Below are 288358 nucleotides of genomic sequence, written 5' to 3'. Positions count from 1 at the left end.
CCCTTGGTACCGATGCAGATGCCAAGTGGCAAACTTTAAGACGACAGGAGAAGAATTGGAGAGCTGTTCATTGACAAGTTTCCTCGTCAGTGTCTTTGCATAGATCATAATTTAGTTATTATTTGAAGTGTGAAGTCTGTCTTAATCTGCCTGATCTCTTTCTACCCTGAACTTAGAGGGAGGCCTCTAACAAATGGATTCTTATACTCCTACCAGTCAGAAATTGTATTTTCTGGACCTTTGCAGTCTTGCGGATTTTATCGAAGTTTTCCCAAAACTGAGAAGGATAAGACTTTGTTGCTGTACAGGTTAAATTATCGAGGAAGGAACTTCCCCTAAGTGGGGAATCCTACAATCGGTTTGGTCAGGAAACATCTTTGCAAGCCCCTTTTTTGGTTTTATTATCGAAAAAAGATCATTCTGTACCACTGCATTAATTGGGTTACTCAGGAAGAATATTTCCTTCCCCTTAGGTAGGTTAAATTGTCCAGAAAGGATGAAAATAATAGTCAGTAATAATATTATATTATTTAATAATATTATTCATATTGAAAAAATCACAAAAGTTTTTGTGGTTAAAGTATTTAAACACTGCCAAATTGAACACAATGATGACACGAATAAAATATGACAAATTTTATTATTAGGTTTCAAAATATAAAGCGGCGAGAAAAAGACTTAAAGCGGGTGCGTGCGAGACGATCAGAAAGATAAACGAGACTGACTTCATTTATTTTACATCTTCTTACTCCTTTTTCTTCTTCCCGCTTGGAACGCGATCCACATTCAGCGTTTCTACTTCCATTTTCTATTCTACTTATTTTCTATTTGCTTCAATACATTCCATTTCAATTTAATTTCTTTCGACTAATTTATCTTATTTTTAAATTTACGTAAATGGCTGAAATCAGCCAAGCCCGCCCGCGTTGAGCACCTCCTCTACTTCATTCAATGGACAGGGGTGCCAATTTGTGGAAGGCCCTTTAATATCGCCGTTGGTGGTTTTCAGGTCGACGACCCTGACCTTTCCGTCCACCCCTGCGTGTACGGCGGTTATCCGACCCACCAACCACCTCTGCGGCGGGCAGTTGTCCTCGGCCACGAGCACCACTCGTGGCCGAGGACACACCTGACGTCCGGGTACTCCTTGGTCCATTTCGCCCGAACCAGCAGGCTCCGACGATAACTCGTCGACCACTTCCAGAACTCTTGCTTGAGCGAGCATACCAGCTGCCATCGACGCAAGCAACTTATTTTTTCGGGCGCCTCCTCCTCCGATGGGGCCTTCAGCGGACCGCCGATCAGCAGGTGTGCTGGCGTCAGCGCTTCTCCATCGTTGGGGTCCTGAGTGGGCCTATTGGGCTTGAATTGAGGGTTGCCTCCACGCCTACGAGGAACGTCGTCAACTCGTCCGCAGTGAGCAAAGCGCGACCTGCCGTTCGTAGGAGTAGGCCTTTCGCAGACTTCACAGCGCCCTCCCATAGGCCTCCGAAGTGAGGAGCCCTGGGCAGTATGAAAACAAAGGAGACTCCTTCTTCGGAAGCGTAGCGTTGGACGCCGGTCAACTCTGCTCTAGCCTCTCACCGAACTCCTTCATGCGATTGCTCGCGCCCACGAAATTCGTGCCGTTGTCGCAGTGCACCGTCTTCGGAAGTCCTCGCCGGCCGACAAACCTTTGGAAACATGATAAAAAGGTATCCGTTGACAAGTCGCTAACAAGTTCAAGATGAACAGCTTTGGACGCAAAACACACAAATATTGCGACATATGACTTAAACGGTTGCTTCCCTCGGATCTTCAAAGTGGTCATAATTGGCCCACAAAAATCTACTCCACACACAGTAAAGGGACGAGCTGATCTTAGTCTATCAGCAGGCAACTGCCCCATGATTTGTGAAAGCAGCTTTGGTTTGTATCGAAAGCAAAGCAAACATTGGCGAACAACTTTTTTGCATATCTCCCGAGTATTAACCACCCATATCCGCTCACTGAGAAGAATGCTTGCGGGCCGACATGGAAATTCCTTGTTCAACGTAATTCTTTAAGAACTGCGACTGTTTGCTGAGTAAGCACGAAATTTTCGCGTCAAATGCAATATCGGCTTGCAACATTCGCCCGCCGACTCTCACCAAGCTAAATGTCAACTTTTCTAGTTTGACTTCTTGCAAAACGGGTACAACTTCTGCAAATTTGGCACGAGTAAATAACTTCTTGCGAATTTTAGCAATGACTTTTGCATACTCGAAGTCCTGCACAACCTGAATAATTTTGTCAAATGATATTTTCAGCTCAGCTGCTGTGAGCAGTATATTCGCCTCACGAGCCGCTTTTCGACATCGTCTTATAAATCGAAGTACATATCCAATGACCCTTACTGTCTTTGTGTACGACGAATGTTTATCTATGTGTTCTAGAAGATCACTTTGCCACGTGGTTCTGCACAGACAAGAGCTGATTTTCTAATTTCCAACTCTTGCATACCTTGCGATAGTTCAAAATGACTATTAATAGGCCATTTATCTTCTGGTTCAGTTAAAAATGTTGGACCGTTGAACCACATAAGATCCGTGAGTTCCTCGACTGATGCTTCTCTCGATATAATGTCTGCCGGATTTTGCTTTGTCAGAACATGATGACAAATTGAGTCTTTGCTCCTTCACTCAAAGAAGGACTATTTCCGAATCCGACCACAAAATTTCTTTTTCATTTGGGCTTGATACTATAGGCCTGATTTTATTCAATACATCAGCCGCAACATGAGCCGCACAAAGTTCAAGACGGGGGCTACCTTGGATTTTGCCGTTAACAACATGGCTTTAATTCCATCAGCTGTGCTTGTAGGAACATGTATACAAGCACCATAAGCTTTAATTGAGGCATCGGCGAATACGTGCAGTTGAATTGGTTCAGATAGAGCAGTTTTAAAATATCTGGGAATCCTTAACTGATGGAGGTGCAACAAATTAGATTTAGGTTAGCTTGTATTTAACCTCAGTGGTACCGACTTATCCCAATCTAACTTTTTCATTCATAGCTTGCAGTAGAATTTTTACTTTTGTCACAAAGGGACATAGAAGACCAAGAGGATCAAATAACCGAGCTGACACAGACAAAATATGGCGTTTTGTAGCACGAAGATCTTGAAATGAATCCTCTAACTGGAAATGAAATTCATCTTCTTTGCGAAACCATCTTATTTCTAAAGTTTTTGTTGGATCCGATTTGGCTACTGCCAACACTTGTCTGTGCTTTCGGAAGTACATAGCTCCGCACAATTGGAATACCATTTGGCGAGCTTCATCCCGGTACCATGCAGGATTGATATTACATCCCATTGTATCGTTTTTAAATCCTGTATACTTCCAGCACCAGTTAACAAGTCGTCGACACTTTTGAATCACTGATGCTGCTGCTGGGTTAGACGACCTTTGCATCTCAGCTAGCCGCATCAAATATCTTATGGCCAAAAATGGTGCAGAAGCGGTTGCATAATTAACCGTGTTAAGGCGACACATTTGCAATGGCTCAGAAGGACTTCTTCTCCACACTATGAGCTGGTAAATCCGGTCGTCTTCATGTATGCTTATTTGGCGATACATCTTAGTAATGTCCGCAGTTAATGCGTATTTATGAAAGCGAAATCGCAACAAAGTGGAAAACAATTCCTCTTGAATGGTTGGACTTACCATCAAGATGTCATTTAACGCAACTTGTGTAGTTGTACGACTTAAAGCATCAAAGACAACTCTAAGCTTAGTAGTTGTACTTTGAGGGCGCACTACCCACTGATGCGGAATGAAGCAGTGGGGAGGAGTCGGGACCCCATAATCAATTGGTGACCCCAAAGCGAGATATTCCTACATAAAATCAATATACATTTTCTTTAAAGTCGAGTCTCGTAATAATCGTCGTTATGAATGAGGATCCTAAAGACCTAGGTTCTTTTTTAAATGGAAGTTTAACTTCAAATCTTCCATCTGACAAAATTTGGACATTTTCAATAAAAAGTTTCTCACACATTGGTTGTTCCTCTGTGTATCGTGCTTGAAAATTGCTAAAAGGCATCTCTTCTAAGTCCCAAAACTTTTGTAGTGTATCGTTTATGCTACTTAAACTTTCTTCCTGACATTTTAAATCCCAGCCCTGAATTTCTATTTCTTGATTTGGCTGATATCCTGAAATCGTTTTAAGTATGCAGAAATTTGCCATGTAGTCATTGCTATTAAGCCTAGATTTCATAGCTGTGTGAATACTTTTTTTAACTTCAGTATGCTGTAGACCGTTACCGAGTAAGTTCACATTCGCATCATCTTTCTTTATATGCAGATTACTAGCGAGCACACAGTCACAAAATTTATTTGCGACGCTGAATGTAGTAGGGCTCTAGCTAGAATGTACTGTCCATCTTGGCGTTTGACATGTACAACTGCAGTAGCAAGTATTACCTTATCTGGTACTGAGGCATGCATCGCATGAGCTTTCTTGCACTAATTGAGATGATTGCTGAGTACTTGAGGATGAAAACTTATGCAATAATGCGTTATGCCCTTTTCCGCATATCCTACATTTTGGAACTTTACATTTTGACACTGTATGACCTCTTTTCAAGCAATTTCGTTGCTGAACCCAGAGAGCTGGATATGGCTGGCAACCAGTTATCTCATGTTCTCCAGAATTGAAAAATTGACAACTAGAACTGCGTAAGTCTCGTTTTTCAGCAGCGCAGTTTAAAGAATGCTTAATATTTTTACTCGTGTCAACCCTGTGGTCTTGATTTGGTTTATTTTGCTTAAACTTACTACCTTATTCTCCAGACAACTGCTGAAATCTTCGATTTAATACCGATTGACAATCACTCCACTTAGGCAACTTTGAGTAGTCAAGGTGTTCTTCCCATTTCAAACGAGTCTTACCGTCAAATTTCGACAATACTTAGTAAATAAAAATAGCATTTGTGATGTCTTCATGATTTCCTAATGAGAATAGAGAGTCATAAACCGCTAATGCTGTATCAAAAAGTTCCCTGAAAGCAGCTGCTGAAGGTTGAGAAACCCGTGCTAAATCCAACAAAGTCGCAATATTATCAAAAAATATAAGGCAATCGTTATCATACACACGTTTGAGACTTTCTAAAGCTTTAGGGTAATTATTCTCTGACATTTGGAATGCTTTTACTGTTCCTAATGCAGCTCCAAATAAGCATGATGTGAGGTGGTTACATTTTTCGATGTCTGGTAAAGAACTATTATTGTGTGCCAAAGTATTAAATAGCCCTATAAAATTTTTAAATTCGGAATATTTTCCATCGAGTTTTGGAAGAGACATTTTTGGAAGTTTATAATGAGAAGACGCTGTTGTGCTACTTTGTTCTGTGACACTGTTCTTAGCGCGTGGTAACAGCGATTTTAATTTTGCCTTCGTTATAACTCACAATTCTTCCAATTCCATTCTAAAATCGTCCTCGTCATCTTTTATTTCGATTTTATTTTGAATCGTTAATGCATCTTCAATATATTTTCCTAACATTTCCAGACGACATTAGAGCTCTCACTGGTCTTTTGAGATTAAGTGTTTCTCAATAGATATTTTTATGCGCGTAATGCTAGCTACTAAATTGTCTTGTCGTTTGAACAATGATTCCAGGTCATTGGACCCTGATGTTGCAGGAGCCATTTCAATATTTTCTTTTTTAAATATAGATTCGAAACAAGCCACTGTTAATTTTTATTAGCTGGACACTAAATAATTTATAATGTCTCACTAGTTACTTTCACACAATTCAATAAGTATTTTATGGGAGAGTGAATACAAAAATTAAATGAGCAAATTAGCTCGGGCATTCACAAATTAAAGAACTGAGGAAATGTTAGAAGAGCACTTGTCTTTATATGTACAATATGTATCAGCTGGGGCGAATTTGGTTTAAGGTACTTAGTAATTTACAAACGCAACTTTAAAATATGGATATTACCAAAGAACTGCACTGATTCGAAAAATTGTCTATTCAGCACTTATATGTAATATGTATAATAATAAATAAACGAATTTTAGTTGATCAAAAAAGTATACAGAGTACCTGCCCCAGCTGCTTATCCATTTGCCACAAATTATTTGTTTGTTTTTCAATTTTTTCCGGTCGACGCGGTTTAATTTATGTAGTTTTGTAGTTTTTAATTTTGTGCTCCTAGGGTTAATTTCCGCTCTTTTTATTCCGCTTTGAATCCACCGATTTCTGTATGTATGTATGTTTGTGTGCGTTTATGTATTGCACTTCACTTTTCCACTTTTTCAGTTATGTTACGTATGTATATCTGTATGTATTTATATATGCACGTCACCGTTTTGCTGCTTATATTCAACAAATAATTTTTTTAAATTTAAGTAAAGGGCTGTAATCAGCCAACACATATCCTGTTTTTGATTTCTTCTGATTCACTGTACCGATAAAACAAACTTCTACAAACAAATTCCTGCCTCCCTCACTGCCTTCCGATAGTAATTGTTGTTATACCGTCGTGAACTTCGAAGGAATTTTTCAACCGAATTCTCTTGTCAATACCTTTTCTTTTTCCTTTTCTAAAAAATAAGAATTTAATTGTATACATAAGTTTGCAAAACCTCCGACTAGCCATAAACAGCAAAGATTTTAAGGTCGATGAAAAATGAGACGATGGGAAGAAGTTGTTAGCCTCCAGGTTTTGTTTTAGGTTTTTAGTAAAGTTACGTATTTGTTAAGTTATTATTTCCAGACACTGCCGTTCTCTTGGGTACAATGTGTCTGAAACTCTTCCGTCAAACTCGTCAAAAAATCGGGAGCGCGTGAAACTCTGACAGCACAAATTTCCGTCTGGGCGCACCAACCAGTGGCAAACTGTTTCGCTTTTCTCAAGCGCTAGTAAGATGCAGATGATGTGAGTGCTGAAGAATCAATTTTCCCCCTGGTCTTGGTGGTTTCTTTTCCGCAGGGCCTTTGCCAAAAATTCTAATATTCTGAAAGCTGGGTACTGTGAACATGCATAATAAAAAAGATAATTTAATTCAACTTATTATTTTAAAGATTTAATTTGAACTGGCAATGCCCAATAATGTCTTTATAAATTTTTATGTTTGTTCAGAATAAATTTTTGTGTTTTATAGAAGTATAAAAACAATACAACAATTTCCACAAGATCTTGATCTTCTAAAAGTTATTTTATTTTTTTTCAATTAAAGTAAAGAAGAAAATGTTTTTTTTAGAACTCTTTCAGATTGTGAAACGGAAATTAATCGCTCAGTTTTTTTCCACACATTTATTATTGGAGTAGCTTGCATACCAACAAGTTTCTGGTTGCCATTGTGTGTTCACAGACTTGGAACGAAGTTTTTTTTGGGTAAGTCTATTAAAAAACTTTTTTTAAGTTTTTATTTTTATTATTATTATTATTGTACTCTGTACTCGGAAGTTGCAAACTTAAGGTACAGGAATCGGCCATAGCAGCGGTGGCTTTCAGCCGGGATGAGTATTTTATGTTTTCTTAAACATATAAATACTTAAAATACTTCGGTTTTACAAATACATATCAAGTTATTTACATATAAATTCTATACAAATTAAATAACAGTTAACAATTAAATAACAAAAAAGAATAGAATTTATAAAAGGTGTAAGATGTTAGCTGATTTGAGGAATTTTAAAATTAGCTGGAGGTTTGCGAAATTAGGGTTAATTAGCAGTTCCGTTAGTTTAACGTTTGCTAAATTTAATCTGTATGTTTGTAGGGCTGGGCAGTGAAAAGCGATGCTCGTGGGTGAGTCTGGTGTGGCCAAGTCGAAGGCGTATTATTTTTGTGAATTCCCTTCTTGGTAGGTTGAAGGCTTGTGAAGTTTTTATGTAGTCAGCTATGCTTATGGCTTCTGGGTTTATTTGCTGATACCACTGCGAGGATTTTTGCAATGTGATTGGTTTATATTTAAGGGGGGGTAAGGTTTTAAAAAATTTTTTTTTACATTTTTTTTTTTATTTTTTTTCTGAATGATCAATATGTCGAGAACATTGTGTAAAAATTTTGAGTCAATTAAAGTCAAACTAACGAAGTTACAGCGTTTTAAACAACCGTATTTGGACGTATTTTCACGTATAAAAATACTTTGAATCGATTTTGCCGAAGACGTTATTTTGAAAGTCGGTGAACATCAGAACTCAAAATCTACTGAACCGATCCTTTTCAAATTTTTAACACAAATTCTCAATATAAATACGCAGGTAATCAGGAAGAGTTTTTTTTAATTTTTAATTTTTTTCTATTTTTAAAAAATAAATTAACAGCGATTTTTTAAGCTAAAATCGCACTTTTCACTTTCAAGTGCTCCCAAAAATAGACAAAAAATAAATTTAAAAAAATCTCTTCCTGATTACCTCGGGAAATTCATTATCTTTACAACGCATATCACATTTTATTTTTAAGATGATCCGTTTACGCCCTATGATGTTCACCGCAAAACAACTTTTTCTTAAGGCGCTTCGGAAGATTAACCGCCACAGGCTTATTTCTTAATATTTTTTAATAATTTTTTTTTTTCTAATACTCTTCAAAAGTTAAACAATAACATGTAATTAAACTCAATAAAATAAACTTACTCATTTCGCCGCAAAAAAAGATCAAACATGGCCCTTTTTTTGGCCTTTAAAACCTTACCCCCCCTTAAGGGTGTCAGTTTTTATTTGTTTGTTAATGTCTCCACGGCTTACATTTGGTGTAATAAGTAATGGAGCGTTGGTCGCTTCTTTCGCTGCTGTATCGGCATTTTCGTTGCCTTTTATGCCGACGTGACTGGGGACCCATAGGAGCTTGATTTTGTTTTTATATTTTAATAATATGTCGCGGATGGATGTTACATAAAAGTTGAAGTTGTTTATGTTTTTTATCGCTTCCAATGTGGATAGGGAATCTGAGCAGATGCAGAATTTCCCTCTAGACCTGATTGCTATTTTGATGGCCTCAAGAATAGCAATCGCCTCTGCTGTAAATATCGATGAGTAGCTTGGAAGGACAGCTTGTTTAAGTTTATCTTCCTCTGTCGTTACCGCAAAGCCAATTATTTCTTTACTCAGGGATCCATCAGTGAACAGAAGTGTGTAATTGTTCCTCATAAGTTGGTGTTTCATTTCCCGGAATTGTTGGACAAATATGTCCTTGTTGGTGTTGGATTTTTGTAATCGGCTTAGTCGGGTATCTATCAGATTGATATCCAGAAACCAGGGCGGTAATGATGGTTTTGGCTTATGAGGAAGAGAGGTTGGAAATTCGAGCTTTTGACATAGAGAAATGCAGCGGTTGACGGTAGAGGATTGGTATTTTTTTATGTTGTTTTTAGTTATCCGGTGGATAATTTTTCTTAGGGGGGTGTCGTTTGCGTGTATGATAGTGTTGATTGTTTTTGTTTGTAAGTGTTCGATTCTGTTTTCTAATGGTTCGATGTTGGATTCCAAGTATAGATTAGGAGTCGGTGTTGAGCAGAAGGCTCCCAGAGACGTTCGCAATATTGAATTCATCAAGGTTTTAATTGGTTTTAAAAGTGATTTTGGAGAGTTGCCATATATCGGTAAAGCATAGTCAATTTTGGAGATAAAAAGACTTTTTACGATTTGAACTAGGGTGTTGGGGTGGCTGTTGTATTTTCCGCTGGAAAGGCATTTTATTATGTTTGATGTTTTCTGTAGGGATTTGTATAATTTATTGATGTGGGGTTTGAATTTATATTTTGTGTTGAAGGACAGACCTAGAATGGTTAGTTCGTTGACTGTGTTTAGATTGCGGTTTGTGTAGAGACCTGGCATGAACATAGTTTTTTCCGGCAAATGTGAATATGTTTGCATTTTGAGATTGAGAGCAGTGCTCCAGATTTTTGGCACCACTCTTTAATTTCGGTAAACAGCGTGTCGAGGTTGATTGTAATGTTTTTATCTTTTTTTAATGGTATTAAGATATTAAAGTCGTCTGCATAAGCTGTGTGTTGAAGTTCCTTGTGCTTGTCGATTAAATCTGAGAGACTGTTTTTCCAGAGAGGGCTCTGCTAATTAGAGCGTCTGTGTAAAGTAGACAGTCCATAGCAGATTTCCCTTTTTAAATCCGAGTTGACGGCTATTCAGTAGCTTGTTAGTTGTAGCAAACCACCATAGCCGTTTTGAGATTATCTTGTCAAGGGTTTTGGATAAACATGGGTTAAGGGAGATAGGCCGATATGATTCCGTCATGGTTTTGTCTGCACCTTGTTTGTGGATAGGAATAATTGTGCTGATTTTGTATGATTGAGGAATATAAGATCTTAATATGTTGTTGAAAAAACAGATAATTCTCATTTTGAGTGATTCAGCGACATGTCGAATCATTTCGTAGTTTATTTTATCTTGTCCTGGGGTGTGACCCTTTAAGCTATTTAGTGCGGATGAGAACTCTAGGAAGTTTATATCCTGTTCCATGAACGCTGCAGTTCTGTGTGGGGGAGTTAAATAGTTAAGCTTATTTAGTTTTCGTTTTTCTTCAATGAAAGTATTGGAGAATTGAGAGTCTTCCGATCGAAGTGACCAATAGCTTGCAAAGGCTTCAGAAATATCTTCGGCGCTGGTGAGCAAATCGCTATTACTGTTGTCCTTGATGGCGTGTATTTGTGTGGCTTTGTGAAGGCCACAGAGTTTTTTTAGGTTACTCCAAATTGCTTCCGGTTTGGACTGAGGGGAGATTGTCGAAGTCAATTTAAATAGGCTGTTGGCTTTACTCAATTTTAACTCCCTTCTGAATAGTGCGTTCATTTTTTTATAATGGATGAGATTGGCATTGGACATTTCTCTATTGAATGTTCTCCAGGCTTTGAATTTTTCCTTTTTCAGAGTATCCAGTTTTTTGTTCCACCAAGGAACATTGTGGTGTGTCTTAGGTGGTCTTGTATGTGAAATGCTCTTGTATGCACTTTGCAAAATAATTTTTTTGATATTACCTGCTTCCTGATTAATGTTAAGTGATATTGGTATTTTATTGTTGAGGTCTTCAGTTATCATCTCGAATTTTTCCCAATCAGCTCTGCTGGTTACGAACCGTTGTACAAAGTTTTGATTTGCTCTCTGATTTTTCGGGAAAATTTCGATGGAGATTGGGAAGTGATCGCTTCCTTGGAGGGAGTCACTGATTTTGAAGTCGCAATATACTTTAAGTTCAGGTGAACAGAATGCCAAGTCAATATGCGTAAAGGTCCTGTGTGTAGAGAAATGCGTGGGTTGTCCGTTGTTAAGGATAATGAGGTTGTTGTCCAGAATGAATTTTCCTAATATTCTTCCTCTTGGATTAATTGTAGGTGATCCCCAGCTGGTATTCCAGCTGTTGAAGTCGCCTGTAATTAGGTTTGGGGAGTTTCCCGGTGGTAAAATTGAATTGAGATCCATTTGATTAAATTTCTTGTTAGGAGGTATATAGGATGATATTATATTAAATTTTTTCACAGACTGAATTTCCAATGCAATGGAATCAACTGTGCTCTGGAGAGGGATGAATTTGTGGTATGGATTTGTGGATTAAAATAGCCGCGCCGGCATCCGGGCTGTGCGAGGCTGTGTGGTGAATGTTGTAGTTAACTGGAATAGGGATTGGTTGGGTGTACGTTATGTGGGTTTCTTGAAGTGAAATTATTTTGGGAGTAAAGTGTTTAATCAGGACTTGCAGTTCGTTGTAATTGTTCAGGTATCCATTCATGTTCCATTGTAGAAGTTTCAGGGTCATTATGTTTGTTACTGTGTTGTTTTTGTTTCAATTGAGGCAAGGGATTTAAGTTTTGATCTGGTGATAATTGCCATTTGATCGTTTTTTAAAAGCCTTTTGGTTCTATTTGTTGTGTTGAGGGGAAGGATTTTTGCCGGTTTTTTAGCAGTACGGGAAGTGCAGGGAGTTTCCGAGCTGGATGACATAGGTTCGTCTTGGTCTGGGTCGAGGTTCCTGGATGTTGGTGTGTCGAATTCGTTTGAGGCATAGCTAATTGTTTTCCTTGTTGGCGTTTGGCTAGAGTTGGCTAGATTGGATTTTGCTGCTGAGGAGTAGAGAGATCCATCGTGGTGTCTTCTGTTGTATATGGACCAGGCTGTCCTATTGTCAACTTTTTGTAGTGTTTTAATGGCCTGGACTTCCTTGTTCGACAAGAAGACAGGGCAGTCCTTGTTTCGGGCATGGTGGTCAGATGATGGGAGTTTCTTGAGGCAGCAATTTATGCAATTCGGCATGTTTTGACAAATTTCTCCATTTTCGTAGTTAACGTGGGTATCAAGACCACAGTTGGCGCAAGTTGGTGTGTTGTTGCAGAACTTTGCGGTATGACCAAACCTAGAGCATTTGTTGCAACGCATAGGGCGCGGTACATATGTACGCACTTCAACTCTCTCATAACCAATATAGAGAAACTCTGGCAGATTGGTTTGCCTAAATGAGATTTTAATAAGACCCGTTTCGTTTTGAGGAGTTTTATGGAGAACCTGGTTGGGAATGTATTTATATATTTTCTCGACTCTTTCGACTTTCTGCGCCTTTAGGTTGTCCAAGATGACTGTTTCATCAATTCCTCGCAAATCGTTCGAATTTATTATCCCAATACTCGAGTTAAGGCTTCGGTGTTCGGATATTTTAATGGGGATATCGACATATGGAGTGTTGGAAGGCATACTGACGAGTTTCTTAAGTTTTTCGGCTTGTAATAGGTTTTTAGTCTTAATCAGTAAATTACCGTCTTTGGTTCTCTTACAACTTGTAACTTCTCCTTGGATAGCATTGTCGATGGTCTTCTTAATAATGAACGGGGGAGATTGCAGCCAGGGGCTGGGAATCTTCATCCGTTCTGGTTGCAACCAAAAATATACCGTCTGGAGGGTGTTTTCTCCAGATGTCTGGAGGGTCCAGCATTGTGGGGTCAACAATCTTTAAGGCCTCTTAAAAGCTGCCAAAACTGTCCGTCGCTCCAGTTGAAGTAGAGATAAGACAATTTTTGTCGTTTGCTTTGTGCTTGTGTTGTTGTTTTGAAGCTGCGCTACGTAGACGTCTCGCGGAAGAACACGACCGATCGGTTAGACTGTCGAAGGTGAAGTTTTTTTTGGTTAAGTCTATTAAAAAACTTTTTTAAGTTTTTATTTTTATCTTTCATGGTTCTTATAAAAAAGTAAAAAAAAAAGAAAGTACGTTAGCTTCGGCTCAGCGAACCTTATCTACTATATACAATGGTGGCCATAAGTGTTTTGACAAAATAAAAGTGATAAATACTCGAAACTTTTACTTGCTTCTTTTAACTTTTGGTATCAATGGAAAGGTAATTCAAATGCCGTTTGAATGAAACCATACTTTTGTCAACTCATTCGATATTTATTGAAAAGGGCAATTTTGAAAAAAAAAGTAAAAAAAAACTTTTTCCTCGGCTTCAAAACTAAAGTTTTTAGATGCAAAAAGTTTTTTTAAACAAATATAATAGTAACTGCAAAAAGAATTTTTCAAAAATAATTTTTCTTCTATTTTTTATGATTTTTTAAAATACGCATTTAAGCCATATTTTTCTCTTTTCCATACAAATTTTTTCCGACATTGTCACCTTCGAAAAATTAGGAGGGTAATAAAAGGTTTGCATCCCAATTTAGGCGCCGTAAGGCAAAAAGTATGACATTTTTTTAACCGATTCAATACGATCCGAATGAACTCCATATTGGGGACCCCGACCGGTGATCCATGGGACGGAAAATCCATGGGTCGTCAAATTCCTTTGACCACCTTTTTATAAATCCAAGCACACCCATTTATTCACGAAATATGATTGGAAAATTTTAATTTTGGGTCCAGAAGAACACCCAGATCATTCACCCGTATAGGGTCAGTTCGACAAAACGTCATCAGCTTACACTTAGAGCCGTTTAAGTTAAGTAAGTTATTACTGCACCATACCATTTTTGGAAACTATCTAGATCGGATTGTGAGTTTGAACGGTAATAAATGTCCTTATACTGCAAACACAATTTAACATCATCTGCGTAAATAAGTACAAGAGAGTGAGTCGTTAATGAATAATGTAAACAGTAGCGGACCAAGGCGGCTCCCTTGCGGGACGCCGGAGGGTGACTCGGAGAACACAAGAAAGTGAATTTTTAAAAATGACCCTTTGTGATAAACTGGGAAACCTAATAACTCAAGTTTCCTTACAAGAAGTGAATGATTTACAGAGTCAAATACTTTACTAAAGTCAGTGTAAATGACATCTGTTTGAAAATTGTGTTTAAAACCCCTAATCACGAATGAAGTAAACTTCAAATTAGTGGTTGTTAATCTTCGTTTTATAAAACCGTGATGACACGGTGAAATGATTGACTTAGGAATGGCAGACAATTTAGAGATACCTCTATAATTGCTTGCATCCGATTTGTTAAATATGTATGTTGTATGATAGTATGTTGTTTGAAAAAACTGGTCATATAAATCGGCTATTGCCTAATCCGATGTTACCGTAGTATTTTCAAATGATAGCGGGGAAGGGAACAAGGACGTTTTACGCTTAGTATTAACGAAATTATAAAACTGTTTCGGATCCTGCGCAAACTGGACCTTGCAAAGGTTTAAATAGTTTTTGTAATACTGAGCATTAAGCACGGTAAAATTTGACCGAGCTTTTAAATATTTTAATAAGATAGATTGAGAACCGGTATCTTTAAATTTTTTATAAAGTCTGGATTTTACATTTCGTAATTGTGTCAACTCTTTATTGAACCAAGGAGGTTTGCTAGAGATAGACGGATAGTATTTCGGAGCACAACAATTAAAAAAAGTCTTGATTACAGTATAAAATATATTTATGGCATCCGAACCAATTACAGCAAGATTTTACATTTCTTAGCCTTAGACAGTCTGCCTTGTAAAAACAATTAATTCATTTGGAAGACCTGATCGATTACTCTTTTATCACGGTACCTGTGTCGATTGTCACCTCGAGAGTAGGATGATATGGATCTTCAGGTTGGGTAATTGGTGCTACCCTGGAGAGAAACACATTTTCAGGACTAGATACAAAACAAAGGTCCAGTAAACGACCTAAAGAATTTCGTATATGATTGACTTGCGAAAATGATACTTCAAGCAAGCCGTCAATAAAGTCATTTTGTGCTATAGACAGTAGGACATTTGATCTTTCATCTGGGGACCAAATAGTTATAGGTATATTAAAATCCCCTAGAACTACAAATTGGTCCCTATCTGAAAGCTTATTCGATACGGACTGTATAACAGACAAATTATTGAAATAAACTGAAATTTTAGAAGATGGCGGAATGTAGGAGCCAGTTATGTAAATGAGTCTATCGGAAAGCGACATCTTTACGCATATAAATTCGATGCTATGGAGCCCATCAAAAAGCACCTCCTCCGAAGTGAGGGTGGACTCAACCGCAATTAAGACTCCGCGACCTCGCTTGGTAGGCCGGTCATGCCTGTATATTGTGTACATACCTGGAAAAACTTCTGAGTTAAGGATCTCCGACTTTAACCACGTTTCTGTAAACACAATAGTATGGGATGCAAAAGAAAAGCTATCAGAATACAATTTAGATAGCATGCTACGCAAGCTCCTTGCATTTTGATAGGAAAGAAAATGTTAGTTTTTTTGAGGAAAGGGAAGAAGAAGAAGAGGTAGATAAAGGTTCAGTGGTCTGGCCACTCGAAGGAAGTGTAATTCCAACGGGACTTTTTTTTTTTTTTGGTCTTAGCTTCGAACTCTTTACCACCATAATACCCGGCCAGAAATTACCCGAACATTTGGTTGAAAAAAGCTCGTCTGGGACAGTGATCTTGAAAGATGAAATATCCCTATCGTAGGACAAGTTAAATTTTTCCACTTTAATGTTATCGGCCTTTGTTTTGCCTTGTATATATGGCTATTCTTAGTACTAACTAACTAATAATTTAGTAGTAACAAAATTGTTCTTGTTGTTAGTGCGGTTCTTCTAACGTCAGTAATAAATTTAGCTTTATAGAACTTCTAAGGATACAGCATTTGACTGGATGCTCGTGCATAGTAAACATCTGCATGATTACATTCATAAGTGAATGGAATGCTAGGAATGAAATGACATTGTAAGAGTACAAGCTTGTGTTCATCTCATAGTTTTAGACGAGAATGAACAAAACGAAAAGTGAAATTAAATATTTGACAATGCCTTGTATAACACAGCGTATTTGCGTGGCCGCTATGATTTTTCAACTTATGTTAGCTTTAAGTTAAAGAATTGTATCTAGTTCATTTTGAGTATTGAATAAAGTAACAGCTAAAAAGCTCCATTCAAATATAACTCCGACAGCCGTCGTTAATCTTTTTATTAACACAGAATTCTCTTTTCAAGCGAATGGTCATGTTTTTTGTGCGCTCCGAATTTTTCATTTGATACAACCAGCGGTGGTTCTGTTCTTAAGTTTGAATATTTAATTACTTAAATACCCTTGTGTTCGAAACCGTTCGCTTCGCGAGTAAATTTTTGTGCATATTGTGTTTCTTTAACGATTTAGTCTTTGTCTTACTGACTTTCTTTTGTGCTTCGTCCGTCAACAGTAGTGTTGTTGTAACAAGTGCATGCACATTAACTGTCCCCGCTCTCCCGCTCTCCCGCTCTTCTCTTTTTGTACTAACAAACTCGAATGTTCTAAGCGTGCAATTTATACGCTCTTGCGGTACATTTGAATTGCTCGCTTAAAAATTTCGATTTCATTTTCTCTTGGCACAGTGGTCCCTAATTTAATAAACATGGAATCCTAAAATGTCTGCTTAAAAAAACCTGCCTTCAGGTAATAACGCCTGAGCAGGCTAAACTTACTTGTTGGTTTTGTGACAAGATGGTGCACACTAAGTGCGCTGGATTCACAGGGCGGATAAGTGACGATCTTAGTAAGGACCTTGATCACTAGTTTTGGCTTAGCTAGAGATAGTTTTGCCAAGGCCAATGATCTACTCTTAGCGCTGGACTCGCAGTTGAATATCCTTAAGCTATTAGATGAGTCCCCGAAGCGCAAAAAGGCTGCTGGTGGTAGGTCTGAGGGAATCATCACGCAACTCCAAAGCGACCAGCAGAACTCCTCCGCGGATGAGCAGCCGGCTTTAGAAACCCCTCAAATGTTGCTAAGATCGGCAGCTAAAAAAGATTCGGATCCCGATCAACCCACAGTGGATTGTATGAGACCAACGCCTATAAAAAATTACGATTTGTTTGAAGGTGGTTCTTAAACTGTAATTCCACCTAACCAGCTAAATAAACCCCCACAAGAGGTTTCTGAGGCCGGACTACCGGCCCAAATTGTCACCGCAGGCTCACAGCCTGCAGTAGCAAAACCCCTCACAGTGGTTCCACATTTGTGACAAATATTTGTTTCTCGGCTGCACCCTGATCTCACATCATTTGATGTCTCGTCTTACATCAAAGACGAAATAAATGCCGATAAAGTGAAGGTGGAAAAATTTAACTTTTCATATGCTAGGAGTTCCTGACGAACTAATTCCAATGCTTTACAACCCATAGGCCACAATGAATGCATTGACGGTCTACTTGACATACCTCTGTGTCAGGTAAACCATGCTCGGAACTCATTAGATCGTTTACTTGATTTGTGCCTTGTCTCAAATCCTGAAAGTGTTTTTTTTTCTAGATCAATACCACTTACGCTGCCTGAAGATCCGTATCACCCTGCTTTCGAGGTGACTATCGACACTGGTATAACAGTTAAAAACAATGTTATAAAGCGAATTCATTGTTTTCGCAGGGCTAAGTTTCTGAGACTTAATCATCTTATATCTGGCAATGACTGGTCCGATCTCTATTCCTGCAATAATATTGAATACGCCATTACAATTTTTTATTCGGCAATCAAAGTCATTTTTAACTCGTGTGTTCCGCTGTATAACCCGTCAACATCCAAGTTTTATAATTTTGCTCACACTAAGCGTAGATCATCTGTCTTTCCGCCTTCGCTCTGGTTTGAAAGTATGACGGCTAATACTGATCAGGCAATAGCCGATCTGTTTGCCCAATTCTTTCAAACAACTTACTCCACAGTGTCTTATTCAAGTGAGCAATATTTATACGCAATACCTAAGTCGAACTTAATTTTTTGTCCTACCTTAAACGAAAGCTCCCTACTTTTGAATCTTCAACATGTTACACCAGTTTACTCCCCAGGTCCTGACGGGATTCCTGGATGTGTTCTTAAACACTGTGCTAATGCATTGTGTAAACCCCTTCTCAAGCTGTTTACCCTATCCCTACAAACTTGTCAGTTTCCCCTTGTTTGGAAGGAGTTATTTGTTATTCCCCTTCATAAAAAGGGTGTCACGACAATTTACTGAAATTAAACAGCTCTAAATGCAAGCTTATGACGTTTTGTCGGGTCAATCCGCATAATGTCACCTATTCGCTAAGTGGTAATGCCTTGGAAAGAATAACGCTTGTTGATGATCTTGGCGTCCTATTGGACCCTTAACTTAAATTCTCTCTTCATATTTCGAACATGGTTAATAAAGCTAGGGGAATGCTTGGATTTATTAAACGATGATCGAAGGAATTTGAGGATCCTTACGTTACCAAGGCTTTATTTATATCGTTGGTCCGGCCAATCCTTGAGTATGGGGCACCCGTTTGGAGTCCTCAATACGGAGTACATGCTGATTGCATAGAATCAGTACAAAAAAACTTTTGAATTTTTGCCCTACGCCTAAACTAGAACGCAGACCTATTCCTACCCTCATATTCTCATAGATTGCTCTTCATTAACTTGCCCTCCCTTACTAACCTTAGAACGATGCTTGGTGCTGTATTTATTCATAACTTTATACGTGGTGAAATTGACTGTCCTTACTTGTTGAGTAGACTAAATTTCTAGGTACCAAGTAGATTAACTAGGAATTGTGTTCCTTTAGTTTTAAATCATTGTAGATCTAATTATAACGTGCATAAACCTTTCAGAGTACTTTGTTCTGACTACAATAGACTTTTTTCTATATTATCCTCTTCTGACTCTCTGCAGCTCCTTAGGCAATTAGTATAAACATTTCTAGCGCAAAATTAGATCGTTAAATTTAAAATTAAAATTAAATTTAAAGTTTCTTTCGTTTTTAATTTTTTTCCTTCCTTCTTTTAACACCGCGTTAAATTTTCCGCGACGTACGATATACGGCTGTCGCCCCTCGGTCGGTTGGGAGGGTGGTGGACCGTGGGACTACGCGCGTAAAAAAAAAAAAAAAAATTCTATCACCGGCTGAGTCTCTGGCCAGCGGCTGAGTCTCTAATTGGCGCTCAACGATAGAATAAACCCAATCGACTCCGCAGAAGATTTTGTTATTTTTGCAAATTAAAGTTTTGAGAGAACCCAGCACACCCAGTAAAATAATGTAAGTGAGCACCTTTTTATACCCTTGCAGAGCAAATACGTATGTACGTCTGTCTGTCTGTCCGTCTGTCCGTCTGTCCGTCTGTCTGTCTGTCCATCTGTCTGTCTGTCCGTCTGTCCGTTTCTCTTCAAACTAGTCTCTCAGTGTTAAAGCTATATTGTTGAAACTTTACCAAAAGGTGTGTAGTTATTGCACACAGTATAGTATATATATGTTTTTGATCGGATCGACTTGATTTCTTCCAGATGGCGTTTTCTAGCCACTATTGAATTTCGGATTAAATTTTATCAAAATCGGATAACTTTATCAGAGTTATATATCAGAGGAAAGATATATATAGTGACATATCCATAGCACCATATAAACTATGTACATGTCTACACACCCACACACCCACACATACACACTAAGAACTTATTAGAACTTACCCTTGAGACTCAGAATTAAATATGCAAACGCACCGAATATGATCCCTAGCCAAATCAAACCTAAACCTAATTGAGGATGGAAAAGTACTTGTAAACTAATCCTCAGACTAAACAGATTAGATAGAAACGCGCATTCGGCACGTTCCCATAATTCAGATCCCCAAACCAAAATCGTAAACTCAAATTTCGGGACCAAGGTCATAAACAAATTTAAAACCAAGAATCCAAAGTCCAATCGGGAAAGTTCTTAGCCTCAACAATAAAACACACTTAGTTAGAATAAACACACTCAAGTAAAGCTCGAAAGCTCCACAACCGAGGTATGATCGTAAAAGAAGTCAGAGTTAGGAGTTGAGTTCAGTTTGAGACTTGCAAGTGACAGGTCGGTGTTCTTCCACTAAAAATATTTGTAACCAGTTGAATATAAGAAATAAAGATAATTTTTTTTATTGAAAACTTATGGTGCAAACATTTAATTATATAAATACATATTTATTTGTTCAATGGTATTTTTTGGCTTTGTACTAATGGAGGATGCGTTAGAATATTGACAATAGACTAGAATCTTGATATCTTCGATGTTCCTCTAGCTTTTCTTCTTGGGTAAAGTTGCGCATTAGCGGCTTTTGTTAAAAATGGGCTAGGAATTTTTTATTTTGTTTAAGGGATACCTTGGGGCCTAAACATTATTAAAAAAGTGGCGGAAAGCTTGATTTCTAATTATTTATTTGTAAAAATAGCAAAAAAGCAACTGGCCATAGCTTTTCTGGATATTCAGTACCATAAAATCACTCTGAGTCATTTCGCAACCTTTACAGCGTTTAGTACTAAAATTGGCAGTGTCTGAAATGGTGAAATTGTTTAATTTCTTTTGTTTTTAAATTTTCACACAATTGCAGCACTCTTCATCCACAATACATTCTTCCCGGTAAAGTTTTTCGCTTGAAAAATAGTGCAATGTCCTAAAACGGGTTGTCTCGCGGCAGTGATAATTGCTATTTTAAGTTAAAATTTTTAACACATGAATAATTTAAATTTACGCTTTCCGCCACTTTTTTATAAATGTTTAGGCCCCAAGGTATCCCTTAAAACAAAAAAAAAACCTAGCCCACTTTTAGCAAAAGCCGCTAAAGCGCAACTTTACCTCTTCTTGTTTCTGAAATAGCATCTTTTTTGTCATAAAACTTTATTCCTTTTAAGGGTCCAATTTTTGTTATAGGTCTAGGGACATCTCTATCTTGTATTTTAAGATCTACCCCTCTGATTTTTTTATCTTTCCTGACAGGGATCCTCTCCACTTTCCCCATCGGCCACCTAGCTGGATGGCTATTTTTATCTTTTGATAAGACAATTTTTCTTTTTTCTAATTTTGCATTTTCTAATACCTCCGAAGTGAGGTCCTGCCGATAGTGGTTGCCCCTATTGTTATTTCTCCTTGGGATGTTTTGCATCCAGAGACAATCCACCCGAAGTCGGTTTTTTGCCGTAAGAGACCTAAATCACACTTAAGCAAGTTGCAGGCTTCATACCATGGTGCAATTCGACGTGCTATTAACGCTTTTCCAACTTCTCCCACCGCATGTATTTTGGCCGAATCCGGCCTACCAAGCATTCAGGCTCGCAGAGAAGCAACGACCATGCAGCTCATTCCCAAATTGCATTTAACAAAAAATGCTCTATTTAGGAAGGATTTTTCAGCCTTGTTTTAGCAAAAACGGAATTACAAAGTTATATCCACGCTTAGGAGATGTGCCAACTACACAAACATATGAACACTGCTAAGCCCCCAGCCTCAAAAAAGAATACCACTAGATCAGAACTCCAGACCCACTTCCGATCGTTACAAGAAAAACTCGGCACAAAATCATGCCTCTAAGACAGCTTTCAACCACCAAAAAGATAAATCGTGGGCAACGAACTAGCAGATCAGGCCGCCCAGGACATGAGACTAAAGCCGTCTTTTCTTTTTACTCCTTTCAACAGCAAGGACTTAAGTAATCAAATCCGTCTTCATCTTATATGACCCCCGATATTTTTTCATTAATAATACCTTCACAAAAATTTCTCTGCCTGCCTACCTTGGAAACATTCATCCGCCTTCGCATCGGACACACTCGTGCAACACACGAACATATCCTCACAGAAACACCACGTCCCGCCTGCCTTTGCGGCGAAGGCCTTGAGATAGACCATCTTCTCAACTCATGCCGTCTTCTCGAGAGTACCAGGGCTCTTATTTTCAAACAACAAAAACCTTCAGACAGTTTAAACATAGTTTCACAAGAAAACATAATGAACCTTGACAAATTTGTTGTTGAAACCAACCTATATTTTTAAGTATTTTAGTTAATCGATTAATCCGGAGCTAGTACTCTTTAAGAAACCCATTAGATTTAGTATTGTATACTAGATTGAATTTTGTTAAATAAGTAAATAAATACATCAGGCTCTTTATATGAGTTTAATGTATCTGATAGTTGGTGCATCCGACTTAGCGTTTTCTCTTGTTAAAAAATTCTATTTTAGATATTTTAAATAACATATTTGTATTTTAGTTTTTAGCTTGACAGCATCTGGGTTTATTATTCTCGGACTGTATTTTGTAAGAAGCTCAATTGAAAACTTAATCCTGTCATCAATATTTGAAGCGCTAACATCCCTAAGTATCAGTACTTTATATTGTGTTTTGGTTGACTTATATCCCACAAACTTAAGGTACTCGTTTTAATAATTAGTTAAATAATTATCTAAGAGCCATCTTTGTAGAGTTATGGCGGCAGCGATGTCTCTGACTTTTGGACGAGGTGGAGCTTTATTGGGAAATCTTATGTTTGGGTTTCTGGTTGATTTAAATTGCATTATTCCTTTAATTCTTTTTTCGGGAATGTTATTTAGTAAGTATTTTGATATTTACTAATTAAAGTTTTATTTTAGTCATACTTCAAACGTTTTAGTTTGCGCTTTTTTGTGTTGGCTTCTACCCAGGACTGGAACTGACTCATTGGACTAATACTTATCCGTTACAATCTGTACTTATCATTTAAGGTGTGTTTAAAAATGTATTGTAATTAATTGTTCAAAAAATAAAGACGTACCTATTATTTCCTTTTATGGAAATTTACTGTTGCGGTATATATTATCATTACGAATTCTTTAACTTTTTTTTAGAATTTGGTTGCTTATTTTGAAACTTCTCTTACACGCCCCTCCACTCATAGACATCATGTCAGAAAAGGGATTCATAAAAGCTAAAATACGTATATAGCTAAACGTATATAGCTGCTACTTCCCTCCATCGCTAAGCCTGGAGAAGTTCACAGGTATACTTGACTTACTGGTCAGAGACGTGAGAGCCAAGTCAACATGCTTAATCGCCGGCGATTTCAACGCAATCGACTGGGGTAGCGTCAGCACAAACCCGAAAGGGAGAGAAGTTCTTGACGCGTTTGCGGCGTTGGAGGTCACCTTTCTGAACAGCGGGCGCGAAAACACGTTTAGAAGAGGAAATGCAGGATCTGCCATAGACCTGACGTTTGTAAGCAGCTCGCTCTTACTTAGAACGTACTGGAATGTAAATAAATGCTACACCCACAGTGACCAGCAAGCGATAATAACGGTTATCCATAGTCGGGCGGACCTACCAGGGTCCGCAGATACAATAGATCCTTATCCCTCGATAAGGATGTCTTCGAGTGTATGCTGCAAGGGGTCATGGCATACGTGACCAGTGCATTTAATGCTTCCATGATAAAGACTGGAAATGGACCTAACAGGCAGCCCGTTTACTGGTGGAACGATGACATTGCCAAAGCTCGGAAAGAATGCTTCCGGGCCAGACGAGCATACCATAGAGCACTTAGACGCGGGGTTACCCACGCCGCCCAACAATACACCTTCAAGAAGAAGAGGCGAGCGCTCAAAGTCCTGATAAAAGAGAGCAAGAAACGGCTGTTCCTGGAACTGTGCGATCAGGCGGTCTCAGACCCCTGGGGCACAGCATACAAAATAGCGATGAAGAGGCTGCACGTATTCAGGCCAGCTAGCCCAAAATGCCCAGATCTGTTGGGAATAATAGTAGTCCATCTATTCCCGCACCAACCGCCCAGACGGGTAGACAGGTTGGCAAACTGTACCGATATCCCTCCCATTTCTGTGACAGAAGAAGAGGTCCTCCTAGCAGCGCGGCGAATAAAACCAGGGAAAGCTCCCGGCCCCGACGGAATACCGAGTGCGGTCATGAGGTAGGCCATTGAGCTTCAACCAAGCAAAGTGGCTGAAGACCCATCAGGATATCGACCGATCTGCTTGCTAGACACCGCTGGCAAAGCCCTAGAACAGGTCATATGCTCCCGACGAGAAGCCTCAATTAACAGCTCAGGAGGTCTCTCCGACTACCAGTTCGGCTTCAGGAAAGCTCGTTCTACGAAGCAGGCTATCCAAGAAGTCGTAAATCTGGCTGCTAGAGCGATTGAAGGTAAACGGTGGCGGTGGGGTACCAAGGAGTACTGCCTGGTGGTGGCAGTTGCTGAACACACGCACGAGCTGGAGGCCATTACCAATGAGGCGATCAGACAGGCGAAGGAATGGCTACTAAATGCCGGCCTTAGCCTTGCAGAGCATAAGATGGAGGCGGTGCTTATAAGCTCCAGGAAGGTCGTGGAGAGCGTGACGCTCACAGTGGGCGGCACAGCCATAAAATCCCGACCCCATCTACGCTATCTAGGAATAATCCTGGATCATAGGCTCTCCTTCAAGGAGCACTTGAAGTACACAGCCGAGAAGGCCTCGACTGCCTGTTCAGCACTGGCCCGCCTCATACCAATCACGAGGGGACTCAAAGAGCTACAGAGACGGCTACTGAGCAGCGTTGTTAGGTCGATATCGACCTATGCGGCACCAATTTAGGCAGACGCCACAGCAAACAAGACCTACACGAAAGAGATAAGAGCGGCTTACAGAACCTGTTCCCTGAGAATCGTCAGCGCGTTTCGTAAGGTCTCAGGAGATGCAGCCGAAGTTCTGGCCGGAATGATGCCATTCGACGTAGGCATACGCGAGCTTGCATGCGCACACGAGGCTTCCCTAGAGGAAAGCAAGAAGAGATCCCTTACTGAGTGGCAGCGAAGATGGCACTGCTCCGTTAGAGGCCAAGGTTCAGCAGACAGGGGGATGAGCTACAAAGACAGTGTGGCGAGCCGCTAACACCAAAGAATCTGGTCGCCAACATGCTGGCAAGCATCGCAAATTGAGAGGCAGACTCTGTACGTCTGTCCGTCTGTCCGTTTCTATGTAAACTCGTCTCTTAGTTTTAAAATTATCCTGCTGAAACTTTAACCAAAAGTTGTGTAGTTATTGCACGCAGTATAAAAGTTGGAACGGGCCGGATCGGGCGACTATATCGAGTAGCTCCCATACGGGAGAATGGAAAAGAAATTATCTTGCCGTTAGTTTTGGTCATATCGACTTGATTTCTTCCAGATGGTGTTTTTAACTACAATCGAATTTTGTATTTAATTTTGTCTTAATCTGATAAAAAAAAACAAACAAAGGCAAACTTTTGACCCAAATTACGATTCGGTAGCACTCAAAATAAAACGAGTCAAAATTCACAGAAAATATTTCGTCACCGGCGCACATTGCTCTTTCTCTTTTCCTCTCTCCCCTTCGCACGCTTTTTTTGTTTCGATTTCGATAACAATGACAATACTGCCTATAAAAATATTTGTATAAGGTATTGCTTTGTATACGGTGGGACTAACAAAAGTTCAGTTAGTTGCTGCCATATTATAATTTTTTTATAACTAAAAATATACATACTTTTTTTATAATCTTACAATATATCACTCTAATTTTCAAAAGAATCGATTAAAATTGAGGCAAGAAAACGTTAAATTAGTGAAGCAGTCTCAGTGGATATTCCTGTACTAGGTTTCCTATTCTTTTTAGATTTCGGCGTAAGCTCAATGCCAAACAGCATTTGGACTGCATGCGCCATCCCTTGTAACTGTTTCTACGTGGCTGCGGAGATTTCACACAGGACATTTTTCTGTGGAGGACGAAAATCTAGAAGTCCGTCCAAAATCTGCAACTGACGGTGTAAATGTAGCGCTGGTGAAGTCCAAAATTTACGAAGATCCAAGATTGACCTAGGAAATGAGTGCTGAAGAACTGGACTTGAATGCTATGGCTGTATCAAGAATATTAAAAAATGATCTTGGATACACGAAAAAAATGCACGATGGATCCCTAAAGTTTAAACTGAAGCTCAAAACGAGGCACGTGTGCGTTTTGCTCAATACTTTCTTGAAAAATTCAAAAGTGGCAAGCCTTCCACTTTCCAGAAAATTGTGACAGGTGATGAAGCTTGGTTTTACAAGTGCGATCCTGAAACAAAACAACAAAGCATGGTATGGAGCCCAGAAGGTGCGATTTCAGCCGTTAAGGGGCACAACTAGTGTAAGGCCAAAAAAAAGGTGATTTTTGGGAATTTTTATTGAAAAAACTACTTGAATAATTATTTTAAAATTTTCAGAATATATTCAGCAAGGTTTTTTACTAACCATTACCTTTGGCGGTGCCCAAGTAAATAAAACCGCACAAATTTCGAACTAAATTGCACTTATTTATTAACTGGCACCAAGGCCTTAAATTTACAGAGTTATTGTTTATGTAGGTTTGAATTAGGCAAGCAGACCGATTTGTCTGTGCCTTTTAAATAGCCGAAAGTATGATGGGCAGGCAGACCGATTTGTCTGCGCCGTTTTCGTCGCGAAAGTATATAGCCGAAAAAGAACAGACAGGTGATCAGCGACCGATATGCGATATGCGATCGCGATATGCGAGTACCAAAAAAGGCCAGGAAGCGATAAGCGAAAAAGTGCAAAAAGGGAGTTAAAAATGACAATTAAACCAGTGTTGCCGCGCAGGACAAATAACACAACAAAGGCAAACATCGAGAATTTGGTTTTACGTTACGATTTGAAATGAGTGATATTATTTAGGCTGCGGCATGACCAAACATCCTCCCCCCGTTGAAAGACCAGGGCTTTCAACCAGATCCAGCTTCGGCAGCACGCACAACTTGCGGACAGCCCTTCGAGTGACTTCTGCTTGAGATCATATCACTGCCACACGGTCAACTCCATCGGATCTAGGCACCAATTCCATGACCCTGGGTAATGGCCATTTAAATGGAGGCTAAGTGGAGGCAGCCTCGTTGATTTGTAGGGCAGGTTTGGGAGTGCGCCACCTTGGCCGTTTCTGCTAGCATTGAAGACGCATGTGAGCGAGCAGCGCTCGCGGACCAGAATGCAAGCTCTTCCCATGCAAGTCCAGTGTAATGACACGTATAACTAGATGCTGGCGTGGCATGGATGCTGCGCATTGCGATTCTCGAGACGAAACGCTGGGCTGGTGAACCAAAGGGCAGGTTCCAGAAGCTCACTCGGGGAAGAACCTCTTGACAAAATGTCGGCTGGATTGCAGTCAGTCGATCCATAGCTCCAATTCTTGGCACTGGATAACTCTTGAATTAAAGATATTGGATTAGTAACATATACTTGAAATCGTAAAGGTTCATAGCTAATCGCTGATAAAGCTTCAGCAGAATCCGACCAGCAATAATACGGGCAATCGAAGAGATCTATGTTCCGTACGTCTCGCATCAGTTGGACCAGTAACAAGGTAGCGTAGAACTCTCATTTAAAAACCATGAGATTCTTCAAAGGCGCCACACGAGACTTTGAATAAAGTAGATGCGCCTCTCGTCTGTCATCAGAATCTGGATCGAACGCACGTCGAAGAAACGTCTTTTGCTGGGCACGACCCATGCCAGATAGCAACTTCCGCCATGATGTGTTGAGTCCCTGGGGAAAGCTCTCATCGCAAACCTGAGCAGTTGTGGATAACACCATCCTTTCGCATGGCTTTGGAGAGACCTGTATGGAAGAAAAAGAAGAACGAAAACCATCCGCTGCAGGGTTCCAGACAAGACCCAGTGTCTTGGTAATGTCGCTGCCATCGTCAAACTTCAGGAAAGTTTCCTTTTCCAAGTCAGGAATTTGATCACGGACGTCGTTGACTTCGAGGACCTCTTGTGTTGATGGCCTTCCTATGATCAGATCGTCAACGTCATCCATGCGAGCAGCAACCAATTCGCGATGCACAGCTTGATCCTGTAATCCAGTTGCCTCTATAGAAGAAGATCCACCTCCTGTTACGATCCAACCAAGCCTCGAATTCTGTAATAGGGGTAACCCAGCAGCCAACTTAATCTGCCCTACAGATAACAATTCAAAAAACATGCTTGCGCCAATAAGAAGATCAATATTCTGAGATTTATAAAAGTCAGGATCGGCCAACTGAATATTAGAAGGAATTTTCCAGCAATCGGGCTTAACGGTGAAACTTGGTTGATTTTCAGTAATTGCCGGAGCAACAAGTGCAGATAGGCATGCGAAATAATTGGAGGTATGCGACTTTAATTTGATGCAAACGGAAGCTCCTTTAGAATTAAAACGGGCATCTCCAAGACCAGCAACTTCTACGGTAGACTTGGTTTTAGTTGCAACTGGTGAGCGAGTCGGGAAGTCACAATGTAGACTTGTGATCCCGAGTCTAGCAACGTGCGGCACGGGATCCAAGCACCTGATCGTCTTTGAACGCTTATAACTGCAGTTGCAAGGAAAACCATATCAGAATCCACATTCTGAGCCAGCAAAGAGGTAGAGGGGCTAGAGGCGATTGCGTTTGACGTACTTGGTTCCGCCACGGGAGCTCGCTGAACCTCGGTCGAAGGCTGAGAGCCGAGGTGTAAAAGGCTGTGATGCTTGGAGCCGCAAATTCGGCAGCAGCCTGACCGACAATTGCGCATTTGATGCCCCTTCTTCAAGCAATTGAGACACAGCGCCAATCCATTTGCCCTTTGAATGCGCTCTTGTATTGATAGATTAGCGAATTGACCACAGCTATATATCGAATGACTACTGTTGTCACACACAACACACCCATTTCCCGAAGTGTTGGTGGCAGTTTTTGAAAAACTGCCGTAAGTGTCATTTTATATGATTTTTTCTTCTGCTTCTGCTTTTGTAAAAATCAGAAGTCGCAGTCGAAGCATAGGCCAAAATCATGAAAGCAACTAAAAGCAAAAGTCATTAGCAGGCCCCGCTTCTCGTTTTTTTTGCTACTGATTTTCTGTTGCTTTTAATCGTAGCCGAAAGTCGATGCTGTTGCAGGTGTCGGCTTTCGGAAGTCGTCAGCAGTTGAGGCCTCAAAAAACAAGGCATCCGACTTATTGTTGCTTTTGATTTTTGATTTTGACGCTGCTGCTTTCACCTGCTCGACTTCTGCAAGTCGCTAGCGACTGCTGTCGTTTGAAAATTTTTGATTTTGCTTTCGATTAGAAGAAGAATAATTTAAAATTATAATATATTTTTTTTTTTTTTAAATATGAACATACAAGTTTACACAACCAGTTCCCACAAAGCAAAATTGTCGAGTTGCAGCCCGTATCCGGTGGCCAACACGCGCAGTAAGGGAACTGCCGAATCGACACTCTGGGGCTCATCGCCCGGAGTCCGGCCAGAAACGCGCACGCATCAGGTGACCGTCGCTGGCCAGATACCAAGTGCTGACCCGGCGCTTTAGCGGCAGCGCTGGGAACACTCGCTCAGCGAATGATCGCGAGTGGCCGAATACCAAGTGCTGACCTTGCACTTTGGCGACAGCGCTGCAACCAGGTAAAGGCCTCGAGCTGGGGCCGGATCAGACCTTCGAATTAGTTATAATAACACTCCGTGGGCTAACGCACACGCGAAATCAAATAGTAATTACCTTTGGCCTAATCAAACTTGTAATCAACAAAATAATAATTTATCCTTTACTCTAAAGAGTTTAGGATTAATAAATGATATAAAACTAAACCAACAGACTTTATAATTTACACGTTTAATAATTAAATTTTGACAATTTGTTTTTTTTTATTAATTTTTTTCATAAAATACAATAATCTTCGTCATCTTCAAAAAGTGATAAGTTTTCAATTGCTGAGTCCAGAAAGCTTGGATTCAATGTGACCAGCAGAATATTTTCTAGTACTTCCTAACTTAGTCGATTTCGGTAATCTGTAAGTACAAGTCGTAACGTCGAAAATGCTCGTTCAATCGTCACCTGTTAAAAAGCATGTGTATGTGAAACTGTGATAATTAATTTATTATAACTTTTGTATATATACCTATACCTGAGTTGGTGGTACAGCAAAGCAAACATTACTTAGTGCATACAGCTCCTGGTCAGTGTACTGCTTTCCTTTCCAAAATTTGAGAACATCTGCATCGATTCTTTGGAAAGGAAGTTAAAGATTGTCAATCTTTGAGTAGAGGTCGAATGTACTGCTGACTTCCGTTTGGATCCCTTGCTCTAAGTAAGCGTTTAGCAATTCATCTTCTTCATCAAAAAAATGGTTCACTGATTGATGTTTTTTTTTTTGTAATTACGGTTTTTAATTATCGAACCTTCTTACAATGAGACTAACGACAAGTATTCAAATCTTAGCCTAGTACATGTAATTAATTAATTAAAATTAAAATTAAGTTTTTGGTATAACGGCCCTAGCCATTGTTGCTGGGTGGGGAGATCTCTTCGCCGGAGTCGTGTGTGGCTAGTGTTCCACGTTAAAGACCGCGCCAGCCTGTTTGGATGAGCCTGTAGCTTGATCGTATACTTTGCTTTTACTTTGTTTATTTACTACTTTAATACTGATTGATGTGTGTCCGAATTTGGTGTTGAGCATAACTGTCCAGTAGAATTTATATCATTTAGTCTGTCCCATATCGATTTTAAATGATTCACTGCATCATTTTTCTGTTGTGGTGTTAGTGTATGTTGGAAACGAGGATCCAAAAACAAACACGCAATGAGAAATTTATTCTTTAATAATATTTTCGATCGTCTTTCTATAGAACTCAGAATCAGAATCTCAGCCAATCGTTCTTGTCATATCGTGAGTTGCATCATTTACAATTTTTTTCTGTGCATATTTTTAATTTTAGCCATTGGGCGTAAACATTTCCATAATGCAGTTGCTCTTCTTGGAATTTTTTAATGTTTTCTGCAATGGACTGAAAACTAAGCAATAGTTTTCAATAAAATCCCACAACGATGCGTCCACTTCAAAATTGTCTTCTTCGTTTTTATTTTCAGTTGACTCAATTTCAGATAATTCATCTTTAGCCACTAACAAATCCTTTAGCATCGTGTAGGATGATCCCCATCTGGTCGGACAATCTAGTTGCGGCATTTTTAGCTGTTTCAGCTCGAATATTTCTCGAAATCCATTTGAAGTTTTTCTTATAAATTTTGTCATGTTGCGACAATTAAAAAGGTATTTCAACATATCTGACGATTTGGTAACATCGAGAGCAACCAGTTGAGCTGTATGTGCAGCACAACGACAAACTTGAATATTCCCGATTGACACATTTGGCACTTTTTCTATATTTTCAATTAATTTTAAATATTCATCGTTTGAACAATATTCGTCGTCATCGCCAAGATTTTCATCGAAAACAAATGATAATATATTTGTTGTCTAAAGCATGTTGGCACCATTGTCAGATGTTATTGACACTATTTGGCTTAAGTTTATATTATATTTATTTAGGACTTTTAGCACTTCAGCGGCGAAATTTTTGGCTGTGCTCGATCCAACACCTTTAAGCTCTACCATGCCCAATATAAGGGATTTTATTTGAGCTGAAATAATATATTGAGCACTTATGCCAAAAATGTTTCTTGCCAGCCGCGTGGCACTGTCTATTTTTAGACACAATCATTTATTTGCCACTTCAGTGGTTATATGCCCTTTTATGTTGTTTGCCACGGTTTGCAAAGTTTTTTTTGCAGTTGGATGCATTTAACGTAATTTTTTTTTCCGTCAGCGGCTTTAAATCCATCACAAATTGGGTCAACAATATTTCGCATACAGTAGAATCCTGTTATAACGACTCCACTTATAGTGTCCGTCCGGGTTGTGCGACGAAAACTCGATGGTTTGGTTGGTCCCCATACAAACTTATATGAAAGGGCCTCCGCTTAGAGCGTTTCCGTTTTAGCGACAAACCGCTTATACGAACGAAATTTTTCAAGAAAATTGAAAAATTTAACCGGATATTGCGTCGTGCAGAAAAAAATACATTGCAATAGTGCCAAATTGAAGCATCAAAACACGCTGTTAGAAATGTATGTATTTCTCAGTGATCGGCACCCTTGCTTGTGTGCGTAGCAGCGACACGAAGGATCTTGCACTGGCACAACTCTCTGTTAGTTTTAGCTGTCGCCTTAACAACGCTGCTGCGAGAGAGAGAGAGTCGAAGTGCAGTGCCGACGTCACACTGTGTGTGCAGACCTCATAGTCTATTCCAGTGTTTCCCAAACTTGTCGGGACCGCGACCCACCTACACAAAAAATTGCAAGATCTATATGACAATTAGTACCCACAAAAAATCTACCCGCGACCCACCAGTGGGTCGCGACCCACACTTTGGGAAATACTGGTCTATTCCATGAGATGTCCCAATATATTTCTAGTTTTTTCTGCTTTTTTGCGAGTAAAACTGAATGTTTTAATTTGCCAAATGCAATATGTGCAATAATAAGCTCATTCAGTTTTCAGTATTTAGAAAAACCTATGTTTTTGAATTTAATTTATTAAATTTTTCGTTTTAATAAAAAAATTAATTTGATTTATTTTAAAAACCTATTACAAACACAACAACCATAAAATAATAAAAAAAAAAAATTTTTCTTCCTTTTGCTTAGTGCGTCTTCCGGTTATAACGACGAAAAATGGTCGGTCCCTTGAAAGTCGTTATAACCGGATTCTACTGTATTTTCCGAATTTAAGACATTGAAAGGAATGCTGTCTTCTGTCACCAATCCAATATATGACCTCAGCAGTTGCTTTTTATTCACTTCAATTTGTTTTTTTTTTTTTTCTAATAGTTTTTTTTAATTTTATGGAGGACGACGACGACGACGATTCTAACAGTTCAACACTTCCAGCATTTAATTTTATTTTGTGTAAATTAAGTAAATGAGTTTTTAAATTTGAAAGTCTATTATTTTTTAGTTTATTTTTACATGTTTTACATGTAGCTATGCCTTCATCAACATTATTCTGGAAATACATCCAAAAATCACTTTGCTCCATAGCTAAACAATTAAGCTCCTGTACCTATTTTGTTTCAATTGACACTGATGCACAAGAATCAAGAATCAAAAAGTATACGCATAAAAATTCAGACGCGACAGTAGTTTCGACTTGCAGAATCAAAAGCAGCAGCAAAGCAAAATCAAAAATTTTCAAACGACAGCAGTCGCTAGCGACTTGCAGAAGTCGAGCAGTTGAAAGCAGCAGCGTCAAAATCAAAAATCAAAAGCAACAATAAATCGGATGCCTCGTTTTTTGAGGCCTCAACTGCTGACGACTTCCGAAAGCCGACACCTGCAACAGCATCGACTTTCGGCTACGATTAAAATCAACAGAAAATCAGTAGCAAAAAAAACGAGAATCGGGGCCTGCTAATGACTTTTGCTTTTCGTGGCTTTCATGATTTTGGCCTATGCTTCGACTGCGACTTCTGATTTTTACAAAAGCAGAAGCAGAAGCAAAATCATATAAAATGACACTTACGACAGTTTTTCAAACACTGGTCGCATGTAACAAGCGACAGCTACGCGTCAACAAAATACACAAAATGTGTATTTTAAATCAAAAACTACGCCAGACGTATTTTTCGCCAAGGCAGCCAGGTCATCTTTCGGTCCGCTCAGTACCACCAACGGCATCTCCTATGCTGATGCTCTACGAACGGGTATGGAAAAACCACTCCAGCCACACTCAGAAATCGCTCAACAGGTCCCAGTCCAGCCACAAAGCAATTTGAAAACTATGATGTTTACCATACAACAAAGTACAGAGTCCGGCACTCGAAGTGTAACCAATTAAAAAGGTTATAAATTAAGTTTGGAAAGTTAATTTTTTTTAATTCACAGCTCAATATGTGTAAAAATAATCTAAAATTTAAGAAAAATTCATTTTTGCTCGCTGTGACCACCTTTTGCCTTGCATATAGCCTTGAGACAGTCGAAGAACGTTGCTTCCCTTGGCCGCAAATTGGCAATTTCGAACATTGTGTTTTATGATGAGAAAATTTTTGCAATTGAGCAATTCGTAATTACTTGATAGAATGCTCGTACGAGAATTTGAGTCATCGATTGGCAACCACGCAACGAAAGCTTGACGTCACTAGGCTGCGATCACAACGGACAGCAATGGCCTACTCCACTCACCTCTCGGAACTGCTCCACCAACCTATCCCTCTCCCTGTTGACGCCGGCGGACTCTGGGCGCACATTTCCCACTCCATGCGAGCTGCTGCTGAATCAACCATTGGGTTCAGGCGCCCACCCACACGGAACCAATGGTATGACGAGGAGTGTCGCGTCGCAGCTGCAGCAAAAAACGCCGCCCACAGAAAAACGCTGCAGTCTGGCGCAACGCGAGCTACGTGTGAACGTTACAGGGAGAAAAGGAAGGAAGAGAGGCGACTTTTCAGACGGAAAAAACGGGAGCAAGAAAAGCGAGAGTGCGAGGAACTTGAGGTGTTACGAGACAGGAATGATGTTCGAAAATTCTACCAACAAGTCACGCTGAGGTTATGGAGGGAGCATTTCTCCAAGCTGCTAGCAGGCGATGACGGCACCAATCCCGCCATTGGAGGAAGCAGCCCGATACCACCAATCGACGACGATGTGGATATACCACTACCTAGCCATGACGAGGTCCGAGTTGCTATAACGCGGCTCAAAAACAACAAAGCAGCTGGTGCTGATGGACTGCCTCCAGAGTTGTTTAAGGCCGGCGGCGAAGAGCTGATAAGGTGCATGCATCAGCTCTTGTGCAAAATATGGCTAGAAGAAAGCATGCCCAACGATTGGAATCTCAGCGTCCTTTGTCCTGTACTGAAGAAAGGTGACCCGACGATATGCGCCAACTACCGGGGATTGGACCTTATCAGTGCGGCTTCAGACCTGGTAAGTCCACCATAGACCAGATCTTCACATTACGCCAAATCCTGGAAAAAACCCACGAGAATAACATCGACACACACCATCTCTTTGTCGATTATAAAGCTGCATTCGATAGCCCGACGAGGGAACGCCTATATGCCACCATGTCTGAGTTCGGTATTCCTGCAAAGCTAATACGGCTTTGCAGAATGACATTGAGCAGTACCATCAGCTCTGTCAAGGTAGGAACGAACCTCTCCGAACATTTTAATACCGTTCGAGGTTTCAGAAAAGGCGACCCCCTGTCGTGCGATCTCTTCAATTTCGTGATGGAAGGGGTACTGCGGAAAGCTGGTGTACATCGATCTGGCACTATTTTTTATAAAAGTGTCCAGCTCCTTGCGTATGCCGCTGATATTGACATCATTGGCCGCAGCAAGCGTGATGTCACTGCTGCATTTTCGGCTATCGAAAAAGAGTCGGCAAAAAGTGGTCAAGGAGTTCACGTACCTTGGCACTGCCATTAACACCGAAAATGACGTCAGCCTGGAGATTTTTTTTTTTTTTTTTTTTTTTTATTTGTTTACGCGCGTAGTCCCACGGCCCACCACCCGCCCAACCGACCGAGGGGCGACAGCCGTGTATCGTACGGCACGATTCGCGGAAAATTTGACGCGATGTTAATTAAGAAAAAAAATTAAAAACGAAGAAAAATTTTAAATTTAATTTAAGTTTAAATTAAGCAATCTAATTTTGTGCCAGAAATGTTAAAACTAATTGCTTAAGGAGCTGCAGAGAGTCAGAAGAGGATAAAATAGGAAAAAGTCTATTGTAGTCAGAACAAAGTACTCTGAAAGGCTCATGCACGTTATAATTACGTCTACACTGATTTAAAACTAAAGGAACATAATTTCTAGTTAATCTACTTGGTACCGAGAAATTTAGTCTACTCAGCAAATTAGGACAGTCAATATCACCACGTATAAGGTTATGAATAAATACAGTACCAAGCATCGTTCTACGGTTAGTAAGGGAGGGCAGGTTAATGAGGAGCAATCTATGCGAATATGAGGGTAGGAATAGGTTTGCATTCCAGTTAAGGCGGCGTAGTGCAAAAATTAAAAAGTTTTTTTGTACTGATTCAATGCGATCAGCATGTACTCCGTATTGAGGACTCCAAACGGGTGCCCCATACTCGAGGATTGGCCGGACCAACGATATAAATAAAGCCTTGGTAACGTAAGGATCCTCAAATTCCTTCGACCATCGTTTAATAAATCCAAGCATTCCCCTAGCTTTATTAACCATGCTCGAAATATGCAGAGTGAATTTAAGTTTGGGGTCCAATAGGACGCCAAGATCGTCAACAAGCGCTATTCTTTCCAAGGCACCACCACTTAGCGAATAGGTGACGTTATGCGGATTGACCCGACAGAACGTCATCAGCTTGCATTTGGAGCTGTTTAATTTTAGTAAATTGTCGTGACACCAGTTTTGAAAATTGTTTAGGTCTGCCTGAAGGCTTAAATGACGGGAGCAATCATTATACTGCAGACAGAGTTTTACGTCGTCCGCGTACATAAGTACGCGGGAATGCGTAATGATCGATGGAAGATCATTAATGAACAAAGTGAAAAGTAATGGTCCCAGATGGCTTCCTTGTGGTACACCAGAGGTAACTCTGAGGAGACCACTTAGGGAATTTTTGAAAAGGACTCTTTGAGTTCGGCCACTGAGATAACTAAAGATCCAACTTAAAAGATCTGCTGGAAACCCCATCATGTCAAGTTTGCGAATCATTAGGAAGTGATTTACAGAGTCAAATGCTTTACTGAAGTCTGTGTAAATGACATCAGTTTGGAAATTATTTTTAAAGCCATCTATCACGAAGGATGTGAGCTCTAGAAGATTTGTTGTGGTAGACCTGCGTTTCATAAATCCGTGTTGGCATGGAGATATGATTGATCTACAAAGGTGCTGCAAGTGGGGGGTTACTGCACGTTCGAAAAGCTTTGGAATTGCTGACAATTTAGAAATACCTCTATAATTGCAAGCATCCGACTTGCTTCCCTTTTTATGAAGGGGAATAACAAATGACTCCTTCCAAATGAGGGGAAACTGACAAGTTTGTAGGGATAGGGTAAACAGCTTGAGAAGGGGTTTGCACAATGCATTTGCACAGTGTTTAAGAACGCACCCAGGAATCCCGTCAGGACCTGGGGAGTAAACTGGTGTAACACGTTGAAGATCCAAAAGTAGGGAGATCAAGAGAAGAATAACACTTGCCAATTGGTGCTACTTTGGTCTGAGTAAGCTAATGTGCAATAGAGACCTCTCTCGCCGAACAAAATTAACACTTTACGCGTGTTTTTATATGGCGCAGAAGCATGGGTAATATCACTGACGGATGCAGCAGCGCTTGGAGTGTTCGAGAGAAAAATTCTTTGCAACATCTTTGGTCCCGTTCGGATTGGGGACGACTTTCGCCTTCGGATGAACCACGAGCTGTACGAGTTGTACGACGACGTGGACGTGGTCCGGCGCATCACGATACAACGTCTGCGCTGGCTCGGCCACGTTGTGCGTATGGATAAAGAATCTCCAGCTTAGAAGGTGTTTGAAGCGAGGGTCGACTACGGGCGACGACGAAGGGGACGACCAAAGCTCCGATTGAAGGACCAAGTGGAGGAGAACCTGACTGCACTGGGTATTTCCGATTGGAGGAGGCGCGCGAGGAGCAGAGGCGCCTGGAGGGAGACGCTGAGGTCGGCCAAAACCCGAATCGGGTTGTAGTGCCACCTAATAATAATTGGCAACCAGGAGACACCACCCGTCACAGGTAATGATTTGGGCCGCTGTAACCCCAGATGGGCGCTCTCCAATCGTTTTTATCGAGCCGGGCGTCAAGGTAAATGCAAAATATTATCAGGAAAGTATTCTGAAGGTTGCCTTGAAGCCGTGGGCAGATAAATACTTCGGTGGCAGAACATGGACATATCTACAGGACTCAGCACCGTCTCATAAAGCCAGAGTGAACCAAGGACGGCTGGAAAACAATGTTCCGAACTTCAAACGTCCACACAATGGCCATCGAATTCACCAGATGCGAATCTGCTGGATTATTATCTTTGGGCCATTTGGGAGAGCAAGGTCCGAGCAAAAAAATACACCAGTCTCGAGGCGTTGAAAAAAGCCATTGTCCGCGAGTGGGCCAAAATACCTGCAAGTCACATTCGGCGAAATAAAGAAGTTCAAAACCAACCTGCAAATTGAACAGCTCGTTCTGGAAAAGAGGCGCCTGCGACGGGCGTGGAAAACCAGCAGATCGCCATGCTCAAAGCAACGTCTAAATGAAGCCACCCGCAAACTAAACCGGGCTCTGAAGCAAGATGCCGAAGATGCACAACTGAGATATATTGAGAAATTCTCTCCAACTAGTGCAAAGCATCCCTTGTAGAGGGCTCACCCAAACCTAAGATCTCCGGTTGAATCCGTCTCCCCGGTAAGAAATTCTTGGGCAGACAGACAGAGCTGAAACATTTGCCTCACATCTTCCAGCCGAATCCCGCTGCAAATCCTTTTGCTCTACCGCAAATCCAAGCTGAAAGTGAATCCACGATAACACCGTTTCGACCGTACGAGATCAGCAAAGTAATTCGGGGGCTAAAACCGAAAAAGGATCTCGGCGATGACCAAATAACTCAAAAAATGATGATTAAACTTCCAAACTGTGGTATTCAGGTCATTTGTAATCTCTTCAATGGGATCATAAGTCTTGGCTACTACCCAAAAAAATGGAAGAAGTCAATAATTATAATGATACCGAAGCCCGGAAAAGATCACACGATTCCGTTCTCTTACAGACCAATAAGTCTATTATCATGCCTGTCCAAACTATTCGAAAAATGCCTTCTAACACGCATATTACCACATACGAGAGCTCACAACATTATCCCAGCCCATCAATTTTGCTTTATCATTTAGTTCAAGAATTCAGCTTTCAAAAAGTAATTTTATTTTTTAATTTAATTTTTTATTTATAAGAATTACTAACAAATTAATCATATATCGGCATTTCAATGCCGATCCCCAAAACTTTTTTAATTGAAAAAAAATCAATTTATTATCCCTATGTTTCGCTTAATAAACAGTAAAAGGAATTAGAGTGGGGTCTTCATCAGATCAAGAGAAATTAAATAATATTCGGCTCTTTGCGCAGCGCGCGCTCCACATGCTGCCGCAGCGCGATCAATGTTATTTAAATATCTTATTACCTAATAGAGACCCCACTCTAAATCCAAGTGTTTTTTCTTAGGAATGACGTATAGAAATAAATTGTAATTTTCCTTATTATATATGTTGTGGGGATCAGCTTTGAAACCATTAAATTGTTTATAATTTTTTTTTCTGAACAAATGAAAAAATTGCAAGTAAAAAACTTGAAAGGCAACATTAATACCTATTAAATAAAAAACAAGTTTTTATTATGTGACTACTGGAAGCGGAGATAATATATCTATACTAATATTATAAAGAGGTAAAATTTGTTTGTTTGTTTGTTTGTTTGCAGCGAATAGGCTCCGAAACTACTGGTCCTATTTAAAAAATTCTTTCACCGTTAGAAAGCTATATTATCGTGGAGGCTATAATTTATTTTGAAAAAAATTAGGGATCCGTAAGAAAATTGCAATATTGTCGCATATAAAGTGAGTTGCTACCTCATCACACTGACAAACACGCTCCCATAGCATTTTAACTCAATTTTTGTGTTCACTGTGAAATTGTGAAAAAAAAAGAATTTTTATTCAATTCAAGTTGAACTGTGAATATTATGTTTATCGTGCATTTAAGGATAAATTCACCACTCTGTCCATAGTCCAAAATGCTTAGAGGACGACGTGCAAACATTGGCCGCAGACATCCAAGTCAGCAACAAGTATATTCACAGAAAGACAAATGAGCACATGGAGATCATTGGCATCATTCAATCGCTTGGCATTCCAATATGACCCCACTGCGAACTACAGTGATAATGAAAATTTAGATATTGGACCAATGGCGACTATATACCTATATTGCAGTGCGTTAAAGTTTAAAAGAGAAACGGCTGGATTGTGCTGCGCAAGTGGAAAAGTCAAACTGGAAAGTGTTAAATCACCATCTTTCTATACTTCCATATATTTGAAAAATGTTGCAACATTGACTTTTATGTTGTTAAATTGTGTTGACCAGCGAAGCGGACACAGGACCTCTAGTTTCATATATAGAAAAAATAAATGCAAACTATTTTTTTGGAGTAAAATCCTTTTACACGTGTCGAATAAAATCTTCCATAAAAGCTGAAAAAAAATTTTCATTCAATTCTGAGACATTAAAAATTTTCTCGAATCCGTACGATTTGTAAAAGAATGTCCCACATAGAGAATATTGCAGCGCGATATTCCTCGACGTATCCCAAGCAATCGACCGCGTCTGGCTTAACGGTCTGATGCATAAAATCAAAACACACTTTCCCGGGTACACTCATAAATTACTTGAGTCGTATCTCTACAACAGAATCTTCGCAGTGAGGTGCAACACAACAACATCCGAAAAGTACAAAATTGAAGCTGGAGTCCCACAAGGTATTCGTCCTTTACACAGCGGATATTCCCACGAGCGACCGACTACTTACATCCACCTTCCGTGACGATACTGCGATCCTCAGCCGCTCCAGATGCCCAGTCAGTGCAACATCCCAATAAGCCAACCACCTCACGGTAGTAGAGAAGTGAAGTTTGTCAACAGACAAACATGACCTCCGATCTACTTGAATAGCACACAGATCCCTCAAGTCAACGAAGTAACGTATCTCGGCGTCCACCTCGACAGACGCCTAACATGGCATAGACACATCGAATGCAAGAAACTACAGCTAACACTAAAAGCCAGCAGCCTCCACTGGATTACAAACTCCCGATCGCCCATGTATCTGGACTACAAGGTACTGCTCCACAACTCCACTCTTAAACCAATCTGGACGTATGGCTCCCAGCTCTGGGGGAACGCGAGCAAAATTAACATAGACATCATACAGCGCGCTCAAGCAAAGATCCTTAGAATTATCACTGGGGCACCATGGTATATTCGAAACCAAAACATCCACAGGGATCTTGGCGTTCTCGCAGTAAAAGATGAAATAGAGAATCAAAAAGCGTCATACAAGGAAAAACTCTCAGCCCACCCAAATTCTCTCGCAAGGGATCTGACTCGTGTTTCCAGAAGAACCCGCCTACAACGACCTTCCAACCCAGCCATAATTTGTAAGGGCCATTTCCAGTCTATAAGACTGAAAGTTAGGTTATAGTATAAGATTTGATAGACTTATTGTTATTGTAGTCTCGTAAGGAGAAGATTCAATAAACAAAGCAAAGCATTAAAAAAAATACGAACCAAGTTAGATCCCAATAATCAGTTATCGTCTGCGAATCCGCTTTAAAAGAAGAGCTTCAGGCTCAGGTGAGCCACTTAGTCTTTGACGACTGCTGAGAAACAATCTAAGGGTAAGTGCTCTTGAAGCTTGTTACTGTGGTGGTAGTCCACATAGGATCACAGAAACTGCGGGTGTCGACGGTCAAACATTGTAATCGATAGGTAGAATAAGTATTGTAAGGAAAATCTAGTATTTGTTAAGTTATCCGATCTCGTATGGATTTCTTGGCCCTGAAGTGTGGGCCTACTAATATCGGTATAGTGAATGCCGCCAAAAAATGTGCTTCTCATTGTCTTGTGAATTGTAGGGGGCACACTGCGGTAAGATTAAATTAGTTTGAAATGTATGAGGCTGGTTTGAATTGTTCACAGATTAAAACGCACGTACACCACGCGCACGCCGCCCTTGAAGTTAACCCTGTCTTCGGACCTACTAGTATGGGGTAGTCGTTAAAAAGGCAACTCCATATGATGCAAGACATAAGGAGCGCCAAGCACGGTGTCCGCAGCCAGCGGGCCAGAAGACGCAAGGAGCGTCAAGCATCGGCGGCCGCATACAGCGGCCAGAAGGCACAGGTGCCACCATTTTCGAGAGCGCTGAGGCAGCGACATATTTAGACCCGTTGGGATGCAGCATTCCCCCCAAGAGGAGCTCGCGGCTGAGAGGAGTAGAAGCCACACCTATAGCAACGCGAGCGGATCAGCAGCCAGCGACTAGTGGAGCAAAAAACCGGCCGCAAGTGAACATTACCTCGGTGGGGGACATTTCTAGCCCAGCCACTCGGTAAACACAGTAGCGCCCAAACCCAGGAGAACTGCTGTCACAGCTGCGAGTTCAGAGCCGGAGATGGACCAGCCTTTCACGTCGGACCTTTTGAAAAGGATTACGGCGTTGAAGGACGAGCTGAAGCAGGTTAAACCCTGAACAGTGCGAGCACCACCAATTGTGCCCCAATTGCAGTAAGCCCAAGCGCAGATGGCACCAACAGTGGAGCGTCGGGGTGGCCGCCATCTAAGAGCGGGCCGCCATTAGCCACATCTAACGGTGAGGCCTCAACTAACGGGGTCGGGCCGGTCCCACATAGCGGTGTCGGTGCGAGCAGTGCGGCCTGCACGCTGCCGCCATCTTGGAGTGGACCGCCATTGCTAATGACTAGCAATCATCTTGAGGAGCCACTGTGTTCTACAAGTGTTGCGTAGACACCGCATCGATTCGTGCTACCGGGCGGGAGCATCCACAACGTGGCAACAGCATCGCCATTTGTCGGATCCTACGCCTCGATGACTCCGAATGGATCCCAAGGAGTGTATGGGCCAAGGAGGCTTCCGGACCTGCCTGTATTTGGAGGGCAGTCCGAGGAGTGGCCGATCCTTAACTGTGCGTTTGTGGAGACGAAACAAGCATACAACTGCACAGACTTGGAGAACAACCAGAGGTTTTTGAAGGCCGCTGAAGGATGAAGCTCATGAGACAGTGAAGTCGCTGCTGATTCACCCTGGGAACGTCAGCGCCGTGATGGAGCAGCTGCGCTTTAAGTTTGGCCGACCGGAGCAGCTTCTACGCAGCAGTACGCAAACGTCGTGTGTACGGTTTTGGACGTCGAGGGAAAGGAGCTGAGGCATCGAGTTCTACATGTGAGCGTCGACCAGAACGGACAACAGGGTGATCGGCATGGAGGTTGTCCAATCTGTGGAGGGCAGAGTGGTCTTCAGCTGTCAGTCAGCTGTCCTCAGAAACAGCCAGGAGAGAAGGGCCTCGCAGCCAGCGGAGGCGCCCGTGCAAAGGAACTTAAGCTGCGTTGACGACGAGTTCCGTATACTGCCAGTAACGCTGTATGGAGCTGTTCGCCAGGTGGACACATACGCGCTCTTGGATAAAGGATCCTCCGTCACGATGATCTATGACGAGCTACGGAGGGATCTGGGAGTGCGAGGCGATCATCGACAGCTGAATATTCAACGAGGTGAGCCTGGAGATAAGTGGAGCTGGGAAGCCCACTCGCCACGCTTTGAGTAACGTGTACTCCGTTTCGAGCCTAAGTCTGCCGATGCAGACGTTAGGCCGACGAGATGTCCAGGGCGTGCATAAGGATGTGCGTCTGCCGATGAAGCCCTACATCAACGTGGTGCCTAAGTTGCTCATCGGACTCGACCATGGACATTTGGGATTGCCACTTAGAACGAGGCGGTTTGCCAGAGAGCTTGGATGGGTTGTGTTTGGGCCAGTAAGTGGGCAATCGACTACGCCGTCTCCGAGGTCCTGCCTACTAGCCGTATCAATGGATGATGGAACAGATGGTGGATGACTACTTCGAGATGGAAAGCTTTGGTGTGAAGCTCGCGCCACAGGTCGCAGCCAGCGATGGCGCGCGGGCACAAAGGATCCTCGAAGACACAACGGTGAAAGTGGGGCGTCGCTACCAAACGGGATTACTCTGGAAGGACGACTACGCTGTGCTGCCACGGAGCTACGAGATGGCGCACAGACAGCCGTCTGTCAAGAATAAGTTGAAGCGCAACGGGCAGTTGGCGTTGGATTACGAATCTAAAGAATATGCGAGGAAGCTGCAGCAGGATGAGGTCGCGGTGACGAGCGACCGGCTATGGTATTTGCCACATTTTGCTGTCGAAAACCTAAACAAGGCCGGTAAGGTCCGGCTTGTGTTCGATGCTGCAGCCAAGGTTGGAGGAACCTCGCTAAATTCGGCGGTGGACAAGGGGCCTCAGTATTACAAGCCCTTGCCAGTCATGCTCTTCCACTTCAGGGAAATGGTGGTCTGCAGTGACATCAAGGAAATGTTCCACCAAGTGCTGATCCGACCGTCAAAGCCATCATCGACAACTACTACGTCGATGACTATGTGGACAGTTTCGCTACAGAGAACGAAGGAGATACATGCGGAGGCTGGATTCGAATTATGCCAGTTTTCATCCAGCTCACCCACCGTGGAAGCGGCGTTGGGACCACCTGGACAAGTCAAGAGCGTCGGATGGGGTGAGGCTGAGCAAAAGATCCTTGGAATGCTGCCAGCGCACGGATAGCCACGGATGACTTCAGATCAGAGCTCGCAAATAACAGTCGACCGTTTTTTCATCTTGTGCTCTCGGTGCGAGCACAACCGAAAAAGTTCATACTCTCTCGCTCTCGCTCTGAGCAAGTTCCTTGCTGTCATCATTTGTGTTTTCTGTTGAGCTCTTTGTATTTCGGTCTTCCAATGAGCATGAACAGGCACAGTCTTACGGAATCACAATGAGGCACTTTCACGCCCAGATGAAGCAACAAAACGTGGATGCGATGATTGCTCAGATCCGGACGAGATTCTGGGTCACGAAGATGATACGAGTGCTGAAGGAAGTAATCTCGTCGTGCAAAAAGTGCAAGTTGCAGCGAACGCGGCCGATGCCGCCGATAATGGGACCCCTTCCAGAGAGGATCGACTGGAAGCGGGGGACGGCCATTTAAGTACACCGGATTGGACTACTTTGGGCCACTGCTGGTGACTGTATCCCGTCACAGAGAGAAGCGGGTCGCCTTGTACACGTGCTTGACGACAAAAGCGATTCATCTGGAAATAGCGCATGACCAGTCGACGGATTCCTGCATAATAGCGATCAGGAACTTCGTCTGCCGTAGAGGACCGTACATAGACTGCGGAGTGAAAACGGCCAGAACTTCGTGGGAGCTGACAGGGAGGCCAGGCGACTTGGAGACTTGTTCGAGACTGAGCGGATACAGAGTGAGTTCTCCTCCAGAAGCATTGAATGGGTTTTCAATTGCCCATCGAACCCGTTTGAGGGCGGAGTGTGGGAGCGGATGGTGCTGTGCGTCAAACGAGTTCTGCGCCATTCTCTGATGGAAGTCGCGCCGAGGGATCATGTGTTGGAGAGTTTCCTGATCGAGGCGGAGAATGTGGTCAACTCGCGTCCGCTCACCCACTTGCCGGTGGATGCGGACCAAGAGGCGCCGATGACGTCAATCGGTCTGTTCAAGGGAGCAGCCAACCTGCGGAATACGCCTGGATTGGATGCGGAGTTGCCCAAGGATTGATCGCATGCTGCAAGACCATTTCTGGAGGAGGTGGGTCCTGGAGTACCTGCCTATGCTTGTGTGCCGCGAGAAGGGGTGCCGGAGAACGGAGCCCATCCGCCAGGGAGATATGGTCTTCGTCCGCGATCCTGCCTTGCCCAGACGAGAGTGGCGCAAGGGCATCGTGGGCACACTGCGGTAAGATTAAGTTAGTTTGAAATGTATGAGGCTGATTTGAATTGTTCACAGAATAAAACGCACCACGTGCACGCCGCCCTTGAAGTTAACCCTCTCTTCGGACCTACGCGTGTGGGGAAGTCGTTAAAAAGGGAACTCCATATGATGCAAGACACCGGGCAAGGCTTCCGACCCAGTGGTGTTCAGAAACACAGGCAGACTCACTCCTTCTAAGCTACAAAAACGCCGAAAATAGAATTTTTATTTTAATTTTTTCTGAATTTGTTTATCTTTTTATTCTACGAGTATTTAAATAAATAACCCGCCGTAATTTTCGTATTCATGACCTTATATATATGTATGTAGTGTTTTTTAAGACTATTGAGTATAAATCAGGTCCGTCTTTCCGTCTGTCTGTTTATATATAAACTATTCTCTCAGTTTTAAAGCTACCTTGATGAAACTTTCCCAAAAGGTATTAGTTATTGCATGCAGTATATAAGTCGGAACGGGCCGGATCGGGTGACTATATCGGACAGCTCCCATAGGAAAGATTGAAAAGAAACATTTTATCACCCCTGTCGGGTCATCCAGCCGCAGCAGATATTTAGGATCTCCTAATGCTAGCTCTTAGCTTATCTGCATAATTACCATCGCTCTCGCTCTCTAATTATCTTTCTATTTGCTCTCTCTCGTTGCTTGTCGGCTTCTACTTTGGGTCAGCAATCGGCTGATCCGCGTCTCAATTTTTATTGTATTACTTCTTTTCGATCCCGCTGCTACAGAATTCGAAAACAAAATTTCTTCGTGCATAATTATTTCAACAGCTAATAAAAAAGCTTATTAGCTCAACATTTGGTGACCCCGACGTGATTTGTGCATAAAAGGGACTCAGTGCAAGTCACAAAAAAAAAAAAAAAAAAAAAAATTTATTTATTTTACCAGGCTGCATATTTTGCTTTATCTGTGTTGCAGCTGCATTTACCTGCCATAAACAACACAAATATTTATAAATTAATTTGTGAAAGTAATAACACTCTTGATTACACGGACTTGTACATAAGGCGGTATATAGACCAGCAGCGGACCAATTTTTCGCATTCTCCTTTGCGCTCATCTTCCCGCTGAAGCCGAATTTTGCCCGCTGAGTCTGCTGCATATCTCACTTTATGTTTGTTACAAAACAATAAAATTAATTGATTTATGCAAATAATACCACTCCTGGTTACACAAGCTTTACATAAGGAGGTATATAGACCAGAAGCGGACCGATTTTTCGCTGTTCCCCGTTACGCTTATCTTCCCGCTGAAGCCGAATTTTGCCCGCCGAATTTGCTGCATTTATTTTGTTGTTGTTGCTGCTTAACATGGCTTCAGAAAATTCGGTTAGCGTCACCGACAATCGCAATTCAAACAGGGTGACATTTTTGAAGCGCAAGGCAACTTCAATGTTTAATAGAGTGGAGCGGTTAATGGAATCCCTTTCAAGTTCGGCTTTGAATTCTTTTGACGATTCTGGCCTTCATGTGAGGTTGGAACTTATCGAGGAGCTTCAAAGGGCGTTTAAAAAGGTTCTCAACGAGCTGGAAGAATTGGATTTTGAGGAAATTGGAAATGACTTGGAGGAGAAATTTGATGATGTCGTCGTAATTCTGAAGTCGACGGTGCGATCGGAGATCACAAAGCGCTCCTCGCAACTGCTTCAGCACTCAACCTTTGCTGATGGCAATACGCCCGGTCATTTCGGCCATCAGCAGCGGGAAGCTCTGCGCCGAGCGATTCCGCTTCCCGTTCTTGAACTTCCGAAATTCGCTGGAGGTTATGCGAATTGGTCAGATTTCTATTCTATGTTTACTACCATCATAGATAGTCTTCCTGACCTGACCAACATTGAAAAGCTGCAACATCTACGCTCATGTCTAAGGGATTCTGCGTTGGAAACCATCCGCTCGCTGGAAATTTCGGATGGCAATTATTCTGTTGGTTTAGACTTATTGCAAAACAGATTTGATAATCGTCGTTTGGTTTTTCAGGCACATATTACTGAGATCCTGGGGCTTAAGGCAGTGCAGAGTGGTTCCGTCTCGATGCTTCGTGAGCTGTCCGACAAATTGGGCACGACAGAACAAATCGCGGGATGCATCATCGTCCAAGTACTGCTTCAAAAGCTTGATCCTGCGAGCCAGGCAAAATGGGAGGAGCGGTTAGAGGATCCAGCAGTCGTCAATATATTTCCGACGTGGGAATCCATGGCATCATTTTTGGAGCAGCGATGCAGAACATTGGAGACAATGGATTTCGCCATGGCAAGCTATGCGTCTGGCAATCAGGTGGGAAATAACCGAACGTCTAATTCTCGCAGATCTGCTTTTGTTGCCACAAATAGTTTTGGTTTTGTTCGTTCTGTAATGCTTCTGGTCACTCCATCCATTATTGTCAAGATTTTAAAGCCCTGCCCCCTGCTAATCGGCTTCAAGAAGTAAAGAGGCTCTCTCTTTGCATAAACTGCCTTAAGATAGGGCATCAATTGAGGCAGTGCAATTCCAGCAATTGCCGGGCATGCGGAGCTAAACACCACACCCTCCTTCACTTGGGAAATTTATCCTCAGCTTCTCCTCAGGCAGGACCACAGCTTCCAGAAGCTATTGCCGCTGTCGCATCCAATACTGTCGTTGAACCCTCTGCCGTGCCTTCCTCATCCACTGCTCTTATTGCTCAGGATTTCAGTACTGACATTGTGCTCCTAGCCACTGCCCCCGTTCTCATTAAAAACCGGTCTGGAGTTTTCGTTCCATGTCGAGCCCTTCTTGACTCCGGCTCTCAGCTGCATCTAATAACATCTCGCTTCGCAGATCAGCTTCAAATAAAGAAGATAAAGACTTCGACTTCTGTTACTGGAATAGGTGATTCCAGCTTTGTTACAAATGGTCACTCAGTTAATATTACGATGCAGTCCCGAACGTATGAATACACGGTGAACATAACCGCAGTTATTGCTCCCAATATAACTGAGCGACAGACTAGTTTCAATGTGGACATCGGCAGGTGGAAAATACCACAAAACATACAATTAGCTGACCCTACGTTTTTTGTCCTTCAGCGTGTGTATCTTTTGATTGGAGCCAGTTTGTTTTACGAGCTGTTGTGCGTTGGGCAAATTAAGCTCCCACCTGGATTACCGCTTATACAAAAAACTCGCCTGGGATGGGTGGTTTCCGGAGGATATGGCGTCTCCAATGGCTCAGCGTTAATCTCGACCATTCCCTTACCTATTGTTAGTAGGGATAATAGCTTAGATCGACTTGATGATCTTCTTCGTCGATTTTGGGAGGTGGTAAGCTGCGTGGAGCCAATTGCGCATGCTACTAAGGAAGAACTGGACTGTGAGACGCACTTTAAAAAGCATTTCATTCGTTCCCCTGCTGGAGACTATTCTGTTCGTTTGCCTGCCAAGTTCAACCTGGAATTATTGGGTGAGTCCTACCAGCAAGCTTATCGTAGATTCCTGTCCCTAGAAAGGAAACTAGATCGTCGGCCAGCCTTGAAGGCCCAATATGCGGCTTTTATAAAGGAATACCTTGACTTGGGGCACATGTCTACAGTTGCTGGCGCAGACCTCGCTTCTTGTCGCTTCTTTTTGCCTCATCATTGCGTCATAAAGGAGGAGAGTTCCACTACAAAGCTTCGCGTAGTTTTTGACGGATCTGCCGCGACTTCATCAGGCTACTCTCCTAATGATTTGCTCATGGCAGGCCCCGTAATTCAGCACACCCTGTTCCAGATTCTGATTCGGTTTCGCTCATACCCGGTAGCCATCACTGGAGACATTTGTAAGATGCACCGTTGTGTCAAGGTACATCCAGAGGACAGCTATTTGCAATGCATTTTATGGAGGACTTCCCCACAGGACAAGCTGCAAGTGTACAAACTGGACACCGTCACTTATGGCACGAAGCCTGCATCATTTCTGGCTGTGCGGGCTATGCATCAGCTGTCCCGAGACGAGCATTCTTCGTTTCCGCTTTGGGCTGAGGTTATTCAGCGCGACTTTTACGTAGATGATTTGATATCTGGAGCCCAGACCGTGGACGAGGCTATCATCATTGTAGATCAGACCTCTAAAATTTTGTCCCGAGGAGGCTTTAAACTTAGAAAGTGGTGCTCAAACGTGCCAGCGGCTTTGTGTGGAGTGTCTGACGAAGATAAGGAGTCATATTTAAAGTTTGATGACGGCACTGACTTTACCAAAACTATGGGTTTAGCCTGGGATCCTGCTTCTGATCAGCTCTTGTTCTCTTTTTCTGTCTTGCAGTTGACCTCAAGTCCCTGTAGGTGATCTGTCCTGTCTGCCATTGCACGATTTTATGATCCTCTTGGATTGGTTGGTCCGGTGATAGCAAAAGCAAAAATTTTCCTTCAGCAATTGTGCAAGGAAAGGTTATCCTGGGATGAAAGCCTTCCAGAAGCTCAGAATACGGAATGGAGTTCGATATGCAGGAGTTTTGTGCAAATCAAGCGATTGCGTTTCCCTCGGCTAGTTCTGTCTCCAAACTCAGAGATTCAGGTCCATGGATTTTGTGATGCCAGCATGGAAGCATACGGCGCCTGTGTCTACATCGTGTGCAGTGGACAGTCCCAGTTGCTTTGTTTAAAGTCAAGGTTTGCTCCCTTGAAGACACTCACCGTGCCCAAGCTGGAGCTTTGTGAAGCCGATTTCTTGTCTAAGCTCATCTCAGAAGTAGCTGGCACCAACGTATTTAAGGGACAGTATTATTGTTGGAGTGACTCTGCGGTTGCGCTGTCCTGGATCCGAGACGAGCCCTCCAGATTCAACACTTTTGTGGCAAACCGAGTTGCTGCCATCCAAGAGCGAACCGATTCGATGGAGTGGCGTTACGTTCCAACTTCTTTGAATCCGGCTGACATTCTCTCCCGAGGTTTCCTTCCCACTGAGCTGAGCGAGTCCCCTGTCTGGTTTAATGGGCCGGCATTTCTTTGCAAACCCAAGTTTGACTGGCCTTCCCCAATCCTTGCTGAGAAGTTAACGCTTGAGCTTCGTCGAAAGGTCCTGTTAATAAAATCACCATACGTAGATATCGTAGCCTGTTCCAAATTTGCAAATTCCTTCGCGGCGCTTCAAAGGATTTTCGGATACGTCTGCAAATTTATTAATCGCTTTCGGCAGCCGGATCTTAAGGTGTCGGATATCCAAAGCGGTACTCAGTTATTGCTTCGGCTGGTTCAGCGTTCTCATTTATGGGAAGACATAAAATCCTTGCAGTCTAAGGGAGTTGTAGCCCCATCTAGTTCGCTTGCGTCTCTATCTCCTTTTATCGATCATTTTGGGCTTCTTAGAGTGGATGGCCGACTAAAAAACTCGTCGCTGGATTTCAATGGCCGTCATCCAATCATATTGCCACGGAGCCATCCTGTCACAGCCGCCGTCATTACTCACATTCATGAGCGTAATCTGCACACTGGACCTCGGGCCCTACTCGGCATAATTCGATCCCAGTATTGGCCTATTGGGGGGAGGAAGATAGTGAGCAAGGTCTTGAACAAATGCGTCAGATGCTTTCGAACGAAGCCTCGATTAGTCGAGCATGTAATGGCGGATCTCCCAAAGGAGCGATTGGATGGATCGCATGCATTTGAAGTCACTGGCATTGATTTTTGTGGGCCATTCTTTTACAAGCCGGAAGTGCGAAATAAGGACCCAGTGAAATGCTACGTTTGCGTCTTTATCTGCTTCGCAACAAAGGCCATTCACTTGGAGTTGATCAGGGATCTCCCAACAGTATCATTTCTGCATGGCCTCAAGAGATTTATATGCACCAGGAGAAGACCGCGGCAGATTTGGTCGGACAATGCAACCAACTTTGTCGGTGCACGCAATGAGCAGCTTGAGTTAAGACGCTTGTTCCTCAGCGACGAGCATCAGAAAGCGACGTTGGATTTTTGCCTAGCGGAGCTTATTGATTGGCGCTTTATTCCTCCCAGATCGCCGCATTTTGGTGGTCTCTGGGAAGCAGCGGTGAAGACGGCGAAGTACCATTTCTACCGCGCTATTAGACCTTCAGTGCTGGCCTTCGACGAGCTGCGGACTCTTCTGTGCCATATTTCGGCAGTAGTTAACTCTCGGCCTTTAGTCTCAATTTCAGAAAATCCCGCTGATCTGGATGTGCTAACGCCAGCCCACTTTCTGAATGGTGGTCCACCATCCTCATTCATCGAGCCGGATGTGACCGCCCTTAACTTCAATCGGTTGGATGGATGGCAACGTGTGGCCTATTTGCAGCAAGTCTTCTGGACCCGATGGAAGGAAGAATATCTGACGCTACTGCAGCAGCCTGGCCTGGTTGTAGGTGACGTGGTGCTGGTCAAGGACGAGAACTTGCCTCCGATGAAGTGGCCCCTAGCGAGAGTCGTTGAGCTTCTGTGTGGTGGAGATGGAGTTGCTCGTGTTGCAGTCCTCAAGACAGCATCAGGAGTGACAAAACGAGCAGTTAATAAGCTGTGTCTGCTGCCCCTTAAGGATGTTGTTGAAAGCCAGACTTCCAATGGGGGAGTATGTCGGGTCATCCAGCCGCAGCAGATATTTAGGATCTCTTAATGCTAGCTCTTAGCTTATCTGCATAATTACCATCGCTCTCGCTCTCTAATTATCTTTCTATTTGCTCTCTCTCGTTGCTTGTCGGCTTCTACTTTGGGTCAGCAATCGGCTGATCCGCGTCTCAATTTTTATTGTATTACGTCTTTTCGATCCCGCGGACCATTTGTAACTCTTTTTTGTCGAAAATAAAATCGCTGCTACGGAATTCGAAAACAAAATTTCTTCGTGCATAATTATTTCAACAGCTAATAAAAAAGCTTATTAGCTCAACAACACCATTATTTTTGTTCATATCGACTTGATTTCTTCCAGATGGTATTTTTTACTACTATCGAATGATGTTGTTTAGCCTCCATGTATTTGGTTTGACATATTTGATAACTGCAAGGGTATATAAGCTTCGACTTTCTCGTTATTGTATACCCTTGGAGAGGGTATTATAGTTTCTGTCAGAAGTTTTCGCTTCAGCTCGATAAATGTCTTCTAGTTTTAAAGCTTATAACTAAAACTAACAACGGATCGAACAACTATATCGCATAGCTCGCAAAAGATAAGATTTCTCATATAAGCTTAGATTTCTCCTAATTAAGCTGTCTGATATAGTCGCCCGATCTCACTTTTTTCGACTTATACACTGCATGCAACAACTACACAACTTTTGGTAAAGTTTCAAAAGCGGTATTTTTTTAATACTTTTGCATTTTTGAAAATCGTGTTACTCTATGATTTAGCTGTTATAGAGAAGACCGTAAATGCATCATGCATCATGCGTGCTTAAGCAACACGAGCAATAATAGATTGATTGAAAATGAATGATCAAAATTCGAGAGTCATTAGAAAACTTTAGATTCCAAAAAGTAAGCTTGTCGGATAAAAAAACAACGATGTTAACATTTTTTTCCGTCCATTTCCGTATATATAATATTAGGTTGTTTGGTAATGACATACCGGTTCCTTTATTGATTTTTGACGACGATTTTAACATAGTTAGCATTGTCCGATTTAAGTGCTATAGAGTATGTACCATTGTCTTCGATGATTTTCTGCCTCTCCTAAAAAAGTTCGCTTCTGTTCAAGTGCAATCTTCAATCGCTCCCGTTTTTCACAGTAGAGGTCAGAAATGATGGTTTGGCCATAGGGCAACATTTCATAATGGATAATTCCTCTGATATCCCACCATACACTCAGCAACACCTTCTGAGCCGTCAGTTCTGGCTTTGCCACCGTTTGAGACGACTCACCGTGCTTCGACCAGGATCTTTTACGCTTTATGTTGTCATATGTGATCCATTTTCAATCAACAGTGACTAACCGATCCAGAAATGAGTCGAGTTTATTACGGTGCAACAAAGATTCGCAGATTGATACACGGTCGAAATAGTTTTTTGGGATAACTCATGAGGCACCCATACATCGAGCTTTTTTGTTAAATTTTTCGATTTTAAATACCTATGGACGGTTTTCGTGCTTTGTTGCAGCTCCTCTCTGGTTCTAATAGTCACATGACGATCTCGATCCACTATTTTCATGATTTTATCCGTATCAACGGTCACTGGTCGTCCGGAAAGCTTGGGTGTTTCGGTATCAAAATTGCCACTTCGGAATCGCCTAAACCACTGTTCGGCGGTTTGAATCGAATGTTTGTTATCTCCTAAGACAGCAATAATCTGTCTTCGAGATTCCGCAGCAGTATTTCAATGTGCGAAATAAAATTTCAAAATTGCCCGAATTTCTGCGTTTCTGAACTCCATTTCAATCGATTGTAATTTTTTAACGTGGAAGCTCATGTAAACAAACTATGTCATTTTAAAGAAAGGTATTGGCACATTTCAAACGATATACAGCATTACGATTATATTTGACTTCACAAGCGATGCGCGAAATTTGAATGTAAAAACCGGTATGTCATTACCAAACAACCCAATATATCATATATGGATTTTCCTATTCTGGTTTTGATAAAATTTAATTCGAAATTCGAAAGATTTTAAAATAGTACACTATCTGGAAGAATCCAAGTCAATATGATCAAAACCAATGGAGTAATAATTTTTTTTCAATCTTTCGTATGGAAGCTATACGATATAGTCGCCTAATACGGCCCGTTCCGACTTATATACGGCGTGCAATATAAAAAATAAAAATAAAAAAAATATATATATACATAAAAAAAAAAAAAATATATATATATATATATACAGTAGAATCCGGTTGTAACGACTTTCAAGGGACCGACCATTTTTCGTCGTTATAACCGGAAGACGCACTAAGCAAAAGGAGGAATAAAAAATTTTTTTTTGATTATTTTATGGTTGCTGTGTTTGTAATAGGTTTTTAAAATAAATCAAAGTAATTTTTTAATTAAAACGAAAAATTAAATAAATTAAATTCAAAAACATAGGTTTTTCTAAATACTGAAAACTGAATGAGCTTATTTTTGCACATATTGCATTTGGCAAATTAAAACATTCAGTTTTACTCGGAAAAAAGCAGAAAAAACTAGAAATATAACGGGACATCTCATGGAATAGACTATGAGGTCCGCACACACAGTGTGACGTCGGCATTGCACTTCGACTGTCTCTCGCAGCAGCGTTGTTAAGGCGACAGCTAAAACTAACAGAGAGTTGTGCCAGTGCAAGATCCTTCGTGTCGCTGCTACGCAAATAAGCAAGGGTGCCGATCACTGACAAATACATACATTTCTAACGGCGTGTTTTGATACTTAAATTTGGAACTATGGCACTGTATTTTTTCGGTACGACGCAATATCCGGTTAAATTTTCCAATTTTCTTGAGAAATTTCATTCTTATAAGCGGTTTGTCGCTAAAAGCGGAAACGTTTTAAGCGGAGGCCCTTTCATATAACTTTGTATGGGGACCAACCAAACCATCGAGTTTTCGACGCACAACCCGGACGGACACTATAAGCGGAGTCGTTATAACAGGATTCTACTGTATATATAAAATAAAAAAAATATATATAGGGGAATGTCGTCAAGGTTGGAAAGTTGTCAGGGTCGGACACTTGCAATTTTTCTAATAATCCAACTATCGCCATCTGTGTGTGAATGTGGTATTAATTGTTTTCACTGTGGGAAACTTTTCATCCCAAGCCGCATTCCAGAACTGTTAATTTTTCTGTTTTGTTGACATAGTGTCGTGATAGTGACGAAAAAAGTATTGGAGAACGCGCAATAAAAGTGGCATAATTCAGCGGAAAATATGCCATCCGCAGGATAAGTTTAAAAACACGTTAAGTGCTTCCCCCTTAACGAAATCCTAAAAAAAAATTGTTCTAAATAAAGCGATTTGGTGGTTATGTTGTGCGGTAGGGTTATGACTCATGTTGTCAGGGTTGGACACCCTTGGTTTTTTCCCTTTTGTCAGAATATTTTAATTTTTCCAATGTTTTTACAGTTATTCACTACAAAACATGTAAATACATTCAATGAAATAATTTTTTTTCTATATTGTGAACAAATATACCTACATATTAATTAAAGAAATAGATTAAAGTTCTAAAAATAAAGTAGGAGTTGGATGAATAATTAAATTTGGTAATTAATTACTTGATTCAACAAAAAGTGAATTAATTAGTAAGTAAGTAAAAAAAATAAATCCTTTGAGTAATAATTTATTTTCTCCCCTTGAAGAGGTTCACGCTACAAGCGAACGACGGAAAGAGGTAAAGTCGACTTGCATAATGCTGTCCTGTTTGTTCTAATTGCGAATCTGATTAATTTTTTTTCATACTTGGTTGTAAAATTTGTTGTTCATAATGAAAAAGAGTCGAAAGACATAAAATACACCTGATCCATGGATAATGTCCTCTTTTATTGCTACTTTTCTAAAGTAGCAATTCAAGTGTCCAACCATGACTACAGTGGCCAAGCCTGACTACAGTGGCCAAGCCTGACTACAGTGGCCAAGCCTGACTACATTTTTTTTTTTTTTTTTAAATACTCGCCATTTCTATGTTTTTCATTTCACAACATAATGTTCATTGTCAGACATACCTTTTGTCTTTACCTTTCAAACTAATTACGCAAATGATCTTAATTCTTATTAAAACGATAATTATGGGCAAGGGTCGAAAGAGTGTCCAACCCTGACGACATTCCCCTATTAATTAAAATGTATTAAGCAAATATACCGTTAGGCTTTTATCACAATGCTTTAACATTTTTTTCTCCCAGCTCTATACTCTGGGCGACTACGTATGGAACTTGTTACGCGAGAATACCTCTGAAAAAACCAAAAAAAATCAGGAAAAAAAATTCACTTTTAAAAAAAATAATAGTTTATTGGAAGTAAAAAAAAAAATTATATTTTGTGTTAATTATTTTCAGAACAAAAATTTATAAAATTTACCATGAAAAAAAGAAATCGTATCACTTAAAAGGTGGCATAGATATTTTTTTTTGTGCGTGTATGCACCTTAACCGAAAACAATCAAAAAAGTAACTTAAACAAAGATTTTGTTAAATTTTGTCGCACAGTGTAATCCATTGCTCGATATGGGCACGAAGACGGTCATAAGATGCGGTTCGTGTCCCCTATCAATCTTTTGTAGTGGTTTTTATGTGAAGAGTTTTTAATGGGGATGGACACTCTTGTTGCAGTTGGGAACACATCAAAAGCTGGTAGGCCACGACCAGTCTGCCGTAGAGCGGTCTATCCACTTTGTGTTTAGAAAATTGCAACTAACGATGTTTATATACACATGCCTAATCTTAATGCTGATGTTGTTAAGGCATTAAACATACATACATAATCCTAAAAGAGAAAAATAGTTGTGTAGCTTCTAACAAACTTATTTAGCTTTGATTTGACTTTTTATATTCTTTACAATTTGGATATTTGTCCTTTCAAAATGTTATTTTATGCAATGATCCAAAAGCGGAATGACAAGCCAGGGTACATGGTCAAAAGCTGATTTAAACAAGTTTAAACAACAAAAATGAAAAATTTATTTAAGGAAAAGCAGTGATAATTTAATATTTTCCATTTTATTAGGTGAGCATACATTGTTTGTAATGTTTAAAGATAAAAAGTTTTTCCGAAAGCGCATCTGTCACATCTCGTTGAATGCTTTGTCCAATTAAATAAGCCAATTTATGAGCATACTGAAAAGTTTAAAATAATATTATTAACAATTTTTAAATTATTAGGTATTAAGTAATTAGGAAAGTTTCGCCGAAAATGTTTTCCCATTCCAACGAATAGAATACCCTTTGCTCTGCAAAGGGTATTATAATTTCAGTATGAAGTTTGCAACACAGTGAAGGAGACACCTCAAACCCCATAAAGTATATATAGGTACTCTTGATCAGCATCACGATTAGAATCGAAATACTTCTGTCCGTCTGTCTGTTTCTATATAAACTAGTCTCTCAATTTTAAAGCTATCTTGCTGTGTAGTTATTACACGCAATCGAAACGGGCCGGATCGGGCGTAAGTCAATCTAGACATCATCTAGACGTCTGTCGGCTTTTTATTACCCTAGCAAGATTACACACTACATACACACTATTTCACATACGTCCTCTTAAAAAAGAAATAACTTGCCTAGTCTCTAACTAACTGCAAAGAATTATTGCCTACTCGCTGGAGACACTATGCATGATAAATGATGGCTCATTATGACTATAGAAAACCTTTTAGAAAAAAATTAGTTAATGAGCTAAAGCAGGAACTATAAGTTTTGCTCCGAGTCGATTAAGACATGTATTTCTGCCTGTCTATTTATATTGAAACTCGTCTTTAAGTTGTAAAGTAATTTCGCTAAAAATGTAAAAAAAGTTTTGTAGTACATACAAGCGCGAGCTCTGTGACGAAGAGCCATAATAAGCAAGGCTCGGCAGCAAGAACATTACGAACGTCGGCTCTCGTCAATCACAAATAATTCTTACTTCTCCATTAGAGCGGAAGAGTTATCATAACCAATAAAAACTGCAACACTGCAAGTGAATATGCAGAGAGTACGCTCTACCGCTTAATTATGTCCAAGCGGCACAGAAAAAAAACCTCTGTGGAGTGCCCAATGCCCTACCCCCGACCCCTACGACATAACCAACGATCTGCTGATAACAACAACAACACGCACCATGTTCTCGTGTAAAACGTTGACTGCGACACTAACACTCTTTCTGGAAAACTAGCCCCTACCCAACCAAAAACTCAGCCCACAAGCAGCTAAAAACAAGAAAGGAAGCTAGCTTCGGCAAGCCGAAACTTATATCCCCTTGCAGTAATCAAGTATGTCGAACCAAATACATAGAGGCTAAACAACATCAAAGCTATGCCGATTTTTCTATGAAGTTTCTGTATTTTCGACGATTGTTTATATGAAAGCTATATGATACAGTCGTCCGATTTTTATTAAATTAAATTCAAAATTCAAGAGTCATTTAAAACTCTATATTTTGTAAGGATGTCTCTGGCTATGCCGGGGTGAAGCCTCAGCGGTGCCAGGGGTGTCCTTCACAGAAAATTTATAAGAAGTCTATAAAAGGACACTGGAGGTTCGTGGGCGGTGGGTGACGCATGGTAATTGAGGGGGGAAGGGCACTGGTGGCGACAGTAAGGATGGTCATTGCCTAGTCGGAGTAGCCGACCCCAATCGCAGCCGACCCAGTGCGTGGTAAAAATTCCAGGCACACTGGGTGGCAGACGACGGGGCTAGCTCCCACCGAGGTAGCTGCTAGCGTGGTAAAAATTCCAGGCGCCATAGCTACCAGGGCAGGGCGGAAAGGGGGGGGGATCTGTGCCGATGTCGCTGCCGGCGAGCCTGATCTCTGGATTTGGCGGTCGAGAGGACCCAGTCGCCTCCACCGTAGCCAGTCCCGTGCGTGGTAAAAATTCCAGGCACACGGGATGGCTGACGAGGGAGGGCGGAATCGGAGACGGAGAGAGAGAGGGCGGGAGCCCGATCGGAGGAAGGCTGATCGCTGGGAATCGGAGTGGCCCCTGCCGCCGCCGACCGAGCGCGTGGTAAAAATTCCAGGCACGCTGGGGGACGGGCGACAGGGACCCAGATAGCACCCGCCGAGGTAGGTGATGGCGTGGTAAAAATTCCAGGCGCCATACCTACCAGGACAGGGCGGAAAGGGGTGAACTATGCCATGCTTGGGTACCTGCAGGGTCACTTGCCACGGAGAGGGGGGAACTATTGACGGTGCCGATGCTGGTGTTTCGCTGGATGAACGTGAGTATATGAGCATGTGTGTGTGTATGTGTAGGCGTGTAAGTGTGTGAGTGGATGAGAGTGAGTGTAGGTGTGCGTGTGTGTGCGAGTGTGCGAGAAGGTGTAGCTTACCCCATATAATAAACGGGAATGTAGGGTGGGTTTGGTGTATTTATGTGCGTATTTATTTGTGTATTTATTTGTGTATTTGTTTGTGTATTTATGTCTTAACAATTGAGTTTCACGTTTCAATGTCAGAATTATTGTTCCTAAGTGTCGATCGGGCACTACGTTGCGGCCGGCGCCGTTGCTCTGGGAATTTTCCACTCGTAATTAAGTTTCACTCGCGTCTTTTAACTTTGGGTTGGTTAACTGATCGCCTCGGAAGTTCGGAGTCAACTCCCCGAATCGTTTTCGCTGACCTCCTTGCCAGCCTCGGGCGAGCTTCGCTGCTCTGCTTGCGCCGACCCTTCGGCAGGTGTCGCGTGCCGATCTTTGACTTAGCGTCCCCAGATCGATTCGCCAGGGTGGTCGTTTGCAATGTAGGTCATATTTTCGTCAGGGTGGCAGGGCTATTGTTATTTCGGGCTATTGAAGGTGGCAATCTGTTTTTAAGGTGGGGTGGGTTATGGGTCTGTGACTTCGTCACAGGTGGCAGGGCTATTGTTGTTGAAGGTGGCAACCTGTTTTTAAGGTGGGGTAGGTTGTGGCTTTGTGACTTCGTCACACCCCCCCCCTTTCTTCCCGTGAGAAGAAGGGGCTCAGCCACTGCACAGTGACCTGGCCGCGTCGGGTGACGTGCACCTGGAAGCTCCAACCCTCCTGCGTCACCACAAAATTTCGCGTGCAACGCCTCGGTGGAGCGGCGGCCTGCTCGATCCGCTCAACTACGCCGATGGGGAGAAGGCGTTGGGGATTCTCAAGCCTCCAGTCAGGCGGGGCGGCTTGCCATCCTGCAGCAGTGTCTACCGCCTCGTCCAGCGGTGCCTCTGCGACCTCCACTGATGTTGGTGGAGTCAGGGCGCCTGTGGCCTGATCTGCGGCGGTGCCGGGGTTGGTCTGGCTGCTGGCTGGCATGGCTACCACGTCGAGTGTTTCGGTTGGCCTGGCCAACGCATTGGGCGCTGCTTCGTCGGATGGCCTGTTTTCTTCTACAGGGGGCGTTGGTGGGAAGCCTCGCTGGAGGTTCCGTGCCTCGGGTTCCGTGATCGGAGGGAGCGACCTCATGTCCTCTCCCTCGACGATCGGACGCGACGCCAGCGGTCTGTTGGGTGCCTCATCCGTGGTGCGACGGACCTCCTCCTCGGTGGCTTCCCATCCTTCGATGGCCAGACAAGCCAAGGCGCGGGCTTATGCCAGGCGATTCTGCTGTGACGGCAACGTCCACCTTGGGGGCCTCCCAGCCGCACAGGACGGGGTCGAAATTGTTCCGGCCTGAGGCTAGCAACTCCCAGTTCGGCTCGGCGGAACTCTACCGATTTCGGCGTCGCACAGCAGTAGCGCCAGCTCCTCCTCGCCACCGTCGAACAACCCCGGGATGGGGAGATCGTCCTCTCCAGGGCTGGCAGCTCTGTCGCCTGGGACCTCGTCCACTGGTCCTTCTCGTACCGCGGCTTCAGGGAAGTGGTGGACGTTCTGGAGGGGGTCCTGGTAAAGGTCGAACTCGCCGTATCGTTCTGGCCCGTCCACCTCGGCGCCAGAGTCGCGGCTGATAGGGGACCGGTGATGGCCCGGCCATACCTCGGTGCTATTGGTGGTATAGCCATCGTCTGTGGACGTATGCCCGCCGTCAAAGCGTGGGCCCTCCGCGTGCATAGCGATCGGCTCGTTGTTCCCCTCGCTCGCCTCGCTGCTGGACTCGCCGTTTGCCTCGTCGTCTGATCCGCTTCCGGTCTCGCCGTTCGCCTCATCGTTTGCTCCGCTGCTGGTCTCGTCGCGTGTCTCGTCGCTCGCCTCGCTGGTGGATTCGCCGTTTGCCTCGTTGTTTGTTCCGCTGCTGGCTTCGCCGCTTGTCTCGTAGTTCGACATGGGTGACTCCAGGTCAATGGACATTGGTTACCACCCGTCGATGGAGTCGTCGCCTTCGGTGCCCGGTAGGCTGGCTATCTCTACGTTGATGGCCATCAGCATCGCCAACTCCGAGCGGGGGCTCCCGGACATTGGGCGTAGGTCGACCGGGTTTGGCGGCTCGTCCTCGTCGGACACGTCGTCCACCTCGGGCCGGTAGGTGCCCGGATACGCCACTGGGCGTGGCAGGCTTGCTGCCGATGGCGTTGGATCGGCTTGCGTCGATGGGGTTGCCTCGGCCTGGTCTGGTGGGGTCCAGGTGTTTCCACCAACCTGGCGAGGAGCAGTCCCCTCGATCCGGTTTGCTGCGGCCAACTCGTTCTGCGCTGGCGGGGTCCCCTCAGCCTGGCTCGGTGGGGTCAACGTGGGGCGACCAGCCTGGCTTGCTGCCACCCACTCGGCTGTGCGGGCTTCGCGGCTTCGCGGGGGTAGGGGGTGGTTCCACGGCTTGGTCATTGTTGAGGCTCTTGGTGTTCTTCGGCTGGGTCAGCTGCTGCTTTGTGGTACTCCTTCAGGTCACTGATGTTTGCCGTCCGGCGCTTGCGTTCTCCTGTTTTCTGTAGCCTGACTATGTTCGGGGAGATGAATTTTATGACCTTGAATGGCCCATCGAACTTTGGGGCTAGCTTTGCGGCGAATCCATCCGCTGCCTTCGAAAGATGGTGTTGTTTTACTAAGACTATCGCTCCCAGCTGAGGTCTCCATTCCCTCCTTCGGAGGTCGTAGTGTCGACGTTGCCCTTCGGTTGCTTGCTGCATATTTTCCTTGGCTGCTTGGATGACTGCGTTGCGGTGCTGTGCCTGATCTTCGGGTCCTCTCGTCTCGCTTCCTATTCCCGGCGTGACTTCGTCGTAGAGATTTCCTGGCAGATGTGGTTCACGACCCAGTACTAGATAGCTGGGGCTGAAACCGGTCGAATCGGAGACACTGCTGTTGATGGCGAGGGATATTTCTGGGAGCAGCTCATCCCAGGTGCGTTGCGATTCCTGCAGGTACTGGGCTATCATTGTTTTTACCGTGCGATTGGCCCTTTCGGTAGGGTTCTGGTGAGGACTGTACGGTGCCGTGTGTTGCAACTTGCATCTCAGCTTCTCCAAGAATTGTCTAAAGCCGCGGCTGGTGAACTGTGTGCCATTATCGCAAGTGAACTGTCGTGGCACGCCGAATCTGGAGAGGATTCTCTCCCGAAACGCTCGAATCAGCTGCGCTGTGGTGGCCTTGCGGAGTGGAACCAGTTCAACCCATTTCGAAAATTGGTCGAAGAACACCAACAGGCTTGTGTTCCCATGCTTCGATCGGGGCAGGGGTCCGACGAAATCTCCACAGAGGATGCCAAATGGTTCCTCAGCTTGCCGGGTGAGCATGTGTCCTGCGGGCTTTTGTTGACTTATTTTAAACCGTTGGCAACTGTCGCAACGGCGAACGTAGCGGGCCGCGTCTCTAAACAGGCCGGGCCAATAATATCGCTGGTTGATTCGTTGGATGGTTTTGCGGATTCCTAAATGTCCTGCCGTGGGGTGATCATGGCACTCCTGTAGTACACGAGGACGGTGCTCCTTCGGGACGCAGAGTTTCCACGGGATGTAGTCGTCTACGCACGCGTAGAGGGTATTCTTGCCAGGCTCCTCTTCCAAACGTCTCCTGAGGCGGACAATCCACGGGCACTGCGGCTCCTCGACTTGGACAGTTTGCAGTGTGTCTTCCGGTTGCCGTGACAAGGCGTCGGCCACGACGTTGAGTTTTCCTCTCCGATACTGGACATCAAACTGGTACTGCTGGAGTTCTAAGGCCCAGCGGGCGATCCGGCCTGAAAGGCTTTCAATCGAATTGAGCCACTTCAGCGCTAAATGGTCCGTAATTACATCAAAACGATATCCTTCCAGGTAACACCGTAGTTTTCGTATAGCCCAGACTATAGCGAGGCACTCTTTCTCGGTGGGGGTGTAATTTTCCTCAGTTCGGGTTAATCTTCTACTCACGTAGGCTATGACTCTCTCGTTTTCATCAGTCCCCTGAGTTAGTACGCCTCCGAGGCCGTAATCGCTGGCGTCTGTCTGTAGTGTGAACTTGGTAAGAAAATCTGGGCAAGCCAAGATAGGGGCCTCGGTGAGAATAGTTTTTAGTGTCTCGAAGGCATTGCTTTGGGCCTCTTCCCATGTCCAAGTACGGCCTTTCCTGAGCAACGAAGTCATCGGTTGCACTACCATGGCAAAATTGGGGACGAATCGGCGATACCATGATGCCATGCCCAGGCATCTCCGAAGTTCCTTGAGTGTAGTTGGTGCCGGCAAGTTCCGCACTGCTGATACCTTGTCTGGGTCCATATGTATCCCCTCATTGCTGATTACGTGGCCAAGATAAACTAGACGTCGTCGAAAGAAAGAACATTTTTCCTGGTTTACCCGTAAGTTGGCCTTCTTGAGTCGTCGGAAGACTTCGCGCAGGTGGCCCATGTGTTCTTGCAGAGATGCGCTCACCACGATGATATCGTCTAAATACGCGAAGGCGAATGGTTCGAGTTCCGGCCCGATGACGCTATCGAGGGCACGCTGGAAGGTGGCAAGAGCTGAATGTAGCCCAAATGGCATCACCTTCCACTGGAACAAGCCACGGCCTGGCACGGTGAACGCCGTACATGCACGGCTGTCTTGGGCGACTGGGATTTGCCAATAGCCGTTTTTGAGGTCCAGCGTAGACATAAATCTGGCATTCCTGAGGCGCTCGAGAATGTGGTTGATGCGAGGTAACGGGTACGCGTCGGGTACTGACCGGGCATTGAGTTGCCGGTAGTCGACGCACATCGTCCACTGGCCTGTCTTCTTACGTACCAAGACGATGGGCGCGCTGTGTGGACTCCGTGATGGTTCGATACAGCCTTGCCGCAAAAGTTCGTCCACCTGTGTGTTGATAATTTGCTGCATCGCCGGGTTTTTTGGGTAATAGCGTTGTTTAATGGGGTTGTTATCTTTCATAATAATTCTGTGCTCTGTGATCGTCGAGGTGCCCGTCATAGCCTCGAATGGGCGGAGTTCCTCCTCCAGGAATTTGGTCACCTCTGCCTGGTCGTCTGGGTTTACTCCAACCATCTCGTTCTCCAGTTCCACCGTGGCCAGGGCGTCGTTCACCTGGATAGGCAGGGCCTTGAGTCGCTGATCTGTGTCTGAGAATCCTGTGCGTCGATGGCGTCGAACCGGCCGGGCGTCGCTCGAAGAAGTCGAAGAAGTTTCCTGCTCTGCTTCCTCGTCGTTGTTACTTAATCCTATCTCTGTTGTTCCTGTCCTGCGTTGCTTAAATTCTAACGTTGGTCTTCGGTCTTCCTTCTGCGTCGCTGCCATGGTCTCGGTTGCTGGTATCCTTCGACTGGGCTTCTGGTCGTGTTCTTCTGGTGACTGTGTCTCTGTTCTCGGTGCTGCGGCTGGGGATGGCTTTGAGGGTTCTCTGCTGCCGGGTTTGGCGTCCTGCGTGGCCTGATCTGGTCTCTCTGGGATGGGTAACTCAGTGTTTTGTCGTTGAGAAGGCCCCAGGGGCTGTATTCCTGTTAAACTCGGGTCTTGGGTCACGGGGTTTGGTTTAAAACTTAGTGTCGTCGCCATTTGTTTCGCGGTGAACAACTGGGTCTGTGGAATGGGCGGTGTCCGGCCAAGTGTGGTGGGCGTCGAATTCGGAGTCGTGATTGGCGCTAGGCGAGTTGTTGCGGGTGTTTCGGGTTGCAGTAGAGGCGTAGGCGGGGGCGGGTACTCGAGTTTCAGTTGTACTGGGCCACAGATAATTCTTGCTTGAGCAGCGCAAAGGAAGTCGATGCCCAATATGATGTCCTTTAGCACTGTCGGGAGGATGAGCAACGGCATTCGGATCCATAGCGTCCCCAGTTTTACCCTCAGCATCAGGGCTCGCGTTACCTCCTTTGCTGTGCCGTCTGCTAACCTCACCCTGGCGCATACGTCTCTATGGTTTTCCCGATTGTGAAATCTTGCTGCTGCCCTTTCGCTAATGAGGCTCCTGGTCGCCCCGGTGTCCACCGTCGCTTCGAATGGCTGCCCTTCGACTAGCACGGCTGCCACGATTCGGCCGCTCACCAACCTCATGGTGTCTATTGTGTCCATGCTGTTGTCTGTCCTGGCCCCGACTGCTCCCTGTTCAGGCGGGGCCGCGATGCGTTTCCCGGCTTCGACTTGCAGCATTCGATCGTTCGAACACCACGGCGGCCGCATTCCCAGCAGAACAAGACTGTGGCGTTCTTGCACTCACGGGACATGTGGTCGTGGGCGCTGCAGTTCCTGCAGGCTCGCCTGACATCGACGGGCTGCTCCTGCTCGTGGGTGATCATGCCATTTGTGATCTCCCCGGGGGTGGGAACCACTGCATGAACCATATTCGCTCCATTGCCGATCGGTGCGTGGGTCAGGTTCGGGTTCACGAATGGCGGTCCTGGGTAGGCTGTGCCGTATGATCCTCCGTTGTCCAGGCCAACGGGCATCCAACCCATGGGGTGCGTTGCTGCTGGTGACATCGGTCCTGGTGGCATGTTGTTCGTCGTCGGTAAAAAGGAGGCAGCGCCTCGATAGGGGCCAATTCCTGCCATCGGTTGCCGTCGAAATTTGTCTCTTACCACTTCGTAGTTGACTGCCAGTTCCGTCAGATGAGCAAGCGACATGACCTCCTGTCTACGGATGTACAACTGGTATTCGGGTAAGAGGTTGTCGTAGACTCGCTCCAGCTCCTTCCGTTCGCTGTAGTGTGCTCTATGGACAAGCAACTGAATCGCCACCAGGTAGGTAATCCTTGAAATTTTCCCCTTCCATTTGGACTCGCCTACGGATTTCATCTTCGAGGGTCTCAAAATACCGTGGCGGTAGGAAGAAGGTGAGGAAGGCCTCACGAAACGCTGGCCAGGACGCGTTCTGAAGTCGGCTGACTCTAAACCAATTTTCCGCTCGCCCAAACAGCAACTCTGGGATGGCTTGAGGAATGTGGTTGGCGTCGATGTTGTGGGCCATGGCCCGTTGCTTCAGGCGTTCGACGAACAACACAGGGTCAGACAGACCATCAAACTGTAGTCCCCATCGGCGGAACTTGTCCGCAATTGAAGGGTCTGCCCTGTCTCCGGTCTTGCTGAATGGCTGACGAGGTCGGTGGTGGCCCAGTCGCGTTGGCGATGTCGACAGATGTCTAGCGATACTACCGGTGGGAACGGGTATACTTAGCTGTGGATCCATGCTTGTTCCGTTGGTGCCCGATAGAAGTGGGAACGGGGCTTCCGTTTCGACGCTGTTGGCCCCCAGTTGGGGCTTGGGTTCGCCACGTGGGGACGAGGGTCGAGACGGCTGCGAAAATTCGATGGCCAAGTCATTGAGTTTATCGTAAGTCTCTGGGGGGTGGTCAGTTTGACCGACGAAGGCTGAGAATCGGCTGCGAAGTTCCTCGACTGTACCCACGGCGTCTAGGCCGAACTCCAAACTCATGGCCTCCAGCTCGAACTTCTTCCTGTAGCCTATCCACGAGCGCGGGATCGGCGGTTGGGCTACGCTGGGCTTCTTGGACATGCTTGCTGGGTATTTTCTCTTCCTTGAAGTCACTTGTGTTATTTAGTTTTATTCAAAAATTATTTTTATTCAGTTTATTTTATTTTGTTCGGTGTTATCCAGGTTAATTTTATTTTATTTTACTTCAGTTATCTGTCGATGTTTTATTTTATTATTCCCTGGTTTCCTTTTATTTTACTTTTTTTTTTTTATTTCCTTAAGTTTATGGTCCTTAAATTTAATTTTACTTGAATTATTTTACTTTAATCTTTATTTTAATTTTATTATCCTTGAGTTTAATTTTGTTTATCTTATTTGAGGTTTTATTTCAATTTTATTATCCTTCGGTTTAATTTTGTTTTATTTTATTTTAATTTTTTTTTAATTTTATAGTCCTTGAATTTAGATTTGAATTTGGTTTATGTTGTTTTATATTTTATTTTTGTTTTATTATCCCTTCAGTTCAATTTTTATTTATTTTCTTTAGTTTAATTGTCCTTGAGTTTAATTATTACTGGGTTTATTTTATTTTTAATTTGTAATTCCTTTATCCTTGAATTGGAGTTTGGTTTATGTTACTTTAATTTTTTTTTTATTTCAGTTTTATTATCCCTTCAGTTTAATTTTCATTTATTTTATTTTGTTTTATTTTAATTTTATTATCCTTCGGGCAAAATTTGTTTTATTTTCTTTTTTATTTCAGTTGTCAAATCCCTTAATTTAAGGGGTTACATGGGTTTCACGGTTTCAAAAAATCGATTTTTTTTTTTTTGTTTTATTAAATTCTATAACATTTCTAGAATATTGTCCTAAATTTTCAAGTTGATCCGAGTAATAGTCTCGGAGATACAGCCTTGAGAAAGTGGACGCTTGAGACCACTTTCATTGTCTCTTAAAACTTTAAACGCGTTTTTCTCAAAACTATGATTTCAAAGTCGGTTGTCAAAATTTCTCGCAAACTACTCAACCGATCTTAATGAAATTTTACACAAGTATTCGAGATATCATTTACAAGGTATTGAACGAAGGATTTTTTTTTTTTCAATTACAACTATTTAAAAAAAAAAAAAATGTCGAGAAATTTTCATCGAAATTTGCATTTTTTTGTAAAAACGTCTGCCAAAAATCCAATTTTCATTTTTTTTTTTTTTCCTTCGTCCAATACCTAGTTTATTGTCTATACTGAAACACGTTTTTTTTATTTTTACTTTGGATGATCCTGAAAGAAGTTATGCTGACAACGCGGAGGCACCTTTTTTCCGAGGGACTGCCGGAAATGGCGTCGTAATGGCCGACATTTTGATATTTTTTTGAAAATTTCACAAAATCTTTATTAAATATGTATCTTTTAAATAATAAAAAGTTTCATTGAAATATTTCATTTTTTATATGCAAAAAAAATGTTTGAAAAAAGGCCGTTTTTTACCCGAGGAAACCCATGTAACCCCTTAAATTGAGTTTAATTATAATTTTTTTTTTTTTTTTCTTGAATTTAATTTCACTTGGTTTATTTTATTATCCTGGATGGTTTCCCTGCTTCACTTGTACGGCGTCCTGCGTTCTAGTATCTCTTTCACTCCGGTGTCCTTTTTTCCACTTCCTTGACTATATTAACCCTCCTCGAAAGGATGCTCTGGTTATCCTTCGCAACGATGTTGACTCTGCTCCTGGTCTCCTGAGGATCGCCTGTCCTGTTGGTCCTGAAGATTAATTGTCCTGTTTGTTCACTCAAGATTCACTGCTCCTGCACTGAGGATTTTACTGCCCGGTTTGATCGATGAAGATTGACTGCTCTACTCGGTCGCTGAAGATTGACTGTCCTGTCTGATCCGGAACCGCTGCCTATATAGCCAGATTCTGGCGCCTCTCTCCACTGCTCTGCCCACACACCGTTCTGTCCGCCGTCCGTCTCTGTCGCGGTTTTGTCGCTTTGCTCTCCTGCCGTCCGTGTCCCTGTACCTGCCTGCTTAACCTAACTTGGTGCCTGTAGCTTATTTCCTATTGGCCGCTGCCTGGGCTCTGCCGTCGTCTGTCGCTTGGTCCCTGTCGCCTGTCTGTCCGTCTGTTCTGTACTTCGTAAGGGCTTTTCTAATGTAAAGAGAGCGAAACGTGCGTTTTCTAGTTGCCTTTTCTGCAACTGTACCGGTTTTAACGAATATCACGAAAGAGTGGGTCAAGCAAATATATAGGGGAGAGTGGGGTAATGTCGTCAGTGGGGCAAAGTCGTCACTCGCTATTATCTTAAAAAATATAAGGGCTACCAACCCAATTTTTTTAGCGTAAGTGTATTGCACTATTCCTACATTACCGACGGAGTTTGGTAGAATTATAGGTTATGTGTAATTATTTATTCATCAGAAAGTGTTTCGGAGCCTCAAAAGTAATTTTTCTCCGGCGCAGAACTTTTTTTCTTCCAAGTACATTTTTGATTAAAGAAGTATAAAGGTGAGTTATTATTGATGAGAAATGTTTGGCGAACACGAGATGGTAGGTTGTGTAACACCTGATTCGAGTTTCGATTTGTTATTCATGTTTTTATCAAAAAATGTCGCGTGGGGCATTGTCGTCACTCAACGGGTGGGGCAAAGTCGTCACTGTATTATTTCAGACTGAAATACAAACTCGTATCAATTTATTATTGTTTTGTGATTGTTTATGTAAAGTATTAAATATAAAATATAATTTCTCCAAAATGTTCTTCAAAAAAAAATAAAATTCTAAAAAAGAGGTCGCCCAAAGAAAAATCTTTAAGAAATTCTGATTTTTGCTTTCTATCCTTCACTTAGATCTGAATGTGTCAAATTTTTGCAAAAAATAGGAATAGTGTTCCACTTTTTTATATGTATGAATATCAATAAATGTGTGTTTGACAAGTTGAAATAGTTTTGTGCACATGGGTACCTATATTTGCATTCATTATTCTATATGACGACTTTGCCCCAGGGGGGTGACGACTTTGCCCCACGATTTTTCAATTTTCCAATTTTGCCTTCTTTCAGATAACAGTTTCGTATTAATAAACAAGTGAGAGGATGTCCGAAATACTTACTGCATTTAATAGCCAGATCTTTTCCGAATCCAACCATGTATATTACATGATAAAAATAAGTTATTTTATCAACAAATTACGCAATTAAAAAAAAAGTGACGACAATGCCCCACTCTCCCCTATATATGGGTGATTCCATATCAGATTTACAGTCGATATCGGGAAATTCGATGAGATATTTTTTTCATGCTCTTTATCGAAAATAAATCGACACGTATTTTTTATTTGGCTCAGAAAATTTTTTTGACAAAGTTATGATTTTTTGAATTTTTGATGAACTGCCCTTTTTTTGATGACAGTCGCGTTTTCCAGCCCCAATAACTCGAAAACCGTACGTCGCAGAAAAAAATGAATAGGAAGTAAAAATTTCATCCTTCCTTCTTCTTTGCAAAACTTTCGTGAAAAAATTTTTTAAACAATTTTTCACCACAAAAAGTTCAAATGTTTATAACAAATTCATTTTTCTCCAACTTGGACATTTTTGATTTTTTTTTTTTTTTTTTCACAATAAATCCTTCAATTTCTTCTGATGAACATACTAAAATTTCAGAATGGTATCAAAATTAGTTTTTGAGTTATAGAATTTTAAAGATTATCATGCACGGTTCGCGCGCTCGGTCTCAGGGCGTGCGCCGACCAACGACTCTAACGAGCGTCAATTCGCTTCGCGCGCGCATAGTAAGGGTCAATAAAATGAATTTTTAATGCTATTTAATTCTATAACTCAAAAACTAATTTTGATACCATTCTGAAATTTTAGTATGTTCATCAGAAGAGTTTGAGGGATTTATTGAGATAAAAAAAAAAAAATCAAAATTGTCCAAATTGGAGAAAAATTAATTTGTTATAAACATTTGAACTTTGTGTGGAGAAAAATTGTTTAAAAAATTTTTTCACGAAAGTTTTGCAAAGAAGGAAGGATGAAATTTTTACTTCCTATTCATTTTTTTCTGCGACGTACGGTTTTCGAGTTATTGGGGCTGGAAAACGCGACTGTCATCAAAAAAAGGGCAGTTCATCAAAAATTCAAAAATCATAACTTTGTCAAAAAAATTTTCTGAGCCAAATAAAACAAATACGTGTCGATTTATTTTCGATAAAGAGCATGAAAAAAAATATCTCATCGAATTTCCCGATATCGACTGTAAATCTGATATGGAATCACCCATATATACATGTATATTATATGCATAATAATTCATATATTTATTAATTTTATTCTATGTCAAGTGCAAGGGCGGAGAATATATATACATATTCAAATAAACGTGCAAATACGAAAAGTTTTCTGGTTTTACCATTTTTCTTTTCCTCGAAACCGCGTGTTTCGTACATATATATCATACATAACTAGGTGTACACTGTACCGCCCGATAGTAGTCGGGGCTTCCAAGCTATACATATGCATTTACGCGAAAGCCATGTGCGATGAAAAGCATGCGTTTTCAGAGAGAGTAACGGAACCATGTGCTTTGGGGACAGGGTGGGGTATTAATGGTGGGGTTAGCTTGAAACGGAATTTTAGGCAAAGCAAATAGCCAAAAGCGTGTGATCTAAGAATATACTACCCTAACCTAAGATGATGGCAATAAAACAAAACCACGCGTCGGCACCTTGGCGGGTTTTTAATCTACCAATAGTGGGTGATCTTTGGAGATCCCCAACTGCTCCCACTGGCCCCCCAGTTGTCCCTGCTCGGGCGCCACTGTAAGGATGTCTCTGGCTATGCCGGGGTGAAGCCTCAGCGGTTCCAGGGGTGTCCTTCACAGAAAATTTATAAGAAGTCTATGAAAGGACACTGGAGGTTCGTGGGCGACGTGGGTGACGCATGGTAATTGAGGGGGAAGGGCACTGGTGGCGACAGGAAGGATGGTCATTGCCTAGTCGGAGTAGCCGCCCCCAATCGCAGCCGACCCAGTGCGTGGTAAAAATTCCAGGCACACTGGGTGGCAGACGACGGGGCTAGCTCCCACCGAGGTAGCTGCTAGCGTGGTAAAAATTCCAGGCGCCATAGCTACCAGGGCAGGGCGGAAAGGGGGGGGATCTGTGCCGATGTCGCTGCCGGCGAGCCTGATCTCTGGATTTGGCGGTCGAGAGGACCCAGTCGCCTCCACCGTAGCCAGTCCCGTGCGTGGTAAAAATTCCAGGCACACGGGATGGCTGACGAGGGAGGGCGGAATCGGAGACGGAGAGAGAGAGGGCGGGAGCCCGATCGGAGGAAGGCTGATCGCTGGGAATCGGAGTAGCCCCTGCCGCCGCCGACCGAGCGCGTGGTAAAAATTCCAGGCACGCTGGGGGACGGGCGACAGGGACCCAGATAGCACCCGCCGAGGTAGGTGATGGCGTGCTAAAAATTCCAGGCGCCATACCTACCAGGACAGGGCGGAAAGGGGTGAACTATGCCATGCTTGGGTACCTGCAGGGTCACTTGCCACGGAGAGGGGGGGGGAAACTATTGACGGTGCCGATGCTGGTGTTTCGCTGGATGAACGTGAGTATATGAGCATGTGTGTGTGTATGTTTTTTTTTTTTTTTTTTTTTTTGAACTTTCACATAGACGTTGGCGTACCGCAGTACACTCAAGTGGCCCTTGTGAAACCAGGACTGTTCCTGTTTAGTTGCGCGTCTCACTGCCCCCCGGAACCACCGTTTGGTATTACCTCGGGGGGGAGTATAGCCCTAGTGGCTCCTTCCTAAGACTTGCTCCTCGCGTCTCAGTTCCTTCATTACGCTGTATGCCATTTTTGCAGCTGCATCCCAGTTTGCGACGCTTGCCAGCATGTTACTGACCAGGTTCTCTGATGTCAGCGGCTCGCCGCACTGTCTTTCCAGATCGTCCCTCTGCCCGGAAAACCTTGGGCAGGTGAAGATGACGTGCTCGGCATCTTCTGGGCAACTAGTGCCACATCTTGGGCAGGACGGGTCTTCCGCGTGCCCGAAGCGGTGGAGGTACGCTCTAAAGCAGCCGTGGCCGCTTAGAAATTGGGTCAGGTAGTAGTTCACCTGCCCGTGCGCCCTGTCTACCCACGCCTCAACCCGTGGGATGAGTTTGTGCGTCCATCTGCCCCTAACGGAGCATTGCCATCTTCGCTGCCACTCGGCAAGGGATCTCTTCCTGTTTTCCTCTGGGGAAAGCTCGTGTGCACGTGCGAGCTCGCGTATGCTTACATCAAATGGCATCATACCGGCCAGAACTTCGGCTGCATCTCCTGAGACCGTACGAAACGCGCTGACGATTCTCAGGGCACAGGTTCTGTAGACCGCTCTAACCTCTTTTGTGTAGGTCTTATTCGCTGTGGCGTCTGCCCAAATTGGTGCCGCATAGGTCGTTATCGACCTTACCACGCTGCTCAGTAGCCGTCTACGCAGCTCTTTGGGCCCTCTCGTATTTGGCATGATACGGGCCAATGCTGAACAGGCTATCGAGGCCTTCTGGGCTGTGTACTTCAGGTGTTCCTTGAAGGAGAGCCTATGATCCAGGATTATTCCTAGATATCGGAGGTGAGGCCGAGATCTGATGGCTGTGCCACCCACTGTGAGAGTTACGCTCTCCACGACCTTTCTGGAGCTTATGAGCACCGCCTCCGTCTTGTGCTCTGCGAGGCTAAGACCGGCATTTGCCAGCCATTCGCTCGCCTGCCTGATCGCCTCGTTAGTAATAGCCTCCAGCTCGTGCGTATGTTTGGCTACTGCTACAATGGCAACATCGTCTGCGAATCCGATCATCTTTACACCGGATGGGAGGCTCAAACGGAGGATCCCGTCATACATCAGGTTCCACAGTGTCGGCCCAAGGACCGATCCCTGCGGAACTCCTCCCGTCACTCTATATGTTTTAGGTCCGTCATTGGTCTCGTATCGTAGCACACGCTGGCTAAGGTAACTTCCTATAATTCGTGTTAGGGTTGGATCTATGCTCTTGTTGACCAAGCATTCTATAATCCTTGCCCAGCTCGCCGAATTGAAAGCATTTTTGACGTCTAGCGTCACCACCAGGCAGTACTCCTTGGTGCCCCACCGCCACCGTTTACCTTCGATCGCTCTAGCGGCCAAATTTACGACTTCTTGGATGGCTTGCTTGGTAGAGCGAGCTTTCCTGAAGCCGAATTGGGAGTCAGAGAGCCCTCCTGTGCTGCTGATTGAGGCCTCTAGTCGGGAACATATGACCCGTTCTAGAGCTTTGCCAGCGGTGTCTAGCAAGCAGATCGGTCGGTATCCTGAGGGGTCTTCAGGCGCTTTGCTTCCCTTTGGGATCAAAACTAAGTTCTGTCTCTTCCAGCAGTTGGGGAACACCCCTTCCGAGATGCCGGGGGCTTTCCCTGGTTTTATACGCCGCGCTGCTATCAGGACCTCTTCTTCCGTCACTTGTTGGGGGGGTGATCTCGTTCCAGTTTGCATGTACCATCCTGTGTGTGTATGTGTAGGCGTGTAAGTGTGTGAGTGGATGAGAGTGAGTGTAGGTGTGCGTGTGTGGGTGTGTGCGAGAAGGTGTAGCTTACCCCATATAATAAACGGGAATGTAGGGTGGGTTTGGTGTATTTATGTGCGTATTTATTTGTGTATTTATTTGTGTATTTGTTTGTGTATTTATGTCTTAACAATTGAGTTTCACGTTTCAATGTCAGAATTATTGTTCCTAAGTGTCGATCGGGCACTACGTTGCGGCCGGCGCCGTTGCTCTGGGAATTTTCCACTCGTAATTAAGTTTCACTCGCGTCTTTTAACTTTGGGTTGGTTAACTGATCGCCTCGGAAGTTCGGAGTCAACTCCCCGAATCGTTTTCGCTGACCTCCTTGCCAGCCTCGGGCGAGCTTCGCTGCTCTGCTTGCGCCGACCCTTCGGCAGGGCTATTGTTGTTGAAGGTGGCAACCTGTTTTTAAGGTGGGGTAGGTTGTGGCTTTGTGACTTCGTCACAATTTCAAAAATTATACTTTTCTGATGAAACAACGATTTTATCATATTTTTCCGTTCATTATATATCGATTTTTCGATCTTACCTATGTTAGCTGTATGATATACATAGTTGTCCGGTTTTTGTGAAATTTTTTTCTCGATTCAAGGATATTAAAAATAATCGATCTTCTAAAAATCATGGTGGTGGGATAAAACACAACGGCGTTATAAATTTTTTTTCATTAGTTTTATACCCTTGCGGAGCAAAAGGGTATTATAATTTCAGTCAGAAGTTTGTAACGCAGTGAAGGAGACACCTCAGACCCCATAAAGTATATATATTCTTGATCAGCATTACGAGCAGTGTTGCCAACTCTGAGTGTTCATTTATAGCAGTGGAAGCAAAAAAAATTAGCCAAAAATAGCTCAATTTCTTCAAAAATTGTAAATTAAAATAGCCGTTAGTTTTCAATAATAAAATCTTATATTTTTGTACATTCAGTGCAGTGTTGCCAACTCTGAGTGGTCATTTATAGCAGTGGAAGCAAAAAAAATAGCCAAAAATAGCTACATTTCTTCTAAAATAGTAAATTAAAATAGCCGTTAGTTTTCAATAATAAAATCTTATATTTTTGTACATTCAGTGTTGATTATTTAATGATTCTTCTTCGCTAAGCAAATTTCTTAAAATTTGCCCAATTTCTACCTCCTCGGAACTTAAATACTTTCCCAGTGTACCAATCTGTGAAAGGCACTTATGGGCGATATAAAGTTTCACAACTTTGCATTCAATGTGCACTTACAATATTTGCAAAATGCTTTTGATTTGTTAGTTAAATCTTTTGCAACACAGACCTTAAATTGGGGATCCTCCAACCAAGCATCGTGAACTTTTTGTTTATACATTTTAAGAAACAACCGCACAAACAAAATTATCGGTGAATTTGAATGTAGAGATGGTATCATTTCGAGCGCATCACGATGTTGAGAAAATACGAAGTAGCCAAAAGCTTCCAAAGCGTAAATAATATTTTAGTATTTAAAATACACAATTCGGTCACGCTGGGCGGTAAACGTGGTGTCTATGTATCAATAGCCACAAACAACGTCTCTATTGCCAATATACGATTTCCGAAAATTTATTTTGATGGTCGACGGTTTTTTAGTCGACTATAAATAAATAAACAATATCAAATATTACAAATTATTTAAAATAGCTAAAAATATAGGACATTTTTTTTATGAAATAGCCAACATAACAGGCTCCTGCAATATTGAGTGGTTTCTAGTTTTAGGTCATGCAAAATAGCCAAATCTGGCCAGAAAATAGCCAAGTTGGCAACACTGCTCAGGAGCTTTGAGCTCACGTCCTTTGTGATGATTGGCTTTAAAAATAAGTTTTAAACCGATGTCATAAACATTGACTTTAGTGAAACATTTAATTCTGCGAATTACTTAATATTGATGCGCAAACTTAAGTTTTCCTCTGGTGTGCCACCTGGGACCGTTACTTTTTACGTTTACCTGGTCATCAGGGATTGATTGCGCGATTTCGCGTACTTTTGTACGAAGCTAATATAAAATTGTGTCTACAATATTAATAAATTTACAATCCGTTCTGAAAAATTTTCGAAATACTTTGCCATTCCGCAAACAGTCACCTATTGGCTAAGTGGAAACATCTTAGAAAGAAAAACTTTTTTTGACGATATTGACGTCCTCTTAGACCAAGATAAACAATGTGTAGGAGAACGATTTGTTGACTGCACCGTCAACTTTAGTGACAAAATATTTATTTAGATAGTATGTTTAATGACCAAGTTCTGTCATTTTTAGCAAGTAGGGGAGATGTGGGGGTTGTGGGCATAGTTTTGTTTTTGGCTTATAATTACCGAACTAGTGCATATTATTTGGACATATGGGTATCTGTGTAAAGCTAGAGACCTAAGCTAACTAATTATGAAGAAACATACTTGATTTTGTCATGAAAAAAATTTCATATGGACTTTTGTAAAATCGTAATTTTCAGCTAAAATTTTTTTTTGGGGGGGTTGTGGGCACCCTGGGAAAAAATGCTGCAAACGGAATAATATGGAAAAAAAAACCGCAACCAATATCAACAAAATGACAATTTATTTATTTCAAAGACTACATAGGCGTTATTCATCGTCGGAAACACAATTTTGACATGTATAATGACTGCCCCGCAAGTCCACACATTTCGGATGAAAAATGAAGAATAAAGTGTTAAAATCTTAGTGCTAATCCCTCTCAGCGGGAGAGGATCCCTTTCCAAGAGCCTACGATTTCTACAATAATGTTCTAGAGGGTTCCAAACAAATTTTGAAAACAATTTTACAAGAAATTGTAGGTAAAAAAAAATTGGCCAAAAAAAAGGGGTGCCCACAACCCACCCAATTTTGGTGCCCACAACCAACTTTCGCAGGCATTTTAAGAAGTAATTAAAAAATGTGTTTGCATAAATTTTTTGGTTCAAATCGATATTGTTCCATTTAGTATAATGCTTTGACTAAATAAAAATGCATTACACTTACCTTTTTAATCGATTCACTTTAATTGATACACTATTGAAAATCTTTGAATAAAGTTTCATCACCTTTTCCAAGCACAAGAAAAACCAATTCGTTAATTTCAAAAAGCAAACGCGTTCGTTTACTTTGATATTTGGCATAAATCATACATAGGGTAATTGCTTGCGAATGACATTACCAAAAAAATTCAATCTTAATTTTGTGAAAATATACGTAGGGGTGCCCACAACCGACCCATGCCCACAACCCCCACTTCTCCCCTAATATTATCACTTCGAAAACTTGGTTGAGGCTTTAGAAATTTTAGCAAATATTGATGTGAGCTCCTCGAAAGAAGTTATAACCGTTTGTAAACATTTTTGTTGAAAAAATAGTCTCCAATTCTCAGAATGGTTTTTGCGAAAATTTCAGCTGTTGTATTGTCTTTCAAAGTCCTGCAGTTGTTGGCGGCGATTAAAATCTGTTTCCTTACCTACCTAAACTCGTATTACATGAAGGTTACCACCAAGATGCAGAACGTACTTATGTTCACCAAGATCGCTGCTCTGGTGATGATCATCCTCGTGGGTCTCGTATGGATGCAAATGGGCAACGTGGAGAATTTCAGCAGACCTTTTGAAAATACTGATAGTGATCCCGGCAAGATGTCAGTGGCCTTTTATTCCGGCATCTTTTCTTATGCTGACTGGAATTACTTAAATTTCATGTCTGAGGAACTCAGGGATCCCTATCGCAATTTGCCGCACGCCATTTACATCTCGCTGCCGCTGGTCACCGGTATTTATGTGCTGGCCAATGTGGCTTATCTGGCCGTGCTATCGCCCTCCGAAATGATTGCCTCCAATGCAATCGCTGTGACCTTCGGCGATAAGATTCTCTTGATCATACCCGTGATGGTGGCCATTTCTGCTTTTGGCGGTCTGTCCGTTCACATCATGGGCTCCTCCCGCATTTGCTTTGTGGGCGCCCGCAATGGTCATATGCCGGCTATTCTGTCGTACATCAGCGTTAAAAGCTACACTCCACTACCGTCGCTCGTTTTTCGGTGCTCTCTCTCCCTCGTGATGCTGGTTGTGAGCGACGTGTATGTGCTGATCACCTTCGCCAGCATTGTGGAATCGTTTTTTATAATGTTGTCGGTGTCGGCGGTTTTGTACTTTCGCTACACCCGGCCCTGCATGGAACGCCCAATTAAAGTCGCTATGTGGAAACCCGCCCTATTTGTCATTGTGTGCGCCTTTTTAGTCGTCGTGCCTATTTATGTGGCGCCCTATGAGGTCGGCATGGGGGTATTAATCACCGTAATTGGAATACCCTTTTACTATGTGGGTGTCGTATTGAAGAATAAGCCGAAATGGTGCACCGCACGATTGACTCATTGACCTTCACTTGCCAAAAGCTTTTCATATGCGCCAAAGGGGAAAATCAGAACTAAACTGCCTTCCAAAATTTACCAAAAGAAAAAACAAACAAACAAAAAACGTTGACCGAAAGTGTAATTTCATCGAATAGTAGCTTATAGTTTTCATTTAGAGCTTAGTTTTTATTTTGCACTGATTTTGTGTCGCGTGTGGCTCGACGCGGCTGAGGGACTTATTGCGGTACAGTGTGGAGCCCAAAGTTTTCATTTGAAACATAAAAAAAAAATTTTTTATTATTCAGCAAGGTTCCCCCGAGTGCATGAATGTCTGCAACTTCAAAAAATTCGATTTTAAAATATTGAAATCACGTCTTGAAAAAAAAGTGCCATTTTTTCTTCTTTTTTTTTTTGCTGAATTGGGCTGAAAAGTGTATAAAATAACTTTTTTTTTTACAATTTCAGATATTCATGCACTCGTTCAATGTATAATCTGCAACACTTTTTAGAAATCAAAAATCGGTTCAGTAGTTTTTTCGTAAACGTGTACCGCGTTTTTAAAATCATAGTTTTGAGAAAAAACGATTTAAAGTTTTCATTTAGTGTGGGTCTTGAACTTGAGCGCGCTCGTTCAATCACTCATATTTTCCGTAATATTGAGAGTTGAGTCTTAAACCTTCGGGAATATACTCTCAAGACGTTATTCTATCGATTTATGAAAAAAAAATCAATTTTTTTAAATTTTACATGAGAAGCCCCCCCTAAAATGGAGTACATGGTTCTTCTGTATAACGCAGTTCTCAAACCAATTTGGAAATAAGGCTCCGAGCTATGGGGCAACGCATGCGTTTGTGACCTAGAAGTAATCGATCAAATAGAACTATGAAAAGTACACGATTAAGGGGGGCTTCTCATGTAACATGCCAAAAAGTAGTGGTTTTTTGGGAATTTTTTTCACTTGGAAAATGAAAACTTACACGAATAATTTTTTGCACATATTTGAAAACATGTTTAAAGTATGAGAAAAACATTTTTTGAAAATTCTAAAAAACAAAATGGCGGACTTATTCAAGGTCGCGTGTGGCTCGACGCGGCTGAGGGACTTATTGCGGTACAGTGTGGAGCAAAAAGTTTTCATCTGAAAAAAAACAAAAAAATTTTTTTGTATGCAGCAAGGTTCAACCGAGTGCGTGAATGTCAGCCACTTCAAAAAATTCGATTTTAAAATATTGAAATCACGTCTTGAAAAAAAGTGCCATTTTTTCGTCTTTTTTTTTGCTGAATTGGGCTGAAAAGTGTATAAAATAACTTTTTTTCACAATTTTAGAAATTCACGCACTCGTTCAATGTATAATCTGCAAAACACTTTTTAGAAATCAAAAATCGGTTCGGTAGTTTTTCCGTAATCGTGTACCGCGTTTTTTAAAACATAGTTTTGAGAAAAAACGATTTAAAGTTTTGAGTTAGTGTGGGTCTTGAACTTGAGCGCGCTCGTTCAATCACTGATATTTTCCATAATATTGAGAGCTGAGTCATAAAACTTCGGGAATATACTCTCAAGACGTTATTCTATCGATTTATGAAAAAAAAAATTTCGATTTTTTTTAAATTTTACATGAGAAGCCCCCCCTTAAGCTACACGCTCACCCGAATAGGCTTGCGCGGTCCTTAGCCTGGACACTAGCCATACACGACTCCGGCGAACCTCCCCACCCAGCAACAATAGCAAGGGACGTTCTTCTAAAAACGTACTTTTAACTAATTAAATATATGTATTAATTATGTTTTATGTAGGGGAATGTCGTCAGGGTTGGACACACTTTCGACCCTTGCCCATAATTATCGTTTTAATAAGAATTAAGATCATTTGCGCAAATAGTTTGAAAGGTAAAGGTAAAAGGTATGTCTGACAATGAGCATTATGTTGTGAAATGAAAAACATAGAAATGGCGAGTATTTAAAAAAAAAAAAAAAAAAAGGTAGTCAGGCTTGGCCACTGTAGTCATGGTTGGACACTTGAATTGCTACTTTAGAAAAGTAGCAATAAAAGAGGACATTATGCATGGATCAGGTGTATTTTATGTCTTTCGACTCTTTTTCATTATGAACAACAAATTTTACAACCAAGTATGAAAAAAAATTAATCAGATTCGCAATTAGGACAAACAGGACAGCATTATGCAAGTCGACTTTACCTCTTTCCGTCGTTCGCTTGTAGCGTGAACCTCTTCAAGGGGAGAAAATAAATTATTACTCAAAGGATTTATTTTTTTTACTTACTTACTAATTAATTCACTTTTTGTTGAATCAAGTAATTAATTACCAAATTTAATTATTCATCCAACTCATACTTTATTTTTAGAACTTTAATCTATTTCTTTAATTATTATGTAGGTATATTTGTTCACAATATAGAAAAAAATTATTTCATTGAATGTATTTACATGTTTTGTAGTGAATAACTGTAAAAAACATTGGAAAAATTAAAATATTCTGACAAAAGGGAAAAAACCAAGGGTGTCCAACCCTGACAACATGAGTCATAACCCTACCGCACAACATAACCACCAAATCGCTTTATTTAGAACAAATTTTTTTTAGGATTTCGTTAAGGGGGAACCACTTAACGTATTTTTAAACTTATCCTGCGGATGGCATATTTTCCGCTGAATTATGCCACTTTTATTGCGCGTTCTCCAATACTTTTTTCGTCACTATCACAACACTATGTCAACAAAACAGGAAAATTAACAGTTTTGGGATGCGGCTTGGCATGAAAAGTTTCCCACAGTGGAAACAATTAACACCACATTCGCACACAGATGGCGATTGTTGGTTTATTAGAAAAATTGCAAGTGTCCGACCCTGACAACTGTCCAACCCTGACGACATTCCCCTATATGCCACTAATTAAATACATGTTCCTGTTCCTTGAGAACTAGTGAGAAGTTCAAGAGGGGGCTTAGCTGAGGCCACCAGGCCGGTCGCAGGTTGCGGATAGCGAACGTCCTTCTTAGAAGGTTATTTGCAAATAAACGTAAGCTAATAAGAAACCCCGGACAAACAGCGGGTAACAATGGCCCGGTCTCTCACGGAGGGTTCAGGCAAGTGCCGACCGCCTGGCCTGTTCAACTATGCTTCACCCGGGAATGGTGGATCTCTGGAACTCGTGGGTTTAAATATGAAAAAGCAAACAAATACTAAATTACCGCAGGAGGACGTCCTCCCAGCCAGAGGACAACCAAATGATACACCAGAAAGCTTCAGCAGGATTTAAACGCTGATGAGGCACTGAGGAAGACAAAGGAGCCACGACCAGCGGCCCAAAGCACTGCACCTGGCAGCTAGCCAGAGAGGCAGCGGCACCTCCCTCCCTTGAGGCCTGATGAGCTGGCATAAGCAGCGTGCCGAAGGCGGGTGACAAGGGTGAGAAGCAGCAACCCTCCAGCTCTGCTGCTCCTCTCACCCGCACACACACTTCCTATGCTGATACCCCCAAGAGAGTAAGGCGTGCGGTACTACCAGGGGACTATCCACAGGAGGAGGTCATCATGGACGAGGTGATCACGTCGGCATGGGACACACCAGTCGCATTTAGAGGTATCTACTTTACCAAGACTCAGCGGACTGGCTGAGGGCGGTGGTGCGTGATTTAAGAGTGCCCAATGCCTACATTGGGCTCTCTCCTGAGTATGAACCCGTTCCTATAACACTATGATCTGATCCCTGGTAGGTGTGGAAACTTATCAAAAGAACTCGCCTTAATCTCACGACCGTTCACATACGAGTTCAGTATGGTTCAGGATCCTCGGGTAAAAGAGCGAAGCTCATTACAGCATAGAAACAGCTACAAAAGTCATACCATAGCGTAGTATACGGACAGGTCCCTAACACACCAAAGCTCTGGCCTGGGAGTGATAGGACCACGAATCAAGTACCATGAGTACACCAATACACTAGCATATTCCAAGCTGAGGTATGTGCCATAGGACGGTGTGTAGAGCTCGTATACGGAAATGGATCACGTGGGTCCATTTGATATTAAAAAATATACTGGAAAAGCGAAAATGATATGTCTTAGTGTTTGTATGCCCTTCCATCAAGGCCATCCAGCTCGAGCCAACATCCGACTTGGCGACCGAGAAAGTTTTTGTCGCGCTCGATTGGTTCGACTCCAAAAGTGGGTGTCCTGTACAAATCCATTCCGATAAAAGAAAAACTTTTGTTGGCGCTGCCACCTGTCCCATAATTTCTTGCAGGCCGTAAAAAAGTATGTGACTGATGCCTTTAGCCAACAGAATTCTCATGGCAATTCATACCTCCTGGGGCATCCCATATGGGAGGCCAAAGTTAAGAGCTTTAAAACGCTCTGTTACAATCCCACAACTATCAGAAAGTACACCTTCGAAGAACTTTCACAGCAAGTCTTAATTTCAAGTCGTTTTTTCCCATGTGTGATGATCCGATCTTTTAGCTCTAAAGACAACACCTAAAGTCCGTTCATCAGGAATTCCGCTAGCGACGGAAGGACGAGGATATTGAAGAACTCTACAATCATAGGCCATCTGGTGCTTTTGTCTACATAGTAAAAGTCTGCTAATTCATAGAACCTCATCTCTCCGACGACGCAGACGTTAATGGATTATCTTGAAAAAAAAAATTGATATGCGTTGTAAAGATAATAATTTTCTCGAGGTAATCAAAAAGAGTTTTAAAAAAATTTGTTTTTTTTTCTATTTTGGGAGCACATGAAAGTGAAAAGTTCGATTTTAGTTCAAAAAATCGCTGCTAATTTATTTTTTAACAAGAAAGGAAGCTAGCTTCGGCAATCCGAAACTTATATACCCTTGCAGTTACTAAATATGACGAACAAAATACATAAAACCTAAAGAGCATCGAAGCTATAACGATTTTTCTATAGTGCACAGTGGGCGATTTGGTCTCGCTAGCGGCATTTAATTAATAACTTCTAAACTAAAATAGATATCTTCAGTCGGTTTTTTTTCACCGATCAAAAAAAAATCATACAATTTTTTAAGTTAAAAAAAGGTTTTTTTTAATACTTTTTTTTTTTTTTTTTAAATTAAAAAAAAATATTTTTTAATTTTAAATTTTGATTTATTTTTATGTTTTTTAAACTTCAATTAATATATTCCATAAACAAACATAATTTAAAAATGGCTAGAATTTTATTCAGAATCATCGGAATCAGACGGCGGCATAGTAAAAATACTAAAATATACTAAAAAAGATCCCTTTTTGCTACTGACATTGTGCCTTAAAAGTACCATAGTTTGAAGGCTAGCAGGTACTAGCAGTTCATATTACACACATTGGACGCCACTGATTCACACTTTCGGCTAATAAAAGAGTTAGACTGAATCCACTTGAATCAGGTAAGTTCTTCTCCACGAAAGACAGGTGTACGCTAATCCGGGCTCGTTGTTAATACACTGAATTGTCACTACGTTTTATGAGCTACACATTTATAGACCGGTCACAAACATTAATTTTTTTTGTAATGCATACCTTGAAATTAATAAAAAACCAAACTTTTAATAAATTCGCTAAAAATTGTAAATTTCCGAGGAACTTGAATTCGATGCACGCAAACAGGTAACATTTTGTAAAGTTCTTTGCAAAATCATTTACTGTGTTTGTCCGTTCACAGCTGATGATCAGCTCATCGTAGAGCTTTTAAAATGCTTGGATAAATCTAATCAAAGTATCTATTATCGAATTGTGAAAAAAAATCATCGCTTTTTGAAAGTTGAAATTTGAATTAAATGCCGCTAGCGAGACCAAATCGCCCACTGTGTAGTGGTCCGATTTTGATGAAATTTAATTTGTAACTCAAGACTCATTAGAAAACTCTATATTCCAAAAATTATGATTGTCTGATGAAAAACAACGAGGTTATAATTTTATTTCCGTTATTTCTATACAAATTTTTCGATCTTTCCTATGGCAGCTATATGATATAGTACTCCGATTTTTATGAAATTTTTTTTTCAACTTAAGAGTATTTAAAAAACTTGTATGTTCCAAAAATCATGCTCGTGGGTTGGCAAGAAAGTCATGTCCTTTTTTTCCAATATTTTCAAAGATGATTTATTTATATCAGGACTTATAATTAATCAATTATGTATTGGCCGTTTTGTTCGACCACTAATGACCATCTCTCGGGCAGCTGCACAATTCCTCGCTCGAAGAACTTTTGGTCTTTTCCAGCAAAGAATCGAGACAAGTGGTTTTCGACAGCCTCATCTGAATCAAAGTTTTTACCATTCAAAGAGTTTTGAAGAGAGCGAAACAAATGGTAATCTGAAGGTGCTAAGTCTGGACTATAAGGTGGATGTGGTAGCACTTCCCAATTCAGCTCCGTTAATTTTTGCCGAGTGAGCAAAGATGTGTGGGGCCTAACGTTGTCATGGTGAAAGACTATACCCTTCCGATTAGCTCGTGCCGGCTCCTTTGCGACAGTACACATCTGAATTGATGGTTTCATTCCGTCCCAGCAGCTCAAAGTGCACTACACCCTTCCAATTCCACCAAACAGACAGCATAACTTTCCTCTGATGGATATCGGCCTTTGATGTGGCTTGGGCTGGCTCATCTTTCTTGCTCCATGATCTTTTTCGTTAGACTTTATTATAAACAACCCACTTTTCGTCGCCAGTAATGATCCGCTTCAAAAAAGGATCGTTTTTAATCCGTTGCAGCAGAGAATAGCAAATGTTGATACGCTTAGTTAGGTGAATTTCCTTTAAGTTATGCGGAACCCAAACATCGAGCTTGCTTACGTAGCCATGTTTCTTCAAATGGTTTTCAACCGTTGTATGCGACACTTTGAGCTTCTCTGACATCTCCCGCGTTGAATAACGCCAGTTTTCATCCAGCAAAGCCTGAATTTGTTCGTTAAAAACGGCCGATGGTCGACCAGAACGTGGGGCGTCTTTAACTCCAAAATCTCCAAGCCTGAATTTGGCAAACCAGCGCTGACATTGGCGATCACTCATGGCATCTTTACCATACACTTCGCACAATTTTTCGCGAGCTTCGACCGCTTTTTTTCCTTTTGGATGTAAAAAAACAAAATATGCCGAAAATGCTCACTTTGGTCCTCCATGTTTAATTTGCTATAGCTTCCACAAATGTTATCGAATAATTAACAAATTTTCGTCGATAGTACCTAAGACAATAAGATTTAAAACGATACTAAAAAGTATGACCCTGGTGCTCGATCAGTCGTAAATAAATTAGATTAAAAACGATTACTAAAAAAAAACGACATGACTTTCTTGCCAACCCAATATATATTTTTTATCTCTCCTATGGCAGCTATATGATAGAGTTATCCGATTTTGATCAAATTTAATCCGAATTTCAATAGCAGTTAGAAAACGCCATCTGAAAGGAATCAAGTCGATCTGATCAAAAACAACGGAGTAAGAATTTTTTATTTCATTCTCTTGTATGGGAGCTATCCGATATAGTCGGCCGATCCGGCTCGTTCCGACCTATATACTGCCTGCAACAACTACACAACTTTTGGGAAAGTTTCAGCGAGATAGCTTTAAAACTGAGAAACTAGTTTACATAGAAACCGACAGGAGGACAGACAGACAGACAGACAGACGGACAGACGGACCGACGGACGGACGTACATACATATTTCGATTCAGATGGTGATGCTGATCAAGAATATATATACTTTATGGGGTCTGAGGTGTCTCCTTCACTGCGTTGCAAACTTCCGACTGAAATTATAACACCCTTTGCTCTGCAAGGGTATAAAAATAGAAAAAAAAAAAATACAAATTAAAAAAAACTCTTCCTTATTACCTGCGTATTTATGTGGAGAATTTGTGTTAAAAATTTGAAAAGGATCGGCTCAGTAGATTTTGAGTTCTGATTTTCTGATGTTAAAATAACTTTTTACGGAAAATCCGTTTAATGTATTATATTTTCAAAATACGTCGAAATCCGGTCGTTTAAAACACTGTACCTCCGTAAATTTAACTCTAATTGATTCAACATTTTTACACAGTTTTCTCGACATATTAGTCTTTTAGAAAAAAAAAACCCAAAAAAAAAGTTTTTAGTCCACCGATACGACCTATTCCGACTTATTTACTGCGTGCAATAACTACTTTACTTTTGGGAAAGTTTCAGCAAGAGAGCTTTAAAACTGAGAGACTAGTTTGAAGAGAAACAGACAGACGAACAGACGTTACGACGATCCTAATCGTGATGCTGATCATAAATATGTATACTTTATGGGGTCTGAGGTGTCTTCTTGACTGCGTTGCCAATCTACTGACAGAAATTATAAAACCCTCTGCTAGGGTATACAAATCAATCAGTCGCCAAATGCACTTCTTTTGCTTAAAATGCGAATTTCTATTTATCGGGCCCTTTTTCTTACATTATTTTTTTTTTCAATAGTTTTGTTTTTTTTTTTATTAAAAATAACTTACCATACAGCAAGCTGGAATTCGTACAGTCCCAGTCCAATTGTAATATAAAAAACACAATTTATAGCTTAATTTTTGAATAATATCTGGTCCATATTTGGCGTCATCTCGTAAAACCACAAAATGGGTAGGAGTTACAGTTCCCTGTCGCACCAATTGCGAAACCAAAAAAAAATCATAGAGTTTTAATTTGGTTATATATTGATCAACGACAGTTCCTGGCAACGGATTATCAAATTTATTTTCCCAAGCCTGAAAAAAAAAATTTTTTTATAAAAAAATATTTTATAATTATTATACTATGTATTTAGTTATATTAATTTGCTTCATACCGGTAAATATACTTTGTTGAATATATATTGTATTTACAGTATTCATTTAAAATTTTTGAGTCTTGGGTTCTAGTTTAATATCAGAAAAAAAAGGAAGCTAGCTTCGGCGAGCCGAGGCTTATATGCCCTTGCAGTTATCACAAAAGTCGAGCAAAACACATCGAAGTGAGTAATTTCCATATTTTGACCGAGTATGTTATTAGCTATATTTAATTTAAAGTTCAGGAACTTTTAGGAAACTCAAAGTTTTACTTGGATTTTTCGATTTGTCCTTTGAAACAATTTTATATATATAATTTCGATCTTTCCGATGGCCGCTATATGATTAAGTTATAAGATTTTGATTAAATTGAATTGGAAATTCGATAGTAGTTAAAAACCACAATCAAATTATAATGAATCATAATTAACAAGAAAGGTAGCTAGCTTCGGCAAATCGAAGCTTATATTCCCTTGCTATGTAAATTTTTCTATTAAGTTTCTTTATTTTCGACAATTGTTCACATGGAAGATATATGATATAGTCGTCAGTTAATTCTATATGGATTTTTCGATCTTTCTTATGGTAGCAGCTATATGATATATGTAGTTGTCCGATTGTTATTTAATTTTTTCTCGATTCAAGGGTTGTTAAAAAAGTCGATGTTCTAAAATCATACTCGTGGGATAAAAAACAACGACGTAATAATAGGTTTTCCATTTTCCATATAATTATCCGATTTTGATAAAATTTAATTTTAATTCAGAAGGAGTTAGAAAACACCATCTGGAAGAAATCAAATCGATGTGATAAAAACAACGGCGTGCTAATTTTATTTGGTCAATCTCTCATATAGGAGCTATCCGATATAGTCGCCCGATCCGGCTCCTTTCGGCTTTTATACTGCGTGCAAGAACTAGACAACTTTTGGTAAAATTTCAGCTAGATGGCTTTGAGAGACTAATTTACATAGAAAAACCTGTTCCTTGACAACAAGTGAGATGTTCTAGAGGGGGCTTAGCTGAGGCTTCTAGGGGGGTTGCAGGTTGCGGATAGATAATTTTCTTCTCAGAAGGCTAATAAGCAATCCCGGATAAACACCGAAGTCGGTGTACTGACAAGTCGTTTGTCTGGCCGTCTTTAAATTGTATCCTCACACACCCCTCTCCCCTCACGACTACCTACCAACATCCCTCCCCACTCAATCTCCCTCCGGTGCCGATAGTCAGCCTGGCTGGGGGCCGGATTAACAATAGACCAGTCTCTCACGGAGGGTTCAGGCAAGTGGCGACCGCCTGTCCTAACTATGTCTTACCCGGTAATGGCGGATCTCTGCCCGGGTCGACCACACATTCTCCGGAACTCGTGGGACTCGAATATGAAAAATCAAACAAATACTAAATTACCGCAGGACATCGCTGCATCAAGTGTCGCAAGACAAATCGAATACCAATTCCTTGACGGAGAGCGACCCCAGGCGGGACCAGCCCCACCCAGGAGCGCAACCCCCGCTAGGAGTGTGTCACGGACGCTGAATGTGGGACAGACCCCAGTCAACTATCCCAGTCCGGGAACGACGGCTACCAGCAGCACTATCCGGCCGGTTTTCCCTCCCCCCGTGGCTGGACAGAAGACTAGGCCTGCTAAGCAGGAGGACGTCCTCCCAGCCAGAGAACAACCAGGAGGCCAAGATGCTGGGTAGGTCAAATGATACACCAGATAGCTTCAGCAGGGTATGAATCCTGATGAGGCACTGAGGAGGAAAAAGGAGCCACGACCATCAGCCCAAAGGGGAATGCTCGCCCCCTTCACCAACTGACGTGGAGCACCCGATCTAATAATGGCACAAAGCTAGCCCAGGTGAACTTACACCGGTCCAAGGCGGCATCAGCTGTTCTGGACAGGCTTTTCACCACTCAACATTTCGGGCTAGCTCTCATACAGGAGTCTTGGTGTAACCAGGGCAATAAGGGCCTGTACCAAGGACTCAAAAGTAATATGCGACCAACGGGGTACACACCCAAAACATGCTTATTGTAAATGCTTCCAAAATAAGAACATTTACTGGTTGAGTTTTTGTAGGAAAACTGAATTTATTCTGTGTTGTGTTCGATTTATATAGGAAAATATTTGTATAAATCTAAGGCCTACGCAGAGGCCGCGTTTGCTATCAAAGCGGGAGAGTTATCTTTGACCCCTGCAGAGCAACCTTTTGGTGTGTACAAATCTAACAGTGATAAGTATATTTTTAGACTAAAATAGCCTGTACTTAAAACTATGAGTGTAAGCAGCACTCGCTTATAAATAGTGTTTTATGGCTCAAGCGTGGTACACACGCGCATAGAGCTCATTAGTGTTCGTCTGAACATTCTGCCAAGGGCCGGCTTCGCTTCTTGTTGACTCAACTACACAACTTGCAATGACCTTATTTAATGGCTTTTTATCTTTGTATATATATTTTATTTGTTTTCTTAAATTTAACAAGTTTTTTATGAAAGATTTTTTTTTGAAACGCTTAGTATGCTATGGCTTGCAGTTGCCCTTGTATTTTTATTTTTCGTATATAGCTAATATTGTTATTATTACGACAGCTGACATTAACGATGTGTGACCAGTAACATGATGAAAATCTAACTCATGCAATTTAAGCTATGTGACTTAAAGTTGACTATGATTGATGTCAATTAATAGGCCAATGATTCCAGACTGTATTTTTTTGCAATCATCTATTGTGTTGCTTTATTCTTTACTAGAGGTCCTGTGTCCGCTTCGCTGGTCAACACAATTTAACAACATAAAAGTCACTGTTGCAACATTTTTCAAATATATGGAAGTATAGAAAGATGGTGATTTAACACTTTTCCAGTTTGACTTTTCCCCTTGCGCAGCTCAGTTCAGCCGTTTCTCTTTTAAGGGGCACAACTAGTGTGACATTTCAAAAAAATCTTTTTTTTTTTCTTTCATATTTTGGTAGATTACACCTTTAAAAATAACATATTAAAATTTCAAATCGATATCTTAAATAGTTTTTGAGTTACAGCAATTTTAAGAGCAGCCGCTCGTATAGCAGTGAATACGATCATTTTATCTTCAAACGCGTTTTTCTCGAAACTGCATTTTCCGAATTTGCTGCAGTGATAACTCAAAAACTAATGATCCGATCACTATCAAATTTTTTTAGATGTTCTATATATAGTCCTCCCTACAATGACCTATCGGTTTTTTGATCCGATCAAAAATCGAATTTTGGCAGGCCAAAAACGACCAAAATTTTGGGTAAAATTCGATTTTTTTTTTTAAAACGCCGCCATTTTGTCAGTTTTTGATATTTTTTATTTATCGTAGGTCATTGTATGGACAATATCATCTAGTTTAACGAGAATTTTTCAGTTTTTAATTTCATCCACGGAGAAGGCCTGAATCACTGCAGCAGTTGGGGCACTTTTTTTTTAGCGCCGTTGGAGATCGGCTCTAGCTTAAAAAATATTTAATTTTTTTCTTTAAAAATTTTACTGTATATTCTTCAAACATGCATAAATATATTCTGAAAATTTGAAAAGAATTGATCAAGTAGTTTTTTTTATAAAAATTCCCAAAAATCACCATTTTTTTAGGCCGTCACACTAGTTGTGCCCCTTAAACTTTAACGCACTGCAATATCGGTATATAGACGCCATTGGTCCAATATCTAAATTTTCATTATCACTGTAGTTCGCAGTGGGGTTATATTGGAATGCCAATCGATTAAATGATGCCAATGATCTCCATGTGCTCATTTGTATTTCTTCGCTTAAGTTTTGTGAATATACTGGCTGCTGGCTTGGATGTCTGCGGCCAATGTTTGCACGTCGTCCTCTAAGCATTTTTGACTATGGACAGAGTGGTGAATTTATCCTCAAGTGCACGATCCACATAATTTTCACAGTTCAACTTGAATTGAATAAAACTTCTTTTTTTTCACAATTTCACAGTGAACACTAAAATTGAGTTAAAATGCTATGGGAGCGTGTTTGTCAGTGTGATGAGGTAGCAACTCACTTTATATGCGACAATATTGCAATTTTCTTACGGATCCCTAATTTTTTTCAAAATAAATTATAGCCTATTTAACTCCACGAAAATATAGCTTTCTATCGGCGAAAGAATTTTTTAAATCGGACCAGTAGTTCCGGAGCCTATTCCCTGCAAACAAACAAACAAACAAACAAACAAACAAACAAACAAACAAATTTTACCTCTTTATAATATTAGTATAGATGAATATTCTTTATGAATCACGAAGAAATTGATAGATTCCTTGTATACATAATATGATTCCTTAAGTAGAGCAGTCATATTGGCAATTCTTTTATTTATTCCTTTAAAGTTAGAATTAATATCCTCTGTCGTACTTTTCAAAATGTTAGCTGTAGAGTCGACTATGGATGTTTGATTCTTACTCAACTCGACAAGACTTTGCTGAATGCTTACTAAATTTCTCATGTTATTTTCCACTTGTACCCTATCTTCTTCGTCCATTATCCCAAACAATATATGTTATAGTGATCCCACAAAACTAAGGGGAGCTCGCTCATTTCTTGCTTTGCTTTGACTCATAAAAAGTTTGTTTTTTTTCCTCCAAGTCTGAGATTATTCTTTTTGTATTATCCAAAACTAAAAGACACTGATCTTCGAAACTGTGAAGTTTTTCGCAAATCACTCTTATTTTGGGTAATAGTTCTTTGCCTTTATTCAACATTTAAAAATAGGCATCCATATTAAAAAATTTACATTCTTTTACTCCACCCGGGAGCTTAGAGCCTCTACAATTTCTTGTAGAGGATTCATTATCATTGATTTTCGATTGTACCGGTGATAAGCCAGTAGCGACTTATCCTAGCGGTGGGGTTGCCACCTGGCGCCATCTAGGAGTGACGAAAGTTCTATTGTTGGGTCCATAGTAACGTGGACGAGGGGGTGTGCGGGTCCGGGGAGCCGAAATTTGTTACTAATGTTATGTGAGCGATAGAGCATAGAAGTGGTGGAGATTTGGAAAAAGAGACCGTTTCTTTTTCTCGGGGAGCCTGGGACTCGACTCGAACCCGGGCCTTCCGGGCCGGAGGCCACCGCTCTACCTGCTGGGCCACCGTCCCCCCTTATAGTGAATTACTAAATTCCAAGAAGAGGCCACAATCTCCACATCGCCCATTGGGTCAAGATAAATTGCTGACGTACCATTTATTAGTTCAAGGGTATATTTTGGCTTTGTGCTACTGGAGGATGCGCTAGAAAATTGACAACTCAGTAGCCATAATAAACCCGAGTTTTGATATCATTGATGTCCCTTAGTTTTTCTTTTTGGCTCTGGATCAGCCACTTTTTTGTCAACAAACTTTATTCCTTCTAAGGAGCAAATTTGTGTGATACGTCTAGTGATTATAATCCTCATCTTAATGCTGAGGTTTGGTTTACTTTTCTCATTTGTGACACCTGTGTTGTTAAAGTACTTTAATTTGCTGTACAGATTCTGCACTAAATAAATACACAATTAAAAAGGTCTAGTGATATAACCCTCTTGCATTTTAAGATCTACCCCTCTGACTTTTTCATCTTTCCTGAAAGGGACCTTCCTTTTCCACTTTCTCCATCGGCCACCTAGCTGGATGGGTTTTTTTATCTTTTAATATAACAATTTGTTCTTTTTCTAATTTCGGACTTTCTAATACCTCCGAAGTGAAGTCCTGTCGGGGAGAGCAAAAACGCCAATATATTCTATCTTCCAATACCGATCCATATTTTTTTAGCTTGATAGTAGTTGCTACTATTGTCTTTTCTCTTTTGGATTTTTTGCATCCAGACACAATCAACCCGAAATCGATTTTTTTGCCATAAGAGACCGTTTATCTTTACCACTCCATTTTGTATTATGTGAATGTATAAATCAGCTCCAATAATTAGATCAATACGACCCGGCTTATTATAGTCAGGGTCCGCTAAATTTTAAGTCTTCCACTTGGCCTTATCAACATTAACTTTGCTGACTGGTAGAGCTTTCATTAATTTGGGAACTACTATAACTTTTCTGACGTCATACATGTGATTATTTATTAACATAATAGTCAATGTTGCAACATTTTTCAAATATATGGATGTATAGAAAGATGGTGATTTAACACTTTTCCAGTTTGACTTTTCCACTTGCGCAGCACAATCCAGCCGTTTCTCTTTTAAACTTTAACGCACTGCAATATCGGTATATAGACGCCATTGGTCCAATATCTTTAATTATCACAGTAGTTCGCAGTGGGATCATATTGGAATGCCAAGCGATTGAATGATGCCAATAATCTTCATGTGCTCATTTGTCGTTATTCGCTTAAGTTTTGTGAATACAGTAGAATCCTGTTATAAAGACTCCGCTTATAGTGTCCGTCCGGGTATTGCGACGAAAACTCGATGGCTTGATTGGTCCCCAGACAGACTTATACACTTAAATCCTTATGCTTAGTGCGTCTTCCGGGTATAACGACGAAAAATCGTCGGTCCCTTGAAAGTCGCTATAAGCGGATTCTACTGTATACTTGTTGCTGGCTTGGATGTCTGCGGCCAATGTTTGCACGTCGTCCTCTAAGCATTTTGGACTATGGACAGAGAGGTGAATTTATCCTCAAATGCACGATCCACATCATTTTCACAGTTCAACTTAAATTGAATAAAAATTCTTTTTTTTTCACAATTTCACAGTGAACACATTACCCGTTTGTCCATGAAATTAACTGAGCAGAGAACATGCAAGCCTTAGGCATAATATGTGAAAAAACTTAATTCACTTGGAAATGATAAATGAAAACCACAAAAATTGAGTCAAAATGCTATGGTAGCGTGTTTGTCAGTGTGATGAGGTAGCAACTCACTTTATATGCGACAATATTGCAATTTTCTTACGGATCCCTAATTTTTTTCAAAATAAATTATAGCCTATTTTACTTCACGATTATATAGCTTTCTATCGGTGAAAGAATTTTTAAAATCGGACCAGTAGTTCCGGAGCCTATTCGTTGCAAACAAACAAACAAATTTTACCTCTTTATAATATTAGTATAGAAGTATAGATTAATTAAACAATTACGACAGTAACACTATTAAACAATATCAGTAAGAATTTATGTGGTTCATTTGGCATTGGCAGCAGTGAACATGTCAATCGGAAATTTGCCATTATCAATGTCAATGAGTTGTTTAGAAAATATGTTTCCAGATTGGTCATATTCTTGCTTAAATGAAGTACTTTGACACGTTTCCACAAATTGGAGGACTTTAGACATGCATTGAGTTCCTCAGCTGTCGTTGATCGTGGAATCACTGGCAATGTTTGACGAAAGTCTCCTCCTAATAAAATCATTGCACCACCAAATCTGTCTAAAGCCTCCAAAGATTTTTTATGTGCCATAGTGCATTCATCCCAAACAATCAATTTACATTGCTGCAAAACCTTTGCCATGGCAGAGTTCTTCGAAACGTTGCAGGTTGGAGTTTCATTGCTTTGCATATTTAATGGCAATTTTAGTGCTGAATGGGCTGTTCGACCACCTTCAAGCAAAGTTGCTGCGATTCCCGACGAAGCGAGTGCAAGTCCAATTTTATTTTGTGAGCGAGTTGTTGCTAATATTAATGAAATCAAAAAAGTTTTTCCTGTACCACCAGGTGCATCGAAGAAGTAAATCCCTCCAGTTTTATCATTTGATACTTTCATAAGAGTTTCAAATACATACTTCTGTTGTTCATTTAACATTGGAATATTTGTTTGTGTTATCCGAATTCTTTCTCGTTCAATTCCATCGTCACGTTCTTGTGCAGTACGATTAGATCGGTAATTAGCTTGGTTTGTAGCATTTCTGGTTCTTCTACCTAAATTTCTTCGTCTTATAGGAGGCATTATTTTTCACTAATCACTAATTAAACACTCGGCACAAAACACGATATATGAATTTGTTTCGTGTATACGTTGACAAAAAAAAAGCATGACTACGTTTTAGTTACAAATCATTTGTATGGGAAAAAGAAATGGTCTATTTTTATGGTTTTCCAGCAATAATTCTAATTTTTTTTTTTACAAACCATCCTTGAACTTCAACGAACATTTTAAAAAAAGATTTAGCGAATTTGGTTCAGGCGTTGTTGAGTTATGCGCTTACCAACACATTTTTCGTTCCATTTTTATATATAAGATATGAAGCATGCTATAGTGATTTCTTTACACAGCGAACAAAAAATTTGGCTGAAACATTTTTTGTTACATGGGTGTTTAAAACATTTAAAACACAAAGAAGCTTTAACTTTTTTCAGTCTTTCTGATGCATTGAAAGCTTTAAATTTGCTACAATAAAATATTGTCTTTCCCACCCCTTTGCAAATGCGACAACTTTTAGTAAATAATTCTCTTGAAATGTTACTTAATGCATTTATTTTTACAGGCTTTTCATCCTGAATTGATCTTATTGAACTTAGTCGTTGATCTAAAAATTCTATAACGTCAGACAATATTTGGATTTCCTTGGTTTTCTTAGTATGGCTTTCATATAATTGAAAAACCTCTTTATTAAATTTTTAATTATAATTTGCGCAGAAATAATATCAACATCATCGGAAATATGTGCCTTAAGTTTTTTATGTGAATTGACTAATTTATAGTGTCGATAAACATTCTTAATTGCTGTACTTAGTCAATATTAAAATTTTGAAGCTCAAGAAGGCGATTTAATTGCTCGGAGAATATTTTCCGTTAATTTTCGTACCGCTTGGTCAATAGTTACCAAGCGGCCTCATAATTATCTCCAGACCCCAATAAAAGGTGAGAAACTACATTCCTAGGTTTATTCTTAAGGCAGGTTCTCACCTTGTAGAGCCAAAAAATGGTCATTTAAAAAAAAATTGTTTTGAGAAAACGGTTAAAGATAAAAATCTGAAATTTGTAACTTTATTTGAAAACATATTTATTTTGCGAAAAAAAATTTCAAAATTGAAAAACCAAAAAAGGGGCGGGAGTGGGCGTTACTCAGTTGCGGATTTTGGAAAAAAAAAGGTGTCCCGCTTACGGAAGTGATTCAGCCAAAACGGGTAATTGGAAACACAAAAACCAAAAAGATTCTTAAAGTGTACAGTACTGTGCATAAAATAAACTAGGATCAAGAAAAAATAATGAAAATTGCAAAAGTTATTAGCTTTTGAAAAAAATTTCGATTTTCGCGCTTTTTTTCTCACTAATTATTTTCTCAATTAAACAGTTTTCAATATTTTTGGATAATCCTAGTTCATTAGTTAAAGGAAACAATTAGGAACATTTAAAAAAAAATTTGATGACTATTGGTTAACCCCAACGCCTTCAATTACTTCCGTAAGGTCCGAAAACGTGGTTCCGAGATAAACGCGATTAAAGTTTTGGCTTCCAATGGCCGGTGCTCGACATGTGGTCCATGTAAGGGCCTGTAACTTTTGTAATATTTCAAATTTGGATCTGAAATTTTTTGAGAACATTTTCGGAACATATATCTATACGATAAGCCAAAAAAAAAAAATCAATTTTTTTTTCCACAAGGTGAGAACCTGCCTTAAGGAAAATCTTTAAATAGTTAAATTTTAAGGTAGGACTTAGATCCTTTCTTAAATGAATGCGTTCATTAAATAACTCCTAAAATATGTCCCGATCTTTGAAATTTCCAAAGAACTTGGGTACCTGAGTTTTAGGTAGAGTTGGCTTATTGTCAATTTTTTGATTTGTTGCCTCAACCTTAGTTGGCACACTTTCCATTACATATCAAATTCTAGCTCATCTTGAATCTCATCATATCTCCTATCTGTGATAGGACTTCTTTTAAGCTCACTATCTTGTCCCAATAAAATTTAATCTTTTTCATTCTTATTTGGAAGGTTGTAATTCTACTGTCCTAATGTCGTCAAAAGTTTCTTTGAGGTAAGCTTCTAGTTGGTCGATTGCCCTATCTAGCTTGCTTTCATCCCTTTCCTGCGGATTTTGGCTATCGGACTTTTCAGCGTTTCTTAAGGTTTGGTTGATGCGTGATTTAATTTTCTCAAGACACAGAAGCATTTCTCATAATGATTATTTTCGAAGTAGTCATGATCGACTACTCCAATTTTCATTAGAACTTGATAGTTTCTATTACACTCGTCTTTAAGTGTACCAAACTTTTTCATGAAAACGAATGAAATGCATGGAAGTTCTTGTAGTTCCCTACCGCCAGTAGTGATATCTACTTGCCTCTTAATTAGAGCAATAACTTGGGAGGACAACATGATTATCTCCATTTATTTGCAAATACATAATTAGTTTTTAAATATAGTCTTATTTTTATTAGTATTATAGTATTATCTTTGACTTTAAACAACTTAAAATTGACTTATCTGGTCTTGCTGTTGTTGTTGCTGTCGCTGCTGTTGTTGCAGCCGCTGCTGTTGTTGTTGCTGCCGCTGATTATTGTAAAAGCCGCTGCTACTGATGCCGCTGAAGATTGTTGCTGATGAAGATCGTTGCTGGTCATGATTGTTTCTGCTGCTGATGATGTTGCTGCTGCTGATTTCTTCTATGTCACTCTTGTTGCTTTTTTCTTGTTTGCCGATAGTGCCGATGATGCCGCTGATATTTCTCGCAGATGATTTTTTTTTTTGTAGTTTTTTTTACGAATTAGAGATTTCCGACTATACTTGCCACATCTAAAAACCACTGATGTAACTTTATTTTTTTCTTTCGATGTTTTTCCTGGGGTCTCAAAAACGACCAAATACTATTTTTTTTTTTTAATGCCGATTTCTCGACCACATTTTTTAATAAGTTGCTGCATAAGGACTCTTTTGTATCCTTTTCCTTTTATTTTACGTTTCTTACCACTGGTGGGGAATACGAGAGTTGTTTTGCAACCTTAAGAAAACTGTTAGTTTTATAGATTTTACTTTGCTGGTGCTGGTGCTGATCTTACTCCTGAGTCTCTAACCAGCGGTGAGTCTAACTGTAGGGTGCCTCGAAGGACCAAAATGTAAGTGCCTCCAAAATAAGAACACTTACTGGTTGAGTTTTTGTAGAAAAACTGAATTTATTCTGTCTTTTGTTAGATTTATATAGAAAAATATTTGTATAAATCTAAGGCCTACGCAGAGGCCGCGTTTGCTATCAAAGCGCGAGAGTTATCTTTGACCCCTGCAGAGCAACCTTTTGGTGCGTACAAATCTTGCAGTGATAAGTATATTTATACCCTTGCAGAGCAAAGGGTATTATAATTTTGGCCAGAAGTTTGCAAAGCAGTGAAGGAGACACCTTAGACCCCATAAAGTATATATATTCTTGATCAGCATCACCATCTGAATCGAAATACGTCTGTACGTCTGTCCATCTGTCTGTCTGTCTGTCTGTCCGTCTGTCCGTCTGTCCGTCTGTCCGTCTGTCCGTCTGTCCTCCTGTCCGTTTCTGCCCAAACTAGTCTCTCAGTTTTAAAGCTATCTTGCTGAAACTTTCCCAAAAGGTGTGTAGTTATTGCACGCAGTATATAAGTCGGAACGGGCCGGATCGGGCGACTATATAGGATAGCTCCAATACAAGAGATTGAAATACAAAATTCTAACGCCGTTGTTTTTGATCAGATCGACTTGATTTCTTCCACATGGCGTTTTCTAGTTACTATTGAATTTCGGGTTAAATTTTATCGAAATCAGATAACTCTATCATATAGCTGCCATAGGAGAGATCAAAAAATATATATAGAATTAATGGAAATTAATTGATAACTTCATGGTTTTTCATCACACGACTATGATTTTTCGAGTATTAAGTTTTTTAACTAGCATTGGTTGATAAAAAAAATTTCATACAAATCGGACAACTATATCATATAGCTGCCATAGGAAAGATCGAAAAATCTATATAAAATTAACGGAAATAAAATGATAAGATCGTTATTTCTCATCAGAAAATCATGATTTTTGGAATATAGAGTTTTCTAACGACTCTGGAATAACAAATAAAATTTCATCAAAATCGGACGACTATATCATATAGCTGCCATATGAACATTAGTCAAAAATATGAAAAATTAATAGAAAAGTCGTCGTTGCTTAGATGTTGTTTAGCCTTTGTGAATTCTGTTCGAAATATTTGATGACTGCAAGGGTATATAAGCTTCGGCTTGCCGAAGCTAGCTTCCTTTCTTGTTTTAAACTAAAATAGCCTGTACTTGTAACGAACTGCTTTTTATGTCTCCGCTCGTTATGTAAACGTGCGGCTAGCTCAGTTGAGTTTGTGTGTTCGTCCCACCAAATTTATTGTTGCGTGACCCCGAGACCAAAGAAGAACGCAGAGTTAGGTTAGAATTAGAATATGTGTGCTGGGTTTATTGCTTGTAGATTTACAGCTTGATATTTGATTCGTGGCTCTGCTGTCAGACGACTCGATCTCCCTCTTTGACGCCGGTAATGGCTCCCGCGTCGACTCCTGCGGCGGCACGCCTGTCGCGCGTCCTCTGCCTTGCCGAGTTTTTCGGGCACCGGTCGCGTACTAGGCTCGGCTACGAGTCTCTCACAACTTGGCGGATGTTGAGCAGAAAACCTTACTGGAGGGCTAAGCAGCGTTGCTGCAGTCAACACTCCACGCTCCACCCTGAAGTCGGTCGGGATTTCGTCAGCTGGGCCTCGGCAGGTCCTCACTCTCGTGTGGACCGACTCCGGGCACCTTTCGCACAACTACCTCGGATTCTCGTCGGCTGGCCCTCAGCAGGTTCTCAATCTCTCATGCGAACCGACGCTGGGTACCTCTCGCACAACATCCACTGAATCTTCGTCAGCTGGCCCTCAGCAGGTTCTCAATCCCTCATGCGAACCGACGCTGGGTACCTTTCGCACAACATCCACTTACTCGGACTCTACCAATATCGCGTTGATACGGTCACTTGCACGACTTTCACTTGACTGTCCAGTAGTGTACGCGCGTCCTCCTTTTATACGCCATCCTGGTCCCGCAATTTCCCTTCCTCGGTGGCGTGATCAGGTCCAAAGTGCAGGACAAGTGGCGTGATCGGGTCCAAAGTGCAGGCCCAGCCCCGTTAGTTCACGGTCATTCCTTTTTGTGCTGGTCCAAAGTCCGCGAACTTCACCGTTATACGGTCCCAAAGTTCAGGACTTCACCGTTATAACGGGTACAAAGTCCAGAATGGTACCGTTAGTTCACGGTCTCTCCTCTTTGCGCGGGTTCGAAGTCCGCAGACTCACCGTTATTGGGTCCAAAGTCTGCCGACTCACCGCAGCATTGAGTCCAAAGTCCTTTAAGCCGTTATTTCCTTTATTACATCTCCTTACATACTTAAAACTATAAGCCTGATGCACACGCGCATAGTGCTCATTAGTGTTCGTCTAAACACTTATTAATAACTAAAGATATTAATTACAATACCTTTTCATAATTTCTAAGCAGAGACTGTGTCGCGGTCACGTGAAGCGGCACATAGCCACGCTAGTGCACATCGTGTGGTATGGGGAAGCACCGACGTCAACAACAGAGGTGAGCAGCTTTTAGATTTTATTATGAAATGTCGATTCCACACCGACCTCATTACTAGCGTAAGAGAGGAGGTTTTAGATTTAACTCTGATAAACAGGTCTCTAGGACCACTTATTAAGAAATGGCATGTGTCGCCAGAGGAATCAATGTTGGATCACCGAATCATTAGACTTGAAATAGACTTCAACACCGCTAGGGACGCCCCCAAAAGGAATCCCAAGAAAACAAACTAGGATTGGTTCAGGTCCTCTCTCGAACTAAATCTCTCTAACGAACCGTCAGGCATACCTAGACATTTTTTAGAACCAAACGGAAGAAGTATGGAGACTTCTGTGAGGCAATCAGTACAGCCCAGGAAGGAGCAAGATTGCACAAGGCTATGGCCAAAAGTGCACCAGAAAGTAGTCAAAGAAAGGTAGTAATACCTGCACTTCCGATTATAGGCATAAACCAGCATTACTCTTTGAAAAACATTTCCCTGGAAGACTTAAATGGGCAGTTGTGACCTTCTAACCTATTAAGACACGAGGTCTGGATGGTAACTCACCATCATTCCTACAGCAGGGACTGGATTTACTTCTGAGCTGCTTAAGGAAACTAATGTTGAGTAGTCTAGCAACTGGAGACATCCCAAGGTCATGGCGTAGAGCTAGGGTGGTCTTCATCCCCAAAGTCGGGAAGAAAGACATCACCGACCCTCCTTCAGACCTGTCAGTTTAACTTAATTATGTCTTAAAACATTGGAAAAGCTGGTAGACTACCATATTAGGAGTACAGTTCTCAAAGACTGTCCGTTGCAATCCACACAGCACTCATACAGAGCAGGTCAACAGATACATTACTGTACCAACTTTGTCTTATTTTTGAAGGAGCAGTAGACAACAAAGAAGTAGCAAACTGCGCCTTTATAGAGCTTTCCGCAATGTGTCCCACGATGCTGTGTTAGCGACCCTCACTAGAAGGAATATTAATGCGAAAACAAGAAGGTGGATTGGAGCTCTGCTAAGCTTCAGACAGGCAATGTCGACTGTTGGAAATATCACAATGACCGTTTCAATAAGCAGAGGGTTTCCGCAAGGTGGAGTATATACCAGTGCAGTCGAACAAAATACATAAAGGCTAAACAGCATCGAAGCTATAACGTTTTTTCTATTAATTTTTCATATTTTCGACTATTGTTTATATGGCAGCTATATGATACAGTAGTCCGATTTTGATGAAATTCAATTCGCTATTCAAAAGTCGTTAGAAAACTCTATATATAAAAAATCATGATTGTCTGATGAAAAACAAAGATGCTATCATTTTATTCCCGTTAATTCTATGTAAATTTTTCGATCTTGGCAGCAATATGATATAGTTGTCCGATTTTTATGAAATGAAAAAAGTCGTTGTAAAAATCATGCTCGTGGAATAAAAAACAACGATTCTATAATTTTGTTTCCATTATTTATTTATATAAATTTCGATCTTTCCTATGGTAGCTATATGATAGAGTTATCCGATTTCGATAAAATTCAATCCGAAAATCAATAGTAGGTAGAAAACGCCATGTGGAAGAAATCAAGTCGATCTGATCAAAATCAAAGGCGTTAGAATTTTGTATTTCAATCTCTTGTATGGGAGCTATTCTATATAGTCGCCCGTTCCGGCCCGTTCCGACTTATAAACTGCGTGCAACAACTACACAACTTTTGGAAAAGTTTCAGCGAGATAGCTTCAAAACTGAGAGACTACTTTGCGTAGAAACGGACAGGAGGACAGACAGACAGACGTACAGACGAATTTGGATTCAGATCGTAATGCTGATCAAGAATATATATACTTTATGGGGTCTGAGGTGTCTCCTTCACTGCGTTGCAAATTTTTGACTGAAATTATAATACCCTTTGCTCTGCAAGGGTATAAAAATGAGACAAATCATGCTATTAGGTACTCCCATAGCAATAAGCCAAGGTCTATCGCGATGCCGTTGCTTCTTTGATTAGATCGCCTGACCTGGTCCAACGACCAACGCAGCAGGACTGCTTCCTTTAGCCAATACAATACTATTTGTGGGGAGTTATCCAACTCCTCACAATAGATAGAAGATATTCGTGATTAATTTTTGGAAAAAAAATTATAACGTCGTTGTTTTTCATCAGACAATCATGATTTCTGAAAGATAGTTTTCTAACGACTCTTGAATAACGAATTGAATTTCATCAAAATCGGACGACTATATCATATGGCTGCCATATAAACAATAGTCGAAAATATAGAAAAATCGTTATAGCTTCGATGCTGTTTAGCCTTCATGTATTTTGGTCGACATATTTTATAAATTTTTTTTTTTTTAGACTTTGGTTGTTTATTTCGAATCTTCTCTTACGAGACAAACAAAATGTGTTAAAATCTTAAAGTTGGGGAGAGTGGGGATAGGTGAACCATGGGGATAGATGAACCACTAGTAATATTTCACCTTCTATCAGGATTTTATGCACCATCTTCATATGTGTTGTTTATCCAGTCGGTATCTTAACATCACACGTACGCGTGATCGCGTCAAACAATTGCTGTCATTTCTATCACTAATCAAAGTTTCTGTGCGCCTTTCGCAGCTATTTGCGACCTGACGTTTTCTTTGGAAAAATTTATTGTGCTCCGCCTGTGGCATTGAACTCTAGAAAATTTTTTGTTAACTTAAATAGTCGCAAATTATGTTATTTTCACGTATATCTCACGAATTTCAAAATATTCCATTAGCCTGAAAGGTGGTTAAACTATGTTTGTGGGGAGACAAAAATTTAAAATGCTCATAAAGTTCAAAAAACGTGACATATTATTTTCACAAAATACTTTAAATGCAAAGGAATGAATGGTCTTTTATATTCCTATAAACAGCAGACCCTAACGTGGAATTGCTTAGACATACAGTCGAATCCCGATAATTCGTACCCCGCTAAATCGAAAATCGCGATAATTCGTAAAAAATTCTGTTCCCTTGAAAAAAAATCCCTTGAAAAAAATCTCGATAAATCGAATTCCCGTCTAATTCGTAAAAAAAAGTGATCCCCTTGCCATTTCGAATTATCGGGACTCGACTGCAATAATGTTCAACAAAAAAAGTGGTTCACCTATCCCCACTCTCCCCTACTACATTTCTCTAAAAATTTGTTAAGCTGTGTTTTTGTAAGACTGTCCTAATAATTGTCGCTGGATGGGACGGTCGTTACGACGAAGGCGGGAGCGGCTACATACCAACGTAAATGCTCTAGCGAGGTCGTTTGGATGGGTTGACAGCTTTGTGTAGTAATTTTCCATGTGCTGCGCTATTACATCTCGGACGGGGAGTACACTCAAGTCTCTCTCTGAATAATTACACTCCGAACGCACCACGGTGCCCCGGTGATAATTCTTCGGATCTTTGCTTGGGCTCTCTGCACGATTTATACGTTGCTGTTGCTGGCGCTGCCCCACAACTGGGAGCCATAAGTCCAGATTGGTTTCGAAAACCCTATTGTAGAGAACGACCTTGTAGTCCAGACTGAGTGGGGAGCGGGAGTTTATAAGCAAATGCAAACTGTTTGCCTTCAGTCTTAGGTGAGTTCGTTTAGCTTCAATATGCGTGCGCCAGGTAAGCCGCCTGAGAGCCATTTCTCCACTACATCTAGATGGGCCGCAAGTTGCGTCTAGATCGGCTGAGGATCGCGGTGTCGTCGGCAAACGTAGACATAGTCAGTTGTCTGCTCGTAGGAATATCAGCGTTTTTCTCGAAACAGCATTTTCCGAATTTGCTGCAGTGATAACTCAAAAACTAATGATCCGATCACTATCAAATTTTTTTTATATGTTCTATATATAGTCCTCCCTACAATGACCTATCGATTTTTTGATCCGAACAAAAATGGAATTTTGGCAGGCCAAAAACGACCAAAATTTTGGGTAAAATTCGATTTTTTTTTTTTAAACACCGCCATTTTTTCAATTTTTGATATTTTTATCGTAGGTCATTGTATGGACAATATCATCTAGTTTAACGAGAATTTTTCATTTTTTGATTTCATCCACGGAGCAGGCCGGAATCACTGCAGCAGTTGGGGCACTTTTTTTTAGCGCCGTTGGAGATCGGCTCTAGCTTAAAAAATATTTAATTTTACTGTACTGTATATTCTTCAAACATGTATAAATATATTCTGAAAATTTTGAAACGATTGATCAAGTAGTTTTTTTAATAAACAAGAAAGGAAGCTAGCTTCGGCATGCCGATGCTTATATACCCTTGCAGTCATCAAATATGTCGAACAAAATGCATAAAAGCTAAACAACATTGAAGCTAAGACGATTTTTCTATTCATTTTCCACATTTTCGACTATAAATCATATGGGAGCTATATGATATAGTCGTCCGATTTTGATCAAATTTAATTCGTAATTCAAGAGTCGTTAGAAAATATTATTATCCAAAAATCATGCTAATCTGATGAAAAAGAACGATGTTATCATTTTATTTCCGTTATTATAATTATAATTATAAGATAGAGTTGTCCGATTTTTATGAAACTTTTTCTCAATATAAGAGTTATAAAAAACTTAATATTGAAAAAATCATGCTCTTGGGATAAAAAACAACGATGTTATCAATTTATTTCCATTAATTCTATATATATTTTTCGAACTCTCCTATGGCAGCTATATGAAAGAGTTATCCGATTTTGATAAAATTTAATCCGAAATTCAATAACAGTTCAAAAATGCCATATGGAAGAAATCAAGTCGATCTGATAAAAAACAACGGCGTAAAATTTTTTTATTTCATTCTCTTGTATTGGAGCTATCCGATATAGTCGGCCGATCCGGCCCGATCCGACTTATATACTGCGTGCAATAGCTACGCAACTTTTGGGAAAGTTTCAGCAAGATAGCTTTAAAACTGAGAGACTAGTTTACATAGAAACAGACAGACGGACAGACGTACATACATATTTCGATTCGGATGGTGATGCTGATCAAGAATATATATACTTTATGGGGTCTAAGGTGTCTCCTTTACTGCGTTGCAAACTTCTGACTGAAATTATAATACCCTTTTGCTCTGCAAGGGTATAAAAATACCAAAAATCACCATTTTTTTTTGGCCGTCACACTAGTTGTGCCCCTTAAGGGGAGGTTCTTTTGTTTTTTTTTTTTAATTGATTTTTTTTTTTTTTTATAAAATGAAAGTTACATATGTGTAGAATATACGTTCCAAGGGATATTTCGATACGACGCGTATTTCTTGAGCTAGAGCGTGTCAAACATACCCATGTCAAGCGCGCTGTGGTACGCTCTAAAAACTTTAAACGCCTTTTTCTCGGAACCATGTTTTCAAACCTCTTGTCGCGCACAGGGGTCGTTCTATTGATCCGATTTCCTTCATTCAAAAAATTTTTGAAAGTATATACTTTTTTGTATGCCTTATACCTAAAATTGGCATTAAAAATTGTTTATTTATAATTTTTAAACGAGATCAAAGTAAAAAAAAGTCCATTTTTTTTAAACGTCCATGAAAGTGGTTTATTTTTACCAAAATTGATTGTTTTTAGGTATAAGGCATAGGAAATTCCATCAATTTTAATAAATAATTTACATTTATAATTTCGGTTCACTACCAGCGGCCCTACACTCGACAAAGCAGAAAAAAAAAGGTCTACGAGATCCGCCTTTTTGAAGCCGCCATTTTGAATTTCCTGAATATTTTTTTTAATCGTTAATAAACAACGAATCAAAAGTTCAAAAGCATAAGTTCATATGTCTTTTCATTTTCCCGCAATCAATTCTCAAAGTTTGCTTAATTTTCGGAAAAAAAGCAAAAGAACCTCCCCTTAAGGTGGTCAGCGAATGTGTCGGCTCTGTCTTTTTCGCTTCGGGCCCAGCAGCCTGCAGAGGTCCTTATTGGCGTAACCGTTACTGTTGGAGGGCTCAGTGTTGAGTGACCTTTCCATAGTGGGAATTTTTTGGTGAGTCTGCGTGAAGCTTCTTTTATCGAAGAGATTGCCTTACGCGCTGGGAACGACGCTTTGCTAGGACTAGCTGCTTTATTTCTGCATTTGTATGCTTTATGTTATGTGTTGTGTTTTGCCTTGGTGGTGTTGCGATTCGAGCCGCTGAAGCCAAGACTGACTGTAGCATGCTTACGGTTCTGTTGATGTCATCTTCGTCGGTTAGCTGTGGTATAAGTTTGATGTGCGAACTTACGTATTTTTTGAGTTTGAGCCAGTTTGTGCTTTTAGAGGTTAACATGACAGGGTTGCATTACTAACTGGCTGTTGGTTTAGGCTAAAAAGTACAGGCGAGTGATCTGATGATAGATCCGAAAAATAACTGGCACTAATCAGATTCCGTGGGATGTTTTTTGTGACTGCGAAGTCTATCAAATCTAGCAATTTTCTGGGGTCGCTAGGCCAGTGTGTAGGTGATCCAGGGGAAACGCAGTCAAGTTTGTTGCTAGGATTTATAATTGCATAATACAGTTGTCTACCTCTCGGCGTCACGAGCCGAGATCCCCATGCTTGGCGTTATAGTCTCCTGCTGCTAAGAAGTTTTTGCATAGTGAGTTGAAGTAGTCAGTAAACTGGGCTTCGGATATCGTGAATCGAGGAGGACAGTATACCGCTGGTAGAGCTAGATTGTGACAACCCAACTGTATATTGATAGATGTGGCTTGCAATAAATTTTTCAATATATATTAGAAATTGTTACTCTAGAAAATCAAAAACTGATGAAAAAGGAACGAGGTACTCGTCTTCTTTAACAGATTCTGAACGGATTCGCAGCTATTCGCAGCTGATTTTTACAGATAATCATTATTAAATATTGATTAACATTTAAAAAAAAATTTCATTATTGAGAAGTTTTGGGAACACAACTTTTACCTTTGCAGAATATTGATGTTTAGTTCTGCAGAACTTGTAAAATTGCGGTGGATAAACAATTATTGTCACAGTCACATATAGCATGCAAAATTAATAAAAAATTATAAAAACACAAACTACAAACCTTCAACTTTAAGATTCATTTCACTTTCGGATTTTAAACGATTGTTTTATATTATTTTTTAACCATTAACTTAACGATTTCAAACGTCATGCGCAATGGTGACGGCGTACCTGTTGCGGGGTATTGAGCAGATCGGCCCGTTGCAACGAATTGTCTTCTTTTTTTGCCCTAATATGTTCTATGTTTTTGTTTTTCTTGGCTGGTTCTAGTGAGCCTTAGGGTGTGTCTGGTATGTCCGAGAAACGAGCAGTGGGTGTCGCCTCTGAAGTTAGGGGCTTGTTCGCCCTCCGAGCGGTAGAGGGAGGTAGCTGCAGACATACTTGTCATCAGTGAAACGGTCGCCAATCACCTTGACTCGGGGAGGAACACTAGAAAAGTCTGCACTCGGATATCCCTAATCACTAAGGTCTGCAGGCGCATGTTGGTCTGAATAGCCAATCTGTCCGCATGGCCCTATTGGTCCTGCCTATGATACTAGATTTTGCGATCCTTGGCATCGACTTTCGATACGGCATCCGGGCAACTTTAATCTGCGGATCAGATTACTGTATTTATTCATAACCTTATACGTGGTGAAATTGGCAGTCCTTACTTGTTGAGTAGACTAAATTTTTTCGGTACCAAGTAGATTAACTAGGAATTATTTTCCTTTATTTTTAAATCATTGTAGATCTAATTATAACGTGCATGAGCCTTTCAGAGTACTTTGTTCTGACTACAATAGACTTTTTTCTATATTATCCTCTTCTGACTCTCTGCAGCTCCTAAAGCAATTAAATTAACATTTCTGGCACAAAATTAGATCGTTAAATTTAAAATTAAATTTTAAATTTCTTTCGATTTTAATTTTTTTTCCTTCCTTCTTTTATCATCGTGTCAAATTTCCCGCGAATCGTGCCGTACGATACACGGCTGTCTCTCCTCGGTCGGTTGGGGGGGCTGTGGGCTGTACGAATACTAATACAAAAAAAACAAGAAAGGAAGCTAGCTTCGGCAAGCCGAAGCTTATTTACCCTTGCAGTCATCACATCAAATGTGTCGAACAAAATAAACAAAGGCCAAACAACATCGAAGCTCAGACGATTTTTCTATTCATTTTTCATATTATCGACTATAGATCATATGAGAGCTATATGATATAGTTGTTCGATTTTGATCAAATTTAATTCGTAATTCAAGAGTTGTTAGAAAACTTTATATTCCAAAAATCATGCTTATCTAATAAAAAACAACGATTCCGTTATTTCTATATAAATTTTTCGATCTTTCTTATTGTAGCTATAAGATATAGCTGTCCGATTTTTGTGAAACTTTTTTCTCAATATTAGGGTTGTTAAAAAACTTGATATTTAAAAAAATCATGCTCTTGGGATAAAAAACAACGATGTTATCAATTTATTTCCATCAATTCTATATATAATTTTCGATCTCTCCTATGGCAGCTATATGATATAGTTGTCCGATTTTGTTCAAATTTAATCCAAAATTCAATAGTAGTTAGAAAATGCCATATGGAAGAAATCAAGTCGATCTGATAAAAAACAACGGCGTAAAATTTTTTTATTTCATTCTCTTGTATTGGAGCTATTCGATATAGTCGGCCGATCCGGCCCGATCCTACTTATATACTGCGTGCAATAGCTACACAATTTTTGGGAAAGTTTCAGCAAGATAGCTTTAAAACTGAGAGACTAGTTTACATAGAAACAGACAGACATATTTCGATTCAGATGGTGATGCTGATCAAGAATATATATACTTTATGGGGTCTAAGGTGTCTCCTTCACTGCGTTGCAAACTTCTGACTGAAATTATAATACCCTTTTGCTCTGCAATGGTATAAAAAAAAAAACAAACAATTGAGCAGTGCAATTCCAGCAATTGTCGTGCATGCGGAGCTGAACACCACACTCTCCTTCACTTCGTAAATTTAGCCTCAGCTTCTCCACAGGCAGGATCACAGCTTCCAGAAGCTCTTGCCGCTATCTCACTCAATGCTGTTGTAGAGCAGTCTGCCGTGCCTTCCCCATCCACTGCTCTTATTGCTCAGGATGCTCATTGTGCTCCTAGCCACTGCCACCGTTCTCGTAAAAAATCGGTTTGGAGTTTTCGTTCCATGTCTAGCCCTTCCTGATTCGGGCTCTCAACTGCATCCAATAACATCCCGCTTCACAGACCAGCTTCAAAAAAAGAAGATAAAGTCTTCGGCATCTGTTACTGGAATAGGAAAACATACAATTAGCTGACCCTATGTTTTCTTTGTTTTACGAGCTGTTGTGCGTTGGGCAAATTAAGCTCCCACCTGGATTATCTGGATCTTCTTCTGTGAGGCGCACTTTACAAAGCATTTCATTCGCTCCCCTGCTGGAGACTATTCTGTTCGGTTACCTGCCAAGCTCAATCGGGAATTTGGCACAATATGCTGCTTTGATAAAGGAATACCTTGACTTGGGGTACATGTCGCTTCTTTTTCCTCATCATTGCGTCATAAAGGAGAATAGATCCACTACAAAACTTCGCGTAACTTTTGACGGATCTGCTGCAACTGCATCAGGCTACTATCTTAATGATTTGCTCATGGCTGGCCCCGTAGTTCAACATACCCTGTTCTACGTTCTAATTCGATTTCGCTCATACAAGATACATCCAGAGGACAGCTATTTGCAATGCATTTTATGGAGGACTTCCCCACAGGACAAGCTGCAAGTGTTCAAGCTGGCCACCGTCACTAATGGCACGAATCATCATTTTTGGCTGTGCGGGCTATGCATCAGCTTTCAAGACATTCAGCGCGACTTTTACGTGGATGATCTAATATCTGGAGCCCAGACCGTGGAGAAGGCTATCATCATTGTGGATCAGACTTCAAAAATTCTATCCCGAGGAGGCTTTAAACTTAGAAAGTGCCAGCGGCTTTGTATGGAGTGTCTGACGAATATAAGGAGTCATATTTGAAGTTTGATGACGGCACTGATTTCACCAAAACTTTTGGTTTAGCCTCGGTCTTGCAGTTAACCTCAAGTCCCCGTAAGCGAAAATTTTCCTTCAGCAATTGTGCATGGAAAGGTTGTCCTGGGATAAAAGCCTTCCTGAGGCTTAGAACACGGAATGAAGTTCGATATACAAGAGTTTTGTGCTAATCAGGCGTTTGTGTTTCTCCAAACTCAGAGATTAAGGTCCATGGATTTTGCGATGCCAGCATGGAAGCATGCTGACCAGTGGACAGTCTCAGTTGCTTTGTTCAAAGTCAAGGGTTGCTCCCATGAAGACACTCACCGTGCTTGAGCTTTGTGGAGCCGATCTCTTGTCTAAGCTCATCTCAGAAGTAGCCAGCACTAACATATTCAGCGGACCGTATTATTGTTGGAGTGACTCTGCGGTTGCGCTGTCCTGGATCCGGAACGAGTTGCTACCATTCAAGAGCGAACCGATTCAATGGATTGGCGTTACGGTTCAACTTCTTTGAACCCAGCTGACATTCTCTCCCGAGGTGTCCTTCCCATTTAGCTGAGCGAGTCCCCTGCCTGGTTTAATGGGCCGACATTTCTTTGCAGACCCAAGATTGACTGGCCGCCCTCAATCCTTGCTGAGAAGTCAACACTTGAGCTTCGTCGAAAGGTCCTGACATCGTAGCCTGTTCCAAATTTTCAAATTCCTTCGCTGCACTTCAAAAGATTTTCGAATACGTCTGCAAGTTTATCAATCGCATTCAGCAGCCGGATCTTAAGGTGTCGGATATCCAAAGCGGTACTCAATTATTGCTTCGTCTGGTTCAGCGTTCTCATTTATGAGAAGACATAAAATCCTTGCAGTCTAAAGGAGTAATAGCCCAATATAGTTCGCTAGCATCTATATCTCCCTTTATTGATCAGTTTGGGCTTCTTAGAGTGGAATGCCGAATAAGAAACTCGCCGCTGGACTTCACAAGCCATCATCCAATCATATTGCCACGGAGCCATCTTGACACTGCCGCCATCATTACTCACTTTCATGAGCGTAATCTGCACACTCGACCTCGGGCCCTACTCTGCATAATTCGATCCCAGTATTGGCTTATTGGCGGGAGGAAGATGGTGAGCAAGGTCTTGAACAAATGCGTCAGATGCTTTCTAACGAAGCCTCGATTAGTGGAGCATGTAATGGCAGATCTCCCAACAGAACGATTAGATGAATCTTATGCAGATAAAGTCACTGGCATTAACTTTTGTGGATCATTCTTATACCAGCCGGAAGTGCGAAACAAGGCTCCAGTAAAATGCTACATTTGCGTCTTTATCTGCTTCGCAACAAAGGCCATTCACTTGGAGTTGATCAGGGATCTCTCAACGGTGTCATTTTTGCATGGCCTCAAAAGATTTACATGCACCAGAAGAAGACCGTGGATTTACTCGGACAATGTAACCAACTTTGTGGGTGCACGCAATGAGCTACTTGAGTTAAGACGCCTGTTCCTCAGCGACGAGCATCAGAAAGCGACGTAAGACTTTTCCCTAGCGGAGCTTATTGATTGGCGTTTTATTCCTCCCAGATCGCCACACTTTGGTGGTCTCTGGGAAGCTGCAGTGAAGACGGCGAAGTACCTGTTCGAACGCGCTATTGAGCCTTCAGTGTTGGCCTTCGACGAGCTGCGGACTCTTCTGTGTCATATTTCGGCAGTAGTTAACTCCCGGCCTTTAGTCTCAATTTCAGAAAATCCCGCTGATCTGGATGTGCTAACGCCAGCGCATTTTCTGAATGGTGGCCCACCATCCTCATTCATCGAGCCGGATGTGACCGCCCTTAACTTCAATCGGTTGGATGGATGGCAACGTGTGGTCTACTTACAGCAAGTCTTCTGGACCCGATGGAAGGAAGAATGCCTGACGCAACTGCAGCAGCGCTCCAAATGGCGCACCCCGAAGCCTGGTCTGGTTGTCAGTGACGTGGTGCTGGTCAAGGACGAGAACTTGCCTAAGATGAAGTGGGCCCTAGCGAGAGTCGTTGAGCTTCTGTGTGGTGCAGATGGAGTTGCTCGAGTTGCAGTTCACAATACAACATCAGGAGTGAAATAAATAAGCTGTGTCTGCTGCCCCTTAAAGATGCTGTTGAGAGCCAGGCTTCCAACAGGGGGAGTATGTCGGGTCATCAAACCGCAGCAGATAATTAGTTTCTCTTAATGCGATCTTTTATCTTATCTGCATAATTACCATCACTCTCTCTTTTTTTTTTCTATACGCTCTCTCGTTGCTTGTTGGCTTGTACTTTGGGTCAGAAATTAGCTGATCCGTTTCTCAATTCTAATGCTTCTTTTCGGTCCCGCGGACCATTATTAATCGCTTTCGACAAAAATAAAATCGCTGCCTTTGCAGAAAACCAAACAAAATTTCGTCTTGTAAATTTAAATGGCTACTAAAAAAGCTTATTAGCTAAACAGCGTGGTCCAGTTGAATCGTCGATATCAGCATTTAGTTGCTGAGGAATCCACAAAGAACAAGGGAAAGTCAAGCCAGGGATCAAATTAAGGATATTTAAGATCGTCCTTTGCATGCACAAAGACAGAACGCCGAACTGAGACAAAATGTATATTTCTCAGCGTCGGACCATAGTTTAGGCAGTTGCCAAGCCTTTGTTGCTCTCCCTGTAATTCAGCGTTTCAATTTAGCCAAACACCACTGTTTGTGCATTAACTGTCGACAGCAAGGACATCCAGTAAAAAAAATGCAGGGCTACAAAGTTCCGAGTTTGTTCAAAACCACTTAACAGAAAAACATCAGTCAACTATTCCGGAATCAGTGCCGCAAGTGCATTCACAGGCCAACGCAGTAGCTGCCGGTCTACAGTATCAAGCCTATTCAAGTCATGTCGCTTAAAATGATCAAGTCATTCTTGCTTCTGCGATAGTAATAGTACGAGATAGGTTCGGTCAGCTTCAGTTAGAAAGAGTTCTTTTAGATTCGGGTTCCCAAATATACTTTATGGCTGACGATGAGAGAAGAGTCGCACTTAAACATTACCACTTTCGGGAATAGTGACTCGGTAGTACGAAAAAAAGGTTCACACCTCAATACAATTCTCATAGTTTTGGAACTGATCTTTAGGTTTTTTAGGTCTGTTTATATTGTTTTTTAGAATGAACTGAACTTTTTTTTACTTTTAACACTTTTTGCACGAAATTTTATACTGATGTGACCGTGCATAATATACGAGGTGTGTTCAAAAAGTATCGCGAATTTTGAATTTCCGCGGGTTACCTTGTATCGAATTTCGATTTTTTTTGTGGCATTATGTTAGTACTCATGTCTCTCACTTATGCCGACAAGCTCGGCCATTTTGAATTTTCACTTAATTGTTGACAGCTGCTTTGCTTGCACGTGTTTTGGATCGTCTTCGATTTTTACCTATTCAAAAAAATTCTTTTTGCAGTTACTATTATTTTTGTTTAAAGAAACTTTTTGCATCCAAAAATTTTAGTTTTCAAAACGAGGGAAAAAGTTAAAAAAGTACATTTTTTTTTTAAATTGCCCTTTTCAATAAATATCGAAAGAGTTAAGGGGCACAACTAGTGTGACATTTCAAAAAAATCTTTTTTTTTTCTTTCATATTTCGGTAGATTACACCTTTAAAAAATAACATATTAAAATTTCAAATCGATATCTGTAATAGTTTTTGAGTTATAGCAATTATAAGAGCAGCCGCTCGTATAGCAGTGAATACGATCATTTTATCTTTAAACGCGTTTTTCTCGAAACTGCATTTTCCGAATTTGCTGCAGTGATAACTCAAAAACTAATGATCCGATCACTATCAAATTTTTTTTAGATGTTCTATATATAGTCCTCCCTACAATGACCTATCGGTTTCTTGATCCGATCAAAAATCGAATTTTGGCAGGCCAAAAACGACCCAAATTTTGGGTAAAATTCGATGTTTTTTTTTTAAACGCCGCCATTTTGTCAATTTTTGATATTTTTTATTTATCGTAGGTCATTGTATGGACAATATCATCTAGTTTAACGAGAATTTTTCATTTTTTGATTTCATCCACGGAGAAGGCCGGAATCACTGCAGCAGTTGGGGCACTTTTTTTTTTTTAGCGCCATTGGAGATCGGCTCTAGCTTAAAAAATATTTAATTTTTTTCTTTAAAAATTTAACTGTATATTCTTCAAACATGTATAAATATATTCTGAAAATTTGAAAAGAATTGATCAAGTAGTTTTTTTTATAAAAATTCCCAAAAATCACCATTTTTTTAGGCCGTCACACTAGTTGTGCCCCTTAAGAAAAGTATGGTATCATTCAAACGGCATTTAAGTTAACTTTCCATTCGAGTAAATTTCACTTTTATTATTGTCAAGATACTTATGTCCACGATTGTAGCTGCCATAGGAAAGATCAGAAATATATATATATATAAACATTGGAAAAAAAATTATAACGTCGTTGTTTTTTATTCGTTGAGCATGGTTTTCAATATATGGAGTTTTTTAATAACACTTGAATCGAGAAAAAATTTCATTAAAATCCAAAAATTTCTTTCTTGTTTTCTTTTTAAGGGGTTATATACCTTCTTTGTCGAAGAAAAAGAGGAAAGTTCGGATTTTTTTAGGTATGTAGCAATTATTTAATTACACGGGTGTTTTAATTTTTTGATAGTACACTTTATTAACAATGTTTGTGCAAAATTTCGTGAAAATATATTAAATAGTTTTTAAGGGGTGGCTGTTTCCCTTAGAGGCCTTTTTTTTGAAGAGCCTTGCGGTGATAATTCCCCAGGTCGAACAGGTCAACTTAAACCATAAAAGTAAAAAAAATTCTTTAGTTAAGTGTAATTCCTTGTGCTTGAACGAACGATTTTACATTTTTTTGTTTTTTTATGCATACAGGAACGTTTTATGCTAAAAATTAGCTTTTTGGTCTCTAGAAATTTAAGGCCAGGTTCCTCTGAAAACCGTACTTTTTTCAATTAATTTTATTTTTATAACAAAAAATGTTGAGTATTCAATTTTTTTTATATATGAAAGTATGTATATGAAATTACTTAAAAATTTTTTTTTAATTCTTTTTCAAAATGGCGGTCTTGAAAATGGCTGCTGAAACTCGTCCGATTCGTAGATGGGTGACACGATTACTTGAAAAATAATTATCTGAATGCAAAAATCAAAATAGTTTCGTGTTCTGCATCGAAGTAGCTATGGCCGGTACCAGAATGAAAAATTTTCCATGAAAAATAAAAAAATGGCGGACTTTTGAATTTTTTTAACCCTTTTTTCACTTTTAATTGTTTATAACTTTTTTAAAAAATAATGAATATTTCTGGTTCTGGTACCGGCCATAGCCAGACATCTTACGAGTGAAATGCCGTTTGGTTGAAATCGATAAGTGCAATAGTTTTGAAATGAGAGTGTCACCCATGCGAAAAAACTTGGTTCGGAGAAAAATCAGTTTAAAGTTTTTAAGGCGTTCGAGCGGCCGTACTACCAGCAGCGCTCCCCACTCTTTTACACGTACTTCTCGGCCTTGCTGACCTTCGGGACTTATTTTATACTATTTCGACAAGTATATAGTAGCAATTTATGAAAAAAAAATTTTTTCATTTTTTTCAAAATTGTTCAGAGGAACCTGGCCTTAAGTAAAAATTTCATTTCGGCGAAAAAAAAGTGCGTGAAAAGTCGATCGTTCAAGCACAAGATAATTTCATTACGAACATTTGAAAAAAAATTTGAAGTAAATCGGTTCAGTAGTTTTCCGCCAATCGTTAACACCGCAAAGTCATTTTTCAAGAAACACCATTTCGAGATATTCGCGTTTAAAGTTTCAAGTTCAGTTTCGGGCCGCTATGAGGCGCGCGGTTAGGAGCGCTGTAACTTTTTTCTACTGCTCGAATCTCTATGAAAATTTGGGAAAATGTTCTCAAGAAGTTGTTCTTTAAGATAAAGCAATAAAAAAATTTTCGATTTTTTGAAAATAAAAAAGGTATATAACCCCTTAATTGTACAGCACTTTGACATTGTGAAGAGCATAGAGGCAAAACACAAGGTAAATTTAAAACCAATTACCAATTACAGCTATTAGGAAATCCACTATAACGAATCCAAATTCGTACATTTTAATTAAACCTGTTATATCCTTGCAAGTGCATTACATTTTTATTAAGAAGTTTTCAACGCAGTGAAGGAGGCACCTCAGATCTAATAAATTATATTTGATTAAAAATTTTTTCTATTTCTCCTACAGTGGCTCGCAGCTTATTTCGTGCAGTTACCTAAAAAAAGTTCAAATCGTTATTCCTGCTAAACTAAAAAAGATAACTGAAAAATTTAAACGCAGTATTTTAATATGGAATATTAACTTATTTATTGAACGAAAGCGATTTTCTTAATCATAAAAACAAAAAAATTATTTAATAAAAACAAAATGTACAGGGTTTTTCGATGCCGCAGCTTATTTCGTGCAGCAGATTCTACTTAACTTATTATTAGTAATTTAACAGATACGGTTTTGTATGTCCATTTTCTGGTTCAGGACATCTTTGAGATGATTTCCCATGGAGCAAAATAACTTTTTAGTGGTTTCCAGTGGAATTTTTGCCATTCTTCCATAAGAACAGTTTTCAGGTCGTTTTTGTTCGAAATCTTCCTCTTCCTTATAGCGATGTCCAATATTTCCCAAAAATTTTTGATCTCATTTAAATCTGGAGACTGTGCTGGCGTTATAACGACATGTGGGCAGTTCCAGGTAACCCAAGACTTCACAATTCCTGCTGAATGCTTCGGATCGTTGTCCTGGTAAAATCGAAAACGATCGCGTATGCCCAGTTTTTTAGCAGTTTGCAGTAGGTTATCCTCTAAAATGTTGAGGTACATTGTGGCGTCCTTGATGCCATCCATGAAAATGACTTTGCCCATGCCAGAGGCTGCCTTACAGACCCAAACCATGGCCTAACCAGCGCCATGTTTGACCGTAGATTTCAGGTGCTTATTTTCAAACTCTGTATTTGGTCGCCGCCACACAAATGGTCGTCCATCTGAACCAAAAATGTTACATTTTGACTCGTCAGCAAAAATAAAGTCATCCCAGAACAAAATCGGTGAAAGTATGTGCTCCTGTGACCAAATACAGAGTTTGAAAATAAGCACCTGAAATCTACGGTCAAACATGGCGCTGGTTAGGCCATGGTTTGGGTCTGTAAGGCAGCCTCTGGCATGGGCAAAGTCATTTTCATGGATGGCATCAAGGACGCCACAATGTACCTCAACATTTTAGAGGATAACCTACTGCAAACTGCTAAAAAACTGGGCATACGCGATCGTTTTCGATTTTACCAGGACAACGATCCGAAGCATTCAGCAGGAATTGTGAAGTCTTGGGTTACCTGGAACTGCCCACATGTCGTTATAACGCCAGCACAGTCTCCAGATTTAAATGAGATCAAAAATTTTTGGGAAATATTGGACATCGCTATAAGGAAGAGGAAGATTTCGAACAAAAACGACCTGAAAACTGTTCTTATGGAAGAATGGCAAAAATTCCACTGGAAACCACTAAAAAGTTATTTTGCTCCATGGGAAATCATCTCAAAGATGTCCTGAACCAGAAAAATGGACATACAAAACCGTATCTGTTAAATTACTAATAATAAGTTAAGTAGAATCTGCTGCACGAAATAAGCTGCGGCATCGAAAAACCCTGTACATTTTGTTTTTATTAAATAATTTTTTTGTTTTTATGATTAAGAAAATCGCTTTCGTTCAATAAATAAGTTAATATTCCATATTAAAATACTGCGTTTAAATTTTTCAGTTATCTTTTTTAGTTTAGCAGGAATAACGATTTGAACTTTTTTTAGGTAACTGCACGAAATAAGCTGCGAGCCACTGTATATACCTCCGATATGGTCATCCGATCCGGCCAGTTGTGTCTTATATACTGTGTGCAATAACTACACAATTTTTGGTAACTTTAGATTGAGATAGCTTTAATACTGAGAGACTAGTTTTTATAGATGCACATAGACGGACAGGCCTACACGTCTAGCTTATATACTTATATACCAAGGTTATAACAAGCAAGAAGAATTTCAGCCCCATTCAATGGGGACAGAGCTCTTTAGAAAAGCCTAGCAGGTTACTAATTCGACAAAAACTTTTTCTTTTTAAAGCCAGGAACTATTACGTTCTAGGATTAAGCTTTACATCCATCTCCCCTTACGCTAAGATGTGTACGAGTATCTCAAAATCACTTACCGAAAAAATTCTAGTGTTGATTCGTTTTTGAACTACAATAAATGTAACTTTGATCCGATCTCCACAAATCGCTTCAAATTGTGGAATTTCGTATTTTAAGCAAGTAGTTAGCTGTCCATCTCCTATTCCATCTCTGAAATATAAAGGAAAAAAATGTAAGTAAAAAAACGGTAAGGAAAAATCGGTGATATTGTTGAATATAATGAAAACAATCGTAATAACGTCGATGCTTTAATACTGAGAGACTAAAGATTCAAGAACTAAGCTTATTTGCTTAGTGAAAATAGCATATCTAGATATAAAAACGAAACATACATAAAGGCTTAACAACATTGAAGTTATGTGGATTTTTCCCTGAAGTTTTTATATTTTCGAAGACTGTTCATATGACAGCTATTCAAAACTCGAGAGTCATTAGACAACTCTATATTGCAAAAATTATGCTTGTTTGATGGAAAACAACGATGTTATCATCATGTTTCAGCAAGATAGCTTCAAAACTTAGAGACTAGTGTAGCAGGATGGCTACGTAGATATATATGTATGTATGTGTAAATGGTTATATTATTTGTAAGTGCGCATTATTGTGAAATAGCTTTAAGTATAACGGGGAAGATCGTGTGTTTTAACAAGAAACAGCATATGCAGCTGCACGTTCTCTGACTCTTGCTCTCATTCTCTTGCACTCTTGCCTCTCGCTAAAACGAGGGTTGATTGGGATCGCAAGAGTGGAGAGGAGTCAGTTGAACACCGGTAGTTGAATCAGCAAGAAGTAAAATAAAGAATATTAAAAGCGACATTGACTGCGTGGTGTTTCATTGGGATACATATATTCACATCCCTACACTAGTTTATATCGAAACAGACAGACGGACGAACGATTCAGATCGTGATGCTGATCAAGAAAAGAAAATTTTATATTTTTTACCGACGCTTATCAACGTCCGCAAATGCATGATTAATTACTTAATTAAAAGTTTTTCTATTAGTTTAAATGCCTTTTTAGGAAAACGACAATGAAAACGCTCCCTACACAAGGGTTTAGGGAAATTCGTTCTTAAAGTCAGAAAAAGTCTGTTTTTGACGCTATAAGTAATTAGTAAGTTCTTGAAAATTATTTAAAAACTAGAAATCAAGATTAGTACTCTTGCATAGATAGATAGATAGATAGGTTTAGACGGTGAATATAAAAGGTTGTCAAATATCTCTATTACGCCTTTTTGTCTTTTGAATTTTGCGCCTATGTATAAAGAGCTCGTATCTGACAACTACACATTATTTAAAAAGTCTTGACATAACCTTCAAATCGACGCTATGCAAGATTATTTTGGATATTGCGTTTAAAGGTTGTGAACGTGTAGGCATTGTAGCAACAAACACAACCGCCGTCTTTCGGTGCTCTCATTGAACTGATCTTTATTTGTCTCCCCTGCAAGCCTTTTCTATCGCGGAAGACACTTCTGAGTGACTTCTGGAAGATAAAACTATCTTCCGCGACTATCGCTTTCGGATCGCGGAAGTGACGTCCGTCGGGAAGAACTGTGACACTTCTGCGTCACCCCCCAGAAGAGACTTCCGCGACACTTCCAGAAGTGACTTCTGCGTCACCCCCAGAAGTGACTTCCGCGACACTTCCAGAAGTTACCCAGAAGAATATTCCCAATTGGAAAAAAATAATATAAAATATTTTTACTATATTTATTAAAAATTTAATTTTTTTTTAAATATGATAACTTATATGTATGTTAATATATTTTTTTAAATATAATTTTGTATATTTTCGACGCTTGTACACCCGATGAACTGTTGATGAAAGATTTTTTGATTTTTCAGCTCTGAATCATCCAGAAATTTAACAAATGTAAACTCTAAAAGAAAACAAACAAACAAATAATATTATTAAAATGAAAAGCATATTTAGAAACTGATGTGCATTACCTTTATATAAAAAATAGTTGATCTTAACATGTGCTGCATTTTTGTTTGTTGTTAGACGCAATAATATCTTTAAACACTTAACAATTTTCAGACTTGAACTGGCAAGTCAGCAATCTAGAAACTGAATGACGCTTTGCAGCAAAATCAGTACGCGGGTCAAAGGAAAATACAAAAAAATGTTCAGTAAAACCAGAATATCGGTAAATTTTTGGGACCTTTGCTTTACTATCTTCCTTTCAACTTCCAGAAGTGAATTGGGAGATAGTTTTTTTTGTATATTTGTTGTTGTAAAATGTGTGCTATCGTCTTTCTATCTTCCAGAAGTGACTCAGAAGTGTCTTCTTCGGGATAGATGTGTATTTTGTTTTTGTAAAATGTGTTCTATCGTCTTTCTATCTTCCAGAAGTGACTAAGAAGTGTCTTCTAGACGATAGGGGATAAATTTATCTTCCAAAGGCTTGCAGGGTCCTTTTTTATAAAGAGTTGCTTATTACTAATACTTACAAAACTAGCTTATGTATATGTACAGGGTGACTAGAGTATGTTACAGTTATATGTACAGGGTGACTAGAGTATACTACAGCATTGTGTTCACGAACGCCGAGATGATTCGCGCTAATTTACATTTTTTCTTCGTTATGTCAAATATGCTAGTGTTTTCGGGGATGAAACTCCATCACTTCAAACCTCAGAGGAATGGATTAAGCCAGCCGGTGGAAGACTTGTGACGACGATTACCGAGTAAATTATGGAACACATCGAATTAAATCGGCATGTGGCATTTCGTGACATCGCCCAGGAGATGGGAGCTAGTCACCAAGTTATTTTAAACTATCTGCAGAAGGCTGAATCATAAAATGAATCAAATACGACAGTATCAGTATAAAAAATTTGAGTCAATTAAAGTCAAACTAACAGAGTTACAGCGTTTTAAACAACCGTATTTGGACGTATTTTCACGTATAAAAATACTTTGAATCGATTTTGCCAAAGACGTTATTTTGAAAGTCGGTGAACATCAGAACTCAAAATCTACTGAACCGATCCTTTTCAAATTTTTAACACAAATTCTCAACATAAATACGCAGGTAATCGGGAAGTTTTTTTTAATTTAAAAAATAAAAATAAAAAATAAATTAATAGCGATTTTTAAAGCTAAAATCGCACTTTTCACTTCAAGTGCTCCCAAAAATAGACAAAAAATAAATTTAAAAAAAACTCTTCCTGATTACCTCGGGAAATTCATTATCTTTACAACGCATATCACATTTTATTTTTAAGATGATCCGTTAACGCCCTATGATATTCACTGCAAAACAACTTTTTCTTTGGGCGCTTCGGAAGATTAACCGCCACAGGCTTATTTCTTAATACTTTTTTATAATTTTTTTTCTAATACTCTTCAAAAGTTAAACAATAACATGTAATTAAGCTCAATAAAATAAACTTACTCATTCCGCCCAAAAAAATCAAACATGGCCCTTTTTTTGGCCTTTAAAACCTTACATTGATAACATTTTCACTGACTTCTGTTACTATGTAAATTACTTTCTGTTGATTCGCAAACTTGACATAATAAGGTTTCCAGTTAATATCCACAGTTTGATCTCGCGATATCTCAGGGGCCGTCACTACTAGTCCCTTTCAAAAATTCTTTATCTACTACTAGGGAGCAAACTGGGACCATTACTTTTTTCCCTCGCTTATTATTAAGTAATTTTTAAATTGTGGTCAGGAAATGTTGGTCCGTCCAATCCTTAAAAATGGGGAAGCTGTTTGGAGTTTGTTTTTTTTTTTTTTTTTTGCTTTTTGCTTTACCCCGCCTATGCTGGAATGCGAATTTGTTTTTAGTCTTTTTTTACTCATAACGTTCCTAAATAACACTGTGCGACAAAAAAATGTTTAAGTTGATTTTTTCTTATTTTTCACTTCTACTAATCAAAATAAGAATATAAGTTTGTGGATTTGTTAATATCAATAGCCAATCAGCTTCTACGCACACTCAAATGTCCCAAAAACGCGTGTTTTTGCATATTTCACAGCCTTATAATCACATATTGGGAAAATATTTTTTCACCGTTATAAGGGTTAATGCAAGTTCAATATCTATTAATTAAAATATATTAAGCAAATATACCGTTAGGCTTTTATAACAATGCTTTAAATTTTTTTTTTCCCAGCTCTATACTCTGGGCGACTACGTATGGAACTTGTTACGCGAGGATACCTCTAAAAAATCCAAAAAAAATCAGAAAAAAAATCACTTTAAAAAAAAATTATAGTTTATTGAAAGTAAAAAAAATAATATTTTGTGTTAATTATTTTCATAATAATAATTTCATAAAATTTAGCATGAAAAAAGAAATCTTATCACTTAAAAGTGGGCATAAATATTTTTGTGCATAATTTATGCACCTTAACCGAAAACAATCAAAAAAGTAACTTAAACAAAGATTTTGTTAAATTTTGTCGCACAGTGTAATTTGCCCTTTCTTAATAACCGCAGAACGATGCTTGGTCCTTACAGAGGGTATTTAAATTTCAAGGCATTAAATTTCAAATCGTTTGCCGCGCAGTTAAGAAGACACCTACATACATAGCTGCCCATAAAGTATTTTTATTCTTGATCAGCATCACGATCTGAGTCGAACTAAACGTGTCTAGACTGCCTGTTGTGTAAATATTGCACGCTGAACATAATTCGCAAAGGGCGGATCGGCGACTTTATCGGACAGCTCCCATGGGAAAAATCGAAAAAAATACGGGGAAATATTATAATTATCACGCCCTTGTTTGTGATCATATCGACTTGATTTCTTCCAAAAATTAAATTTTATCAAAATCAGATAACTTTGTCATGCCATAGGAAAGATCGAAAAATATATAAAGAAAATAACGTCGATAACGTCGTTGATTTATACGACGAGCAATAGTTTTAGAACATCCAGTTTTTTCACTATCCTTGAATCGAGAAAAAAAAATTCATACAAAACCAGACAACTGTTTATTGCACCGTTTTGGAGGGAAAAAAACATACATAAGACAGTTTTGCACATGCCAAGCGTAATTTGTGTTAGAGAATAGTCTGCAACTAACTATTCTTTTATGGACGTGCATGAGAGAATAAGGTTGTCTTCGTCATTAAAGCAGTTTATCGGAAAAACAGGGAACAGGAATGGAAGCTGAGCTAGCATTACATTTAAACTTTAAGATATAATTTTAAGATATCTTAAAAATTTTTTTTTTTTTATAGCTTTGCTTTTATTTATTGAATCTACTCTTAATTTTGAGACTAACAATAAGTTGACGAATCTTAACATTAAAATTTAACTAACAGTATACTAAGACTGCATTCTGGTTGCGCGTCCCTCAGGTCGCTGGGTGGGTAAGTCGTTGCGACGAAGGCGTGATTGGTTGCTCAACCTTGTTAGACCTCTCGCCAGGTGGTTAGGGTGCACCGATAGCTTGGTTAAGAACTTTGCCTTCTGTTCAGCGATCACTTCTTTGATTGGTAGGATGTTTAAGTCGCGGTGTATGTTTTCGTTGCGAACGTACCACGGTGCCCCGGTGATAGTTCTCAAGATCTTCGACTGAACTCTTTGAATTATGTCAATGTTGCTATTGCTGGCGTTCCCCCATAACTGGGAGCCGTACATCCATATAGGTTTTAGGACCGAGTTGTACAGCAGGACTTTATATTCAAGGCTAAGAGATGACCGAGCGTTGATAAGCCAATGAAGGCTGCTGGCTTTTAGCTTTAGGTGTGTTCTTTTGGCTTCAATGTGCCGGCGCCATGTGAGTCTTCTGTCGAGATGTACTCCTAGGTATGTTACTTCGTTTGCTTGTGGGAGTAGGGTGTTGTTTAATGCAATCGGCGGGCAGTTTTGCCTGTTCAGAGTGAACGTAACGTGCTTGCATTTTAGTTCGTTCACTTTAATTCGCCAATCTGACAGCCATTTTTCAACATCGACCAAATGAAGAGCTTGAATCGCGCATTTTGAGCGGCTAAGAATAGCTGTGTCATCGGCAAACGTGGATGTTGTTAGACGTGTGCTTGTCGGGATGTCTGCTGTGTACAGGACATATAAAATTGGTCCTAGCACGCTACCTTGAGGAACTCCAGCTCCAACAGTGTAATCGTCAGATATAGCAGTGTTGCACCTCACGACAAATTTTCTGTCGAAAAGGTAAGACTCTAAAATCTTGTGGGTGCTGTAGGGGAGCATTGTCTTGATCTTGTACATTAGACCTTCTAGCCAGACTCTATCAAATGCTTGAGAGACATCTAAAAATATGGCAGTACAGTACTCCCGTTTTTCGAACGCGTTCCGAATTTCGGATGTTATCCGGTTGACCTGCTCAATTGTTCCATGCTTTTCACGAAACCCAAATTGGTGTGACGGGATTCCTTCCTGGATTCTAAGGTATGTGTTTATCCGAGTCATTAGGCATTTTTCAAAGAGTTTGGATAGACAAGAGAGTAGGCTTATAGGTCTATACGACGTGGGGATAGTGTGGTCTTTCCTCGGCTTTGCTATCATTATTATAATTGACTTTTTCCATCTCACTGGAAAGTGGCCAAGTTTTGCGATCGCATTAAATAGCTGGGTGAGAGTGCAAACGGCGCAGTATGGGAGCTCAATGATCATTTTGGGAGTTATGAGGTCGCAGCCCGGGGATTTTTTCGGATTCAGTTGTCTTTTGATGATGTTAACGATTTCGTTTGGGCGAAACTCGATTGGCTCATGTTGAGGCTGGGGTTCATATGATAGAGTCGGCAAAGTAAACGCATTGGTGGCAGGATTTGGTTGGAAGACATTTTTAAGGTGTTTGGCAAACGTGCTGGCTCTGTCTGCGTCGCTGCGCGCCCACCCGCCTGTGGAATTTCTAATTGGCATCACGGTTTCTTTCGGTGAGCTCATAGTTGGGTGAGCTCATAGTTGGGTGAGCTCTCCATAGTGAGTGTTTTGTACTGTTAGTTGACAATTGCTCTATGTAGCGGCGGTGGACATACGTTTCTTCTTGCTGTAGAGCTTGATCAAGTTGACGTGAGGCTTGTTTTAAGCGTTGCTTAGCAGATGGCGATCTGTGACATTGCCATTCTCGGCGTAAGCGTCGCTTTTCGAGGACGAGCTGTTCGATTTGTAGATTTGTCTTCTTTTGAATGTATTGTGTGTTTGTAGTTTGAGGTGTTGAAACTCGAGCTGCAGAGACGAGTACAGACTCCAGTGAATTAACAAAACTGTCTACGTTGGCTTCGTCGCTGAGGTGAGGACTCGGCTCAATGTGTGAGCTGATATACTTCCTGTACTTAACCCAATTGGTTTTATGTGAGGTCAGTTTTGATGAGTGATCCCATGTTCCTGGGTGTCGGAGTAGAGTAAAGAGGACAGGCGAGTGGTCAGATGAAAGATCCGAAAGGCATTCGGCGCTTATCATATTTTTAGGAATGTTTTTGGTAATCGCAATGCCTATTAAATCGGGAAGTTTCTTTGGGTCTGCCGGCCAGTATGTTGGAGTGCCAGAAGAAACATAGTCTAGCTTGTTCTTAGCTTTGATAATTGCATTAAAGAGCTGCTTTCCTTTTGGGGTCACGAGACGAGATCCCCAGTGTGTGTGCTTGGCATTGTAGTCTCCTGCTGCTATGAAGTGGTCTCCGAGTGAGTTGAAAAACTGCATAAACTCATCTTCGGCTATGGTGAAGCGTGGGGGGCAGTATACGGCGGCTAGAGTTAGTTGCTTGCCAGTGTCAGTGTATATTTATTGATGTGGCCTGTATGTAGTTTTTAGCAAATTTCGTATGGTAATGGTGCTTAATACGGCTTCTGATTAAAATTCCAGTCCCGCCGTGTGCTTTACCATCTGGATGATTTGTTCCATAGAATGTATATCCTCGTAGTTGGAAATTGTATTTGTTTGTAAGATGTGTTTCTGAAAGCAGCATTACGTCGATTTGATTGTTTAGAAGGAATTGCGCTAACTCGAGTTTGTGCTGCGAAACGCCGTTAGCGTTCCACGTAGATATTCGTAGGGAAGTCATTATTTGGATTGTTGTGAAACCAGCATTTGTATAAGTAGATTTTGGTTTCGCATTAGATCTTGCATAGTTGTACGCATAAACGACATAAACTCCGTAAGGCTTTGTTGTAGACTGCATATCAAAGATTCAAAGTTACTTTTTGGCTGCTCCGGCGGTTGATGCTGCTGAGCCGTGTTCGGTTTTTGGTGTGCTGATTGCGGCAGTGAGATTTTTGGGGCTGGGGTAGCCAGTCCTGATTTTAAAGCGCTTGCGTATGTGACATTTTTGGCAAAGTTTATGGGTCCTAGTGAAGATCTGGCTGCAGTCGAGAAGAAGACTTCAGGGTTTGACCTGGAGGCTATGAACTGATTATTTTGGGTGCGGGCAGTAGAACCCCTCTGGTGGATGCGACTTTTCAGCTCCTTATAAACTGGGCAACCTCAATAGTTAGCAGTGTGATTTCCACCGCAGTTGCCGCACTTTTTCGAGTTCTGGTTATCTTTGCTCGCTGGGCAGTGTGCGGAGTCATGGAGCTCACCACAAACTACACAGTTTACAGTAAGACCTTGTATGGCCATATTCTTGGCAGTTCGCACACTGTACCGGGCCATTGCGTTTGTGCGGCTCCTCAACTGTAATTCTGCGGTGCAGCAGGAACTGAAGATTGTATATAGGGTGCACTTCGTATTTCTTTAGGGGCTTAATTTGTGGCTCGAGCTCAACCTTAAAGAGTGGCTGTGGCTTTCTATCCCTGTTAAGGGGTTATATACCTTTTTGAGCGAAAAAAATGAGGGAACTTTGGATTTTTTTTCAGGTGTGTAGCAATTATTTTATGATACTGAGGTTATTATTTATTGATAGTACATGTTTTTATAGACACAACAAACGTTTGTTCTTAAAAAAATATAAATAACTTTCGAAGTTATGGCAATTCTCTCATAACCCTTTTTTGTTATAGCGGCTTGCGGTGACCACGATGGAAGTCCAGCGGGTCAACTAAAATCAATAAACCAAAAAATTTTTATTAGTTTAGTATTATTTCTAGTTCGTCATTGAATTACTTCAAGAATATTTGGTTTTTTCTGCATACAGTAACAATTTTTTCAAAAAATTAATTTTTCGAGCTCTAAAAATTTTATTAAAAATTTCTTATCTGCAAAATCGAAATTGCCGCATAAAAACTGATTCAATGACGAACTCGGCACAATCATTACGAATATTTAAAAAAAAAATTGAAGAAGATCGATCAAATAGTTCTTGTGCAATCGCGGTCACAGCAAAGGCACTTTTGGAAAAAAACGACTTTGAGATAATCGCATTCAAAGTTTTACGTTGCGGTACAAAGAGTGACGTACCGCGCCTCAAAACGCTGTTTTCCTATCGAACTATTATACGGATCTCTTCAAAAATTTGGGAAAATGTTCTCTAGGGGATATACTTTAGGATTCAGCTTAAAAAAATTTTTCGTTTTTTTGAAAAAAAAAAAAGGTATATAACCCCTTAAGGATATTGAAGACTGTCTTGGCGCTAAATCCCTTCTCTTGTAGCGCCTTTGTTATCTCTGCAGGCGATACTTCGGGCTCTATGCCCTTAAGCAGCCCTTGCTGCTTTTTAGCTGATACGTGTAAAAGTTCTTTTTTTGTCGGTGAGGTATTTCGATAATACTCTGTAATTATCTTCAGACTTCGTTTGAACTTTCGTTTCCTGGATATTGCCCTTTACGAGTGGTATTATGTGGAAGTTGTCCTTGCCAATAAGCTCTATAATTTTGTTGACAAGAACGTTGGAACTTTTTTCTCGTATGTAAATTGGCGGGGGCTTAGCCTCCTTTTTTCGACTTCTGTAGATTCGGCGTCATCCTCATAGTCTGCCAAGATTTTGAAACGGTTTGAGTTCGTGGGCGTTTCTATTGCAGCTATGTTAACATTGCCACGGGTTATTTTGCGTTGAGAGTTAAGGGGGCTCAGCTTCCATACCATACGATCCATACCAGTCTGCACAGCCGGCTTAAAATTTTCTTTGTTTTTGTTCTCTTTTTCGGGCTGCGCAGCGGCAGAAGTATTAATGTTTGCGCTGCTAGCTGATGACGTCGTTAAACGCGCTGTCGTTACAGTTGCGGTTGTTGTTGTTGTTACGGTTGACGTTGTCAAAGAAATTGCGGTGCTAGTTACTGCGCTCTTTGGCTGCGGAGACATCGATGGTAGCGATGGGGAGCAAGATCGCGCTCTTTCGCTCTCTACGTTTAAGAATTCGGTCAAGTTTGGGGTAATTGACCGTGTTTGTGTTGAGCTTGCATTACTTTCGGTTGCTTTGAAAGTGAAGTAAGAATTGTTTCTTTGTACTGAGAGCCGTCTCTCGTCTTGCTCACGTTGACGTTGTGTGGCGAACGTCGTTTAGACTCATTGCAATCGAGGTTGAGATTGTTCGAGTTTTAAGTGTTATGTTTTATATTAATTAATTAATTAATCAATATAAACATTAGCGATTTCATCGCTAAAAGCGTTGTTCGGAGCAGAACCCCTAACTTGTAAATTCTACCCTAAATTCAAATGTATAACTGCTAATGTAAAGTAACGTAACGTAAACGTAAAGTTGTTTACCAACACCCGCATAATGTAATCGCGCCTAACTTAGCTTATCTTGTTTTTTATCTATCTTCTTTATCATCAATTCGTCTTCGCAACTCTTAACCGATTTTCATCTTTCGTTCGTACTCGCAAAAACCTCGCAAGCAAGTTGTCGGTCGCGATCTTGTATACGCAAAAACATAAACGTTGTAAACAAATATAAAACAAATAACACCCAGAGACACAAATATAAAACCACATCTCATTTAAATCACAAACATTGGCCTTTTTTGGAAGTGCACAAAGCGGTAGCAACAAATTAGTTGCATTCCTCTGAACATTTGGTGACCCCGACGTGATCTACGTGGGGTGTGTTTTTTATTTCGTTTTTCGGTTTTCACAAATCGGTGAAAAGGCCTATCAGTGCATTTGGGCACCACTTCGCATTTCGGTGAAGAGGCCTACAAACATACATACATATGTACATATATTCCTGTGCTTGGGTATTATTTGGCGCGCTTTCTTTTGTGATCTTGTTCGCATACATAACCACAGTTTGATCTTGGTTATATAAAGTGCAGTGCACATATAAGCCGTGTTAAGCGAGGTCAGTGAACGCTTACGAATTTGTTCCGTTGCATTTTCGTCGACATTTCGTCTCTTGCATTAAAATTCGTGCAGTTGCATCGGCAGCTTAAAGTGATAGTGACTTTCGTATACTCTTTTTGAAAATGATGGCTGAAAGTGATTCGGTTGGTGCAAGATCCGCGGCGGTACCAAGTGACTTGGACTTTCATAAAGCAAAGGCTGATGCTACCGTAAGACAGGTAGAAGCTTTAAAAAGCTACATGGAGTCAGATGAGGCGGTCAACTTCGACGAGACTGATCTTCAGGTGCGACTTGATTTTGTCGATCAAATGCAAGTGGACTTTGATAAAAGTCAAACCGCGGTCGAAAGGTTAGACTTGCAGGAGTTGTGCAGTGACGCTCGGTCAAAGTTCGCAAACACCTACCTCGTGGTAAAATCGCAAATTTCGCGTGAGCTTGGCAAGCAGCGTAGATTTTCAGCCGTGAATTCTACAGCCCTTCCACATGTCGGTGGTGATTCGAGACCCGCTGCGCGTGCCACAAGGCTCCCAGAGTTCAAGTTGCCAAGGTTCAGCGGTGCCTATATCGATTGGCCTGATTTCTACGCAATGTACAACACCATTGTGGGCAATAATGATGACCTGAGCAACGTGGAAAAGTTCCAGCATCTTCGGTCATGCTTGGATGGCACAGCGTTGGATACAATTCGTTCACTGGAGCCCACGGAAGCTAACTATGAGAAGGCTATTGAATTGCTAGTTTCGAGATTCGATAATAAACTTTTGCATTTTCAGGCACACATACGGTCAATCTGCGGGATTTCAGGTGTGGAGCAAGGATCGGCAGCAAGCTTACGACGATTAAGCGACCAGATGAATTCGCATCTGCGTGCGCTGAATACCATGGCAACGACACAGGAGATCATGGACGGTCTTCTGGTCTATCTGGTAGCTTCGAAGTTGGATCGCCACACTCGGGAGAAATGGGAAGAGGGTCTGCAGGCAAACAAGCTGCTGAAGTGGAAGGATATGGCTACATTCCTGGAAAAGAGGTGCCGCATGTTGGAGAATCTTGAAAATGCTATGGTAATCCCGACACCTAGCAAACAGGTGGGAAAACCAAACACTAACAAAAACATTCATAACGCACTAGTAGCATCATCATTAACCTCCTCTTCATGTAGCTTGTGTGAAAGTAGAGATCATTTCATTTCTAAATGCGCTCAGTTTTTAAACCTCAGTCCCACCTTGCGGTATAAGGAGGCTAAAAGGCTGCACTTGTGCCTAAATTGTTTGCGCAAAGGCCATGGTATGCAACAGTGCAAGTCTGGTTCTTGCAAACGCTGCCATTCGAAGCATAATTCGTTGCTTCACATCGATTCTAATGCCATCGCCGCACCCTCTCCTCCAACTACCACTACTAACAGTCAAAATGTCGTTTCGCTCTTATCAACATCATTCTCTGAAGCTCCACCTGTTGTCTCGTCAGATAGTAAGACCGACTATGTGCTGCTTGCAACTGCCATCGTATACATCAGAAATCGATCTGGTGCATTTGTCCCTTGCAGAGCCTTGTTAGATTCTTGTGCTCAAATCAACATCGTCACTTCTCGTTTCGTTAAGCAGTTGCAACTCACTACTCGTCAAGCTAACACATCTATATCTGGAGTTGGTGAATCATCACTTTCATCAAACGCAACCGTCGATCTCGAAGCGCACTCTAGGGATAAAAAATATCGTACAGCACTGACTGCAGTAATTAGTGGCAAGATTACGGATTATCAGCCTCATTTCGATTTAAACGCCCTAGGGTGGAACATACCACCAAATCTTGTTCTTGCTGATCCGTGGTTCTGCAATAGTCAGCGTATCGATTTGTTGATAGGAGCTGGCATTTTTTACGAATTGCTTTGCGTCGGGCAAATGCGATTAGCCGAAAATTTGCCCATTTTGCAAAAAACGCGTCTTGGCTGGATCGCATCTGGAGGGATTTCGTTCTCAAACTTGAAGCATTCAGCACTTGCGGTGACCACAGAGCCCGTCATCCAATCGGAAACCGATTCCTTGCCAGGCATTGTCAAGCGGTTTTGGGAAATCGACAGCTACTGTGGATCTCCAATTGTCGCAACTGATGAAGATGTATTGTGCGAGCAGCTATTCCAGAACACCTTTTCTCGACTCAGTTCAGGGCAATACTCGGTTCGTTTGCCTGCCAAAGCCAGTTTCGACATGCTCGGAGATTCATATGGTCGTGCCTTACGTCGATTTAAGACGCTGGAGGGCAAATTGCTCAAATTCCAAAATCAAACGCGTCGCAAAGGACCACTCGCAGTCGATGACGTCAAAGGTGGCACACATCTACTCATCAAAGGAATCCAGCGTGTTTTCTTCGCAGAGGACTACAAGGCATTGCGAAAGAATAAGCAGGTTGCATCAAATAGCAAGCTCTCGTCGTTGCATCCTATTCTGGATGACTCAGGACTAATTCGTGTTGGTGGTCGCTTGCAAAACTCGCTTCTGGACTACGATGCGAGGCATCCCATTTTGCTGCCAAAGGATCATCCTGTCACTCAAGCAATCGTCGCTCACTTTCATCACAAGTTTTTGCACGCAGGACCGCAAAGTCTACTAGCTGCCTTGCGCCAGAGGTTTTGGCCAATTGGAGGCAGAAAAACAGTCGCAGCTATCGTTAACAAATGCATCAGGTGTTTCAGACTGAAGCCGAGAATGAGGGAACACATTATGGCCCCCTTGCCGGCCAGCCGAGTGCAACCAAGTCGTCCTTTTACAACGACTGGAATCGACTTTTGTGGCCCATTCTTCTCGAAATCGGAAGTCAGGAATCGACCGCCTACGAAGTGTTACGTGGCAGTTTTTATTTGCTTCGCAACTAAGGCCTCTCACTTGGAGTTAGTAGAGGATTTATCTACCGCGTCGTTCCTCGCCGCTCTCAAGCGTTTCACCAGCATCAGGGGCAAGCCCAACACGATCTGGTCGGACAACGCAACAAATTTTGTTGGTGCGAGAAACGAGTTGCAGGAGCTCAGGCAAATCTTCCTCGCTGATCCTCCAAACATCGAGCTTCGCAATGACCTGTTGTCTAATGGCATTAGTTGGAAGTTCATACCCCCCGCTCGCCTCATTTTGGTGGCTTGTGGGAGGCCGCCGTAAAAGCAGCCAAATATCATTTTCACAGGGTGGTTGGAAGATCGGTTTTAACCTTTCATGAACTCTCTCGTTTGCGAAGTGTCTGCCATGCTTAATTCTCGACCACTCTGCCCCATTTCAGAAAATCCTAGCGACTTGGAGGTTCTCACGCCTGGACATTTTCTTATTGGCACTGCTTTCAACGCCATAGACGAGCCCGACATCACCCATCTCAACATCGATCGGCTAAGTCGCTGGCAGCGAGTTTGCCAGATGCAGCAGGTGATTTGGCACAAGTGGAGCACTGCCTACCTATCGCTACTCCAGGAACGTGGGAAATGGCGATCAGAAAAGGCAAATTTGTCGCCCGGCAGCATAGTCATCATAAAGGACGACAATCTTCCTTCACTCCAATGGCGCATGGGCAGAGTTGAGAGCATCGTACTTGGACCAGATGGCGTGGCCCGTGTTGTAGTTATTCGAACAGCTGCAGGCATCATCCGAAGAGCTGTTGGCAAGTTGGCCGTTCTGCCCTTTGAGACCACCTCGTCTGTCAGCGTGACTCTTCCAGCGGGGGGAGCATGTTCGGAGCAGAACCCCTAACTTGTAAATTCTACCCTAAATTCAAATGTATAACTGCTAATGTAAAGTAACGTAACGTAAACGTAAAGTTGTTTACCAACACCCGCATAATGTAATCGCGCCTAACTTAGCTTATCTTGTTTTTTATCTATCTTCTTTATCATCAATTCGTCTTCGCAACTCTTAACCGATTTTCATCTTTCGTTCGTACTCGCAAAAACCTCGCAAGCAAGTTGTCGGTCGCGATCTTGTATACGCAAAAACATAAACGTTGTAAACAAATATAAAACAAATAACACCCAGAGACACAAATATAAAACCACATCTCATTTAAATCACAAACATTGGCCTTTTTTGGAAGTGCACAAAGCGGTAGCAACAAATTAGTTGCATTCCTCTGAACAAGCGTCTTTTCGCGTTGTTGTTGATTTTCGAAACCAGTCACTGCACTTTTTGATATTATTGAATACTTTTTTCCCGGAGCACAATAAATACACGTCTGCATGCGACGACGATTCGATTCCAAAATCGATTCTTAACAAGAAAGGAAGCTAGCTTCGGCAAACCGAAGCTTATATACCCTTGCAGTCATCAAATATGTCGATCAAAATGCATAAGGGCTAAGCAACATTGAAACTATGACGATTTTTCTTTTACTTTTCCATATTTTCGACTATTGTTCGTATGGCAGCTATATGATATAGTAGTCCGATTTTGATGAAATTTTATATGCAATTCAAGAGCAGTTAGAAAACTCTATATTCCAAAAACTATGCTTGTCTGATGAAAAACAGCGATTTTATAGTTTTATTTCCCGTATTTCTATATAGATTTTTCGATCTTTCCTATGATAACGTTGTCGGATTTTAAGGAAATTTTTTTCTCGATTCAAGGGTTATTAAAACCCTCCATGTTTTGAAAATCGCTCTCGTGGGATTAAAAACAACGATGTTATAATTTTTTTCATTATTTATATATATATATTTTGATCTTTTGTATGGCAGCTATATGGTGGAGTTATCCGATTTTGATAAAATTTTATACAAAATTCAATAGTGGCTAGAAAACGCCATCTAGAAGGAATCAAGTCGATCTGATCAAAAACAACGGCGTTATAATTTTATATTTCAATCTCTTGTATGGGAGCTATCCTATATAGTTGCCCGATCCGGCCCCTTCCGACATATATACTGCGTGCAATAACTACACACCTTTTGGGAAAGTTTCAGCAAGATAGCTTCAAAACTGAGAGACTAGTTTGGGCAGAAACGGACAGGAGGACAGACGGACAGACAGACAGACGGACAGACGTACAGACGTATTTCGATTCAGATGGTGATGCTGATCAAGAATATATATACTTTATGGGGTCTCAGGTGTCTCCTTCACTGCGTTGCAAACTTCTGGCCAAAATTATAATACCCTTTGCTCTGCAAGGGTATAAAAATGATACCTCTTTTTTCTAATGATGTTCGAGATTGTTATGGAGAGAATGTGAGACCTAATACCAGATCGTCCGGTACTGCACCCCCTAATACTAACCTGAGTCAAGTTAGTAGAAGAATTAAAGAGTTATTATAACTAGGAAAATGCAGGACCTAGAGGATCTACAGTTACTTAAAAATCGTTTTGCGGCATTGAAATTTTCGACAGCGTGGAGGGAAAAAACATCAAACCTATTGTCAACCCAATGTGCTTTTCACTGAATATTGAATTTAGACATTTAGAAACTTTTCTAGCCAGACAACTACACGGCTATTTTAGAAAACAATCAGACGACCGAGTTGCACTGTGTAAGGGCCTCTGGCGCAACACGGGACCCGGCTTACACGAAAATACCGAGCGAAGCTCACAAATATATCTAACCAGGATTAGTGACCCGAGAAGAGAGTGGCCGAATGGGATCCTTTTCTGTGCTCCTTGTGAGCAGTTCGGCTTTCGTGTTGCACTAAGTAAGTAGCTCTGGAGCAACACGGTTCCCGACACAAATCGCTGCACGTGGGTTCCCCAGGAAGAAGAGGCACTGTGGTAATTTTACTTTTCTTTTATTTATTTTCTTTTCGCTTTCGGCTTAGCTTACCTTTCTTTATCCTATACTTATCCTTGCATATTATTTTATTTCCCTAACTTGCACTCAGATTAGCCTTGCTTTTCGGGTGTCGCCTTGCCACTTTCTGATAAGACCCGCACACCTTCGCTGCCATGTAGGAATGAGGCCGTTGTTCTCGGTCCTAGGTCCGATCAGCTGTTGTATTGTATGTTGACCAATACTGGGGAGTTTTCCATCACATTTATTGGACTGAGGGTCTTTAATCTTTATGGAAAAATATGTAACCTTCGTAGCTTAGCTTAAAAATCATAATATTAATATCAATGATGACCTTCATGGGTGGGGTTTTTCCCAACCTCAAACCGGAAAGTATTTGTAACATGTACCTGACTCACAACTGTAATAATAGGCAAATTAATTTTCTTATTTTCAAGAAAAGAGGAAGTTAGCATCGGCAAGCCGAAGCTTACATATATATCCTTGCAGTGCTCAAATATTTCAAACAAAATACATAAAGGCTAAAAAACAACATCAGAGCTATTAAGTTTTTATATTTTCGACAACTGTTCGGTCAATAACTCCGTGAATCTTCGTGTGACGATATTGCAATAACAATTACAAAAAATAAAAAAAACTTCAAAAGCGACGAAATGGCAACATCACAGTTACCCCAGCTACCCGAGATCCACCTCAATCAATTGATTGAACAAAGGAACTGCCTTATTTCGACGGCAACCCAATAGAACTCAGCCGGTTCATCACACGGGTCGAGAATCTGTTGCAGTTATACCCAATACAGGATGTGAGGCAAAACCATATCATCTACGGAGCCATCGAGAGGACTATTGTTGATTCAGCGCAAGCAGTCATCGCAGAAGAAAAAACCACAACATGGATGCAGACGAAACTGGCCCTGATCAAAGCATTTAAGGACCATAGGCCAAATGAAGATGTCCGTAATGTACACCAAACACCTTATCAGGGGAGCATCAGTAAGTTCGTAAATGAACTAAAGATCAGGTCTTCTGTAGTTTTAAATAAATTAGAATTAGAAATAGATGAAACGGATAAAGCAATTTACACAAGTTCATTGAACAGAACAATTAGGAATTGCATCGAGAAGAAACTTCCGGACAGATTATATAATTCACTATCGAAAAAAGATATCACAACCATTATTAACTTAAAAGAGGCAGCAATGACTTTAGCCCATTGGGATTCAGATCCATACGATAACTATAAACCCAGACATTATGACCATCGTAGGAATTCGGGAAATTCAAAACAGAATCATTATTACCAGAAAAATAATTTGAGTCACTAAAAATACTCGGCGTACATTTCAACAACAAATACAGGTGGCAAACGCAAACAGAAAAATTCTCACACAGCCTCAAACAATCAATAAACATAATAAAATGCCTCTCAAGCCCAAAATTCCACTGCAACACATTCACACTTCTAAACGTCTCTAAAGCAACCATAACCGCAAATGCAGACTACGGCCTCCCAATCTACGGATATTCCCCACAAGCAACACTAAGAAAAGTCAAATCAACAATAAACACTGCCTTCAAAACTCCTCTCGGCGCACTCCGAACGACACCTATCGACAACATTTTATACGAAGCACGCGCAGACCCGCTAGAAGCTAAACGGGACCTCCTTACAACAAAAATTATTACATCTCTGATTAACGGCAAAAACTCCCCAATAATAAAAGTTTTAAAATCGTACCGACCCCCAGAGCGACCACAATACAAATCAACAATAGACCGCCGAAGCCAACAAACTCCCTCTTCAACAAGTTACTCAACACACACAGGCCACACCACCCTGGAACACTGATATACTAAAAATCGACACAACGCTAAGTACCTAGAACAAAAAAAAAACACAACACCACAAACCTTTCGGACACTATTCACTGATATAGAGATAAAAGACAATTACAAATTCGCCTACATTTACACAGATGGATCTCAATCTATTCTCCCGATATAACTCAAATAATTATTTGAATTATAATTCAGGATCAAAAAACTCTGCGAATACTCCGAATTTACCTAACAAAAACCAAAATACTAACCAATACCAGGGTAATTATCACGAATTTAAAAAGAATTTAAACCAAGATAGAGCTCAGAATCCTATCCTATCAAACCCAATCCAATAACTCGCCAAACGCACCTGTCAAAAGACAGAGGGAAAGTGAAAGCGCCCAACAGTTCGTTTCATTTGGATAGGACACCTAGCAACTTTTATGGTTGATCGCTTGTGGCGAAGACAAAAATCGTTGAAAGTCAAAATTTTTGAAGTGAAACTTCTTTATCGGCGTTGGAAAAAATTTAGCGTCACATTTTTTTGGTTACGCGTCACATTTCTCGGTTACGCGTCACATTTTTCGGTTACGCGACACATCCCCATCCCTCTCTAACCACTGACGAACGATCTCTCTATCTTCTTCTATCCTCTCTCGCTCTCAACGCGCTCGCACAAAGTTGAGAGCGTAAAAATTTAAAAAATAGAATACGGTTGCGTGTGTGAGAACAAGTAAGTGCGTATGTATGTATGTATCAGCGTTGCCAGTTTTTTTTTTTGCCAAGTCGGGACTTAGGAACTTTTTTAGTGAAAAAAGCGGGACTCTTACGTCGAAAGCGGGACATAATAAAAAACGTATATAACCAGAAGTTTTTAAAATATTTACTGCTTCACTGCACTAAAACAAATGGTAATCGTTATTCTTTCGTTGATAATCGTACGTTTTCGTGACACAGAAAATTATAAGCAAATGCAAATAAGGAAAGAGCGAAGAGAAAGAAAGGAAGTCGCAGTCGCACGCGCCTCTCTTACTCCTGAGCGCTTCATCAGCCCGCACGTTCGAATTATCATTAAAAAAGCGGGACTGAACCTGTCCCGCGCGGGACATTTAATTTTAATTTAAAAATCGGGACGTCCCGCCAAAATCGGGACGTCTGGCAACGCTGGTATGTATGCTTACTTGAGCAAGAACACGATTTTTAAGCCGAAATCCTTTCTGTGCCAAAACGAATTAATTTACAGCAGTAGAAAAAAGGGTGAGAGGTGTGAGTGTCAAAAGAAATTCTAATTGAACAGGTTGCATTCAGATATTAACAGTTTAATTGATGTATTTGCTTATTACAGCTTAACTATGCATTAACTATTTTTGATCGGCACCTTAATTCTTATCCATTTTTTTCATCAGAGAAGCATAATTTTTGGAACATACATAGAGTTTTCTAACCACTCTTGAATTACGAATTAAATTTTATCGAAATCGTATAACCATGTCATATAGCTGCCATATAAACAATAGTCGAAAATATGGAAAATTAATAGGAAAATCGTCATACCCTGCAGTTCCAAAATAGCTTTTTCCTATATGAAATCCGCGAGGAAGCACCGAGGAACCGGGGTACGAAGGTATGCCCGCACCGAGGAATTGCGCGAGGAATTTTGTATGGGATTCAAGTTTTCTTCATAGGTGCAGCTCTCGATGAACTTTTCGGCCGTTTCATCGAACGATTCCTCGGTGCCTTATACGAATTTTGTGTGGAAAAAATTCGTATAAGGCATAGAGGAATTCGTAGCGGAAGTGGAAGCGGGGTTTTCCTCGAGGGTCGCCCTTAGGGAAATCATATATGCCAATGTTCAAAATTTCATCCCCAAATTCATATGAAAAACAATAAATATATATATATTTTTTTTTATTTTATAAAATATGTATCTTATTTTGTAACATAAGAGATAAGTACATAAATAATATGAAATTAGAAAGTTTTTGTTTACCATTTATGTGGAATATTTGCAGGACAACGGCTGTTTTGCGTCCATCTATGGTACAAAAAATATTTTTATTATTACATATTATATATGTATTACTTTTTTTAATTTAAAGAAAACTTACCTTTCAAACGAATTTATCGTACATACAGGCTGAATCCTAAAAAGATTTAAATAAGTTTGTAGTAAAAAACATAATATTTTTGTAATATTAACGACACTTACATGATTTTTCAACGATTCCGCTGCCCGTTGCGCAATTTAAGTAATTTCACAACTTATTGTCAACGCACAACGCAAAAGAATGAGCAGTTGAATTTTATTTTTCACCCTTTTAGTATACCCTTCTTTTTTGGGTATAACCGACCATAAATAACACGCGAGTCATATTATATCTATATTTGCAATCAATGTTGTGTTATGGTTATGTTGGTTCAATAATTTATATAATGTTGAATATATATAATATATTATATGTATATATAAGTTTATATATATAATATACTAGTAAACCCAGCGAACTCCGTTCCGCCACCAGATGGCGATAGTTTTAGGTAAAACTTCGTTTGGTGTTTAAAAGATAAAGAAAATTTTTTTTGTTTTATATATGAAAAGGAAAAATTTTATTTCGATACCATTAACTTTGGCCATTTCCGAGTGTTTTGCAATATTACACTTTGGTTCCTCAATAATTTGAAGATTTAACGGTAATTTTAATGCTGAATGAGCCGTTTGGCATCCTTCTAACAATATGGCTGCTATTCCCAAAGAAGCAACTGCAACAGCTATGTTGGATCTCGCCCGAACAGTTGCTAAAGCTAATGACATGAGGAATGTCTTGTCAGTACCACCAGGGGCATCTAGGAAATATAAACCACCATTTTCTTCATCGATTGCCTTCATTAAAGTATTATAAACTTTCTTCTGTTGGGAATTCAACAGGGGTACATTCGCTTGAACTAATAAATTTAATTCCTGGTGATCATATTCACGTTCCCGTTCTAATTCTCGATTAAATGCCTCATTCATTTCACGATTTGGCGCTGGCATTCTAACCTGATTAATATATTACCGCACATGAGGTAACACATATATTATCTTCGATCAAGAGTAAAACCCGATAATGTATCTCCTCATTCATCAAATTGTTCACAATCAGGATGGCGACTTCGTCTATTGTTGGAGCATTAAATGTCCTTTCGTGTGTTCCAGATGGTCGTTTATCTGCTTTTATGACAACTTTATAGTCATCATTTGGCATGCGCTCTAAAGCACTCTTAAACATCCTGACCATCGCATGATGTTCATGAAGCAGACACTGCATGTCTTGAAGAATTGCTCGCTTCATCCCTTCATTGATCGCTAGACGTCGATCAAGTTGTTCTTCCATGTTGCCCATGAAATATATTTGTAAAAATTTTTTTTGTGTATCTTCGAAAGGTAGTAATGATCCAATTCGATGGTGAATCTGCCCTTGTATCTAAGATAAAGTAAGTTATTCTTTAACTATATTCTATGTAATAAAAACAAAAAAAAAACCTTAAATGTCGGATTAAATCCTCGTTCTTCGATAATATCTGCCCCAAATGACGTCATTTGGAAACAACCATTGTATTTTCGGGTATTTGCAAGAAAGTGGCGTGATTCTTGTGTTTCACCACAAAGCAACGAATACAATGGCTCAGGTGGCGGAGTCAACAATGGCAATTTAACTTTACCATTAAAGCAGCATAATCCAGGCGTTTCTCCGGAAAACTTCAGTGCACCGCAATACTCGCAAACAACGTCCATTTGCCCAATGCAAACGCTAGGATGCAAGCTGTAATCAATGATGCAATCGTATTGAAACGCTGCTCGATTCAAATCAGCACTTGATACATTTCTTCTGCGTCGCAAATAATCTATTTCTTGACCTCTGTTGTAAGCTCGACGATTCTGCATTGTCAACCGAGCCGTATTACGGATTGCCTCTCTTTGCTCTGCTGATTGAGAAGCACGAAGTCGACCCATACTAACGCGGTTCTGTTCACGTTCAATGTTTTGTTCTTCTTCAGACCTTCCATTTGCAGTATTTCGTAGTCTTCTTGCATTACGGCTGTGTCGGGAAAGATTCGATCGTCTTGGTCGCGGCATTATTAATTAAACTTCCCTTCACTTCAATTCACAAAAAGCACGAAAAACTTCACTTCACTTCAATTCACCAAAATCACAAATAGCTTCAATTCACTTCAAAAAAATTGAGTTAAAATGCTATGGTAGTGTGCTTGTCAGTGTGATGAGGTAATAACTCAGTTTATATGCGATTTTTGGTATGTCGAACGGAATAAAAAGTACCCTAAGTCCTATTCCGGGCTCTAAGCTACCTTCCTACCAATTTTCAGCCAAATCTGTTCAGCCGTTCTTAAGTTATAAGTGGTGTAACTAACACAACTTGCTTTTATATATATAGATAGATAGAAGATTATATGTATATATAAGTTTATATATATATTATGTTTAATATTTGAAGAACTTTAACATCAAAAGAGTATACATAAGTCGAGCGCCCCTCAGCCGTATTTTCCATCGGTAACCAATTTTTTGTTTCTAACGGAGAATGACAACAGTGCAATAAGAAAAACGAAAGAATAGAAGGCAAATTTGGAGTCGGGCCGCCGTCGGGTGCAAGCAACGAAATCGTATTATAAGAGTGAGGAAGAGAGGGAAACTTAGGAATATCCCTTTCCCTTTCCTACACACATGATTGGCAATTGCCGAAATTCACTTGTGAACAGCCAGAACTTCAGGGTAGCTTCGATGTTGTATTTTGTTCGACATATGTATGTAAATACATATGTATGTATGTATTTGATGACTGCAAGGGTATATACATAAGCTTCTTTTCTTGTTTTAAAATAATATAGTAAAATCTCAGATGTTGAATATTAAATTAAATTCCTCGTGATTTTTTGTTAATAGTAAAAATACCTGACCTCAATATAAATTTATACAAAATCATTGTAATTTAATGATAACTATAAAAGTTCCAGATTTTAACTTATAATTGTTAAAGTTGCGCTTTAGGGGCTTTTGCTAAAAATGGGCTAGGAAATTTATTCTTTTTTAAAAATGCTATCTTGTTATTTGTTAAAATAGCTGCGAGACAACCCGTTTTTAGAACATTGCCATGTTTTTCAAGCGAAAAACTTTACCGGAAAGAATTTATTGTCTTCTCAAATGTTTTTACTATATTATTATACTCTTGCAGAGCAAAGGGTATTATAATTTCAGTCAGAAGTTTGCAACGCAGTGAAGGAGACACCTCAGGCCCCATAAAGTATATATATTCTTGATCAGCATCACGAGCAGAATCGAAATATAGCTGTACGTCTGTCCGTTTCCGCGCAAACTAGTCTCTCAGTTTTAAAGCTATCGTACTGAAACTTTCCCAAAAGTTGTGTAGTTGTTGCACGCAGTATATAAGTCGGAACGGGCAGGACCGGTCGACTATATCTGATAGCTCCCATACGAGAGAGTGAAACAAAAAATTCTCATGCTGTTGTTTTTGATCAGATCGGCTTGATTTCTTCAAGATGGAGTTTTCTAACTACTATTGAATTTCGGATAAAATTTTATCAAAATCGGATAACTCTTTCATATAGCTGCCATACAAAAGATCGAAAAATCTATATATATAAAAGCAAGTTGTGTTAGTTACACCACTTATAACTTAAGAACGGCTGAACAGATTTGGCTGAAAATTGGTAGGAAGGTAGCTTAGAGCCCGGACTAGGACTTAGGGTACTTTTTATTCCGTTCGACATACCAAAAATCGCATATCAACTGAGTTATTACCTCATCACACTGACAAGCACACACTACCATAGCATTTTGACTCAATTTTTTTGAAGTGAATTGAAGTTATTTGTGATTTTGGTGAATTGAAGTGAAGTGAAGTTTTTCGTGCTTTTTGTGAATTGAAGTGAAGGGAAGTTTAATTAATAATGCCGCGACCAAGACGATCGAATCTTTCCCGACAAAGCCGTAATGCAAGAAGACTACGAAATACTACAAATGGAAGGTCTGAAGAAGAACAAAACATTGAACGTGAACAGAACCGCGTTAGTATGGGTCGACTTCGTGCTTCTCAATCAGCAGAGCAAAGAGAGGCAATCCGTAATACGGCTCGGTTGACAATGCAGAATCGTCGAGCTTACAACAGAGGTCAAGAAATAGATAATTTGAGATGCAAAAGATACTTATCAAGTGCTGATTTGAATCGAGCAGTGTTTCAATACGATTGCATCACTGATTACAGCTTGCATCCCAGCGTTTGCATTGGGCAAATGGACGTTGTTTGCAAGGATTGCGGTGCATTGAAGTTTTCCGGAGAAACGCCTGGATTATGCTGCTTTAATGGTAAAGTGAAATTGCCATTGTTGACTTGGCCACCTGAGCCATTGTATTCGTTGCTTTGTGGTGAAACACAAGAATCACGCCACTTTCTTGCAAATACCCGAAAATACAATGGTTGTTTCCAAATGACGTCATTTGGGGCAGATATTATCGAAGAACGAGGATTTAATCTGACATTTAAGGTTTTTTTTTTGTTTGTATTACATAGAATATAGTTAAAGAATAACTTACTTTATCTTAGATACAAGGGCAGATTCACCATCGAATTGGATCATTACTACCTTTCGAAGATACACAAAAAAAATTTTTACAAATATATTTCATGGGCAACATGGAAGAACAACTTGATCGATGTCAAGCGATCAATGAAGGGATGAAGCGAGAGTGCTTTAGAGCGCATGCCAAATGATGACTATAAAGTTGTCATAAAAGCAGATAAACGACCATCTGGAACACACGAAAGGACATTTAATGCTCCAACAATAGACGAAGTCGCCATCCTGATTGTTGGTGAACAATTTGGAAACCGCGATATTGTGCTTAAACGTCGCGATACTGGGCAACTGCAACAAATATCTGAAACTCATCGATCTTATGACGCGTTGCAATACCCGCTAATGTTTTAGCAAGGAGAAGATGGATATAATTTTAATATTAAAATGATTAATCCATTGAATGGTGAGTATTAGTATCATAATTTATTTCATTTATTTCTAAAAGACACTGATTTAAAATAATGCTTATTAAAAAAAATGGCTAATGTCTGTATTCTTTGCCTTTAAAATTTGCATTTGAAATGGTTAATTATAAAATTTTTAATTTCAGGTGAAGAAACTACAAAGAAAGTTAGCTCAATGAATTATTACGCATATCGTTTGATGATTCGTCAAAATACTGACAACTATTTGCTGCGGTTTCGTCGATTGTTTCAGCAGTACTACGTTGACATGTATGTAAAAATAGAAACTGAACGTTTAACATTCATTAGGTTGAACCAATCCAAACTGCGTTCTGAGGAGTACATCCATTTACGTGATGCAGTTAGTACTGAAGAAAATGCAGCTAATATTGGACGACTAACTATTCTGCCAGCGACGTACATTTGGTTAGTGGAAAGAATTCAACCTGACCAAATAGATGATATTATATGTATGTGCCGAGATTCCTGATTATGAAGTCGATCCAGACCTACATGACGTTATTACTACAAATATGATTCATGGACCGTGTGGTGCCATCAATCCCCAATCGCCTTGCATGGTCAATGGTAAGTGCTCTAAACGATATCCACGGAAATTAACGGCGGAGACTGTCACTGGCAATGATGGTTATCCGCTGTATCGGCGTCGATCACCAGATGACAACGGTCGAACTGTCACAACGAAAGTGAAAAGAATGGATTTCGTTGTCGACAACAGTTGGATTGTTCCATATTCGCCACTTATTTCTAAAACGTTCAATTGCTCGGAGATGCCACGTTATTATACTTGGAATGCTTCATCGAAAAAATTTCAAAGACGGAAACAAGGGGAAGCGGTTCCTGGGTATCCAGATGTGCGTTCTACTGATGCTCTTGGTCGTATGTATACAGTTCATCCAAAGAATGATGAATGTTTCTATTTGCGGTTGTTGCTGGTAAATGTGCGTGGGCCAACATAATTTGAGACACTACGAACTGTTAATGGTGTAATATTCCCAACATATCGTGCTGCATGTGAAGAATTGAACTTATTAGAAAACGATACCCATTGGGATACGACAATAGCTGAAGCCATTATCTCTGCATCTCCAAGTCAGATACGCACATTATCCGCTATCATAATTTCGACATGTACTCCCTCAAACCCATGTAACCTGTGGCACAAATACAAGGATAATATGTCAGAAGATATTTTACATCAAATTCGTGTCAGTTCCAGAAATCACGACATTGAGATGAATGAGGAGATACATAATCGGGCTTTACTCTTGATCGAAGATATGTGTTACCTCATGTGTGGTAATTTATTAATCAGGTTAGGAATGCCAGCGCAATATCGTGAAATGAATGAGGTATTTAATCGAGAATTAGAACGGGAACGTGAATATGATCACCAAGAATTAAATTTATTAGTTCAAACGAATGTACCTCTGTTGAATTCCCAACAAAAGAAAGTTTATGATACACTAGCAAACCCGGCGAACTTTGTTCTGCCTTTTTTGGAAAAAATTACAAAAATAATCAAAAACCTACATTAATAATTAATTTTTACAAGGCACTTAAGTGAAGAGCAACCTATTTAGTAGGTTTTTAATTTTTTTTGTAATTTTTTCCTATAAAAAAACAATCTGCTTATTTATTGCCATTAACGCGTACCGTTGCACAGTTTTGGTTGGTTTATGTTTCGAAGCATGATTACTACGGATCCAACCTTTAGACGTAAATTATGCGGTGGTAAGCCAGGCACGTCCAAAGAGTTTAAAAAATTCAATTGGATAGTTGGTGGCTTCATCTTCATCTGTGACACAGTCAATAGGTTTGAATGAATGCATTGTTCCAATGATCTTATTTTAAATTATGTAGTTCAGGTCGTCAACATCTTTATTCTTAGCCGCTAAAATTGCTCTCTCACTCAACCATTCCTTATTTTTGTAGTTAGAAATAATGTTTGAAAATACATTGTTGATAAGTTCCTCTTTTAATGAGACAAACTTACAAAAATTATTTGGAAATGATATTAATCCGCTCGATTCATCGACAGGTACTTGACCATTGCCGATAGTCAGCAATTGCTTCGAGAAATCTTCAGCAGATGTATCATTAAGAAATGAAACATGGAAGAAAAACTTGATCGACGCCTATGTACCAAAATACAGAAACAAAAATTAATTATTAATGTAGGTTTTTGATTATTTTTGTAATTTTTTCCAAAAAAGGCAGAACAAAGTTCGCCGGGTTTGCTAGTATATATATAAATAGTGGAAAAAAATTATAACGTCGTTTTTTTCAACGGATAAGCATGATTTTTGGAATACAAAGTTTTTCCACGACTCTTGAATTACGAATTAAATTTGATCAAAATCGGACAACTATATCATATAGCTGCCATATGATCTATAGACAACAAGAAAGAAAGCTAACTTCGGCAAGCTGAAGCTGATATACCCTTGCAGTCACTAAATATATACATATGTCAAACAAAATACATAAAAGCTAAACGGCATCGAAGCTATGACGATTTTTCTATTAATTTTCCAAATTGTTCATATGACAGCTATATGATATAGTCGTCCGATTTTGATGAAATTTAAATTGTAACTCAAGACTCATTAGAAAATTCTTTATTTCAAAAATCATGATTGTCTGATGAAAAACAACGATGGTATCATTTTATTTCCGTTATTTATATATAGATTTTTCGATCTCTCCTATGGCAGCTATATGAATCGGAGTACTACGATTTTTATGAAATTTTTTTCTCGATTTAAGAGGAATTAAAAAACTTGATGTTCCAAAAATCATGCTCATGGCATTAAAAACCACCACATTATAATTTTTTTTTCATTATTTATATGTATATTTTTTGATCTCTCCTATGGCAGCTATATGATAGAGTTATCCGATTTTGATAAAATTTAATACGAAATTCAATAGCAGTTAGAAAACGCCATCTGGAAGGAATCAAGTCGATCTGATCAAAAACAACGGAGTAAGAATTTTTTATTTCATTCTCTTGTATGGGAGCTATCCGATATAGTCGGCCGATCCGGCTCGTTCCGGTTCCGATCCGGCCAGTTCCGACTTATATACTGCGTGCAATAACTACACACCTTTTGGGAAAGTTTCAGCAAGATAGCTTTAAAACTGAGAGACTAGTTTAGGCAGAAACGGGCAGGAGGACAGACGGACAGACTCACAGACATATTTCGATTCAGATCGTGATGCTGATCAAGAATTTATATACTTTATGGGGTCTGAGGTGTCTCCTTCACTGCGTTGCAAACTCCTGGCCAAAATTATAGTACCCTTTGCTCTGCAAGGGTATAATGAATAGCAAAATCGTCCTAGCTTCGTTTTTGTTCAGCCTTTATGCATTTTGTTTGACATATTTGATGACTGCAAGGGTATTCGGCAAGCGGAAGCTAGCTTATTTTCTTGTTTTTAAAAAACAATACTCATAGGAAACGTGTCGAATAGTGTAAATATTGAAGAAATAAATTTAAAAAACTAAATTTATAATTTATATTAATTTTTAACACTTTTAATATTTTAATGACAATTAAAATACTAACATATCTTCCTTTTTCCCTTTCTTTAAGTCTCGGAAATCTAAAGTTTTAGATTTGTATAAATATAGACAAGACTGATAAATTAGTTCGCCAAAGAAGTTTCACTTCTGACATGTGTACTTTGTACGCACACACTTTTTTTTTTTAAGTTATAATCTCTGTTCTATTGTGATTCTAAAATGCAGTAACATTTTTTCATTATTGCTTTCCCCACTTTTTTATTTGAGTTTTTGCACTGCTGCATGGAAAATCGTTTCCTTTGGATACGACAGTTGTGAGTAATCACTTTGTACAGTGCGCAGTTTGTTTAAAACGTTTTTTTTTTTTTTTTCAATCTGATGCTATTAATGATCAAATGAAACTAAAATAGGCCTTGGACCGGCACTCCAGGATAAAGATGGGAAAGTGGATGGGGGAAAATTGATGCATATTTGGACTCAGGCCTTAATGTGAGCCAAATCGCCACGCAAATAAATAGATCGTGCAATGTTGTACACAATTTATTGGCAGATAATGAAAACTATAAAAAAAATTATAAAGGACTCCAAAAACCAAGTTAAACGTTCGAGATAAGCGGCTTATAGTGAAAAAGGCCTCAAATAATTACCATGTCCTGCGCCGGTTTGGCTCATTATGAGGCCAACAAGGTGTCTAAAACCACCATTTGACGGACTTTACACACTTGCCAACACTTGGTGCCACTAAAAATGGCAAGTTCTCCAAGAATCACAGAGGTCCATCGTCAGGCGCGGCACAATTTTGCAGGAGCAAATTTTGAAACGAATAGTCAAAGATAAAACTCTAAAAGCAATGATAGATACAGGGTCATCTATTAACATCATGAAAGAGAACCCAGGAAACTTTGTAGAAACTAGCGAAAATCAGAAAGTCTACACAAAAAACTTACTTAAAAGCATAACATTAAGTCCCAGTAAAATTTTACCAGTAAAACAAAAATTCTACTTGCATAAATTCTCTGATAATTATGACATATTAATAGGCAAAAATTTTCTGAAAGAAAGCAAAGCTAAGATAAATTATGAAGAGAAATCAGTCACGTTAGGGAACAAAAAACTTTTATTGAATATGGTGAAGATGATAAAGAGGGCCTTAACCCAAAATCATCCGAAAAAGAAATTAAAGAGGGCAAGACCGCACCAAAGTGCCTTAGCCTAAAGTTATCGAAAAAGAAAGAGAACAAGAATAAGACCGCACAAGAGTGCCTTAATCCATCTCTATCAGAAGATTTTATTTAAATTTGCCTGTTGAGTTAGCGAGCTTTTTCACTAACTATTTTTTGACAAGATAACACAAAGATTTTATTTTAGTTTTATAAAGGTTATTTAATTAGCTCCAACGGAAATTATAACAAGTTTATTTCAAATTCACTTAAGGGGTTATATACCTTTTTTATTTTCAAAAAATCGAAAAAATTTTTATTGCTTTATCTTAAAGAACAACTCCTTGAGAACATTTTCCCAAATTTTCATAGATATTCGAGCAGTAGAAAAAAAGTTACAGCGCTCCTAACCGCGCGCCTCGTAGCGGCCCGAAACTGAACTTGAAACTTTAAACGCGAATATCTCGAAATGGTGTTTCTTGAAAAATGACTTTGCGGTGATAACGATTGGCGGAAAACTACTAAGCCGATTTACTTCAAATTTTTTTTTAAATGTTCGTAATGAAATTGTCTTGTGCTTGAACGATCGACTTTTCACGCAAAAATTTTTTTTCGCCGAAATGAATTTTTTAGTGAAATTCCTAGAGACCAAAAAGCTAATTTTTAGCATAAAACGTTCCTGATGCATAAAAAAAATTTTAAATCGTTCGTTCCAGCACAAGATATTACTCTAAACTAATGAAATTTTTTAACTTTTATGGTTTCAGTTGACCGGTTCGACCAGGAGGGTTATCACCGCAAGGCTCTAAAAAAAAAGGCCTCTAAGGGAAAATTTTGCACAAACATAGTTAATAAAGTGTACTATCAAAAAATTAAAACACCCGTGTAATTAAATAATTGCTACATACCTAAAAAAAAATCCGAACTTTCCTCTTTTTCTTCGACAAAAAAGGTATATAACCCCTTAAGTATGTTTACTGAATACAAGAGTTTATTTAGCGGCACAAGGGCGACGACAAAATAATACGAAAGAATGCGCAGACAAACCCGAATTGGTTTGAGCGTTAAATGCAACGATCTAGCAACGACGAATAACTGATAATGACTTATAATTATTTTCGGCAATGCCGATGCAATGCAGCTGCACGAGCTTAACGAAGAAGTAAGAAGTGATAAATGATAAGCGAAAAACAAAGCGATGGTTAAGAGAATTTCCTCGCAGGGCAAGAGAATTTAAGAGAGTTGCCTCGCAGGGCAGTTTACAATAGTTTTTAGTTATGAAGTTAAGAAAACAAAAGGAATGTTATTTCAGTTGTTTGGGCTGGACCAAACATTCTCCCCCCGTTGGAAGGCCGCGGCTTTCAACATCATCCTTCGTAGGCAAAAGGCACAATTTGGCGACAGCTCTCTTGGTTGTTCCTGTTGCAGTCTTCAGGACAGCGACTCGACAAATTTCATCCTTTCCCTTTATCAGCTCTAACACACGAGCTAATGGCCATTCAAGCGGTGGTAGATTTTCATCCTTGATTAGGACGGCATCGTTGACCTGCAAACTGGGTTGGGGAGAACGCCACTTGGATCTCTGCTGAAGGAGCGTCAGATATTCTTCACGCCAGCGTTTCCAAAAAGTTTCCTGCAAATACGAAATTTTATGCCAACGATCAAGTATGTTGACATTTAAGTTAGAGAGATCGGGTTCACTGAAACTGGTAGCAGGACCGCCAGTTAAAAAATGTGCCGGAGTCAAGACATCAAGGTCTGCTGGATCCTGAGTGAGGCGATCTGGGTGGAATGAATTTCCATTCGATGGAATCTGATAGACAGAAACTTTCGATTGCCTTCAAATGGTCTTCAGCTAAGAATAAACGACGAAGTTCGGCAAGCTCGTTCTTGGCTCCCGTAAAGTTGGTTGCATTATCAGACCAAATGCATTTGGGACGACCTCTTGTTGCAATAAATCGTCTGAGGGCTGCCAAGAATGTTGGTGTGGACAAATCAGCAACTAATTCCATGTGAACTGCCTTGGTTGCAAAGCATATAAAAATGCATATGTAGCATTTCAACGGCTGGCATTTGCGTCCCTCAGGCTTATACATGAATGGGCCGCAGTTGTCCACTCCAGTGACAGTGAAGGCCTTGCAAGAATCCTTTGGCAGGTCTGCCATTACATGCTGAAGTGTACGTGGCCGAGCACGACAGCAGCGAATACAGTTGGTGACCACAGCAGCGACTGTTCTTCTCCCACCGATGGGCCAATAGTGGAGTCTGATTCTGGCCAGCAATGTACGAGGTCCTGCATGAAGGCTTTCTTCGTGGAAGTGCTTGATGATAGCCGAAGTTATTGTATGCTTCCTGGGCAGAATCATTGGATGTCGAGAGTCAAAGGGCAGACTGGAGTTCGATAGTATACCTCCGACTCGTAGAAGACCAAAATCGTCAACAAATGGGGACAACGATGACAGGCAATTTGATGACTTCAGGACATGGTTGGCCTGAATTGCCTTTAAGTCAGCCCACATGGTAGCTCGCTGCACAGCTCGAACTAGGAGGCGTGTACCATTCTGTAAATCTGAAACAGTCAGAGTGGATGAGCTAAGTCGAAACAAGAAATTGTATATGTATGCGAAAATTCGCTGCATAGCAGGAAGAGAATTTTCAAACTTGCAGTTAGATGTCAGATCAATGGGTGACGTCAAAAGCAAGCACGTTGCCTTGCGCAGCTCCAGTAAGCACTGCTCTTGGGCAGGGGATGGCGGCCAGCTGGATCGCGGTAGCAGCAAGAATGAAGGTCCATGAAACCAGAGATCGGATGCGTTCAATTCCATGGGCAAGGCTCCTCTGGATATGATATCAGCAGGATTTAGTGTAGTAGGTATGTGAAGCCATTCCATTCCGGTAGACAGTCTTTGGATGGATGCTACTCTGTTAGCAACGAAAGTTGTGAATCGGGATGACTCACTATTCAGCCAAGCTAAGACTAAGGTTGAATCGCACCAGCAAAAGTATGGACCTGAAAATATATCCATTTTTTGAAGCTCGCTCAGAAGATTGGCTGCACAGCTCAAGCTTCGGAATCGACAGAGTCTTTAGGGGCGCTACTCGAGACTTGGCGCACAATAGTTGGGCATTCGATTTGTCAGCAGATCTGGATACAATATACACACATGCTCCATAGGCCGACATGCTAGCATCGCAAAACCCATAAATCTCGATTGATCCCTTTGGTAGTAGTGCGAATCTGGAATATGTCGTCCTTTCTACGCTGCGAAACTGAAAGCATATACTGGACCAGGTTGAGCTTAAAGATTCGGGCAAGCTTTCATCCCAGTGTAGCTTCTCTTTCCAGAGCTCCTGTAGGAAGATTTTGGCCTTGGTTATAACCGGGCTCATGAGCCCAAGCGGGTCATAAAATCGGGATATTGTTGAAAGCACAGAACGTTTGTTTGGCTTGGTTGTGGACTGCGTAGGCAAGTAAGAGAAAAGAAGGACATCTGATGCAGGATCCCAAGCCAATCCGAGAGTTTTGGTTATGTCACTTCCATCGTGAAACTTCAAGAATGATTCTTTCTCCTCTTCTGGAACATTTTCGAGAACAACTGGTATATTGGAGCACCACTTTCGAAGCATGAAGTGGCCTTTCGCTAGCAAGTCCTTTGTTTGGTAAAGAATCTCCTCGACTTCTTCAATGGAACTGCCTCCTGTGATCAAGTCATCAACTTAAAAATCACGTCTGACGATTTGAGACCCTACAGGGTATTTCAACTGCTCATCCATAGCCAATTGATGCATCGCTCGAACTGATAGAAAGGCGGCGGGTTTGGTACCGTATGTTACGGTATCCAACTTGTAGATGCTGATGTCATCCTGATCAGAACCGCGCCAAAGAATGCATTGCAAATAGCTGTCTGACTTGGCTATTCGAACACAGCGATACATTTTCCCAATATCTCCAGTGAGATCAACTGCAAAGGTACGAAAACGGATTAAAATATTGAAGAGCTTAGCCTGTATGGTAGGTCCTGCCATCAACGTGTCATTCAACGAAATTCCAGATGATGAAGCTGCTGATCCATCAAATACGACACGTAGTTTGGTGGTCGTGCTATCGTCTTTAAAGACGCAATGATGCGGGAGGAAAAATCTGCAGTGGCTTCTATCATCTGGAGGCACAAGCGACGTATGGTTGAGTTCCAGATACTCCTTTATGAAGTTAGAGTATTGTTCCTTGACATCAGGACGGCGTTCCAATTTTCGCTCCAAGCTGAGGAAACGGCGAAATGCTTGGTGGTATGACTCTCCAAGTCATGTTTTGGAGATGCTCCTCGCATTCCGTTTCTTCTTTGGTGAATTTCGAGCTTTCCAAAGGACAGGAATCTAATTCCCAAAATCGCTGCAGAAGATTATCAATTCGATCTTCAGGCTCTGGCATTTTATCTGAAATAGATTGAGAGGCAACGAGAGTGTGGCAAGTTTGTGCCGTGCCACCAGATACAACACATCCAAGTCGAGTTTTTTGAAGCGTGGGAAGATGGGGGCCAAGCTTGATTTGTCCAAGACATAACAAATCGTAGAACAAACTTGCTCCTATCAGAAGGTCAACCCTCTTCGACATGTTGAATTCTGAGTCAGCCAATGGTAGATTTGACGGGATATTCCATGGCGATGAGTCGAAATTGAAATCAGGCTGATCGTTGACAATGGAGGATGCAACCACGGCTTCAATACTTGCAGAGTAATTGGTAGAGTTGGATGATATACTCAGCTGGACAGCATAGCCTGTAGTTCTGAAGCTAGAATCTCCAAGACCAGACACAGCAGCAGCAGATTTAGTCCTTTTGAGCTGAAGGAGGTGTACGAATCTAGATGTTATAATGTGAACTTGCGAGCCTGAGTCGAGAATGGCACGACAAGGTATTGGACTACCAGATCTGTTTTTAATAAAAACATCAGCAGTTGCCAAGAGCACAAAGTTGCAACCTTGATGTCCTTCGAAAGAGGAAGAAGCTGAGTCAGAGGGCAGCGTGCAAGCCAGTGAGTACTGATTTGAAGAACCTTGAGCCACATTAATTGGGGCCAGCGCAGGCTGAGCTGGCGATGGCATTGCAGATGACGTTGGTGCGTCTCCCAAATGAAGCAATGTATGATGCTTCGATCCACATTTCCTGCAGCTGCTAGAATTGCACGAGCGCAATTGATGGCCGTCTTTAATGCAATTTATGCACAGAGACATCTTCTTCACTTCCTTCAGCCTTAGTGCTGGGGAAAGATTCCCAAATCTCGTGCACGTATATATGGTGTGGCTGGTATCGTTGCAGAATCGGCATCGTGATGGACTTGCAGCTAGTAGGGCCTTTGCTTTCCAGATGAGCTTCTGGATGAATGGGTAGCCATGACAAGCTCCACATTCTCTAGCGTCTGGCAACGTCTTTCCACCACTAATCCCACCATGGTATTTTATTAACAGAGCACGACTCCTCCCACTTGGCTTGGGTAGATGGATCCAGCTTTTGGACCAAGGCTTGAACAATGAAGCAATTTGCAATTTGCTCTCGATCGCCCAATGCTTGAAGAGCCCGCATGTGACTGATAAGCCTATCAGAGAGTTCTCTTAACTTGCCAACTGACCCAGCTTCGATCGTGTTTAGGCCAAAGATTTGTGCAACATGTGCCTGAAAAACAATGCGTTTATTATTAAATCTATTATTTAATACTTCAAGAGCGATACGGTAGTTGCTGTCAGAGATTTCCAGTGATTTTATGGTGTCGAGGGCCGCATCCTTGAGACAGGAGCGCAGGTGCTGCAGTTTTTCGATGTTAGAAAGGCTAGGATCCTTGTCGGTGATCGTCGAAAACATGGCATGGAAATCGGCCCATTGAGTGTAGCCGCCACTAAATGTTGGGAGCTTAAGATCCGGCAATCGAGATTTTTGATTTACAAAAATCGAATGAGACGAAAATGGATCCTCTGCACGAAATGTTGACGATAAAGGCACAGTCGAATTGCGTGTGCGAATTTCTGCACAGATGCGAATCTTTAGGGTGGCTATAAGTTTTTCGAAATTATCGCGTAATGGGCTACCGATTTCATTATAGTCTTCCTTTTCTAGGTTGTCATGAGCCAGGCAAAACCAATCACTTAATTTGTTAACAAGGTCTTCTCGCACACTAAGATCATTGCCACACATGCCTCTAAGCATTTCCACTGTTAATTGCTTATTTATTGTTTCGGCACGTTGCCAAATTGATTCGGCTTTAAGCTTAAAAAAGGTAGCTTGAGTTTGGGGCGAAAGGGTTTTGTCTTCGACCGACATGTTTCACCCAAGGCAAGACACCCTGTATAGAACCAAACGAACGTAGCACAAAAGGGAGAAAAAACATACGATAATACCGCAAGCGCGACTTGCACAGAGGGCAAAATGTCACACGGCCAACGACCTCCGAATTACACCGTTGCAACTTTTTTTTTTTTTCGCGCGTAGTCCCACGGCCCACTTACCCGCCCAACCGACCGAGGGGCGACCGCCGTGTATCGTACGGCACGAATTCGCGATAATTTTGACGCGATTATTAAAACGAGGTTCACGAGAGAAGAGTCGCTACTTAGAAAAATAAGAAAAAGGCCGAGGAAAATGAAGAGGAATACAATAAGATCTAAGCTTTAAGAGCGGCAGAGAGTCAGAAATAGATATAATAGGATAAAGTCTATTATAGTCAGAACACAATACTCTGTAGGGATCATGCAGTTCATAGTTAGACCTACATTGATTTAAAATTAGGGGGATGTTATTTCTAGTTAATCTACTTGGAACAGAAAAGTTTAGCCTGCTAACTAAGTCGGGGCTATCAATTTTACCACAAATAAGACTAAACATAAAAACTGTTCCAAGCATCGTTCTACGGTTGGCTAGGGAGGGTAAATTAATTATAAGTAGTCTACTAGAGTAGGAGGGTAATAAAAGGTTTGCATCCCAATTTAGGCGCCGTAGGGCAAAAATAAAAAAATTTTTTTCGACCGATTCAATACGATCCGAATGAACTCCATATTGGGGACTCCAGACCGGTGAACCATATTCAAGAATTGGACGGACAAACGAAATAAATAAATTTTTAGTTATGTAAGGGTCGTCAAATTCCTTTGACCACCTTTTTATAAATCCCACACACTCCTGGCTTTATTCACCATAGACGAAATATGGATAGAAAAATTTTAATTTTGGGTCCAGAAGAACACCAAGGTCATCCACCTGAGTTATTCTGTCCAAAGAGCATCCACTTAAAGTGTAAGCCCCCCGTATTGGGTCAGTTCGACAAAAGGTCATAAGCTTACACTTTGAGCCGTTTAAGTTGAGTAAGTTATCACTGCACAATTTTTGAAAGCTATCTAGATCGGATTGTAAATTCGAACGGCTAGAAAAGTCCTTATACTGCAAGCACAATTTAACATAATCTGCGTACATAAGTACACGAGAGTGTGTTATTACTAATGGAAGGTCATTTATAAATAAGGTAAATAGTAGCGGGCCAAGGTGGCTCCCTTGAGGGACGCCGGAGGTGACTCGGAGAACACAAGAAAGTGAATTCTTAAAAAGGACCCTTTGTGTCCTGCCATTCAGATAATCTAGATCCATTCTAGAAGATCAACTGGGAAACCTAATAAGTCAAGTTTCCTTACAAGAAGTGAATGATTTACAGAGTCAAATGATTTACTAAAGTCAGTGTAAATGACATCTGTTTGAAAATTGTGTTTAAAACCCCTAATCACGAATGAAGTAAACTCCAAGAGATTAGTGGTTGTTGATCTTTGTTTTATAAAACCGTGTTGACACGGTGAAATTATTGACCTACACAGGTGCTGCAAGTGAGGGGTGATATCTTTTTCAAAAAGCTTAGGAATGGCAGACAATTTAGAGATACCTCTATAATTGCTTGCATCCGATTTGTTACCTTTTTTGTGAAGAGGAATGACAAAAGACATTGGCGTCAAGCAAGGTTGCCCCCTATCGCCGCTCCTGTTCAACCTGGTAATTGATGAAATCATGAGAGAAGTGAGCAAGTCCAGACGCGGGATCATATGGAGCTTCACCCGACACCTGGAAGACCTGGACTACGCAGACGACATTTGCCTCCTGTCTCATAGACTCACGGATATCCAAGCCAAAGCAGATGACCTCGAAAGTCGAGCAAAATCAGTGGGTCTAAACATCAATGCCGCCAAAACAAAAGCAATGCGAGTCAACAACACCAATTAAGGCAACATCACCATTAGCGGCAAAAGCGTTGACTTCGTCGATAGCTTTGTCTACCTTGGCACCCTAATAACAGGGAATGGAGGAGCCGAGCAAGATATGGAGAACCGACTAAGCAAAGCTAGATCGGCATTTGGAAGATTGCACCGCATCTGGAGAAACACGCAGTTAAATAGAAGATCAAAACTGCGAATCTTCAATGCGTGTGTCAAATCAGTACTGTTGTACGGCTCAGAAACGTGGCTGACCTCCCAACGAATGTTGATGAAACTACAAGCATTCGTCAACAAATGCCTCAAAATTATATGCGGCATATTCTGGCCTGCCAGAATAAACAACAATGATCTGTGGCATGACACAGGAGAGGTCCCCATCCACCAACAAATAAGGAAGAAAAAATGGAACTGGATTGGCCACGCTCTTAGGAAAAACCACGACAGCATCACTAGGACAGCGCTAGATTGGAACCCACAGGGAAGTAGGAGAGTGGGACGCCCCAAGCTGACCTGGCGCCGGACAACACTACAGGACATGTCCCGGATAAACACCTCCTGGGACTCCATAAAACAGACAGCGCCGAACAGAGTCCGATGGAGATCGCTTGTAGAAGCCCTAAGCTCCCAAGAGGAGTAACAAGGAAAAAAAAAAAAAAAAAAAAAAAACCTGGAAAAACTTCAGAGTTAAGAATCTCCGACTTTAACCAGGTTTCTGTGAACACAATAACTTGGGATGCAAACGAAAAGCTATCAGTATACAATTTGGTTAGCTTGCTACGCAAACCTCTTGTATTCTGATAACTAATTAGGAAGTTAGTGATTAGTTTTTTGAGGAAGGAGCTAAGGACAGCGCAGTTTGTTGGTCCCGGCCGGGGAGTTTAATTCCCGTAGGGCCTTTCTTTTTTATTTTCGCTACGAACTCCTTAACCACCATTTTTGCCGGCCAAAAGTCGCTCGAGCATATGGTGTTACAAAGTTCGTCAGGAACACTTATCTTGAAAGATGAAATGTTCCTAGCGTATGAAAAGTTGAATTTTTCCCATCTTCACTTTATCGGCATTAATTTTGTCTTTAATGTAAGACGAGACATCAAATGATGTGAGATCAGGGGCCAGCCGAGAAACAAATATTTGTCTCATTTGTGGAACCACTGTGAGGGGTTTTGCTACTGCAGGCAGTGAGCCTGCGGTGACAATTTGGGCCGGTTGTCCGGTCTCAGAAGCCTCTTGTGGGGGTATATTTGGTTGGTTAGGTGGAATTACATTTTGAGAACCACCTTCAGACAAATTGGAACTTTTTAGAGGCGTTGGTCTACACTCCACTGTGGATTGATCGGGGTCCAAATCTTTTTTGGCTGCCGATCTTAGCAACATTTGAGGGGTTGCTAAAGTCGGCTGCTCATCCGCAGAGGAGTTCCGCCGGTCGCTTCGGAGTTGCGGGACGACTCCCTCAGGCCTACCACCAGCAGCCTTCTTGCGCTTCGGGGACTCCTCTAATAGCTTAAGGCTATTAAACTGCGAGTCCAGCGCTAAAAGTAGATCATTAGCCCTGGCAAAACTATCTCTAGCTATGCCAAAACTAGCGATCAGTCCCATAAGGCCGCCTTTAGTTTGGCTCATGAAGGACTTCATTTCCTTCGCAACTTCACGACAAGCTTCGCAGCAGAAGTGTAAACCAAGGCCTTTACTTAGATCGTCACTTGTCCGCCCTGTGAATCCAGCGCACTTAGTGTGCACCATCCTGTCACAAAGCCAACAAGTGAGTTTACCCTGCTCAGGCTTTATTAACTGAAGGCAGGTTTTTTTAAACAGAAATTGCAAGATTCCATGTTTATTAAATCAGGGACCACTGTGCCAAGAGAAATTGAAATCGAAATTTTTAAGCGAGAAACTCAAATGTACCGCAAGAATTGCACGCTTAGAACTTTCGAGTTTGTTAGTCCAAAAAAACAAAGAGCGGGAGAGCGGGGACAGTTAATGTGCATGCACTTGTAACAACAACACTACTTTTGACGGACGAAGCACAAAAGAAAGTCAGTAAGACAAAGATTAAATCGTTAAATAAATCGTTAAATGCACAAAAATTCACTCGCGAAGCGAACGGTTTCGAACACAAGGGCATTAAGCAAATAAATATTCAAATTTGAGAACAGAACCACCGCTGGTTGTATAAAAAAATGAAAAATTCGGAGCGCACAAAAAAACACGACCGTTCGCTTGAAAAGAGAATCAAGATATTAAATTATTATTAGTGTATTAATTTATAATTAATTCACTTTTAATATTTGTGATTATCTCGCCGGGGCCTCCAAAATGTTGAGTTAGCGAGCTTTTTAACTAACTATTTTTTCACAACAATCCACCAAATTCAAATGGATGAAAATTCCATAGCAAAATTTTTTTTCGACTAAGCATGGCCACTACGAATATACTCGTATGCCATTTGGTCACAAGAACGCCCCTGCAACTTTTCAGAGGTGTATGAACAATCTTTTAGAAGATTTAATCTATACAGATTGTTTAGTGTATTTAGACGACATTATAATTTTCTCCACTTCATTGGAAGAACACATTTTGACTCTAAAGAAAATTTTTGAAAAATGGAGGAACGTAAATTTGACAATGCGAGTTCATGAAAAAGGAAACTGAATTTTTAGGTCATGTTGTAACTACAAATGGTATCAAACCTAATCTTAATAAGACAAGTGTAACAGCAACAAGACTTTTGTTTTATTTCTTTAATCACTTTATTCAAATATACGACTGCTCCTTTTAAGTGTCTGACGCCGAGTGCTTTTTTTATGCTCTTCCTTCTTCTCCTCGTTCAGCCGCGTGAGCGAGCTCGCAATACATGATCATAAAATTATACTATTCTATTCTATTCTATGAGAGCGAGAGAGATTTCTATACATGTCTGGTCTTTAACTCTAATTCTTATTCCATGGTACAGTGGGTATTGTAGGTAAACATCCTACTACATATGGTACAGTGGGTATTGTAGGTAAACATCCTACTACAACTCGGCCATCCTGACTGTATGATCCCCTGATCACTGTGAGCGTAGACATACATTTATATTATATTGCAGTTAATTTATCTTATATTGTATTATATAAGCGGTAGTATTTTCTTATGTTAACTTTTTATACCCTTGCAGAGCAAAAGGGTATTATAATTTTGGCGAGAAGTTTGCAACGCAGTGAAGGAGACACCTTAGACCCCATAAAGTATATATATTCTTGATCAGCATCACCATCTGAATCGAAATACGTCTGTACGTCTGTCCGTTTCTGCCCAAACTAGTCTCTCAGTTTTAAAGCTATCTTGCTGAAACTTTCCCAAAAGGTGTGTAGTTATTGCACGCAGTATATACGTCGGAACGGGCTGGATCGGCCGACTATATCGGATAGCTCCCATACTAGAGAATGAAATAAAAAATTCTCACGCCGTTGTTTTTGATCAGATTGACTTGATTTCTTCAAGATGGCGTTTTCGAACTGTTATTGAATTTCGGATTAAATTTGATCAACATCGGATAACTAATCGGATAAAGAAGAGATCGAAAAATATATATTGAATTAATGGAAATAAATTGATAACATCGTTGTTTTTTATCCCACTAGCATGATTTTTTGAATATCAAGTTTTTTAACAACTCTTATACTAAGAAAAAAGTCTCATAAAAATCGGACAACTATATCTTATAGCTGCTATAGAAAAGATCGAAAAATCTATATAGAAACTAGAGGTCCTTTGCCCGCTTCGCAGGTCAACACAATTTAACAACATAATAGTCAATGTTGCAACATTTTTCAAATATATGGATGTATAGAAAGATGGTGATTTAAAACTTTTCCAGTTTGACTTTTCCACTTGCGCAGCACAATCCAGCCGTTTCTCTTTTAAACTTTAACGCACTGCAATATCGGTATATAGACGCCATTGGTCCAATATCTTGGAATGCCAAGCGATTGAATGATGCCAATAATCTCCATGTGCTCATTTGTCGTTATTCGCTTAAGTTTTGTGAATATACTTGTTGCTGGCTTGGATGTCTGCGGCCTATGTTTGCAATTCGTCCTCTAAGCATTTTGGACTATAGACAGAGAGGTGAATTTATCCTCAAATGCACGATTTACATCATTTTCACAGTTCAACTTAAATTGAATAAAAATTCTTTTTTTTCACAATTTCACAGTGAACACATTACCCGTTTGTCCATGAAATTAACTGAGCAGAGAACACTAAGGCTTGCATAATATGTGAAAAAACTTAATTCACCTGGAAATGATAAATGAAAACCACAAAAATTGAGTCAAAATGCTATGGTAGCGTGTTTGTCAGTGTGATGAGGTAGCAACTCACTTTATATGCGACAATATTGCAATTTTTTTACGGATTCCTAATTTTTTTCAAAATAAATTATAGCCTATTTTACTTCACGATTATATAGCTTTCTATCGGTGAAAGAATTTTTTAAATCGGACCAGTAGTTCCGGAGCCTATTCGTTGCAAACAAACAAACAAATTTTACCTCTTTATAATATTAGTATAGAAGTATAGATTAATTAAACAATTACGACAGTAACACTATTAAACAATATCAGTAAGAATTTATGTGGTTCATTTGGCATTGGCAGCAGTGAACATGTCAATAGGAAATTTGCCATTATCAATGTCAATGAGTTGTTTAGAAAATATGTTTCCAGATTGGTCATATTCTTGCTTAAATGAAGTACTTTGACACGTTTCCACAAATTGGAGGACTTTAGACATGCATTGAGTTCATCAGCTGTCGTTGATCGTGGAATCACTGGCAATGTTTGACGAAAGTCTCCTCCTAATAAAATCATTGCACCACCAAATCTGTCTAAAGCCTCCAAAGATTTTTTATGTGCCATAGTGCATTCATCCCAAACAATCAATTTACATTGCTGCAAAACCTTTGCCATTGCAGAGTTCTTCGAAACGTTGCAGGTTGGAGTTTCATTGCTTTGCATATTTAATGGCAATTTTAGTGCTGAATGGGCTGTTCGACCACCTTCAAGCAAAGTTGCTGCGATTCCCGACGAAGCGAGTGCAAGTCCAATTTTATTTTGTGAGCGAATTGTTGCTAATATTAATGAAATCAAAAAGTTTTTCCTGTACCACCAGGTGCATCTAAGAAGTAAATCCCTCCAGTTTTATCATTTGTTACTTTCATAAGAGTTTCAAATACATACTTCTGTTTTTCATTTAACAGTGGAATATTTGTTTGTGATATCCGAATTCTTTCACGTTCAATTCCATCGTCACTTTCTTGTGCAGTACGATTAGATCGGTAATTAGCTTGGTTTGTAGCATTTCTGGTTCTTCTACCTAAATTTCTTCGTCTTATAGGAGGCATTATTTTTCACTAATCACTAATTAAACACTCGGCACAAAAAACGATATACGAATTTGTTATATTAAAATAATTATTTTAAACAATTTTCCACCACAAAAAGTTCAAATTTTTATAACAAATTAATTTTTCTCCAACTTGGACCATTTTGATTTCTTTTTCTGAAAAATTTAGTATGTTCATCAGAAGAATTTGAAGGATTTATATTGATAAAAAAAAAAAAAACCAAAATGGTCCAAGTTGGAGAAAAATTAATTTGTTATAAACATTTGAACTTTTTGTGGTGAAAAATTGTTTAAAAAAATTATTTCACAAAAGTTTTGCAAAGAAGAAGGAAGGATGAAATTTTTACTTCCTATAGATTTTTTTCTGCGACGTACGGTTATCGAGTTATTGGGGCTGGAAAACGCGACTGTCATCAATAAAAAGGCAGTTTATCAAAAATTCAAAAAATCATAACTTTGTCAAAAAAATTTTCTGAGCCATTAAAAAAATAGGTGTCGATTTATTTTCGATAAAGAGCATGAAAAAAATATCTCATTGAATTTCCCAATATCGACTGTAAATCTGATATGGAATCACCCATAAGCTTCGGCTTGCCCTTTTTTATTATTTTTTGTTTTTTTTTTGAAGTGAAAACTTCTTTAGCGGCGCTGAGCAGGGTAAAAACATTCAAACTCGAGTCAGGGTCCCGTTATGCTGATCGAAAAGGCGTAAGATCATGGGAAAGGGAGAGGAACTAGTATAACCCACTCTTTCTACCGTGACTGAGTCATGGCATGGTACAATTATACAAGGTAGTCTCGTCGGCTGCAAAATCGCTCGGGTTTTTTCCCCCTATGGTTCAGTGAGCTCGGGATTTCGAAGTGAGAGGTTGTCCGCGGACGATTTTTTCTCAAAACGTTAACCCTTGTGTGCTTGTGAAAAATACTTGTTGCAATTATTGCAGGAAGCACATACAAGGCGTAACATGTAATATTGCAGAAAAATATTTTGAAATGTGAACAATATGGGAGCGAGTCCTGAAGGGCAGCTTTGTGTAATAACCAAAAATTTCGGAAAAATTAATACTCATGGTCATATAACAGTCCTTTTTAAACCCCGTGCACAGCATAATGGTAAAACGACATCATCTTCTTCTGTTTCTTTCGCACTTACGGGAAAACACCCTCTCACTCGCACTCATTGTAGTGCCCAATAGGGGGAAAAAAGCCGTCGAGATTACCTTGTACTTACACTTAAATAGGTTCGAATCAAAACTGTTTCTTTCTTACTTCAGTTATGATAAACCAATTGTATCAGTTGTAAAAATTTGGGATGATGATTCTGATAATAACGATGGTGTAAAAGTCGTCGAAATTATGGATGGAAGTTGATTTTTCTGAGAGATAAAATTTAATGTAATATATAAATAACGGTATAATATTATAAATAACAACATATAAATTGCCATATTTGTGTACGATAGCGCAATAAATAAACATTGTATTCTACCTCTCTCATAAATGATAATACTTTTATACTTATAATTAAACACAACGTTAATATTGAAGTTTTCACTTTTAACGGCACTCCCGGAGTGCTACCGGTGTTTTTTTTTTAACAGTTTAACCATAATTAATTTCTTGTAGGGGAATGTCGTCAAGGTTGGACAGTTGTCAGGGTCGGACACTTGCAATTTTTCTAATAAACCAACTATCGCCATCTGTGTGCGAATGTGGTATTAATTGTTATCACTGTGGGAAACTTTTCATCCCTAGCCGCATCCCATAACTGTTAATTTTCCTGTTTTGTTGACATAGTGTCGTGATAGTGAAAAAAAAGTATTCGAGAACGCGCTAAAAAAGTGGCATAATTCAGCGGAAAATATGCCATCCGCAGGGTAAGTTTAAAAATACGTTAAGTGGTTCCCCCCTTAACGAAATCCTAAAAAAATTTGTTCTAAATAAAGCGATTTGGTAGTTATGTTGTGCGGTAGAGTTATGACTCATGTTGTCAGGGTTGGGCACTTTTTGTTGTCAAGGTTGGACACCCTTAGTTTTTCCCCTTTTGTCCGGATATTTAAATTTTTCCAATGTTTTTTACATTTATTCACTACAAAACATGTAAATACAATCAATGAAATAATTTTTTTTCTCTATTGTGAACAAATATACCTACATATTAATTAAAGAAATAGATTAAAGTTCTAAAAATAAAGTATGAGTTGGATGAATAAATAAATTTGGTAATTAATTACTTGATTCAACAAAAAGTGAATTAATTAGTAAATAAGTAAAAAAAAATAAATCCTTTGAGTAATAATTTATTTTCTCCCTTTGAAGAGGTTCACGCTACAAGCGAACGACGGAAAGAGGTAAAGTCGACTTGCATAATGCTGTCCTGTTTGTCCTAATTGCGAATCTGATTAATTTTTTTTTCATACTTGGTTGTAAAATTTGTTGTTCATAATGAAAAAGAGTCGAAAGACATAAAATACACCTGATCCATGGATAATGTCCTCTTTTATTGCTACTTTTCTGAAGTAGCAATTCAAGTGTCCAACCATGACTACAGTGTCCAAGCCTGACTACATTTTTTTTTTTTTTAAATACTCGCCATTTCTATGTTTTTCATTTCACAACATAATGTTCATTGTCAGACATACCTATTGCCTTTACCTTTCAAACTATTTACGCAAATGATCTTAATTCTTATTAAAACGATAATTATGGGCAAGGGTCGAAAATGTGTCCAACCCTGACGACATTCCCCTACAATTTATTTATTGTTGTTTCCTATCCAATGCTTGATATTTGAAATGCTTTAGACCCCCTTGTACGGATTGCGTGATACCTGAAATCCCTCATCGTCTTTTAACAGGAACCTGTCATTTCTTAATACTTTCGCAATTACATAAGGGCCTTTATTCTTTGGAATCAGTTTTCTTGAAACGCCTGTCGTGCTATCGAAATTTTTTACCATTACATAATCTCCTATTTTGTACTTAGACGGTTTTCTGGCTGTTTTATCATATTGCTTTTTGTTGTACGTTTGTGCTTTTTCTAAACATTTTTCTGCTTCTGCTCTAACCTTTTCCAAATTCCTATTTTCTTCTGCATCGTCTAACTATTCTAATTTTTCTTTTAGTTCGTCTACCAGTTGCCCTCTTTGTTCTAAACCGAATAACATTTTGCTAGGAGTTTGTTTAATACTGCGGTGCTGTGTGTTGTTTAATACATGTTCTACTTTATCTATTACTAAGTCCCAGTATATACCTTTCTCAGGTTCAATTAGCTTTGCTATTATTGGGCCAAGACTTCAGTTAATTCTTTCAACCTGACCATTTGCCTGTGGCGATCCCGTTGCTATTTTTATGTGCTTAACTTCGAATTCTGATAAAAACTTATCAAACTCTCTAGAAGTAAAACAACTTTTCCTATCAGAAATTATACATTTCGGTTTGCTATATGCCCTAAAAAAATCCTTTAATGCTGTGATGGCTTCCTTTGAATTTGTGGTCTTGGTTGTATATAACCGAACAAATTTCGTGAAACCATCGACGATAACAAATATGTGTTTCTTTGGTCTGCTTGAATCGGCTGGTCCATAATGATCGATATGTATTAGTTGAAAGGTTTTGTCACCTTTTGGAATACAATGTAGAAATCCTTCTTTACCGGTCTTGGGGGAAAGTGCTACACATTTGAGACAGTTTTCAATATGACTTAAATATTTATTATTGGCGCTAGAAAACCAATAACTTTTCGAAATAGCATCTAACATTTTGTCTCTGCCTATATGACCAACCTCATTGTGGTATTTATAGAGTACACGCTCTTCCATATATGTAGGTACGTAAAATAACAATCTACCATCGTTATTTTTTCTATAAATTATCCCGTTTCTCATTTCAAACAGTTTATGCTCATTTTCCTCTAATTGTTTTTTTATTCTTTGAATTTTTGGATCCTTGGCTTGGCAAATAACTAGATTATCTTCAAATGTGTTGGTTTCCACGACTAGAATATTTGTACATCTGCTTAACGCGTCAACGCACAGTGGGCGATTTGGTCTCGCTAGCGGCATTTAATTCAAATTTCAACTTTCAAAAAGCGATGATTTTTTTTCACAATTCGATAATAGATACTTTGATTAGATTTATCCAAGCATTTTAAAAGCTCTACGATGAGCTGATCATCAGCTGTGAACGGACAAACACAGTAAATGATTTTGCAAAGAACTTTACAAAATTTTAACTGTTTGCGTGCATCAAGTTCCTCGGAAATTTACAATTTTTAGCGAATTTATTAAAAGTTTGGTTTTTTATTAATTTCAAGGTATGCATTACAAAAAAATTAATGTTTGTGACCGGTCTATAAATGTGTAGCTCATAAAACGTAGTGACAATTCAGTGTATTAACAACGAGCCCGGATTAGCGTACACCTGTCTTTCGTGGAGAAGAACTTACCTGATTCAAGTGGATTCAGTCTAACTCTTTTATTAGCCGAAAGTGTGAATCAGTGACGTCCAATGTGTGTAATATGAACTGCTAGTACCTGCTAGTCTTCAAACTATGGTACTTTTAAGGCACAATGTCAGTAGCAAAAAGGGATCTTTTTTAGTATATTTTAGTATTTTTACTATGCCGCCGTCTGATTCCGATGATTCTGAATAAAATTCTAGCCATTTTTAAATTATGTTTGTTTATGGAATATATTAATTGAAGTTTAAAAAACATAAAAATAAATCAAAATTTAAAATTAAAAAATATTTTTTTTTTAATTTAAAAAAAAAAAAAAAAAGTATTAAAAAAAACCTTTTTTTTAACTTAAAAAATTGTATGATTTTTTTTTGATCGGTGAAAAAAACCCGACTGAAGATATCTATTTTAGTTTAGAAGTTATTAATTAAATGCCGCTAGCGAGACCAAATCGCCCACTGTGCAACGTGTTGCATTCTTTTCCCCTTCCTATGTATCAACTCGTAGTCATAACTCTGAAGCTCTAAAGCCCATCTAGCAATGCGTGGATTAAGTTCAATCTTATTAAGTGTTAGTGTGAGAGAATTACAGTCGGTAATAATTTTGAAACTCTACCAAATAAATATATTCTAAACCTGCGAAGTGCGTGAATGATAGCCATTGTTTCGAGCTCGAAACTGTGGTATTTCGATTCAGCAACGGTTGTGCGTTTGGGAAAATAAAATATGGGGTGCAGTTTTCCGTCTTCCTTTTTTTGAAAAAGAACGGCTCCAAAGCCTTGGGAACTAGCATCACAGTGCAACTCTACCTCGTCTTTGTAATTGTAAATGGCAACATCGGTGCCTCCACCAGCTTTTCCTTGAGTGTTTCAAAACAAATCATTTGCTTTTCTCCAAACTGAAACATTTCATCCTTTCTTAAAAGGTCATATAATGGCTTTGCTATTATTGAAAAATCCTAAATGAATCTGCGAAAATATGAACATAAACCGAGAAAACTTTGAACGGACTGTGTTTTGTCCGGGGTAGGAAAATTTTTAATCGCTTCTATACCCTTATCATCAGCTCTAATACCTTCGCCATTTTTAATAAATCCTAAATATTTAACGCTAGTTTGTAGGAACTCGCACTTATCCATTCGCAATTCTAACTTGTTTTTGGCTAACCTGAAAAACACTTCCTTTAAGATTTCCAAATGTTCGTTGGTGTCCTTGCCAGCAATCATAATGTCGTCCATATATACTATCACTTTATTGCTTCTAATAAGATCATCAAAAATCTTGTTTATGAACCTCTGAAACACTGCCGATGCAGTTTTCAGACCCATTGGCATCCTAAGAAATTCAAATTGTCCCAAAGGTGTTACAAAGGACGTATATTTGATAGATTCTTTATTGACATAAACGTGAAAATAGCCGTTTTTCAGATCAAGTTTTGAAAACACTCTTTTGTTTATTAATTTGTCGAGTAGGTCATCGATAAGGGGTATTGGGTAATTATCCTTAACTAAAACCTTGTTCAGTTTTCTAAAGTCTATGCAGAGTCTTATGTCACCGGTTTTTTTTTTACTAATACTATAGGGGAAGCAAATTCGGACTCGCTCGGTTGTATGATTCCATCTTTTACGTAGTCGTCCAATAACTTTTGCAGTTTTTCTTTCTCTGCGTAAGCAAGTCGTCGCGGAGCACAGCTAAAAGGCTTCGTATTTTCTAACGTGAGCTTTATTTTGCTTCTAATAAACGGTTCTTTTGGCTTTTCTACTCTAATATAGTTGTGCTCAATTATTTCTCTCAGTTGACGGTTAAGACCTTGATTATCAATTGCGCCGCATATGTAATCGGTTTGTTCGCCATCCATATAATTTATGCTTAACATTTCTTTAATATTTAGGGACATACAATTTTCTTCTTGGTTTGTTTCTATTTTACTAACCGCTGAATTCCTTGATTCTTTGGCTACAGGACCAATATTCTCACTGACAGCACCACTAACAGTAACCTTTTCCAATTCATTGACTGGGTCGCCAGCCGCTTTAATACCTTTATCTCTATCTGTATTACTTACTGTTTTGCTAATTGCTTTACTAACTATATCACTAACTATTTCTGTAACTGTATCCCTGGCTGTTTTGCTTACTGTTTCACTAACTGTATCACTAACTGTCTCATTGACTATATCACTAACTGTTTCACTAAGATACGAATTCACATAATTATTCGTCGTTAAGATGCGTTCGGTATATTTAGGCTCAACCGTAATCATCTTCAAGGTATTCAGATCCAATTTCAAATTGCAAGCATCCATAAAATTTCTTCCAAGAACCATATCATGACTCATAGACTCGTTGAGGACAATGTAAAGGTGAAAAAAACATTTTACTTTTTCTTTTAATGTATGTATACCCAAATTTATCGTCCTAAGGACAGGCCACATTCAAAGGTTGGGGGAGTGACATATCCATAGCACCATATAAACTGTTCAGAGGAATGCAACTAATTTGTTGCTACCGCTTTGTGCACTTCCAAAAAAAGGCCAATGTTTTATGATTAGATGAGATGTGTTTTTGTATTTTGGGTTTCAGAGTATTTTTTGGTTATTCTTGTGTACAAAGTTTATGTATTTGCGTACAAGATCGCGACCGACAATTTGCTTGCGAGGGTGTAGCGAGAACGAACGAAAAAATGTGAATCGGTTAAGAGTTGCGAAGACGAATGAAATGATAAAGAAGATAGATAAAAACAAGATAAGCAAAGTTAGGCGCGATTACATTATGCGGTAGAGGTGGAGAACTATCGATGGCACTATCGGGACTATCGATGGTTTGCCACTATCGATACGCAATCGATAGCTGCGCGCACTCTGATAGTGGTCAATCGCTATCGTCGATTGTTGTCGATATTTTGGATTTCCCTTGTCTACGTTAAAAGTGTAAAGGAAAGGAAATTGCGCGAATTTGTTACAGAGTTTTATAAATTGTTATTAAAAACATAATGGATCGTTTTCTTCAAATAGGTAAGATATTGTTATTTTGTTGTTATATTGTAATTTTGTTTTATAAAGTTAAAAGCCAAATTTTGTGTGACAATAACAAAAGTGCTACGTGCTATTACGGTTTGTTGTGAAATACATACGCATATATACATACATGCGTTTCTTTTTCACAAAGATAAATACATAATAATAAAAGTATACATTTAATTAAAGGAAAAAGCCGAACATATATAAATTTATAGAAAGCAGTTAAAGTAAGCCTAAAAACCTAAAGTCATATTATTCGAATAATAATTAGGTATTTATTTTTTTCAGATAAAGATTGGAAAACTAATGTCATACTTTATAAATAAATACTTTATATATAAATAAATATCATTAGAAACACTAATTAAATTATTTTTTTGAGTGTACTCTGCACTATCGACAACTATCGACGATAGATTTTCTTTGCTATCGCCGATAGTCGATAGTTTATGAAAACTATCAAGCGCTATCGATGGCGCAGACTATCGATAGTTCTCCACCTCTATTATGCGGGTGTTGGTAAACAACTTTGCGTTTACGTTTACGTTACGTTATGTTACATTATGTTAGCAGTTATACATTTGAATTTAGGGTAGAATTTACAAGTTAGGGGTTCTGCTCCGAACATGCTCCCCCCGCTGGAAGAGTCACGCTGACAGACGAGGTGGTCTCAAAGGGCAGAACGGCCAACTTGCCAACAGCTCTTCGGATGATGCCTGCAGCTGTTCGAATAACTGCAACACGGGCCACGCCATCTGGTCCAAGTACGATGCTCTCAACTCTGCCCATGCGCCATTGGAGTGATGGAAGATTGTCGTCCTTAATGATGACTATACTGCCGGGCGACAAATTTGCCTTTTCTGATCGCCATTTCCCACGTTCCTGAAGTAGCGATAGGTAGGCAGTGCTCCACTTTTGCCAAATCGCCTGCTGCATCTGGCAAACTCGCTGCCAGCGACTTAGCCGATTGATGCTGAGATGGGTGATGTCGGGTTCGTCTATGGCGTTGAAAGCAGTGCCAATAAGAAAATGTCCAGGCGTGAGAACCTCCAAGTCGCTAGGATTTTCTGAAATGGGGCAGAGTGGTCGAGAATTAAGCATGGCAGACACTTCGCAAACGAGAGTACGAAGTTCATGAAAAGTTAAAGTCGATCTTCCAACCACTCTATGAAAGTGGTATTTGGCTGCTTTTACGGCGGCCTCCCACAAGCCACCAAAATGAGGCGAGCGGGGGGGTATGAACTTCCAACTAATGCCATTAGACAACAGGTCATTGCGAAGCTCGATGTTTGGAGGATCAGCGAGGAAGATTTGCCTGAGCTCCTGCAACTCGTTTCTCGCACCAACAAAATTTGTTGCGTTGTCCGACCAGATCGTGTTGGGCTTGCCCCTGATGCTGGTGAAACGCTTGAGAGCGGCGAGGAACGACGCGGTAGATAAATCCTCTACTAACTCCAAGTGAGAGGCCTTAGTTGCGAAGCAAATAAAAACTGCCACGTAACACTTCGTAGGCGGTCGATTCCTGACTTCCGATTTCGAGAAGAATGGGCCACAAAAGTCGATTCCAGTCGTTGTAAAAGGACGACTTGGTTGCACTCGGCTGGCCGGCAAGGGGGCCATAATGTGTTCCCTCATTCTCGGCTTCAGTCTGAAACACCTGATGCATTTGTTAACGATAGCTGCGACTGTTTTTCTGCCTCCAATTGGCCAAAACCTCTGGCGCAAGGCAGCTAGTAGACTTTGCGGTCCTGCGTGCAAAAACTTGTGATGAAAGTGAGCGACGATTGCTTGAGTGACAGGATGATCCTTTGGCAGCAAAATGGGATGTCTCGCATCGTAGTCCAGAAACGAGTTTTGCAAGCGACCGCCAACACGAATTAGTCCTGAGTCATCCAGAATAGGATGCAACGACGAGAGCTTGCTATTTGATGCAACCTGCTTGTTCTTTCGCAATGCTTTGTAGTCCTCTGCGAAGAAAACACGCTGGATCCCTTTGATAAGCAGATGTGTGCCACCTTTGACGTCATCGACTGTGAGTGGTCCTTTGCGACGCGTTTGATTTTGGAATTTGAGAAGCCAGAACCGGTATATATATCCAAAAACTCTCTGCAGCTTTCCAAATGAGTTTTGAAATTTGCAATCGAAGGAGATATCCTGCTTCTCGGTTAAGACTAAAACCATGCGACGACGTTCAGGCAAGTCGTCCACAATAGGCGCTATATTTGGCCAGCACGATGAATCCGAACGTAAAAATGGAGGTCCCTCTCGCCACAGGTTCGACTCCAAGAGCTCGAGAGGTGAACATCCACGCGATAATATATCGGCAGGGTTCCAGTGTGTGGGTACATGACGCCATGTCATGCTCTTGGTGCGATCCTGAATCTGCGCAATTCTGTTGGATACAAAGATATTAAAATCTGATGGAGGTTTACGAATCCAAGAAAGCGTTATGGTTGAATCAGACCAACAATAAAAATTGCAATCAGATGAAATGGTTAGGGCAATGTTTGAGATGAGCTCTGATAACAATAGCGCTGCGCATAATTCCAATTTGGGTATGGTGAGGGTTTTTAGGGGCGAAACTCTAGATTTGGAACAGAGCAAATGAGTTGAGACACAGCCATGCACTTCAGATCTGACGTAAACGCAGGCGCCATACGCTGCTAAGCTTGCGTCACAAAAGGTGTGTATCTCCAACGACGAGTTGGGCTGCATAACGAAACGAGGAAATTTTAAGTGCTTGACCGCTGAAATCTGCTTCATGTGCTCCAGCCATGAGGAGTGCAAGGATTGCGGAAGCGACTCGTCCCAATCCAGTTTGTCTTTCCAAAGAATTTGCAGAAATATTTTTAACTTGGTAACAATCGGTGCTATCAATCCGAGAGGGTCGTAGAACTTGGCAACGGCCGATAAAATCGATCTTTTCGTTGAACCGCTTTCTGTCATAGTTCCAGACAATGAGAAAAGCAAGTGATCCGATTTTGCATCCCAATATAAGCCGAGTGCTTTGAGGACATCAGTTCCATCATGAAACCTGAGCGTTTTCTCGCGATCAATTTCTAACTCGCCTTCTAAAGCTGCTGCCTCATTCGAACACCATTTTCGAATTGGAAAATGACCCTTGGATAGCAATTCCTTCACCTGCTCACGAATTTGAGCTGCCTCCTCGATCGAGTCACCTCCAGAAATGAGATCGTCCACATAAAAGTCTCGGCGAACTATTTTGGCTGCCAACGGGAACTCAGCTTCCTCATCATATGATAGCTGCTGCATAGCACGAATTGCCAGAAATGCAGCCGGCTTAGTGCCGTAGGTAACCGTATCGAGCGTATAAGCCTTGACCTGTTGATTTGGGTCGTCACGCCATAAGATAGACTGCAAATAGTTATCAGGGCTAGTGACACGGACACATCGATACATTTTGCAGATGTCCCCGCATAATGCAACTTTGAAAAAGCGAAAACGAAGCAGTGTGCTGAAGATTTTAGGCTGTATTGAGGGACCTGAAAACAACAAATCATTTAGAGAGTCCCCTGAGGTCGTTTTAGCTGAGCCATCGAATACGACTCGTAACTTTGTGGTTGTACTATCTGGCTTCTGCACGCAATGATGAGGCAAGTAATATTGCGAGGCTACTGTTTGGTCAGAAGCAAGTGACATGTGCTGCAAGTCGACATATTCCTTGATGAATGCAGCGTATTGCGACTTCAATTCCACATCCTTGAGCAATTTTCCCTCTAGCGTCTTGAATCGACGTAAGGCACGACCGTATGAATCTCCGAGCATGTCGAAACTGGCTTTGGCAGGCAAACGAACTGAGTATTGCCCTGAACTGAGTCGAGAAAAGGTGTTCTGAAATAGCTGCTCGCACAATACATCTTCATCAGTTGCGACAATTGGAGATCCACAGTAGCTGTCGATTTCCCAAAACCGCTTGACAATGCCTGGCAAGGAATCGGTTTCCGATTGGATGACGGGCTCAGTGGTCACTGCAAGTGCTGAATGCTTCAAGTTTGAGAACGAAATCCCTTCAGATGCGATCCAGCCAAGACGCGTTTTTTGCAAAATGGGCAGATTTTCGGCTAATCGCATTTGCCCGACGCAAAGCAATTCGTAAAAAATGCCAGCTCCTATCAACAAATCGATACGCTGACTATTGCAGAACCACGGATCAGCAAGAACAAGATTTGGTGGTATGTTCCACCCTAGGGCGTTTAAATCGAAATGAGGCTGATAATCCGTAATCTTGCCACTAATTACTGCAGTCAGTGCTGTACGATATTTTTTATCCCTAGAGTGCGCTTCGAGATCGACGGTTGCGTTTGATGAAAGTGATGATTCACCAACTCCAGAGATAGATGTGTTAGCTTGACGAGTAGTGAGTTGCAACTGCTTAACGAAACGAGAAGTGACGATGTTGATTTGAGCACAAGAATCTAACAAGGCTCTGCAAGGAACAAATGCACCAGATCGATTTCTGATGTATACGATGGCAGTGGCAAGCAGCACATAATCGGTCTTACTATCTGACGAGACAACAGGTGGAGCTTCAGAGAATGATGATGATAAGAGCGAAACGACATTTTGAGAGTTAGTAGTGGTAGTTGGAGGAGAGGGTGCGGCGATGGCATTAGAATCGATGTGAAGCAACGAATTATGCTTCGAATGGCAGCGTTTGCAAGAACCAGACTTGCACTGTTGCATACCATGGCCTTTGCGCAAACAATTTAGGCACAAGTGCAGCCTTTTAGCCTCCTTATACCGCAAGGTGGTTCAAAAACTGAGCGCATTTAGAAATGAAATGATCTCTACTTTCACACAAGCTACATGAAGAGGAGGTTAATGATGATGCTACTAGTGCGTTATGAATGTTTTTGTTAGTGTTTGGTTTTCCCACCTGTTTGCTAGGTGTCGGGATTACCATAGCATTTTCAAGATTCTCCAACATGCGGCACCTCTTTTCCAGGAATGTAGCCATATCCTTCCACTTCAGCAGCTTGTTTGCCTGCAGACCCTCTTCCCATTTCTCCCGAGTGTGGCGATCCAACTTCGAAGCTACCAGATAGACCAGAAGACCGTCCATGATCTCCTGTGTCGTTGCCATGGTATTCAGCGCACGCAGATGCGAATTCATCTGGTCGCTTAATCGTCGTAAGCTTGCTGCCGATCCTTGCTCCACACCTGAAATCCCGCAGATTGACCGTATGTGTGCCTGAAAATGCAAAAGTTTATTATCGAATCTCGAAACAAGTAATTCAATAGCCTTCTCATAGTTAGCTTCCGTGGGCTCCAGTGAACGAATTGTATCCAACGCTGTGCCATCCAAGCATGACCGAAGATGCTGGAACTTTTCCACGTTGCTCAGGTCATCATTATTGCCCACAATGGTGTTGTACATTGCGTAGAAATCAGGCCAATCGATATAGGCACCACTGAACCTTGGCAACTTGAACTCTGGGAGCCTTGTGGCACGCGCAGCGGGTCTCGAATCACCACCGACATGTGGAAGGGCTGTAGAATTCACGGCTGAAAATCTACGCTGCTTGCCAAGCTCACGCGAAATTTGCGATTTTACCACGAGGTAGGTGTTTGCGAACTTTGACCGAGCGTCACTGCACAACTCCTGCAAGTCTAACCTTTCGACCGCGGTTTGACTTTTATCAAAGCCCACTTGCATTTGATCGACAAAATCAAGTCGCACCTGAAGATCAGTCTCGTCGAAGTTGACCGCCTCATCTGACTCCAGATAGCTTTTTAAAGCTTCTACCTGTCTTAAGGTAGCATCAGCCTTCGCTTTATAAAAGTCTAAGTCACTTGGTACCGCCGCGGATCTTGCACCAACCGAGTCACTTTCAGCCATCATTTTCAAAAAGAGTATACGAAAGTCACTATCACTTTAAGCTGCCGATGCAACTGCACGAATTTTAATGCAAGAGACGAAATGTCGACGAAAATGCAACGGAACAAATTCGTAAGCGTTCACTGACCTCGCTTAACACGGCTTATATGTGCACTGCACTTTATATAACCAAGATCAAACTGTGGTTATGTATGCGAACAAGATCACAAAAGAAAGCGCGCCAAATAATACCCAAGCACAGGAATATATGTACATATATATGTTTGCAGGCCTCTTCACCGAATTGCGAAGTGGTGTCCAAATGCACTGATAGGCCTTTTCACCGATTTGTGAAAACGAAAACGAAATATAAAACACACCCCACGTAGATCACGTCGGGGTCACCAAATGTTCAGAGGAATGCAACTAATTTGTTGCTACCGCTTTGTGCACTTCCAAAAAAAGGCCAATGTTTTATGATTAGATGAGATGTGTTTTTGTATTTTGGGTTTCAGAGTACTATCTGGTTATTCTTGTGTACAAAGTTTATGTATTTGCGTACAAGATCGCGACCGACAATTTGCTTGCGAGGGTGTAGCGAGAACGAACGAAAAAATGTGAATCGGTTAAGAGTTGCGAAGACGAATGAAATGATAAAGAAGATAGATAAAAACAAGATAAGCAAAGTTAGGCGCGATTACATTATGCGGGTGTTGGTAAACAACTTTGCGTTTACGTTTACGTTACGTTATGTTACATTATGTTAGCAGTTATACATTTGAATTTAGGGTAGAATTTACAAGTTAGGGGTTCTGCTCCGAACATAAACTATGTACATGTCTACACACCAACACTCTCACACACACTTACTTGCTGGAATTTACCCTTGAGACTTAGATTCAAATATGCAAATGCACCGAATATGATCCCTAGCCAAATCAAACCTAAACCTTATTAGGGATGGAAAAGTACTTGTAAACTAATCCTCCGACTAAACAGATTAGATAGAATCGCGCATTCAGCACGTTCCCATAATTAAGATCCCCAAACCAAATACGTAAACTCAAATTTCGGGACCAAGGCCATAAACAAATTCAAAACCAAGAATCCAAAGCCCAATCGGGAAAGTTCTTAGCCTAAACAATAAAACACACTCAGTTAAAATAAACACACTCAAGTAAAGCTCGAAAGCTCCACAACCGAGGCATGATCGTAAAAGAATTCAGAGTTGGGAGTTGAGTTCAGTTTGAGACTTGCAAGTGATAGGTCGGTGTTCTTCCACTACAAAAAAATTTGGTAACCAGTTGAATATAGGAATAAAGATAATTTTTTTTTTTATTGAAAACTTATGGTGCAAACATTTAATTATATGTATATATATTTTTCGAAATTTCATCCGAAATTTTATAGTAGTTAGAAAACACCATCTGGAAGAAATCAAGTCGATCTGATCAAAACAACGGTGTGAGAATTTTTTACTTCATTCTCTCGTATGAGAGCTATCCGATATAGTCGACCGATCCTGCCGACTGCGTGTAATAAGTACACAACTATTGGTAAAGTTTCTGCAAGATAGCATTAAAACTGAGAGACTATGTTGAAGAAAAACGGACAGATGGACAGAAGTACAGACGTACAGTACAGTATTTCGATTCAGATAATGAGGCTGAGCAACAATATAAAGGGTGGGCCACGTAGCGGTCACTTTTTGAACTAATAGTTATTTCGAGAACGTCACCACATATCGACGCATTTCCGCGACTGTATCGTATGTGGCTTTTTTTTCGAAATTGAGATTTTAATGCAAAATTGTTAGGCACCTAATGTCCCACTTCCCTGTGAAATATTATAACGGAAAGCCCTATAGTTCCGATAAAAATTAAGTTTCAATTTTATCGTATGTTACAATGTGCGCGCGAAATTATCGTATGTCCATACAAATTTGCATGGAAATACTGCAATCGCACAAAAATACCGAAATACAAAAATAAAGAAAAAGCTTCTCCTGTAAAATTTGATTTTTCTACATACGATACAGTCGCGGAAATGCGTCGATATCGATAGTTGATCAGTATATCAACTCCGCTTCACGAAATGGAACGCTTCTCGAACGAACAACGCTGGGAAATGGTAAAATTTTACTTCCAAAAAAACGAATCAGTTGCCGAAACTGCAAGGAAATTGCGTACAAAGTATGGTATTAGCCGGCGTGCCGAGGTCGCTTGGCCGCCTCGTAGCTGCGATTTGACGCCATTGGACTATTATATCTGGGGTGCGGTTCAGGATAAGTGTTATGCCAAGAATCCACAAACAATTGAGGACCTGAAAGCCAAAATCGGCGAAGTTATTGGCCAGATACAGCCCCACACGCTCGAGAATGTCGTCAAAAATTGGTCTGATCGCATCCGCTACTGCCACGCCAGCCGCATGAATGATGTTGTGTTCCATAATTAAATCGGAAGAATTAAGCTTTACAATAAAACAAATCAGAATTGAAAAATATTGACGCGTTTTTATTTTATAGCCATTTCAAAAGGTGATTTTTAATTGGCCCACCCTGTATATACTTTATGGGGTCTGAGGTGTCTCCTTCACTCCGCCGTAAACTTCTTACTGAAATTATAATACCGTTTGCTCTGCAAGGGTAAAAAAAAAAGACGAAAAGGAGTACATCATCATACAAATTTATGCGTTCACTAAATTCGTCTGTTTATACCATACTTGGAATTTAGGTTCTTTAAATCTTAAAATGTCGATTCTTTAGACTAGTGAACGTTCATGGAAGGAGGAATGGGGCAAACTGATATTTGATGTTTCGACAAGAAAGAAAAAGCTAGTTTAGGCGAGCCAAGCTCATATACTAGGGTGGAGCGAAAATTTTTATTTTTTAATTTTAATATTCCTGTATTATTAATTGATGATACATAGAATGAAAAGTAATTTTGCGAAATTTTAGTTTGCTGAATATTATATATACACTAGTCGGCATATATATTTTGACATAGCGATGCATCATTTTCTTTTTCACTTATTTCTTTATTTAAAAGAAAACAATTAGTGATTGAATTTTTAATAGATATTAGTAATGTATTACTACAAAAATAACAATTTTAAGTTTTTATAAATATATTTTGTATTTTTTTTTTTTAATTTACATTTCATAACATAAGCCACCTATATGTATTTTGACATTGCTTTATTTCGCAATTAAATATAATATATTGTAACGTAACGTAAATGCACTTTAAACAAAAAATTAATAACAAAATATATCCTCCTTTTGTGTCTATGGCCTTTTGAAGGCGATTTGGATCGGCATTCACCAAGGTTTGAAAGTAGTTCAATTGAATCTTTTTCCACTCCTTTGTGACCTCAGAAATGGTTTTATCGTTTGCCCTGGATAGATCGGTGGGTCTATTTCGCTTTATTATCGACCACACATTTTTAATAATATTCAAAGCAGGACTTTGGAGTGGCCAATCTAGTGTTTCCACCCCTACCTCTCGCAAAAGTTGTGGCAAGGAGCGTTGTCCTGCTGGAGAATAAATGCTTCACCAATCAATTTGTCGCCGCTGGGAAACGCAAAATCGTTTAAAGTATTTAAATATTGACCCTGGTTGATAGAACCGTTAATGGGAACTAAGTCTTCCACACCTTTATAGGAAACGCATCCCCAGAATATTACGCTCCCACCTCCATGGCTTACTTTTTGGCATACAGGCGCATTTTTATACCCTTGTTATACCCTTGCAGAGCAAAAGGGTATTATAATTTCAGTCAGAAGTTTGCAACGCAGTGAAGGAGGCACCTCAGACCCAATAAAGTATATATATTCTTGATCAGCATCACCATCTGAATCGGAATCCGTCTGTACGTCTGTTTCTATGTAAACTATAGCTATCTTGCTGAAACTTTCCCAAAAGTTGTGTAGTTATTGCACGCAGTATATAAGTCGGAACTAGCCGGATCGGCCGACTATATCGGATAGCTCCCATACGAGAGATTGAAAAAAATTCTCACTCCGTTGCTTTTGATCAGATCGACTTGATTTCTTTCAGATGGTGTTTTCTAACTACTATTTACTATCTCCTGTTCCTCGAGAACTAGTGAGATGTTCAAGGGGGGCTTAGCTGGGGCCACCAGGCGGGTCGCAGGTTGCGGATAGCGAACGGCCTTATTCATAAGGTTAGTTGTGAATAAGCGCAAGCTAATAAGCCACCCCGGACAAACAGCGGGTACACCGAAGTCGGTGTACTGATAAGTCGCTTGTCTGGCCGTCTTTAAATTGTAGCCTCACACACTCCTCTTCCCTCACAATTACCTACCAACTTCCCTTTCCACAATCTCACTCCGGTGCCGGACTAAGGTGTCATCCGACCCGTGCCGATAGTCAGCCTGGCTGGGGGCCCAGATTAACAAATAGCCCAGTCTCTCACGGAGGGTTCAGGCAAGTGGCGACCGCCTGTCCTAACCGCGCCTTACCCGGGTATGGCGGATCTCTGCCCGGGTGGACCATACCTTCTCCGCAACTCGTGGGATTCGATTATGAAGAAGCATACGAACACCAAATTACCGCAGGACATCCCTGCCTCGACTGTCGCAAGACACTTCGAAAACCAACTCCTCGACGGGGAGCGACCACAGGTGGGACCATCCCCACCCAGGAGCGCAGCCACCGCCAGGAGTGCGTCTCGGACGCAAGATGTGGGACATCCCCCACAATGGTCAACTGTTCCAGTCCGGGAACGTGCGCGACCAGCAGGACCATCGCGGCTGGCTCGCCCACCCCCGCGGCTGGACAGAGGACCAGGCCTGCCAATGGACAACCTGGAGGCCTAGACGACCCCAACCCCGGCCTGCCGGGGTCCAAAACAAAATGGTACCTCAGATACCTCCAGCAGGGCATGTCACCTGACGAGGCACTGAAAAAGGCAAAGGAGCCACAAACAGCGGCCCCAAGTAGTGCACCTGCCAGCAAGCGGGGTAACAGCACCCTCACCCCTCCGACGGACACCCCAAAAAGGTTGAAGTCAGGGGGTACTAAAGAGGTTAAGGCAACTCCCTCCTGCCCAAAGCCTGAGGAGCCTTGCACCTCAAAGGCGGCGGCAGCAAGGAGACCTCCCCCTAAGGCATCTGCTGGAACACTCAGCGTACCGAAGGCAAGTGAAGGGAGTGCGAAGCAGCCACCCTCCATTTCCACAGCCCCTCTCACTGGCACACACACCTCATATGCGGAGGCCGCCAAGAGGGTCAGAGTGGCGGTGTTACCTGAGGATTTCCCACAGGTGCACTTGAGCCACGAAGAACTGTCCGAGTTGGAGGAGGCCATCATGGACGACGTAATCACGTCGGCATGGGACACGGCAGTCGCGTTTAGGGGCATCCACTTCAGGGTAGGATACCTCCTCATTATACCCTTGCAGAGCAAAAGGGTATTATAATTTCAGTCAGAAGTTTGGAACGCAGTGAAGGAGACACCTCAGGCCCCATAAAGTATATATATTCTTGATCAGCATCACGAGCAGAATCGAAATATAGCTGTACGTCTGTCCGTCTGTCCGTTTCCGCGCAAACTAGTCTCTCAGTTTTAAAGCTATCGTACTGAAACTTTCCCAAAAGTTGTGTAGTTGTTGCACGCAGTATATAAGTCGGAACGGGCCGGATCGGACGACTATATCGGATAGCTCCAATACAAGAGAATGAAATTAAAAATTCTCACTCTGTTGTTTTTGATCAGATCGACTTGAATTCTTCAAGATGGCGTTTTCTAACTGTTATTGAATTTCGGATTAAATTTGATCAAAATCGGATAACTCTATCATATAGCTGCCATAGGAGAGATCGAAAAATATATATAGAATTAATGGAAATAAATTTGATAACATCGTTGTTTTTTAACCCACGAGCATGATTTTTTGAACATCAAGTTTTTTAACAACCCTTATATTGAGAAAAAGTTTCATAAAAATCGGACAACTATATCTTATAGCTGCCATAGGAAAGATCGAAAAATCTATATAGAAATAACGGAAATAAAATTATAACATCGTTGGTTTTTATTTGATAAGCATGATTTTTGAAATTTAAAGTTTTCTAACGACTCTTGAATTACGAATTAAATTTGATGAAAATCGGACAACTATATCATATAGCTCCCATATGATCTATAGGCAAAAATATGGAAAATGAATAGAAAAATCGTCTTAGCTTCGATGTTGTTTAGCCTTTATGCATTTTTTTCGACATATTTGATGACTGCAAGGGTATATAAGCTTCGGCTTGCCGAAGCTAGCTTCCTTTCTTGTTGACTCCCTGGACCAGGTCTCAGCGGACTGGCTGAGGGCCGTTGTGCCCTTGCTCAGAACGTGGAAGGGCGTGCCCCTAGAAACCAAGGTGGGAGAAGATATCCCCGCGGCATATAATGTCACGGTCTTCTGCCCCAGAAGCTCGGAAAGAGAAAATGAGGAACTCCTCACGATGCTTGGGCGACAGAACAGGCTGGAGACAGATGCCTGGAGAGTGGTCTCCCGGAGGAACGATGGAGGCGGAGCACTCCTTGTCATCGGGATCGACCAGCTCACCCGAGACGAGATCGTAGCTAGAGGGCATCAGCTCAACTTTAGGCACGGTACCGTCTCGGTGAGTGGGCTGAGAAAGGCGGCAAAGATGGCCGCAATAGAAGGAGCGCCCTCAGGTCCCCCTGACGGCAAAGTGGAGGTCGAGGAATGCCTCGACGAGCCACAGGAGCCTATGGGTACAGAAGAGGACCCTGGCGCCGTTACAGACGTGAGGAATGAGGATGAGAAGCATCCTACGCCCTCCGACAATAACGACGAAATGGAGGCCGACGTCACTCTGACGGATGACAGTGGAGGGGAACACCCGCCCCCCTTCACCAAAGACTGAGCATCCGCTCCAATGATGGCTTCACACAGCAGCACGAAGCTAGCCCAGGTGAACCTACACCGAGCCAAGGCGGCATCAGCCGTCCTGGCCAGGTTGTTCACCAACCAACATCTCGGGCTAGCTCTCATACAGGAGCCTTGGTGCAATAAGGGCATTAAAGGCCTGTACACCAAGGAATCAAAGGTAATATGCGACCAACAGGGTACACACCCTAGAGCATGCATATTAATAAGAAAAGATATCAATTATAATATCTTTTCAGAGTTCCTAAGCAGTGAACTGTGTCGCGGTAACTGTGAGCAGCGCAGGAAGGTTACCAGCGATCGCCATAGCATCGGCGTATTTTCCTGGGGATGCAGCATGCCCACCACCGGAAATCACCGGACTCGTGGAATGCTGCAGGAGGAAGAAGATGCCCCTAATCATCGGGTGTGACGCCAATGCACATCACGTGATATGGGGAAGCACCGATGTCAACAACAGAGGTGAGCAGCTAATAGAATTTATCGTAAATAGTAACCTAGAAATCGGTAATGTCGGGTCCACACCGACATTCATTACCAGGAGTAAGAGAAGAGGTCCTAGACATAACTCTTATGAGCAGGTCTCTAGGACCACTTATTAAGAACTGGCATGTGTCGCCAGAGGAATCAATGTCGGATCACCGAATCATTAGATTTGAATTAGACTTCAACACCGCTAGGGACGCCCCCAAAAGGAATCCCAAGAAAACAAACTGGGATTGGTTCAAGTCCTCTCTTGAGCTCGATCTCTCTAACGAACCGTCAGGTATACCCAGACATTCTTTAGAATTGGATCAGGCAGTGGATAACCTCTGCAGGAAGAAAACCAATGCTTTTGAGGACAGTTGCCCTCTTGGCAGACGGAAAGCAGATAGAGACGCCCCATGGTGGAATGAAAACCTGGAACGGCTCAGAATCTCCACCCGCAGGCTCTTCAACAGAGCAAAAACGAGCGAGGACAACTGGAGACAATATAAACAAAGCCTGACGCTCTATAACAAAGAGATCAGGAAGGCCAAACGGAAGAACTACAGAGACTTCTGTGAGGCAATCAGCACAGTCCATGAAGGGGCAAGATTGCACAAGGCTATGGCCAAAGTTGCACCAGAAAGTAACCTAGCCCTGAGGAAATGTGACAACTCTTACACTTCCGACGACAGGGATAAACTAGCTTTACTATTTGAAACACACTTCCCCGGGAGCTCACCCCTGATGGAAGATACGGCCAACCAAATGGAGGCAACGTCCACTCCGAGATATCTCAGACCAAGCGCAGAGTACTGGGCAATTGCCAAGTCTCTAGTCTCCCCGGAGAGACTTAAATGGGCAATTGGGACCTTCCAACCATTTAAGTCACCTGGTCTGGATGGTATCTCTCCATCATTCCTGCACAGGGACTGGAATTACTCCTAACCCGCTTAAGGAGACTGATGCTAAGCAGCCTAGCAATTGGACACATTGGACACACATTGGACACAACCCAAATGCGTGGCGTAGAGCTAGGGTGGTCTTCATCCCCAAAGCAGGGAAGAAAGACATCACCAACCCAAAGTCCTTCAGACCTATCAGCTTAACTTCCTTTTGCCTTAAAACGTTGCAAAAGCTGGTAGACAATCATATTAGGAGCACAGTTCTTAAGGATTGTCCGCTGCAACCCACGCAGCACGCATACAGGGCAGGTCGTTCAACTGACACTTCTCTGTACCAACTTTGTCACACCCTTGAAGGGCCAATGGACAACAAAGAAGTTGCAATCTGAGCCTTTCTGGATATAGAGGGAGCCTTTGACAATGCGTCGCATGATGCCGTCTTAAAGGCCCTCGCTAGAAGGAACATTGATGTGACAACAAGAAGGTTGATTGGAGCCTTATTAAGCTCCAGACAGGCAATGGCGACCATTGGCAATAGCACAATGACTGTTACCACAAGCAAGGTGGAGTCTTGTCTCCTTTAATGTGGAGCCTACTAGTAGATGAACTACTAAGGAAACTAGCCGATAGAGGAATACAATGCCGATGACATAGTAATAGTAGCCAAAGGGAAATTTGAAGAAACGCTTTGCGATATTGTCCAACTCGGACTCAAGATAACGCTCGACTGGTGCAGGGAAGTTGGACTTAACCTCAACCCCGCAAAAACAGTCATTGTTCCTTTTACAAAGAAGTACAAACTAAAGAAGATGAGACAAATCATACTACTAGGTACTCCCGTAGCAATAAGCCGGGAAGTCAAGTACCTCGGAGTTACCTTCGACAGAAGGCTAACGTTTGCAACCCATATGCAAAAGACAGTGGATAAGTGCCTCAGGGCTCTCTTCACCTGTCGGAAAATTGCAGGGAAATCTTGGGGGACCTCACCCCAAATTATCAGATGGCTATACCTTATAATTGTGAGGCCAATACTCACATATGGGTCAGTAGCCTGGGGTAAACGAGCTAGGCTCGTTACCGCACAGAAACAGCTCCAAAGGCTGCAAAGACTGGCATGCATATGTATGACAGGAGCAACGAGAACCTGCCCCACTGCGGCACTGGAAGTTCTCATGTAACTCACTCCGCTACACTGCGTAGTAGAGTTACAGCGGAAGGCCACCCTATTAAGAATCACTTCTTGTGGTCATGGCAGTGACCGCATCCTCAGATCTAGGGATGCAGCAAAACTACTAGTCGAACTTCCCCTGAGCTCACACCCCAGGGACGAAATGACAGTAGAATTCATCTTTGAAAAGAATTTCTCTGCTCATCTGAGCAACAAGAAAGAATGGACCACCATGAAGGAAGTACACTCCATGGCGAGTCACACTATAGCATGGTATACGGACGGGTCTTTAACACACCAAGGCACTGGCCTTGGAGTAGTAGGACCACGAATCAAATACCATGAATCGTTAGGCCAATACACCAGCATATTCCAAGCTGAAGTTTGCGCCATAGGACGGTGTGCAGAGCTCAATATGAAGCGTGGGTACACAAACAAGGACATTGCGATCCTCTCGGACAGTCGAGCGGCAATTACTGCACTATACAGCAATAGAATCACCTCGAAGCTGGTACGAGAAGTAAGAATAAAGCTGAACCTTCTGGGCAGCAACAACAGGCTGTCACTAAGATGGATCCCAGGACACAAAGACTTATCCGGGAATGAACTAGCCGACAGGCTAGCAAAACTAGGGGCGAAACGACCCCTTATAGGACCCGAGCCTTACTGTGGCATAGGAAGACACACAGTCAAAGATTCCCTAAGAACAGAAGAGGTACATATGAGGCAAGCCACAGGCCAAAGACAAGCCAAAACCCTCATCGTCAATTATGACATGAAGAGGTTTAAGAAACTTATACTACTAGGGAAGATATCACTTAGGATAGTTACCGGCTTACTAACCGGACACTGCAAACTAAGGAGACACCTATTTAATATAGGGATTACAAACAGAAAAACATGCAGATTCTGTGATAGCGAGGATGAAACCTCCCTACAGGAGCAGAACCCTCGGGTCCAGGTTCCTTACACTTGGGACCTCCGGAAGCATCGACCCGATAAAGCTCCTTAATCTTATCGAAGGAGCCGGGTTGATGGGTGAGCTCTAAGCTCAGATAGGGGGTACAATAGATCCAGTTGGGTCGAGGTAACCTTTCCCCCCCTCTAAAAAAAAAAAAAAAAAAAAAAACTACTATTGAATTTTGGTTTAAATTTTATCGAAATCGGATAACTTTATCATATAGCTTCCATAGGAGAGATCAAAAAAATATATATAGAATTAATGGAAATTAATTGATAACGTCATTGTTTTTCATCACACGACTTTGATTTTTTGAGTATAAGTTTTTTAACTAGCGTTGATTTATTTAAAAAATTTCATTAAAATCGGACAACTATATCATATACAGTGGCTCGAAGCTTATTTCGTGCAAGAATAAAACAAAGTTTTAAATCGACACCATTACCAAACTAGCAAAGATATCAAAAAAATTTAAACGCAGAAAGTTAAGGAAACTCTTTTACTATTTAAATAACAATAAAAGTGTTTCTTTATTTAAAAAATAAAACAAATTTTTATACAACAACTAAAAAATAGGTTGATTCTGAACATTTGTGGGAAATTTTGGACTTGGCGATTCGAAAAAGTGAATTTTCCATCGAGACGATGTTAAGATTTGCCTGTTGGAGAAGTAGGGTAAAATTCCTGTGAAGACAAATGGAAAAATCTTCAAATCTATTTGAAATGAATTAAAAATTAATTACAAAAAGAAGGGAGTTAAAAAAAGTTATTTATTTAAGAATTAGTTAAGTTATTTAACATTAAAGTGCTTCGACGCCAGAAGTGCCTTGTTTTTTTAGTTTTATAATATATGAAAAGTTGTTTTCTTTTTGCAGATTAGTAAAAGTTTCTTTGTCATATTAGTTCTTAAAGAGTTTATTTGAATTACTGCGTTTAAATTTTTTTGATATCTTTTCTAGTTTGGCAGCATTGTCGATTTGAAATTTTATTTTGTTCTTGCACGAAATAAGCTTCGAACCACTGTAGCTGCCGTAGGAAAGATCAAAAAATCTATATAGAATTAACGGAAATAAAATGATAACATCGTTATTTCTCATCAGAAAATCGTGATTTTTGGAATATAGAGTTTTCTAACGACTCTTGAATAACAAACCAAATTTCATCAAAATCGGACAACTATATCATATAGCTGTCCTATGAATAGTAGTCAAAAATATGGAAAATTAATAGAAAAGTCGTCGTAGCTTCGATGTTGTTTAGCCTTTGTGTATTTTGTTCGAAATATTTGATGACTGCAAGGGTATATAAGCTTCCTTTCTTGTTTTACGATAATCTTTGTTTAATAGTACATAAACTTTTTTTGGTGATGAGTGGAACTCAAAACTACTCTCATTCGTCCTTAAAACATTGCGCCAAAATAAGACAGACTTTGAGATGTACCTACTTTTTTGCAAAGTCCAAACGCTTGAGTTTATTTTTGGGGGTGACGAAAGGTATGGGCTTTGCTATATACACTGCGTTCCACTTGAATAGCACACTTTTAGATGCGATTTCAAATCTTGAAATCTTTTAACCAATAAGAAAACTCGCTGATGTTTAAGTTTCTATTTATAGTGAAATCAATTTTAAATATAAAAAGAGTAACAAAACACTTTTTTTTTTTAAGTATATTTAACAAACGTAAGTAAATATAAGGAAATGTGTTTTTATTTAACAGTGAGTATTAATATATATATATTTTTTAAATTAATAAACGGTTGAACCCCCCTTATTCAATATAACCTTGTAAATCCTTTTGGTCAGCGAATCATATAGTCTTTTAATGTAGTCTAGGAATATTGTAGCCCAGGCCCTCTGAATGGCGTCAATTAGTTCTTCTTGTATTGGGACGGTGTCTTTTTGTCTTTTTGGGGGGACGGTGGCCCAGCAGGTAGAGCGCTGGCCTCCGGTCCGGAAGGCCCGGGTTCGAGTCGAGTCCCAGGCTCCCCGAGAAAAAGAAACGGTCTCTTTTTCCAAATCTCCACCACTTCTATGCTCTATCGCTCACATAACATTAGTAACAAATTTCGGCTCCCCGGACCCGCACACCCCCTCGTCCACGTTACTATGGACCCAACAATAGAACTTTCGTCACTCCTAGATGGCGCCAGGTGGCAACCCCACCGCTAGGATAAGTCGCTACTGGCTTATCACCGGTACAATCGAAAATCAATGATAATGAATCCTCTACAAGAAATTGTAGAGGCTCTAAGCTCCCGGGTGGAGTAAAAGAATGTAAATTTTTTGTTGAAAATTGTTTGCCAGACTCATAAACCTTTCTGGCCAGCCATCCCCAAACATTTTCAATTATATTCAAATCCGGCGAGTATGTAGGCCAGTTCATAGTTTCAAAATTTTTATTGTTGTGCTGGAATGTCCAAGGCAACTGATTGAAAAAATTTTCCAATGGTGGAAAAGCTTTTTCAATGACGTTTAGATACGCTTTTGAGTTCATGTTTGAGGGTAAGAATTTGAGTTCACAAGTCCCATAGTAAGATATGGCTCCCCAAACCATAACTCCGCTCACTCGACTATGTAAACGCTCCAATTGATGAGTCTCTTTCCTCAGATCATAAAAATAATAATTGTAGCCATCTGGCCCCTCCAAATTGAACTTTTTTGCATCAGAAAAAACTACGCGCTTCCACTCGTTACGCCATGACAAATTGACGCGGCAAAAGGTGTTTTTTTTTAAGTTTCAAACGTTTAAGATGTTTAGCTTTCGAAATAACTCGCCAAACAGTTGTTTTGCTCGCGTCAACACCTGCTTTGGCCCTTATCTTGCTCACAGAGTCATGAGAGTTTGAGGCTTCCCGCAGAATCGCTCGCTTATCTGTGTCGCTAAGAACACTACTTTTGCGACCTTTTATATTTTTTCCATAGTTTTGTTTGTTTTTGATAAAATTGTATACGAGTTTTCTGCTTCTTCCAATTTTGTTCGCTATATTAGCTACAGAAAGGTGACAATCAATATAGCTTTGTATTTGGGTCTGTTCTTTATGACTTAATTGCACAAAATGATTAGACTATGTTTAAAATTCACAAATTAATCAAAAAACGTTTATGATTCAATCTCCTTGGCTGCTGAAATGGCACTTATTCCAAAATATGGAATGCAAATGAAACAAAAAATGTTGAAAAGAAAATTACGGTACATTTAAACGGAACATTTACAGACTTCCAATTTTTGTTGGAAGAAAGTAGATAAGGAGACGAAAAAAAACAGCAACAATCATTGCATTAGATCAAGCAATTGCTGAGAGATGAACACGTAATTATGAAAAAAATTTTTGTGCTATTCAAGTGAAACGCAGTGTATGTTTTTATACCAGACTCAATTAAACGCCTGCGTATTGTTTTTTCACTTATGGAATTAAAAGCAGTCAAGGCCGCAGCTTTTGGGGTTTTGAGAGGATCCTTTTTGAATTGGCGTACAATCAGGCGGTTGCTCGGCGCGAATTTTTCATTTGATTTAATTTTTTATATCTCTTTATTTGATAATTAATAGTTTGGCGTGGTATATTATATTCCTTAGCGATATTTTTTACAGAAATACCCAAGTTATATTTTGTTACAACTTGATGGCTAAAAACGCAATTTTATCGAAGAATAAGCAAGAATTATAAAGAATTAATTTAATTGCACTTGTCTGCTGTCATTCTTATAAGCATAAACCTTTGACAAATCACTTTGACAGATCACCTTGTGCATCATTTTCGCTTTGTTTGATACAACGGTACTTAGCAGAGCAAACTTATAGCTAAATGAAAGCCATGTCAAAATATATATGCCGACTAGTAAATCTTAAGGTAGCGCGTTAGGTTTAAAGTTTTGAAATAATGCAATTTTTGACATTTACATACATATATAATATATTGAAAACGATATATGGACTTGTCAAAGAGCAGGTAATTCAGTCTCTCGTTAGACATGAGCCGTTTTGTTCTGGTTCTGGTCTCTCTCTATCTTTCCGAGCTTTAGCGTGGTGTTTAGTTGAGGACTGGTAAAAGAGTAATAATAATGAGCAACAAAGGCAACGAAGACTCGCAGCACCAGCCAGGACTCAATATGGAAGAAAAACAAGCAATCGAACAAGCGACTAATGAGAACTTGCGTGGAGAAGGCTTCACTTCTTCGACAGACTTATTTACCAATTTTAAACATAAACTTGACTGAAATCATGGTAAATTAGCGAAGGATGAACTTCTTTGAATTGTTTTCATTGGATTGCAGTGGATTAACTCCATTTTTATATCCTGTATTCACAGCTGTGCCATCGCAAAGAACACCCATCAAAGATGTCTGATATTCGAATTTACCCTCAAGAAAGTCAACAATACTCTTCTCAATCGTCGTCACTTTCCCAAAATCACTGGAAAGGTGTACGATGTATTTAGAATCTGACTTTGATAATATTGAGATGAGTTCTTCTGTAACAGTCTTGCGATGCAATCTATTGTCTGTGGTCGTCATCACTAAAGTGTTGTCTTTTCGACCGTCAAAGTAAATAGCCCTGAAAGAATTACTGGTTTATTTTTCTGTCACATAACATAAGCTTCATCAGATTCTGTTTCTGTAGAAGAACTGTCATATGTCCCAATTATATTTGAAGCCGATGAAGAAGTACTAAAAGCACACATGGATTTTGGCACCAGTGACCAGTGGTCATACTTTCGCTCATCACCTTGTCAACAGTCCCTATATACATTTTGCGATCAGTTCGTTGGTCGTGCGTAACAATTCTTTAGTTACAAATTTGCATACTTCTCTAGATATACAAATTATAATAAAGTATTCCTCCTGGGCGATGTCCGTCTGACGTAGAGGATGGTTGTTTTTGGGTTCCAGTATTCTCTGTCGAATTAGGAAGATTATATTACAGGGTTAGACAGGGGAGACAGACAAAAAATCTCCTATGGGTGGGTTGGTGGTTTCCTCAAGTCAAACTGATTTTAAGTCTTCGTGATCTAAAATATTCGGACTAACAATATTAATTTTAGAAAAACAAGCATTACATTTTGTAAATATCTCATCAGCATTCTATTTCTAGCAAGTTGATTAGAATTTGCCTATTGCTCGACTCAACCAATTTCATTTCAATAAATCTGATTTTTTTTCTAAGTCACCGGCACCCGGTGTCCTTATACGACCTTAAGCATCGATCCTAAGAAATCTAAACTCCTAACTACTCTATGATGAACGCCCAACGACTCCTACAAGTCCTGGAGGCGAGCGGTATCTACGCTTAGGAGCTTCTTCATGCGGGATAGGGGAAACATGTCGATCATGTTGTTTGTTTCCTTTATTCACGCACATATTCTGAGAGCTTCGCTGTGTGCGTGACGAATGCGAACTCCTCCCGTACTAGGATTGCACCATCAACGATGGGGGTGTACTTGGCCTGCGAATAATCAGTAATATGAGCCAACGCCAAGAATAGGAATAGACAACGTATGGGTCCGAACCTGTGGAATTCAACTTTAGCTATTTCTTGTTTATGGGGAGGTTCCCACCACCAATAAAATAAACTTAAAACAAAACAAGAAAAGAAGCTAGCTTCGGCAAGCCGAAGTTTATATACCCTTGCAGTCATCAAAGATTTTGAACAAAATACATAAAGGCTAAACAACATCGAAGCAATGACGTTTTTCTATTAATTTTCCATATTTTTGACTATTCTTCATAGGACAGCTATATGACATAGTTGTCCGATTTTGATGAAATTTAAAAAGTAATGGTAGAGTTATTCGATTTTAATAAAATTTAATCCGAAATTCATTAGTAGTTAGAAAATGCATCTGGAAGAAATCAAGTCGATCTGAGTGAACATTTTGTATTTCATTCTCTTATATGAGAGCAAGATAGCTTTAAAACTGAGAGACTAGAGTTTGAAGAGAAACGGACAGACAGATAGACGTATTTCAATTCAGTCATGCTGATCAAGAATATATTATATAAACTTCTTGGGGTCTGAGGAGTCTCCTTTGCTCTGCAAGGGTATAAAATGCTAATGGCAATGAACCTTATAATTAGTATGAACTTGCGCCAAGTGGCTTTAAAGTGTAACAAAAAATGACTTAAAAAACGCAAAGGACTTTGTTCGGTCGTATCATTTAAGATTGTCCTTGCGGACCATCCTCCCCTTAATAAGGACCGTGGTCCACTTCTACGGCTCTCTCCTCACACAAGGGTATGAGTTTATTTCCTAGCCTTCTGTTGGATTTTACCAATACTTTTTCACCAACTTCTAAGACCCTATTCTGCCGTTTTCCCGGTTTCTTAGCGCGTTCTGGGCACTTCCTATTTTTTCTCGGATTTCTATTTGTAACTTATCCGAGTTCGACTGCACAACGTCAGCTAGTCTTTTGTCAATGACCGAATGAATTGACTTGTTGTACCCGGTAGTGTCCAGTAAAATTAACTCAACGGTGTCTGTTATAACTTTGTCGATTTTAATGCACCTCGCGAGTTCCAGCAGGGTGCTGAGAAATCGTTCCACCTGTCCGTTCGATACACTATGTGAGGGTGGTGCATTTGCGATACTAACTCAAAAGTGGTTAGTCAGCATTGCCGAGATCGTATGCGAATTCAATGACGGTTCATTGTCACAATACATCATTTTGGGTCTTGGAAAATATTTCATTAGCTGCAACTGTGCCAGTTTGAAATCCTCAATCGTTCTAGATTTAATAGGTTGCACGACTGCGAAATTTGAAAACTTATCGATGCAAGTCAGGAAATATTTTCTATCGGTTGAGAAGATATCGATGTGCAAAATCTCCCCTGCATACGAAGGGATCGGCGACTCGCCGGTTTCCTGTTTCTTCGGATGCCTATCATATTTCGCCCTTGCGCAGGTCTTGCAGCTTTGGACGATTTCGTTGGCTAATTTTGTCATTTTGGGAAAATAATATCCGGAGAGTACTTGTTTGACATTTTCCTTTGCCGATCTGTGTGCCCTATTGTGATCGGCAGTCAATATTTCCCGTCTCTCGGCGACTGCAAAAATATCTGTCACGCGATTTTTGCAATTCCAAATTTTTGTGGCTGGGAATTGGCGAACCAGCTCGTCCTGTATAATTGCGAGCGCGTGCAAGTCACAATGGATGGCGTTTACGCCTTTAGGAACTATAAAGTCTGCGATTTCATCGAGTAATGACTCTTTGCAGAAAAATTTTACAGCGTGTCGTCTCTTGTTTTCAAAGAGTACAAAGCTGCGTTTTAACGGAGAGCGTGCTTCCTCCAAAGTTATTTTGTTTTGAAAGCAGTTCAAGGGCTTATCCGTTGTTTCTATTGTGTGGGTCAGGAAGAGTTCGCTGTGTGTAGTGGCTATGACATTTATTTGCTGCCGAGAAAGTGCATCGGCAACAAGATTTTTTTTACCAGGTTTGTAATAAATACGCGCACCGGACTCGGCAATGCGAGCTTTCCACCTTTTGATTTTTGCATTCCGATTGGATTCCGATACCGCAAAATACCGTTAGATCAAACGCCTTCTTGTTTTCGGGGTATATTAGCATCACATCTTCAGATGCCTAATAGTGGCTACTACTGATGTTATATATGGCAGAGCCTCACGGAATTTATCGCAAAGTACTTTAGCCGTAGCTGCTTCGTATGTCATATTGACCTTGTTTGTTAATAAGGTGAGTTTTTTCTCAAGCTCATCATAGTACTGTAACAAGGTTAGGCCACCCTGTCTAAGGGTGCCTAGCTCTTGCTCGATGACGTGCATCGGTCGCTTGTCACTGTATGTGAAGTCCAAGCGATTTATAATCTCGTCGAAATTCAATACAAACCCAAATGAAGATAGCACGGCATCAGCGGGGCCCCTGAATTTACTCCTAATAATTATGACTGCTTGATAGTGGCGGGAACTGCCATCATATCGTCTGGTAGGCGGCCACAGCTGCTTTTCGCCAAGTTACGTAAGATTCTTACGTTCCCTCAAATAATATTAAAATACCCTTGCAGTCATCAAATATATCTAACAAAATGTATAACGTCTAAACAAAATCGAAGTTATGACGATTTTTCTATTCAATTTCTATATTTTCGACGATTGTTCATATGACAGCTACATACATATATGGTTTAGTCGTCCGATTTTAATAAAATTTAATTAGAAATTCGAGAGTTAATAGTAAACTTCATACTCTAAAAATTATGCTTATCTGATGAAAATCAACGATGTTATAATTTGTTCCATTTATTTCCTTTCATTCTATATAGATATTTCCGACGGTAGCTATATGATATTGTTGTCATGTTTTTATGATAAAATCTAAAAATCATGATTAAACAAGAAAGGAAGCAAGCTTCGGCAAGCCGAAGCTTATATACCCTTGCAGTCGTCAAATATGTCGAAAAAATACATAAAGGCTAAACAACATCGAAGCTAAGACGATTTTTCTATTCATTTTCCATATTTTCGACTATAGATCATATGGGAGCTATATGATATAGTTGTCCGATTTTCATCAAATTTAATTCGTAATTCAAGAGTCGTTCGAAAACTTTAAATTTCAAAAGTCATGCTTATCAAATAAAAACCAACGATGTTATAATTTTATTTCCGTTATTTCTATATAGATTTTTCGATCTTTCCTATGGCAGCTATAAGATATAGATGACCGATTTTTATGAAACTTTTTTCCAATATAAACGTTGTTAAAAAACTTGATATTCAAAAAATCATGCTCGTGGGATAAAAAACAACGATGTTATCAATTTATTTCCATTAATTCTATATATAATTTTCGATCTCTCCTATGGCAGCTATATGATAGAGTTATCCGATTTTGATCAAATTTAATCCGAAATTCAATAACAGTTAGAAAACGCCATCTTGAAGAATTCAAGTCGATCTGATCAAAAACAACGGCGTGAGAATTTTTTATTTCATTCTCTCATATGGGAGCTATCCGATATAGTCGGCCGATCCGGCTCGTTCCGACTTATATACTGCGTGCAATAACTACACACCTTTTGGGAAAGTTTCATCAAGATAGCTTCAAAACTGAGAGACTAGTTTGCGCGGAAACGGACAGACGGACAGATGGACAGACGTACATGCATATTTGGATTCTGATCGTGATGCTGATCAAGAATATATATACTTTATGGGGTCTGAGGTGTCTCCTTCACTGCGTTGCAAACTTCTGACTGAAATTATAATACCCTTTTGCTCTGCAAGGGTATAAAAACAATGACGAAAACAATGATGAAAACAAAATTATAATGTTTGCCAAAATTTCTATATATATTTTCCAATCTTTCCTATGGCAGCTAAAAAAATAAAATTTTATCTGAAATTCGCTATTGATTTAAAAATATTATATCATCAGAAAAAGGTAAGGTGTCCCATTTTTGCGTCTGAGCATCAATTGCGTTCGCTATCAATCTTCAGTAATGTTTTCACTTGGCGTTATTCTATTTTTCTATTTTTTAAAGATATTAGTATTTATTATTTATTCATTAAATTTTTTTACACAATATAGTCGTCCCATCCGTGCAATAACTTTACAACTTTTGGTAGTGTCTCAGCAAGATAACTTTAAAACTGAGAAACAAATTTGCATAGAAGGAGACAGATGGGCAAAGGGCAACACAAGATCGATTCAGATAGTAATCAAAAATATATATACTTTAAGGGGTCTGAGATGTCATCTTGACTGTGTTGCAGACTTTTTTACCGATATTTAAATAAAAAATATTTTTCCAATTTTAAAGAATAGTATTTGTAGCGTCATGATCAAAGCAAAACAAAAGTAAAGTCGAATATAAAAAATTACCTGTATATAATTACATTTTCCGGCAAATAACCATTACGTCTTTGATATATTCGTAGAGCATTTTCAAAAATTACAGCTATTCCATTCAAAATCTCTTCACTTTTTGTTTGAACGACAGCTTTGCTATACCATTTTGTGTACGATGAATTCAAAGAAGCCACAAATGCTGTAACAAACAAAATAAGTTGTATGTTCATTTAGATTTTTTGTGCAAATTTAAATATTTTTATTCAAAAACATTATATAAACAATTGTATGGCAAGAATTCGCTGACATCCATAAATTACAAGAACAATTTTTATTTCTTTAACCTTTTCGTCTCTGTTTAAGTTTGGACTGCGGAGAAACGTGTTAAGCCCAAACTGAAATAACTCCTAAAAGCTAATTTATTTAGGCGTTTCAGTAAGCAACCACGAATTTTCCCCAGTAAACTCATAGACGCAAAATTTTCGTAGAGGTTAAAGCTGAAAACCAAAGTATTTTTGTATGAAACAGATTGATGGAAGCACTTACGATCCTATAAAGTATATATTAGGTTGTCAAAAAAGTCTTGCGGTATTTTTACTGAATTTTCAATTGTTCATAAAATTTCAGCTCTATGATATAGTCGTCTGATTTTAATGAAATTTAATTTATAATTTGAGAGTCATTACAAAACTATAGATTCCAAAAATTAAGGTTTTCTAATGAAAAACAACGATGTTATCAATTTCCGTCAGTTCTATATAGATTTTTTGATCTTTCCTTTAGCAGCTATATGATATAGTTGTCCGATTTTTATGAAATTTTTTCTCGATTCAAGGGTAATTAAAAATCTTGGTGCTTAAAAATCATGGTCGTGGGATAAAACACAATGACGTTACTAAGTTTATACCCTTGCAGAGCTAAGGGTATTATAATTCCAGTCAGTAGTTTGCAACGCAGTGAAGGAGACACCTCAGACCCAATAAAGTATATTCATGGGGGTATATTTTTCGATCTTTCCTATGGCAGCTTAGGTATCCAAATTGCACAAAATTTAACTCAAAATTCGATAGTAGTTAAAGAGCACCATCTGGAAAATATCAAGTCGATACGATCAAAAACAACGGCGTGATCCGGCCCGTTACGACTTATATACTGCGTGCAATAACTACTCAACTTTTGGGAAAGTTTAAGCAAGATAGCTATAAAACTGAAGAACTGGTTTAAAGAGAAACAGAAAGCAGACGTATTTCGATTCCGATCGTGATGCTGATCAAGATTAGAGTATATATATATATTACTCAAAAAATCATGGTCGTGTGATAAAAAACAACGACGTTATCAGTTTATTTCCATTAGATCTAAATATATTTTTCGAGTTTTCCTATGGCAGCTATTTGATATAGTTGTCCGATTTTTATACCCTTGCAGAGCAAAAGGGTATTATAATTTCAGTCAAGAGTTCGCAACGCAGTAAGGAAGACACCTCAGACCCCATAAAGTATATGAGTTAATAATAATAATAATTGGCCATCACAACCCTTGACGGGTTACAGCCTGTTGCACAATTTGCACCACTGTCCAGCACTCCGCACCATATAAGAGTACTGGAAGAATGAGCGTCTTGTAGAGTGTTATTTTTGCCTGTTAAGAGAGAGCTTTACTGTTGAAATGCCTACTGAACCCAAAGTAACACCTCCAGGCTGACATCATTTGTGCTAGTTAAAGCAGTGCCAAGGTAGATGAATTCCTTGACGGACTCAAAGCTATAGCTGTCTGCAGTCAGCTGAGAATCAAGACGCCGCGATTCTCTGCTTGAGCACACCATAAACTTTGTCTTGTCCATGTTCACTGCTAGTCCTACTTTAGCCGACTCCTTTTCAATAGCCCCGAAGGCTGCTGTAATATCATGCTTGGTTCGGCTAATGATATCAATATCATCAGCTTAACCAAGGAGTTGGATACATCTGCTTGTCAGAATCGTGCCTGTCCGATGCACACCAGCCTTCCTTACAATACTCTCCATTAGAATATTGAAGAGCATGCAAGATAGAGAGTCACCTTGTCTGAGACCAATGAAGACTAATGCCACGGTAATTAGTGCGTAATGTGGCATCACCCTTCTTTATGACAGAACAGTTTCCAATCTTCGGGCATGCTTTCCGTACGCCATATCTTGCTAATTAGTTTGCTCCCTACCAACATATCACCAGCTGCCTTAAACAATTCATCCGGCAGGCTTGGGCTTGGGTTCGGTACGTCTACATCAGTACCGCAGATTGCGGTTTGTAAATTATAATCTTCATAGCCCGTGCCAGAGCCAGCTAACAGGCTTGAGAAATGATCCCTCCATAACTTCAGCACAATCTCTGCATCTGTGACTAGGTTTCCGTCATTGTCCTTCCATGCAACTCCTCCAGTCTTACAACCTTGGGTCAGACGCTTAACCCACTGATAGAAGTTACGAGCTTCATTTCAAACTCTCGCCTTTCCTGTTCTCTTTTCTTGCGTCTGAAAAGGCGTTTCTCATCTCTTCTCCTTAACCTGTAGACCTCAACAACAGCCCGTATAGCCTCAACTTGCAGTGTTCTTCGGTAGGCGGGGTCTTTTGGATTCCTTGTTGGGGTGCGCTAGAATCCAATGACTTCTTCTGCGGAAGTTCGCAGGGAGTGGGATATGAGCGCCCACTGATCGCTGATGTCTTCAGGTGTTGGAGTTGTTCGGTTCAGTATGCCAGAGTCCAGAGTGGAGAATGCATCCCTTGCCTGTTATGATTGCAGCTTTCCGATGTCCAGTCTTCTCAACAGTCCTCGACGTGCAATTTTCGCAAAACATAACCGTGTGCGAATCTTAGCTGCAACAAGATAATGGTCGGAGTCGATGACCCCGACAGGATCGCACGTCAAGTATGCTAAATGCTTGCCTTGCATCGATCACAACATGATCGATATGATTTCTGGTCAGTTCATCGGGAAAGAGCCACGATGCCTTATGTATGTCCAAATGACGGAAAGTCTCCTTGGTGACATCGTCCTTTTCTTCGGTTGGAGCGTGCGCGCATATCAGATTGATGTTGAAGAATTTGGCAGTAATTTGGATCGTTGCAAGTCTGGCGCCTTGTCCTATCCATGGCATTTCCTGGATAGCAGTGATATCAGCACCTGGTCTGTACAATGTTCGTACATTCCAAGTTCATACTCTTAAATCATTGTCCTTTTTCGTTTGCCATGGTCGTCAACGTTAAATCGGTCCCGTTCCCGGGCTTCTTCTGCTTCTTTCATTGAAATTTTGTTTTTCCATGGTCCTACGCCACAACCTAGTTCGTCGCGCGCTTTAGTTTGCCACTCAACGGATGTTGAATCCAGGGAGAACCACGTGGAGGTAGTGCGTCGGCTTGAGGAGAGCCGTGATAATGATGATGCTGGCATTCACCAAGTTGAATGCAATCAGACACTTCGCCTTATATGCTCTCCCCCATTCTTCCTAGTATATAAGTTAACCATATCAATATTGCAACATTGTTAAGAACAACTTTGCAACATAGTAACACATTTGTCAAGAGTCAGCTCGAAGTTCAATATCATAAAGTCAAAAGCTATATCGAAGTTCAATAAGAAAAAGTCAAGAACCAGCTCAAAGATCAATTGCATAAACATGAACATCCGGTCAGCAGGTCTTTCTTTTTCTGAAACTAAGTAAAATTTACCAACGTCGATGCCAACTAAGACAGCGCCGCCGCCGCCAAAGTTAACGTCGCTTAGATGAGGGTATTAATAAGTAGAATATGTCAGTCCCGATTTGAATTCCGAATAAAGATCACGTCTTGATAATAATTTCTCAGTGTTCATTTGCTTGGGAATGAACTGGAGCCCGAACAAGGACCAGCGCGAGTAAATCCGATTAAGTTCGCACAGTGATAAATAATTGTTTCGTGCAACTCCAAAAGCCTATTCTTAAGGACCAATGCGGGGAAAAATTAATAAGTGCAACTCCGCTGTCCCAATCAGCAAATCGAAATCAGAGAAACTCCTTCTAAACCAGTTAAGAAGCTGAGGACCAAATCAATCGGTGGACTACGCAGATATGCTCGCAACACATCCCCCATTTGTGTGCGTCGCAGGATTCTTAGTAAACAACAAATAGGACAACATCCGGAACACCAGGAGGAGTAGCCACATCATGTTAAGTTAAGTGAGATAGTGGTTAAGTGACAAATACACAATTTAAAATTCAATCAAGGTAAATTTTTCAAAACGTAAAATTATAATTTTTTGGTTGTTTGGTAATGACATACGGGTTTTTACATTCAAATTTCGCGCATCGCTTGTGATATATATCAAATATAATCGAATCTGGCATGCTGTATATCGTTTGAAAGGTATTGGCATCACCTTTAAAATGACATATGGTTTGTTTACATGAGCTTCCACGTTAAAAAATTACAATCGATTGAAATGGATTTCACAAACGCAGAAATTCGGCCAATTCGCACAGGGAAAAACTGATGCGGAATATCGCAGACAGATTATTGCTGTCTTAGGAAATAACAAACTTTCGATTCAAACCGCCGAACAGTGGTTTAGGCGATTCCGAAGTGGCAATTTTGATACCGAAACACCCAAGCCTTCCGGACGACCAGTGACCGTTGATACGGATAAAATCATGGAAATAGTGGATCGGGATCGTCATGCGACTATTAGAACCATCGCAGAGGAGCTGCAACTAAGCACGGAAACCGTCCATAGACACTTAAAGTCGAAAAATTTAACAAAAAAGGTCGATGTAAACCTTTTCGACCGTATATCAATCTGCGAATCTTTGTTGCACCGTAATAAACTCGACTCATTTCTGGATCGGTTAGTCACTGGTGATGAAAAATGAATCACATATGACAACATAAAGCGTAAAAGATCCTGGTCGAAGCACAGTCAGTCGTCTCAAACGGTGGCAAAGCCAGTACTGACGGCTCAATAGGTGTTGCTGAGTGTATGATGGGATATCAGAGGAATTATCCATTATGAAGTGTTGCCCTATGGCCAAACCATCAATTCTGACCTCTACTGCCAACAACTGGACCGCTTGAAGACAGCACTCATGCAGAAGAGGCCATATTTGATCAACAAAGGCCGAATTGTCTTCCACCAGGACAACGCCAGGCCACACACATCTTTAGTGACGCGCCAGAAGCTCCGGGAGCTCGGATGGGAGGTTCTTTTGCATCCACCGTATAGTCCGGATCTCGCACCAAGTGATTACCACCTGTTTCTGTCTATGGCGAACGCGCTTGGTAGTCTGAAGTTGGCCACAAGAGAGTCCTGTGAAAATTGGCTCTCCGAGTTTTTTGCCAATAGGGAAGGGAGCTTCTATGAGAGGGGCATTATGAAGTTGGCATCTCGTTGGGAACGCGAACAAAACGGCGCATATTTGACTTGAATCGCATTATTGTAACCAATTTTATGAACAATTGAAAATTCAATAAAAATACCGCAAGTCTTTTTTGACAACCTAATAATAAAAAACGCTTCACACCTCAACAAAATTCCAATAATGATAGTAATGATGGTCGACACGATAGACAAACCTTGGACAGGAACCCCTTCCAGAATAACAACAAACCAGATCAGGCATTAAACCACCAAGACAGACACAACCATATCCCAAGTGCTCTCCTATGTAACATCAACGATAATGAAAATTTTTTACTAGAAGCCTCGGGAAGCCAGTCGGTTACATAAGCAAGAAGACACACGGATCTTCCTTGCCAATTGTTTTCCTATCACCAAACTCTATTTTGTCGAGGGTTTGACAAATTCCTAATAGACACTGGATCTACCTACTCATTCATAAATCCAGCACTTATTAAGGGAGACCACACCAAAAAACTAACCTCTGATATTAATATCCACACTGTTCTCAAACTAGTGTGAAGTTTTAAAAAAATCTAATTTTTTTTCATATTTCGGTAGATTACATCTTTAAAAATAACATATTAAAATTTCAAATCGATATCTCAAATAGTTTTTGAGTTATAGCATTTCAAAGAGCAGCCGCTCTTATAACAGTGCAAACGATCATTTTATCTTTAGAAGCGTTTTTCTCGAAACAGCATTTTCCGAATTTGCTGCAGTGATTACTCAAAAACTAAAGATCCGATCACTGTCAAATTTTTTTTACATGTTCAATATACAGTTCTCCGTACAATGACCTATCGTTTTTTTGATCTGATCAAAAATCGAATTTTGGCAGGCCAAAAACGACCAAAGTTTTGGGTAAAATTCGATTTTTTTTTTAATTAAATTTTGTCAATTTTTGATATGTTATTTTTTTATCGTAGGCCATTGTATAGACAATATTATCTAGTTTAACGAGAATTTTTTTTTTAATTTCATCCACGGAGAAGGTCAGAGTCACTGCAGCAGTTAACGACCTTTTTTTTTAGCGCCGTTGGAGATCGACTCAAACTTAAAAATATTTAATTTTTAACTTTAAAAATATTTAATTTTTATCTTTAAAAATTTCACTGTACGTTTTTAAAACACGTATAAATATATTCTGAAAATTTTGAAATAATTGATAAAGTATTTTTTTAAATTAAAAATTCCCAAAAATCACCTTTTGTTTTAGGCCGTCACACTAGTTGTACCCCTTAAGGGAGACCACTTCGAAAAACTAACCTCTGATATCAATATCCACACTGTTCTCAATACATTCAAAATTCGGGAGTATACAGATAGTATAAATTTCAGACAATTCGAAAAAAAATCCGATTTCAAGTTCTTAGTATTCAATTTCCACCCACACTTTAATGGTTTTCTAGGCATGGATTTCCTATCCGGCCTAAATGCAAAAACAAGAAAGGAAGCTAGCTTCGGCAAACCGAAGCTTATATACCCTTGCAGTCATCAAATATGTCGATCAAAATGCATAAGGGCTAAGCAACATTGAAACTATGACGATTTTTCTTTTACTTTTCCATATTTTCGACTATTGTTCGTATGGCAGCTATATGATATAGTTGTCCGATTTTGATGAAATTTTATATGGAATTCAAGAGCAGTTAGAAAACTCTATATTCCAAAAAATATGCTTGTCTGATGAAAAACAGCGATTTTATAGTTTTATTTCCCGTACTTCTATACAGATTTTTCGATCTTTCCTAAGGCCGCTATAAGATAACGTTGTCGGATTTTAATGAAATTTTTTCTCGATTCAAGGGTTATTAAAAACCTCCATGTTTTGAAAATCACGCCCGTGGGATTAAAAACAACGATGTTATAATTTTTTTCATTATTTATATATATATATTTTGATCTTTTGTATGGCAGCTATATGGTGGAGTTATCCGATTTTGATAAAATTTTATACAAAATTCAATAGTGGCTAGAAAACGCCATCTAGAAGGAATCAAGTCGATCTGATCAAAAACAACGGCGGTATAATTTTATATTTCAATCTCTTGTATGGGAGCTATCCTATATAGTTGCCCGATCCGGCCCCTTCCGACATATATACTGCGTGCAATAACTACACACCTTTTGGGAAAGTTTCAGCAAGATAGCTTCAAAACTGAGAGACTAGTTTGGGCAGAAACGGACAGGAGGACAGACGGACAGACAGACAGACGTACAGACGGACAGACGGACAGACGTACAGGCGTATTTCGATTCAGATCGTGATGCTGATCAAGAATATGTATACTTTATGGGGTCTCAGGTGTCTCCTTCACTGCGTTGCAAAGTTCTGGCCAAAATTATAATACCCATTGCTCTGCAAGGGTATAATAAACTTTGCCGACTCCATACTAGAAACACCAGAAATCCTCAGAAGTGAGTTATTGCAAACTTCGAGTTAGGCGGTTTCGCCGGTTGCCGTGTATAAGCCGTCTGTTATGGATATTTGATTATCCAAAATCGTGGTTTCGTATATAAAGTCTCCCTGCATGAAGTTTACTTGGAGCGGTGAGGATCCTCACAAGAGCAAACCCTGTAGACACATTACATACTCTACCACAAAATACTAAAATGCGATTACCGCTCCCAGTAAACTTCATGGAGGGAGACTTTATATACGAAACCACGATTTTGGATAATCAAATATCCATAACAGGTGACTTAAACACCGCAATCGCCGGATCCTTTTATTTTGAAGTTTGCAATAACTCAAATCAAACCCAAACACTTTACCTCGAAGAACCGTTACAAGCAGAAGAATTTTCCCCACGAACCCACCAATACTTAAACTGCATGTCCGCAGCAAAAGAAACAGAATGCCAAAACGATCAGCAGTTCAACATTCAGACAGAACACCTCAACAATGAGGAAAACCAACAAATACTCAAACTATGCAGATCATTTAAAAAACTCTTCCATGACGAAAACAACCAACTAACGTTATCTAACTCCGTCAAACACTCTATACCAACAACAGATAACATACCGATTCACACGAAATCTTACCGTTACCCATTTGTGCATAAAGACGAAGTTCGAAAACAAATTTCAAAAATGCTCGAACAAAACATAATTAAAACAGCCATTCCCTTTGGAGTGCACCCGTCTGGGTCGTACCAAAGAAAAGTGATACCACAGGCGAAAAAAGTGGCGCTTGGTAATCGATTTTTGGAAATTAAATAAGAAAACTGTCTCCGATAGATACCGATGCACTCAGCAGAATCGAGCCAAATTTAAACATAAACGAAGACCCACAAATTATACCGATCGTTTCACAACCAATAAATCATTTCAATAATCAAACAATATTCCGTACCGGTTCAACAACTTCAAGACAAATAGAAACACTATTTGTACATAAAACAAGACACATAATCACAGAACCCGTGCATACTTTCGACTCCGTTACAAACACCCTTCAAAAAATCCTGAAGCCGACTAAAACATTTGCAATATTTGCACCAGACAATATTTTCAAAATAATAGAAGCGTCCTATAATAACTATTTTTTCGAAAATGACTTGTACAAAATTTCCCGCTGCAAAATATGGCTAACCGATATCACTAACCCCCACGACCAGGAAAACAAAATTCGTGCATACCACTTTAATACCAATCATAGGGGGATAGGTGAAACATATAACCTAAATGGAAAAGAGACATTTATTTTCCGCACTTAAAAGACATTATCACAAAAATTGTAAAAAATTGCGATACCTGCTTAACCCTCAAGGTCGATAGACACCCCCATAGACCATTATTGCAAGCCCCAACCGCCCCAGAGGGACCGTTGGCGGTCGTGCATATAGACATATATTTCATTAACAATACTTGTAACCTCACCATTATAGACAAATTCTCCAAGCTACTAGCGCAAGCCTACCCCCTTAGCAATAGGAATTCAATAAAAATCGCCGATGCCCTGTTACAATTTATAAGTCATTACGGCACACCAAAGAAAATAATTTTCGACCAGGGAGCGGAATTTTCGGGGAGTCTATTCAATGACCTCTTATCCCAATTTCAAATAACAGCTCAAACAACTTCATTTCAACAATCAACGGGCAACGCTTTTGTCGAAAGACTGCATTCCACCTTAACCGAACTATACAGGATAATCATGAACAAAAGAAAGGAAGCACGCCTTGAATGCGGGCATGACCAAATACTCACAGAAGCAGTTGCAACATATAACAATGCAATACACTCAAGCACTTCCTATACCCCTTTCGAGCTCTTTCACGGAAGAACTCACATATTCAATAAAACAATAACATTCGACAATCACCACGATTACCTTAAGAAATTAAACGATTTTAGAAAAGACATATACCCAAAAGTACAGGAACATTTAAATGCGACCACAGTAAGGAGATTGGCTAAATTAAATGAGGACAGAGAGACACCAGTCCAAGTCGAACCTAATGATACGGTATTTAGAAAAGAAAACCGTAGAAACAAGTTGACACCTAGATTTTCACTACATAAAGTAGATAGAGACAAAGGTGCCACCCTTCTAACAAATAAAGGTCAAAAGTTACATAAACAAAAAATTTGAAAAACAATTAAAAAATTTACAAACACTGAATAACCAGCTTAAACAACAAATACTAACACCGACACATACTAAATGACCGCCCAACCCTTAAAATATCATTAGAAGCCCTACCAAACAATATCAAACAGGTAGAAGTAAAAAATAAATACATCCTATTTGCATACCCAAATCTACCTCGGAAGCCTAGATGACAACGACGGACAAAACTTATTAGAAGAAATGAAAAATATCCAATATACAAATTCTATTCAACAAAGCCATATTTATCAAACTAAGAAATATAAAAACCCACATTAACAAGAAACAGTCTACAAAAAATGTTTTCTTTAAAAACGCACAAAACTCTTTCATTAATGAACTCGATAGCTGACAACACCTTAGCCAATAAATTATCCCCAAATTGATATTTAATAAGGAACAAATACAACGTAGAGAATTAATAAGTAAACAAAATATAATGTTAGCATTAGATAAAAAACAAGAAAGGAAGCTAGCTTCGGCAAGCCGAAGCTTATATACCCTTGCAGTCATCAAATAAGTCGAACAAAACGCATAAAGGCTAGACAAAATCGAAGCTAAGACGATTTTTCTATTCATTTTCCATATTTTTGACTATAGATCTATGGGAGCTATACGATATAGGTGTCCGATTTTGATCAAATTTAATTCGTAATTCAAGAGTCGTAAGAAAACTCTATATTCCAAAAATCATACTTGTCTGATGAAAAACAACGATGTTATAATTTTATTTCCATTATTTCTATATAGATTTTTCGATCTTTCCTAAGATATAGATGACCGATTTTTATGAAACTTTTTCCTCAATATAAACGTTGTTAAAAAACTTTATATTCAAAAAATCATGCTCGTGGGATAAAAAACAACGATGTTATCAATTTATTTCCATTAATTCTATATAGTATAATTTTCGATCTCTCCTATGGCAGCTATATGATAGAGTTATCCGATTTTGATCAAATTTAATCCGAAATTCAATAACAGTTAGAAAACGCCATTTCACCATTTCATTTCATTCTCTCGTATGGGAGCTATCCCATGTAATCGGTCGATCCGGCCCGTTCCGATTTATATTCTGCGTGCAATAACTACACACCTTTTGGGTGTTTTGCTTTTCAGCAAGATAGCTTTAAAACTGAGAGACTAGTTTGCGCGGAAACGGACAGACGGACAGACGTATGTTACAGACGTATTCCGACTCTGCTCGTGATGCTGATCAAGAATATATATAATTTATGGGGTCTGAGGTGTCCCCTTCACTGCGTTGCAAACATCTGCCTGAATTTATATTATCCTCTGCTCTGCAAGGGTATAAAAACACCATCTGGACCGGTTCCGACTTATGTATATAATGCGTGCAATACCTACACAAGTTTAGGTAACATTTTAGCAAGAAAGCTTTAAAATAGCTTATTATACTCTCTGCAAGGGTACACAAATATGTACCTAAAAAACAACGTTATTTAATGTTTTTGTAATTACAAAGTCGAGGCTGAGGGGGCTCCTGATAGTTTCAAATAAATAAATGCTAATCAGGAAATGTAAGTCACTGCAACCTCATTAACAAATGTAATTTTAATACTGTTGTAGTTTTTGAAATACTGCCGTCATAACATAAGCTGAGACCGTCCTTTCTTTATATAAACTATCCGCCTAACAGACTGATGACTTCGTCTTGCCGAAATAGGATTCTTTTCTTGATATAACTTAGTGTAGTTATTTGTTTATTTGTAAGTCAATGAATAAATTTACCAGCAACAGAGTTTGCCCGATTTGAAGGGTCGTGATACGAGTCCATTCCGCAAATCATAACATTTTTAAAAGGTATTTTAACCGTCCATAATGAACCTCCAACTTTACAATTCATTTGTAAGATAATTTTTTGTACAGCAGAACGATTTTTTGACTCATTTAATAAGGTCTTTGCATTTATAACCTGAAAAAGAAAAATAAAAAATAAATATAATAATCAATTTAATTCAATTAAATTTTCTTGTAAAACCTGCCTATCAGTTTTTAAGCTTTCTAGCTAAAGCTCTACAATACGTCATATGACTCCTATAGGCAAAATAGACCAAGTAACAAAAAAATTATAACGTAAATTAATAAAGAAGAAATGTATATAGCCCCTTGCAGTCATCAAATTTTTTTTAACAAAATACATACATAAAGGCTAAACAACATCGAAGCTATGATGATTTTTCTATTAGTTTCAAGGGTAGGTAAAAACTCGGTATAAAAATCCATCCTCGTTGGATAAAACACACAGACGTTAACATTTTTTTTTTTCATTAATTTAATGCGAAATTCCATAGTCTTTTCAAATAAGAAAAAAGCTAGGTTCGGCAAGCCGAAGATTATATACCCTTGTGCACATCAAATATGTCGAACATAACGGCTAAACAACATCGGAGCTATGAACATTTTTCTAATAACTTTCCATACTTTCGACGATTGTTCAAATGACAGCTATAGTATATGGCGACTATAGTCTTCCAATTTTGATACAAATTTAATTCGAAATTCAACAGTAGCTAAAAACAAGAAAGGAAGCTAGCTTCGGCAAGCCGAAGCTTATATACCCTTGCAGTCATCAAATAAGTCGAACAAAACGCATAAAGGCTAGACAAAATCGAAGCTAAGACGATTTTTCTATTCATTTTCCATATTTTTGACTATAGATCTATGGGAGCTATACGATATAGGTGTCCGATTTTGATCAAATTTAATTCGTAATTCAAGAGTCGTAAGAAAACTCTATATTCCAAAAATCATACTTGTCTGATGAAAAACAACGATGTTATAATTTTATTTCCATTATTTCTATATAGATTTTTCGATCTTTCCTAAGTTATACATAGATGACCGATTTTTATGAAACTTTTTCTCAATATTGGGGTTGTTAAAAACTTGATATTTAAAAAATCATGCTCGTGGGATAAAAAAAAAAGATTTTATCAATTTATTTCCATCAATTCAAAAGGGTTTTTCAATAGGAGCGCTTTAACTTTTAAAAAAAAAAAAAACACAAACGGTTTGACTTTTCAACTAACTTTTTTTATTATTGAATTTGAACATATACATTTAATTATGAAACTCGATTTCTTTCGCTTGACCACCGCGTGCACGTTTTACGAAGTCCAATCGTTGAACACAATATTCAACCACTTTTTCGCTAAATCGGTCAAAATTCCAGCAATTTCGCGTTCAATATTGGCTTTGAGCTCTTGCAACGTCGCCGGCTTATTGGCATAGACCAATGACTTCACGTAACCCCAAAGAAAATAGTCTAGAGGATGTAAGCCAAGATCTTTACGCAAAATTCGCCACAATGACGTCACAGAAAGTCCCAATTGTTGTGAACGTCGTGTGAGCTACACATTCGCGTCTTCTTGAACTGAAGCGCTTGCGGGTGCGATGTTTTCATCACTTCGAGCACTTCTTGCTCTCACGGGCACCGTAACATTATGTAGTGAAAACGTAGACTCAAATTTCGATTGTCGAACGGGCTGGCTTGTTAAATGGACCGTAAAATGGCTGTAATGCTCTTGAAGTAGCAGCAACAGAACGATTATTTTGATAAAAAATTTGCACAATTTGCAATCGCTGTTCAAGTGTGTAGCGTTCCATGATGAAATGTATAGGGGAGAGTGGTCCCATACCGACCGGTCGTACCATACCGACCCCCCCCCATGTTTCTCAGAGATGGCGATGCTAGCCGAATTGTCGGTAACTTCAGTGAAAAGCTGTTATAACATAGACATTTTGGAGATAGATAGCCAATTTGACTTATTTTGTTTAACTGCAATTTTTCCGTTTGTTTTGTTTCAACGCCTCTGACATTCAGTTTTTTTTCTTTACTGAACTTGAGCTTAAATATTTTTAAAGTTTTTTTTCTCCGCATAAAAATCGGAGGGTAAGGTTTTCTGATAGTTGATAGTCCTAGCTGTCATTCACGCTATTAGAATTACATCGCTCTTTGCGTCATTAGATAATGGCGAGCAGCTAATTAGAAAAGGTTGTGGTGGTCCGAAACCGACCGCGAAGTGATGGTCCGAAACCGACCCCCATTTATTGGCAGCTTAATATGTCATAGCGTATTTTTGAGGGAAAATATGAAAAAGTAAACAAGATTCAGTAAAGAAAAGTAACAGAAACAGCAAAAACATCAGACAGCAAGCGAAGAGACAGTCATCAACGAGCGGCTTTCGAAAAACAACGCGAAAACAATGCGAAAACTTACTATGAGAAAGAGGACAACTCAGACTTCATCAATTGACTACAGTGCCCTTTATTTCATACAATAATTTTTATTTTCTGGAAAGAACCTTCAATATATTTCTTAATAAACGTCAAAATCATTAAATTCTATTTTATGTTATTAAATTTTTCTGTTAAGAAATAGGGGGTCGGTTTCGGACCACTACTTTTGAGTACGACCAAAAAGTAGAGTTTTATATTTTCCTGAATATCTAACGCTTCAAAGCACCTACGCACTTACTAATCATTTAGATGTATAGTAAACTGATCCCTCTACATAGTAAATTTTTGAACTGAACTGAAAAATTGATTTTTCTCACCTTTATCGCCTTTGCCGTTTAGGGGGTCGGTATGGGACCACCCTCCCCTACTAATGAAACTTCATATGTCAAGGGAACAAGAAAAAACATGGCGTCGTTCGCCGTCCCTATCGGAAAAAAGTTGAAGCGCACCTATTGAAAAACCCTTTATATATGATAGAGTTGTCCGATTTTGATAAAATTTAATCCGAAATTCAATAGTAGTTAGAAAATGCCATATGGAAGAAATCAAGTAGATCTGATAAAAAACAACGGCGTAAGATTTTTTTATTTCATTCTCTTATATTGGAGCTATCCGATATAGTCGGCCGATCCGGCCCGATCGAACTTTTGGGAAAGTTTCAGCAAGATAGCTTTAAAACTGAGAGACTAGTTTACATAGAAACAGACAGACGGACAGACGGACCGACGCACAGTAGGCCAAGTGCCTCTGCTAGCGGAATTTTAATAATAACTCGGGTAAATGAATTGATATTTTTTTGAAAATTTTAACTTAATATTCTTAATGTATTCTTGACATATTCTGAAAATATTAATGTGTTACCCCAAGTAAATCTCATACAATTCATATAAAAACAAGAAAGGAAGCTAGCTTTGGCAAGCCGAAGCTAATATACCCTTGCAGTCATCAAATAAATCGAACAAAATACATAAAGGCTAAACAACATCGAAGCTAAGACGATTTTTCTATTAATTTTACATATTTTCGACTATAGATCATATGGGAGCTATATGATATAGTTGTCCGATTTTGATCAAATTTAATTCGTAAGAGTCAAGAGTCCTTAGAAAACTTTATATTCCAAAAATCATGCTTATCTAATAAAAACCAACGATGTTATAATTTTATTTCCGGTATTTCTATATAGATTTTTCGATCTTTCCTATGGCAGCAATAAGATATAGTTGTCCGATTTTTATGAAACTTTTTCTCAATATAAGGGTTGTTAAAAAACTTGATGTTCAAAAAATCATGCTCGTGGGTTAAAAAACAACGATGTTATCAAATTTATTTCCATTAATTCTATATATATTTTTCGATCTCTCCTATGGCAGCTATATGATAGAGTTATCCGATTTTGATCAAATTTAATCCGAAATTCAATAACAGTTAGAAAACGCCATCTTGAAGAATTCAAGTCGATCTGATAAAAAACAACGGCGTGAGAATTTTTTATTTCATTCTCTCGTATGGGAGCTATCCGATATAGTCGGCCGATCCGGCTCGTTCCGACTTATATACTGCGTGCAATAACTATACACCTTTTGGGAAAGTTTCAGCAAGATAGCTTTAAAACTGAGAGACTAGTTTACATAGAAACAGACAGACGGACAGACGTACAGACGTATTCCGACTCTGCTCGTGATGCTGATCAAGAATATATAAACTTTATGGGGTCTGAGGTGTCTCCTTCAGTGCGTTGCAAACTTCTGACTGAAATTATAATACCGTTTTGCTCTGCAAGGGTATAAATATAGTGAATTTCGTAACTTTATAGTCTTTCAAAAAATATATTTTTAAACATTTTAAATTCAATTAACAATTACAGTAGAATCCTGTTATAACGACTCCGCTTATAGTGTCCGTCCGGGTATTGCGACGAAAACTCGATGGCTTGATTGGTCCCCAGACAGACTTATACACTTAAATCCTTCTGCTTAGTGCGTCTTCCGGGTATAACGACGAAAAATCGTCGGTCCCTTGAAAGTCGCTATAAGCGGATTCTACTGTATATGAAAATAATAAAAAAAATTTTTTTAAATTTTTCTGCTACACTTTCGCTAAGCCACAAGGCAAAAAGACGTCTCCTAGGGACTGACATTCCACCTATAAAGTGTAATAGACTTCAGAATTGGCCGTAGTTGGCTCTCATTTTGGACATTTTGACACCACAGGGACTTACACTTCTCACAAATACTAACATTAGCATGAATACGATTGAATCACATTAGTTACAGTCCAACGAAAACAGTAAGCGTTTAAAAATCATTACTTCAAAACCATGTTAATAACTATATATTTTTAGGTTACACATACATAGATAAATCACGAACACATTATTTACATTTAGTACATACCTTAGTTTAACGAAAACAATGGTTACTTCAATTAAAGATCGTCAATATGTATATTTTTCAAAATATTAAACACGACTCAAAACAAACCTTAAAAATTTGCATACCCACGTGGAAAACATATGATTACTTCGAAAGCTCACAATTGATCACAACACCCATTTGAAAGCTTTTAACAAGCTTTTGTGAGCTTCATAGAGTGTTAACATTGAAATTTAAAAAAAAAATTAACCAAATATTGAACAATTTTATTTGAACTTTTATTCCGCCAAATGTCTCATTGGGCCCACTGTGCGACGGACAGACGGACCGACGGACAGACGTACATACATATTTCGATTCAGATGGTGATGCTGATGAAGAATATATATACTTTATGGGGTCTAAGGTGTCTCCTTCACTGCGTTGCAAACTTCTGACTGAAATTATAATACCCTTTTGCTCTGGGGCTGTCCATATATTACGTAATCACTTAGGGGGGAGGGGGTCAAGGAAATGATTATGTTTGATTACATGGGGAGGGAGGGGTCTTGGATATTGATTACGTAATCATTTTATAAAAATTTTGTTGTTAAAAGTATATACATATTAAAAAATTGGTTTCGCGCCGCTTACTCCGTCAATAAGTACCGAATGCAACTCTATAATTAAGTCGATATACATATTCTATTATTTGTATAGACTATGTAGACGACGAAGACAAAGATGATACCTGCGGAGATAAACAGATTTTGACAAGCCAACTTCCAGTAATAAATAATATTAAAGATTGGCTGGAATCTCCTTTTGAAAATATAGAACAAAAGAAAAAATTTGCATATCTTTTTTTTTGTGATAACGTAATCATTGTAGGGGGGGAGGGAGGGTGTTCATTAAATGATTACTTTTGATTACCAGGGGGGAGGGGGTCAAAAATCGCAGAAAACGTGATTACGTAATATATGGACAGCCCCTCTGCAAGGGTATAAAAATGTATTATGTTATATAATGCACCTTTTTTATACAACAACAACATTTTTCTTGCTACTAAACTTAACGTTTGATGTAATATTTGGGCTGGACTTACTTTTAAAAAAACTGACGTCGTACTTGACCTAAGAGAAAAAAAAAGTAGTTTGGAGGAAATCAAATTTTTGAACTGTGCAAATATTAATACAAAGGCTGATGTTAATACAATGGCTGAGGATATAGTGGTACCACAGAAAATAATGGAAAAATTTCAGGAAATGTAAGGAAACCGTACAGGCGTGTCTGCAGAGCCAATTGAAGCGCTGCCCTACAATACTATCATTATTGGACAGAAAACGAAGATCCGATATATTCATAAATGTACCCATACGCAAAGGGCGTGCCAGACTTTGTAAATACAGAAACACAAGCGATGTTGCGAGGCGGCATAATCCAACCATCTCGGTCTACAGCGAGCGGTAGTGGGGCAACAACATCAGCAAATGGTAACCTAATCTTGCACAGTGGTAATAATGAGGGAAGCAGATATGGAGTAGGGGGATATTCGTAGCCAGAAGAATGAAAGAAACGCGCTACACTCCTGGACCCCCATTTCAGACAGACTCATTAAAGCGGCGTTTAGATGTAGGGCCAGGCCAATAACAATCGTGCAATGCTACGCCCCAACTGAAGACGCAAACGACGACATCAAAGAAGACTTCTATACCGTCCTTACAACCACTCTCACTGACATACCTCGAGGCAACATCACCGTTCTCATGGGCGACTTCAATGCAAAAATAGGACCCAACTTTACCAGAATGAGGTCAGCCACTCTGGGGGTCACGGTATAGGCTCGCGTAATAACAATGGAGATAGACGACTAATAGACGTATGCCAAATGTTTCAGTTGATCATTGGAGGTAGTATGTTCCCACACAGCGATATCCACAAATACACGTGGAAATCTCCGAGTGGAAATGCACGAAACCAAATCGACCACATTTGCATAAGCAGAAAATGGAGGAAGTCTCTGCTGGATGTAAGAAACAAGAGGGGGGTATCGATAGACTGCGGACCACGAGCTGATCATTGGGGAGCTCTCAATTAAGTTGGACCGCAATCGCCCGCGAAATGCTGACTCAAGGACCCACCGCCCGTACCCCCTCAACCTACACCTACTTGGCGAAACGGACATCAGCGCCAGACTTGCATCAACATTACGCACCCACCTACTACCGCAGCAAGGCCAGACATGGGAACAGACGTGCGATACATTAAGGACCACCGCAGAAGTCATCATTGGCACCCCAAAACGAGTAAGAAACAACTGGATCTCTAGCGCAACGTGGGACATGATCAACAAAAAGAACTCACTGAAATTACTGGCTGACCGTGACAGCAATAGACGCGACAAACACCGCGCACTGTGCAAAGCTGTCAAGAGAGCAGCTAGAAATGATAGAAGAAAGAACTCACTAGCGACGACGACCAAATCCACAGATGGCGCCAACACTTCATGGAAATCAGCAACTCCAACATGTTTAGCAGGAGCGATGACTACAGAAGCGTTGCGCCAGCAAATGGAAACCGGAGAATATCATCCGCCCCACCCTCATTGAGAGAAATCGGAAATGCAATAAAGAAGCTAAAGAACAACAAAGCTGCCGGGATGGACGCCATTCTAGCCGAAATCCTCCAAATTAACACTCAACTGATGGCAGAAATATTGCATCCGCACTTCTCGAGTGCATGGGAGAGCAAACACATTCCCGACTCCTGGAAATGCGGAGTCATAGTGAAAATACCCAAGAAAGGAGACCTTAGCAATTGCAACAATTGGAGAGGGATCACACTACTAAACTCCAGTTGCAAAGTCCTAGCCACAATTCTGGACGGCCGCCTGACGGAAAAATAGAATCTTAGAGATGAACAGGCAGGCTTCAGACCATACAGAAGCTGCGTAGACCAAGCCAACACCCTACGCATCATAACCGAACAAGCTGTGGAATGGAGAGCCAAATATCCCTACTGCTCTTCAACATTGTGGTGGACGAGGTCATGAGAGAAGTGTGCAAACACAAAGTGGAATCACATGGATCTTCACCAGACACCTTAAGGGGCACAACTAGTGTGAAGTTTTAAAAAAATCCAAAAAAATTTTTTTTTCATTTTTCGGTAGATTACACCTTTAAAAATAACATATTAAAATTTAAAATCGATATCTCAAATAGTTTTTGAGTTATAACAATTTAAAGAGCAGCCGCTCTCATAACAGTGCAAACGATCATTTTATCTTTAAACGCGTTTTTCTCAAAACAGCATTTTCCAAATTTGCTGCAGTGATAACTCAAAAACTAGTGATCCGATCACTACCAAATTTTTTTTACATGTTCTTTATATAGTTCTACGTACCATGAACTATCGGTTTTTTGATCCGATTAAAAATCGAATTTTGGCAGACCAAAAACGACCAAAATTTTGGTTAAAATTTAATTTTTTTTTTTTTTTAAACGCTGCCATTTTGTCATTTTTTGATATTTATTTTTTATCGTAGTTCATGGTATGGAAAATATTATCTAGTTTAACGAGAATTTTTCATTTTTTGATTTCGTCTACGGAGAGGGCCGGAATCACTGCAGCAGTTGAGATCGACTATAACTTAAAAAATATTTAACTTTTTTCTTTAAAAATTTTACTATACATTCTTAAAACATGTATAAATATATTCTGAAAATTTAAAAAGAATTGATCAAGTAGTTTTTTTTATAAAAATTCCCAAAAATCACCATTTTTTTAGGCCGTCACACTAGTTGTGCCCCTTAAAGACCTGTACTACTCAGACGACATTTGCCTAATCTCTCACAAGCTGAGCGATATACAGTCAAAAGGTACTGTACTAGGTACTTGTGTACCTAGCCAACCGTGTGGGTCTAAAAATTAACACAGTAACGACAAAAGAGATGCGCCTCAATCACGCCAGCCAAGGAAATATCATCGAAGATGGAAAATAATCCAGCAATTCCAGGCTTTCACCAACACATTCTCAGAATAATATGCGGGATTTTCTGGCCAAATAGAATCTCCAACGTCTGGGATATGAAGGGTGAAACAGCAATAAGACTCCAAATCAGAAAGTAAGAATGTAGATGGATAGCATAGAAGAACGGCGCTAGAGTGGAATCCACAGGGAAGCAGACGAGTAGGCAGACCCAAAACAACATGGAGACGAACCGTCCTTCAAGAGCTGTCCCAATACAACATCTCATGGGGCACAGGGAAACAGACAGCAAGAAATAGAGTGAGTTGGAGAAATCTAGTTAGTGAGTGAATCTGAAAAGCTTCGGCGCGCCGACGATTGTTCATATGACAGCTATATGATGTAGCCGTCCGATTTCAACATTGTGGTGGACGAGGTTATGGGAGAAGTGTGTAAACACAAGCTTGGAAGACCTGGATTACGCAGCCGACATCTTCCTAATCTCTCACAAACTGATTGATATTCAAACCAAAGTTGATGACCTCGTGAATCTAGCCAGCCGTATGGGTCTACAATAAAACACGGCAAAGGCAAAAGCGATCCGCCTCAATCACGCCAGCCAAGGGAATGTCATCGTAGATGGGAACCAAATAGAGTACGTCGAGAGTTTCCCATACCTTGGCACCATAATCTCCAGCAACGGTGGCATGACAGAAGATGTGACGAGTAGGCTAGCCAAAGTCAGGGAGACTCTACCGCATATAAAGAATATAATAAGACTCCAAATCAGGAACAAAAAATGGAGATGGATAGGCCACGCACTGCGAAAGGATCAGGGAAGAAGCATAGTTAGAATGGCGCTAGAGTGGAACCCACAGGGAAGCAGACGTGTAGGCCGGCCTAAAACAACATGGAGACGAACCGCCCTTCAAGAGCTGACCCAATACAACATCACATGGGACACACCGAAACAGACAGCAAGAAATAGAGTAAGATGGAGGAATCTAGTAGAGGCCGTATGCTCCCAGGAGTTATAAGGGGAAAAAAAACACAACCGAACACACTATTTAATGTCAGATCGTTTCTCGGACTAGCTAGTTACTATAGGTGTTTTATTAAAGACTTTGCATCTATTGCAAAACCTATAAGTAACATTGTAAAGGAGAAAATGGCAAAGTAAGTGGCAATCGAGGAAAATACCTGTTAACTTTGACGAAAATCAGTGCCAGGCATTTGAAAAACTTAAGAATGTTCTCGCGTCTAAAAACGGAATGCTATTGTATCAAAATTACAATAAAGCGTTCGACTTGACGACATATGCTTCGTCTTTTGGTTTGGGAGCAGTCTTGTCACAGGACGGAAAACCCATAACCATGATATCGTGAACTTTAAATTTTGCAACTAACGAAAGAGAGTTATTAGCAATTGTATGGACCTTAAAAAGCCTCAAGAATTACCTATACGGCGTGAAAAATTTAAACATTTTTACTGACCATCAACCACTTACTTTTGCCGTCTCTGACCGCTATCCAAACAATTTTTTTCACTAAAATTACTCATATGGCAAATGAGGTGGTCACAAATTGTAAAAAATGCCAGAAGGTAAACTACGATAGACACCCTCAGAAACAGATTCTCGGAGAAATGCCCATTTCCCCCGCGAAATCCAACATACATATACATATTTTTGACAAACAAAAAATACTTTTTAACTTGCGTAGACAAATTTTTTTATACCCTTGCAGAGCAAAAGGGTATTATAATTTCAGTCAGAAGTTTGCAACGCAGTGAAGGAGACACCTTAGACCCCATAAAGTATATATATTCTTGATCAGCATCACCATCTGAATCGAAATATGTATGTACGTCTGTCCGTCTGTCCGTCTGTCCGTCTGTCCTCCTGTCGGTTTCTATGTAAACTAGTCTCTCAGTTTTAAAGCTATCGTGTTGAAACTTTTCCAAAAGTTGTGTAGTTATTGCACGCAGTATATAAGTCGGAACGAGCCGGATCGGCCGACTATATCGGATAGCTCCCATACAAGAGGTCAAAAAAATAAAGGATAAAAAATTATTACGCCGTTGTTTTTGATCTGATCGACTTGAATTCTTCAAGATGGCGTTTTCTAACTGTTATTGAATTTCGGATTAAATTTTATCAAAATCGGATAACCCTATCATATAGCTGCCATAGGAAAGATCAAAAAATATATATAGAAATAATGGCAAAATAATCATAACGTTGTCGTTTTTTATTCCACGAGGATGATTTCTACAACATCGACTTTATGAACTACCCTTGAACCGAGAAAAAAATTTCATAAAAATCGGACAACTATATCATATAGCTGCCATATGAACAATAGTCGAAAATATGGAAAATTAATAGAAAAGTCGTCATAGCTTCGATGTTGTTAGCCTTTATGTATTTTGTTCGATATGTTTGATGACTGCAAGGGTATATCAGCTTCGGCTTGCCGAAGCTAGCTTCCTTTCTTGTTAAATATGTAATCAATTGCTCCCAGAACCATCGCAGTCGTGCAAACCAAGATTTTACAAGGGAAAAGATTCCACAGTACACTAACAGAAAATGCACGATGTTTGAAAACCGAAAGAAGTATTGAGGACACGGTTAAATAAATACTCTTCGCGGCTATAGAATAGAACCACTCCCTAACGAATAAACGACCCATTGAAATAATTCACTCATAAAAATTGAGCTTAAGGGGGGGGTAAGGTTTTAAAGGCCAAAAAAGGGCCATGTTTGATTTGCGGCGAAATGAGTAAGTTTATTTTATTGAGCTTAATTACATGTTATTGTTTAACTTTTGAAGAGTAGGTATTAGAAAAAAAATTATTAAAAAGTATTAAGAACTAAGCCTGTGGCGGTTAATCTTCCGATGCGCCCAAAGAAAAAGTTGTTTTGCGGTGAACATCATAGGGCGTTAACGGATCATCTTAAAAATAAAATGTGATATGCGTTGTATAGATAATGAATTTCTCGAGATAATCAGGAAGAGTTTTTTTTAATTTATTTTTTGTCCATTTTTGGGAGCACTTGAAAGTGAAAAGTGCGATTTTAGCTTTAAAAATCGCCGTTAATTTATTTTTTAAAAATAGAAAAAAATTAAAAATTAAAAAAAAATTTTCCTGATTACCTGCGTATTTATGTTGAGAATTTGTGTTAAAAATTTGAAAAGGATCGGTTCATTCGATTTTGAGTTCTGATGTTCACCGACTTTCAAAATAACGTCTTCCGCAAAATCGATTCAAAGTATTTTTATACTTGAAAATTCGTCCAAATACGGTTGTTTAAAACGCTGTAACTCTGTTAGTTTGACTTTAATTGACTCAAAATTTGTACACAATGTTCTCGACACATTGGTCCACCGAGGAAACCGTGGAAGGGTCCGTGGGGACCACAGTCTTAATAAAAGGGAGGGTGGTCCATAAGGACAATTTGAGGTAATTATAATAAATTTTATTTTTCTTCTATTTTTTTATTTTCGACACGCCATGATTTAGACGATACTTCTCCTCGTCGTATCAATAACAGCCAAAATCACCGATTGCACTGGTTTAAATTACGTAGGCGGAGTTGTGACCATTTGGAAAGACTTTCAGTACCTAAAACATTCGCCCATCTTAACCATATACTCAAAAATAGTAAAGGACACAGAATAAAACAAGAAAGGAAGCTAGCTTCGGCAAGCCGAAGCTTATATACCCTTGCAGACTACTAATGCGGTAGATGTGGTAGAGGAAATTCGCGCTCGTAACACTGCTGCCCGCGCTCAGAGAAGGCGTAGTGCACGAATTCAGGCTATTGAACGTGTACGGGATGCCGCGGCTTATGCAAATACCAGGGAAAATTCTGAGGAACGACGACGGCAGCAGTCCCTAAATACTGCCAGCCATGCAGCCCGCAGGGCTGTTGAGGATAATCGTGAGCCCGAACGCAGACGGGACGCTGCAGCGCGTGCACGAGTCCGAGCAATCTCCGAAAACCGACGACGAGAGCAGTTGCGAAATACTGCCGACCGAGCTACCTGGAGAGCGGCAGAGGTTAACCGAGCACCCGAACGAGCACGGGATGCTGCAGCGCATGCGCGGATCCGGGCAAACTCCGAGGAACGACGACGGGAGCAGTTGCGAAATACTGCCGACCGAGCTACCTGGAGAGCGGCAGAGGTTAACCGAGCACCCGAGCGTGCACGGGATGCTGCAGCACACGCAAGGATGCGGGCAATTTCGGAAGAACGACAAAGGGAGCAGTCACAAAATACTGCCGACCGAGCTACCTGGAGAGCGGCAGAGGTTAACCGAGCACCCGAGCGTGCACGGGATGCTGCAGCACACGCAAGGATGCGGGCAATTTCGGAAGAACGACAAAGGGAGCAGTCACAAAATACTGCAAATCGCGCTGGCTGGAGAGCGAATGATGAAAATCGAGGACCGGAGCGAGAGCGGGACGCGGAAGCTCACAGGATTGCCAGGAGCGACCCCATTACTCGGGAACATCAGCTACATAAAAGGACATTGCAACAACGAGAAACACACCTACAGAGGAGACTTCGGGAGCAACGGATTCGGGAAATGGCTGAGGAACGACTCTTGACGTATAGGACCAGTTCGGAAAATCGACAGACTGAATCTTCATGACAGTCTCAACGAAACATGGATGCTAGACCTGAACTTTCAGCAGACGAAAGAGAGGATCAACGGGAACAACAACGCCGAAGGAGCCGAGTGTCAGCAAAGGAGCAGTATCTGCAAAACATAAAATACGGACCAACTGAATGCTGCATATGCTGTGGAGGGACTTGGTTTATATCTCAGGTGAGTGGTTTGAACAAATTTACTATACCGTCTTAGTTCCCGAATATGAATGTAGGCAACGCATTTTATTTAAGTAGTAAATTTCCCAGTCCGTCCGGCAAATATCAATTTTGCAGCACATGTCGCAAAGCCGTTTCCAAAGGTAGAATACCATCCCTGTGTCTTGGTAATGGATTTGATTTTCCAGAGATTCCAGAGTGTCTCAAAAACTTAACATGTCTAGAAGAGCTCCTCATTTCTCCCCGAATCCCCTTTATGCGCATTATATCCCTTGGATATGAAAGGCAATGCGGAATAAGAGGTGCTGTAGTTAATGTCCCAATTTCTGTACCTGATACAGTAAGTGCGCTTCCCCGCTCATTTGATTCAACTTATGTTATCCAAGTTCATTTAAAGAGAAAGTTAGAGTACTCTCATAATTTCATGACTGAAACAATTCGTCCCTCGAAAGTTATTGAAGCGGTGCGATATTTAGTAAACACTGAGCTGTACAGGAAGCACAATATATCATTAATTGGGGATTGGCTAAATGAAATGAGAGATAGGGAAGAAATACCTTTCATCGCAGATGAATCTGACCGTGAAGAAGTTGAACAGCTTTTGCGCCTTCAACATTCTCAACCAAACGACCATCAGGATGAAAACTTAAATCCTGGTGGTCACGAAACGCTTTTAGAAAATAACGGGAATGATTTTCAGCGTATTGCTTTGGCTCCCGGAGAAGGCCGTCGTCCAACAAATTTAACCCTAGATGACGACGCTGAAGAGCTTTCATTTCCAACAATATCTTGTGGTGAAATTTTTAAGGCCAATACCACCTACGCAAAAAAAAGCCAGGTCTCAAATTCGATTTTACGATCGTCGCTGTGCAGTTGTACCTAAAGTTCTTTATATGTACAAATTTTATGAGATGCAGCGAATTCAAAACTCAATTTCCATTGCCTTACGAAAAAAATCAGGTGCGGTAACTGCTGCAAGCGTAAGGGATGAATCTTTTGTTGACAGACTAGTGCAGCATGACGACGGATACCATATTTTAAAAGGTTTGCGTCCAGCTCCTGCACATTGGGAAGCAAGAAAAAAAAAGTTATTGCAATGATAAGACAATTTGGTTTGCCTACATTTTTTATCACCCTTTCTGCTGCTGAAACAAAATGGAATGAACTTTTAATTATTCTTTCTCTTTTGTTAGATAACAAAAACATAAATGAGGAGGAAGCTGCATCATTATCCAGTACCGAAAAAGCTCGACTGATCCGATCCGACCCAGTAACTTGCTCCCGTTACTTTGACTACAGGTTCCGTCAATTATTAAAATTATTTAAAAGCTCCGAAAAATTTGGGGAGTATGCCCTAACACATTATTATTCGAGGATCGAGTTCCAGCACAGAGGCTCTCCCCACTCTCATGGAATGTACTGGCTTTCTGGAGCACCAAACCTAGAAATAGTGGAAAATTCTGATGAATTAATACGTTTTATTGACAGGTTTATTACTACCAACGGAAACGATCCTGAATTGCAAGAAGTAATTCAATATCAGCGCCATAAGCATAGTTCATCGTGCTTAAGAGAGCTGCGTGGCCAAGAATTTTGCCGCTTTAATATGCCATACCCTCCCATGCCTGAAACTCTCATCTTATATCCTTTGGAAGAAAATGAAGCCAGTCTTGATTCTCATAAAGCGTTATTTAGAAAAATTAAAAATATTTTAAAATCTTGTCCTGAAGAAGAAGCAGCGACCTACAACGACTTTAATAATTTACTTTCCCAACTTGGAAGCACATTTGAGGAGTATAAGCTTGCAATTAGATCCAGCTTGAAAAAGCCCCAGGTATTTCTACGTCGACAGTTTTCTGATAGGTTGTTAAATGCGTATAATAGGAGTATCCTAGAATTACATAAAGCTAACATGGATATTCAATTTATCTTAGGCGTGTCTCAACTGATGCGGGAAGCAATGACTGATGGGTCCGATTTAGTTTAAATTCTTCCCCATCAGACTATTTTCGAGAGCACGTAATGCTTTTCTTTCCGTGGAGAAATAAAGATACTGAACTCATCACAAACGATAACGACAGCACCTTCAGAAACAATTATGAGCTAATTAAACGAAACAAAGCGGAATACGATGTTTTTGATGATATGGAATTGGACAGAGTACTTGAAGAGCTGCAAAATGTTGATAGACAAGAAAATGGTCCTCTACCTAACCAACCTGGTTCAAAACGTTGCCCAAAACATAAATATGTTTCACGACGATGATGCTGCTAACGTTGAAGAGGGCGAGCTTCAACTTATTAGACTTCCGCCGTTGGTGTCAGAAAACAATCTTTGCTCGCTTACTCGGTCGCTCAATTTAAAACAGCGCCAGTATTATGCCCATGTAATGCACAATGTAGCAGCAAAAAAAACATTTTATGAATATGTTGGCGGAGGAGCTGGAGTAGGTAAAAGTAGATTGATTTCGACCATTTATCAGTCTATAACTTGGCGAGCAAGTAAATTTCCTGGGGCAACTGATTCTCCAAAGGTATTACTATGTGCTCCTACCGGAAAAGCTGCTTTTGGAATTGGAGGACTCACCCTTCACTCCATTTTCTCCCTTCCAGTTAACCAGTCATCTGGTCCATTAAGGCCTTTAAGCAATGACTCGCTTAACACAATTCATTGTAAATTAATGGACCTACAATTAATAATTATTGATGAAATTTCGATAGTCGGTTCCAAAATGCTTTGGTATTTGGATCAAAGACTAAGACAAATTTTTAGAAGCCAAGATGTAATATTCGGAGGCAAATCAATAATTGTGTTTGGAGATCTTAAGCAGCTTTCTCCAGTTGGGGATCGTTGGATATTTTTAGAAAATACCAACAATCCTTATAACATTATCGCTGGAACCAATCTGTGGGATAATTTTAAATTTTTTGAGCTGACCGAAATAATGCGGCAACGCGACGATCACGCATTTGCGCTAGCTCTGAATAACATGTTTGAAGCCAACATGTCGGACACAGACATAGAGCTCCTTAGGCAGAGAGTAGTTCCCCCAACTGAGGTTCCCGACGATGCCATCCACCTATTTTGCTTAAATGATGAGGTGGATCGCTATAATACCTTAAAACTTGCACAAATTAACACAGAAGAGTTCATTTCAACTGCGCTGGATACAATCAAATCGGCAAACATGCAGCAGAGTCATAGGGAAAGAACTCTTAGAATTGCAAAAAATATGAAAACGTCGGAAACTCAGGGATTACCATATATTCTTCATCTAAAAAGAACTGCAAAATATATGGTAACCGTTAATATAGACACCAATGATGGACTGGTAAATGGTGCAACTGGCGACCTTATGCAAATTGACAGTTGTATGGTAAACGGTTCTCTTTTAGTTACAGGGCTGTGGATAAAGTTTTCTGATCCAACGGTTGGTGCTATTGCCAGATCAAAAGTTAGAGGAAATGAGCATCCAGATTGGACATCGATACAAAAGGTTTCACGAGTATTTCGATGTGGAAATTCAGAGCATTCTACAGTAGATCGCAAGCAATTCCCAGTTGTTCCTGCTGAGGCTATTACCATCCATAAAAGCCAAGGAGCCACCTACAGCAAAGTCGCAGTGCTCCTCAAAAGAGGCATTAAGCGAGCTTCGCTCTATGTAGCGTGTAGCAGGGCAACAAGCGCATCGGGTCTTTTCCTAATAGGCGACTTTGTTCCTCCAACTAGATTTGGAGTAACAAATGTCCAAACTGAACTTCAAAGTTTAAGAGAGGAAAAGGCCTTGACTACGCAATACGAATTCTTGGCCACTGATAATACAATCTCATTATATTACCACAATGTTGAGTCTCTTCGTGCTCATCGCGAAGATATATCCAACGATAAAATTATTTGTTCCGCTGATTTCTTATGTTTTGTTGAAACCTGGTCTCTTCCAAGTGAAGAGTACAGCCTTATAGATTTCAGCATCATAGGAAGAATTGACAGCAATCGATTTAATAATATTGGAAAGAACGGTATAATTATTTTTGCAAAGCAGAGTATCTTCCATAGAGTGGTCCTTCTGTTTGAGACAAATAAGTTTTTGAATTCAAGGGCCACTTATCAATCGATTGCTTTTAAATATCTTGATACATCTTTTATCATTGTTTATAGGAGTCCCGGATTTCCTATTACACGATTTCGAAATGAAGTTATAAATGACGTTGAAAGAGTACGCAGAATGGAAAATAATAAAGTGGTAATTTTAGGAGATTTTAATATATGCAGATCCACAAGAACTGATTCCTTAGAGGAAAATCTAAATGCTCTTAACCTCGTACCAGTAAATAATTGTCCAACGACAAAGCATAAAACGCAAATAGTTTGGGTTTTTGCAGATACTGGCATTTCAGAAACTCTTGCACTCACATATGAGACTCCATACAGTCATCATGATGGTGTTTTCTTAAAAGTATAGCCTATAAGTAATTTTGTATCAGTTAATAATTAATTTCTTGGATATTTTCACTAATTGTACAAGTATGCTTAAGTTGTTATTTGTATTTAGCTAAATAATTGTATAAATAAATTGTATAAAATTTAGTCTTGATTTAAAATAATCTGCAATATAATTTGTAAGTAGTTAAAATTTCCCCCTCGTGGATTGAGACCTTGTCGTGGTGTGGGGGCTGAGTACGTGAATTTTGAAATAAATTTCGCAGAAACTAGCAGCAATCCTTTAAAATTAAATTTTATTTTAATTAATACATTTTACACAAATTCAAAAATTGCAATTATAAATCCGATTTTCATAAACCTTCTTTCGAAATCTAATTATCTTTAAAGAACTTTTTATTCCAACAACAATCAAGTTTGTATGACAAAAAACAAAAAAAAAAATAATACCCTTTACTCTGCAAGGGTATAAAAACAGACATGCAATAATTTTGTTATTATAGATTTTTCGATCTTTCCCATGTCATCTATGTATATGATAAAAATGTCCGAACCTTATGAAATTTTTTTATGAAATTTTTTTCATAATTCAAAGCTAGCTTAAAAACTTGATACTCAAAAAATCATGGTTGTGTGATAAAAAACAACGACGTTATCAATTTATTTCCATAAATTCTATATATATTTTTCGATCTTTCCTATGGCAGCTATATGATATAGTTGTCCGATTTTTATGAAATTTTTTTCTCGATTCAAGGGTTATTAAAAAAGTCCATGTTTTAAAAATCATGCTCGTGAGATTAAAAACAACGAAGTTATCAATTAATTTCGATTAATTCTATATATATTTTTTGATCCTTCCTATGGCAGCTATATGAGATAGTTATCCGATTTTGATAAAATTTTATCCAAAATTCAATAGTGGTTAGAAAACACCATCTAGAAGAAATCAACTCGATCTGACCAAAAACAACGGCGTGGGCATTTTTTATTTAATTCTCTCGTATGGGAGCTATCCGATATAGTCGGCCGATCCGGGCCGTTCCGACTTATATACTGCGTGCAATAACTACACATCTTTTGGGAAAGTTTCATCAAGATAGCTTTAAAACTGAGAGACTAGTTTAGGCAGAAACGGACAGGAGGACAGACGGACAGACAGACAGACGGACAGACGTATTTCGACTCAGATCGTGATGCTGATCAAGAATATATATACTTTATGGGGTCTGAGGTGTCTCCTTCACTGCGTTGCAAACTTCTGGCCAAAATTATAATACCCTTTGCTCTGCAAGGGTATAAAAATGTTAATAGTACTGATCTAGTGGAAATTGCTCAAACTTTTAAAAGTTTTATTAAATAATAATTTTCTACATTTTATATTAAAATTTCCTAAGCCATATTATAGCCGACTGAGGTAACAAAATTATGCCGATTAGAAGCTGCAGCACCGCCCTTATAACATCATTTTGCAGAGAAGTCCCCTACACAACCTGCGCACAGCAACTTCCCTCTGGAGGTAACGCACACTGTTCGACTCGCACCTGCCACCTTGAAAAAATAGCAAGCAGCGATGATGGCGTCATCATTCTCAATAACGGATCAACTACGATCAATGGACAACTGGTAACCGGAACGTTCCTCGTTACATTCGACGACGAGGTAAAAGTAAATAACACCGTATACCTCAACTTAAAGAGCTACATAAAAAAATTACCAGCCCCCGCTGCATCAACGGTGCTTAACATTACAGGCCACATGGAGGTACTGAGCTTACCATACTTGCAAAAATTAAATATGGAAAACCTATGTAACATTGGCGAAATAGGAAAGGGACTGCGTTCGCCTTCTTGGCCATCTGCTTTACTATTTATAAGCTCTATCAGGGACGCCAGCGAGTTGTTATCTTCTAATATATAAAATTCTCGTGTCACAGTTTTTCTGACCTTACTCCTCCGAAACGGCTATACCGATTCTCATGAAATTTTTTGAGCGTATTGAGTACGACTGACAATTACCCAACGTCTATTTTTCATCCTCTTAAATCGTGTTCGACATACCAAAAATCGCATATAAAGTGATTAGAACAACGACATACACGCCGTGTCACAGTCAATAGAGGCAGAATAAATGACCATCAACGTCAACAGGTACATCGAGCATATAAAATTCATTACTGCGTCTAGCATTCCAGTATGAGCCCGATATTGAGTATTATGCTCACTCAAAAGTGGTAATTGGTGCTATGGACAAGGAATGTCCGCATTGTCATGTCACACATGTGGGACGTGTTGCGCGTCAGGAAAAGTGCAACTACCAGAAATTGAAACACCACCTGAACCATTGAACGGCTTACTTATCGGCACGGATCCAGATTCTAACGTGTTCCTGAAGTCAATTCGAACATTTAATTCATGCTTTCAAATGACATCGTTCGAGGCAACAGAAATAGTTTGAAATACTAATGCAAATGGTCAAAATTACAATTCTACATTAAAAATTAGAGGCCAAGTTTATCATAAAATGGGCTCACTGCTGCCAATGCCAAATGAACAACATAAATTCTTACAAATCTACTTTATGGGCGGAGAGGATTCCGGAAGCGCACTTGCCAATCGCGTGAATGCACGTTGTGATTATAATAACCTGGATTCATTTTATGCCAGACGCAATTATAATAACTTAAACATACATACATAAATACATATGTAAGTCTAGAACTGAGTTATTTTTGTACAGAAATTATAAAGTCATCTGGTGGCAAAACAACGTTTGCCGGGTCAGCTAGTTTCTATATAGATTTTTCGATCTTTCCTATGGAAGCTATATGATAGAGTTATCCGATTTGAATAAAATTAAGTCCGAAATTCAATAGTAGTTAGAAAACGCCATCTGGAAGAAATTTGATCTGATCAAAAACAACGACGTGAGAATTTTTTATTTCATTCTTTAGTATGGGAGCTATCCGATTATATACTGCGTGCAATAACTACACACCTTTTGGGAAAGTTTCAGCAAGATAGCTTTAAAACTGAGAAACTAGTTTACATAGAAGCCGACAGGAGGACAGACGGGCAGACGTACAAACGTATTTCGATTCTGATTGCGATGCTGATTAAGAATATAGGGGGTCTGAGGTGACTCCTTTACTGCGTTGCAAACTTCTAACTGAAATTATAATACCCTTTGCTCTGCAAGGTTATTAAAGCGGTTGGGGCAATAAGGAATTCAATTTGTAAATTAAAATCTAATGTGAATGAGGACAGCTTTATAAACCCACGAGGGGGAACTCCTCTGATTCTCGAGACTTGTATTGCAGAAGATAATTCCTAAAGAGAGTGGCCAGCCATTCGCCTAGCTACTTGGAATTCGGAACCTAATCTAGTACGACATGATTGTATATTTACGGTTGGTTCCTGTTGTGCTACACTTGATGATGCTAAAAATACAGAAATAGAAATGCTACCCCATTTAAAAATGTTGACAATTGATCGGCGATTAACAAATTAAGCGCCTCACATCTCAGGGGCGTCTTCCAGCCGAATCCCGCTGCAAATCCTTTTGTTCTACCGCAAATCCAAACTGAAAGTGAATCCACGAGAACAGTGTTTCGATCGAACGAGATCATCAAAGTCATCCGGGTGTTAAAACCGAAAAAGGCTCCCGGCGGTGACCAAATAACTCCAAAAATGATAATTTAACTTCCAAACTGTGCTATTGAGGTCATCTATAAACTCTTCAATGGGATCATAAGTCTTGGCTACTACCCAAAATAAATGGAAAAAGTCAATAATCATAATAATACCGAAGACCGGAAAAGTTCACATGATTCCGTCCTCCTACAGACCAATAAGTCTATTTTCATGCCTGTCCAAACTTTTCGAAAAATGCCTTCTAACACGCATGGTACCATATATGGGAGCTCATAACATTATCCCAGCCCATTAATTTGGCTTCAGAGAAAAACATGGAACTATCGAGCAAGTCAACAGAATAACATCAGAGATTCGCACAGCCTTCGAATATAGAGAACACTGCAGCGCGATATTTTTCGACGTATTGCAAGCATTCGACCGCGTCTGGCTCAACGGTCTCATGCACAAAATCAAAACACACTTTCCCGGTTACACTCATAAATTACTTGAGTCGTAGCTCTACAACAGAGTCTTCGCAGTGAGGTGCAACACAACAACATCCGACATCTATAAAACCGAAGTTGGAGTCCCACAAGGAAATACAATTGGACCAATTCTATTCGTCCTTTAAACAGCGGATACCACTGGTACTGCTCTACAAGGCGAGCAAAACCAACATAGACATCATACAGCGGGCTCAAGCAAAGATCCTGAGAACTATCACTGGGCACTATGGTATATTAGAAACCAAAACATCCACAGGGATCTTTGCATTCTCGCAGTGAAAGATGAAATAGACAAGCAAAAAGCGTCATACAAGGAAAATCTTTCAGCCCACCCAAATCCTCTCGCAAGGAACCTGGCTCTGGTTTCTAGAAGAACCCGCCTACAACGTAACGACCTTCCAACCCAGCCATAATTTGTCAGGGCCATTTTTACTGTACCAGTCTATATGACTGTTAGTTATGTTACAGTATAAGATTTGATGCACTTATTGTTAGATTCAACAAACAAAGCATTCAAAAAAAAAAAAAAAAATTCAGGATAAGCGAAAGGGTTTTAGATCGACAACTCTCCTTGTTGACGTCGCTGCCTGCCCAGATGATTCCCACGGCAGCGCTCCTGCTTCGCGCCCACTACTCTGCCAGGCACCTAGAAAACACTTTCGATTGAATCGACGCCTGTTACCTTCTCTAGGCCTTGCTTTGCCTCCTCACATATCCCCCTTACTTCGGAAACGTAAACGAAACTGAAGCGTTCTTTGATGGTTCTCCGGGTTTTCGACTAATTCGTTTAAATTTATATATTTTTAAAAAGAATTTGTGACAATTTTGTTTTATAATTATATATTACGCTTAGGCTTAGCTGCTTTTGCTAAAGCACTCAGGATGTGCCACGAGAAGGCTCCTAAATCGATTTTGGTTTTTTTATTTTTTTTTTTTATTTTTTAACTTTTTTTTTGCATTTTTTAAATTAAATTTTTTTTTAAATTTTTTTTTAAATTTTCTTATATGTTGTTTATTTTCTTCATTTTCTGAGAGCTCAATTTCATCCAGTTCATTGAGTATATTTGACATATTATGTTTATCCTCATCATAGAAATCTACTTCTTCTTTTTCAACTGAAGATTTAATTTCAGTTGCAGCCTCTAATAATAAGTCAATTACCTCTTTAGGTAACGACAATAATGTAACAAAATGTAACTTTTTTAAAATATACTCAAAGACTAGACTGGTTCGATATAATTTTTCGAATCATTCAATTTTTGCAAAATTTCTCCTTTTGTGAAGGTCTCCATGCTTACAACAATAATAAACGCTCTATTCGGATTTAAAAAGTTCGATTTCACCACACCGTCACCAGTTGGTTTGCTTGCAAAAAGCATTTAGCACGCTGCAGCGCATGTAAATTCATGCACAAATGTGTATACGAAAGCTTGCAAAAAATGTGGAAGCGCGCTAGGTTTTTTATTTATTTATTTCTTAAAACAAAAAATGCGCAAAAAGGCGCAACTTTTTCAAAAACAGCACATTTCAAGGAATAATTCCGAGTAATTCACATATTGATATCTAGGGGAACGAAGGGGAACGCCTATTTGGAAGTGTCGCAAACATTGAAAATCGTATAACTTTGTATTAAAAATAATAAAAAAAAATATTTTTCGACTTTTTTGAAGAAAAAAACTATTATTTTTGATTTCCGTAACATTATTAGTTGTAAAAAAATAATAAATAGTTTTGTATCATATAGAAATAAAAATTTATTTATATTTAAGACAAGGTATATTTATCTGAGTTTCAAGCAATATTTTCTATTTAAATTCCTTGTAAAAATTGTAATTTGTAACCAAATGCTTAGAAACTTTGACAAATACTAGTTCAATATATCCGTTTTTAATACAGCTAACTACTTTTTTGAAATTCCGAAATCGGTTTTTTGCCACTTTTTGGATTTTCTGGCCCACAGTGCACCGCATCTATGGTCCAGCTACTTTAGCAAATGGATGTGTAATTAGCTAAATTAATAAGGCCTAACTTAACTTCTTTTTAAAGCATGCTTCTTGGCCGAACTATACAGTCCGGTCGCTACAGGCGCCGTTACAAAACCCCCCTGCCACAATCAGACTAGGGTATTTCACTCTACAGGCTAATACCGCCTGGAGTGACGTCATTGGCGAATGTCTTTGACGTGATAATTGCCTAGTAATTGCCTAATTCAAGCTCGTAGTAATTATTGCCTATCTTTCTTTTAATACGGGCTTTTATAAAGAAAGATCAAAATTTGGCGTCTTAACCTGTTTGAAAGCAACTCTGCTTGAAGTTACGTTAAAATACTTCTCTTAAACGCAGGTTGTATCTCTTGTAACGGCACGAATTGGCCGTACAATCTATTTATAGTTATATAGCGTTGTTTATATGAATATTTAAGTTTGCTACAGTCTAAGAACATGAATTCCGAAGGTCAGCATGACCTTCAAGTTAACATTGACAGGTTCAAGCTAATAATGCATAGCCGTCATGAAAATAATGCAAGGCCACCGACCCCTGCTGATTTTGCACAACGACGTTGCCAAAATCTCAAGCAATCAACGTGCAATACACTGCCACGCAACGGCGGCTACCCAACACCGTGCACGGGCAGCCGGGTCAGATTTTCTTATAAGAATTTATGTACTTAGCAGTTAGTCGAATTTTGGAAATAAATGGGGTCGGAAGTCTAACCCAAAATCGTCTCATTAAATAAATCCTTTAAAAATGATCTTTAATAATTTATACAATTGCCAGATCCGAGCTCTGGAGCGCTTTGTACGTGGCCCCGAAATTCAAGAAACAAAAAGGAAGAAAGGGAAATATTTGATAACCTTACATACATATATAAAACAAGACTGAATTTCATAAAAAAAAACTATATGGGTGCAGTTCGCATTAGTTATGTGCTAACAAACATTAAAAACACATTTTAAAAGTGAGAAATTTCGATTTTGGCCACACTTTGTACGCATCTCCGAGTTTTTTATTTGTTTTTGTTTTTATATCAAATTGTTTTTAATGCAGGAGATTTTTCTCGTTTTTTAAATGCCTTATTTTATATATTAATCTAGGAATGTCAAATTATATTTTTACCTGTGATGGAATTGGTAGTTCGGAGCAACATATTTTTTTTATAGCTGAATATCGATCGTCTCTACTGTTATGGCAAATGCAGACGACTATTTGTGTATTCAAAGCTATATTTCGTCGTAAAGCTTCAATATATCTATCGATTCGATCTTGGTCTAAAGAAATTATAATGGGTTTACACACATTAATCCCAAGAGGTCCACAACACTTTTTTATATTGTCAAGTAAGTTTGACACAGCTCTTGTATCGTTCTTTAAGTGTATTATAAGCCAATTATTTAGGTTAATTACTTCCAGCATTTCATTGTTCACAGCATGTTTGGAAAATTCTGCATTTTTTCCGGCTGATACCGTCGTTTTGGAAAAATAAATTTGTTCTATGTCCATTTGTCGTCCTTTTAACTTAATGCAGTCTTTGGTAAGTGAAAGTCCCCAACTGTTAAGAATTTCTCGTGCGGCGGGAGTTTTTGAAACATTATCGTAAAATTTGTTTAACGCAAGCTGCCGTTGGTTTGGAGAAACTCTTGTAAATGTTGCGATTTCACGCATAAGTTTATTATCAGAACGAATTTCATCGCGAAGTCCTGTTAGATAACACAATTCGGGAATTAAGCAAAATTGTATTTCTTCCTGTTCATCTGGTTTAGCTCTTAATTTTTTAATACTAAGAAGCAATGGCTGATTCTTATCTTTAATTTGTATATTGTGGTATTGCTTGTAATAGTCCATATAACTTATGGCTCCAGTTTTGGTTCGAAACTCTGACATTGGACTTTGATCGAAGCAAATCTCATTTATTTTATATGTACGGTTATTGTATCTTGTTAATACTATATTTCCAACCAATGACTTTCTAACGCATACTTGGTAATCGTCGCCGTTTTGTTGGTATATATCAACCAGCATATCTAAAACGGTTTTTTGACATAATATACGATGAGAAACGTCACAGCAAAGCATTAAACCACCTTCATATTCATCAACGGCAGTAACATAGCCTGGCCAAACTTCTAGTTTAGCCAGTGGTATTATTTTAGGGCAAGATGGGTCAAACTGTTTCCGATCAAATCTTACATATTTTAATGCTTTCATAACTCGATCAAACAAAATATTATATAAATGGATGCAGTTCTGAAGAGCCTCCTTTTTTTGAATAAAATACGAATCTGAATTTCAACATCTTCCACTTTCGATACAAAGACGGTCATCTGATTTGGTAACAAAATTGGTAAGTACAAGGTATTGCCATCAAATGTTTTGGTACCTCCAAGTTTATCTTTATGATCGTTAAGGCACTTCAGTCTTAAATGAACTGAGTCTACGGGAGGAAAAAAACGCACCTCATAATGAAAAACTCCTTTCGATTTATCCGCTCTTAGTTGTAAATAGTTGCAGGATAAATTAACCGAGGAACCTGTAATAAAAAAAAAAAAAAACCAATTTTGAATCATATTTAACGTATCCATAATATAGAGAAGAGGGAATCGTTTGCCTCGAATTTCAAATGAAAGTCAATAGGCGTAGCAATTTTAAAACTCGACTCTCAGACACCCGTTATTCAAATAAACATTTTTAACAGGCGTGACAACATTGTGTCGCAATTCGAAACCGTTTGGTAAAGTTTCAATGGCCAAAAAAAGGGCCATGTTTGATTTTTTTTTGCGCCGAAATGAGTAAGTTTATTTTATTGAGCTTAATTACATGTTATTGTTTAACTTTTGAAGAGTATTCGAAAAAAAAAAAAATTATTAAAAAATATTAAGAAATAAGCCTGTGGCGTTTAATCTTCCGAAGCGCCTAAAGAAAAAGTTGTTTTGCGGTGAACATCATAGGGCGTTAACGGATCATCTTAAAAAAAAAACGGGATATGCGTTGTAAAGATAATGAATTTCCCGAGGTAATTAGGAAGAGTTTTTTTTAAATTTATTTTTTGTCTATTTTTGGGAGCACTTGAAAGTGAAAAGTGCTATTTTAGCTTTAAAAATCGCTGTTAATTTATTTTTTAACAATAGAAAAAAATTAAAAATTAAAAAAACTCTTCCTGATTACCTGCGTATTTATGTTGAGAATTTGTGTTAAAAATTTGAAAAGGATCGGTTCAGTAGATTTTGAGTTCTGATGTTCACCGACTTTCAAAATAGCGTCTTCGGCAAAATCGATTCAAAGTATTTTTATACGGGAAAATACGTCCAAATACGGTTGTTTAAAACGCTGTAACTCCGTTAGTTTGACTTTAATTGACTCAAAATTTGAACACAATGTTCTTGACATATTGGTCATTCAGAAAAAAATAAAAAAAAAATGTAAAAAAAAATTTTTTAAAACCTTACCCCCCCTTAAAAGAATGACGCAGGTCAATTTCATTTTTCTCCGAACGAAAGAATAGAAGACAAATTTGGTGTCGGGCCGCCGTCGTTTGCAAGCAACGATTCGTGTTATAAGAGTGAGAAAGAGAGGAACACTTAGGAACACCCCTTTTCCTTTCCTACACATATGATTGCTTAATTGCCAAAAGTCCACAGTGGACATCCAGAACTGCAGGGCAGATTTCGTTGTGTATGTGTGCATACAGTGACGAACATAATTATTGGCACAGTTGGCTTCTTCAACTTTGAGGTTCAGTTTCTCCCCTTAAAATGGGGATATTTACATAAAACAAAATTTATTTACATAATATAATTAATTAACAACACAACGCAGTTTATTTTAATATTTTACATCTTATAGTTAATTTTCAAAATTAAAATAACGAAAACAAGTCCCGAATCTTCCTGAATTATTGGCACACTTGCTTTTAATTTGAAATTTTGACACAATTTTACCGATTTGGCCAGTTTTTTTTTTTTTAACACATTTATTATTATCCCCTGATTGGTATGGTATAACTTTTTCCAGCTAAAAGTATCGAATTGCGTTTTTTTAACCTTTTTTTCATAAAATAAGGGGTAAACATAAAAACTCTACATTATCGGACCGGAAAATTATTTGGAATTTCCACAATCTTGGAAAATTATATGGTGAGATCGGGGAAATGATAGACAGAAGCCACTTAACCATTACAACCATCGGGCAGCGTTTTAAGGGCGCCTAATCAGCGCACACGTTGACTCAAGGCTTTAGCGACCTTCTGGGCACTTTTTTGGAGGTTTCCTTTAAGAATATCGAAATATTATTTTTTCCCATGATTCCTTCTATAAACTCGAAATCATCGACACCTGCATTGGACTTGCAGCCCCACACCATGACGCCTCCAACACCATGCTTAACTGGTGTTTAACCATGTTTAGGAGTTTTATTTAAGGCTTTTTTCAAAAAGTTTGGAAAACATTAAATTTTTTTTTGTCAGAAAAGATGACATTAGCCCAAAAATCAACTGGCTATTCAAATTCTCTTTTGCATAGTCCAATCGCTTCTGTTTGTTGACTTTAGAAATAAGCGGTTTCCTTTTTGCGATCCGATACGTATAGTTAGCTCTATGCAGTGTCCTCCGAACCGTAATGGGGAGAAATTTTTTCAAAAACTGTTCTCTCACCTCATCTGCAATCTTTGTTAATGAAATTTTCGGGTTTACTTTCACTTGTTCTATGATTTTGGCCCGCTTCCAGTCACTTAAAGCCTTGGGTCGAGCTGAACGCTGATCACTTTTCAAGGATAACACGCCCTTAAAACGCTGCCCGATGCTTGTAATGAATAACTTTGTATTTTTAAACTGTTTTATTTAGCTCACCCTTCGATCAAAATTACAAACTGAAATTTAAGTACCTTCCTGTTGTCAGATTGATCTGAAATTTGGTACACACCTTCAGTTCCGATGACAATACAATATAGTAATATCAATAACATTGTAAATCCAAGATGGCGACCGCAAAATGGCGGATAACGTAGGTTTTATCAATCCCATCAATATGGGTATCAAATGAAAGTTCTCAACCCGTAGAATACAATGTACTATATAAAATTAAACTCCAAGATGGCGGCCTCTACAAAATGGCGGATAACGTAGGTTTTATTAATCCCATCAATATGGGTATCAAATAAAAGGTCTCAACAAGTAGAATACAATTTACTATGCTAAATTGAACCGCCGCTCCAAATGGTTTTTATACCCTTGCAGAGCAAAAGGGTATTATAATTTCAGTCAGAAGTTTGCAACGCAGTGAAGGAGACACCTCAGACCCCATAAAGTATATATATTCTTGATCAGCATCACGAGCAGAGTCGGAATACGTCTGTACGTCTGTCCGTCTGTCTGTCTGTCCGTCTGTCTGTTTCTATGTAAACTAGTCTCTCAGTTTTAAAGCTATCTTGCTGAAACTTTCGCAAAAGGTGTGTAGTTATTGCACGCAGTATATAAGTCGGAACGAGCCGGATCGGCCGACTATATCGGATAGCTCCCATACGAGGGAATGAAATGAAAACTTCTAACGCCGTTGTTTTTGATCAGATCGAGTTGAATTCTTCAAGATGGCGTTTTCTAACTGTTATTGAATTTCGGATTAAATTTGATCAAAATCGGATAACACTATCATATAGCTGCCATAGGAGCGATCGAAAATTTATATAGATTTATTTCCATTAAATTGATAACATCGTTGTTTTTTATCGCACGAGCAAGATTTTTTGAACATCAAGTTTTTTAATAACCCTTATAATGAGAAAACAGTTTCATAATAATCGTAGTACTATATCATATAGCTGCCATAGGAAAGATCGAAAAACCTATATAGAAATAACGGAAAAAAATTAAAACATCGTTGTATTTCATCAGACAATCATGATTTTTGGAACATAGAGGTTTCTAATGACTCTTGAGTTACAAATTAAATTTCATCAAAATCGGACGACTATATCATATAGCTGTCATATGAACAATATAAAAATAATATAAAAATCGCCATAGATTTGATGTTGCTAGCCTTTATGTATTTTGTTCGACATATTTGATGACTGCAAGGGTATATAAGGTTCGGCTTGCCGAAGCTAGCTTCCTTTCTTGTTAGTAATAAAATACAAATGGGTAAAAAAAACTTTTTTAAGTTAAACCGTTTTATGTAAAACATACATTGCAATGTTTAAGGTAAATGTATTGAAAACTAAAAATAATATAAAATAGATACAGACGTGGGAATTATAAACATATGCTTAGACTAGACTAAAATAAAACCGTGGGGCAAACAAACATTTTAATCAACGATTGTAGACAATTGTCTTGCCCCACGGTTTTATTGCAATGTATGTTTTACATAAAACGGTTTAACTTAAAAAGTTTTTTTTTTTTACCTATTTTTTGATTTTATTAATAAAAGTTGGGAACTTTTTGATCAAGTAGTCAAGTAGTCCCTTTCCGTTATAGCCATCCACGCCTTCTTCGATTCAGCTTTTATCTTCTCAATTAACTCAAACTGCTTTCCCCGGAGTGGTCTTGGGAATAGCAACAAGTCACACGGAGCCAAATTAGGAGAATACTGACGTTGTGGAACAATATGCGTCGAATGATGATTGTCAGGACGCTCAAGAAAGAAAATCTAGCCCGAAATGTTAAGCCCGTGAAGTTTAAATTGAAAATTGACCTTAATTTTGATGTTCCAAGATGAAATAAACACCATGCACTTAGCCTTCTAATAAAAAAAATATCTTTAACTAAAAGCACGGAATTACACTTATTTTATTAAGAAATGAAGACGCTGTTTTTTCAGTTCTAGGAACGGTCGTAGCTGTCAGGAGATCACATCAAAAATATTTTTTTTTATTTCTAAAATCTCAACAAAGTTTAAGGAGAGAGCAATATTTACTTCTAACACGAAAGCTAGCTTCGGCGAGCCGAAGATTATATACCCTTGCAATCATCAAATATGTCAAGCATAATACATAAAGGCTAAACAACATCGAAGCTATGTCGGTTTTTTTTAATGAAGTTTCTGTATTTTCGACGATTGGTCATAATAATAAATGATATAGGGGAGCATGGGGCATTGTCGACAGTGGGGTAAAGTCGACACCCGTTCTTAAAAAAAAAACTATAAATCATATCGACGTAATTTTTTTACCGAATGTAGATCCTAAGAGCCCCACATTACCAACGAAGTTTGGTGGCATTCTGAGTTATGGAAAATTTGTTATTACGCCACATGTGTTTTTGGCACACAAAAGTAAAATTTTCCGATCGTGTGAAGTTTGGTTTTTTGAGAATTGTGCATTGCGAAGAGTTATCAAGGTATGTTGGCTTTATTCAGTAGAGTTCACAGAAGATATAAATGACACTCGTCATAAAATTTTGTTAAGTTATCATGATTTTTATGTAACTTGTTTGCAAAAATGTCGTGTGGGGCATTGTCGACACTATGTATGTGGGGTAAAGTCGACACCGACATTAAAGCGGGTTTGCCTTTGTGTACTGAACAAAATTGAATGCGTTGAAGAATTTTGATCAACTTTGCCATGTTTGCCACCCAATGGTACGCAATTATAAAAGGAAAACGGTTCCCGTAAGCGTGGAAAATATCAAAACGGCCATCCACGCAGTACGATCGGAAGGCTTAGCTGCAAAAAAGGCAGCTGAAAAGTAAGACATTCCCCGAGGAACATTAATTGATTGGCTGAAAAGGAAGTGATGGGTAGATGGCTGTATTTTGTAAACATTTTACTTATTGACGAATAAATATTGATACCTTATGATTTTGTGTTCATTTTCTTCGAGTTTCAGGTATGTGTCGACTTTGCCCCAGGGGGGTGTCGACTTTACCCCGCGATTTTTCAATTTCTGAATTTGACAACACTTCAGATTTTTGGTTACCACACTCACCCCCTTGACAATAGACCAAAAAACTTTTTGAATGTTATTAGCCAGATCTTTTTCGAATACAACGATATGCATTACATTATCAAAAAATATATTTTCACTATGAAAAAACGACTTTGAAAAAAAAGTGTCGACAATGCCCCATGCTCCCCTAGTCGTCCGATTTTAATGTAATTTAATTCGTGATTCAAGAGACATTAAAAAATTGCTTTTCTGATAAAAAAAACAATCTGGCCTATGATAGCTATATACGTAGGGACTAACTAAAGTTTATAATTTTTTTTATAAATAAAAAATGACTTACTGTTTTTATAATCTTACGATATATTACTCTAATTTTCAGAAGGATCGGTCGAAATGGAGACAAGAAAACGTAAAATTAGTGAAGCCGTCTCAGTGGTTATCCTTGTACCAACAAGAGAACAGAAAAAACACTTGCGAAATTCTCTTGGAACGGTACAAATGAAGTCGTTTTTGCATTGCCTTGTCACTGGGGATGAAAAGTGGATCTATTTTCAAAACCCCAAACGAAAAAAATCCTATGTTGGCCCAGGCCAAACCGTTTTGGCCGCAAAGCCATGCAGTGCGTTTTCTGGGACCAGGCCGGAATCGTTTGATATGAGCTCCTAAAACCGGGTGAAACCGTTGATGGCGAACGCTACCAGCAACAACTGGAAGAATTGAAAGAATCTCTGCTGCAAAATCGCTCCCAGAATACGCAAAAAGGCAGTACAAAGCAATTATTCTGGACGACAACGCGCCATCACACCGGGCAAGAGGCACCAAGGAATTGGTAGCCACGTTTGGCTGGGAGTCCTTACCCCATGCGGCTTATTCACCTGACTTGGTTCCATCAGATTACCATTTATTCGCCAGTTTGGGACACGGATTAGCAAGTCAGCGCTTCGATTCCTGTGAAGACCTTAAGGATTGGCTAGAAGACTGGTTTGGGTCCAAGGAAAAGGAATTCTTCTGGCGAGGAATTCATAAATTGCCCGAAAGATGGGCAAAATGTGTGGCTTCTGAAGGGGCATACATTGAAGACTGACATTGTCCCCACTTTTTATACTCTTGCAGAGCAGAGGGTATTATAATTTCAGTTAGAAGTTTGCAACGCAGTGAAGTATACACCTCAGACCCCATAAAGTATTGGGAGTACAAATAGAAAACCGCCGTTTTCCCACAGGTGGCCCTAGCATAGCACGTCGGTAAAAAATTATGCCCTGAAACGTCATATAGCTAGCTGAGGCATTTGTCAACAACTCTTTATCGTCTCGTTTGTCTATTTTCACTGTGCTCTGTTTTGTTCGTGTGCAAAAATGACAAAATTCGAGCCGAACAAGGGACATTTGCGGGAAGTGTTGCTTTTTGCATATCATTCGAAAAAAAATGCAGCAGAGGCGCGTCGCATGATTGTAGGAACTTATGGTGAAAGCTATATTAGTGAAAGAACGTGTCGGGAATGGTTCCAAAAGTTTAGAAATGGCGAGAATGACGTGGATGATAAGGAGCGTCCCGGACCTGTGTATTTGGTGGGACCAGCTTGGCGTAATTTACTATGAACTCCTGCAACCTCGCGAAACCATCACAGGAGCCCTCTACAGAACGCAACTGATTCGTTTGAGTCGAGCGTTAAAGGAAAAACGCCCACAATACGCGAAAAGACACGACAAGGTCATACTTCTGCATGACAACGCTCGTCCACATGTTTCCAAGGTCTGAAAACATACCTGGAAACTTTGAAATGGGACGTCCTATCGCACCCGCCCTACTCTCCTGGCATCGCCCCAGCTGATTTCTACCTCTTCCGATTAATGACGCATGACCTGGCCGAACGGCACTTTCGTTCTTACGAAGAAGCGAAAAATTGGATTGATTTGTGGATCGCGTCAAAAGACGGACAGTTTTTTCGAAGAGGAATTCAGAAGCTGCCAGAAAGATGGGAAAAAGTTGTGGCTAAGGATGGAAATTATTTTGAAGAATGACATTGTAACAAGATTTTTACAATAAAACCTCAAATTATGAGAAAAAACGGCGGTTTTCTATTTGTACTCCCAATATATATATTCTTGATCAGCATCACGATCAGAATCCAAATACGTATGAACATCTGTCCGTCTGTCTCTCTGTCCGTCTTTCCTCCAGTCGGTTTCTATGTAAACTAGTCTCTCAGTTTTAAAGCTATCTTGCTGAAACTTTCGCAAAAGGTCTGTACGTCTGTACGTCTGTCCGTCTGTCTGTCTGTCCATCTGTCTGTCTGTCCGTCTGTCCTCCTCTCGGTTTCTATGTGCTGGCTGAAACTTTCCCAAAAGTTGTCTAGTTGTTGCAGGCAGTATATAGGTCGGAACGAGTTGGATCGGCCGACTATATCGGATAGCTCCCATACGAGAGAATGAAATTAAAAATTCTTACTTCGTTGTTTTTTATCAGATCGACTTGATTCCTTCCAGATGGCGTTTTCTAACTGCTATTGAATTTCGGATTAAATTTTATCAAAATCAGATAACTCTATCATATAGCTGTCATAGGAAAGATAAAAAATATATATATACATATATAAGTAATGGAAAAAAATTATAACGTCGTTGTTTTTAATCCCACGAGCATGATTTTTGGAACATTACATTTTTTAAATACTCTTCATAAAAATCAGAGTACTATATCATATAGCTGCCATAGGAAAGATCGAAAACTATCTATCTATCTCTCGTCGCGAGCAGACGTCTCTAATCGTAAGCCGACATCTTTTTTTTTTCTATACGGAGTTTCTCGAACTTTCTACCACGTGGTTTTTCCTTCTTACTTTTCCATCGTGTCTTGAAATAGTCTTTAATCTGTTCAACACAAAAAACACCTAACGTATTTAAACCAATAAGCCCCATCATGGGCCCAGGGCCCCCAAACCTGGGCGACAATCGGTTTGCGCCGCTTGCCATTAGCCCACCATCAAAAAAAAGAAGACAACCCCAAAAACTGGATATTGCATTTCCTGAACTTCCTTCTACCTCAGTTGATAATCCAAGATAGATAACAATCGCTTCCGTCAATACTGAAAAAACAATTTCTCAATTTTCATGCTTCGCCGTGCACCGCGCCTTAAAAATGATCTCCAAAAACATTGTGACCATCTCGAACCTCAGAGACGGAAATTTACTTGTTAAATCTCAAGCCGACGCTGTCAAGTTTATTAATACTACCGAACTCACCGGTATATGCAAAGTGCAGTGTAAGCTCCACGAGGCCCTTAATTTTGTGAAAGGAACAGTTTATGCCCCGTACCTCTGCGACATTCCCGAAAAAGAAATCGTCGATGGACTTAATAAATTTATAACTTTATAAATTTATGAAATCCTACGATGGTGTATCCAAGCCCAGCGGAGTCTTCCTAATAACCTTCGAACTCTATAACCTCCCATCCAAAATCGAAATTTTTTGGCACTCTGTTAAAGTTTGCGAGTACATACCAAACCCCATGAGATGCAAGTCTTGCCAACTCCTCGGCCACACAACCAAAAAGTGCATAAACACCCTACGTTGCTTCGAATGTGCCCTACCACACCATTCCCCTAACAAATGCACGGAAATCTGCTGTGCCAATTGCTCTGGCGAGCATTCGGCCTCTTCCCGACAATGCCCGAAGTACCAAGAACAAAGAGAAATACTCAAAATAAAAACCGTCAGAAAATGCACCATGCGCGAGGCAAAAACAATTTTCAAAACAACGTCAGCAAATTCAGTGAATACCGCCTCATACTCTTCAGTAGCCAAAACTTCTCATCAACGTAGCGAAAACGCAAAACAAAACAAAAATGACAAAATCAATATGGCTTCCACCGATACAACCCCGAAAAAAACCCTTCCCCTTCCTCTTCCCCTTTTCCTTCCCATTCCCCTTCCCCTTTTCCTTCCCCTCCTCCTGTTCCTTCCCCTTCCCATTCCCCGATCCCCCGTCCCCTATCCCCACAACCCCTCAGCAGCCAAAGAAATCCGTTTCACTTGCTCATAATAAGTACAAATCCACGCTGAACATGAAAGCAGCAGCCGAGCAACTTCCCCAAATCAAATCAAATCAACTTCACACAATATCAATTTCAATGACTCATAGTTTCGTCAATCCAAAACTAATCCAAATAACATCCACTCTCTCTTCCCACTTATGTCCATTACACTAATACAATGGAACATGAATGGTTATTTTAACAATTACCACGAATTACAACTTTTGATAAACGATTCCAACCCTGATGTTATTTGCCTTCAGGAAACACATATTAATGCCAACCTAACGAATATTGCTTACCCCAAGCAATTTATTGGACATTTTTATAACTTTAGCTCAAATACTAGCCCAACCCAAAATCTGCATTTTCAGTACATATATACCTCCATCCCAATTAGTAGCAGCCAACGAAATTCTTAAAATAGTAGATCTCTCAAGCAAGCCTATCCCATATGTGGGCGATTTTAATGCTTGGAGTCCATTGTGGGGATCATCTTCGCACAACTCTAGAGGGCTTCAAATAGAAGAAGTCTTAAACAAATCATCTTTAACCCTCCTCAATGACGGCTCCGCTACCCATCATTCCACTCACAACTCTTTCACGGCTATCGATCTAACATTAGCCTCCGCATCGCTTTTCCCCTTCTGTGAGTGGTCCGTAAAAGACTCTCTATACGGTAGCGATCACTATCCTGTAAAGACAACGATTCAATTTAGAACTAATTCCATAAACATACCGCCACATCTCCTAAATTCAAAATTGATAAAGCAAACTGGGATCTGTATCGCGCCCAATGCAAAGTTAACTTTAATTTCCCTGCAACATGCGACCTTAATCTGTTTGCCGCCAAAATAATATTGGGTTGGCAAGAAAGTCGTGGCGTTTTTTTTCAATATTTTTAAAGATGATTTATTCATATATATATAGGTATATATATATATATATATATATATGATATATATATATATATCAGGACTTATAATTAATCAATTATGTATTGGTCGTTTTGTGCGACCACCCTCTCGGGCAGCTGCATAATTCCGCGCTCGAAGAACTTTTGGTCTTTTTCAGCAAAGAATCGAGACAAGATGAGTCAAAGTTTTTACCATTCAAAGAGTTTTGAAGAGAGCGAAACAAATGGTAATCTGAAGGTACTAAGTCCGGACTATAAGGTGGATGTGGTAGCACTTCCCAATTCAGCTCCCTTTAATTTTTGCCGAGTGACCAAAGTTGTGTGGGGACTAGCGTTGTCATGGTGAAAGAATATACCCTTGCGATTAGCTAGTGCCGGCTTCTTTTCTTTAATTTTTTCCGCCAAATTGGATAGCTGGTGACAGTACACATCTGAATTGATGGTTTCATTCCGTCCCAGCAGCTCAAAGTGCACTACACCCTTCCAATTCCACCAAACAGACAGCATAACTTTCCTCTGATGGATATCGGCCTTTGATGTGGCTTGGGCTGGCTCATCTTTCTTGCTCCATGTTTTTTTTCGTTGGACATTATTGTAAACAACCCACTTTTCGTCGCCAGTAATGATCCGCTTCAAAAAAGGATCGTTTTTAATCCGTTGCAGCAGAGAATAGCAAATGTTGATACGCTTAGTTAGGTGAATTTCCTTTAAGTTATGCGGAACCCAAACATCGAGCTTGCTTACGTAGCCAAGTTTCTTCAAATGGTTTTCAACCGATGTATGCGACACTTTGAGCTTCTCTGACATCTCCCGCGTTGAATAACGCCGGTTTTCATCCAGCAAAGCCTGAATTTGTTCGTTAAAAACGGCCGATGGTCGACCAGAACGTGGGGCGTCTTTAACTCCAAAATCTCCAAGCCTAAATTTGGCAAACCAGCGCTGACATTGGCGATCACTCATGGCATCTTTACCATACACTTCGCACAATTTTTCGCGAGCTTCGACCGCTTTTTTTCCTTTTTGGAAGTAAAAAAGCAAAATATACCGAAAATGCTCACTTTGGTCCTCCATGTTTAATTTGCTAATAGCTTCTGTTCGGAGCAGAACCCCTAACTTATAAATTCTACCCTTTATTCAAATGTCCAACTGCTAATGTAATGTAACATAACGTAACATAAACGTAAACGCAAAGTTGTTTACCAACACCCGCATAATGTAATCGCGCCTAACTTTGCTTATCTTGTTTTTATCTATATCTTTATCATCACTTCGTCTTCGCAACTCTTAACCGATTCACATTTCGTTCGTTCTCGCTACATCCTCGCAAGCAAATTGTCGGTCGCGATCTTGTAAAACGCAAACCACACAAACATTGTACACAAGAATAACCAAATAATACTCTGAAACCCAAAATATAAAAACACATCTCATCTAATCATAAAACATTGGCCTTTTTTTGAAGTGCATAAAGCGGTAGCAACAAATTAGTTGCATTCCTCTGAACATTTGGTGACCCCGACGTGATATACGTGGGGTGTGTTTTTTATTTCGTCTTTCGGTTTTCACAAATCGGTGAAAAGGCCTATCAGTGCATTTGGACACCACTTCGCAATTCGGTGAAGAGGCCTGCAAACATATATATGTACATATATTCCTGTGCTTGGGTATTATTTGGCGCGCTTTCTTTTGTGATCTTGTTCGCATACATAACCACAGTTTGATCTTGGTTATATAAAGTGCAGTGCACATATAAGCCGTGTTAAGCGAGGTCAGTGAACGCTTACGAATTTGTTCCGTTGCATTTTCGTCTCTTGCATTCAATTTCGTGCAGTTGCATCGGCAGCTTAAAGTGATAGTGACTTTCGTATACTCTTTTTGAAAATGATGGCTGAAAGTGATTCGGTTGGTGCAAGATCCGCGGCGGTACCAAGTGACTTAGACTTTTATAAAGCGAAGGCTGATGCTACCTTAAGACAGGTAGAAGCTTTAAAAAGCTATCTGGAGTCAGATGAGGCGGTCAACTTCGACGAGACTGATCTTCAGGTGCGACTTGATTTTGTCGATCAAATGCAAGTGGACTTTGATAAAAGTCAAACCGCGGTCGAAAGGTTAGACTTGCAGGAGTTGTGCAGTGACGCTCGGTCAAAGTTCGCTAACACCTTCCTCGCGGTAAAATCGCAAATTTCGCGTGAGCTTGGCAAGCAGCGTAGAGTTTCAGTCGTGAATTCTACAGCCCTTCCACATGTCGGTGGTGATTCGAGACCCGCTGCGCGTGCCACAAGGCTCCCAGAGTTCAAGTTGCCAAGGTTCAGCGGTGCCTATATCGATTGGCCTGATTTCTACGCGATGTACAACACCATTGTGGGCAATAATGATGACCTGAGCAACGTGGAAAAGTTCCAGCATCTTCGGTCATGCTTGGATGGCACAGCGTTGGACACAATTCGATCACTGGAGCCCACGGAAGCTAACTATGAGAAGGCTATCGAATTACTAGTTTCGAGATTTGATAACAAACTTTTGCATTTTCAGGCACACATACGGTCTATCTGCGGGATTTCAGGTGTGGAGCAAGGATCGTCAGCAAGCTTACGACGCTTAAGCGACCAGATGAATTCGCATCTGCGTGCGCTGAACACCATGGCAACGACACAGGAGATCATGGACGGTCTTCTGATCTATCTGGTAGCTTCGAAGTTGGATCGCCACACTCGAGAGAAATGGGAAGAGGGTCTGCAGGCAAACAAGCTGCTGAAGTGGAAGGATATGGCTACATTCCTGGAAAAGAGGTGCCGCATGTTGGAGAATCTTGAAAATGCTATGCTAATCCAGACACCTAGCAAACAGGTGGGAAAACCAAACACTAACAAAAATATTCACAACGCACTCGTAGCATCATCATTAACCTCCTCTTCATGTAGCTTGTGTGAAAGTAGAGATCATTTCATTTCTAAATGCGCTCAGTTTTTGAACCTCAGTCCCACCTTGCGGTATAAGGAGGCTAAAAGGCTGCACTTGTGCCTAAATTGTCTGCGCAAAGGCCATGGTATGCAACAGTGCAAGTCTGGTTCTTGCAAACGCTGCCATTCGAAGCACAATTCGTTGCTTCACATCGATTCCAACGCCATCGCCGCACCCTCTCCTCCAACTACCACTACTAACAGTCAAAATGTCGTTTCGCTCTTATCGTCATCATTCTCTGAAGCTCCACCTGTTGTCTCGTCGGATAGTAAGACCGATTATGTGCTGCTTGCCACTGCCATCGTATTCATCAGAAATCGATCTGGTGCATTTGTTCCCTGCAGAGCCTTGTTAGATTCTTGCGCTCAAATCAACATCGTCACTTCTCGTTTCGTTAAGCAGTTGCAACTCACTACTCGTCAAACAAACACATCTATCTCTGGAGTTGGTGAATCATCACTTTCATCAAACGCAACCGTCGATCTCGAAGCGCACTCTAGGGATAAAAAATATCGTACAGCACTGACTGCAGTAATTAGTGGCAAGATTACGGATTATCAGCCTCATTTCGATTTAAACGCCCTAGGGTGGAACATACCACCAAATCTTGTTCTTGCTGATCCGTGGTTCTACAATAGTCAGCGTATCGATTTGTTGATAGGAGCTGGCATTTTTTACGAATTGCTTTGCGTCGGGCAAATGCGATTAGCCGAAAATTTGCCCATTTTGCAAAAAACGCGTCTTGGCTGGATCGCATCTGGAGGGATTTCGTTCTCAAACTTGAAGCATTCAGCACTTGCGGTGACCACTGAGCCCGTCATCCAATCGGAAACCGATTCCTTGCCAGGCATTGTCAAGCGGTTTTGGGAAATCGACAGCTACTGTGGATCTCCAATTGTCGCAACTGATGAAGATGTATTGTGCGAGCAGCTATTCCAGAACACCTTTTCTCGACTCAGTTCAGGGCAATACTCGGTTCGTTTGCCTGCCAAAGCCAGTTTCGACATGCTCGGTGATTCATACGGTCGTGCCTTACGTCGATTTAAGACGCTGGAGGGCAAATTGCTCAAGGATGTGGAATTGAAGTCGCAATACGCTGCATTCATCAAGGAGTATGTCGACCTACAGCATATGTCACTTGCTTCGGACCAATCAGTAGCCTCGCAATATTACTTGCCTCATCATTGCGTGCAGAAGCCAGATAGTACAACCACAAAGTTACGGGTCGTATTCGATGGCTCAGCTAAAACGACCTCAGGGTACTCTCTAAATGATTTGTTGTTTTCAGGTCCCTCAATACAGCCCAAAATCTTCAGCACACTGCTTCGTTTTCGCTTTTTCAAAGTTGCATTATGCGGGGACATCTGCAAAATGTATCGATGTGTCCGTGTCACTAGCCCTGATAACTATTTGCAGTCTTATCTTATGGCGTGACGACCCAAATCAGCAGGTCAAGGCTTATACGCTCGATACGGTTACCTACGGCACTAAGCCGGCTGCATTTCTGGCAATTCGTGCTATGCAGCAGCTATCATATGATGAGGAAGCTGAGTTCCCGTTGGCAGCCAAAATAGTTCGCCGAGACTTTTATGTGGACGATCTCATTTCTGGAGGTGACTCGATCGAGGAGGCAGCTCAAATTCGTGAGCAGGTGAAGGAATTGCTATCCAAGGGTCATTTTCCAATTCGAAAATGGTGTTCAAATAAGGCAGCAGCTTTAGAAGGCGAGTTAGAAATTGATCGCGAGAAAACGCTCAGGTTTCATGATGGAACTGATGTCCTCAAAGCACTCGGCTTATATTGGGATGCAAAATCGGATCACTTGCTTTTCTCGTTGTCTGGAACCATGACAGAAAACGGTTCAACGAAAAGATCGATTTTATCGGCCGTTGCCAAGTTCTACGACCCTCTCGGATTGATAGCACCGATTGTTACCAAGTTAAAAATATTTCTGCAAATTCTTTGGAAAGACAAACTGGATTGGGACGAGTCGCTTCCGCAATCGTTGCACTCCTCATGGGTGGAGCACATGAAGCAGATTTCAGCGGTCAAGCACTTAAAATTTCCTCGTTTCGTTATGCAGCCCAACTCGTCGTTGGAGATACACGCCTTTTGTGACGCAAGCTTAGCAGCGTATGGCGCCTGCGTTTACGTCAGATCTGAAGTTCATGGCTGTGTCTCAACCCATTTACTCTGTTCCAAATCTAGAGTTTCGCCCCTAAAAACCCTGACCATACCAAAATTGGAATTATGCGCAGCGCTATTGTTATCAGAGCTCATCTCAAACATTGCACTAACCCTTTCATCGGATTGTAATTTTTATTGTTGGTCTGATTCAACCATAACGCTTTCTTGGATTCGTAAACCTCCATCAGATTTTAATATCTTTGTATCCAACAGAATTGCGCAGATTCAGGATCGCACCAAGACCATGACATGGCGTCATGTACCCACACACTGGAACCCTGACGATATATTATCGCGTGGATGTTCACCTCTCGAGCTCTTGGAGTCGAACCTATGGCGAGAGGGACCTCCATTTTTACGTTCGGATTCATCGTGCTGGCCAAATATAGCGCCTATTGTGGACGACTTGCCTGAACGTCGTCGCATGGTTTTAGTCGTAACCGAGAAACAGGATATCTCCTTCGATTGCAAATTTCAAAACTCATTTGGAAAGCTGCAGCGAGTTTTTGGATATATATACCGGTTCTGGCTTCTCAAGTTTCAAAATCAAACGCGTCGCAAAGGACCACTCACAGTCGATGACGTCAAAGGTGGCACACATCTACTCATCAAAGGGATCCAGCGTGCTTCCTTCGCAGAGGACTACAAAGCATTGCGAAAGAACAAGCAGGTTGCATCAAATAGCAAGCTCTCGTCGTTGCATCCTATTCTAGATGACTCAGGATTAATTCGTGTTGGTGGTCGCTTGCAAAACTCGCTTCTGGACTACGATGCGAGACATCCCATTTTGCTGCCAAAGGATCATCCTGTCACTCAAGCAATCGTCGCTCACTTTCATCACAAGTTTTTGCACGCAGGACCGCAAAGTTTACTAGCTGCCTTGCGCCAGAGGTTTTGGCCAATTGGAGGCAGAAAAACAGTCGCAGCTATCGTAAACAAATGTATCAGGTGTTTCAGACTGAAGCCGAGAATGATGGAGCACATCATGGCACCCTTGCCGGCCAGCCGAGTGCAACCAAGTCGTCCTTTTACAACGACTGGAATCGACTTTTGTGGCCCATTCTTCTCGAAATCGGAAGTCAGGAATCGACCGCCTGCGAAGTGTTACGTGGCAGTTTTTATTTGCTTCGCAACTAAGGCCTCTCACTTGGAGTTAGTAGAGGATTTATCTACCGCATCGTTCCTCGCCGCTCTCAAGCGTTTCACCAGCATCAGAGGCAAGCCCAACACCATCTGGTCGGACAACGCAACAAACTTCGTTGGTGCGAAAAACGAGTTGCAGGAGCTCAGGGAAATCTTCCTTGCTGATCCTCCAAATATCGAGCTTCGCAATGACCTGTTGTCTAATGGCATTAACTGGCAGTTCATACCCCCCCGCTCGCCTCATTTTGGTGGCTTGTGGGAGGCCGCCGTAAAAGCAGCCAAATACCACTTTCATAGAGTGGTTGGAAAATCGGTTTTAACTTTTCATGAACTTCGTACTCTCGTTTGCGAAGTATCTGCCATGCTTAATTCTCGACCACTCTGCCCCATTTCAGAAAATCCTAGCGACTTGGAGGTTCTCACGCCTGAACATTTTCTTATTGGCACTGCTTTCAACGCCATAGACGAACCCGACATCACCCATCTCAGCATCAATCGGCTAAGTCGCTGGCAGCGAGTTTGCCAGATGCAGCAGGCGATTTGGCAAAAGTGGAGCACTGCCTACCTATCGCTACTCCAGGAACGTGGGAAATGGCGATCAGAAAAGGCAAATTTGTCGCCCGGCAGTATAGTCATCATTAAGGACGACAATCTTCCATCACTCCAATGGCGCATGGGCAGAGTTGAGAGCATCGTACTTGGACCAGATGGCGTGGCCCGTGTTGCAGTTATTCGAACAGCTGCAGGCATCATCCGAAGAGCTGTTGGCAAGTTGGCCGTTCTGCCCTTTGAGACCACCTCGTCTGTCAGCGTGACTCTTCCAGCGGGGGAGCATGTTCGGAGCAGAACCCCTAACTTATAAATTCTACCCTTTATTCAAATGTCCAACTGCTAATGTAATGTAACATAACGTAACATAAACGTAAACGCAAAGTTGTTTACCAACACCCGCATAATGTAATCGCGCCTAACTTTGCTTATCTTGTTTTTATCTATCTTCTTTATCATCACTTCGTCTTCGCAACTCTTAACCGATTCACATTTCGTTCGTTCTCGCTACATCCTCGCAAGCAAATTGTCGGTCGCGATCTTGTAAAACGCAAACCACACAAACATTGTACACAAGAATAACCAAATAATACTCTGAAACCCAAAATATAAAAACACATCTCATCTAATCATAAAACATTGGCCTTTTTTTGAAGTGCATAAAGCGGTAGCAACAAATTAGTTGCATTCCTCTGAACAGCTTCCACAAATGTTATCGAATAATTACCAAATTTTCATCGATAGTACCTAAAACAATAAGCTTTAAAACGATACTAAAAAGTGTGACCCTGGTGCTTGATTAGTCGTAAATAAATTAGATTAAGGGGCACAACTAGTGTGAAGTTTTAAAAAAATCAAAAAAAAATTTTTTTCATATTTTGGTAGATTACACCTTTAAAAATAACATATTAAAATTTAAAATCGATATCTCAAATAGTTTTTGAGTTATAGCATTTCAAAGAGCAGCCGCTCTTATAACAGTGCAAACGATCATTTTATCTTTAAACGCGTTTTTCTTGAAACAGCATTTTCCAAATTTGCTGCAGTGATAACTCAAAAACTTGTGATCCGATCACTACCAAATTTTTTTTACATGTTCTTTATATAGTTCTACGTACCATGAACTATCGGTTTTTTGATCCGATCAAAAATCGAATTTTGGCAGGCCAAAAACGACCAAAATTTTGGTTAAAATTCGATTTTTTTTTTTAAACGCTGCCATTTTGTCATTTTTTGATATTTTTTTTATCGTAGTTCATGGTATGGAAAATATTATATAGTTTCACGAGAATTTTTCATTTTTTGATTTCGTCCACGGAGAGGGCCGGAATCACTGCAGCAGTTGAGGCACTTTTTTTTTAGCGCCGTTGGAGATCGACTATAACTTAAAAAATATGTAACTTTTTTCTTTAAAAATTTCACCATACATTCTTAAAACATGTATAAATATATTCTGAAAATTTGAAAAGAATTGATCAAGTAGTCTTTTTTATAAAAATTCCCTCCAAACCCTCCCTACATCCGCGAAATGTTCCTTGGTGGAGCAAATCTCTGCAAGATCTAAGGCAAGCAAAACAATCTCTTTGGCACGCCTACAAACAAACTCAGAGCACCGCTGCCCAAATTTCTTACAGGAAAGCTAATGCTCTTTTCAAATACAGTTCCAAAAAAGCAAAACGGGAATCCTTTGAAAGATTTACCTCCAATATATCCCCTCTATCATCTACTAAGAAAACATGGTCTGACCTAAATCGCTTAACCCTTTGAGGGGCAGTGGGAAGTATACTTCCCACCTGTTTCTTTGCCGTTTTTAATTAATCTCTTTCGCACTGCACTCGTTTTAGTAAAAATATATTATCATTTAGACTCTCAAATACTTATAAAAAGTTATGAAAAAAAAAATTTCGTGAAATTGTTATTAATTAATTAGTTATAAAAATTCAAACTTGAAAAAACTGTCGTGTTTTTGAATAAATTCAGCTGTGTGCAAACTACAGGTCCAAAAATTATGAACATTTTTTTCTGACGAGCATATACATTGAACAAAAACATATGTTTTTTTCAGAATTTTCGGCAGGCTAGTTTTCATGAAAAAATTTTTTGAATAAGTTGAAAATAGTGTTATTTGACGAATCTTTCCGTTTGATTTCATTATTTGTTACGCGGCGAAATTCGGATATCAATGGTTGTACATAGGTTTTCGGGGTTGCTGATAACGATTTTGATATCAGTAGATTAATATCCAAAATTTCACAATTCCGATATCAGAATCGTAATCAGCGACCCCGAAAACCTATATACAACCATTAATACTGAAATTTCGCCAAAGAGAAAAATGTGCCCCTCAAAGGGTTAATAGGTAGTTTCCCAAATAACCTCAGGACAATTAAGGCAGTGGTCTGCTTTAGCAGCCGAAAAAAGAGCGTTTTTTCAACCATTTTTTTGAAAGGGAAGAAAATGATTGCGGTAAACGAAATTTTGAGATGGTATAATATTATATTTAAACTTTAAAAAACAATTTTTATTATTGCAAATAATTGAAATTAGCGGAAGTTGTAACGATTTTTCTGGGGCGCCTGGAGTGTGCACTTGTTAATCGGTGCCGGTGATGGAGTTTGTGTGATGCATCTGAAACAGTGGAACCAAATTTTTTTTACTTTTTATAAGTTCCTTTTCTATGTAAACTAAATAAATTCCGAAGAAATGACGAAATTCCAAATTTTTTCTAAGTTTGAAAAAAAAATTCACTTTTTTGGAAAAAAAAGGTTAACTTTAAGTTGCAAAACAAGTAATTTAAATAGTACCTTTATCCATTTTTTTTAGTTCAAATAGAGGATAATTCAATACTGAAGCTAGATCACTTTGGTTTTTTTTGATCGGACATATATTTTTTTTACTATGGCCGGCACCGTTTTCTAAAACTTGTGAAAATAAAAACTCGACAAAACGGGCTGTAAAGTCTGCCCGAGCATACGAACCTGCTCGACGCTCGGCCACTAAAACTAATCTAGCTTCGAAAATATGTCGAATTTGGCGGAAAAAATTAAAGAAAAGGAGCCGGCACTAGCTAATCGCAGCTAATAGCTAATCGTCTTTCACCATGACAACGCTAGTCTCCACACATCTTTGGTCACTCGGCAAAAATTAAAGGGAGCTGAATTGGGAAGTGCTACCACATCCACCTTATGTTCTCCAGAATGGCATTCCACAAGGATCGCCCCTCTCTGTGGTATTGTTCATGATTGCCTTCCAGTCCTTAAATAACATAATATTAAGACATAAGCAAATTAAACTGTCAATTTATGCAGACGATGCCACAATTTTTAGCAAATGTAAAAATACTTATACACTAAATAATAAATTTATAGAAGTGCTTAATGAAATCCAAATCTGGGGTAACACCTCCGGTGCGACCCTTGCTGTAAATAAATGTAAGGTAAATAAGGTAAGGTTTTAAAAAATTTTTTTTTACATTTTTTTTTTTATTTTTTTCTGAATGATTAATATGTCGAATTAAAGTCAAACTAACGGAGTTACAGCGTTTTAAACAACCGTATTTGGACGTATTTTCACGTATAAAAATACTTTGAATCGATTTTGCCGAAGACGTTATTTTGAAAGTCGGTGAACATCAGAACTCAAAATCGAATGAACCGATCCTTTTCAAATTTTTAACACAAATTCTCAACATAAATACGCAGGTAATTAGGAAGAGTTTTTTTAATTTTTAATTTTTTTCTATTTTTAAAAAATAAATTAACAGGTATTTTTAAACCTAAAATCACACTTTTCACTTTCAAGTGCTCCCAAAAATAGACAAAAAATAAATTTTAAAAAAACTCTTCCTGATTACCTCGGGAAATTCATTATCTTTACAACGCATATCACGTTTTTTTTTTAAGATGATCCGTTAACGCCCTATGATGTTCACCGCAAAACAACTTTTTCTTTAGGCGCTTCGGAAGATTAACCGCCACAGGCGTATTTCTTTATATTTTTTAATAATTTTTATACCCTTGCAGAGCAAAAGGGTATTATAATTTCAGTCAGAAGTTTGCAACGCAGTGAAGGAGACACCTCAGACCCCATAAAGTATATATATTCTTGATCAGCATCACCAACTGAATCCAAATCCGTCTGTACGTCTGTCCGTCTGTCCGTCTGTCTGTCTGTCCGTCTGTCCTCCTGTCGGTTTCTATGTAAACTAGTCTCTCAGTTTTAAAGCTATCTGGCTGAAACTTTCCCAAAAGTTGTCTAGTTGTTGCACGCAGTATATAGGTCGGAACGAGCCGGATCGGCCGACTATATCGGATAGCTACCATACGAGAGAATGAAATTAAAAATTCTTACTCCGTTGTTTTTGATCAGATCGACTTGATTCCTTCCAAATGGCGTTTTCTAACCACTATTGAATTTCGGATTAAATTTTATCAAAATCGGATAACTCTATCATATAGCTGCCATAGGAGAGATCAGAAAATATATATATAAATAATGGAAAAAAATTATAACGTCGTTGTTTTTAATCCCGCGAGCATGATTTTTGGAACATCAGGCTTTTCTAATACTCTTAAATCGAGAAAAAAATTTCATAAAAATCGGAGTAATATATCATATAGCTGCCATAGGAAAGATCGAAAAATCTATATAGAAATAACGGAAATAAAATTATTACCTCCATGTTTTTCATCAGACAATCATGATTTTTGGAATATAGAGTTTTCTTATGAGTCTTGAGCTACAAATTAAATTTTATCAAAATCGGACGACTATATCATATAGCTGTCATATGAACAATATGGAAAATTAATAGAAAAATCGTCATAGATTAGATGCTGTTTAGCCTTTTTGTATTTTGTTAGACATATTTTATGTCTGCAAGGGTATATAAGCTTCGGCCTGCCGAAGCTAGCTTCCTTTCTTGTTTTTTCTAATACTCTTCAAAAGTTGAACAATTAAATGTGATTAAGCTCAAAAAAATAAACTTACTCATTTCGCAGCAAAAAAAAAATCAAACATGGCCCTTTTTTGGCCTTTAAAACCTTAGTTAGTATATTGTAAATGCGTTTTATGTATAATAGCTAATAAATAATAATAATAAAGATCGAAAAATCTATATAGAAATAACGGAAATAAAATTATTACCTCGTTGTTTTTCATCAGACAATCATGATTTTTTGAGTATAGAGTTTTCTAATGAGTCTTGAGTTACAAATAAAATTTCATCAAAATCGGACGACTGTATCATATAGCTGTCATATGAACAATATGGAAAAAATCATCATAGATTTGATGCTGTTTAGCCTTTTTGTATTTTGTTAGACATATTTAATGACTGCAAGGGTATATAAGCTTCGGCTTGCCGAAGCTAGCTTCCTATCTTGTTTTTAATAAATCTGTAAAGTTGTAAAAAAAAAAAACGCAGTTTCAAATGCATAGACCTGGTATTACATAAATTAAATTGCAAGCATTTCAAATCGTAAATAGTTTTAAGAGGTAAAGTCTGTCATCTAGGATCGGCTGAAGTTTTATTTAAAATAACACAGTTCCTCAAAAATATACCCCATCTCAGTTGCAAAATCTTTGTTTACACTGTCTTAATTTATTTAAGGTTAAATTAATGCCAAACAACAATGGACAAGCTACATGATATCGCCGATTTATTGGTGAAATTTTTAAAGTTAAGTCGATATCATCTCGCATAAAAATAATAAAGGAACTGACATGTTATATATTACCTTTTGCTCCGTGAACGACATTGAAATTAAATATATCATTTCTAGGACTAGTCGGTTCATGTTCCGGGTGGGATTTGTTTTCTGTTGAATTTGAATGACATTTAAAAGGTATAATTTCTTTTGATACTGTGTCGTCGTTTTTCAACGTATTTATAAGTTGCGCACGTCCTCGACCAACCGATATGTTTATACTTTGAAGGGTGCTTAGGAGATTAGATTCATTATTCTTTTTTAATTGAAGAGATTCCCCACTTGTATTTGAGTGGTTCACATCCAAACCGCTGTCGATTGCGCGATCATCACTCGAAGATGATATATCCGAAGCAAGAATCTTACATTTAAATAAGCTTAGTAGATTTCCTCTGCCTGCCATTCTCTGAAAACACAATAAAAGTATTAAAAGTAAGTATTTAATTTTAATTTTTTAGATAAATTTAGGTAAGTTTATTATTTTTTTTTTTATTAATTTTTAAATTTTGCTAATGATTACACTGCATCGGACATATATGTAATTGGGGAAAATAATTTAAAGTCACATTATTTACAAATGCATAGATTAGCAAAAACCAAGAAAGGAAGCTAGCTTCGGCGACCCAAAGCTTATTACCCTTGAAGTCATCAAATGTGTTGGGCACAATACGTAAAGGCTTAACCATTTATATTTTCGATGATTGTTCATATGACAGCTACATTTATGATATAGTCCTCCGATTTTTATGAAATTTAATTCGAAAGTCAAGAATCGTTAGAGAACTCTATATTCTAAAGAATGATGAAAAACAATATATTCTTGATCAGCATTAAGATCTAAATCGAAATATTAGGTTGTTTGGTAATGACTAGAGCTCGGATAGTCATGCAAATGCATGTTCCATGCATATTGTGCATATTTTATTCCTTAGAGCATATTTTGATCGAAAGTGCATGTTTGAGCATATTTTAATATTTCATTCATCAAAACTGATAATAATTTAGCTGTGACATATGAAAATCATTCTGAAATTGAAAGTAAATTGACTTTCACGTTGTTTATTTTCATCAAATGATCAACACTAGGTACATTGATAACTTATTAATGGATTCTCAATGACTAATCATAATAAACGCTTTATTATATTCTTAAATTACACTGTGCGACAAAAAAATGTTTGAGTTGATTTTTTCTTATTTTTCACTTCTACTAGTCAAAATAAGAATACAAATTTTTGAATTTGTTAATATCAATAGCCAATCAGCTTCTAGGCACACTCAAAGGTCCAAAAAACGCGTGTTTTTGCATATTTCACAGCCTTATAATACCATATTGGGAAAATATTTTTTCACCGTTATAAGCGTTAATGCAAGTTCAATATCTATTAATTAAAATGTATTAAGCAAATATACCGTTAGGCTTTTATAACAATGCTTTAAAATTTTTTTCTCCCAGCTCTATACTCTGGGCGACTTTGTATGGAACTTGTTACGCGAGGATACCTCTGAAAAAGCCAAAAAAATCAGAAAAAAATTTCACTTTTAAAAAAAATAATAGTTTATTGGAAGTAAAAAAAAAAAATAATATTTTGTGTTAAATATTTTCATAATAATAATTTCATAAAATTTATCATAAAAAAAGAAATCCTATCACTTAGAAGGTGGCATAAATATTTTTGTGCATAACTTATGCCCCTTAACCGAAAACAATCAAAAAAGTAACTCAAGCAAACATTTCGTTAAATTTTGTCGCACAGTGTTATCATTTCTCTCGTGGCATTCAAAGTTATCGGTTGTTTCAAATCAACTTCAAATCAAATTGCGTATGAAAGTCGAATTTCCCAAAGTATTTCGGTCTGATAGGTTAGTTTTATTTTGTACGTATTGTGAATGTGCAGTTCAAGGAAAAAAATATTCCAAGTAAATCAGCATATTGCATCATTAAAATACAAATCTGAAAAAGAAAGAAGGAAGGAAAATGCCGATCAGGGAAGCCAATCGTTAGTATCGGATCTTGAACCAAAACCAAACCAAATTTGTCGAAGTTCAATGTAAATCTGTGCAAAACATTAGCTTTTATACATAAAGAACCGCCTTTTCTAACATATTATGACTATTTGTTGCATGATTCTTTCATATTTTATTGTATTTTTGAATGCATATTCTTGAGCATATTTTGCTATTTTTCGTGCATATTTGCATGCATATTTTGGCCTTTTTTCGTGCATAACTATCCGAGCTCTTGTAATGACATACCGGTTTTTACATTCAAATTTCCCGCTTCGCTTGTGAAGTCAAATATAATCTGGCAATGCTGTATATCGTTTGAAAGGTTTTGGTATAACCTTCAAAATGACATAAACATAGTTTGATTACATGAGCTTCCACGTTAAAAAATTACAATCGATTGAAATGGAGTTCACAAACGCAGAAATTCGAGCAATTTTGAAATTTTCAACTCAGCACGAAAACCGTCCATAGGCATTTAAAGTCGAAAAATTTAACAAAAAAGCTCGATGTTTGGGTGCCTCATGAGTTATACCAAAAAAACCTTTTCTACCGTGTATTAATCTGCGAATCTTTGTTGCACCGTATTAAACTCGACTCATTTCTGGATCGGTTAGTCACTGGTGATGAAAAATGGATCACATATGACAACATAAAGCGTAAAAGATCCTGGTCGAATCACGGTGAGTCGTCTCAAACGGTGGCACAGCCAGGACTGACGGCTCAGAAGGTGTTGCTGAGTGTATGGTGGGATATCAGAGGAATTATCCATTATGGCCAAACCATCAATTCTGACCTCTACTGTACTGGACCGATTGAAGATTGCACTTGAACAGAAGCGGTCAGCAATGGTGAATCGTAAGGACGTTGTATTCCATCATGACAACGCCAGGCTCCATACAAATTTGGTGACGCGTCACAAACTACGGGAGCTTGGTTGGGAAGTGTTAATGCATCCACCTTATAGTTCGGACATTGCCCCAAGCGATTACCATCTGTTTTTGCCCATGCAAAATTTTTTCGATGGACAAAAATTGAGTTCAAGGAAGGATTGTGAAAATTGAATCGCCGAGTTTTTTGCCAGTAGGGACTCCTTTAGGAGAGGCATATACAAGTTACCGGACAATGCTAACTATGTTAAAATCGTCGTCAAAAATCAATAAAGAAACCGGTATGTCATTACCAAATAACCTTATAATTGACTTCACAAACGAAGCGCGAAATTTGAATGTAAAAACCGGTATGTCATTACCACAACCTAATATTTTATCATATCGACCTGATTTCTTCCAGATGGCGTTTTCTAACTACTATTGAATTTCCACATTCACCTTAGAGCAGGCTCATTGTTACCTGTAGGTATATGATATAAATGAGTATATTATTCCAAATAAAACAAGATTAGTTAATAATCAGATGAGAGCGTATAATGGTGTTTTGCGAAGTGTTTTTTTAATGAAGGAAAATTTTTTGGGACCGACAAGACCTTTATTAGTTACTACTAGCAAAAGTAAGGTCTCAAGGAAAGCTAGCCTTAGCAGTAGCGTAGTCAAGTATCGCTGCAACTTTATTAGCAGGTGGACGCACAGCTCATTCCACTTTTAAACTGCCCCTAACTGTTTCTTTAGAAAAGGATAGCGTGTGCTCTATACGTAAAAATGGTCCTTTGGGATCAATTTTACTAGAATTCACTTCAATTATCTAGGACGAATTTACCATGATCCATACAGCTCACGTAGAAGCTCTAGACAGAACTCGTAGAGATCTTAGAAGCTGTGATAAAATCATGGGTGGGATTACTGTTATGTTTGCTGGGGACTTCCGACATACTTTACCCGTAATAGTAAGGGGCACTAGGTCAGTCATTGTAAAGTCTTGCCTTAAAAGTTCTCCATTATGCAAGATTGTAAATATTTTTAAATTAGCAACAATAAGAGAGCCCACTTTGGGGGGAGGTAGTATATTTTTCACTTCAAAATTACTTTTAGTAGGAGACGGGAAAATACGTAGTTTTCAAAATAAAATGGAAATATATCACGTTTTGGGAATAAGAGTAGGTAACATTGAAGATTTAATATCAAAAGTTTACCTTGACATCAGTGGAATAGAAAATAAAGATGGATGTGTCAAAGGACAATATTGGCGGCGAGAAACATTAGCGTGCACGAAATTAATGACATCATTTTAAATAAACTTCCAAGAGGTGTAGTCACACACACATCTATTGATAATGCAGTAGAACAAGATGTGCTCCATTACCCACAGGAGTTTCCAAATTCTTGGAACCCAAGTGCCCTTCCTTCACATTCCCATAAGTCTGTAAGTCTTCAAGTCAAATGTCTTCGCAATAACGTGATCGTTGAAATAGTTTTGACTGGTCCAGCAGTTGGTCAAGCAGTGCTTATACCTCGCATCCCGATGATCCCAAATGATTTATGGGGATAGATTTTCGCCAAGAGTCTTGGTCCAAGACTGTTTTCACATGGCCAAACATATGGCCCATACCATGCCACTACTGCAGCCATGCTTAACTGTAGTATTTAGATTCTTGCTTTGGAGCTCTGTATTTTACCTATGCTAAACATATGTAAATAGCTCCATCAGACCCGGAAATATTATATTTGGGCTCGTCTGCAAAATTAGGGTGTTTCAAAAAGCTAAATCCTTGCACGACCACTTCGTTGGCAACTTTTTGGCGAAGAGTCTAAATACTACAGTAAGCTTGGTATGGGCCTGTATGTCGGCAGCTGGCGTCGGAAGTCCTCGATGGACAAGGTTCAATATTTTGAAATTTTGAAAGCCAATTTTCTCGAAAATGCTGTAGAACTTGGATATCGGGAGAATTTTCGATTCTACCAAGGCAATGCCCCAAACCACAAATCGGATACTGTACAGTCCTGGCTGATTTGGAAAGGCACCATACATAAACGTAATGAAAAATTTCTGGGTAATTCTGGACCCAAAAAATCCCTATTAGGGAGAAAAAAGCTGGTGGAATCGATGTAAAAACGGATTAAAATGGTCATTGACAACAACGGTGGCCAAAACAAGTATTAATTTTTCTTATTTTCTTCATTTAAATCAGTTAAAAAATGTATTTTCTCAGCTGGTTCAACCAGCTGCTCTAGTATTTTTTTTTAACTCTTATTAAGTATGTATTAAAAAAATGCTACAAAAAAGGAAACAAGAATTTTATGTCAAAGGTTCACACCACAAACCTTCTTTTTATTAATTTATTAGCTCTCATGGTTTGCTAGATATATAAAAAAGTTTTTTTTGAGGTGCTGGTTGAAATACGAGCCACCAAAACCAAACTTTTAATTTATCAAAACAAGCATGTGCCAGGGTCAAGGCGTAAGATGATATATCATGGTTTCTATGATTAATTCATTACCATTACGTAATTTTTATCAGTATTTAACACGTTTTTATCAATTATGATTTTTTGCTTAAAAATATTGATATTCAATAAATCAATTTTAAATAAACGTTAAGTCAATTAATTTATTTCGTCCATTTTTATTAAATTTTTAGTTCAAAGAAAATATGAGCATTGTATTTTAATATTCGTGAGCGGTATTCTTGATGGTTTAGTCAGTCTGCTGGCTTTGATGAGTACACCAGGGTTGCCAACTCGGATATTAAAAAAGGCGTAGGTCAGATAAAGAAAGTTATGTAGAAATGTGAAATTGCCATATAAAAAATATGTAGATCTACGTACTTTTTTTCTGAGTGAAATTAAGAGAGAAGGGTAGGTAAAAGTAAATAAAATGACAATTTATATTACCCTAAAAGTAGTAGACAGCAAACAAACAACAAATTTAAAAATAAAAAAATCTATGAATTATAGATCTACCAGAATCTCATGGCAAATAAGCCAAACTTTACATGCAAATATAAAATCATCTATTTATTTATTACCAGTAAATGATCTGTTTATATAGATATTTATATATTTGCACATAGAGTTGAAATAAAAAAGGCTAAATAATGAATGGATTTTAATATATTTGTGTATAAAGTTTGGCTTATTTGCCACGAGATTCTGGTAAACCTATACCACCTGTAGTTAATTTAAGGGGGGGTAAGGTTTTAAAAATTTTTTTACATTTTTTTTTTATTTTTTTTCTGAATGACCAATATGTCAAGAACATTGTGTACAAATTTTGAGTCAATTAAAGTCAAACTAACGGAGCTACAGCGTTTTAAACAACCGTATTTGGACGTATTTTCACGTAAAAAAAATACTTTGAATCGATTTTGCCGAAGACGCTATTTTGAAAGTCGGTGAACATCAGAACTCAAAATCTACTGAACCGATCCTTTTCCAATTTTTAACACAAATTCTCTACATAAATACGCAGGTAATCAGGAAGAGTTTTTTTAATTTTTAATTTTTTTCTATTGTTAAAAAATAAATTAACAGCGATTTTTAAAGCTAAAATAGCACTTTTCACTTTCAAGTGCTCCCAAAAATAGACAAAAAATAAATTTAAAAAAAACTCTTCCTAATTACCTCGGGAAATTCATTATCTTTACAACGCATATCCCGTTTTTTTTTTTAAGATGATCCGTTAACGCCCTATGATGTTCACCGCAAAACAACTTTTTCTTTAGGCGCTTCGGAAGATTAACCGCCACAGGCTTATTTCTTAATATTTTTTAATAATTTTTTTTTTTCGAATACTCTTCAAAAGTTAAACAATAACATGTAATTAAGCTCAATAAAATAAACTTACTCATTTCGCCGCAAAAAAAAAAATCAAACATGGCCCTTTTTTTGGCTTTTAAAACCTTACCTACGTAAAAAGACGTAGAGTTGGCAACCCTGGAGTACACGAATATCTTTGTCATATTTTGCCATGGTTCATAAACGTGTGTTAAAAAAGCTTAACATACAATTCCCGGTAAAGTTGTGCTTTAGCGGCTTTTGCTAAAAATGGTCTAGGAATTTTATTTTTTTTTAAAGGGGCCTAAACATTAATAAAAAAGTGGCGGAAAGCTTGATTTCTAATTATTTATTTGTAAAAATAGCAAAAAAGCAACTGGCCATAGCTTTCCTGGGTATTCACTCAGTACTATAAAATCACTCTGAGTCATTTCGCAACCTTTACAGCGTTCAGTACTAATATTGGCAGTGTCTGACATGGTGAAATTGTTTAATTTCTTTTGTTTTTAAATTTTCACTCAATTGCAGCACTCTTCATTCACAATACATTTTTCGCGGTAAAGTTTTTCGCTTGAAAAACATGGCAATGTTCTAAAACGGGTTGTCTCGCGGCAGTGATAATTGCTGTTTTAACTAATTTTTTAAATTTTTAAGTTTTAAATAATTAAAATTTACGCTTTCCGCCATTTTTTTTATTAATGTTTAGGCCCCAAGGTATCCCTTAAAAAAAAAAAAACATTCCTAGCCCGTTTTTAGCAAAAGCCGCTAAAGCACAACTTTACCCAATTCCCTACGTACAAATTTATATACGTATGTACGTACATACTTATATAGTCATGTCAGTAATAATTAAGGAACTTTAAACACATGTAAATAACTTTACTTAATTCTACCAACAAAAAAACACATTCTTAGCAATGACCATAGAATGCAACTTTACCAATTGGATAAGCAGTTTATAAATATTTTACACGTCACTATCAACACGAATAAAAAATAAGCAATGTTTATATATATATATTAGTTTAAACGCAACAATATACCTTTAATTTTAAACTAAACTTTCAAAGAACTTTTAATATTCAAACTTGCACGCTTTCTCAAATGTTTCCCTAAACTAGAGCTGGGTCGACCATTCAAATTATTTTCGATATATCGAGTATTTGGGTTTCCGAACCAATATCGATATTCAGAGTTGATGGTAAACGATAGTTGCAAGTGAAAAAAGGGTAATTGTTTCGATATATCGCTATTTTTGATATTTTTTGTGTTAAATGACCACATTAAAAAGACAATAAGTTTCGGTAATTGTTTACAAGTGCGGTCCGGACTTCGAAATCCGTTGGCGGAAAGTGAAAATTTTGCACCTTTTTTTTGTTATTAACAATTAAAGATGCGATTGTTAGTACAAATTCGGACCTGGGTGACCGATTTGCAACGGATTTCGAAATGTTAGAAAAAAAACACATCATTTCCAAATTTTATTTATTTTTTAAAGCTGTTTTTACTGTGCACCGCACTTGTAAACAATTACCCGATACTATCGATGTTATCGAGTATTTGCTTCAAAAACCTCGAAAATATCGAATATGCTAAAACCCGAAGTTTTCCCAGAATATATATTCTTGATCTGCACACTCCGGTGCATACATCATTTCATACATATGCATACATAACATCGCCATATTGCGACTTTGTATAATTTCCAATTGCAAATTTTTTCCAATTGCATTCCTAGATGCAGTCCACATCTCCAAGAACATCAAAAACATTAATAAAACAATTACAAAGAAATAAAAATCCAATAAAAATAAAACTGCAAATTCCATTAATATTCCATTAATTAATTCCATTAATATATATACATATATGCATCCCGTTTTAGTAACTATATTATAACATCCAATTTCAACATACATATACATCTCTTCCAGCAAGTGAAAAGTGCAAAGAGAAATAAAAATAAATCACAAATTAAAATTATTTTGTGTGGGCAAATACTTTTTGTCCAGTGTGTGTATTCCAAGTGCATTTACATAAGCAGCAAGCAAGGGACGAAAGCTCTGCATATATCGACGCATTTCCGCGACTGTATCGTATGTCGCTTTTTTTTCGAAATTGAGATTTTAATGCAAAATTGTTAGCCACCTAATGTCCCACTACCCTGTGAAATATTATAACTGAAAGCCCTATTGTTCCGATAAAAATTAAGATTCAATTTTATGGTATGTTACAATGTGCGCGCGAAATTATCGTATGTCCATACAAATTTGCATGGAAATACTGCAATCGCACAAAAATACCGAAATACAAAAATAAAGAAAAAGCTTCTCCTGTAGAATTTGATTTTTCTACATACGATACAGTCGCGGAAATGCGTCGATATGAACGTTATGCGTCCAGCATAATTACAATCAAAGAGAAATAAATAAATAGTATTGTGCGTAAGCTGGGGCAAACATATTTTTTGTTGCCCAGTGTACTGTACACTATATTTCCACTAACCACATCATCGATAAAATTCCGCATCACAAATCTATGCATGCTCCTATAATATTTCCGGCTGATATTAATATCCATTTTATTTATATATATATTATATGTTTATTTTTTTGCGTTTTAATATTTTCTAAAGGCGTAAATTATTTAAAGGAAAATACGAGACACAAATAACAAAAACAAAATACATACATACGAAACACAAATAATAATACAAAATACATACATACGAACCACCAGTTAATAAATAAAAATAATTGTTTAATAAAATAAATAAAGTAAATAATAAATTAATAAATAAAAATAATTAAACAATTAATTATTTCTTTTCCAACCATCCAAAGGCGGCGCCAAATAATTTTTTGGCTGTTGCATATATTTTTTAAAATCTTTATATAAAAAACAAAAAAAAACCGGAACAATTATTTCTCAAAAATCGACTTTTCCATTCCACGTGAGCTCTCTGATATTTTTTATTGTTTAAAATAAATTCAGAACATCTCCAGATAATTTTAAGACGTTCCATTCCACGCGTTTCAAGGCTTGGGTTTTTTCTAGCACCGCGATTGGATTTTGTTTGTTTTTTGGTTTGCAACCACCCGTGCCGTACGTCTACCCTCCCTCTTGCTGACTATTTTGCAGCTGGATACACGGCGGTGCTGCTAGGTACGGCAATGCTGGATATTTGCCATCTTGGGACGAAATATAGGGCTCACGCCCTAATCGATTCGGGCTCCGAGGCAACTTTTATTTCCGAACGCCTATTCAGGCTCCTCAAGCTGCCGTTCCGCCCAATTAACGCCAAGGTCTCCGGTTTAAATCAGACCGTTTCCGCCCAGTCGACCAGGCAGTGTCATTTCGCGATAAGTTCGCCCTCCAAACCCGGCCTGCAGCTAAATACAGCAGCTTATGTGCTGCCGGAATTAGCAGGCAATTTTCCATCGTGTCCGATTCCAAAAGACGAACTGTCTGGCTTGCCTAATCTTCCTCTAGCAGACCCTACGTTCTCCGAAGTTTCCAAAATAGCGGTACTGATCGGAGCTGACATTTTGCGATCCGTGCTGCTAAGCGGCACAAGGACAAATATCTGCGGCTCTCTCCTCGGTCAGGAAACTATTTTCGGTTGGGTGCTTACAGGCCCAGTGTCCAGCACACCAAACCATGGCAGGGTCTCCGCGTTTACAACCCAGATCAGCGAAACGGCAGATAAAGAGCTAAATAAGCTTTTGACAAAGTTTTGGGAGGTGGAAGATCTACCAATTAAAATGGTAAAGGAGCCGGATTCCTATTGCGAAAGCAATTTCCGTCGAACTACGACAAGGGACCAAAGCGGGAAATACGTAATAACATTACCGTTTCGCGATCCAGAGCATTCTGGGTCCAGTTTGGGGTACTCGAGATCCATCGAATTGGCTCAGTTTCTTCGAAATGAAAATAGATTGAAAAGAGACTTTCCGTTAAAAGAGCAATACGACTCCGTCATTCAGGAGTATCTGGATCAAGACCACATGAGGCAAGTACCTCCGACTCAGGACACTCCGTCCTACTACCTTCCACATCATGCGGTCATTAAGTCCGAAAGTACCACTACAAAACTGCGAGTGGTATTTAACGCATCCAGCCCTTCAGCAAATGGGACCAGTTTGAACGATGTGCTTCACGCTGGCCCAGTCCTACAATCGGATCTAACGATTCAGATTTTGAAGTGGCGTTTTTTCCAGTACGTCTTTAGTGCCGACATTACCAAAATGTATCGACAGATCTGGGTTAATCCGAAACATACGCCTTTCCAGAGAATTCTGTTCCGAAACATGGAAGGAGAATTACGCGACTACGAGTTGAGGTCAATTGCGCCCCTTTTCTGGCGATCCGAGTCCTCCAACAACTGGCAAGTGATGTCGAAGTTCAGTTTCCAAGGGCTAGCCATATTATTCGGCAGCACATGTACGTCGACGATGTCCTAGCAGGGGCAAATTCCATACAAGAGGCCAGGCGAGCCATTCGAGAGCTATAGGATGCTCTCAATTCCGTAGGATTTCCCTTAAGGAAGTGGACATCGAACCATAAAGAGGTTCTCAAGGACATTCCTAGCGTGCATCGTCTCCACAATGGCTTCCTTGAAATCGATGCTGACAGCTCCGCCCAGACGCTTGGAATTCGATGGGAAGCTACTTCCGACGAGTTCTTCTTTGTACCGCCGGTGATCGGTATAGAATCGTCATACACGAAGCGGGAAGTGCTCTCCCAGATCGCCAAACTATTCGACCCCGCAGGTTGGCTGGCGCCATTCATAGTGCGTTCCAAAATGTTCATGCAGGAGATTTGGCTGCAAGAATTGGGCTGGGATGAAAAGCTTCCCAACGAGATGAGCCAAAAGTGGCAAGAGTTTTTGCGCAGCTATTCCGATCTTAACAAGATCCGCATACCGCGATGGAATGGCTACAATTCCGATGTGAGAATCGAGCATCACGGGTTCTGCGACGCTTCCCAAAAGGCGTATGGGGCAGCCATATATGTGAGAGTTGAGGTGGGCAATAAAATACTGGCGCATCTCATTACGGCCAAGACACGAGTAGTAAAAACCGTGTCCCTTCCTAACATGCCGACGGGTCCTTCCAAGCTGTTCTGTTGGCCAAAAGCCCACCACATTCGTGGCCAACAGAGTTGTCAAGATAATTCAAGCGACAGATGCCGAGAATTGGTCGCACGTTCGATCCGAGCAAAATGCTGCCGACTTAGCCAGTCGTGGCGTTCCTTTCAGCGACCTGGTTGGAAGTCAACTCTGGTGGCATGGTCCTGAGTGGTTACAAAGAGCGAGACCAGTGGCCAGCAGTGTCCGTCCAAAAATCCATCCACTTAGTTAGAGCAGCGCGTGGTTAAGAGCAATTTCGCTAAAGCAGCCTCCGAGAATTTCCTTACGCGTTTTTCCAAGCTCGACAAAGCCCTACGAGTCCTGGTGTATGTGCTCCGTTTTCCGACTCGTTGCCGTAAAGGTCCCAAAGGACCAGCGAGCCCTCCTACAAACATCGAAATTCAGCGCGAGGAATATGTCCAAGAGCTTAATTCCTTGAACAGTAAACGTCCGTTGACTGGTTCAAGTCCGATAAAGAAACTTTTTCTGTTCATAGACCAACAAGGCCTATTAAGAGCTAGTGGCCGCCGCTCAGCCTCAAAGGCCCTGATGTATGATGAGCGTCACCCTATCATCCTGCCTTACAGTTGTCGGCTGTCTCGCCTCTTAGTCGAGTTCATCCACCAGATTTCGCTTCATGGCGGCAATCAGTTGATGATACGCCTAATCCGAGCGAAATATTGGGTTCCAAAGCTTAAGAATCTAGTAAAGGCGGCAGGGAGTTCTTGCAAGGTGTGCATCATCCTCAAGAAAAGGCTGCAGTCGCAACTGATAGGCGATCTTCCGACAGACCGCGTCTCCTTCATGAGGCCTTTTACCTACACCGGCATTGAGAACGTAGGCCCTTTTGAGATTAAAAATTACACAGGAAGAGCGTGCCTCATTACAAAGGGGTACGTCTGCGTTTTTGTGTGCTTCTCAACTAAGGCCATCCACTTGGAACCGACCTCTGACTTAACAACAGACAAGTTCCTTGCGGCATTCGCCCGGTTTGTGGCCAGACGAAGTTGTCCCCAGCGGGTCTATTCAGACAACGGCAAAACCTTCGTAGGAGCAGCAGCATTGCTATCCCGTTATTTCCTGCAAGCGGTCAAGGAGTCTGCGATGGGTACATACGGCCATCAAGGGCTTCTATGGCGTTTCATTCCGCCAGGCGCACCGCATATGGGAGGCTTGTGGGAAGCGGGTGTGAGAAGTTTCAAAACACTTTTTTATAAAGCCACGTCCAGTCGAAAATACACATTCGAAGAGCTTTCGACGCTACATTCCAAGGTTGAAGCATGCCTTAACTCCCGGCCTCTCTCTCCAATGTCCGAGGATCCCTCCGACTTGCTGGCATTAACGCCAGGCCATTTCCTGATTGGGGGTCCGTTGCCCTCTACAGCTGAGCCCGAAATCAAAGGGGAAGCTAAGTCGATAACAAATCAATGGCAACACCTCAAGGCCCAGCATCAGCAGTTTACTGTGCGATGAAAAGAGGAGTACCTGAAAGAACTCCATAAGCGCAACAAATGGCAAGCTCCAAACCGGAATATCCAAGTTGGCGATATGGTGGTTGTCAAAGAGGACAACATACCATCCAACCACCAGAATGTCCGCGCCAAGACGGGACACTTTTTTATGGCAGTGTAACAATTAACAGACCAGAGAGCAGTTCTCTCCAGATGAGCTCTCATCTCGCTCTCTCGGTCTGCTAATTGTCTCCACACCGCTCTGCCGCCCTCTCCTGGATTTACATTCAAGTAGTGTAAAAACTGACCTGTGCCAATAAAGTCATTTATTTTCAAGTTCAATAAAGTTCTTTATTTCCGCGACACGCAAGTCATACATTTTCTTTTTCGAGTGATCGTACTATCAAGAAGGAAGTCCACCCCCCCACAATCAAATGAGATTTCACAACGAGTACCAATTCTGCTGTGTCCATCATTGAAACAAAAATTATACTTGGCCTAGATTTTTGGAGAAAGTTTAAATTAGCACCAGAAGTAGTCGGGGTGGAATCCCTACAGCAGATGGAATCAGAGTTCCTGACCAAAGAAGATCCAATAGAACCTTATACATTATCATCAGAGCAGACCGAGAAACTAGAAAAATCCAGAGCATGTTTTCTAACGTACAAAAAACAAGGATTAGGACTCACCCGAGTAGAAGAACACACGATCCAGTTGGTTGAAGGCACAGTACACGTTAAGGAACGATTTTTCCCAGAATCTCCGGCAAAGCAGCAGTTATTATTCGCTGGAGTGGATGAATTATTGAAATGAGTGAAAGTCTATGGAACAATCGGACGACGTTGGTTCAGAAACCTGGAAAGAACAGACTATGTTTAGACGCAAGGAAGCTGAATGCCGTGGCCGTAAAGGACGCTTACCCATTACAAAATATCGAGTCGATTTAAAGCCGAGTAGATGATACGATTTTTATCAGCAGCATCGACCTAAAGCATGCCTTTTGGCAAGTGGAGCTGGATGAGAAAAGTCGTCCACCACGGCTTTTACAATCGCGGGCCGACCACTGTAATTCGTCTCAGAGATTATGTAGGGTGATGGATAAGGTGATCCCACAGCGACTGCGCAGTCGAGTGTTTGTGTACCTGGATGATTTGCTGATGATATCCAAGACCTTCGAAGAACACTGCATATTGCTGAAAGAAGTGGCAGAGTATTTAAGTAAAGCAAATTTGACGATCGGTATGCAAAAATCCAAATTTTGTTTCAAATACCTACGATATTTGGGATATATCAACGGCGATGGAGCCTTACGAACTGCTCAAAAAGAAGGTTGTCGGGTCATCCAGCCGCAGCAGATATTTATGTTATCTTAATGCTAGCTCTTAGCTTAGCTGCATAATTGCCATCGCAAGTTATTTATTAAAATGAATTAGATTTAAGTATAACAAAAACCACCCTAACGTAAAATTGTCAAAATAAGAATTTTGTCCAACACAAAAATTTAAATAAAAAATGAAATAATATTCTGTCGTCACATATTTAATTATTTATTTATTTTTTCCCAAGTATTTACTCCAAATAATCACGTGTGATACTCGCCATAATTATTGATTATTTATTTATTACAATTTATTTATTACTATTTATTTATTACTATTTATTTATTTATCTCTATATATAAGTACATATATGTTCCTTGTAATTCGTCCTTCGGTACCGTGGCTAGGTGTATTATTATGTTAGTATTTAAGGACAAGAATCGAAATTATATCGAAATGGAAAAAATGAATTTCTGCGAGTAGAACTTTGTGTTGGGGGGATGAGGTGAGTTAGGCAAGATGCCACGACCCACAACTTAAAGTTGGGAGTTGTGTCCGAGGCATGCCCTAGGATCCACTCATGGTTGGGAGAGACTCCAAGGACTGTAAATTTGGCCGTGTAGTCCAGTCTAGATGTTCCAAAATCCGTTGTGTGAAAATTAGCCATTGTCCAAGTTTGAAAATTGTTTTTGTTTTGTCTGCTGCGTGGAAATATTCGTGGTTGTTCCCCTCCCTGGGATAACGTTGACTAGCCGGCAACTCCACCGCGCGAAAAGCAGGACATGACAAGCAGTTACAAATGACAGTGATACCAAACTTTTGATACACTCAGTAACAATATCAGTAAAAAAATCGAATGGAAATAATACAGCATTTCTACTTTAAAACAAGAAAGGAAGCTAGCTTCGGCAAGCCGAAGCTTATATACCCTTGCAGTCATCAAAAGGCTAAACAACATCGAAGCTAAGACGATTTTTCTATTCATTTTGCATATTTTCGACTATAGATCATATGGGAGCTATATGATATAGTTGTCCGATTTTCATCAAATTTAATTCGTAATTCAAGAGTCGTTAGACAACTTTAAATTTCAAAAATCATGCTTATCAAATAAAAACCAATGATGTTATAATTTTATTTCCGTTATTTCTATATAGATTTTTCGATCTTTCCTATGGCAGATATAAGATACAGTTGTCCGATTTTTATGAAACTTTTTTCTTAATATAAGGGTTGTTAAAAAACTTGATATTCAAAAAATCATGCTCGTGGGATAAAAAACAACGATGCTATCAATTTATTTCCATTAATTCTATATATATTTTTTTATCTCTCCTATGGCAGCTATATGATAGAGTTATCCGATTTTGCTCAAATTTAATCCGAAATTCAATAACAGTTAGAAAACGCCATCTTGAAGAATTCAAGTCGATCTGATCAAAAACAACAGAGTGAGAATTTTTAATTTCATTCTCTTGTTTCGGAGCTATCCGATATAGTCGGCCGATCCGGCCCGTTCCGACTTATATACTGCGTGCAACAACTACACAACTTTTGGGAAAGTTTTAGCACGATAGCTTTAAAACTGAGAGACTAGTTTGCGCGAAAACGGACAGACGGACAGATGGACAGATGGACAGATGGACAGACGGACAGACGGACAGACGTACAGCTATATTTCGATTCTGCTGATCAAGAATATATATACTTTATGGGGTCTGAGGTGTCTCCTTCACTGCGTTGCAAACTTCTGACTGAAATTATAACACCCTTTTGCTCTGCAAGGGTATAATAATCGTACGTCAGGAAGACAGGTAGCTGAAGCTCAAAGAAAGCTTCTAACAGCAGAAGCAATACCTCTCACCATAATTGATACATTGGAATTTTTGCTAGAAAATTAATTAACAAACAATTTTACCATGAAATTCGTCAAATAAGTAAAATACTTAATTGGCATATCTACCCAAACTACCACAAAGTACAGGAAACAAAATTACACTTGAGGCCTGTGGGAATAACAGCGAAAGTAACAGTTGCAGAAATTGCTCTACGAAATTTTTTTTAATCATAGAGCTAGCCGAAATTTATTGTTACAGGAGGAAATATTCGTTAATTTAGAAAGTATGACCAGCGTTAAATTAAGATGAAGAAGGAAACATTTTTTGGAATAATGGATCCCCGCAATCTGTAAGATTTTGTCGCTCTCTCAAAATGAAAAAAACCAGGAAAGTTGTGTAGTTATTGCACGCAGTATTTAAGTCGTAACGGGCGTCTGTATCGAAAAGCTCCCATATGAAAGATTAAAAAAAAATTATTTCTCCGTTGTTTTTGATCATATCGACTTGATTTCTTCCAGATGGTGATTTTGAACTACAATCGAATTTGTTTTTATCCGAGCATGACTTTTAGAACACTATACCCTTAAAACGAGAAAATATTGGACTACTATATCAAAAAGCTGTCATAGAAAATATCAAATTATTTATATAGAACTAGAGGTCCTGTGCCCGCTTCGCTGGTCAACACAATTTAACAACATAATATATGGAAGTATAGAAAGATGGTGAAAAATTAGAAGCGTTTTTCTAAATATTAAATTCCGAAAATTTGGGTGGCTAATTAATGTTTTTATTTTGGCAAAACGAAACGAAAATAATGCGTGCGCTCGGTAAGACTCAATTTCAACGAATGCTCTATTCTCCACAATCATACTTAAGCCTAGCTTACCGAAGGTTGGCGAAGACGGAGCGAACTCGCAGAGAGCGAACGAAAGCTTTATTGCGCTCCCGCCTTCGCCCTAAACTAACTTACAGTAAACTTCAAATTCAATTCAATAAGACTTATTTTAACAATTCAAAAAATAAAAAGAAAAACTGGCTTCAGCCAACACCGGCCCCGTTGAAGGCCCATCCGGCTTCAACAAACTGGAAGCGGCGCCAATTTATGGATGGCCCGCTTAAAAATTCCTCCTCCGCTGGTCCTCACTTCGACGACCCTGACCATGCCGTCCTCTCCTGCGTGAGTGGCGATGATCCTCCCTATCAGCCATTGTTGAGGCGGCAGGTTGTCCTCGGCGACGACGACCAGTTGTCCTTCCTGGATGTTGGGCTGCTCCTGGTGCCACTTGCCCCGAATTTGCAGGCCCAGCACATAATCCAGGGACCATCGCCGCCAGAACATTTGCCTGGCTGACGAGACAAGTTGCCATCGCCGCAAGCAACTGAGACCCGCCTGGTCCGGGGTCCGGAGTGCTGGGATGGGGAATAGCGGCCCGCCTGTCAGCAGGTGCCCTGGTGTTAGCGCTTCTCCGTCGCTGGGATCGTTGGATAGCGCGCCTAGCGGCCGGGAGTTCATCGCCGCCTCGATCCCGACGAGCACCGTCTCCAGCTCTTCTGCGGTTAGGAGCGCGCTGCCCACCGCTCGTAGGAGTAGGTGCTTTGCAGTTTTCACACCTGCCTCCCAAAGCCCGCCCATGTGCGGAGCCCGAGGCGGTGTGAATGCAAACTCGCATCCGCTTCTTGACGCGAATTCTCGAATGGCGTCTGCCTCCTTCTCTATGCGCTCCCGAAGGCCCTGGAAGTGGCGACTCGCTCCGACGAAGTTCGTCGCGTTGTCGCAGTGGACTGTGCGAGGGCATCCTCGGCGCCCAACGAACCTTTGGAAAGCCAATAAGAAGGAGTTAGTGGTTAAGTCTGACACAATTTCTAAATGAACCGCTTTGGACGCAAAACACACAAAAAGCGCTATGTAGGACTTATACGGAGGCCTTCCACGAATTTTCAATGTCGTATAGACGGGGCCACAAAAATCAACGCCACAGATACTAAATGGGCGGAGAGCACGGAGACGATCTGCGGGTAAATTTCCCATAATTTGCGTCATTAGTCGAGGCTTGCATTTAAAGCAGCGAATACATGATCGAACTATTTGACTGCAGACCTCCTGAGCGTTTACGATCCAAATACGCTGTCGAAGGAGACTCACAAGTGCTCGTGGCCCGACATGAAAATTGGTTAGATGCAAATGCCGGACATAGCTCTGCACAAATTGGGAGCATTTTGTCAACAGCAGGGGAAACTTGGCATCGTACGTTATAGGAGCATTTGCTAATCGCCCCCCAACTCGCAACAACGAAAAATTACACCAAGTGCCTGAGTCTTCATGAATGAATGGGTTCAATCGTTGAAGACTTGGGCCAACTCTGGAGTTCTTCCGAACTTTTTCAAGAACTTCGTGATACTCGTGTTTCTGGATGGTCTCGACAATTTTTAAGAAGGCTTCGTTGTACTCATTCGGAGACAGAGTTTTTTCAAAAACTATACTCTTGTCTCTGCATTTCCTTATAAAGCGGAACATGTAACCGAACACTCTAAGCAGCTTGAGGTGTGACGAAAATCCCTCGATGACATCTACCAGTTCCGACTTCCGTACCGTGGCGGCCATCGTTACCACAGTCTTCCTTGATTCTTCAATTAGGACCTTTTCATCGAGAACGAAATGTGAATTTCTGGGCCAGGTCTCTTCTCCATTCTTCAAAAAGGATGGTCCAGTAAACCAGATTGAATCGCTAATTTCCTCTATGTCACAACCTCTTGATACAATATCTGCTGGGTTCTGGTTAGTTGGGACATGCCGCCACGTAGCTTCTCCTGACCACTCCTGAATCTCCGCTACCCTATTCGAGACGAATATCGACAAAGAAGACGGATGGGATCGAATCCAATGCAACGTAACTTCCGAGTCTGACCAATAGACTATCCGTTCGATAGGGACCTTTAATAGGGGTTTGATTCTGTGACAGAGATCTGCGAGAAGGTGAGCGGCACATAACTCAAGCCTTGGGAGCGTTTTAGTCTTGAGCGGCGCTACTTTAGATTTTGACGTCAGTAATGACAGTTTAATACCTTCTGCAGTTTTGCTACGAATATAGACGCAAGCTCCATAAGCTCTCATGGATGCGTCGGCAAAGGCATGCAATTGAACCGGTGACATCGGATCGGTGTGCACATACCGCGGAATTGTTATCTCTTCCAAACGAGACAATGTATTTTTCAACTTATTCCACGCAGTTTCCAAATGCACAGGAATCGACTCATCCCAATCCAACTTGTTCAGCCAGAGTTCCTGCAATAGGATTTTTCCTCTGATTACGATAGGACTAAGCAAGCCGAGGGGGTCGAACAGCTTCGATGTCACCGATAGTATGTTCCGCTTTGTCGCTCTGAGACCCATGACGGAATTGTCAATTTCAAACTTGAAAGAATCTTCGTTAGGCAACCACGATATGCCTAACGCCTTCGTCGACTCTGAATCCGAGATCGGTATGGATTTAACTGTGCTCTCAGATGCGGTGACCTCAGGTGAGTTCGAAAACCACTTTGTCAATTCAAACCCGGCGGTTTGAAGAACCTGAGACACTTCAGACCTAATAGATCTGAGCTCCTCGACGCATGCAGCACCAGTTAGCATATCATCGACGTAAAAGTCGGATCCAATCACTTCAGCAGCTCTAGGGAATGAAAGTTTGGCAGATTCACTCAACCTTTTTAAACACCGAATCGCTAGATATGGAGCTGGACCAGTTCCATATGTTACGGTGTTGAGCTGGTATAATCTCAAGGATTCTGAGGGGTCTCTTCTCCACACTATGAGTTGAAATGGCCTATCCGCTTCATTTACCATTACTTGACGATACATTTTTTTAACATCGGCTGTCAGAGCAAACCTGTGCAGCCGGAAGCGGAGCAGTGTGGAGTATAACTCATCTTGGATAGTTGGGCCTACCATCAAGATATCATTTAGGGACACCTGAGATGACGTTTTGCAAGAGGCGTCAAACACGACACGCAACTTAGTAGACGTACTCTGGGGCCTAAGGACACACTGATGCGGAATAACATAATGTGGAGTCAAAGGAACTCTATTGTCTGTAGGAGACATATGACCTAACGCGAGGTATTCTTCCATGAACTCGAGATACATTTTCTTTAATTCAGGATCTCGCGACAACCTTCTTTCGAGCAACAGAAATCTCCTTTTTGCAACCTCGAATGAGTTGCCCAATCCAGTGGGATCAGATTTAAACGGCAATCTAACTTCAAACCGACCTGATGGCAAAACCTGAGTGGTCTTTCTATAGTGTTTTTCACACAACTTATGCTCAGGTGATAGAATTTTCTTTATAGATGGCATTTCTTCCAGTGACCAAAACTTTTGTAGTGTGCTATCAATCGATACTAATAGCTCTTCACTACAACTGAAACTATTCACAACATCTCTTGGGGCAGACGCCTTGTATCTGCCTGAAACAACCCATCCAAGTAGGGTCTTTTGAAGAGTTGGATAGTCAGGACCTTGCTTAATTTGACCAACAGCTAAAAGCTCGAAAAATGATTCTGCTCCTATCAACATATCTATTCTTTGTGGCTTGTAGAAATAGGGGTCTGCTAATGGTACGTTCTTTGGAATTTTCCAGTCACTGATATTCACAGACTGGTCCGGATGATATCCGGATATCGATTTCAAAATCCAAAAATCGAACGAAAATTCACTACCATTTATTCGCGACTTCACCACTGTGTGTACCTTTTTCTTAACTTGAGAATTGGATTCGCCAATACCAAGTAAGTTGATACACGATTCCTCTTTACGGATCTGTAAGCGGCGAGCAAGGTCTTCTGTAACGAAATTGGCTTGAGACCCAGAGTCAAGAAGGGCTCGAGCCAAAATGTATTCACCGCTTTTCGTGCGGACACTTACGATCGACGTGGCCAAAATCACCCTGTCCAACGATGTCGCATGCATAACATGTGACGTGGAAGGCTGATCCTGACTTTTAGAGGGAGACAGACTCTCTTGGGGTGGTGGCAACGCTAAACTATTCTCGGAGACGGTATACCTGTGCAGTAAAACGTGATGCGAGCGACCACAAACTCGACATTTACTACTCTTGCATTTGGAAACCGTATGACCCTTTCGCAGACAATTTATGCACAAAGACGCAGATTTAACAAAATCGAACCTTTGCATTACTGACAGCCGACCAAACGGACTGCAGTTCGCTAGGACATGGTCTCCAGCATTGCAATAGCTACAACTTTGCACGGACTTAGTGTTGGTCGAAGAACACGAAAACGAGCTTCGATTATGTTTGCTCGGAATTAATTTATCTTGCTTTGGTTTTGATGTTTCCTCAGCAGATAAATGCTGATATCGGCGATTCAACATCTTCTCACAATCGGACCAAAGCGGCAAAGTTTCATAATCGAGCTGTTCTTCCCATTTTTGTTTAGTCACTGGGTCTACTCTGTTCAAGACGAGATAAATCAACATTGCATTGGATATTTTTGTATCATCTCCTATCGATAACAACGATCCATAAATTGATGAAACGGTATCGATAAGGCTTCTTAAGGAAGACGCTGATTGGTGCGTAATTTTTGGAAGAGTGAACAATGTTGAGATATTATTCATAAAAATCAAGCATTCGTTATCGTAGACTTTTTTAAGGCTGGCCATAGCCTTCTCATAATTGCTCGCGGTGACTTGATAAGCCTTAATAGTCCCTAAGGCTTCACCGGAGAGACACGAAATTAGGTGGTTAAATTTCTCGATAACTGGAATGCTGTCGTCTTGATGAACGAGAGTTTCAAAAAGGCTGATGAAATTTTTAAACTCCGAATATTTGCCGCTGAACTTTGGCAAGGCCAAATTCGGAAGTCGAGCTCGAGTTGGGGCTACAGAAGCTGATCCGGAAATTTTTGGATCGCTTGCTGTCTTCAAGGCCGACAAAAGCGACATTAATTTTGCCTTGGTAACAATTGATAGCTCCTCCAACTCATCTCTAAATTCATCGCCATCATCTATATCTTCTATCTCTTCTTGCAATAGATTTGCCTTATTAATTGCAGCGTTTAACGTATCTAATCTACATTTTAATTCTTCTTCTTTAATCGCGATCGCGCCAGAATCGAGTCGATCACTTAATCGGCGAATGCTTTTTACTCGATTTTGTAACTTGGCTTTCAAGTCTTCAAGCAGGTTACTTTTTGGCTTTTCTTGGCTCATTTTTGAATTAAATTATCAAAAACCAAATTTATTAAAGTAAATTATTAAAGGACCAAGTGTGAAAAATTTAAATGAAATTAATTTTCGAATTAAACCACAAAAAATAATAATTTATAAAATATTAAATTTGTTCGAAAAAAAATTATTAAATAATTATTATTATTAAATAATTATTTAGATGCGAGAAACAACGAAAATAATTTTTAAATTGAATATCGAGGCACGAAGTATCAAAATTAATAGTGGGTGCAAACGACGGCGAAAAACAATATACCCAACCGAATGCGGGGTAGCGCGTCACTTGACGGTCCGTTAACCTGTAGCGCGCCCAAATGACAAGAACCCAACAACAACAACAACGCTGCTAGCGGCGACCAAGCGAAAACGAAAAAGTTTACCGCTGCAGCTGCTTGTATATAAGGGCTTATTTATTTGTGTATAACGGCTCAGATTAACTTCCCAACTATTAACTTGCGAGGTTTTAACGATAATTAAAAACAAGGGGGGCGACAGTGATTGCAATAATTTAACACAATTTAACAAAAGTTGCATCCAAATTGGTTCAAATAGTATATATCAATTTAGCACTTGTAAATATATTAGGTATTTATATATATATAATGGCTGTAATATTTGCTACTCTTTGAAATTATTAAAATTGTTTAAATTTTATTTTGCATGCAATCTAGCTCTACTATTTTGTACATATGTGCCAAGAATTGAAAGCGAGGTGCAATTTTTCAGCACTAGACAATTAACAAATATTTCTAGTTTTTTGTCAAAACTCAGCTTTCAATTTTTTGCACAAATACCTTTGGTTCTTCGTTTGGATCTTTCAATCCTGCTGCCACTTTCCTTTTGCAACTTGAACAATCGCAGGGCATCCCTCGTCGGTGGCAGAAACGTCGAATTAGGGTATTAAATTTCGCGACCGGCACGAGTGAATTTGTTGTTGTTTTTTAATAATTAAAAACACCACACGTCGCGGGCAACTTGTATGTACTTCACAAGAACTTTATATTTTTGTGCAATTTTTATAGCAAAAAAACCACAAGAAAAAAAATCACTTGCAATTGTTTGTTATTTGTGTCACTGTCACTTTAAAAAATTGTTGCCTTTTATTTAATTAATTAGTCCACCCGGGGGCGCCATGAAAAATTAGAAGCGTTTTTCTAAATATTAAATTCCGAAAATTTGGGTGGCTAATTAATGTTTTTATTTTGGCAAAACGAAACGAAAATAATGCGTGCGCTCGGTAAAACTCAATGTCAACTAATGCTCTATTCTCCACAATCATACTTAAGCCTAGCTTACCGAAGGGTAGCGAAGACGGAGCGAACTCGCAGAGAGCGAACGAAAGCTTTATTGCGCTCCCGCCTTCGCCCTAAACTAACTTACAGTAAACTTCAAATTCAATTCAATAAGACTTATTTTAACAATTCAAAAAATAAAAAGAAAAACTGGCTTCAGCCAACAGATGGTGATTTAACACTTTTCCAGTTTGACTTTTCCACTTGCGCAGCACAATCCAGCCGTTTCTCTTTTAAACTTTAACGCACTGCAATATCGGTATATAGTCGCCATTGGTCCAATATCTAAATTTTCATTATCACTGTAGTTCGCAGTGGGTTATATTGGAATGCCAAGCGATTGAATGATGCCAATGATCTCCATGTGCTCATTTGTCTTTCTTCGCTTAAGTCTTGTGAATATACTTGTTGCTGGCTTGGATGTCTGCAGCCAAGGTTTGCACGTCGTCCTCTAAGCATTTTGGACTATGGACAGAGTGGTGAATTTATCCTCAAATGCACGATCCACATAATTTTCACAGTTCAACTTAAATTGAATAAAAATTCTTTTTTTCACAATTTCACAGTGAACACAATACCCGTTTGTCCATGAAATTAACTGAGAAGAGAACAATAAGGTTTGCATAATATGTGAAAAAACTTAATTCACTTGGAAATGATAAATGAAAACCACAAAAATTGAGTTAAAATGCTATGTTTGTCAGTGTGATGAGGTAGCAACTCACTTTATATGCGACAATATTGCAATTTTCTTACGGATCCCTAATTTTTTTCAAAATAAATTATAGCCTATTTTACTCCACGATAATATAGCTTTCTATCGGTGAAAGAATTTTTAAAATCTGACCAGTAGTTCCGGAGCCTGTTCGTTGCAAACAAACCAAATTTTACCTCTTTATAATATTAGTATAGAAGTATAGATTAATTAAACAATTACGACAGTAACACTATTAAACAATATCAGTAAGAATTTATGTGGTTCATTTGGCATGGGCAGCAGTGAACATGTCTATAGGAAATTTGCCATTACCAATGTCAATGAATTGTTTAGAAAATATGTTTCCAGATTGGTCATTTTGCAACTCGACACGCATATTCTTGCTTAAATGAAGTACTTTGACATGTTTCCACAAATTGGAGGACTTTAGACATGCATTGAGTTCATCAGCTGGCGTTGATCGTGGAATCGCTGGCAATGTTTGACGAAAATCTCCTGCTAATAAAATCATTGCACCAACAAATCGGTTATTATTGCTCCGTAGATCTTTGAAGGTTCTGTCCAAAGCCTCCAAAGATTTTTTATGTGCCATCGTGCATTCATCCCAAAAAATCAATTTACATTGCTGCAAAACCTTTGCCATTGCAGAGTTCTTCGAAACGTTGCAGGTTGGAGTTTCATTGCTTTGCATATTTAATGGCAAATTTTAGTGCTGAATGGACTGTTCGACCACCTTCAAGCAAAGTTGCTGCGATTCCCGCTTCGCCACCAGATGGCAACGTACTCTTCTAACATTCACTGTACTACGGCCTATGTTCCAACAACGTCGTCTGCCAAACATGATTTTATCATTTCTGTACATAATTTACTCAGTTCTAGACATATGTATAGTTACCTACTAAGTTTGTAATGTATAGGCGAAAAAATAAAATTATTAAAACATTAAACACCTCAAAAATAATAAATATTATTTTAACATATTGTGAATGTAAACCATCCTCCAACCCCCTGGAATACACAGAAAAAATTTCATCAAAATCGGTCCAGGCGTTGTTGAGTTATGCGCTTACCAAAACATTTTGCCATTCATTTTCTATAGTAATATTATAAAGAGGTAAAATTTGTTTTTTGTTTTTTTGCAGCGAATAGGCTCCGGAACTACTGGTCCGATTTAAAAAATTCTTTCACCACTAGAAAGCTACATTATCGTGGAGTTAAATAGGCTATAATTTATTTTGAAAAAATTAGGGATCCGTAAGAAATTTGCAATATTGTCGCAAATAAAGTGATTTGCTACCTCATCACACTGACAAACACGCTACCATAGCATTTTAACTCAATTTTTGTGGTTCTCATTTATCATTTCCAAATGAATTAAGTTTTTTCACATATTATGTAAACCTTAGTGTTCTCTGCTCAGTTAATTTCATGGACAAACGTATATTCACAAAACTTAAGCGAAGAAAGACAAATGAGCACATGGAGATCATTGGCATCATTCAATCGCTTGGCATTCCAATATAACCCACTGCGAACTACAGTGATAATGAAAATTTAGATATTGGACCAATGGCGACTTTATACCGATATTGCAGTGCGTTAAAGTTTAAAAGAGAAACGGCTGGATTGTGCTGCGCAAGTGGAAAAGTCAAACTGGAAAAGTGTTAAATCACCATCTTTCTATACTTCCATATATTTGAAAAATGTTGCAACATTGACTTTTATGTTGTTAAATTGTGTTGACCAGCGAAGCGGACACAGGACCTTATATATAAGATGAAAAATCAGGCTGTAACTAAAATGTGCCCTAAGTTAACTAAGCACCATATGTTCAGGCAGCGTTGAAAACTGTTTGCGAAACTGTGCAATTCAAAAAGACATCGAAAGATGTGGCTCTATCGACAGCCCAATTTATTCAAAAAGTCGATCAAATTTTTGATAGCATGAATAGCCATACTCTGTATAGTGATAATTCGTTCAGATCTGCCTTACAAATAAATAATGAGCCTTATAAAATCATTGCATCCTTCTTAGCTTACATAAAGGATGTAAAATTCGTAAATTTAAAGAAGCGTGTTTATTTTCTCGAAGGCATAGAATTAACTTTATAGGCAACGCTTCTTCTGGCTGAAGACATTTAACCGATTCTGAAAAGTTTTTTATTATTACAAAATCTCTTAATCAAGATTGTCTTGAAAATACTTTTGCAGTTGTGAGGCAAAAAGGAGGGAACAATAGGAATCCTTCTCTTGCCGAAATAAATAACATCTTTGCCAGAATTTTAAACACAAAGATAGTTCGTTCCTCCACTTTGGGTAATTGTGAAGTTGATTTTGACGAGCACACTTTTGTGAAGAGTTCATTAACAATACCTCGGATAGTTCAAATCATGCGGAAAATTTGACTTTGATACCAACCTTGTGGATTATTTCGAAAAGGACTCTTTTAAAACCTCTTGCGAAATAAACATAGAGTTGGTATCAATAAGATATTTTCTAGGCTACATAGTCCTAAAAACAGTTCCGAAGCTAAATTGTGAAATTTGCAGCATGTATATGAGCAAAAAGATGAAACCATCAATGCGCCAAGCGAATTGTTTATCGCCCTCATGGAGGTTAGCACCAAGCACATATATGTTTTTCGACAATTCTTTGAGTCAAAGCCCCATACGATTGGCATCAAGTAAGAAATTTTAAGAGTATGCCAAATGGAAACCCAAAGTTGGTTTGAAGGTGAATGTCGGGAGCATAAAATAGCAATTTTAAATTTCCTTTTATTAATTTTGCTTCGGAAACATTCCATTTGGGCTGCATATGGGGACAACAAAAAGGCAGCCAACAATTTAAAGATTATCCACCAATAAAAAATAAAAAAAAAAACACAAAAAATTTAAAAAAAATCAACAAAAATAAACAAAAAAAAAAAAAAAAACAAAAACAAAAAAAAAAAAATAAAACCAAAATAAATTATAATAACACAAAATTGAAAAAAATATGTAAAAATAAATGAATTAATTAATTTACACAAAAAAAAAAAGAAAAAAAACAATTTATGATATGGCTGGGCTCGGCGGGGATACGAACCCGGGCCTTCATGTACACGAGGCATAGCCTCTACCACAACACCACCGGGCTTCATCAAGCGCGGCGAACTAATTGAGTATATGGTCTAAGCTGCCTTTAAAAGTACAAACTCAAGTGGGTCTCCATATCAAGACCCACCATAGAACGATTTTTTTGAGGTCATGCAACAGCTTGATATTCCATAGCCTTTGCTTGCACTAACTCTCACAAATTCACTAGTTATTATTAATAACCGCCTGGTTGTTTTAATTCACCACAGATCAAGATTATATAAGGGTAACACGCGGTTTATTAATAAAAAAAATTTAAAATCTCTAAAAATAAATATTACTTAGGTATCAGTATAACTTATAAGTACAAATGGGGCGAGCACATAAATGTAGGATATTATTTATTCGCATACAATTAATTTAATTTTCGGTTTTGATTTTAACAAAAAGTGCTTAGATTATTGTTCACAAAATTATTGATCTTTCCTCTTTCAATGCTCAACGACGACTCTGCTTCATTCCACAGGAATCGGTGATCTTAAAAATATCGATTCTAAGTATATTAATTAAGAGTTGCCATATAGCTCAACCCGCTTCGAGTGTGCCGTGGAGGAAGCCCGCCTGATTCAAATCCCACATTCGGCCCTCCTGACTGTTCATTCGCCTCAAATGGACGTGACCATGGCTTCATATACTCCGAAACTGTTGAGGTTCTAAATGGACCCTCGGTATCTCCTATGCGTTCTACTTCATACCGCCCATGATCCTTAACTGCGACTATCTTATACGGCCCTAGAAACTTTCCCTTAAGCTTTAGCCCGACTCCGTACTGAGTTCTTTAGATCGCTACCACATCATTGATCTTATAAATTCGTTCTTGTTTACGTTTCATATCAAAAGCTTTCTTGTTTTCCTCTTGAAGTTTTCTGATGTTCTCTCGAGCTTCTGCACGGTACTTTTCTCGATCCTCATCCAGTTTCTTAATCGCAAACTCCTGCATCAAGTCCTTTAATTCATTACAGCCGGCTAACCGCATCTCAACTCCAGTTAGAAGTTTGAATGGCGTGATCTTTGTGCTTCTTGGCTCAGTGCTGTTAATGATCTGCTGAACTTGTCCCACGTATTTATACCAAGCAACTGGACTTTCGTAGCTTAACTTTGCAAGCATTGGCACGACGAGCTTATGAATCCTTTCAACCTGGCCATTTCCGCGTGGTACACCTGTCGCTATAATCAGGTGTTGAATGTTGTGTGATTCACAATACTCCTTAAAGGCTGCGGATGTGAAAGCTGTGCCTCTGTCCGACACTATACGATACGGATTTCCAAAATGTACGGCTTGCTTATCTAGACAGCTCAGAACTTCCTCAGCACCAGTGCTACGAGTCGGGTGCAGCCAAACGTACTTAGAAAAACCATCCACTACGACAAAAATATGATTGTAGCGCTTTGCTGTCATCTCCATGGGTCCGACGTGGTCAACGTGATACGTTATGAAGGGTTTATCACCTTTGTCAATTGAAGTTAGAAATCCTTCCTTCTTGCCTGCCTTTGCATTTACGATTATGCATCTGATGCAGCTTTCAACGACTTTCTCAGATTTTACTTTCAGCTTTGGAATAAAGTACGACTTTTCAACAAGGTCCTGCGTCTTTTTGGCAGAAAAGTGTCCTTGGTTATGAGCGGTCTGAATAATCTCATTCTCCATAGACGAAGGTACTACTACTAACTCACGGTTCGGGTCTTTAAAGAGCACATCATTCTGAATATAAAAGTCCTGGTATGCATCCTTTTCTAGAAGACTCCTTACTGCTTTTGTCCACTCGTCGTTGATCTGTGCTTCCTTTAAGCGATGAGTAATTGAATCAGACAAAAAATAACACGAGACTCTACTTAATGCATCAGCATGCTTCATTTTCGTCCCTGAACGATGCTCGATCTTGTAGTCGAAGTCCTGCAAGTAAAAGGCCCAACGAGCTACTCGGAGTGGAACTTCCTTCTTGTTCATTGTCATCTTGAACGCGTTACAGTCAGTTACGATAGTAAACTTCATGCCTAAAACATAAACACGCCACTTGACTAGAGCTCCTATAATGGCCAATACTTCTAGCTCGTATGAACCATATTTTTCTTCAAAAGGAGATGTTTTACGACTCATATACTGAACA

The 288358-nt window shown here is 39.7% G+C and overlaps 5 protein-coding genes and 1 pseudogene across 5 annotated transcripts; 4 read left to right on the top strand and 2 right to left on the bottom strand.

The window, feature by feature from the left end:
• Positions 1 to 47675: 47675 nt before the first annotated feature.
• LOC122320333 lies at positions 47676 to 49920 on the top strand. Its single transcript, XM_043208527.1, has 3 exons — positions 47676 to 47918; positions 48209 to 49844; positions 49901 to 49920. The coding sequence occupies exons 1-3, from the start codon at positions 47676 to 47678 to the stop codon at positions 49918 to 49920; spliced, it is 1899 nt and encodes a 632-aa protein (XP_043064462.1).
• A 1276-nt stretch (positions 49921 to 51196) lies between these two features.
• On the top strand, positions 51197 to 52979 carry LOC122320332. Its single transcript, XM_043208526.1, has 2 exons — positions 51197 to 51869; positions 52933 to 52979. Exons 1-2 carry the CDS (start codon positions 51197 to 51199, stop codon positions 52977 to 52979), a joined length of 720 nt encoding a protein of 239 aa, XP_043064461.1.
• Positions 52980 to 57191: 4212 nt separating this feature from the next.
• Positions 57192 to 266252, bottom strand: LOC108098848 (protein argonaute-3). Its single transcript, XM_043208480.1, is given in 9 exon segments — positions 57192 to 57330; positions 87312 to 87560; positions 119399 to 119531; positions 197081 to 197246; positions 208823 to 209006; positions 234188 to 235335; positions 235338 to 235598; positions 258476 to 258851; positions 266165 to 266252. Coding segments are annotated over 8 exon segments (2628 nt in total). The 5' UTR covers positions 258849 to 258851; positions 266165 to 266252; the 3' UTR covers positions 57192 to 57216.
• On the top strand, positions 77864 to 78909 carry LOC108086368 (annotated as a pseudogene).
• A 2042-nt stretch (positions 266253 to 268294) lies between the features above and the next one.
• Positions 268295 to 271444, top strand: LOC122320331. The gene is made up of 4 exons (XM_043208525.1): positions 268295 to 269577; positions 269667 to 270116; positions 270840 to 271089; positions 271304 to 271444. The coding sequence occupies exons 1-4, from the start codon at positions 268295 to 268297 to the stop codon at positions 271442 to 271444; spliced, it is 2124 nt and encodes a 707-aa protein (XP_043064460.1).
• A 1341-nt stretch (positions 271445 to 272785) lies between these two features.
• LOC122320330 lies at positions 272786 to 282189 on the bottom strand. The gene is made up of 3 exons (XM_043208524.1): positions 281902 to 282189; positions 276216 to 276677; positions 272786 to 272896 (listed from the first exon to the last, which is right to left on the bottom strand). Exons 1-3 carry the CDS (start codon positions 281971 to 281973, stop codon positions 272786 to 272788), a joined length of 645 nt encoding a protein of 214 aa, XP_043064459.1. The 5' UTR covers positions 281974 to 282189.
• Positions 282190 to 288358: the final 6169 nt, after the last annotated feature.

The sequence above is a fragment of the Drosophila ficusphila genome, unplaced genomic scaffold (genome assembly GCF_018152265.1).
Source record: "Drosophila ficusphila isolate 14025-0441.05 unplaced genomic scaffold, ASM1815226v1 contig_470, whole genome shotgun sequence".
Lineage (NCBI taxonomy): Eukaryota > Metazoa > Arthropoda > Insecta > Diptera > Drosophilidae > Drosophila > Drosophila ficusphila.
The sequence above is the reverse complement of the archived record's forward strand: the minus strand, read 5'-3'. Positions and strand labels throughout refer to the sequence as shown.

Coding starts and splice junctions, on each gene's coding strand:
- LOC122320331 (XM_043208525.1), top strand. CDS start 268,295: ATGCTGGATATTTGCCATCTTGGGACGAAATATAGGGCTCACGCCCTA. Junction 269,578..269,666: donor AGCACATGTACGTCGACGAT/GTCCTAGCAGGG, acceptor ATTTCCCTTAAG/GAAGTGGACATCGAACCATA. Junction 271,090..271,303: donor CCTACACCGGCATTGAGAAC/GTAGGCCCTTTT, acceptor AAACCTTCGTAG/GAGCAGCAGCATTGCTATCC.
- LOC122320332 (XM_043208526.1), top strand. CDS start 51,197: ATGGCGGATCTCCCAAAGGAGCGATTGGATGGATCGCATGCATTTGAA. Junction 51,870..52,932: donor TCGGTTGGATGGATGGCAAC/GTGTGGCCTATT, acceptor TCTATGATTTAG/CTGTTATAGAGAAGACCGTA.
- LOC122320330 (XM_043208524.1), bottom strand. CDS start 281,973: ATGCCCTGCGATTGTTCAAGTTGCAAAAGGAAAGTGGCAGCAGGATTG. Junction 276,678..281,901: donor ATCCAAACGAAGAACCAAAG/GTATTTGTGCAA, acceptor GGCTTTCCAAAG/GTTCGTTGGGCGCCGAGGAT. Junction 272,897..276,215: donor CGGCGATGGCAACTTGTCTC/GTCAGCCAGGCA, acceptor CACTTCTTTCAG/CAATATGCAGTGTTCTTCGA.
- LOC122320333 (XM_043208527.1), top strand. CDS start 47,676: ATGCTTCGTGAGCTGTCCGACAAATTGGGCACGACAGAACAAATCGCG. Junction 47,919..48,208: donor GCTATGCGTCTGGCAATCAG/GTGGGAAATAAC, acceptor GCTTCTCCTCAG/GCAGGACCACAGCTTCCAGA. Junction 49,845..49,900: donor TGACTTTACCAAAACTATGG/GTTTAGCCTGGG, acceptor TCTGTCTTGCAG/TTGACCTCAAGTCCCTGTAG.